This window comes from Pseudophryne corroboree, chromosome 5, assembly GCF_028390025.1.
Source record: "Pseudophryne corroboree isolate aPseCor3 chromosome 5, aPseCor3.hap2, whole genome shotgun sequence".
Lineage (NCBI taxonomy): Eukaryota > Metazoa > Chordata > Amphibia > Anura > Myobatrachidae > Pseudophryne > Pseudophryne corroboree.
In genome coordinates this window covers 12,914,949-13,203,306 of record NC_086448.1, presented here as the reverse complement: position 1 = coordinate 13,203,306, position 288,358 = coordinate 12,914,949, and the positions used below count along the sequence as shown (strand labels likewise).

The 288,358-nt window shown below is 46.9% G+C and overlaps 1 protein-coding gene across 1 annotated transcript; it reads right to left on the bottom strand.

Moving 5' to 3' along the window:
- Positions 1–66,718: 66,718 nt before the first annotated feature.
- On the bottom strand, positions 66,719–284,805 carry LOC134927092 (cytochrome P450 2C31-like). Its single transcript, XM_063921095.1, has 8 exons — positions 284,647–284,805; positions 245,110–245,256; positions 244,117–244,277; positions 209,926–210,099; positions 160,901–161,042; positions 144,085–144,272; positions 90,978–91,119; positions 66,719–67,018 (listed from the first exon to the last, which is right to left on the bottom strand). The coding sequence occupies exons 1-8, from the start codon at positions 284,765–284,767 to the stop codon at positions 66,825–66,827; spliced, it is 1,269 nt and encodes a 422-aa protein (XP_063777165.1). The 5' UTR covers positions 284,768–284,805; the 3' UTR covers positions 66,719–66,824.
- Between the last annotated feature and the right edge of the window lie 3,553 nt (positions 284,806–288,358).

Genomic DNA, 288,358 nt, shown 5'->3' with positions numbered 1-288,358 from the left:
ACCGAAAAGAAAGCGGAGCAGAGGTCAATAACAGTGAAAAATTTGGCAGTGGGAGGAATTTGCATTAGGATGACAGCTGGATTAGGCACTACGGGGAACTGACTCTCAACTATTTTGTTAATCCCCCTTAGATCCTGCACTAGCCTGTAACCCCTCCCCCCACTCTTTTTAACAGGGAAGATGGGACTATTTGCTGTGCTGGACGTTCTTACTAGAATGCCCTGTTGTAGCAAGCGCTCTATTACTGGGAAAACTCCTAACTCCACCTCTGGCTTCAGAGGATACTGTGGGATTTTTGGAGCTATCCTACCATCTTTTACTTGTACAACTACTGGAGCTACGTTTGCCATTAATCCAGTGTCCTGTCCATCTTTTGTCCAAAGTGACTCTGGTATCTGAGATGTCATCTCTTCTACTTGGGATGGATTCCTATTTGTCATAATGGAATGTGACATTAATTTTGATGGGGAGTCTAACATGTCTCGTACTTCCTGAGCGTGATTCTCAGGGATGTCCAAGAATACACCTTCAGGAGTACAATAAATGACGCAACCCATTTTACATAGTAAGTCTCTTCCCAGGAGATTAGTTGGTGCCGATGCAGCCAGCAAAAAGGAATGCTTGGTATGCAAAGGCCCTATTGTAATCTCGGCTGGTTTGCTAACAGGGTAGTGCTGGACTACTCCTGTTACTCCCATGGCTGGAATTGTCCTACCAGTGGTTCTCATGCCCACTGTCGAATTTATCACTGACTTGGCCGCCCCTGTGTCTACAAGAAAGTTTAAAGTTTTACCAGCTACATTGATTGCAATTTCTGGTTCGCTTCCAAGACTAGCAATCAACTTAACTGGGTGCAGATTACAGGTATGGCCACACCCCTATTGGGTATGCTGACCTCCCTGAATCCCGCTGGCAGCGACTACTTGTGCGGGGGTTAGCTGGGAACTACCAGAGGCATGCCAATCTCTGTTCGGGGGATATCTTTTTGTTTCCCCTGTATGTGGCTCAAAACTCCGCCTCTGTGGACCCTGCTCCCAATGTCGTGTGTCGTGTCGTTGTCTAGGGGGTTGAAAAGATCTTTGTACATTCTTTGTTCTACATTCTCGTGCAAAGTGTCCCGGTCTGTTACAAGAAAAACATGTTATTACACTTGCCTTACCCACAGGATTCGGTGGTACATACGCAGGCTGCTTTGTGGTCAGCGCCTGTATACTTACGGACATCAACTTATCACTTTGCGATTCCCTGTGCCTAGTGATGTTTCTGTCGTGATCAATAGCAGCCTCTCTCAATGTGGACACTGACAGACCTCGCCAACATGGCTGCGTGGTCTGTACCCTAGCTTTTAATGTTTCTTTCAAACCATCCATCAGTACAGATACTGCTACTTCTCGATGGTTTGGGTTGGTCTTAATGTCTTCTATACCAGTGTACTTTGCCATTTCTAATAGTGCCCGGTGAAAATATTCTGTTGCCGTTTCGGACTCCTTTTGCTTAATGGAAAATATTTTATTCCATTTAACAACGGCTGGGAAATACTCCTTTAGCTGTAAATTTATCCTTTTTACATTATCCTTGTTGTACACGTCTGTAAGCGGTACATCTTTATCCAATGCACAGTCAGCTAAAAATTGAGTTGCGTCAACATTGGAAGGTAAACAAGCTCTTAGCAGTATCTGCCAATCCTTGTTGTTGGGTTCTACAGTGTTACCTAGATCCCTGATGTATTTTTGGCTAGCAACTAAATCCTTCCTGGGGTCAGGAAATTCGGACACTATTGTTCTTAATTCCATTCTGGAAAATGGAGTGTACATGGCAATGTTCCTTATGGGAGTGGCTCCAGACACATCTGTTTTTCCATTGGGAACTGCTATTACCCTTACAGGAGCAATTCTAACAGCCTCTTCCTGTGTAGATTCTACTGCTTGTTGTACAATTGTTTCAGTGTAGTGCATGGTGCCGTACTTACCCGTTGACACGACCTCACCTATCCCTCCGCTAGGGGCTTTCACTAATCTCGTGGGTGTCGCTGTGCCTACTGTGGTCTCTGCTATGGTGGCTGCAAGAGAGAGAGCTGAAATTGTTGCTGAATCGTCTTCTTGATCACACTCCTGAGGAAGGTTCAAAACAGGGTACATCTTGCACGGGTTAATACTTGCATGAGTTATTTGGTTAACATCATTAACATTTACAAGGTTACTAAGAGTTTTTGTTTTATAACCCAGTGCGTTTCTCTCCGTAATCAACTTCTCTCCTGCAATGTATGGTGGAGGAGGAGCTGTGGCTATCAGCTTCCTGACTGCCCCAGATCCTGCCGCCAGAGCCAAACCTCTCTGTATCTCACCTTCCTGGTGCCATAACTGTAAATAATCATGATGTTGAATTCGTCTCTTTGTTGATTTTACGAGACATATCCTCCTCCTTAAATTTTGTAACACTTCTGGACTAAAGCTACCTATTCTTGGGAATTTGTCCCTGTCTTGTACAGTCATTCTTTCCCATTCATCACATAAAGATTCGGTGTGACTTCCATATTTTTCACACATTACATATCGTGCCGACCCAACTGGTCGGTTCACAGAATCAACCTGAACCAAGGTTGATCGCCCCCTACCTGAGCAACTGGCCCCCATAGTCTGCAGGTGTTGCTTAGTCCTCCTTGGATCTCTGTATCAAGGTTTTCAGCAAGCCTTTTCAGACAACCAAATTACTCCACAGTAGGCCGGCGGTGGCGGTTTACCGAGTACCCCACTCACTCGCCCACCTCGACCAATACGACCTGATCACACCGATATGGTGCTGGCGTACTCGATACAGGGCCCCTATGGAACCTTCAGTTTACTGGAACATATGAGGGTTACCCGCAGGACACTTACTCTTTCCAGTAAAGGTGGGGTTGTTAGATAGTTCCTGAGTGACCAGCGAACTTCCCTTCCAAAAATAAAAAATTACACAAATCACGTCAGAATGTACAAATAGCGTTTGTGACCACTTTACTCTAATGGTATTAGGTCAGATTACTAACTACTGTACACAATTACGTGTGGTCCAATCGTTCAGTACACAAGCACTACTTGTTATGTACTGAAAGATCAATGGAATCGATGTTTCCGGCCGCGATTCCTTCAGCAAGAGCTTGTGGCCTATATGGGTTCTGCACCAACACCCCAGGCGTTGTGCCACTGGACTTTTATAGCGGACCTTTTACCTTACGACCTCCTGGTCTTGTTCCTTATGACCTCCTGGTCTTGTTACCTTATGGTCCGCTATACTCTAATGCTCAAATATTATTTAACCAGGGATGCCTCCCTAGCCACCGTATATGTCACTTACACGTATGTCCCTTGACGAGTACCCGGCTTTCCTTTTGGTTCCACCTTAAAGTTGTATAAACTTATGTATACAAAACCACACTCATTCAACACATGTACACTTTGTTTCTATATCTATTTCTGCGCAGAAATTGTCTTCAGTCCAACAGTGTTACCAATTAGGAGTAGGATCTGTTAAACTAAATTTCAGATTTTTCCAAAAATAGATTTGCGTTATTTACCGCTTCGCGTTATCTACCGCTGTGCGTTACTTATCGCTTTGCGCTAATTATCGCTTTGCGCTAATTCAACTTTTCGTGACTTGAGCTACGTGGGCGTAACCGGACGCTACGTTGCGTAGTGAACGCTGCGTGCGTCTGCCTTTGGATTGCGTACGCTAGTCTTTGTTAGCGACACGTGTACGCAATGCAAAGATCCACCGTAACACAATATATACTTTTATCAATGTAAATGATCCCTGATCATCTACCGCAATCCACACTGACTGCCTTGTCTCCTAGACAAATCGTGTGTTGTTCTATACTTTAACTATTACCTTTACTATGAAATAACAGCAAATCTCTTTTTAGCACTTTCTATCAACTATAAAAATTGGCAAACAGGAATAGTGATATACGAAATTGAAAAAAAAGAAATGCAGATAAATGTATGCGTGCGTGTATACGCAAGACAGAAGAGAAATAAAACAGTTTTTAAAAGACACAAGCGTTTTGTTCTTACTTCCGGTTCCCGGATTCCTTCAGCACTCTTTATCTAAGCGAAGCAGACGCTTATCCCGTCAGCACTGGGAGACAACCTCCCACCCTTTGCTGGGGGATAATGTCTGCTGATCTACCTAGTGCAGATATGAGAAGGATAGGACGAGTCCCCAATTGACAATTCTAAATACTTTTGTCGTATAAACAACCCTTTATGAAGTCTAAGAACACTGTACGCTGTTTGCTTAAGAAGTACCGTTAGGGTACGCTATTTGCGTAACGATCGCTCCGCCGTAGGCGAGACGCTCAAGCGTCACGTTCGCTCACGGCCCAGTGATCACAGGACACGTTATTGGTTATGACTAGAGTAATGATTCGCTATGGCGTAGCATACGCTCGAGACCACGAGGAGGTCACCAGCGGCGCTGACGCTCACAACGCTATACCTTAATGTTTAAACCTTATACAGTACCAATGAAATACACAGAATACCTTAATGTGAGTACAGGGTGTAAGTGCAACCTTGTGTAACCTGACTAACTACAAGGCTGCTTGAGCGTCACCGACGCTCAAGTGAACACTTAATACTATAGAAAATACACAGATACTGGTTTAGGTTCCAAAGCCTATTAACTGTATTATATCTAATATACTTGTAAAAAGGGGATAACAGTACAAATGATACACTACAATATAACAAAGACTTCCTAACCACAGAACTAAACAATAAATACAAAAAGACAATACTACACTGACCTAAATGCAATACAATACAATGCTATCTAATACAATACAATACTAGCCTAGTCTAGGGGAGATATGAGAGAACAGAACAGAGAGAGAGAGAGAGAGAGAGAGAGAGAGAGAGAGAGATGAGAGAAATTGGCTCACAGAAAGACAATGATTACGGAGAGAAACTTACGCACAAAGGGTATGATCGCCTGCGCCTCGATATCCAGCTCCCGGCTATCAGCAGATAACCGTTGATGAGAGAGTGAGAGCTGGATGTGGTCGGCCTGCCTATTTATGCCCCACACACAATGCAATCTCCTGGTCCTACAATCCCATTGTCCATTGGCCGAAGGAATTCGGCCCTGCATCATAACAAAAGGTCATAGGGTGATTCATACAGGTGGGCTGTGACGATTTCCAACAGCTCAGGTGGGTGGGAAACTGGGTTTCCCGCCGCATACCTGAGTATGTGTAAATAATAGAAATGGACATAAACTTCTTATGTCCATAACTATTCGCACGAGCGATTAATACGCTCCAAACCAACACCGGAATATTGCTAATTAAATACTCTTCCGATGGGTACCAAACACTGCTGTATGATTCCTGTTAGACCCTTCGTACGATGCAAAGAGGGATTCCTCAGCTCAGGGACATTCTATATTAACCAAACTTTCAGAATCTATCAAGGGGACCATGATCTACAAACTACATTAATTGTGAACATTTGTAACGAATGAGTCGCACGCTACGACTACATAAACTCTACCGTAAATACGCATACCGCGCCTGCGAGTGCACGCTATTGCGGGTATGCGCCTTCACGGGAGAGCGTACGCATGCGCAGCGCGGACCAGTGTGCGGTGCAAATATGGCAACGTGCATAGAGACATTTTTCTGACTTTGACAGTTTTTACTCGGTTTTACTCGGTTCTCAAAACCGAATCTTATTGGCTCACGGATGTCACGTGTTTTGGATAGCCAATAAGATTCGGTTTTGAGAACCGAGTAAAACCGAGTAAAACCGAATCCGCTCATCTCTAATTTAAACCCTTGTGTCCTGGCTAGGTGAAAATAAATTTAACTTGAACTATGAATTCAACATACTTGGACTGGTTTCATCTCTTCCTTCAGCTTCTCTAGCTGCTTTTTGTTAGGACTATGGGGCCGATTTATCACCATCCGCATCTGATGATGCGGATGTGGTGTGATAATATTTGTCAAATTTGCTCTGTGATAATTGAGTATCAATTATCGCATGAAGGGACAGAGCTTGCGAGAAAGCTCTGTTCCTTGCGATGCCTCTCCGCAGCATCATCGGGGTATTTTTCCTTAAAATAATACCGTGATGCCCTGCTGTGCATGTGATGCCATCCGTTCCTACTGCTGCCATCGGGATGCCCACACTTTGCAACTACCCCCGCACTGCAAAAAGCACCACCCACCCGGATTTATATTTACCAGTCCCAGAAGCCAGTATCCGCTGCTCCAGGAGGTTGCTGGGCACTGGATCCTGCTTCTGTGCTGTAACCCCCAGTGCTGTAAAGTGAGCTGCAGCTTTGCAGCATCACTTTATTGCAGAGGGGTCACAGCGCAGCACATGATGGACTTGGCACCAGGCAGCGCTCACTGGAGCAGCGGACACCATCTCATGGGACTGGTAAGTATCGGGGAGGTTACTTTTTTTTTTAAAGCTTATCAGCTTGTGACACATAGAGCTGATCACACTGGCCAGAGGGGGGCAGAAAAAGCTGGGCAAAGGGTGTAGCTGGGCAAAGGGTGTACATCACAGTGCTGCCCTGTGATTACGCGAGCTGATGTTAATATCACAGAGCTCCCTGCGGTATTTTTTCACTTTGTTTTGTAAACTCATCTACATCGCATTTCCCATTGTAAGTACGTGGAAGGCAATGTGGGTTACTAAAAAAAAAAAAAAAATACAATTAAAGGGTTTGGAGCAGTTTTCATGAAAACTTCTCCAAATGCCCTTTAATACATTCAGTGATACTAAAAAAATGTGAAAAGGGTGTGAAAACAGAAAAAAAAACCCTATTCACATTATTTTAGTAAAAATAGTGTTAATAAATTGGCCCCTATGTCCTCCTTGTTTATCTGGCCTGCAGTACCTCTGTGCTACCACAGGTGCTGCTGTTTTGCTTGGACATTTTCTCTTTCCCTCTTCAATTTCTCTTTAATATGTTGGAGTTATTATTATTATTATTATTATTATTATTTATTATCCTTTATTAATATGGTGCCACAAGGGTTCCGCAGCGCCCAACTACAGAGTACACAAACAAATAATCAAAACAGGAAAACAGTGACTTACAGGTGAAGACAATATAGGACAAGTACAGGGTATATACACATAGCCACATCAGCAGATGACACTGGAATAAGTCTCAGGTGGCAGAAGACTGATGGATGTGGTACAGTTGAAGATTATTAAAGTAAGAAAGGATAAGCACATGAGGGAAGAGGGCCCTGCTCGTGAGAGCTTACATTCTAAAGGGGAGGGGTAGACAGACAGCGGTACATAGAGATTGTGGAACAGAGGGTTAGGATGAGATTTGGCTGGGTTTGGTGAAGAAGTGGGTCATGAGAGCCAGTTTGAAGTTTTGTAGAGAGGTGGAGAGTATAAGGGTGAGAGGTAGGGAATTCCAGAGAAATGGAGCAGCACGTGAAAAATCTTGGAGGTAGGAGTGGGAGGAAGTAATCAGTAGGCAGGAGAGTCATCATGCATTAGCAGAGCGAAGAGGACGGGTGGGAGGGTAAAGGGAGATAAGGTCAGAGATGTAGATGGGAGAGGAGTGGGTGAGTGCTTTGTAGGTGAGTGTGAGAAGCTTGAAATGGATTCTGAAAGAGAAGGGGAGCCAGTGAAGGTCTTGTAAGATAGGAGAGGTCAGTGCCATAACTAGACATTTTAGCGCTGTGTGCAAGATAGGGCATTGGCACGCACAAAAAATATAGGGGAGTAGCTTCATGGGAAAGGGGTGTGGCAACAAAATAATACCAATTCACATTACATATTATAGTAGTCTCCATTATTCAAATTACGCCGCACAGTAGCTCCACTACAGCAGGTACAGCCCCTCTTACACATTAGGGCAGACAGAATTTCCTTTTTACACATTAGGCCAGACAGCGTACCCTTTTTAAACATTATGGCAGACAGCGTCCCCTATTACACATTACAGCAGCCAGCCCCCCTTTTTACACATTACGGCAGACAGCGTCCTTTTTTTCACATTACGGCAGACAGCGTCCCTTTTTTTACACATTATGGCAAACAGCGCCCCCCTTTTTACAAATTACGGCAGACTGCGTCCCCTTTTTTACACATTACAGCAGACAGAGTCCCCATTTTACACATTAGGTAGACAGATAGATAGACAGACAGACAGACAGATTGAATAGATGATACTTACCATCTCTCAGGCAGTCAGGCTCCTCGGTGCTGGCAGCTCCGTGTGGCAGGGGAGGAGGGAGGGGGAGGAGGGAGCCGCAGCAGTGCACTGTAATTACCGGTGGCGCCTCATGCAGTTGTACCTCTCCTTCAGCATTGGCTGGCCACCGCCGCTGTAAATGCTGGGATGAGGGAAGCGAATCCCAGCATTCACAGCAGCACCGGGCCAGCCAATGCGGAAGGAGAGGGACTGCTGCAGCGGTGCCGCTACCAATTACATAGCGCTGCTGTGGCTCCCTGCTCCCCCCCCCCCTTCTCCTTCTCCGCTGCTCCCTCTCCTCCTCCGGCACAGGCGGCTTGTACTGAGTCAAATTGACTCATTACAAGCCCCTGGCCCTTGTGCCCTCAGTGCGACTGCGCTGTGTGCCAGGCACACCTGGCACACACATAGTTACGGCACTGGGAGAGGTGGACGTAGTGCATTTGGTGAGGAAAATAAGCCGGGCAGCAGCATTGAGGATAGATTGGAGTGGAGAGAGGTATTTGTCAGGACTGCCAGTCAGGAGCAGATTACAGTAGTCCAGTCTGGAGATGACCAGTGACTGGATAAGAGTCTTAGTAGCGTCCTGGGTCAGAAATGGTCTGATCCTGGAAATATTTTTTACATGAAAACAGCAGGTTTGTGAGAGGTGCTAAATGTGTGGTTTGAAAGAGAGGGAGGAGTCAAGGATTACTCCAAGCAGTGGCGGAACTACCGCCGGTGCAAGCTGTGCCTTGCACTGGGGCCTGCCTCTGTCAAGGGGCCCAAAGCCAGCACAGCATGTAATGAGTCAAACTGACTCATTACATGCCACCTGGCTGCCGCTGTGTGCTGCGGGCCACCGCCACCTGCCGAGGAGAGGAGCACAGCGGCCAAGTGGGGGGGGCAATGAGGGGGAGGGAGGGGGAGGAGGGAGCCCCAGCAGCACTGTGCAATTGGTGGAGGCACTGCTGCAGCTGTCCCTCTCCTTCACCATAAACTGTCCTCCGACACTGTGAATGCTGGGATGCCCTCATCGCAGCGGCGGAGGACAGCTTATGTGGAAGGAGAGCACAGCAGCAGCAGCGCTTCCACCAATTACACTGCACTGCTACGGCTCCCTAGTCCCCCTCCCTCCTCTTTCTTTTCCCCTGCCCGGGATCTGCCAGAAGCTGCACTGAGGAGCCTGAGCCAGCGTAGACAGTAAGTCTATCTATCTATCTATCTATCTATCTATCTATCTATCTATCTATCTATCTATCTATTCTGTCTGCCGTAATGTGTAAAAAGGGGGACGCTGTCTGCCGTAATGCATAAAAAAGGGGATGCTGTTTGCCGTTATGTGTAAAAAAGGGGACACAGTCTGTCGTAATGTGTAAAAAAGGGGATGCTGTCTGCCGTAATGTGTAAAAAGTGTGACGCTGTCTGCCGTAATGTGTAAAAAGGGAGACGCTATCTGCCGTAATGTGTAAAAAGGGGGACACTGTCTGCCATAATGTGTAAAAAGGGAACGCTGTCTGCCGTAATGTGTAAAAAGGGGACACTGTCTGCCGTAATGTGTAAAAAGGGGGACGCTGTCTGCCGTAAAGTGTAAAAAGGGGGACGCTGTCTGCCATAATGTGTAAAAAGGGAACGCTGTCTGCCGTAATGTGTAAAAAGGGGACACTGTCTGCCGTAATGTGTAAAAAGGGCGACGCTGTCTGCCGTAATGTGTAAAAAGGGGGATGTTGTCTGCCGTAATGTGTAAAAAGGGGATGCTGTCTGCCGTAATGTGTAAAAAGAGGACGGTGTCTGCTGTATTGTGTAAAAAGGGGGACTCTGTCTGCCGTAATGTGTAAAAAGGGGGACTCTGTCTGCCGTAATGTGTAAAAAGGGATGCTGTCTACCATAATATGTAAAAAGGAGATGCTTTCTGCTAGGAGGGGAAACTGCAGGAGGTGGGATGGGAGGGAGGTCAGTGTGATGTGGATGAGGGTGCAGGGAGGTGACAGGGAAGGAAGGAAGGGAGCAGGGCTGAGTTGTGGGGTAGCAGGACCATGGGGCAGAGGTGAGTGAAAGTGGGGTAACAGGAAAGGAGGGGAAAGGAAACAGGGATGGAGGGGGGACAGAGGAGGGGAGAGAGGAGGAGGTGTAGGAGACTAGGGGGATGGATAAAGTTGTGAACGGGGGCAAGATACATGATTAGGTAGACACTGAGGGGGTCATTCCGACCCAATCGCTCGCTGCAGTTTCTCGCAGCACAGTGATCGGTTTGGAACTGTGCATGCGCCGCAGTCCGCCGGCGCATGCCAGCCATCATTGCCTAGCAATCGCCTCTGAGGCATAGGTGGTCGCTGGGCGGGAGGGGCTGGATGGCGGCGTCAAGCCGCCGTTTAGGGGGCGCAGTCCGGCCAATGCAGGCGTGGTCGGACCATTGGGGGGAAGGGCCACAGCGGCTGCATGACGTCACACACAGCCACTGCTGGCCGGGGAGTGACGATTAGCTCCTGGCCAGCACGCTAAAGCTGCGCTGGTCGGGAGCTACTCTAGAAGTGCAAAGGCATCACCGCTGTGCAATGCATTTGCACTTCTGTGGGTGAGGGGGGGTGGCACTGACATGCGGGGCAGACTAGCCCTGTGCTGTGCGTCCCCCCGCATGTCAGTGTGAATGATCGTAGCTGTGCTAAATTTAGCACAGCTACTATCAACTCGGAATGACCCACTGAGTGATGTGGGGAGTATAAGAAAGCCTTGACATAGTGTTTAGTAGGTAAATAGGTTGAGGGAAACTGGAAGTAGGAGAGGAGACTGTAAGTGAATCAGAGCAGAAGAATTACAGGAATGCAGGTGAGAAAAGCCGTGTAAACTCAATGGGTGTAGATTTAGTTTGACGGAAATCAAAAGCGTAGATAAAGTGGGTGCAGAAATGTATTTGGGCTGTAAGAAATGAGAGGATTGGGAGAGGGTTACAAAGCAATGGTAAGTCTAAAAGAATTTCTAAGTGTTTGTAGGGAAAATTTCATTGGTGCACCTGTGCATAAAAAAACAAATTACAAAAATACAGATACAAGCCAGAGCCGGATTAAGGGGGGGGGGCCCAGGGGGAATGTACCCCGGGCCCCCCTTTCTAAAAGGGCCCCCCCCCGCTGCCAGCCACAGATCGGATCTCTGTTAGCGATCCGACCTGCAGCACTGGCCTCTCGGACCCCGCGCGTCTCCCTGTCGGTTGCCCTGGCAACCTAACAGCGCTGGCGCTTCATGAAGTAAGGGACAGCTGAGCGGCGGCTCAGCTGTCCAATGGGTGAAGTAGTAGCAGCCTGCGGCTCAGTCACTGGCTGGGCGCGCAGGCTGCACGGAAGATGTGTGAGCCAGAGGGGTTGCGTGGGGGAGCGAGCTGTAGCTGCTCTCCTGTCTCACCAGCAGCAGATCAAAAAGTAAGCTGGGTGTATTGTTTGTTGTATTTTTTAATTTACCTGCTGCTGTGTTAAATTGTAATTTTTTGCGTTGTCTGTGTGTGTAATTATGTGTGTGTGGGTAATCTGTGTGTGTGTGTATAGGTGTATATATATATATATATATGTATATATATATATATGTGTATATATATGTGTGTGTGTGTATGTATATATATATATATATATATATATATTTATTTGATCTCCCTGCCTCTGTTAGGGGCCCCCTTATTTGAAGCGCCCCGGGCCCCCCATAGCCTTAATCTGGCTCTGATACAAGCATATGTTGGTGAAATGGATGGTTTTCGAAATGTCCAAGTCAGGTAGTTCCGTGCTAATCAGATGCAACAATCAGGAGGTGAGTGATATTAGGAGTAAGTCATACTTACCTACTTTAAATATCTCCTCTCCAGAGAGAAGACGCTGCAAGAGACTTCGGAGGGCGGGGCCGGGCTGTGACATCATTAAGCCCCGCCCCCACAACGGCGAAACCGCCGCGACCGGCGGGTCCACAGGAAGGGGGTGGGGCTAAAATGACACAATTCACATCAATTTAACCCCTTCTCCACTCCACGGACTCGCGAATATGGGAGTATATTTCTTCATCCTGCCCACATCACTAGGGAGCAAGCAGGATGCTGGAGATCTGAGCACTCTTCCGGGGGTGTGGGGGGCTACCCCCAAAAACGGGGCCTCCTGCAGCTTCCGGGAGAGTAGGCAAGTATGGAGTAAGTGACTCACATTTGTTATTAGTTCTTCTGTTTTCATTCTTTTTCACTTCGATTGAACGCTGATGGAACGCTGCTGTTATGTGTCAATATTATCACACTGTGATAGAAATGCACACTTCGAGAATACATGCACAGCCTACTGGATAGAAATTAAATAGAGTAATACTGCAAGTAAACAAATAATTGGAATCTCCAACCACACCCCATCCCCTAAAATGGCAGGCAGTAAATTACCTAACAAAAGCAAACAGGCATACCACGTAGATAACAACTGGGTCCATACAATTCAAAACTAAAGAAAATACATCAGAATGATATACTCTGCAATAATGTTTCAATTTGCATTACCTAGCAGTATCAGCCTGGCCTATAGAAGTATAATGCAGCAGAATATGTTGGTGGTTGTAGTTACCTAGCAATATCAGCCTGGCCTATAGAAGTATAATGCAGCAGAATATGTTGGTGGTTGTAGTTACCCAGCAATACCAGCCTGGCCTATAGAAGTATAATGCAGCAGAATATGTTGGTGGTTGTAGTTACCTAGCAGTATCAGCCTGGCCTATAGAAGTATAATGCAGCAGAATATGTTGGTGGTTGTAGTTACCTAGCAGTATCAGCCTGGCCTATAGAAGTATAATGCAGCAGAATATGTTGGTGGTTGTAGTTACCTAGCAGTATCAGCCTGGCCTATAGAAGTATAATGCAGCAGAATATGTTGGTGGTTGTAGTTACCTAGCATTATCAGCCTGGCCTATAGAAGTATAATGCAGCAGAATATGTTGGTGGTTGTAGTTACCTAGCATTATCAGCCTGGCCTATAGAAGTATAATGCAGCAGAATATGTTGGTGGTTGCAGTTACCCAGCAATACCAGCCTGGCCTATAGAAGTATAATGCAGCAGAATATGTTGGTGGTTGTAGTTACCTAGCAGTATCAGCCTGACCTATAGAAGTATAATGCAGCAGAATATGTTGGTGGTTGTAGTTACCTAGCAGTATCAGCCTGGCCTATAGAAGTATAATGCAGCAGAATATGTTGGTGGTTGTAGTTACCTAGCAGTATCAGCCTGGCCTATAGAAGTATAATGCAGCAGAATATGTTGGTGGTTGTAGTTACCTAGCATTATCAGCCTGGCCTATAGAAGTATAATGCAGCAGAATATGTTGGTGGTTGTAGTTACCTAGCATTATCAGCCTGGCCTATAGAAGTATAATGCAGCAGAATATGTTGGTGGTTGCAGTTACCCAGCAATACCAGCATGGCCTATAGAAGTATAATGCAGCAGAATATGTTGGTGGTTGTAGTTACCTAGCAGTATCAGCCTGGCCAATAGAAGTATAATGCAGCAGAATATGTTGGTGGTTGTAGTTACCTAGCATTATCAGCCTGGCCTATAGAAGTATAATGCAGCAGAATATGTTGGTGGTTGTAGTTACCTAGCATTATCAGCCTGGCCTATAGAAGTATAATGCAGCAGAATATGTTGGTGGTTGTAGTTACCTAGCATTATCAGCCTGGCCTATAGAAGTATAATGCAGCAGAATATGTTGGTGGTTGTAGTTACCCAGCAATACCAGCATGGCCTACAGAAGTATAATGCAGCAGAATATGTTGGTGGTTGTAGTTACCTAGCAGTATCAGCCTGGCCAATAGAAGTATAATGCAGCAGAATATGTTGGTGGTTGTAGTTACCTAGCATTATCAGCCTGGCCTATAGAAGTATAATGCAGCAGAATATGTTGGTGGTTGCAGTTACCTAGCAGTATCAGCCTGGCCTATAGAAGTATAATGCAGCAGAATATGTTGGTGGTTATAGTTACCTAGTAGTATCAGCCTGACCTATAGAAGTATAATGCAGCAGAATATGTTGGTGGTTGTAGTTACCTAGCAATACCAGCCTGGCCTATAGAAGTATAATGCAACAGAATATGTTGGTGGTTGTAGTTACCTAGCAGTATCAGCCTGACCTATAGAAGTATAATGCAGCAGAATATGTTGGTGGTTGTAGTTACCTAGCAGTATCAGCCTGGCCTATAGAAGTATAATGCAGCTGAATATGTTGGTGGTTGTAGTTACCCAGCAATACCAGCCAGGCCTATAGAAGTATAATGCAGCAGAATATGTTGGTGGTTGTAGTTACCTAGCAATATCAGCCTGGCCTATAGAAGTATAATGCAGCTGAATATGTTGGTGGTTGTAGTTACCCAGCAATACCAGCCTGGCCTATAGAAGTATAATGCAGCAGAATATGTTGGTGGTTGTAGTTACCTAGCAGTATCAGCCTGGCCTATAGAAGTATAATGCAGCAGAATATGTTGGTGGTTGTAGTTACCTAGCAGTATCAGCCTGGCTTATAGAAGTATAATGCAGCAGAATATGTTGGTGGTTGTAGTTACCTAGCAATATTAGAGTTAATCTGTTTTCCCTGTTTTATCACCTGCTTCACTGCTATATAGTCCGGCCCCTCACCATGCTAGTCACTGCTATATAGTCCTGCCACTCACCATGCTGGTCACTGATATGTAGTCCTGCCCCTCACCATGCTGGTCACTGATATATAGACCTGCCCCTCACCATGATGGTCACTGATATATAGTCCTGCCCCTCACCATGCTGGTCACTGATATATAGTCCTGTCCCTCACCATGATGGTCACTGATATATAGTCCTGCCCCTCACCATGCTGATCACTGATATATAGTCCTGCCCCTCACCATGATGGTCACTGATATATAGTCCTGCCCCTCACCATGCTGGTCACTGATATATAGTCCTGCCCCTCACCATGCTGGTCACTGATATATAGTCCTGCCCCTCACCATGCTGGTCACTGATATATAGTCCTGCCCCTCACCATGCTGGTCACTGCTATATAGTCCTGCCCCTCACCATGCTGGTCACTGCTATATAGTCCTGCCCCTCACCATGCTGGTCACTGATATATAGTCCTGCCTCTCACCATGCTGGTCACTGATATATAGTCCTGCCCCTCACCATGCTGGTCACTGATTGTCTTTTCTGGAAATAATTGTTTATGTTTGAGTTTACAGTATGTCTAGCCATTCTGCATACCTTCCAACATGACCCTTTCCAGAAGGGAAAAAATACTCTGTTCCTGGACATCCCTCTGTGCCATCACCTGTGTAGAACTAGTTAATTAAGGAGAAAGGTGTTTCAGCACAGGTGATGCCAATCTTAAATTAAGAGGGAAGTCCAGGAGCAGAGCATGTTGTCCCTCCTGGAAAGGGTCATGTTGGGAGGTATGCATTCTGGTCTCATGTTCCTGTACCTTGGAATTCCAGCTCACCTGTGCCTTGTGTCAGTGAAAACCTGCATTGCCTGATAAGATCTGCTACTCCTGATACCATTTCTTTGTTACTTAAGACTCAGCTCATGTGCATAAACATCACACTGTCAGATGCTTCTGCACATCACTCACACTCACTTATCTAAATAAATAATGATGCTGACAACTAGAGATGAGCGCCTGAAATTTTTCGGGTTTTGTGTTTTGGTTTTGGGTTCGGTTCCGCGGCCGTGTTTTGGGTTCGACCGCGTTTTGGCAAAACCTCACCGAATTTTTTTTGTCGGATTCGGGTGTGTTTTGGATTCGGGTGTTTTTTTTCCAAAAACACTAAAAAACAGCTTAAATCATAGAATTTGGGGGTCATTTTGATCCCAAAGTATTATTAACCTCAAAAACCATAATTTACACTCATTTTCAGTCTATTCTGAATACCTCACACCTCACAATATTATTTTTAGTCCTAAAATTTGCACCGAGGTCGCTGTGTGAGTAAGATAAGCGACCCTAGTGGCCGACACAAACACCGGGCCCATCTAGGAGTGGCACTGCAGTGTCACGCAGGATGTCCCTTCCAAAAAACCCTCCCCAAACAGCACATGACGCAAAGAAAAAAGAGGCGCAATGAGGTAGCTGTGTGAGTAAGATTAGCGACCCTAGTGGCCGACCCAAACACCGGGCCCATCTAGGAGTGGCACTGCAGTGTCACGCAGGATGGCCCTTCCAAAAAACCCTCCCCAAACAGCACATGACGCAAAGAAAAAAAGAGGCGCAATGAGGTAGCTGTGTGAGTAAGATTAGCGACCCTAGTGGCCGACACAAACACCGGGCCCATCTAGGAGTGGCACTGCAGTGTCACGCAGGATGGCCCTTCCAAAAAACCCTCCCCAAACAGCACATGACGCAAAGAAAAAAAGAGGCGCAATGAGGTAGCTGACTGTGTGAGTAAGATTAGCGACCCTAGTGGCCGACACAAACACCGGGCCCATCTAGGAGTGGCACTGCAGTGTCACGCAGGATGTCCCTTCCAAAAAACCCTCCCCAAACAGCACATGACGCAAAGAAAAAAAGAGGCGCAATGAGGTAGCTGTGTGAGTAAGATTAGCGACCCTAGTGGCCGACACAAACACCGGGCCCATCTAGGAGTGGCACTGCAGTGTCACGCAGGATGTCCCTTCCAAAAAACCCTCCCCAAACAGCACATGACGCAAAGAAAAAAAGAGGCGCAATGAGGTAGCTGTGTGAGTAAGATTAGCGACCCTAGTGGCCGACACAAACACCGGGCCCATCTAGGAGTGGCACTGCAGTGTCACGCAGGATGTCCCTTCCAAAAAACCCTCCCCAAACAGCACATGACGCAAAGAAAAAAAGAGGCGCAATGAGGTAGCTGACTGTGTGAGTAAGATTAGCGACCCTAGTGGCCGACACAAACACCGGGCCCATCTAGGAGTGGCACTGCAGTGTCACGCAGGATGTCCCTTCCAAAAAACCCTCCCCAATCAGCACATGATGCAAAGAAAAAGAAAAAAGAGGTGCAAGATGGAATTGTCCTTGGGCCCTCCCACCCACCCTTATGTTGTATAAACAAAACAGGACATGCACACTTTAACCAACCCATCATTTCAGTGACAGGGTCTGCCACACGACTGTGACTGATATGACGGGTTGGTTTGGACCCCCCCCCAAAAAAGAAGCAATTAATCTCTCCTTGCACAAACTGGCTCTACAGAGGCAAGATGTCCACCTCATCTTCACCCTCTGATATATCACCGTGTACATCCCCCTCCTCACAGATTATCAATTCGTCCCCACTGGAATCCACCATCTCAGCTCCCTGTGTACTTTGTGGAGGCAATTGCTGCTGGTCAATGTCTCCGCGGAGGAATTGATTATAATTCATTTTAATGAACATCATCTTCTCCACATTTTCTGGATGTAACCTCGTACGCCGATTGCTGACAAGGTGAGCGGCGGCACTAAACACTCTTTCGGAGTACACACTTGTGGGAGGGCAACTTAGGTAGAATAAAGCCAGTTTGTGCAAGGGCCTCCAAATTGCCTCTTTTTCCTGCCAGTATAAGTACGGACTGTGTGACGTGCCTACTTGGATGCGGTCACTCATATAATCCTCCACCATTCTATCAATGTTGAGAGAATCATATGCAGTGACAGTAGACGACATGTCCGTAATCGTTGTCAGGTCCTTCAGTCCGGACCAGATGTCAGCATCAGCAGTCGCTCCAGACTGCCCTGCATCACCGCCAGCGGGTGGGCTCGGAATTCTGAGCCTTTTCCTCGCACCCCCAGTTGCGGGAGAATGTGAAGGAGGAGATGTTGACAGGTCGCGTTCCGCTTGACTTGACAATTTTGTCACCAGCAGGTCTTTCAACCCCAGCAGACCTGTGTCTGCCGGAAAGAGAGATCCAAGGTAGGCTTTAAATCTAGGATCGAGCACGGTGGCCAAAATGTAGTGCTCTGATTTCAACAGATTGACCACCCGTGAATCCTTGTTAAGCGAATTAAGGGCTGCATCCACAAGTCCCACATGCCTAGCGGAATCGCTCCGTGTTAGCTCCTCCTTCAATGCCTCCAGCTTCTTCTGCAAAAGCCTGATGAGGGGAATGACCTGACTCAGGCTGGCAGTGTCTGAACTGACTTCACGTGTGGCAAGTTCAAAGGGCATCAGAACCTTGCACAACGTTGAAATCATTCTCCACTGCACTTGAGACAGGTGCATTCCACCTACTATATCGTGCTCAATTGTATAGGCTTGAATGGCCTTTTGCTGCTCCTCCAACCTCTGAAGCATATAGAGGGTTGAATTCCACCTCGTTACCACTTCTTGCTTCAGATGATGGCAGGGCAGGTTCAGTAGTTTTTGGTGGTGCTCCAGTTTTCTGTACGTGGTGCCTGTACGCCGAAAGTGTCCCGCAATTCTTCTGGCCACCGACAGCATCTCTTGCACGCCCCTGTCGTTTTTTAAAAAATTCTGCACCACCAAATTCAAGGTATGTGCAAAACATGGGACGTGCTGGAATTGGCCCAGATTTAATGCACACACAATATTGCTGGCGTTGTCCGATGCCACAAATCCACAGGAGAGTCCAATTGGGGTAAGCCATTCCGCGATGATCTTCCTCAGTTGCCGTAAGAGGTTTTCAGCTGTGTGCGTATTCTGGAAAGCGGTGATACAAAGCGTAGCCTGCCTAGGAAAGAGTTGGCGTTTGCGAGATGCTGCTACTGGTGCCGCCGCTGCTGTTCTTGCGGCGGGAGTCCATACATCTACCCCGTGGGCTGTCACAGTCATATAGTCCTGACCCTGCCCTGCTCCACTTGTCCACATGTCCGTGGTTAAGTGGACATTGGGTACAGCTGCATTTTTTAGGACACTGGTGACTCTTTTTCTGAGGTCTGTGTACATTTTCGGTATCGCCTGCCTAGAGAAATGGAACCTAGATGGTATTTGGTACCGGGGACACAGTACCTCCAACAAGTCTCTAGTTGGCTCTGCAGTAATGATGGATACCGGAACCACGTTTCTCACCACCCAGGATGCCAAGGCCTCAGTTATCCGCTTTGCAGTAGGATGACTGCTGTGATATTTCATCTTCCTCGCAAAGGACTGTTGAACAGTCAATTGCTTACTGGAAGTAGTACAAGTGGGCTTACGACTTCCCCTCTGGGATGACCATCGACTCCCAGCGGCAACAACAGCAGCGCCAGCAGCAGTAGGCGTTACACGCAAGGATGCATCGGAGGAATCCCAGGCAGGAGAGGACTCGTCAGAATTGCCAGTGACATGGCCTGCAGGCATTCCTGGGGAAGGAGGAAATTGACACTGAGGGAGTTGGTGGGGTGGTTTGCGTGAGCTTGGTTACAAGAGGAAGGGATTTACTGGTCAGTGGACTGCTTCCGCTGTCACCCAAAGTTTTTGAACTTGTCACTGACTTATTATGAATGCGCTGCAGGTGACGTATAAGGGAGGATGTTCCGAGGTGGTTAACGTCCTTACCCCTACTTATTACAGCTTGACAAAGGGAACACACGGCTTGACACCTGTTGTCCGCATTTCTGGTGAAATACCTCCACACCGAACTGACCGAAGAGCTGATTTTTTTGGTATTTTCACCTGGCATGTCAACGGCCATATTCCTCCCACGGACAACAGGTGTCTCCCCGGGTGCCTGACTTAAACAAACCACCTCACCATCAGAATCCTCCTGGTCAATTTCCTCCCCAGCGCCAGCAACACCCATATCCTCCTCATCCTGGTGTACTTCAACACTGACATCTTCAATCTGACTATCAGGAACTGGACTGCGGGTGCTCCTTCCAGCACTTGCAGGGGGCGTGCAAATGGTGGAAGGCGCATGCTCTTCACGTCCAGTGTTGGGAAGGTCACCGACACAATTGGACTCTCCTTGTGGATTTGGGATTTCGAAGAATGCACAGTTCTTTGCTGTGCTGCTTTTGCCAGCTTGAGTCTTTTCATTTTTCTAGCGAGAGGCTGAGTGCTTCCATCCTCATGTGAAGCTGAACCACTAGCCATGAACATAGGCCAGGGCCTCAGCCGTTCCTTGCCACTCCGTGTGGTAAATGGCATATTGGCAAGTTTACGCTTCTCCTCCGACAATTTTATTTTAGGTTTTGGAGTCCTTTTTTTACTGATATTTGGTGTTTTGGATTTGACATGCTCTGTACTATGACATTGGGCATCGGCCTTGGCAGACGACGTTGCTGGCATTTCATCGTCTCGGCCATGACTAGTGGCAGCAGCTTCAGCACGAGGTGGAAGTGGATCTTGATCTTTCCCTAATTTTGGAACCTCAACATTTTTGTTCTCCATATTTTAATAGGCACAACTAAAAGGCACCTCAGGTAAACAATGGAGATGGATGGATTGGATACTAGTATACAATTATGGACGGGCTGCCGAGTGCCGACACAGAGGTAGCCACAGCCGTGAACTACCGCACTGTACTGTGTCTGCTGCTAATATATAGACTGGTTGATAAAGAGATAGTATACTCGTAACTAGTATGTATGTATAAAGAAAGAAAAAAAGACCACGGTTAGGTGGTATATACAATTATGGACGGGCTGCCGAGTGCCGACACAGAGGTAGCCACAGCCGTGAACTACCGCACTGTACTGTGTCTGCTGCTAATATAGACTGGTTGATAAAGAGATAGTATACTCGTAACTAGTATGTATGTATAAAGAAAGAAAAAAAAACCACGGTTAGGTGGTATATACAATTATGGACGGGCTGCCGAGTGCCGACACAGAGGTAGCCACAGCCGTGAACTACCGCACTGTACTGTGTCTGCTGCTAATATATAGACTGGTTGATAAAGAGATAGTATACTCGTAACTAGTATGTATGTATAAAGAAAGAAAAAAAACCCACGGTTAGGTGGTATATACAATTATGGACGGGCTGCCGAGTGCCGACACAGAGGTAGCCACAGCCGTGAACTACCGCACTGTACTGTGTCTGCTGCTAATATATAGACTGGTTGATAAAGAGATAGTGAAGGGTTAACTCTTCAATGCTTTGTAAATATTACTTTTTATATGATCAATTTCCTTATAATAGTTACAGTGTAAAAGTGAATATTTCTACCTCCCTAATGAAGGGTTAAAACATGCTATATGAACTCTTATGTGTTTGCATGGATGCGTGCTGCCCTGTGCTAGGTGCCTTTGTCTCTCATACAGATACCAGGCTTGTATGTGTCTGTTTCTCAAGGTCAGTTCTATACCAGATGAAACCTGTTACAGACTTTGTTAAATGTTTTGAGAAACTTGTAGAAAACCCATATATGAACATCCGCCTTTTTCAATTCTGCCTGGTAACTACCAACGAGCCAATGGGAATGTAACAACATGTCAGTTACACCCATATGCATTGTCTTATATACTTTTGTTAAACGAACAATAAACCAGTGTGAATTTTTACTGCTTGTGTTGTGCATGTAACTGATAGCATAAAGGTTTACACTCCCAGACGTCTGAGAGGCCATCACATCGAGGGTTAAAGAATATAGGGGCAAATCCTTTCAGCTGGGGGCTACGTCCGCGATTCAGTGATCGTCCCTGAATGGTAAGATAGAGAATTTATTGTCTGTCTTTGCCATACAGGATTGCGGTCATACACTGAAGCTGAATCCGTGTCAGTGTTCCGGGAACACGTGACAAGGTAATATTTAAGTCCGGGACTTAATATTACGAAGTTTTATGTAAAAGCATAAAACAGGTATCAGGGATACCATAGAATCTTTAATGTCTGGGACTTAAAGATACGTCTGAGAAAGGACCAGGGGTCCAAGCGCAATTCTCCAAAGACGTCAGTATCTGGGATACTTAAAAAATAGACCTGGGGTCTATACGTAACGTAGAGAATACCTCGATTTGATCGTCTATATATTTTTGTATGTTTGTAGTGAGATAAGTTCTTATATTTGGTCCAGACGGCTGGTAAGTTTTCGTCTGCCAGATATCTTTACTCAAACACTTTTCTTGCTTCCTGTCTAAAACGCTGTATTTTTCTGACATCTTGTACGAATGGTAAGTATCGTACACGTCAAAAGATTTCATGTTCTCACTGTACAGATAATATTGTGATATTGTCAATGACTAATTAACTGGTTAAGCTGATGCATGTATAGTAAGTAGAGTGTTGTATATTTTAGATATTTTCTTTTAAAGTTGTACTGTTGATTTATATTACTGTCTGACAATGGGCTCTAGTCAGAGTAAAAAAACCTACATATTCCCCGCCCCTCCCTGGTGAGACATGCAAGATGTATGTCGCCCGCAACTCTACCTCAGAGTATTACTTAGTTAACCCATGGGTGGATAATTTAGCGGGATGGACAGAGAAAGCAGGACAGGACCCATTCCTACGGGAAGGCAGTAATTACCCTTTCTATATGGAGGATTAAAAATGTCAGTTCCCAACAGCACAGAAGCGAAGCAGTGAGAAACTGTATCCCTCTCGCCTCCCCCCTTGCATTCCAATGTATCCTGCGCTTGAGGACACAGATCTCTTGGCAGCAGTAACCCTTTCACACCAAATGGGATTGCCTCCAGCTCCACTGCTGGAGGGTGCGTCCACTAGCTCTATCCCTAGCACTAATAACCCAGAGTTTAGATAATAGTAAAACACTGTCCCAAGCCCACTATTACCCTCGATGGCTGTATATCTTATTTGCGCAAAGCTTGCAAAGGACGCAGCTATACATTTATATGAGAAAGAGGCTGCAGGGTGTTTTGATGTAAAAAGAAACCTGCACTCACTCATACCTATCAGAACTCCAGACGCTTTGACAGACAGAACCAACCCCGCAGTCAGGGAAGATTCCAAAGACCCCGCGCATTGACGGGGCCCGGAGGAGGGTATCCCAGCCTTTATTCAACTCTCCCGTCATAGTAAAGATTCACCTCTGCTGCCACTTATTATGGGTGGAAGTAAAATTCCCTTTTTAGTGGACAGCGGTGCAACAACCAGTGTTTTGTGTTCTGACCTATGCAGTATCCCCTCTCACCAGAAAAGATAGAAGGTCTCCGCCCCATGATACAGCAATTCTTACAACAGGGTATTCTCAGACATATTGTATCACCATACTGTACTCCTGTGAACCCTGTTGCCAAAGCTGATGGCAGTATAAGATTTGTACAGAATCTCAGAGCGATCAATCAGTTAATTGTCCCAATTGCACCAATTGTCCCAGATGTAAACTCACTCATTTCTGCAATCCCTGCAGATGCTGCGTTCTTCTCTGTAATTGATTTGAAGAATGCCTTTTTTCAGCATACCTGTAGATTCACAGACACAATTACTTTTTGCCTTTTCTTTTGAGGGTAAACAACTTACCTGGTGCAGATTATTGACGCACCTGTTGTCTCCAGGCCACATTGGGGCCCTGGCAACCTCACCATGGTTCAGTCCTGCTACAGTATGCAGATGATCTGCTGCTCTGTAGTAAAACTGAGGAGGCCTGCCGAGAGGATGGTGTTTCATTACTAAACTGGCTTTGTGAATGTGGACACAAGGTGTCCAAAATAAAAATGCAATGGTGTAAAAAGCATGTTGATTACTTAGGTTTTGTGCTCACTCAGGGAGAGAGGAAAGTCAGTCCACAACGCATACAGTCTGTATTGGGCCTGGTCACCCCAACTACCCAGAAGGAACTACTGTCCTTCCTGGGTATGGTAAATTACTGCAGACAGTGGATATCTGATTGCTCTTATTATGATAACATTTTGAGACAAGCCACACTGAAGGACAAACCTAAAACTGTACAATGGTCACAAGAAATGTTAACTGCATATGAAAGTTTAAAATGTATGTTGATAAAAAGTCCGGCACTTGGCCTCCCCAATTATGTACTACCTTTCCATCTATATGCAAGGGACAATTGTAAAACCATGGCGGGGGTGCTCACACAGTTTCATGGAGGGAAGTTGCGCCCCGTGGCATTTTTTTCCCAAAGTCATGCCAGTGTCTGTGCAAGGTATGCCTGCCTGCCTCGGGGCTTTGGCAGCCTGTGCAATGGTTGCAGAAATGACCACTACCCTCACTTTAGGCCACATCACAGTACTCCACACCACACATGATGTCCTGGCAATACTTAAAGGCTTACACACAGCACATGTCAGCACAACGCCTTAGTGGATATGAAGTACTCCTTTTGAGTAACCCTACCCTTACCATTAAGTACACTGCTAGTTCTTCTGGCCCTGCACCCATTCTCAATGCCCTTTTGGGCTTGAAAGGTCCTGAGGATGAACCACCCGACCTACATGACTGTGCTGCTTCCATTGAAGCTGAAACTTCTCCCAGACTTGACATGTCTCCCGTTCCCATACCAGGCGCAGACATAGTTTTTGTTGACGGCTCCTGTAGTAGGCCCAATGACAATACATACCAGGCTGGCTATGCCATTGTCACCCTCCCTGACACTGTGTTGGAAACCCTGCCAATACCTTATCAGTCCGCGCAAGCTGCAGAACTCATTGCACTCACTAGAGCATGTCCCTCCCTTGACAGCGTCCATCTGCTCACTCAACTTCAAGCTGCTGCGACTAATGCTGATCTCTCCGACTGAACTTACCCAATTCTGCAGAAAAAATCCTAAATCAGGATTAATCTGCAAAGAGGGGAAACCCTGTATACCCCAGTCCAGTGCCCCTTTGCTCGTTGCCCATTGCCGTGGTGTTGGTCACCGTGGTGAAGCCACAACACTCCTCCTACTAACCAATGATTTTTTATGTTACTAATGCCAAATCACTTGTGGACCAGTATGTTAGCAGATGCATCACTTGCCTCAGGAACAACCCTAATAAAGCTAAACACCAGCATCTTGAATGCCCCACAGAAAACTCTAGGATACTCACCCTTTGAAATACTAATGGGTAGACCCTTTTCCTACACCCTGGGCTAAGAAACCACTAGTAATACAGGAAGGAGATCTAGAACTTATAAGGGAAGAGTATGTCAGGTCCCTGATAACAAAACTGAATGAAATTGAACATGAGGTTGTTTGTAAAAACCCTTTGAATCCACAGGAACCTACACACCCCTTTAAAGTCAGAGACAGAGTCGTGGTGAAGGTGCTCCCCAGGAACAAGAGCCCAGGAGACTTCACCTATGGTCCAGAGACAGAGGTCGTAGCAGTTACCCGAACAGCAGTCCTGACAGAGGAAAGTCCTACCTGGATCCATGCATCCCGAGTAAAAAAGGTTCCTAGACCAGACCTAGAGAGGGAAGCAAGTGATTCCAGTGAGGTACGAACCGGGGCAGACAGCCCTGACCTCCCACCTAGCGAAGACAGAAGAACAGAAAACGATGAAGAACCTGCCCCCTATCTCTATCCTGGGGACTATCTCGATAGCCCTACTGGCCCTCATTCACCTCACAATATGTGAAGTCGACATCACACAAACAGATGGGGTCCCCACCTTGTGGTACAATTCCTCCAATACACACGTAGCCACATACATCCTTGATTATTTCATGTTCCCTAAACTTGCTGACAACAAACACAATAAAAGCAACTGTTATGTCTGTGGCAAATCTAGGCCCCACCTAGGTACAGTGCCCCTTAATATACCCCTAGAACAGGAAAATTGTTTTTTCAGCCTTTTTAATGATCACCGATGACCCCACTCCTCCCTCTAATACTCCTGCTAATCGAAAGAAAAGAGCACTCCCAGGAGGTAGCTTTGACCCCCACGTATACATTGATGCTATAGGGGTCCCAAGAGGTGTTCCAAATGAGTTCAAAGCTAGAGATGAGGTGGCTGCGGGTTTTGAGTCATTGTTTCCTATAGTAACTGTAAATAAAAACGTAGCCTGGATTAATTATATATATTATAATCAACAAAGATTTGTTAATGATACCAAAGATGCTCTTAAAGGTATAGCTGAACAGCTAGAAGCCACTTCCCAAATGACATTCCAAAATAGAATGGCCCTTGACATGATCCTAGCAGAAAAAGGCGGTACATGTGTTTACATTAGTAAGGTGGAAGGCTGTTGTACATATATTCCTGACAACACTGGTCCCAATGGTAAGGTTACTTTAGCCATAAACAAGTTAGAAACCTTATCCATAGAACTTAAGAAAAATTCAGGTATTGATAACCCATGGAGCCAATATTTTGGGTGGTTTGAAAATTGGAAACAGGCTCTTGTGCAAATAAGCATATTCATACTTGTACCTTTAATTCTTGTAGGCATTATAGTTTATTGTGTAATTCCCTGTGGAAAGAAACTTACCTCCAAAGGCATTGATAAGGCCCTGATGTACTATGATATAACCACCAGTCCTGTCACCTCCTCTGATAGTAAGGGACCCGACGACTATGTCCAATATCTCAAGAACTGGAGGAACAAGAAAGGAGCCTCACTCAAGAATCATGTCATATAATAATCATGATTCTAAGAGGGGATTGAAGGGTTAACTCTTCAATGCTTTGTAAATATTACTTTTTATATGATCAATTTCCTTATAATAGTTACAGTGTAAAAGTGAATATTTCTACCTCCCTAATGAAGGGTTAAAACATGCTATATGAACTCTTATGTGTTTGCATGGATGCGTGCTGCCCTGTGCTAGGTGCCTTTGTCTCTCATACAGATACCAGGCTTGTATGTGTCTGTTTCTCAAGGTCAGTTCTATACCAGATGAAACCTGTTACAGACTTTGTTAAATGTTTTGAGAAACTTGTAGAAAACCCATATATGAACATCCGCCTTTTTCAATTCTGCCTGGTAACTACCAACGAGCCAATGGGAATGTAACAACATGTCAGTTACACCCATATGCATTGTCTTATATACTTTTGTTAAACGAACAATAAACCAGTGTGAATTTTTACTGCTTGTGTTGTGCATGTAACTGATAGCATAAAGGTTTACACTCCCAGACGTCTGAGAGGCCATCACATCGAGGGTTAAAGAATATAGGGGCAAATCCTTTCAGATAGTATACTCGTAACTAGTATGTATGTATAAAGAAAGAAAAAAAAACCACGGTTAGGTGGTATATACAATTATGGACGGGCTGCCGAGTGCCGACACAGAGGTAGCCACAGCCGTGAACTACCGCACTGTACTGTGTCTGCTGCTAATATAGACTGGTTGATAAAGAGATAGTATACTACTAATATTATATACTGGTGGTCAGGTCACTGGTCACTAGTCACACTGGCAGTGGCACTCCTGCAGCAAAAGTGTGCACTGTTTAATTTTAATATAATATTATGTACTCCTGGCTCCTGCTATAACCTATAACTGGCACTGCAGTAGTGCTCCCCAGTCTCCCCCACAATTATAAGCTGTGTGAGCTGAGCAGTCAGACAGATATATAATATATATAGATGATGCAGCACACTGGCCTGAGCCTGAGCAGTGCACACAGATATGGTATGTGACTGACTGAGTCACTGTGTGTATCGCTTTTTTCAGGCAGAGAACGGATATATTAAATAAACTGCACTGTGTGTCTGGTGGTCACTCACTATATAATATATTATGTACTCCTGGCTCCTGCTATAACCTATAACTGGCACTGCAGTAGTGCTCCCCAGTCTCCCCCACAATTATAAGCTGTGTGAGCTGAGCAGTCAGACAGATATATATAATATTATATATAGATAATAGATGATGCAGCACACTGGCCTGAGCCTGAGCAGTGCACACAGATATGGTATGTGACTGAGTCACTGTGTGCTGTGTATCGCTTTTTTCAGGCAGAGAACGGATTATATTATGTACTCCTGGCTCCTGCTATAACCTATAACTGGCACTGCAGTAGTGCTCCCCAGTCTCCCCCACAATTATAAGCTGTGTGAGCTGAGCAGTCAGACAGATATATATAATATTATATATAGATAATAGATGATGCAGCACACTGGCCTGAGCCTGAGCAGTGCACACAGATATGGTATGTGACTGAGTCACTGTGTGCTGTGTATCGCTTTTTTCAGGCAGAGAACGGATTATAAATAAAAGTGGTGGTCACTGGTCACTATCAGCAAAACTCTGCACTGTACACTACTGAGTACTCCTAATGCTCCCCAAAATTAGTAAATCAAGTGTCTCTCTAATCTATTCTAATTCTAAACGGAGAGGACGCCAGCCACGTCCTCTCCCTATCAATCTCAATGCACGTGTGAAAATGGCGGCGACGCGCGGCTCCTTATATAGAATCCGAGTCTCGCGATAGAATCCGAGCCTCGCGAGAATCCGACAGCGTCATGATGACGTTCGGGCGCGCTCGGGTTAACCGAGCAAGGCGGGAAGATCCGAGTCGCTCGGACCCGTGAAAAAAAACATGAAGTTCTGGCGGGTTCGGATTCAGAGAAACCGAACCCGCTCATCTCTACTGACAACTGAAATAAGGCATGAAAAGGGTCGGCTTTTTATTAATTGAGAGGAAGGCCTATTAAAACTAAACTCCCATGAAAGAAATCCCTCTCTAACTAAGGTGGCGGGGAGAAGAACGGTTAAAACTTGCACAAAGATAAATAACACAATGCAAAGATCACATATAACATAAAACATATAAAACACATATAAATCAAATAATAAACACACCCAGATGTTCAGGGATTGGACTTCTGCCATCATCCCTGAACATCCAAACTACAATGCAACCACGGGCCATCTGCCCCTACATGGCCAGGGGTCGACCTCCTGCCACCACCCCTGACCACAACACAATGCGTAAGGACAGAGCTACCAGCCCCAAGAACCACATATGAGAACAGTCAACAATAGCTTATGGGCCACCTGGTCCTGTGATGCCCATAACTCAAAAATCTGATCAAATATAACAAAACTTCTAATCCAAAACCATAAGAAAAATAAGCCTAATAAATCAAAGGTTAACTAACTGTTCTGAATTGGCCAACTTCCAGGTTCCTCCAAACCTGCCACCGCCCACATCACCTAAAACAAAATTAACAGGACCTCAGCACTTTAATAATATCCTCAAAAAAGATCAACAAACCCTCCTCCGACAGGTGAACACCATCGGACCAGTACATCCTCTGGTCCCTGAAGGAAATTCTGCCATGAGTCACTACTAGACCACACAAACTACCCACAAGGGTGTGACCCCCTGTGGAAAATCAGGAGCGCTGACCCTACTAATTATTGGAGACAAATAAATAATGATTACAATAATACTAATTAAAATATACAAATTATAATTTATTAACATATAATGCTGCAGCATAAATGACATACATTAAAACCATAATAGATATGTATATGAGCTTCTAGTGCAAATATATATATATAAATTTCTAGTGCAAATGCTCCACCTATACTAATGAAACAATTAAAAATTAAAAATTAACTAAAAAACTGAGGCTTGGATTTCCACCATGGATTTCATAGAGTCCACTTGATGCATTAATGGACCCGCTGATTCAGCATTTTTAGACACCAATTATATTCACGTGTCAGTAATTCATCAGTGTCCCGGAAAAATGTGTGCACACATATATTGATTCCAAATAGGCAATTACCGTATATAGTTGGATCCTTATATCACCTCAAAGGTCAGCCTGTTAGGATGATTCCAATTAAAAGAGCTCCCTCTGCTGGTGCTTGTCCATTAATTGCAGATTATCTGGAGACTGTATTTCACAGGATTTCATCCACAGCTCTCCGGCTCCCTCTGCTGGCGACTGGCCGAAATTGCAGGTAAAAGGCTGATATCGTAGCCACGAGCCGGTGATCGCTTTGAACAATTAAGTGGTGATTACCACTGATGATGATGGTCCCTTCAAAAACGCGTTTCTCCGCCTTCCACACTCAGCGGCTTCCTCAGTTTGAACTGAGGAAACTGAGGAAGCCGCTGAGTGTGGAAGGCGGAGAAACGCGTTTTTGAAGGGACCATCATCATCAGTGGTAATCACCACTTAATTGTTCAAAGCGATCACCGGCTCGTGGCTACGATATCAGCCTTTTACCTGCAATTTCGGCCAGTCGCCAGCAGAGGGAGCCGGAGAGCTGTGGATGAAATCCTGTGAAATACAGTCTCCAGATAATCTGCAATTAATGGACAAGCACCAGCAGAGGGAGCTCTTTTAATTGGAATCATCCTAACAGGCTGACCTTTGAGGTGATATAAGGATCCAACTATATACGGTAATTGCCTATTTGGAATCAATATATGTGTGCACACATTTTTCCGGGACACTGATGAATTACTGACACGTGAATATAATTGGTGTCTAAAAATGCTGAATCAGCGGGTCCATTAATGCATCAAGTGGACTCTATGAAATCCATGGTGGAAATCCAAGCCTCGGTTTTTTAGTTAATTTTTAATTTTTAATTGTTTCATTAGTATAGGTGGAGCATTTGCACTAGAAATTTATATATATATATTTGCACTAGAAGCTCATATACATATCTATTATGGTTTTAATGTATGTCATTTATGCTGCAGCATTATATGTTAATAAATTATAATTTGTATATTTTAATTAGTATTATTGTAATCATTATTTATTTGTCTCCAATAATTAGTAGGGTCAGCGCTCCTGATTTTCCACAGGGGGTCACACCCTTGTGGGTAGTTTGTGTGTTTTGTTAAATATAGGGATTGCAATTATCCCTATAATTAGGAGCAGCAGTCCTTGCTATTATTGAAATCTCCTTCAGTCCGGCAGTAACTGGCGCCTGAGAGTATACACACCTGTCCACACAATTCCAGTGTGGGGGCGGTTGTGTATACACCCAGCACACTACTAGACCACCCTGCTGAAGGATTGCTCTACCAACCACCGAGTTAACACGTCTTCTAACCAGATCAATCGCTCCCGGGTTTACAGCACCACACCAAACCCTCCGAGGAACGATGTCTGACCAGATGACAGTGGAAAATAGCCAATCAGTCATCAACTGCAACATAGGCATTCTAATCTCACACCGGATATCAAGGCCTGATCTTACCACCAAATCGTTGCCCCCCACATGAACAATCAGAAACAAGGGAAAACCAAACCGGGATGCCGATGACACTAACAAGTCTCTCAGACCTTCCTACCTGAGGCCCCTATGGCCCAGCCAACGCATAAGCTGAAGCTCCAGGAAATTCTGAACATCTGTGACCACAGGTAACACCGAAAGCCAACAGACAAATGAGTGGTCAACCACCCAAATAACTTGCGGATCTAACCACCGTCCTGTAAAAAAAATTGTGTAAGAGAACATTAATAAGTTTGACCAACATGTAACATGGAAAGTGAAAACCATAACTGTGGAAGGGAAAAATTCCTCAAGGCCCCCGCAATCGCAAAGGTTGATTGCGATGAGCGGCTAATCCTCAAAGGGGTGCACTGCCAGGAGAAGGCCTGATATAGTGTCTAACTGCACCAGACCTCCACCTACCCAGTGCCTGGATATCGACTTCGGACCAACTGACCACAGTGGCTGCTAAAGCAGCACCGATACGGAAAGAGTGAGTCCCATAGTCGACCGGTGCAGACCCAAGTCCAATATAAAATGCTTCATAACTGACCTGAACTGATAACGAGTCAACGAGGAACTGTCACTATGAACAAGCCACCCGTCAGGCGAATGAGGCCATAAGGCTGTGACAACCGGACAAATGCCCCCTGCCAACTATGTCAGTCTTAGAGCACTGTATCTTGCACCACAAACCGTCGGGAGGTACGATGACATGGTTCGCCAGAATGGGAAAAACTGCTGTTTGAGAAACCGACACCAGTTCACCCACCCTGAATGCTCCATGATAGGCCATCACCAAGGCCATTTTGAAGATAAGAACTTTGTAGCCCGAAGAACAAATCTTCCTCTGTGACCCTAAAATTTGTCTCAACAAGGAACCATAGATCGAGCGCCTTTTGTCAGGCAAAGGTGGGACCACCCTTGCCCATCCTTTCAGAACCCTTGCAAGGAAAAATTACTTAGTAAAATCCCTCTTTCCACGAAGATGCAAAAAATATGATATGCCCGCAAGTATCCGTCTGACGTAAGCGCGACTTCCCGTCAACATGAAAATGCCACACAAAGGCAAGACTCAAGTCATGAATGTTCTTACCACTATGGGCCCTCTCCAGCAGGAAATGATTCCACCACTCCCACGATGCCAAATAGGCTGCAAATGTTACAGGAGCCAAGGACCTGTGAGCTAGATCCTCCAGTCCTGATGGATAACCTGCACACATAATCAGGACATTCATCACTCAATGGACATGCAGAAGGAGCCAACCATCTAAAACAATCCCAATCAAAACGAGAAAGGGCATCAGCAATGTTGTTACGTACTCCCGGTACATGCTTGGCTCACAATGTAATGTTGTTCACCAAACATGTTAAAACTATTTGCACAATGACCCTAAGGATCAGTAAAGAGGTAGATTTTTGTTTATTAATGGCAAAAACTACTCCTAAATTGTCACACCAAAAAATTACCTCTCTTTTCCACAGGCAATGACACCATAAATCTAAGGCCACCATGATAGGAAAAATTTCGAGCAACAGCATATTTCCTATCAACCGATTGCTCACCCAATCGTCCAGCCAATGCGCAACACACCATCTACCCGCGAAATAAGCTCCAAAACCATAGGCACCAGGCGCATCGGTAAAGAGCTCTAATGAGGCATTGGGAACGGCGCACTCTTGCCATAAACACACCATATTAAATTGGAAAAGAAAGGCATCCCAAATGCACAGATACCTGCAAATTTCAAGAAATGATGTGGCCTTCTAATTCCAACTGTCGCCCTTTCCAATTTCCCACAGAACACTCTACCCATAGGAATTACCCTGCAAGCAAAATTTACCAGGCCCAAGAGGGATTGAGCCTGCTTAAGAATAAGTATTCCCACCGCGTGCGCAAACAAAATTCCATCATGGAGACGCCAAACTTTATCCTCAGGAAGCCTGCACAAATCTGCCAGAGTATCGATTTAGATACCCAAATACACCAAGGACTCCATAAGACCCTAAGTCTTGTACACTGCTATTGGAACTCCAAAAACCGCAAATAATGCCAGAGCAAAATCTGAAAATGATCTGAATTCGAGGGACCGATCAGCAGAAAATCATCCATATACTGTAGCGCGTAATCCCTCGTTCCCCTATAGCCATTTGCAAACACCAATGTAAGAATGTACTAAACCACTCAAAATACGCACAAGAAATTGAGCAACCCATAGTAAGGCACCTGTCAACATAAAACTCATCGTCCAACTTAAAACCCATAAACCGAAAGGCAGAAGGGTTTAAGGGTAGGAGACGAAAGACCAATTCCACATCTAACTTGCACATCAAAGCCCCACTACCAAATGATCTAACTATCTCCAAAGCCGAGACGAAAGATAAATACATAACCCAACAATGCTCTTCAGGGATGGCATTGTTCACCGATGCACCCACAGGACAAGAAAGATGCTGTATGAGCCTAAACTTGCCAGCAACCTTTTTTGGCACTACCTCAACTCGAGAAAGCACTAGGTCCGGAATAGGGACCTCCAGAAAAGGCCCCAGCATCCGTCCTAACAACCTCGGCTAAGACCTTCTGCTTTATAACATCCGGAAAGTCTTGCACGGAACGCAAATTTCTCACAAGACCACAACAAATGGACCAAGAAATAGGTAAGGTGAAGCCATACGCAAAACCAGTACGCAGAAACTCCACATCAACCTGACGTGGATATCTCTGCAGCCAGGGCAAAAGCAAAAGCACCAGCAACTTAATTGGGGTGGGGGCTCTGCCCAACAACAGGGGCCGCTGGCCCGTGGCTTTGCCAAGTTGAGGGTGTGGCAGATACCCCAGCTGCCTTTTTGCTGCAGTCTTTGATTGCGTGGCCTCCATCGCACCTAATACAGGAGTGTCGAAAACGACACCTCCCTCCCAACTCACACTGGCCATTATTAAAGGCAAAGCATTTTCCATGCCCAGCCCGCAATGGGCCCACCCTATAGCCAAAGTATCGAGGACCAGATTGCTTCCCCCATCCATTCGCATTACTTCCTTCCACCATTCATCCAGCAGCCTGCGTAACTTCAACATACAATTCCACATCATTCTTACCAAAATCGTAAACCTCATGCCTATGCTGTTTTCTCCGAAAATCGTCAAGCATAACCCTTATACTTAGTGAACAGCAGATGAATCAGAAATTGGTAGCAAACCAAATTCATGTATTCATAAGGCCGCGACTCCGAGTAACAGGCCGCATAAATCATCATACACCGAACCCAATTCTCATGAAAACAAAAAGAATCTTCACTACTCTGGCCTTTCTTTCTAGCCGCGAGCAACACCTTTCTATTGTCACTAGTCAGTGCAAATATATTACTATAAAAACCTTTACGGATCCGGTGCTGGGCCTGGGGCCTCAACCCGTGCTTTACCGCTGTGTTAGCACAGTGGACCATGTCCGACTCTACCGACACTTGGGAAGAATTAGAGCTGGAATACCTAAATGAGCGCCGACTTCGCCTCTTGACCCTGCGCACTCTGCCTTCGGAGAAGGATACCCCTTCCGAAGATGTGGAAGCCAGTGAAGAGTCAGTTCCCCAACGTCTACGTCTCTTCCTACGATGTTTGCTGGAGCCCTTATCTGTATTCCGACCCTCACTAGAGTAGGAAGACCAGGTACTAGAGTCCACTTCACTACCAGTGTTACCAACACTCTCTTGGACCAGTCAGGGTGCAAAGAAGACTCACCAGCTTGTGCAGCCACGTCCACCAACTCAGCTCCACCCTGATGAATTCCCAAAGCAGACGCTCTTTCCATTTCACTCGCCGTCTCAGCAGCTGGAGAAACAAGAGAAACATCATTCCCGTTCACAACAGCATGCGCCACATCTGAACTGGATAACTGGCCCTGCACCCTAGGGATGCCGATCGAGGACAAAACCTGTGCAAGTGCCTGTGAAACATTAGCAGCCAATGAACCAGCATCAGTGCCTATACCCATGTCAGCATTTTTGGTATGCTAGATGTTGAGGTGGTGCGGCGCTACAGGCTGCCCCCTCATGTCATCCTAGAAACTCTCTCCATAATAGAGAGTGATCTAGATACATCAGTTCAGTATCCTACAGCAATACCAGCACTGACACAATCTTTGCTGTGTTACATTTCAGCGCAACAGGTTCCTACCAGCATGTGGTTGGGGTGCTGGTAGGAATGTCACAGTAAACCTTTTCTAAAATCCTGAGACGCGTAATTGGTGCTTTTCCCCCCACAAATTAAGCACTTCATATCAATGCCATTGGATGTGGGGGACCTAGCTGTGGATGCGGCAATTCCAAGAAGGTGTAGTCACTTCCCACACGTTATTGGGGTTGTGGATGGGACACATGTTCCACTTGTGGCACCTAAACATAATGAAGAAATCTATTGGAACAGAAAAATGTTCCACTCTCTGAATGTGATGGTTGTTTGTGGCCCATCCCTCCAGATACTGTCCCTGAATGCCAAGTACCCAGACAGTGCGCATGATTCCCAAATCATTAGGCAATCAGGGATCTGGCAAAGATTAAGACAGGTGGAATGCCAAGACATGTGGCTATTGGGTGAGTTGTATTGGCATATTTTTTTGTGCTAACCAAACATGTTTTTTGTAGAGATGAGCAGGTTCGGTTCATCGAGATCCGAACCCCCCCGATCTTCACGTGGTTTACATGGGTCCGAGGCAGCCTTGGTTCTTCCCGCCTTAAACGCAAACCCAAACGGGGAAATCGTCATCATCCCGCTGTCGGATTCTCGCGAGATTTGGATTCCATATAAAGAGCCGCGCGTCGCCGCCATTTTCACTCGTGCATTGTCGAGATAGCGAGAGGATGTGGCTACGTTCTCTGCCTGAATAGCCCAATATCAGCTAAATCTCAGCTCAATATCTGTGCTCAGTATCAGTGCTGCATTGTGGTGACCAGTATATATATATATGGTATTACAGTACAATAGTCCATTGCTGTATTTTGCTGCCCCGTGTCATTTATATTATCCTGAACAGTGCTCAGTATCTGTGCTCATTATTATCATTGCTGCATTGTGGTGACCACTGACCAGTATATAGTAGTACAGTGCAGTAGTCCATTGCTGTATTTTGCTGCCCAGTGTCAGTTCTATTATCCTGAACAGTGCTCAATATCTGTGCTCAGTATAAGTGCTGCATTGTGGTGACTAAAAGTCCAGTGTCTTGTGCTGCATCTTGCTGTTGTAGGGTGCTGTGGTAGTGTCCTGTCACTGTGCATAGGTCATCATCATTCCAGTCACAGTGGTATCTGGTATCTATCTAGTGGTTTCTAATTCCAGACATTACTGCCGTCTAATTCCAGATATATTACTGGCATATAATTCCACACATTAAAAAATGGAGAACAAAAATGTGGAGGGTAAAATAGGGAAAGATCAAGATCCACTTCCACCTAGTGCTGAAGCTGCTGCCACTAGTCATGGCAGAGACGATGAAATGCCATCAACGTCGTCTGCCAAGGCCGATGCCCAATGTCATAGTAGAGAGCATGTAAAATCCAAAAAACAAAAGTTCAGTAAAATGACCCAAAAATCTAAATTAAAAGCGTGAAGAGAAGCGTAAACTTGCCAATATGCCATTTACGACAACGAGTGGCAAGGAACTTCTGAGGCCCTGGCTGATGTTCATGGCTAGTGATTCAGCTTCACATGAGGATGAAAGCACTCATCCTCCCGCTAGAAAAATGAAAAGAGTTAAGCTGGCAATCCAATTGTGTCAGTTGTGATGCCTGGCCTTCCCAACACTGGATGGGAAGAGGTGGATCCTTCCACCATTTGCACGCCCCCTGCAAGTGCTGGAAGGAGCACCCGCAGTCCAGTTCCTGATAGTCAAATTGAAGATGTCACTGTTGAAGTACATCAGGATGAGGATATGGGTGTTGCTGGCGCTGAGGAGGAAATTGACAAGGAGGATTCTGATGGAGAGGTGGTTTGTTTAAGTCAGGCACCCAAAGAGACACCTGTTGTCCATGGGATGAATAAGGCCATTGACATGCCTGGTCAAAATACCAAAAAAATCACCTCTTCGGTGTGGAATTATTTCAACAGAAATGCGGACAACTGGTGTCAAGCCGTGTGTTGCCTTTGTCAAGCTGTAATAAGTAGGGGTAAGGACGTTATCCACCTAGGAACATCCTCCCTTATATGTCACCTGGAGCGCATTCATCAGAAGTCATTGACAAGTTCAAAAACTTTGGGTGACAGCGGATCAGTCCACTGACAACTAAATCCCTTCTTCCTCTTGTACCCAAACTCCTGCAAACCACCCCACCAACTCCCTCAGTGTCAATTTCCTCCTTAGACAGGAACACCAATAGTCCTGCAGGCCATGTCACTGGCAAGTCTGACGAGTCCTCTCCTAACTGGGATTCCTCCGATGGATCCTTGAGTGTAACGCCTACTGCTGCTGGTTCTGCTGTTGTTGCTGCTGGGAGTCGATCGTCATCCCAGAGGGGAAGTCAGAAGACCACTTATACTACTTCCAGTAAGCAATTGACTGTCCAACAGTCCTTTGCGAGGAAGATGAAATATCACAGCAGTCATCCTGTTGCAAAGCGGATAACTCAGGCCTTGACAACTATGTTGGTGTTAGACGTGCATTGGGTATCCGCCGTTAGTTCACAGGGACTTAGAGAATTGCTTGAAGTAGTGTGTCCCCGGTACCAAATACCATCTAGGTTCCACTTCTCTAGGCAGGCGATACCGAGAATGTACAGACGTCAGAAAAAGAGTCACCAGTGTCCTAAAAAATGCAGTTGTACCCAATGTCCACTTAACCACGGACATGTTGACAAGTGGAGCAGTGCATACTAAGGACTATATGACTGTGACAGCCCACTGGGTAGATGTATTGCCTCCCGCAGCAACAACAGCAGCGGCGGCACCAGCAGCATCTCGCAAACGCCAACTCGTTCCTAGGCAGGCTATGCTTTGTATCACCACTTTCCGTAAGAGGCACACAGCTGACAACCTCTTAGAGAAACTGAGGAACATCATCGCAGATTGGCTTACCCCAATTGGACTCTCCTGGGTATTTGTGATATCGGACAACGCCACCAATATTGTGCGTGCATTACAAATGGGCAAATTCCAGCACATCCCATGCTTTGCACATACAATGAATTTGGTGGTGCAGAATTCTTAAAAAAAACGTCAGGGGCGTGAAAGAGATGCTGTCGGTGGCCCGAAGAATTGCGGGCCACTTTCGGCATTCAGCCACCGCGTGCTGAAGACTGGAGCACCAGCAAACACTCCTGAACATGACCTGCCATCAGCTGGAACAAGAGGTGGTAACGAGGTGGAATTCAACCCTCTATATGCTTCAGAGGATGGAGGAGCAGCAAAAGGCCATTCAAGCCTATACATCTGCTACGAAATAGGCAAAGTAGGGGGAATGCACCTGACTCAAGCGCAGTGTAGAATGATTTCAACATTGTGCAAGGTTCTGCAACCCTTTGAACTTGCCACATGTGAAGTCAGTTCAGACACTGCCAGCCTGACTCAGGTCATTCCCCTCATCAGGCTTTTGCAGAAGCAGCTGGAGAGATTGAAGGAGGAGCTAAAATGGAGCGGTTCCGCTAGGCATGTGGGACTTGTGGATGGAGCCCTTCATTCGCTTAACCAGGATTCATGGGTGGTCAATCTGTTGAAATCAGAGCATTACATTTTGGCCACCATGCTCAATCCTAGGTTTAAAGCCTATGTTGTATCTCTCTTTCCGGCAGAAACAAGTCTGCAGATTTTCAAAGACCTGCTGGTGAGACAATTGTCAAGTCAAGCGGAACGTGACCCGCCAACAGCTCCTCCTTCATTTTCTCCTGCCACTGGAGCTGCCAGGAATAGGATAAAATTTCCAAAACGACCCACTGGCGGTGATGCAGGGCAGTCAGGAGCGATAGCTGACATCTGGTCCGGACTGAAGGACCTGCCAACGATTACTAACATGTCATCTACTGTCACTGCATATGATTCTGTCACCATTGAAAGAATGGTGGAGGATTATATGAGTGACAGCATCCAAGTAGGCATGTCAGACAATCCGTACGTATACTGGCAGGAAAAAGAGGCAATTTGGAGGCCCTTGCACAAACTGGCTTTATTTTACTAAGTTGCCCCCCCTCCGAAAGAGTGTTTAGTGCAGCCGGTAACCTTGTCAGCGATCGGCGTAGGAGGTTACTTCCAGAAAATGTGGAGAAGATGATGTTCATCAAAATTAATTATAGTCAATTCCTCCGTGGAGACATTTACCAGCAATTGCCTCCAGAAAGTACACAGGGACCTGTGATGGTGGATTCCAGTGGGGACGAATTAATACTCTGTGAGGAGGGGGATGTACACAGTGAAAGGGGTGAGGAATCAGACGATGAGGAGGAGGTGGACATCTTGCCTCTGTAGAGCCAGTTTGTGCAAGGAGAGATTGATTGCTTCTTTTTTGGTGGGGGCCCAAACCAACTAGTCATTTCAGCCACAGTCGTGAGGCAGACCCTGTCGCTGAAATGATGGGTTTGTTAAAGTGTGCATGTCCTATTCATACAACATAAGGGTGGGTGGGAGGGCCCAAGGACAATTCCATCTTGCACCTCTTTTTTTTATTTATCTTTGCATCATGTTATGTTTGGGGCCAATTTTTTTAAGTTCCATCCTGTCTGACACTGCAGTGTTGCTCCTAGATGGGCCAGGTGTTTGTGCCGCCCACTTGGGTCGCTTAGCTTAGTCACACAGCGACCTCGGTGCAAATTTTAGGACTAAAAATAATATTGTGAGGTGTGAGGTGTTCAGAATAGACTGGAAATGAGTGGAAATTATGGTTATTGAGGTTAATAAAACTATAGGATCAAAATTACCCCCAAATTCTATGATTGAAGCTGTTTTTGAGGGTTTTTTGAAAAAAAAAAAAAACCACCCGAATCCAAAACACACCCAAATCCGACAAAAATTCTTAAGGGAGGTTTTGCCAAAACGCGTCCAAATCCAAAAGACGGGCGCGGAACCGAATCCAAAATGCAAAACCCGAAACATGTCCGGTGCACATCTCTAGTTTTTTGGAACATATTTGTTACTGATGTTTTTATTTTTTTACAAGAGATCTTGGATACCCTTGCCCCCCTGGCTTATGACTCCTTACAGCACACCCACACCAGGGCCACAAGCAGCATTTAATTCCGCCCTTACAGCCACTAGGCAGCTGGTGGAGTGCACAATAGGCGTCCTGAAAGGACACTTCTGTGTGCTCCACTGCACTGGTGGCGACCTCATGTATTCACCTGAAATGGTAAGTAAAATTGTGGTCCTGTGTGCAATCCTGCACAATATTGCTGTGAGGAGGCGTGTCGAGCTGCCCGATAATGAGGTATTGTCCTGAGAGGATGAGGAGCCAGGGGTTGGGTGGACAAGGATCCGGGGTTCGGAGGCCCAACGGGGACATGCTGTTAGGGCACGAATAGTGAGGCAATATTTCAGGTAGGCTTAGGTCAAGAACCCGTTCAACACTTGTTTGTTGAGTTTAACAAAAAATTATTTGTGCAAGGTAGAACATATGTGGATAAAGTTTAGAATTTGATATTTCCTAATAAATACAAATAAGGCCAACATAAAGTATGTGTTTGGAATAGGTACTTAACTTTGTGTGAAATTGATCTGTCTATAAATGTTAAAAGACCATCAGTATTGTTTTTTAAAAATATCCTATTTTCCAAAGATCATAATGTGACTTTATTTTGTACTCTCCTTTTTTTCAGGGTCGTTATGAAATGGTACATACTATAGTTTAATGAAAATGCTATTTTGTCCTTTTTTTATTTTTTGAAAAACAATAAACCACAAAAAACCCAACAACATCTGACCACACTAATACAACAATCCTGGAATGTTTAGCTGAATGGTGCTGCTAAATTTGGTGAGTAATGGATCACAAAAACGAGTATATTTGCAGTGCAAAGTGCAAATATTTGCATATGCGTACGCAATAGGAACACACAACATAATGTAAACATACAGCAATATAAATAAAGTTTATTAATGAAGATGACACCATCACAGGTTTGGACCAATCAAACGCACACAGTATAAATATTAGCCCATGTGAGATAAACGCCATTGGCACCATGCGAGCTGCCGCTTTCTCCATGAGTGAGCTGCGGCTACTCACAGCGATAATGGATCGCCGCGTAGGCCGTGTGGGACTATATATTCCCAATTCACGGAAACATGCGGCCTACATGGCAGTCCGCAGAGCACTGTGGGTGAGGCTCCGCATCAGGCAGACCATCGTCCAACTTGAGCGGCGGTGGTCCGGCATCCGCCGCCATCAGACGAACTTGCTGGCGCAACTGCGCCAGCAGATACGCACAAGCGAGTAAGCGTTAGTGTGTATTTTTGCAGTTAAATGTTTAACATTAGCATTACATACCTCCCAACTGACAGTCCCGCTATTCGGACCCTGTCCCGCTGTCCCGCCCGCGGGCATCAGTGTCCCGCGGGGGGGGGGGGGGGGAGGGCAGTTGGGAGAGCCTTTGATCAGCCGGTGATCACTGAAAACATGCTGTGCGCACGAGCATGGCATGCATTCAGTGCTAGGAGGGGAGCGGGGGCTGCCCAGCTGCTCGGGGAGCGCTGGGCACGCCCTCAAAAGGCAGGAAAATGCCGCGTTTGGCGAGGCCACGCCCATCACGGGTGAGGCCACGCCCATCACGGGTGAGGCCATGCCCCCTTTTCAGATCAGCGCGCTGCTACGCCACGCGAGAGTCCCGACTTCTTCAAGCCGAAAGTTGGGAGGTATTCATTAATCTGTACGCATAAATTAGGGAAGGTATGCATATACAGCAGACTGTGTGGGGGTAGGGCAGGCAGGTCAATCTGGACCTTTGAGGCTGGCCACAGACAACACGTTGGGGGTAATTCTGAGTTGATCGCAGCAGAAATTTTGTTAGCAGTTGGGCAAAACCATGTGCACTGCAGGGGAGGCAGATATAACATGTGCAGAGAGAGTTAGATTTGGGTGGGGTGTGTTCAATCTGCAATCTAAATTGCAGTATAAAAATAAAGCAGCCAGTATTTACCCTGCACAGAAACAAAATAACCCACCCAAATCTAACTCTCTCTGTAAATGTTATATCTGCCTCCCCTGATTCCAGGAGGAGAAGCATTACCCACCCCTTTCCCACTCACAGTACCTCTAGGACCCATCCGTGGCACCACCACACACCCCCTCCAGCACCCGCAGTGACTCCGGAAGCTCTCCAACACCCGCAGCACCGCCGCACCTGCCCCAACCCCACATGCCACACCACTGCACTAGCCCAACTTGTGCCCCTCCACAACTGCTCCTCCCCCACCCACGGTGGCTGCGGACCCCCACCCATGTCACTCCCCCAACCACAGCACCTACTATGTGATTCATCAGGCCCTGCGTGTGCTGTTCATGCCATTGCAAGGGGCTTCAACCCCTTAACCATCACACGCCCTTTGTCCGTGCAATATTTAACCACTCACACAATTATGATTGGAGGTAATACTCCATATAATAAAAATATTGCATGCACAAGGGTGTGCAAGGGTTAAGGGGGTGTAGCCCCTTACGACGGTGTGAAGAGCACCCAAAGGGCGCGATGAATCACCTAGTATAACATATTGTCCAAAAACAACACATAGTACTGTATAATACAGTTCCAAAATTGAATGCTTTCAAATAGTATAGTACACATACATTAATTACAAATTTGTGTGTATCTATTTTTTTAGGGAGAATACAAAGGCAGGCAGCAGAAGCTGAGGGATCCGTCCCTTCTCTGCAACCCTCCCCCATCAATCCTCCTCCCCCTCTCAACAACCCTCCACCCACCAATCCCCCTCCCCCTCTCAACATCCCTCCCCCATCAATCCTCCACCCCTCTCAACAACCCTCCCCCATCAAGTGTCCTCCCTCTTTCAAGAAACCACACATCATTCCTCCTCCTCCTCCTCCTCCTCCTCCTCCTCCTCCACCTCCTCCTCATCATCATCATCCACCCCCTCTCAAGCACCTGACCTACCTCATACAATCTCCTCTTCCCCATCTCAAACACCCTCCCCCAATCCAACCACCCTGGACTTTCACACAGCTTCCCAATCAAATCCTCCTTCCCCCATCCAACCTCTAACAACCATCCAAGACCCTTCCCCCATCCAAACTACCCTCCCATTTCAACACCCTTCCCCCATTCCAACTACCCCCCCCCCCCCCCGTTCAACCACCTTTCACCATCCCAAGCTACCCTGGAGAGTGGGCAGCTGAGGCCCCTGAGGACGTGGAGAGTACTTTTCAGCCATCGGGGGAGAGTAAGCAATTTCTACAACAGAAATGTATTTGTAAGCTGTTTGAAATGTAGATACAGGTACATGTGTTTTCAAACTGCGCCCCTGCAAATGCTGTTCTGAAACACATACCAACATTCCCTGTCTCAGCTTATGGATTGAGGCATGCTATAACTGAGTCAGGACATGCTTGGATATGTAGTTCACCAGCAGATGTAGAGATGCAGTCAGCTGAGCCTGGGCCTACATCCGAAATTGTGAGCCCTGGCCACTCCAGATGTGGGTGAAGTACACATCCCAGCATGGCCTGCACCAGTTTTAGCATGGCTATTTTTGAGAACAATTGCAGGGCATGCTGGGATGTATAGTTCATCAACAGCTGGAGGCCAAAACGTTTAACATCTGTGACCTTGGTAGTCACCGGTTACATTGTGCTTTGTGCCTTTTTCTGTATTGCGTAATGTGAGAAAATAATTTTGTATTGTTTACATTCATTACAGATGCTGCGTTTGAAGATCCCAATGTGGGAATATCCGACATATTGGGCAAGATGGAGCACCACTTCCGTGGAATCCTGACTGAAATTGTTGCCCTGAAAGAAATGTATAAATAATGTTTTTGTGTTCCTTTTAAAAAAAAACAAAAAAAACTTCACACGTCCTGATGCATCCGCACATCATTCAAGCCCACTTATTTAAATAAATAATGACACTGACAACCAAATGTGGCGTGAAAGGGGTTGACGTTTATTGACTGAGAGGAAGGCCTATTAAAGCTAAACTTGGCGGGGAGAAGAACGGTTAAAATATTTATAACACGTCGCATAAAGCAGACAGCACATGAAAATAAAATATCTAAAAATATAATTGAAATAATATCCTAAATGTTGGAGGGCCTTCTGCCCAGATATTCAGGGATCGGCCTTCTGCCACCATCCCTGACCATCCAGAATCCAACCCAACCATGGGCCATCTGCCCCTCCATGGCCAGGGGTCAACCTCCTGCCACTACCCAACTCGTAAGGACAGAGCTAAACTCCGCCCCTATGGAATAAAAAATTGGGCCACCAGCCCCAACATCCACTTATGATGCTCACCAACTAATAGCCTATGAGCTCACCTGGTATGGTGATGCCCATAGTAAAAATATAAAAGTAACCAATACTCAATTCCAAAACTTAAGAAAATGAAACCTAATAAATAAAAAAATAAATAACAGTTCTGAACCGGACAACTGCCAGGTTCCTCCAAACCTGCCACCGCCACCAAAACCCTAAACTTAACAAACTAACAGAAACTCAAGACTCTGATGATGTCCTCAAAAAAATATAGCCAGACCTGCAGCTGACAGGGTAACCCCATCAGACCAGTACATCATCTGGTCACGAAAGGAAATCCTACCATGAGTCACAACTAGACCCCCTTGTTGCAGGACAGACCTACTGACCACAGAGTTAACCCATCTCCTGACCAGCTCAATTGCACCCAGGTTAAAAGCTCCTCGCCAAACCCTCCATGGCATTATGTCTGATCAGATGACGGTACAAAATGGCCAGTCGGTCATCAATTGCAAAAGATGTTGCCTAATTTCAAAGCGCATATCTAGGCCAGACCTACACTCTAAATCATTGTCCCCTACATGCACAATCAGGAAAAGTGGATAACCAAACCTATCCACAGCCGATAGCAACCATTCTCGGAAACCGTTCAACCTGAGGCCCCTGTGCCCCAACCAGCATATGAGCTGTAGCTCCGGGAGCCTCCCAACATCACTGGCCATAGATGAAATGGATAGCCAGTAAATATAAGAATGGCCAATCACCCAAACAATTTGTGGATCTAACCGCCGTCCTGTAAAAGAATTGTGTAAAAAGGGATTAATAAGTGTAAACTCTTACATAACACGAGGGGAAAGAACCCTAACCGTGACAGGATAAAGGAAGGGAGGGAGTTTGGGTCGTGCAACTTGACTTGAGGCAAAAAACAAAACATCCGTGAGCTGGCAAAAGCCGTAATTAAAACCGACGGTAAAACAAAAATTCCTCAAGGCCCTTACAATCACAAAGGTGATTGCGGCAAGCGGCTAATCCTCAAAGGGGCGCACTGTCAGGGGAAGGTTTGATATAGCATCTAACTGCACCAGACCTCCACCTACCCAGAGCCCGGATATCGACTTTGAACTAACCCGCCACAGTGAAGGCAGAAGCAGCACCCATGCGGAAAGAGTGAGTCCCATAATATACCGGTGGCAGACCTAGGTCCAATAAACAGCACTTCAAAACTGACTGGAATTGGTACCTAGTCAGCGGGGAACCATCACTATGAACGAGCCACCAGTCAGGTGAATGAGGCCAGAAGTCCAAATAAGCCCTGGCCATGACCATCGGCAAATGCGGCGTACACTGGCCTGACCCATTAGGACCCACTGCCCCCTGCCCACTACGTTGGTCTTGGAATGCTGAATCTTGTGCCAGAAACCATCGGGGCGTACGATGACCTGGCTCACCAGCATGGGCGAATCTGCTGAATGGGAGACCGCCACCAGCTCGCCCACCCTTAACGCACCATGATAAGCCATCACAAATGCCATCCTGAAAAGACGAACTTCGTAGTACGAGGAGAAGATACTCCTCAGCGACCCCAAAATTCACCTCAACAAGAAACCATCAATCGGGCTTCTCCTACTGGGCAAAGGCGGGACCACCTTTGCCCATCCTTCCAACACCCTCACCAGGAAAAAGGACTTAGTAAAGTCCCTCTCCCTGCGAATACGCAAACAGTATGAGATGCTCGCAAGCACCCGTCCGACATATGCCCGCAATTTCCCGTTAACATAAAATCACCAAACAAATGCAAGAAATAAGTCAGGAATGGTCTTACCCCTATGGCCTCTCTCCAGCAGGAAACGGTTCCAGAGCTCCCATGAAGCGAAAGAGGCCGTGAATGTTGCTGTAGCCAAGCACCTGTGTGCTAGGTCCTCCAATCCTGTCGGATAACCTGACACATATAATCAGGACATTCATCACCCAAAGAATGTGCAGAGGGAGCCAACCGTCTAAAGTGTAACCACTCAAAACGGGAAAGGGCATCAGCCATTTAGTTACGGACAATCGGAACATGCTTGGCTCACAACGTGATGTTTTTTACAAAGCATGTCAACACTATTAGGGCAAGAACCCTAAGGACAGGCAAGGAAGTAGATTTCTGCCTATTTATGATAAAGACCACTCCCAGGATGTCACAGCAAAATATAACCCCCTTATTCCGCAGGCAATGAACCCATAATTCCAACGCCACCATAATAGGAAAAGTTTTGAGCAACAACATGTTCCCTACTAAGCGATTGACAATCCAATCCTCTGGCCAACTCACAGCGCACCACCTACCCGAGAAATAAGTGCCAAAGCCAAAGGCACCTGCTGCATCCATAAAAAGCTCCAAGACAGTACTGGGAACAGCCGTTTCTTGCCACAAACATACCCCGTTAAATTGAAAAAGAAAAGCGTCCCAAACGTGCAAATCCCTACAAATCTCAAGAGATAATCTCAAAAAATTATGTGGATGTCTAATTTCCACTGTCTCCCTTTCTAATTTCCTACAAAACAACTCTCCACATAGGAATCACCCTGCAGGCGAAGTTAAACAAACCCAACAGAGATTGAGCCTGCTTAAGTGTGAGTTTGCCTGCGGCAAGCGCCAACAAGATTCCATCATGGAGACGTCACACTTTATCTTCTGGAAGCCTGCACAAACCTGCCTGAGTATCAATTTGGAAACCCAAATACACCAAATAATCCGTAGGACCCTTGGTCTTTTCACCCACAATTGGCACTCCAAAAACCTCAAAAATTCAAACGACTTGTTTAGCAGAATCTTACACTGATCCGAATTCTGGGGGCCGATTAAAAGAAAATCATCCAGGTAGTGCGTAATTCCCAGCTCCCCCGAGGCCTTTTGTAAGAATGTGCTAAACTGTTCAAAATACGCGCAAGAAATTGAACAACCCATAGGCAAGCATCTGTCGACATAAAACCCATCATTCAACTTAAAACCCATAAAGTGAAACACTGATGGGTGTAAAGGAAGGAGGTGGAAAGCCGACTTGACATCCAATTTGCACATGAGCGCCCCCCTACCAAACGACCTGACAATCTCCAACGCCAAGTCAAATGACAGGTAAACCACCCTACAATGTTCCTCTGGGATAGCATAATTCACTGATGCCCCCAGAAGATAGGAAAGATGCTATATAAACCTAAATTTCCCGGCGACCTTTTTAGGGACCATCCCCACCGGTGACAGCACTAAATCCCGAATGGGAGCCTCCCGAAAGATCCCCACCATGCGTCCTAAACTAACCTCAGCAGAGACCTTTACCTTTAAAACGTCCGGGAAATCACACGCAGAGTGTAAATTCCGTGCAAAACCGCCCGAAATGGACCCAGCAATAGGTAAATTGAAACCATCTGGAAAGCCGGATCGCAGAAACTCCGCGTCAGCCCAATGCGGATATCTCTGCAGCCAGGGCAAAAGCACTGGCAGTTTAATCGGAGTGGGAGCCCTACCCAAAGATAGGAACCACTGGACCGTGGTTTTGCTGAATTGACGGCATAGCAGCCCCCCTGCCGCTGGTTTGCTGCAGTCTTTGATAGCACGGCTCCCACCGCACCTAATGCAGGAGTGCCGAAAATGACACCTCCCTCCCAACTCACACTGGCCATTGTTAAATGCAAAACATTTATTGTGCCCGCGCACGACAGCCTGCCATAAAGTTAGAGAACCTCGGGCCAGATTGCTTCCCCCAACTGTTAGTGCCATTACCGTGTGTCGCGCCTCCGGCAGCCTGGGTAACCTCGATAAATAATTCTACATCCTTCTTACCGAAATCATAAATGTCGCGCCCATGCTGCTTTGTTCTTAAATCCTCATCATAGCTCATTATGACGATCTACAGCACTGTGTTACTTGAACAGTTAGTTGCGTCAGAATACACTAATTTATATTTACCGGTACTTTATGTCTATGGCTGTTCATTACCGCTGTGTATTGTATATAGCGAAATGAGTCGCTCCTGCAGATTTAATCTGATTTATGTGAAACCTTTGTGCACCCTTCCATTGAATTACAAAAAAAATAATAAAAATAGTGAATGTCACGGGAACACGTAAAAAAGAAAAAGTTGGCACTTTGGGACACGAACCCAGGACTCTCAGAGTGGGAGGTGGGAGCCTTCATCACTAGCCCACGATGCTTCATGAGAGGTTCACAAGTTCATGTTTAAAAGTACTTCAAAGAGCGATTCCTTCCCATTGGTGTTGGTTTATGCCTTAGGGGATTCAGACGCTCATACAGTACATGTATTTCAAAAGCACAATCCCCCTACCCCCATCGCCCTTCCCCCCGGGAGCCTGCACAGTTCATGCAGTAGACAGGGAGGGAGTTCAGGTCAGGTATAATACCCAAACGACAATGATCTACAGTACTGTGTTGCTCAGTTGCGTCAGAATACACTAATTTACACTCATTACCGCTGTGTATTGTATATAGCGGAATGAGTCGCTCCTGCAGATTTACTCTGATTTATGTGAAACCGGTGTGCACCCTTCCATTGAATTACTAAAAAAATAATAATAATAATAAAGTGAATATCACGGGAACACATAAAAAAAAAATGTTGGCACTTTGGGACTCGAACCCGGGACTCTTAGCATGGGAGCTGGGATCCTTTATCGCTAGCCCACGACGCTTCATGAGAGATTCACAAGTTCATATGTAAAAGTACCGCAAAGAGCGATTCCTTCCCATTGGTGTTAGTTTATGCCTAAGGGGACTCGGATGCTCATACATGTATCTCAAGAGCACGGCATTGATGTACTGTACATACTTCCTTTCACACATTAGTTGCGTCTGCATACACAATCTTGCGTCTGCATACACAAGTGTTTTAACATGTTCGTTTGTGTCTGTATAAACTATTTTTTTTAACTCTCTCCGTCTGACCATTGCTCACAATCTATTAACATTACAGTCGTCACTGACCATTTGCCAGAGCTGTAGATCAATCCGCCGCTATTCGATCTAAAGTACTGGATTAGTGGAGCATTAGCCACCCAGTGGTGAAGATGTGTACTGCATGCTGAGTATCTAGTCGCGCATCAACGCGCCTGTCTATGATTAAACTCAGCAACCTAAGCTATCGCCTAGGCATGACTAAACCTCAGTCTAAGCGCAGAAACAGTCAAGATAATGGAGGACCCATCTGTATGTTGGTGTTAGATGTGCATCCGGTATCCGCCATTAGTGCAGTGGGAGTTAGACAATTAATGGAGGTATTGTGTCCCCGGAACCAAATCCCATCTAGATTCCACTTCACTAGGCAGGTGATACCAAGATTTTGCCATTTAATTCCAGTGATTTGGACATATAATTCCAGTGATTTTGCCATTTAATTCCAGTTATTTTGCATTTAATTCCAGTGATTTGGACGTATAATTCCAGTGATCTGGACGTATAATTCCAGTGATTTTGCAGTATAATTCCAGTGATTTTGCAGTATAATTCCAGTGATTTTGCCATTTAATTCCAGTGATTTGGACGTATAATTCCAGTGATTTGGATGTATAATTACAGTGATTTTGCCATTTAATTCCAGTGATTTGGACATATAATTACAGTGATTTGGACATATAATTACAGTGATTTTGCAGTAAAATTCCAGTGATTTTGCCATTTAATTCCAGTGATTTGGATGTATAATTCCAGTGATTTTGCAGTATAATTCCAGTGATTTGGACGTATAATTCCAGTGATTTGGACGTACAATTCCAGTGGGAAATGTTTGTGTTGCTTGGCTTAGTCATACAGCTACCTCATTGCACCTCTTCGACATCTTTGCATGAGGTGCTCCTTGGGGCCAAGTTTTTGAAAAGTGCCATCCTGTCTGACACTGCCGTATGAGTCCAAGGGTACTGCTGTATTAGTCCTGGGATACAGCCATATAAGTCCACCAATTGCAGAATTTTTTTAAAATGACAGGGGCGTGCTGAAGATGCTGCCAGTGGACCGAACAATTGCGGCCCACTCTCGACATTCAGCCACTGCGTGACACTACTAGATGGGCCAGGTGGTTGTGACGCTTAGTTTAGTCATACAGCAACCTCGGTGCACCTTTTTTCTTCTTTGTATCATGTGCTGTTTGAGGACTATTTTTTTTAAAGTGTCATCCTCTCTGACACTTCCGTGTATGTCCAGTGGTATTGCCATTTAATTCTACTTATTTGGACGTATAATTCCAGTGATTTGGGCGTATAATTCCAGTGATTTTGACGTATAATTCCAATGATTTTGCAATTTAATTCCAGTGATTTGGACGTATGATTCCAGTGATTTGGCCATATAATTCCAGTGATTTGAGCGTATAATTCCAGTGATTTGGATGTATAATTCCAGTGATTTGGACGTATAATTCCAGTGATTTTGCTATTTAATTCCGGTGATTTGGACGTATAATTCCAGTGATTTGGATGTATAATTCAAGTGGGAATTGTTTATGTCGCTTGGCTTAGTCATACAGCTACCTCATTGCACCTCTTTTTCTTCTTTGCATCATGTGCTGTTTGGGGACTAGTTTTTGAATAATGCCATCCTGTCTGTAACTGCAGTGCCACTCCTAGATGGGCCAGGTGTTTGTGCCGCACACTTGTGTCGCTTAGCTTAGTCATCCAGCTACCTCATTGCACTTATTTTTCTTCTTTGCATCATGTGCTGTTTGGGGACTAGTTTTTGAATAGTGCCATCCTGTCTGTAACTGCAGTTCCACTCCTAGATGGGTCAGGTGTTTGTGCCGCACACTTGTGTCGCTTAGCTTAGTCATACAGCCACCATGGTGCAACTTTTAGGCCTAAAAACAATATTGTAAGGTGTGAGGTGTTCAGAATAGACTGGAAATTAGTGGAAATGATTGTTATTGAGGTTAATAATACCGTAGGAACAAAATTACCCCCAAATTCTGTGATTTTAGCTGTTTTTATGATTTTTTTCAAAGATCATCCAGATCCAAAACCAAAACACGAAAGTGGAATTAGAACCAAAACACGAAAAGTGCCAGTCACACATCTCTAATATATATATATATATCAAATGTAGAAGCCGGCACTCACAGTACATATACAGCGGGCCCAAGTGTTCACCCGATGTCTCTGCACCTCAATATAACAAGCATAGCGGGCGGTACTCTGGTTTAAGTCCTTGGAGTGCCGCCTGCTACACACATATATATATATATTTATTTTTTTATATCGAATTTAAGCCCCAATTCTGCACTAGTGATAAGCTTCACCTTGGGATGTACCTTTTGTTAGATAAGGTACAAGAAGAAAAAGATTGAGATTGACATAGCGGTTCCCAAGGGAGCAATTACAACATTAAATATTATTTCTCCAAACTCCTTTGACCACAAACATATAAATAACATCCAATTTTTTTATTCACATATACGATGGGTCCCAATTCATGTAAACACTGTATCAGCACAACATATAGTACATCCACAATATATATACAATTTCTTTAAAACCATATATGACACAATCAATTGTGGGAATAGGATCAATGATCCAATTGCTTCTTGCAGTCACATTAATAGACGCATGATGACTTCAAATCTGTAGAGAACAATCCAACGCGTTTCATCCAATGGACTTCATCAGGGGTCTAAATCAGGGATCTAAGTAGCTGAATTAAATATAATAATAATTATACAATTCTCAATCCAGTGGTTATATAACAGAGTGGTAAGTATATATGTACCAATGAAGTCGTCAGACAGACCTTATGCGGTAATTAATGGTACGGCTAAAATGGTCCCACTGTCATAAAAGATCTGAAAGAACCACGCCATTGGGTGAGGTATGGGTCATAGCAAAATTTCTCAACAGTTCAAAAGGATTATAGTCATAATGGCGTCTTTTTGCCAGACTTTTTTTTAAAACATACAATACATTCAAAAATATATGTTTACAGTCAGTGTGTTCACATATGGAAATAAAAGGATAAAAAGGGAGTATAACAGAGAGATTGGACGGAGAGGATAATGAACATAAGTGACAATTTATACTCAAACGATTTGAGGCATATACATACCAATACGAGATTTTTATAACAGTATATACTGAGTTTGCTGTTTATAATAAGTAAGTCGCATAAACCAGGCCTAGGACGGAAAAGTTTATATATAACAATTTGTACTTTCAACAATACAGATCTGAATGTACAAAAATGCAATTGGCATACACCTGAAGTTAATTACCTATGTGCATAGGTTAGAGTCTATAAATATATCTATATTTGACTCATGTACCAAATAAATACATATATATGTAGAGTATGCTTACATACTAAATTATTTTAGTTACCATGCCCAAATGAGCAGAATAACAATCAGTCCTTTTCCATATAACCGAATAAATTAATTCCAGAGGTTAAAGGCTGAGCACAACATGGAAGCTCAATACAAAATCACCCTAATCAAATTTAGTCAATTAGGGCATAAACACAGCCTCTTTTGGCTAAGTGTAATACAATCAACAGGTAAAACGGCATCAAATCCTCATATATAAACAACCAATATGGGCAAACCTGAATGTGAAAATAAGAATCATGGATAAACAAATAAAGTTACTTGTCAGCTCTGAGGTACAGTAGCACTCCTGAACAGCCGTGGTTCAGTGTTCAATTACCCCGGCTTTATATACCCTGTTCATAGTGACCTCACTTCCTGTACAATCCATGTGTGTAAAGAACATAATAGAAATAAAATCCATCATTCTATAACATTAATTCCACTGTAGACTTTTACAACAGGGACTTGGAAGGCAAAAAACCTCCCAATCAATCTCCATAACGCCACCATGCGCGTTCCACCTGCGGCACTTCCGTGTTCTTTAGGCCGAAGTGCCAAGGCGGCTTCTACGTGGTGTGAGCGTCTCTCACACTATGGCCAGGTGGAGCTAACAGCTGTCTCTAACAGACTTCCTGGTCAGGGAAATGCATTCCACCTCATCACAGGCTGCGTTCCACAGATTGAACGGGACCATGGGCATAGCTACCATGCACCTATTTGCTGAGCCCCGGCGCTCGAATATTTTACCTTTACAAGTGTGCTGCTGCACTGCAGCCACACCTGCTCACCCCGCCGCAAGCTCCGCCTCTTCTGAGTACAACTAATGCTGGGAGGAGGCATGGCTGAGTCTGTAGGAACATCCCTGGACCACAGCCATGCCTCCTCCCGGCATTTGTGAGGAGACACGAGATGGAGCGGGCCGGCCGGGAGAGCGAATGAGGTGGCAGTGCAGCCCCACTGGTGAGTGCTGCGGGGAAGGGGTTCTTTTGAGGAATTCCCTGGGGGGATAGGGACACAGACACGTGCGGCAGCAGCGGCTGGGGGCGGGCCTGTTCCTGGGGGAGGAATTATGCTACGGGGTCCCGTCAGACATAGCTATGCCCCTGAATTGGACTTATTTATATTTAGGAACATCTTATTTTTAGCTTAGTGCTCATAAATCTACCTAATGATTAGTCAGTGAAACATACACTATTTTATGGATAGATAATATATAAATCGTGCCAATTTTTCCATTTTTCAATAATGAACTCGTGACCTTTAAGTGTTTTTGATATGTACTCATTACCGGCTTACTTTCTATCCTAAAGTGCAATCATTTAATATCATTTGTAACATAGAGAAACATAGAGAAAAATGTTTGAATGAGATAGCCACCAAGGGCATCTTTAATCTCTCCTCCAAACAATTAAATGAATATAAATTACGACTTTTATCCAAAGGTCTTAATTTTGCACCTAAAAGTAAGCCCAATATGTTTGAATTATTTGTTGATCTGAACAGATACATCAGAACACTAAGTAGGAAACGATATTTTGCGATGAAATCGCTGAGGGCCCACAATTCAACTGAACTACCTATCATTCTAGATAATTCAGACAAAGCAGCATTGGAGATTCTAGAATCTCTTAATACTGAAACTGACACAGAAATCATTGGAACTACAGAGGAATTAGTTTTTGATGTCAAACGGAGAGCTCTATTTCGGAGAAAATCAGACTTCTATCCTTTGCAGTATCGAGGTGTCTGTGTTGAAAATTTCTATAAATTAACCTTGGAGGATTTTAGGACTCTATGTAATAAGGCAGAGAAAAGTTCCTTTAAAGACAATTTATCCAGGGGAGAAAGGCTGGCTATTAACAGTCTGAGTTCTAATCATGAACTGGTAATAAAGGCGGCAGATAAGGGTGGGGGGATAGTGCTTCAAAATAAGAGCGACTGTCTCTTGGAGGCTTATAGACAATTAGAAAATCAGACTGTATATAAAAAGTTACCCACCAATCCAACAGCGGTCTTTCAAACTAAGTTAAGGAATATGCTTTCCCGGGCCCTGACCTCTGGAGTGATATCCAAGGACACTTTTAATTTTTTGTTTACAGTTCACCCAGTAACACCAACCTCTTACCACTTACCTAAGATACATAAGACACTGATTGCTCCACCAGGTCGCCCGATTATTTCGGGCGTAAATTCACTCACCAATAATCTTTCTCACTATGTCGATTCCTTTTTGCAAGGATATGTTCGGAATCTAAAGTCTTTTATTAAGGACACGACTCAATTTCTTAATATTATACACAACACTAGGTGGAAAAAGGGATATTATTTAGTCACATGTGATGTAGAGGCACTTCAGGATTTGGGTATTGCAGCGGTGGAACACTATTTAAGAGCAGATCAGTCAATAACAAAAGAATTATGTGAATTTTTAACACAATCCATTGAATTTATATTGCATCATAATTATTTCATTTTTGATACCCATTATTATTTACAGTTGAAAGGAACCGCTATGGGGACGAGATTCGCACCGTGTTTCGCGAACCTGTATATGGGCCCATTTGAGGAGGAACATGTATGGGGGGGGGCAGACTCGGTGCGGATCTCGTCCTCTATTTTCAGTTCATTGACAATCTGTTCTTTATCTGGAGGGGTGTGAGGAGACACTAATATCTTTTTTGACTAGTTTAAACACTAATAGTTATGGTTTAAAGTTCACGTACACATATAGTTTAACTAACATTTCCTATTTGGATATCGTTCTAGAGGCTGGGGGGGATGAACTAAATACATGTACCTTCACGAAGGAGGTTGATCAGAATCGATATTTAAACTATGGGAGTAGCCATTTGCAGAAATGGCGTGACAACATACCTAAGGGCCAGTTCATCAGACTTAAAAGGAATAGTTCGTCGATGGAAATGTTCAAAATACAAGCGGAAAAATTGAAAACATCTTTTTTGGAACAAGGTAACCCCTTTGGTGTGGTGAACAAGGCCTTTAGGAATGTTTGTCAGATTGATAGGGTTCAATTGCTACAAGAAAAGAAGGCTAAAGAAGGTGACTCACCACTGGCTGGGAATAGTGATAGATCAGCCAATTTTGTTACAAAATACAATTTGCATGCTTAGGAGATTAGAAAGATCATCAAGAAAAAACATTCTCTATTGAAAATGGATGAGATTTTGAATAGGAGATCAGGTTGTAGTGATAAAGTAATTTTTAGGAGATCTAATAATCTCAAATTAAGGTTGGCACCAAGCCATATGAAGAGTGTAGTACCTGTTAGAAATGTATTGAGCTGGTTACCTGAGAAACCGGTGGATTTTCACAGATGTGGTAATATTAGATGCCAGACCTGTTCTTTTTGCAATCGCAAAGTGACCACTTTTAACTCTCTAAATACGGGAGAGGCTTTTGATATTAAGGAATTTATTAACTGCAAATCCTCTTTTGTTATTTATTTGCTGATTTGCGGATGCGAAAAACAATATATTGGTCGGACGACCAGAATGGTGCATGACAGATTGATGGAACATAAGAGAAATATAGTTAATAAAACAAGAAAACAAAAGTCTCTCTGCCCATATCAATAGTTGTGAATTGGGGAATATAAACAATATTCGTATGTTTGGTATTGAACAGATAAAAAAATACATATCGAGGAGGAGATCGCTATGGCCTCCCTTGTAAGAGAGAGGCATACTGGATTTTTCGGTTAGGGACACTAGTACCATATGGCTTAAACGATACGGTGGAGCTTAACAACATTCGCTAAAATGTCCCATATAGGGAATCCAGTGTGCGCCTCTCTATATATGTATTAAGGTACCAGTTTGGTCTCTTTTGATTATGATTATAGATAGGCATTAAACATTAATTATTTTGCTTATAATCAAGTAGGATAATTGTAGAAACGATATTTGCTATTTTGTAGTTAATTGATTTAGTGATTGACATCGTGGACTATAGTAGAGGGGATTCCCTATGTGATATAATTGATAGACTATATGTGAGCGGCGACATTGGTTTTTCTCTGCTCACATGTAGTATTTGTGCTCCTTTATTATCCATCTGTTTCATTTTTAATTTAAAAAAAATGTTTTTATTGATAAGACACTATGGGGTATATGCAATTCCGGGCGAATTGCGGCACTTTTTTGCCCGTTTTTAAATTCGACACATTTCGACCGTCGAATTCCGGCAGGTGGGTGCTGGAATTCGACATATTCAATAAAAAACGAATTCGACAGTCCCGCTGTCGAAAAACGGCCGATTTGACGGATTTTGATTAGATTTTTAAAAATGTTTAAAAAAACGGTAAAAAACCTGAAAAAAAATTGCGTGGGGTCCCCCCTCCTAAGCATAACCAGCCTTGGGCTCTTTGAGCCGGTCCTGGTTGCCAAAATACGGGAAAAAAATGACAGGGGATCCCCCGTATTTTAACAACCAGCACCGGGCTCTGTGCCTGGTCCTGGTGCAAAAAATACGGGGGACAAAAAGAGTAGCGGTCCCCCGTATTTTTTGTACCAGCACCGGGCTCCACTAGCTGGACTGATAATGCCACAGCCGGGGGTCACTTTTATACAGCGCCCTGCGGCCGTGGCTTTAAATACCCAACTAGTCACCCCTGGGCGGGGTACCATGGAGGAGTGGGGGGGCTGCGGATGGGGGGCTGATAGCCTTGTTGAAAATGTAAGAATATTGTTTTTGCAGAAGAACTACAAGTCCCAGCAAGCCTCCCCCGCAAGCCGGTACTTGGAGAACCACAAGTACCAGCATGCAGGGGGAAAACGGGCCCGCTGGTACCTGTAGTTCTACTGCAAAAAAAATACCCAAATAAAAACAGGACAGACACCGTGAAAGTATAACTTTATTACATACATGCCGACACACATACTTACCTATGTTGACACGCCGACTCTGGCCTCGTCTCCAATGTCAACATCCGGGGTACCTGAAAATAAAATTATTCTCACCTGATCCAGTGTCCAGTTCTTTTATTATAATCCACGTACTTGGCAAAACAAAAAAACGCATTTACCCGAACCAGACAGACTGAAAGGGGTCCCATGTTTACACATGGGACCCCTTTCCCCGAATGCAGAGACCCCCCGTGACTCCTGTCACAGAAGGTCCCTTCTGCCAATCAGGAAGCGCCACTTCGTGGCACTCTCCTGATTGGCTATGCGCGTCTGAGCTGGCAGACAGCGCATCGCACAGCTCCCTCCATTAGTTTCAATGGTGGGAACTTTGCGGTCAGCGGTGGGGTTACCCGCGGTCAGCCGCTGACCGCGGGTGACCTCACCGCTGACCGCAAAGTTCCCACCATTGAAGATAATGGAGGGAGCTGTGCGATGCGCGTCTGCCAGCTCCGACGCGCATACCGCCAATCAGGAGAGTGCCACGAAGTGGCACTTCCTGATTGGCAGAAGGGACCCTCTGTGACAGTACTCTGCATTTTTTTCTTCTGATTTTTACACCATTCCATTAAAAAAACATAATAATAATAATATTTTTAAAAATATATAAATAATACTTGTGCCTCCTAAATAGACAAACCAAGTACCTTATCCCTTCTAATATAAATAGATATGCTATTACCAATAAAAAAACACACAAAAAAACATGTTTTTAATTTTTTTTATTAGATTCCGCCAGCAAAGTGAGGCGGATTGAAAATGACGAATTTACTGTCTAAACGCACTGTTGTCGAATTTACAATCTTCAATTCAATATACTTTTGTCGAAATGCCGCATTTGTACCATTGCAGAAATGTTGAATTTGACAAATGTCGAATTTCAAAAAGTCGAATTTGGAATGGCGTTTTTTTTGGCGAAAAGTACTGTATTGCATTGTAGAATTTTTTTTTTGCCGAAAATGTCCCGTTTTTCGACATTTTCGGGAATTCGACCGCAATTGCATATACCCCTATATATGTATGTGACAACATGTTTAGTAGTAAACAGAGGTTTGAACTAGAGATAGTGTGGATAGATTGTTATGAATATTAAGTGAGACTTCTGTATGTTGAATAAAGGGTGAGAGATATATGGAGGGCGTTTATGCAATTAGAGAGGCATGTATATAAAATGATATTAGTAACAGCACTGTGAATGATAAGCCAATGAAAGGCTTTTTGAAATACAAGTGACACATATGGAATACATGTGTGCAATAGAGTAGAGTAATAAAGATTTCGGAAGTTTGAATATGGAATACAGGTGACACGCATAAAGTGCGCATGCGCAATGTAGCACTGTCAGGAAATTGAAGAACAGTGACACGCAGGTGGCACGCATGAAGGGCGCGTGCGCACCATAACAGCGCCTGGAAACAGATGGTTAATTCACTATATAAATGAATAGACGGGAGCAGCAGTAAAACTACTCCTGAGGAAGCCGCCAAACGTAAAGGCGGGGAAACGCGTTGAGATTGCTTTTGTGCACGGTTCCGACATCCTGACTACATTGGTGGGACATCAACTTAATGGACTTGGTGCGGCAGGACCCCTGACAAAAGGTTGTTTCCAGTGCGTTCTGCAGCTGCATGGGGAGATTATCATACAGTAAGCCGACCAAGAGACCAGTGTCCATGTGGTAGTGATTACACCCGAGGCTTCAGGGTGCGCATCCAGTGATGGGTGCTTGCTGATTCTCAGCAATCTAAATGATTAAATTGCACTGACTGTGAAATCTACTAACCGAGGCTTCTATACTCCATTTATGGGTGCTTGCTTATCCAGAGCAATTTTAATGAATAAATTGCACTGATTGCAAAATCTGCTAACTAATAGCAATTTTGATCCTGGATTGTGCAAGCAGTTCCAATGACTAACATACAAGTATGCATGCATTAGAAGTCCTACTAACAGCTGTGGACATAGCTTAACATTAATTGTTGCTGACTGCTTATACAAGTTTTAAAATTGATTTGGACTGTGGCTTTGATGAATGGATAACCAGTGAGATAAATACGGTGACCATTAAGAACTGCTACTAACCGATTGCTAATACTTTTTGCATCAGTGACTTATTAACCATTAATCATTCTGGAATCTCCCTTAGGATTGAGATTAATATATGGTGTTTATCACCAGTAGTTAGGTTGTATAATTTGAGGACCGAGGTTGCTTGGTATTTTAATATGCATTTTTAATACCGGCTGTGTGTATGTTATTGTATGTTATATGTTTGTATGTATTGTGATATTAAATTTATAAAATATTTATCCTGGTTGTACAGCGCTTCAATTATTTTTTGGTTTGGACGCCCCTGAATGGGACATATATATTTAATCAAGGAACATCTTATTTTTAGCTTAGTGCCCATAAATCTACCTAATGATTAGTCAGTGAAACATACACTATTTTATGGATAGATAATATATAAATCGTGACAATATTTCAGTTTTTCAATAATGAACTTGTGACCTTTAAGTGTTTTTGATATGTACTCATTACCAGCTTACTTTCTATTCTAAAGTGTAATGATTTAATATCATTTGTGACCTAATCCTTATATTTAATGTCATAAAATATTTTTTTCAGATAAGTGCGCATTTCCCATATAAGTGTAAAGACACATATTCACTATTCTAAATAATGGGTATTAACCCTATACCCACTCCTATATAATAATTACCTGGATCACCAATAGACTCTAGGAGTTAGATTCAAAGTCGCACATAATTCTAAAATCACATTCATGCTTCCCCATTTACAATATAGGCCATCTAGCCAGAACAATGAATACGATATAATTTGTATTGGCAATCACATCAGCAATGACGGAGTATTATCCTTAAGCTATATATTCATAATTGTTCATTCATAACTCTGCCCAAATAGCAACATTTATGGCTGTAATAACATAACCTGAATCAATACAGAAACTACACAATCATATTCACAAGAAAGACACTACAGTATATTGATGCCCTCATTAAGGCCATTCGGAACCAGTGTGTCCAAAGTGTAGATCCAATAGGTTTCCCTTTTGGTCAATGCTAAATCTCTACTAGTTCCCCTTGGATCAACCTGAATCTGTTCTAAGACCGTAAATGAAAAATTATTTTTATCAAATATAGAATTATGTTTCTCTATATAGTGTCTAGGTAGGCTATGGAAAGTTAATTTATTTTTAATATGTGTTCCTGGTTTCTGATTTTTTAAATGACGCTTAGTTTTCCAATGTAAGCAAGCCCACAACTACAAGTGATTCTCTAAATTACATACTCAGTAGTACAGTTGACCAATTGGTTCAATTTATATATCCTGCCTGAGGAGATTTCACAGCTAAAGATCTTTCTTTCCATAAATCTACAGCAAATGCACTTCGAACAGGGAAAACAGCCCTTAATTTTATTCAAACAGCCCATATTTGGCTCGATCTTGGTGGAATCCTTCAACCTACTCAGGGCAACAATGCTCTTTAGATTGTTAGCTCTACGGAATATTAATTGCGATTTGGGAGGTAGTTCAGGGCCTAGAATAAGATCCTTCTTCAGTAACTCCCAGTGTCTTTCTAATATCCTACTTTTCTTATAGGGCTGTATTCAATAACTGTCAGAAGCTGCAATCTTGTCGGAAAGACGGCAGCTTCCAACAGAAATAGGTCGGAAGGGGTTCTGACCAATTCAATAGGGGCTGATTTCTTCCGACAAGTTGGGAATTCTCGAGTTGTCGTAAAACATGTGGATCGGTGGAATAGCCGCCGATCCATGTGCTTCTGTCAGAAATGGGGCAAAATCCAACAAGTTTTGGCCCCCTTTCTGACAAACTCAATCCGACTTGAAAACAAGTCAGATTGAGGTGAGGAGACAAGCGGTGCTGCGCGCCGCTGGGGAAGCAGAGATCGGTGGCCGGCGGGGAGAGCTGGCTGCGGGGGGACATGTCTGTGGTGGCGGGGGGAGGCACTGCAGGGAGAGACGTCTCCTTGCAGCACCTCCCCCCACCACTGCAGAGCTGCGGGGGGACATGTCTGTGGTGGCGGGGAGAGGCGCTGCATGGAGAGACCTCTGAAGCACCTCCCCCCGCTGCAGCAGACATGTCCTCCCGCAGCCAGCTCCCCCCACCGACCGCCAATCTCTGCTCGCCCCGCTGCTATCCTGCTCACACGCGCCGCCATCTGCACTCCTGGCCACTGCTGTCAGCGCAGCCGCTGACAGCAGCGGCCGTCCATTGAATAGGGGTTGTCTGATCCAGTTAGACAACTGCATGTTGGAATGGATCCGACTTTTATTTAATATACCCCCTAGTGTGGATTTATTGATTGAACTGAGTAATGACAGGTCTTGAGTTCTGTGGTCCACTTGTTTGTTTTTTGGTTGAAGCATTGTATCCCTTTCCCGTGTGGCTGCTATAGTCCTTGCATCTTCAATAGACTTCTCTTTTATAACTATGTTCAATAAACCTGTTGGTCAAAATAAGAGTTGTTTCTAGTAGTCTGTCAAGGTGCTACAATTACGCCTGATACGTAAAAACTGGGCAAAAGGTACACCGTCTTTCCAAGACAGTAGATGGCAGCTTGATTGGGGAATATAGCTGTTAGCGTCAATGTCTTTGAAATGTGTTTTTGTGCTGACTACCTTTCCAGAGTCCCCTATAAGAACTAAATCCAGACAATCAATGCTTCTAATTTCAGTACGGTATGTAAATTTAAGGTTGAAATCGTTATTCTGAATAGATGTAATAAATTCATCTATATTTGGGGTGTCTCCTTGGCAGATTAGTAGGAGATCGTCTATATAACTTTGATAAAACACAATGTTACTTCTGTATTTGGAATTGTATATATACGTCTCTTCCCATATGCCCATGAAAATGTTAGCATATGCTGGAGCGAATTTAGTCCCCATCGCTGTTCCCTGTTGTTGTAAATAGAATTTCTGATTGTATTCAAAAAAAATGTGATTAAGAATGAAAGATATACTCTCCACCAGGAATTCTATTTTTCTCTTATCTATTTTTGGATCACTCAAAAGTACTTTTCTCACTGCCTTTAATCCTTTGGAATGTGGAATGGTAGAATATAAGGCCTGTACGTCAATGGTTAACCAACGCATGTCCTCAGTCCAGGTGATTGTACTTAATTTCTGAAGTACACTAGTCGAGTCCTTTAAATAGTACTGCAATAGTACAACATAAGGATGCAAGATCCCGATCTAGGAAATGGGAAAGATTAGATGTTAAGGAATTAATCCCAGCCACAATGGGTCTACCTGGGGGAGTTTCTCTATTTTTGTGTACTTTCGGAATATGATAGAATACGGGGACAATTGGATGTTTATTATATAGAAAGTCAAATTCCTCTTTACAGATTATCTCATCCTTCAAAGCCATTAGTAACAGGTCCAATAGTTATTCTAGAAAAGCTGATGTGGGATTACCTGGCAGTTCGGCATACAGTATGTTTGATCATCATAGAATATTTTCTTAGCTTCATCCATATATGCGTTTCTTGTTTGGAGGACTACTGCCCCTCCTTTATCAGCTCCATTTATTACCAGGTCTGTATCCTCTGTGAGGGTCTTCAGAGCCTTCTTCTCTTGGGGATTCAAATTGGCTCTATGTCTGGTATCCAGAATCTTCATTTTCTTGAAGTCCTACTTTACGGACTCATAAAAGATCTCCAAATAACTCCCTTTGGACTCAACAGGGTAGAATATAGAAGGTAAAGATACTGTGGGCTTTTTCTTAATTTCTGTCTGTACTCCCGGTGGGTTTTTCAAAAAATGTCTCTGAATGGTTAACTTCCGTACATATTTGTTCAGATCTATAAATTGGTTAAACTTGTTGGCATGTGTGTCAGGGGCGAATTTTAAACCTTTGTTTAATACTGATTCTCCCGCTGCAGATAATTTTCTCGTTGTAGTATTGATGATCCCTGATGTGATTTCTGCTGATTAAATAGGGCTCTTCTTTTTTGGGGGCTTTTTTCTGCCCCGTCTAGTTCCTCGTTTTCTCCAATGAAGCCTCTCTTTTTAACCCCTGAGGGGAATTTATCCGAGAGTGCAATTCTTCTGTCTGTTGGATGTACGGGAATCTGGGCCCACGTCTTATCACTTTTGATGACCTTTCCGGGGTAGGTGATCTATTACTCCCATAGTGGCTTCTACCTTGCTGGAACACTTCCCTTTGATCGAATTGATTCCTACGAGGTCTCTGGTAGTCCTGATACGATGGAATCCTATTCCTATAGGGCTGTCTGTGGATATACATAGGGGACTGATATTGTCTCCTATACTTGTACTCATTTCTCCAACCTTGATTATCATCGTTCTTAGAAGGGTAATTGTTGTACATAAACTCCTGGCGTCAGAATCTATCCTGATGCGAGTTCTTAATTGTCAGGGGCTGAGTCCTTCCATAGTTTTCCTGTTTATCCTCTGAGATAGGTAAATTATGGACTTGTCCTGATGTATAGTAATTTTTGTCTCTCATAAACTTATTATGCTTCCTGGATATAATCTCAATCTCTACTGTATCTAATTTATATTGTAAGTCAGCTACATCCTGCTTGGGCTAAACTGCCCAAAGATACATGTGCCAAACTTGTGGCATCATATTCAAAAAGACTTGTGGCTGTAATTGCAGCCAAAGGTGCATCAACAAAGTATTGAGCAAAGGCTGTCAATACTTATGTACATGTGATATCTTAGTTTATTATTTTTAATAAATTTGTAAAAATCTCAAAAACACTTTTTTCACATTGTCATTATGCGGTATTGTGTGTAGAATTTTGAGGGAAAAATATGAATTTATTCCATTTTGGAATAAGGCTGTAGAGATGGTTGTTCTTCTGGAAGGTTCTCCTCTCTCCACAGAGGAATGCTGTAGCTCTGACAGAGTGACCATTGGGTTCTTGGTCACCTCCCTGACTAGGGTCCTTTGCCCCTGATTGCTCAGTTTAGCCAGCCGGCCAGCTCTAGGAAGAGTCCTGGTGGTTCCAAACTTATTCCATTTATGGATGATGGAGGCCACTGTGCTCATTGGGACCTTCAAAGCAGTAGATATTTTTCTGTACCCTTCCCCAGATTTGTGCCTCGAGACAATCCTGTCTAGGAGGTCTACAGACAATTCCTTTGACTTCACGCTTGGTTTGTGCTCAGACATGCACTGTCAAGTATGGGACCTTGTGTAGACAGGTATATGACTTTCTAAATCATGTCCAATCAATTGAATTTATCACAGGTGGACTCCAATTAAGCTGTAGGAACATCTCATGGATGATCAGTGGAAATAGGATGCACATGAGCTCAATTTTGAGCTTCATGGCAAAGGCTGTGAATATTTATGTACATGTGATTTTATTTTTTTAATACCACATGCACACATATACTGAATAGCAGCAACATACCAGAGAAGTGTACAACATTGTCAAGGACTGCTGCAGATGCTCCAATCAATCTCCTCATCAAGTGATGAGCTGACCACAAAACGGAGGAGCTGGGAGTGTCTGTAATGACGTCAACATCGGGCAGGTCGGAAGAAGATATCAGTCATTGTCCGGTAGTGCGTACCCACTGTGCGATGTGCTGAGAATCGTTGACAATATGATCAGATTGAGCTGCATTCATGACCAACCTGAGGATGAGATGAACGACTCACCGGAGCATGTGATAGTGCGTACACATTGGATGATGTGAATGATTTTATAGTCCGGATCCATTGGAAGAAAATCGCCTAGCTTTAGGAAGCATGGCTGAGAGATATTCATGTGAGAATAGTGTCAGCCTTTGGAACAATTAGGTCTTTGAAGATTCCTCAGGTTCATCTTCCTCTGCCTCTGTCCTATTATGGAACTTCCTGTGTTCCTACCAACCGAAGCACAAAGCAGTTTTAGTTTTTGTATCTGCATATGTTTTGGTAGACTCTGCGCCTGAATCAGCGCTGCACGCAATCCATGCGCAATGCAATTGTCCATGGTCTTTCCACAAACCTTTATGCTTACATAAATCAGGACAGTTTCTCCTTATCTCACGGTAACAAACAGATTTCCACTCAAAGGTATAGAAGTGTAAAATGGGAATAGTTCCTGTAAGAGACTGATATTGATGTGTATGTTACTGGAATCCATACTGGGACAACAGCATGTGGTCTTCAGACCTCCATATTGATACAAGCCAGGTTCTCATTACAGAACCAACCTGGGGATGTCTCAGGAGAATGATGTGCACCTAGTGAGAGGGCTGTAACCTATCTCTGTGACTCATATACTGGTGACCTGCAGTGCAGACATCTACCACAATTCCTTCATTGTAAAACATTCAGTGACACCAGCAATGACGATGATGATCATCCTCAGCAATCGTAGCAACGACGTCATCAGCAACAGCAAACACAGCAATAATGCCATCATCCTCAGCAATCGCAGCAATGACGCCATCAGCAACAGCAATCGCAGCAATGATGCCATCCTCAGCAACCGAAGCAAAGATGCCATCCTCAGCAACCGAAGCAATGATGCCATCCTCGGCAACTGAAGCAATGATGCCATCCTCAGCAACCGAAGCAAAGATGCCATCCTCAGCAACCGAAGCAAAGATGCCATCCTCAGCAACCGAAGCAATGATGCCATCCTCGGCAACTGAAGCAATGATGCCATCCTCAGCAACCGAAGCAATGATGCCATCCTCGGCAACTGAAGCAATGATGCCATCCTCAGCAATCGAAGCAATGATGCCATCATCAGCAGCAACCACAGCAATGGTGTCATAATCCTCAGCAACCACAGCAATGTCGCCATCATCATCATTATAATCAGCAACAGCAACAAAATATAATAAAGATATAAATGAAAAGAATATCATCTGGAATGCTATAGTAATTAAACTTGATTTAATTAATTCTTTGGTGTACATTATAATAAGTATTAATCATCACATGCTTGGTGTCCATAGAGGGGTCACTCTTTGGGTAGAGGACAGTCCCTAGGATGACAGGGAGCGAGGTGTAGCACAGAGCTGGTAGAAAGGCACAATTTTAATACTGTTTTCTTTCAGGGTTTTACAGTCCAGGCGCTCAGTGCCGGGGGGAGGGGAGAGGGTGAATTTCTGGAGCAGAGCAGAAAAAAATTTGAATAGTGACAAGCGAGCCTGGACCTCTCCAGCACAGATACGTTTCCCTAATAGAGAGAGAAGAAAGGTGGGAGGGAGAGAATTAGTTGTAATACAGAAGCATACAATACTGTATATAATTCTATAACAGTGTACATAGAACTCTAGTCTGCCCCATTTCTCCTCACAGGACACACAGAGCTCCAGACTCCCCCAATTCTCCTCACAGGACACACAGAGCTCCTGTCTCCCCAAATTCTCACCACCAGACACACAGAGCTCCCGTCTCCCCCAATTTTCCTCACAGGACACACAGAGCTCCCATCTCCCACAATTCTCACAGGACACAAAGAGCTCCCATCTCCACCAATTCTCCTCACAGGACACACAGCGCTCCCATCTGCCACAAATTTCCTCACAGGACACACAGAGCTCCCGACTTCCCCAATTCTCCTCACAGGACACACAGAGCTCCCGTCTCCCCCAATTCTCACAGGTCACACAGAACTCCCGTCTCCACCAATTCTCCTCATAGGACACACAGAGCTCCCATCTCCCCCAATTCTCCACACAGGACACACAGAGCTCCCGTCTGCCACAAATTTCCTCACAGGACACACAGAGCTCCCATCTCCCCCAATTCTCCTCACAGGACACACAGAGCTCTCATCTCTCCCAATTCTCCTCACAGGACACACAGAGCTCCCATCTCCTCCAATTCTCCTCACAGGACACACAGAGCTCCCGTCTTCCCCAATTCTCCTCACAGGACACACAGAGCTCCCGTCTCCCCCAATTCTCACAGGATACACAGAGCTCCCATCTCCCCCAATTCTCTTCATAGGATACACAGAGCTCCCATCTCCCCCAATTCTCCACAAAGGATACACAGAGCTCCCATCTCCCCAATTCTCCACACAGGACACAGAGAGCTCCCGTCTCCCCCAATTCTCCTCACAGGACACACAGAGCTCCCATCTCCCCCAATTCTCCTCACAGGACACACAGATCTCCCATCTCCCCCAATTCTCACAGGATACACAGAGCTCCCATCTCCCCCAATTCTCCTCACAGGACACACAGAGCTCCCGTCTGCCACAAATTTCCTCACAGGACACACAGAGCTCCCATCTCCCCCAATTCTCCTCACAGGACACACAGAGCTCCCGTCTTCCCCAATTCTCCTCACAGGACACACAGAGCTCCCGTATCCCCCAATTCTCACAGGATACACAGAGCTCCCATCTCCCCCAATTCTCTTCATAGGATACACAGAGCTCCCATCTCCCCCAATTCTCCACACAGGACACAGAGAGCTCCCGTCTCCCCCAATTCTCTTCACAGGACACACAGAGCTCCCTTCTCCCCCAATTCTCCTCACAGGACACACAGATCTCCCGTCTCCCTCAATTCTCACAGGATACACAGAGCTCCCATCTCCCCCAATTCTCCTCACAGGACACACAGAGCTCCCATCTCCCCCAATTCTCCACACAGGACACACAGAGCTCCCATCTCCCCCAATTCTCCTCACAGGACACACAGAGCTCCCATCTCCCCCAATTCTCCTCACAGGACACACAGAGCTCCCATCTCCCCCAATTCTCCTCACAGGACACACAGAGCTCCCATTTCCCCCAATTCTCCTCACAGGACACACAGAGCTCCCATCTCCCCCAATTCTCCACACAGGACACGCAGAGCTCCGATCTCCCTCAATTCTCCTCACAGGACACACAGAGCTCCCATCTCCCCCAATTCTCCTCACAGGACACACAGAGCTCCCATCTCCCCCAATTCTCCTCACAGGACACACAGAGCTCCCATCTCCCCCAATTCTCCTCACAGGACACACAGAGCTCCCATCTCCCCCAATTCTCCTCACAGGACACACAGAGCTCCCATCTCCCCCAATTCTCCTCACAGGACACACAGAGCTCCCGTCTCCCCCAATTCTCCTCACAGGACACACAGAGCTCCCATCTGCCCCAATTCTCACAGGACACACAGAGCTCCCATCTCCACCAATTCTCCTCACAGGACACACAGAGCTCCCATCTCCCCCAATTCTCCTCACAGGACACACAGAGCTCCCATCTCCCCCAATTCTCCTCACAGGACACACAGAGCTCCCGTCTCCTCCAATTCTCCTCACAGGACACACAGAGCTCCCATCTCCCCCAATTCTCCTCACAGGACACACAGAGCTCCCATCTCCCCAAATTCTCCTCATAGGACACACAGAGCTCCCATCTCCCCCAATTCTCCTCACAGGACACACAGAGCTCCCACCTCCCCAAATTCTCCTCACAGGACACACAGAGCTCCCATCTCCCCCAATTCTCCTCACAGGACACACAGAGCTCCCATCTCCCCCAATTCTCCTCACAGGACACACAGAGCTCCCGTCTCCCCCAATTCTCCTCACGGGACACACAGAGCTCCCGTCTCCCCCAATTCTCACAGGACACACAGAGCTCCCATCTCCCCCAATTCTTCTCACAGGACACACAGAGCTCCCATCTCCAACAATTCTCCTCACAGGATACACAGAGCTCCCGTCTCCCCCAATTCTCTTAACAGGACACACAGAGCTCCCGTCTCCCCCAATTCTCCTCACAGGACACACAGAGCTCCCACCTCCCCCAATTCTCCTCACAGGACACACAGAGCTCCCATCTCCTCCAATTCTCCTCACAGGACACACAGAGCTCCCATCTCCCCCAATTCTCCTCACAGGACACACAGAGCTCCCATCTCCCCCAATTCTCCTCACAGGACACACAGAGCTCCCATCTCCCCCAATTCTCCTCACAGGACACACAGAGCTCCCGTCTCCCCCAATTCTCCTCACAGGACACACAGAGCTCCCGTCTCCCCCAATTCTCACAGGACACACAGAGCTCCCATCTCCCCCAATTCTTCTCACAGGACACACAGAGCTCCCATCTCCAACAATTCTCCTCACAGCATACACAGAGCTCCCGTCTTCCCCAATTCTCTTAACAGGACACACAGAGCTCCCGTCTCACCCAATTCTCCTCACAGGATACACAGAGCTCCCGTCTCCCCCAATTCTCCTCACAGGACACATAGAGCTCCCATCTCCACCAATTCTCCTCACAGGACACACAGAGCTCCCGTCTCCCCCAATTCTCCTCACAGGACACACAGAGCTCCAGTCTCCCCCAATCCTCCTCACAGGACACACAGAGCTCCCGTCTCCACCAATTCTCCTCATAGGAACCACAGAGCTCCAGTCTCCCCCAATCCTCCTCACAGGACACACAGAGCTCCCGTCTCCACCAATTCTCCTCCCAGGACACACAGAGCTCCCGTCTCCCCCAATTCTCACAGGACACACAGAGCTCCCATCTCCACCAATTCTCCTCACAGGACACACAGAGCTCCCATCTCCCACAATTCTCCTCACAGGACACACAGAGCTTCTATCTCCACCAATTCTCCTCACAGGACACACAGATCTCCCGTCTCCCCCAATTCTCCTCACAGGACACGCAGAGCTCCCATCTCCCACAATTCTCCTCACAGGACACACAGAGCTCCCATCTCCACCAATTCTCCTCACAGGACACGCAGAGCTCCCATCTCCCTCAATTCTAATCACAGGACACACAGAGCTCCCATCTCCACCAATTCTCCTCACAGGACACACAGAGTTCCCATCTCCCCCAATTCTCCTCACAGGACACACAGAGCTCCCATCTCCCCCAATTCTCCTCACAGGACACACAGAGCTCCCATCTCCCCCAATTCTCCTCACAGGACACACAGAGCTTCTATCTCCACCAATTCTCCTCACAGGACACACAGAGCTCCCATCTCCCCCAATTCTCCTCACAGGACACACAGAGCTCCCATCTCCACCAATTCTCCTCACAGGACACACAGAGCTCCCATCTCCCACAATTCTCCTCACGGGACACACAGAGCTTCTATCTCCACCAATTCTCCTCACAGGACACACAGATCTCCCGTCTCCCCCAATTCTCCTCACAGGACACACAGAGCTCCCATCTCCCACAATTCTCCTCACAGGACACACAGAGCTCCCATCTCCACCAATTCTCCTCACAGGACACACAGAGCTCCCATCTCCCCCAATTCTCCTCACAGGACACACAGAGCTCCCATCTCCCCCAATTCTCCTCACAGGACACACAGAGCTCCCATCTCCCCCAATTCTCCTCACAGGACACACAGAGCTTCTATCTCCACCAATTCTCCTCACAGGACACACAGAGCTCCCATCTCCCCCAATTCTCCTCACAGGACACACAGAGCTCCCATCTCCACCAATTCTCCTCACAGGACACACAGAGCTCCCATCTCCCCCAATTCTCCTCACAGGACACACAGAGCTCCCATCTCCCCCAATTCTCCTCACAGGACACACAGAGCTCCCGTCTCCCCCAATTCTCCTCACAGGACACACAGAGCTCCCATCTCCACCAATTCTTTCTCCTCACAGGACACACAGAGCTCCCATCTCCCCAATTCTCCTCACAGGACACACACAGCACCCATCTCCCCCAATTCTCCTCACAGGACACACAGAGCTCCCGTCTCCCCCAATTCTCCTCACAGGACACACAGAGCTCCCATCTCCCCAATTCTCCTCACAGGACACACAGAGCTCCCATCTCCCCCAATTCTCCTCACAGGACACACAGAGCTCCCATCTCCCCCAATTCTCCTCACAGGACACACAGAGCTCCCGTCTCCCCCAATTCTCCTCACAGGACACACAGAGCTCCCATCTGCCCCAATTCTCACAGGACACACAGAGCTCCCATCTCCACCAATTCTCCTCACAGGACACACAGACCTCCCATCTCCCCCAATTCTCCTCACAGGACACACAGAGCTCCCATCTCCCCCAATTCTCCTCACAGGACACACAGAGCTCCCGTCTCCTCCAATTCTCCTCACAGGACACACAGAGCTCCCATATCCCCCAATTCTCCTCACAGGACACACAGAGCTCCCATCTCCCCAAATTCTCCTCATAGGACACACAGAGCTCCCATCTCCCCCAATTCTCCTCACAGGACACACAGAGCTCCCACCTCCCCCAATTCTCCTCACAGGACACACAGAGCTCCCATCTCCTCCAATTCTCCTCACAGGACACACAGAGCTCCCATCTCCCCCAATTCTCCTCACAGGACACACAGAGCTCCCATCTCCCCCAATTCTCCTCACAGGACACACAGAGCTCCCATCTCCCCCAATTCTCCTCACAGGACACACAGAGCTCCCGTCTCCCCCAATTCTCCTCACAGGACACACAGAGCTCCCGTCTCCCCCAATTCTCACAGGACACACAGAGCTCCCATCTCCCCCAATTCTTCTCACAGGACACACAGAGCTCCCATCTCCAACAATTCTCCTCACAGGACACACAGAGCTCCCGTCTCCCCCAATTCTCTTAACAGGACACACAGAGCTCCCGTCTCCCCCAATTCTCCTCACAGGACACACAGAGCTCCCAACCCCCCCAATTCTCCTCACAGGACACACAGAGCTCCCATCTCCTCCAATTCTCCTCACAGGACACACAGAGCTCCCATCTCCCCCAATTCTCCTCACAGGACACACAGAGCTCCCATCTACCCCAATTCTCCTCACAGGACACACAGAGCTCCCATCTCCCCCAATTCTCCTCACAGGACACACAGAGCTCCCGTCTCCCCCAATTCTCCTCACAGGACACACAGAGCTCCCGTCTCCCCCAATTCTCACAGGACACACAGAGCTCCCATCTCCCCCAATTCTTCTCACAGGACACACAGAGCTCCCATCTCCAACAATTCTCCTCACAGCATACACAGAGCTCCCGTCTTCCCCAATTCTCTTAACAGGACACACAGAGCTCCCGTCTCACCCAATTCTCCTCACAGGATACACAGAGCTCCCGTCTCCCCCAATTCTCCTCACAGGACACACAGAGCTCCCATCTCCACCAATTCTCCTCACAGGACACACAGAGCTCCCGTCTCCCCCAATTCTCCTCACAGGACACACAGAGCTCCAGTCTCCCCCAATCCTCCTCACAGGACACACAGAGCTCCCGTCTCCACCAATTCTCCTCACAGGACACACAGAGCTCCAGTCTCCCCCAATCCTCCTCACAGGACACACAGAGCTCCCGTCTCCACCAATTCTCCTCCCAGGACACACAGAGCTCCCGTCTCCCCCAATTCTCACAGGACACCCAGAGCTCCCATCTCCACCAATTCTCCTCACAGGACACACAGAGTTCCCATCTCCCACAATTCTCCTCACAGGACACACAGAGCTTCTATCTCCACCAATTCTCCTCACAGGACACACAGATCTCCCGTCTCCCCCAATTCTCCTCACAGGACACGCAGAGCTCCCATCTCCCACAATTCTCCTCACAGGACACACAGAGCTCCCATCTCCACCAATTCTCCTCACAGGACACACAGAGCTCCCATCTACCACAATTCTCCTCACAGGACACACAGAGCTCCCATATCCACCAATTCTCCTCACAGGACACACAGAGCTCCCATCTCCCCCAATTCTCCTCACAGGACACACAGAGCTCCCATCTCCCCCAATTCTCCTCACAGGACACACAGAGCTCCCATCTCCCCCAATTCTCCTCACAGGACACACAGAGCTTCTATCTCCACCAATTCTCCTCACAGGACACACAGAGCTCCCATCTCCCCCAATTCTCCTCACAGGACACACAGAGCTCCCATCTCCACCAATTCTCCTCACAGGACACACAGAGCTCCCATCTCCCACAATTCTCCTCACGGGACACACAGAGCTTCTATCTCCACCAATTCTCCTCACAGGACACACAGATCTCCCGTCTCCCCCAATTCTCCTCACAGGACACACAGAGCTCCCATCTCCCACAATTCTCCTCACAGGACACACAGAGCTCCCATCTCCACCAATTCTCCTCACAGGACACACAGAGCTCCCATCTCCCCCAATTCTCCTCACAGGACACACAGAGCTCCCATCTCCACCAATTCTCCTCACAGGACACACAGAGCTCCCATCTCCCACAATTCTCCTCACGGGACACACAGAGCTTCTATCTCCACCAATTCTCCTCACAGGACACACAGAGCTCCCATCTCCCACAATTCTCCTCACGGGACACACAGAGCTTCTATCTCCACCAATTCTCCTCACAGGACACACAGATCTCCCGTCTCCCCCAATTCTCCTCACAGGACACACAGAGCTCCCATCTCCCACAATTCTCCTCACAGGACACACAGAGCTCCCATCTCCACCAATTCTCCTCACAGGACACACAGAGCTCCCATCTCCCCCAATTCTCCTCACAGGACACACAGAGCTCCCATCTCCCCCAATTCTCCTCACAGGACACACAGAGCTTCTATCTCCACCAATTCTCCTCACAGGACACACAGAGCTCCCATCTCCCCCAATTCTCCTCACAGGACACACAGAGCTCCCATCTCCACCAATTCTCCTCACAGGACACACAGAGCTCCCATCTCCCCCAATTCTCCTCACAGGACACACAGAGCTCCCATCTCCCCCAATTCTCCTCACAGGACACACAGAGCTCCCGTCTCCCCCAATTCTCCTCACAGGACACACAGAGCTCCCATCTCCACCAATTATTTCTCCTCACAGGACACACAGCGCTCCCATCTCCCCAATTCTCCTCACAGGACACACACAGCACCCATCTCCCCCAATTCTCCTCACAGGACACACAGAGCTCCCGTCTCCCCCAATTCTCCTCACAGGACACACAGAGCTCCCATCTCCCCAATTCTCCTCACAGGACACACAGAGCTCCCATCTCCCCCAATTCTCCTCACAGGACACACAGAGCTCCCATCTCCCCCAATTCTCCTCACAGGACACACAGAGCTCCCGTCTCCCCCAATTCTCCTCACAGGACACACAGAGCTCCCATCTGCCCCAATTCTCACAGGACACACAGAGCTCCCATCTCCACCAATTCTCCTCACAGGACACACAGAGCTCCCATCTCCCCCAATTCTCCTCACAGGACACACAGAGCTCCCATCTCCCCCAATTCTCCTCACAGGACACACAGAGCTCCCGTCTTCTCCAATTCTCCTCACAGGACACACAGAGCTCCCATCTCCCCCAATTCTCCTCACAGGACACACAGAGCTCCCATCTCCCCAAATTCTCCTCATAGGACACACAGAGCTCCCATCTCCCCCAATTCTCCTCACAGGACACACAGAGCTCCCACCTCCCCAAATTCTCCTCACAGGACACACAGAGCTCCCATCTCCTCCAATTCTCCTCACAGGACACACAGAGCTCCCATCTCCCCCAATTCTCCTCACAGGACACACAGAGCTCCCATCTCCCCCAATTCTCCTCACAGGACACACAGAGCTCCCATCTCCCCCAATTCTCCTCACAGGACACACAGAGCTCCCGTCTCCCCCAATTCTCCTCACAGGACACACAGAGCTCCCGTCTCCCCCAATTCTCACAGGACACACAGAGCTCCCATCTCCCCCAATTCTTCTCACAGGACACACAGAGCTCCCATCTCCAAAAATTCTCCTCACAGGATACACAGAGCTCCCGTCTCCCCCAATTCTCTTAACAGGACACACAGAGCTCCCGTCTCCCCCAATTCTCCTCACAGGACACACAGAGCTCCCACCTCCCCCAATTCTCCTCACAGGACACACAGAGCTCCCATCTCCTCCAATTCTCCTCACAGGACACACAGAGCTCCCATCTCCCCCAATTCTCCTCACAGGACACACAGAGCTCCCATCTTCCCCAATTCTCCTCACAGGACACACAGAGCTCCCATCTCCCCCAATTCTCCTCACAGGACACACAGAGCTCCCGTCTCCCCCAATTCTCCTCACAGGACACACAGAGCTCCCGTCTCCCCCAATTCTCACAGGACACACAGAGCTCCCATCTCCCCCAATTCTTCTCACAGGACACACAGAGCTCCCATCTCCAACAATTCTCCTCACAGCATACACAGAGCTCCCGTCTTCCCCAATTCTCTTAACAGGACACACAGAGCTCCCGTCTCACCCAATTCTCCTCACAGGATACACAGAGCTCCCGTCTCCCCCAATTCTCCTCACAGGACACATAGAGCTCCCATCTCCACCAATTCTCCTCACAGGACACACAGAGCTCCCGTCTCCCCCAATTCTCCTCACAGGACACACAGAGCTCCAGTCTCCCCCAATCCTCCTCACAGGACACACAGAGCTCCCGTCTCCACCAATTCTCCTCACAGGACACACAGAGATCCAGTCTCCCCCAATCCTCCTCACAGGACACACAGAGCTCCCGTCTCCACCAATTCTCCTCCCAGGACACACAGAGCTCCCGTCTCCCCCAATTCTCACAGGACACACAGAGCTCCCATCTCCACCAATTCTCCTCACAGGACACACAGAGCTCCCATCTCCCACAATTCTCCTCACAGGACACACAGAGCTTCTATCTCCACCAATTCTCCTCACAGGACACACAGATCTCCCGTCTCCCCCAATTCTCCTCACAGGACACGCAGAGCTCCCATCTCCCACAATTCTCCTCACAGGACACACAGAGCTCCCATCTCCACCAATTCTCCTCACAGGACACGCAGAGCTCCCATCTCCCTCAATTCTAATCACAGGACACACAGAGCTCCCATCTCCACCAATTCTCCTCACAGGACACACAGAGCTCCCATCTCCCCCAATTCTCCTCACAGGACACACAGAGCTCCCATCTCCCCCAATTCTCCTCACAGGACACACAGAGCTCCCATCTCCCCCAATTCTCCTCACAGGACACACAGAGCTTCTATCTCCACCAATTCTCCTCACAGGACACACAGAGCTCCCATCTCCCCCAATTCTCCTCACAGGACACACAGAGCTCCCATCTCCACCAATTCTCCTCACAGGACACACAGAGCTCCCATCTCCCACAATTCTCCTCACGGGACACACAGAGCTTCTATCTCCACCAATTCTCCTCACAGGACACACAGATCTCCCGTCTCCCCCAATTCTCCTCACAGGACACACAGAGCTCCCATCTCCCACAATTCTCCTCACAGGACACACAGAGCTCCCATCTCCACCAATTCTCCTCACAGGACACACAGAGCTCCCATCTCCCCCAATTCTCCTCACAGGACACACAGAGCTCCCATCTCCCCCAATTCTCCTCACAGGACACACAGAGCTCCCATCTCCCCCAATTCTCCTCACAGGACACACAGAGCTTCTATCTCCACCAATTCTCCTCACAGGACACACAGAGCTCCCATCTCCCCCAATTCTCCTCACAGGACACACAGAGCTCCCATCTCCACCAATTCTCCTCACAGGACACACAGAGCTCCCATCTCCCCCAATTCTCCTCACAGGACACACAGAGCTCCCATCTCCCCCAATTCTCCTCACAGGACACACAGAGCTCCCGTCTCCCCCAATTCTCCTCACAGGACACACAGAGCTCCCATCTCCACCAATTCTTTCTCCTCACAGGACACACAGAGCTCCCATCTCCCCAATTCTCCTCACAGGACACACACAGCACCCATCTCCCCCAATTCTCCTCACAGGACACACAGAGCTCCCGTCTCCCCCAATTCTCCTCACAGGACACACAGAGCTCCCATCTCCCCAATTCTCCTCACAGGACACACAGAGCTCCCATCTCCCCCAATTCTCCTCACAGGACACACAGAGCTCCCATCTCCCCCAATTCTCCTCACAGGACACACAGAGCTCCCGTCTCCCCCAATTCTCCTCACAGGACACACAGAGCTCCCATCTGCCCCAATTCTCACAGGACACACAGAGCTCCCATCTCCACCAATTCTCCTCACAGGACACACAGAGCTCCCATCTCCCCCAATTCTCCTCACAGGACACACAGAGCTCCCATCTCCCCCAATTCTCCTCACAGGACACACAGAGCTCCCGTCTCCTCCAATTCTCCTCACAGGACACACAGAGCTCCCATCTCCCCCAATTCTCCTCACAGGACACACAGAGCTCCCATCTCCCCAAATTCTCCTCATAGGACACACAGAGCTCCCATCTCCCCCAATTCTCCTCACAGGACACACAGAGCTCCCACCTCCCCCAATTCTCCTCACAGGACACACAGAGCTCCCATCTCCTCCAATTCTCCTCACAGGACACACAGAGCTCCCATCTCCCCCAATTCTCCTCACAGGACACACAGAGCTCCCATCTCCCCCTATTCTCCTCACAGGACACACAGAGCTCCCATCTCCCCCAATTCTCCTCACAGGACACACAGAGCTCCCGTCTCCCCCAATTCTCCTCACAGGACACACAGAGCTCCCGTCTCCCCCAATTCTCACAGGACACACAGAGCTCCCATCTCCCCCAATTCTTCTCACAGGACACACAGAGCTCCCATCTCCAACAATTCTCCTCACAGGACACACAGAGCTCCCGTCTCCCCCAATTCTCTTAACAGGACACACAGAGCTCCCGTCTCCCCCAATTCTCCTCACAGGACACACAGAGCTCCCAACCCCCCCAATTCTCCTCACAGGACACACAGAGCTCCCATCTCCTCCAATTCTCCTCACAGGACACACAGAGCTCCCATCTCCCCCAATTCTCCTCACAGGACACACAGAGCTCCCATCTACCCCAATTCTCCTCACAGGACACACAGAGCTCCCATCTCCCCCAATTCTCCTCACAGGACACACAGAGCTCCCGTCTCCCCCAATTCTCCTCACAGGACACACAGAGCTCCCGTCTCCCCCAATTCTCACAGGACACACAGAGCTCCCATCTCCCCCAATTCTTCTCACAGGACACACAGAGCTCCCATCTCCAACAATTCTCCTCACAGCATACACAGAGCTGCCGTCTTCCCCAATTCTCTTAACAGGACACACAGAGCTCCCGTCTCACCCAATTCTCCTCACAGGATACACAGAGCTCCCGTCTCCCCCAATTCTCCTCACAGGACACACAGAGCTCCCATCTCCACCAATTCTCCTCACAGGACACACAGAGCTCCCGTCTCCCCCAATTCTCCTCACATGACACACAGAGCTCCAGTCTCCCCCAATCCTCCTCACAGGACACACAGAGCTCCCGTCTCCACCAATTCTCCTCACAGGACACACAGAGCTCCAGTCTCCCCCAATCCTCCTCACAGGACACACAGAGCTCCCGTCTCCACCAATTCTCCTCCCAGGACACACAGAGCTCCCGTCTCCCCCAATTCTCACAGGACACCCAGAGCTCCCATCTCCACCAATTCTCCTCACAGGACACACAGAGTTCCCATCTCCCACAATTCTCCTCACAGGACACACAGAGCTTCTATCTCCACCAATTCTCCTCACAGGACACACAGATCTCCCGTCTCCCCCAATTCTCCTCACAGGACACGCAGAGCTCCCATCTCCCACAATTCTCCTCACAGGACACACAGAGCTCCCATCTCCACCAATTCTCCTCACAGGACACACAGAGCTCCCATCTACCACAATTCTCCTCACAGGACACACAGAGCTCCCATCTCCACCAATTCTCCTCACAGGACACACAGAGCTCCCATCTCCCCCAATTCTCCTCACAGGACACACAGAGCTTCTATCTCCACCAATTCTCCTCACAGGACACACAGAGCTCCCATCTCCCCCAATTCTCCTCACAGGACACACAGAGCTCCCATCTCCCCCAATTCTCCTCACAGGACACACAGAGCTTCTATCTCCACCAATTCTCCTCACAGGACACACAGAGCTCCCATCTCCCCCAATTCTCCTCACAGGACACACAGAGCTCCCATCTCCACCAATTCTCCTCACAGGACACACAGAGCTCCCATCTCCCACAATTCTCCTCACGGGACACACAGAGCTTCTATCTCCACCAATTCTCCTCACAGGACACACAGATCTCCCGTCTCCCCCAATTCTCCTCACAGGACACACAGAGCTCCCATCTCCCACAATTCTCCTCACAGGACACACAGAGCTCCCATCTCCACCAATTCTCCTCACAGGACACACAGAGCTCCCATCTCCCCCAATTCTCCTCACAGGACACACAGAGCTCCCATCTCCACCAATTCTCCTCACAGGACACACAGAGCTCCCATCTCCCACAATTCTCCTCACGGGACACACAGAGCTTCTATCTCCACCAATTCTCCTCACAGGACACACAGAGCTCCCATCTCCCACAATTCTCCTCACGGGACACACAGAGCTTCTATCTCCACCAATTCTCCTCACAGGACACACAGATCTCCCGTCTCCCCCAATTCTCCTCACAGGACACACAGAGTTCCCATCTCCCACAATTCTCCTCACAGGACACACAGAGCTCCCATCTCCACCAATTCTCCTCACAGGACACACAGAGCTCCCATCTCCCCCAATTCTCCTCACAGGACACACAGAGCTCCCATCTCCCCCAATTCTCCTCACAGGACACACAGAGCTCCCATCTCCCCCAATTCTCCTCACAGGACACACAGAGCTTCTATCTCCACCAATTCTCCTCACAGGACACACAGAGCTCCCATCTCCCCCAATTCTCCTCACAGGACACACAGAGCTCCCATCTCCACCAATTCTCCTCACAGGACACACAGAGCTCCCATCTCCCCCAATTCTCCTCACAGGACACACAGAGCTCCCATCTCCCCCAATTCTCCTCACAGGACACACAGAGCTCCCGTCTCCCCCAATTCTCCTCACAGGACACACAGAGCTCCCATCTCCACCAATTCTTTCTCCTCACAGGACACACAGAGCTCCCATCTCCCCAATTCTCCTCACAGGACACACACAGCACCCATCTCCCCCAATTCTCCTCACAGGACACACAGAGCTCCCGTATCCCCAAATTCTCCTCACAGGACACACAGAGCTCCCATCTCCCCAATTCTCCTCACAGGACACACAGAGCTCCCATCTCCCCCAATTCTCCTCACAGGACACACAGAGCTCCCATCTCCCCCAATTCTCCTCACAGGACACACAGAGCTCCCGTCTCCCCCAATTCTCCTCACAGGACACACAGAGCTCCCATCTGCCCCAATTCTCACAGGACACACAGAGCTCCCATCTCCACCAATTCTCCTCACAGGACACACAGAGCTCCCATCTCCCCCAATTCTCCTCACAGGACACACAGAGCTCCCATCTCCCCCAATTCTCCTCACAGGACACACAGAGCTCCCGTCTCCTCCAATTCTCCTCACAGGACACACAGAGCTCCCATCTCCCCCAATTCTCCTCACAGGACACACAGAGCTCCCATCTCCCCAAATTCTCCTCATAGGACACACAGAGCTCCCATCTCCCCCAATTCTCCTCACAGGACACACAGAGCTCCCACCTCCCCCAATTCTCCTCACAGGACACACAGAGCTCCCATCTCCTCCAATTCTCCTCACAGGACACACAGAGCTCCCATCTCCCCCAATTCTCCTCACAGGACACACAGAGCTCCCATCTCCCCCAATTCTCCTCACAGGACACACAGAGCTCTCATCTCCCCCAATTCTCCTCACAGGACACACAGAGCTCCCGTCTCCCCCAATTCTCCTCACAGGACACACAGAGCTCCCGTCTCCCCCAATTCTCACAGGACACACAGAGCTCCCATCTCCCCCAATTCTTCTCACAGGACACACAGAGCTCCCATCTCCAACAATTCTCCTCACAGGATACACAGAGCTCCCGTATCCCCCAATTCTCTTAACAGGACACACAGAGCTCCCGTCTCACCCAATTCTCCTCACAGGATACACAGAGCTCCCGTCTCCCCCAATTCTCCTCACAGGACACACAGAGCTCCCATCTCCACCAATTCTCCTCACAGGACACACAGAGCTCCCATCTCCACCAATTCTCCTCACAGGACACACAGAGCTCCCATCTCCCCCAATTCTCCTCACAGGACACACAGAGCTCCCATCTCCCCCAATTCTCCTCACAGGACACACAGAGCTCCCATCTCCCCCAATTCTCCTCACAGGACACACAGAGCTTCTATCTCCACCAATTCTCCTCACAGGACACACAGAGCTCCCATCTCCCCCAATTCTCCTCACAGGACACACAGAGCTCCCATCTCCACCAATTCTCCTCACAGGACACACAGAGCTCCCATCTCCCCCAATTCTCCTCACAGGACACACAGAGCTCCCATCTCCCCCAATTCTCCTCACAGGACACACAGAGCTCCCGTCTCCCCCAATTCTCCTCACAGGACACACAGAGCTCCCATCTCCACCAATTCTTTCTCCTCACAGGACACACAGAGCTCCCATCTCCCCAATTCTCCTCACAGGACACACACAGCACCCATCTCCCCCAATTCTCCTCACAGGACACACAGAGCTCCCGTATCCCCAAATTCTCCTCACAGGACACACAGAGCTCCCATCTCCCCAATTCTCCTCACAGGACACACAGAGCTCCCATCTCCCCCAATTCTCCTCACAGGACACACAGAGCTCCCATCTCCCCCAATTCTCCTCACAGGACACACAGAGCTCCCGTCTCCCCCAATTCTCCTCACAGGACACACAGAGCTCCCATCTGCCCCAATTCTCACAGGACACACAGAGCTCCCATCTCCACCAATTCTCCTCACAGGACACACAGAGCTCCCATCTCCCCCAATTCTCCTCACAGGACACACAGAGCTCCCATCTCCCCCAATTCTCCTCACAGGACACACAGAGCTCCCGTCTCCTCCAATTCTCCTCACAGGACACACAGAGCTCCCATCTCCCCCAATTCTCCTCACAGGACACACAGAGCTCCCATCTCCCCAAATTCTCCTCATAGGACACACAGAGCTCCCATCTCCCCCAATTCTCCTCACAGGACACACAGAGCTCCCACCTCCCCCAATTCTCCTCACAGGACACACAGAGCTCCCATCTCCTCCAATTCTCCTCACAGGACACACAGAGCTCCCATCTCCCCCAATTCTCCTCACAGGACACACAGAGCTCCCATCTCCCCCAATTCTCCTCACAGGACACACAGAGCTCTCATCTCCCCCAATTCTCCTCACAGGACACACAGAGCTCCCGTCTCCCCCAATTCTCCTCACAGGACACACAGAGCTCCCGTCTCCCCCAATTCTCACAGGACACACAGAGCTCCCGTCTCCCCCAATTCTCCTCACAGGACACACAGAGCTCCCATCTCCACCAATTCTCCTCACAGGACACACAGAGCTCCCGTCTCCCCCAATTCTCCTCACAGGACACACAGAGCTCCAGTCTCCCCCAATCCTCCTCACAGGACACACAGAGCTCCCGTCTCCACCAATTCTCCTCACAGGACACACAGAGCTCCAGTCTCCCCCAATCCTCCTCACAGGACACACAGAGCTCCCGTCTCCACCAATTCTCCTCCCAGGACACACAGAGCTCCCGTCTCCCCCAATTCTCACAGGACACACAGAGCTCCCATCTCCCACAATTCTCCTCACAGGACACACAGAGCTTCTATCTCCACCAATTCTCCTCACAGGACACACAGATCTCCCGTCTCCCCCAATTCTCCTCACAGGACACGCAGAGCTCCCATCTCCCACAATTCTCCTCACAGGACACACAGAGCTCCCATCTCCACCAATTCTCCTCACAGGACACACAGAGCTCCCATCTCCCACAATTCTCCTCACAGGACACACAGAGCTCCCATCTCCACCAATTCTCCTCACAGGACACACAGAGCTCCCATCTCCCCCAATTCTCCTCACAGGACACACAGAGCTCCCATCTCCCCCAATTCTCCTCACAGGACACACAGAGCTCCCATCTCCCCCAATTCTCCTCACAGGACACACAGAGCTTCTATCTCCACCAATTCTCCTCACAGGACACACAGAGCTCCCATCTCCCCCAATTCTCCTCACAGGACACACAGAGCTCCCATCTCCACCAATTCTCCTCACAGGACACACAGAGCTCCCATCTCCCCCAATTCTCCTCACAGGACACACAGAGCTCCCATCTCCCCCAATTCTCCTCACAGGATACACAGAGCTCCCGTCTCCCCTAATTCTCCTCACAGGACACACAGAGCTCCCATCTCCACCAATTCTTTCTCCTCACAGGACACACAGAGCTCCCATCTCCCCAATTCTCCTCACAGGACACACACAGCACCCATCTCCCCCAATTCTCCTCACAGGACACACAGAGCTCCCGTCTCCCCCAATTCTCCTCACAGGACACACAGAGCTCCCATCTCCCCAATTCTCCTCACAGGACACACAGAGCTCCCATCTCACCCAATTCTCCTCACAGGACACACAGAGCTCCCATCTCCCCCAATTCTCCTTACAGGACACACAGAGCTCCCATCTCCCACAATTCTCCTCACAGGACACACAGAGCTCCCATCTCCACCAATTCTCCTCACAGGACACACAGAGTTCCCATCTCCCCCAATTCTCCTCACAGAACACACAGAGCTCCCATCTCCCCCAATTCTCCTCACAGGACACACAGAGCTCCCGTCTCCCCCAATTCTCCTCACAGGACACACAGAGCTTCTATCTCCACCAATTCTCCTCACAGGACACACAGATCTCCCATCTCCCCCAATTCTCCTCACAGGACACACAGAGCTTCTATCTCCCCCAATTCTCCTCACAGGACACACAGAGCTTCTTTCTCCACCAATTCTCCTCACAGGACACACAGATCTCCCATCTCCCCCAATTCTCCTCACAGGACACACAGAGCTCCCATCTCCCACAATTCTCCTCACAGGACACACAGAGCTCCCATCTCCACCAATTCTCCTCACAGGACACACAGAGCTCCCATCTCCCCCAATTCTCCTCACAGGACACACAGAGCTCCCATCTCCCCCAATTCTCCTCACAGGACACACAGAGCTCCCATCTCCCCCAATTCTCCGCACAGGACACACAGAGCTTCTATCTCCACCAATTCTCCTCACAGGACACACAGAGCTCCCATCTCCCCCAATTCTCCTCACAGGACACACAGAGCTCCCATATCCACCAATTCTCCTCACAGGACACACAGAGCTCCCATCTCCCCCAATTCTCCTCACAGGAGACACAGAGCTCCCATCTCCCCAATTCTCCTCACAGGACACACAGATCTCCCCTCTCCCCCAATTCTCCTCACAGGACACACAGAGCTCCCGTCTCCCCCAATTCTCCTCACAGGACACACAGAGCTCCCATCTCCCCCAATTCTCCTCACAGGACACACAGAGCTCCCGTCTCCCCCAATTCTCCTCACAGGACACACAGAGCTCCCATCTCCACCAATTCTTTCTCCTCACTGGACACACAGAGCTCCCTTCTCCCCAATTCTCCTCACAGGACACACAGAGCACCCATCTCCCCCAATTCTCCTCACAGGACACACAGAGCTCCCGTCTCCCCCAATTCTCCTCACAGGACACACAGAGCTCCCATCTCCCCCAATTCTCCTCACAGGACACACAGAGCTCCCGTCTCCCCCAATTCTCCTCACAGGACACACAGAGCTCCCATCTCCACCAATTCTTTCTCCTCACAGGACACACAGAGCTCCCATCTCCCCAGTTCTCCTCACAGGACACACAGAGCACCCATCTCCCCCAATTCTCCTCACAGGACACACAGAGCTCCCATCTCCCCCAATTCTCCTCACAGGACACACAGAGCTCCCGTCTCCCCCAATTCTCCTCACAGGACACACAGAGCTTCTATCTCCACCAATTCTCCTTACAGGACACACTGATCTCCCATCTCCCCCAATTCTCCTCACAGGACACACAGAGCTTCTATCTCCACCAATTCTCCTCACAGGACACACAGATCTCCCATCTCCCCCAATTCTCCTCACAGGACACACAGAGCTCCCATCTCCACCAATTCTCCTCACAGGACACACAGAGCTCCCATCTCCCCCAATTCTCCTCACAGGACACACAGAGCTCCCATCTCCCCCAATTCTCCTCACAGGACACACAGAGCTCCCGTCTCCCCCAATTCTCCTCACAGGACACACAGAGCTCCCATCTCCACCAATTCTTTCTCCTCACAGGACACACAGAGCTCCCATCTCCCCAATTCTCCTCACAGGACACACACAGCACCCATCTCCCCCAATTCTCCTCACAGGACACACAGAGCTCCCGTATCCCCAAATTCTCCTCACAGGACACACAGAGCTCCCATCTCCCCAATTCTCCTCACAGGACACACAGAGCTCCCATCTCCCCCAATTCTCCTCACAGGACACACAGAGCTCCCATCTCCCCCAATTCTCCTCACAGGACACACAGAGCTCCCGTCTCCCCCAATTCTCCTCACAGGACACACAGAGCTCCCATCTGCCCCAATTCTCACAGGACACACAGAGCTCCCATCTCCACCAATTCTCCTCACAGGACACACAGAGCTCCCATCTCCCCCAATTCTCCTCACAGGACACACAGAGCTCCCATCTCCCCCAATTCTCCTCACAGGACACACAGAGCTCCCGTCTCCTCCAATTCTCCTCACAGGACACACAGAGCTCCCATCTCCCCCAATTCTCCTCACAGGACACACAGAGCTCCCATCTCCCCAAATTCTCCTCATAGGACACACAGAGCTCCCATCTCCCCCAATTCTCCTCACAGGACACACAGAGCTCCCACCTCCCCCAATTCTCCTCACAGGACACACAGAGCTCCCATCTCCTCCAATTCTCCTCACAGGACACACAGAGCTCCCATCTCCCCCAATTCTCCTCACAGGACACACAGAGCTCCCATCTCCCCCAATTCTCCTCACAGGACACACAGAGCTCTCATCTCCCCCAATTCTCCTCACAGGACACACAGAGCTCCCGTCTCCCCCAATTCTCCTCACAGGACACACAGAGCTCCCGTCTCCCCCAATTCTCACAGGACACACAGAGCTCCCATCTCCCCCAATTCTTCTCACAGGACACACAGAGCTCCCATCTCCAACAATTCTCCTCACAGGATACACAGAGCTCCCGTATCCCCCAATTCTCTTAACAGGACACACAGAGCTCCCGTCTCACCCAATTCTCCTCACAGGATACACAGAGCTCCCGTCTCCCCCAATTCTCCTCACAGGACACACAGAGCTCCCATCTCCACCAATTCTCCTCACAGGACACACAGAGCTCCCGTCTCCCCCAATTCTCCTCACAGGACACACAGAGCTCCAGTCTCCCCCAATCCTCCTCACAGGACACACAGAGCTCCCGTCTCCACCAATTCTCCTCACAGGACACACAGAGCTCCAGTCTCCCCCAATCCTCCTCACAGGACACACAGAGCTCCCGTCTCCACCAATTCTCCTCCCAGGACACACAGAGCTCCCGTCTCCCCCAATTCTCACAGGACACACAGAGCTCCCATCTCCCACAATTCTCCTCACAGGACACACAGAGCTTCTATCTCCACCAATTCTCCTCACAGGACACACAGATCTCCCGTCTCCCCCAATTCTCCTCACAGGACACGCAGAGCTCCCATCTCCCACAATTCTCCTCACAGGACACACAGAGCTCCCATCTCCACCAATTCTCCTCACAGGACACACAGAGCTCCCATCTCCCACAATTCTCCTCACAGGACACACAGAGCTCCCATCTCCACCAATTCTCCTCACAGGACACACAGAGCTCCCATCTCCCCCAATTCTCCTCACAGGACACACAGAGCTCCCATCTCCCCCAATTCTCCTCACAGGACACACAGAGCTCCCATCTCCCCCAATTCTCCTCACAGGACACACAGAGCTTCTATCTCCACCAATTCTCCTCACAGGACACACTGATCTCCCATCTCCCCCAATTCTCCTCACAGGACACACAGAGCTTCTATCTCCACCAATTCTCCTCACAGGACACACAGATCTCCCTTCTCCCCAATTCTCCTCACAGGACACACAGAGCACCCATCTCCCCCAATTCTCCTCACAGGACACACAGAGCTCCCGTCTCCCCCAATTCTCCTCACAGGACACACAGAGCTCCCATCTCCCCCAATTCTCCTCACAGGACACACAGAGCTCCCGTCTCCCCCAATTCTCCTCACAGGACACACAGAGCTTCTATCTCCACCAATTCTCCTCACAGGACACACAGATCTCCCATCTCCCCCAATTCTCCTCACAGGACACACAGAGCTTCTATCTCCCCCAATTCTCCTCACAGGACACACAGAGCTTCTTTCTCCACCAATTCTCCTCACAGGACACACAGATCTCCCATCTCCCCCAATTCTCCTCACAGGACACACAGAGCTCCCATCTCCCACAATTCTCCTCACAGGACACACAGAGCTCCCATCTCCACCAATTCTCCTCACAGGACACACAGAGCTCCCATCTCCCCCAATTCTCCTCACAGGACACACAGAGCTCCCATCTCCCCCAATTCTCCTCACAGGACACACAGAGCTCCCATCTCCCCCAATTCTCCGCACAGGACACACAGAGCTTCTATCTCCACCAATTCTCCTCACAGGACACACAGAGCTCCCATCTCCCCCAATTCTCCTCACAGGACACACAGAGCTCCCATATCCACCAATTCTCCTCACAGGACACACAGAGCTCCCATCTCCCCCAATTCTCCTCACAGGAGACACAGAGCTCCCATCTCCCCAATTCTCCTCACAGGACACACAGATCTCCCCTCTCCCCCAATTCTCCTCACAGGACACACAGAGCTCCCGTCTCCCCCAATTCTCCTCACAGGACACACAGAGCTCCCATCTCCCCCAATTCTCCTCACAGGACACACAGAGCTCCCGTCTCCCCCAATTCTCCTCACAGGACACACAGAGCTCCCATCTCCACCAATTCTTTCTCCTCACTGGACACACAGAGCTCCCTTCTCCCCAATTCTCCTCACAGGACACACAGAGCACCCATCTCCCCCAATTCTCCTCACAGGACACACAGAGCTCCCGTCTCCCCCAATTCTCCTCACAGGACACACAGAGCTCCCATCTCCCCCAATTCTCCTCACAGGACACACAGAGCTCCCGTCTCCCCCAATTCTCCTCACAGGACACACAGAGCTCCCATCTCCACCAATTCTTTCTCCTCACAGGACACACAGAGCTCCCATCTCCCCAGTTCTCCTCACAGGACACACAGAGCACCCATCTCCCCCAATTCTCCTCACAGGACACACAGAGCTCCCATCTCCCCCAATTCTCCTCACAGGACACACAGAGCTCCCGTCTCCCCCAATTCTCCTCACAGGACACACAGAGCTTCTATCTCCACCAATTCTCCTTACAGGACACACTGATCTCCCATCTCCCCCAATTCTCCTCACAGGACACACAGAGCTTCTATCTCCACCAATTCTCCTCACAGGACACACAGATCTCCCATCTCCCCCAATTCTCCTCACAGGACACACAGAGCTCCCATCTCCCACAATTCTCCTCACAGGACACACAGAGCTCCCATCTCCACCAATTCTCCTCACAGGACACACAGAGCTCCCATCTCCCCCAATTCTCCTCACAGGACACACAGAGCTCCCATCTCCCCCAATTCTCCTCACAGGACACACAGAGCTCCCATCTCCCCCAATTCTCCTCACAGGACACACAGAGCTTCTATCTCCACCAATTCTCCTCACAGGACACACAGAGCTCCCATCTCCCCCAATTCTCCTCACAGGACACACAGAGCTCCCATCTCCACCAATTCTCCTCACAGGACACACAGAGCTCCCATCTCCACCAATTCTCCTCACAGGACACACAGAGCTCCCATCTCCCCCAATTCTCCTCACAGGACACACAGAGCTCCCATCTCCCCCAATTCTCCTCACAGGACACACAGAGCTCCCATCTCCCCCAATTCTCCTCACAGGACACACAGAGCTCCCGTCTCCCCCAATTCTCCTCACAGGACACACAGAGCTCCCATCTCCCCCAATTCTCCTCACAGGACACACAGAGCTCCCGTCTCCCCCAATTCTCCTCACAGGACACACAGAGCTCCCATCTCCACCAATTCTTTCTCCTCACTGGACACACAGAGCTCCCATCTCCCCAATTCTCCTCACAGGACACACAGAGCACCCATCTCCCCCAATTCTCCTCACAGGACACACAGAGCTCCCGTCTCCCCCAATTCTCCTCACAGGACACACAGAGCTCCCATCTCCCCAATTCTCCTCACAGGACACACAGAGCTCCCATCTCCCCCAATTCTCCTCACAGGACACACAGAGCTCCCATCTCCCCCAATTCTCCTCACAGGACACACAGAGCTCCCGTCTCCCCCAACTCTCCTCACAGGACACACAGAGCTCCCATCTCCCCCAATTCTCCTCACAGGACACACAGAACTCTCATCTGCTCCATTTGCTATGTAATGTTACTAATATTGGGCCTAATTGAGTAAGGATTGCAAATTATGCAAATTAGCAGAATTTGCACTCCTTTTGCTAGCATGCTGTGGGCCACCCATCACAGGGCAAGGTCGCCCAGCATGCTGACTGCCGCCTCCCCCCCCCCCCCCCCACTTCAACAAGCAGAAATTGCAAATGCATCGCAATTTCTGCTTGTTAGCAGAAATAGAAGATGCCTCCTGCTGGCGCAGCTTATCTGCGCCCACAGGAGACCCACCGCTATGTTCCCAATTGCAGCGGCTCTGTGTGACATCATGCAGCTGCCGCGATCATTACCCCGTTCTCGCCGCACCAAGCCCCGTTCGCATTTCACCGCCCCCGCAATGCTCTGTCTCCGCCCTGGAAACGGAGCATTGTCTCCCCTGCACGCCTCTGCCTGATTAACAGGCAAAGATAATCACATTTTCTGCAGCCCCCTCACAGAAAGTGCGGGTGCATGCACCTGTGGGGCGACCGTAATAATTCCGGTTAGATCGTGATTTGCGATCCAACCTGAATTAGCCCCATTATGTAAAATGGCACCAGAATAAGTTACATCGGTCTCACCTGCTGAAAATGCCATAAATGCTGGTCTTGTCCAGAACTGCCCCTTGTCATCGAGAAAGTGCCCCGGGTTGAACTCATTGGGGGTCTCCCACTGGGTGGGGTCAGATAGCACTGATGAAATGAATGGGGACACTGTTGTTCCCTATATAGAAGATGAGAAATCCAGTTACATAAACTAAAGGAAAACTGTGTTTTAAAGTAAATCATTAGGGTAAGTTAGGTGAAAGATGCTATTATACTATTATAAATATCACTTATTACACACTGACGTTTCCTGTGTGATATGTAGTATACTGTCATGTAACCGCACCACATTGATGTATCACACTAGTAACGCTGGTATCAGTCTCTAATACTATAACAGCCATGTTTCCCTTAATACCTGACATCCTCACCGGTACTCGGGTGCCGCCAGGACTACTGTGTGACTAGAAATGGCTAATCTACGCTTAATATTATCAAACGATATACGGGACACAAAAGTAAGTTGCATACTGAAACAATCACAAAGAACCAACGCAGAGGTTCAATAAAATTATAGGGAATGAGAATAAATGTAAAATCCTCTGACAAGAGGTTCTGCAGTAGTATTACAAACAATAATGATAACTTTACTGTCATACACCCCATAAAATGGGGTCACCCCTAAAGTTAGTTAAGTCGCCCCTGTCCCCCGTCTATTGATATATAGGGGAGGGGTGTGCTACATAGGTGACTGCAGCCCCTGTAAGTAAGGTGCTGTCCCGCTCAGCCCTAAAGCTGCATACACTCTCTGTACAGCGCAGTGGAATATGTGTGCGCTATATAAATAACTGGTAATAAAATAATCTAAAGCTGATTAATTGCATAGACCGTTGTATTGTTATAATACTGCTCATTCTAATAAAGGGCGTGATGTACCAACCTGTTGCGCCACACATCACGCCGACATTAATGGCATATGTACTAACATGTAATTAGTGTTGCAAAGGGCAGCTGCTGTGATCAGAGCTGGACTTCCCGATGCGCTGCGGCTGCTGGACTTCTGAGTCTATGACCTGGGAGTTCAACTGCGCATGTGCAGACCAGTGGCGGCCGTGGGGATGCTGGGAGGCTTCCGTGACGGAACCTTCTCCACATCGCATTGCGGAAGAATACCCATAGGCATCTTTAGGGTAACCTCAGCAAAAGCTGGTATTACCCTACACCAGGAATTCTCAACCTTATCCTCAGGTTTTAGTTATATTAATACCTCAGTTATTTTGATATAAACATCTGAAGCCTGGAGATCACTAACACCTGCACTGTTAGTGTGCCCTGAGGACAGCGGTTGGGAATTCTCACCCTATGCAGCGGAGACCCGGTGGACGGGGGTAAGTACATATGAAAATGCAGTAAAACCCCCCAAAACTGGATTTTTACAGCATTTTCACTTTAGTACATCCCGCCCTAATTGAGAATCTATTTTCAAAGAAAAACTGTTGTTGGTCAATCAGCGATATTCAATTGATTATCGCGCCTGATCACCCGTCTAAAGTGACGAGAGATCATTGTGGCGATATTCAATTGTTTCTGGTTCTTGGGCTGCTCGAGCCCATAGAGGTCGAGTTTAGCCACGCAAGGCAGCTAAACCTGACCAAAGTGCTGGGTGCGATCACAAAAAGTGCAGTTTGACCATCCAAATGGGTGACTTTTCACTGACAGTCATAGTTTCCGAATGGAGCTCCATCTGGGCGCCATCTAGTGGCTGCCAACGATTAAACATTTGAATTCCGCCCAATATGTCTGAGGGGAGAGTTTACTTAAATGTGTACTTCTCTGATAATACCCCAAACCTGGTCATAGTAAGAACGCCACACCCAGTCTCATGTTCCGGCACCTACTTAGGGGTATTACATTACTTTAGTAGGGGAACCCCACCACTGTAAAGTGATGTCAACCACTGAATTATCCAGACAAATAACAGCTAAAAATAGAACGGATAAGGTAGAAGATTTTCTAGATGCAAGGGCTAATATAGAGGTCAGAAACACCCCAGGGTCAGGGCAGGCAGCAAAAGATCAAGGAATGAGAAAAAATCAAACACCAAGAAACAGCAGAGAACGGACGAGGAGCGCAGCACAACTGATGAGGAGCGCACCACAACTGATGAGGAACTGATGAGGAGCACAGCACAACTGATGAGGAACTGATGAGGAGCACAGCACAACTGATGAGGAACTGATGAGGAGCGCAGCACAACTGATGAGGAACTGATGAGGAGCACAGCACAACTGATGAGGAACTGATGAGGAGCACAGCACAACTGATGAGGAGCGCAGCACAACTGATGAGGAACTGATGAGGAGCACAGCACAACTGATGAGGAACTGATGAGGAGCACAGCACAACTGATGAGGAACTGATGAGGAGTGCAGCACAACTGATGAGGAACTGATGAGGAGCACAGCACAACTGATGAGGAGCGCACCACAACTGATGAGGAACTGATGAGGAGCACAGCACAACTGATGAGGAGCGCACCACAACTGATGAGGAACTGATGAGGAGTGCAGCACAACTGATGAGGAACTGATGAGGAGCACAGCACAACTGAAGAAGAACTGATGAGGAACACAGCACAACTGATGAGGAACTGATGAGGAGCACAGCACAACTGAAGAAGAACTGATGAGGAACACTGCACAACTGATGAGGAACTGATGAGGAGCACACCACAACTGATGAGGAGCGCACCACAACTGATGAGGAACTGATGAGGAGCACAGCACAACTGATGAGGAGCGCACCACAACTGATGAGGAACTGATGAGGAGCACAGCACAACTGATGAGGAGCACACCACAACTGATGAGGAACTGATGAGGAGTGCAGCACAACTGATGAGGAACTGATGAGGAGCACAGCACAACTGAAGAAGAACTGATGAGGAACACAGCACAACTGATGAGGAACTGATGAGGAGCACAGCACAACTAAAGAGAACAGATGAGGAGCACAGCACAACTGATGAGGAACTGATGAGGAGCACAGCACCACTGAAGAAGAACTGATGAGGAGCACAGCACAACTAAAGAGAACTGATGAGGAGCGCACCACAACTGATGAGGAACTGATGAGGAGCACAGCACAACTGAAGAGGAACTGATGAGGAGCACAGCACAACTGAAGAGGAACTGATGAGGAGCACAGCACAACTGAAGAAGAACTGATGAGGAACACAGCACAACTGAAGAGGAACTGATGAGGAGCACAGCACAACTGAAGAGGAACTGATGAGGAGCACAGCACAACTGAAGAGGAACTGATGAGGAGTGCAGCACAACTGAAGAGGAACTGATGAGGAACACAGCACAACTGATGAGGAACTGATGAGGAGCACAGCACAACTGATGAGGAACTGATGAGGAGCACAGCACAACTGATGAGGAGCTGATGAGGAGCACAACACAACTGAAGAGGAACTGATGAGGAGCACAGCACAACTGAAGAGGAACTGATGAGGAGCACAGCACAACTGATGAGGAGCTGATGAGGAGCACAACACAACTGAAGAGGAACTGATGAGGAGCACAGCACAACTGAAGAGGAACTGATGAGGAGCACAGCACAACTGAAGAGGAACTGATGAGGAGCACAGCACAACTGAAGAGGAACTGATGAGGAGCTGACCCTTACTGACCGATAGGGAAATGGCAAGCAGCTATACACGGGGTGGCCAAATTACTCTGACCACCAGATAATGGTGATGTACTCTGTATAAGAACGGAAAGGTGAAGGTATGCAGAGACTAATGAAAATAATGGCTAAATGTGGAATAATTGTTGCCATTCACAGCAGCGTTGTGATCAATAGTAACATGGCCAGTAATGCGGCCAGCAGGCAAATACCTAGGTCTGGCCCAAGGCCTGAGGTGTAAACGGCTACTGGATGCTCGAGCAGAATGGAGCATGTGCAGGCATCCTCACTCCCACAGACGGGCAGCAGCGCATTACGGATAATCTGAGTCAGTGAACATGTCAATAGCAGTATGCAGCTCCTTACATCATATAGGCTACAGAAGCAGGAGACCTGTCCAAGTCTCTGTTTGCTAGGGCTGCAGCTGCGGGGGTGACTCTTCATCCCAGAAGAGGACTGAGAGGACTAGTAGTTTCAAACAATTGACTGTGAAACAAACATTTGCACGAGGAGCCGAGTATGACAGCGCCATCCTGTTGCACAGTGGATCACTGAAGCATTGATGGCTAGGTTACCATTAGATCTGCAGTTAATATCTGAGATCAGTGCCTCTGGTTTTAGACAATTAGTTGAGGTCTCGGTGTTATGCAAGCTACTGAAACCATTGGAAATTGTAACCATTGAAGTCAGTTCAGACGCCGCCAGCCTCGTGTGATTCCCTTAATAAATCTATTATAATACCGCTGTAGTGCATCAGAACCACAAGTCACAGATCAGAGTGAATTCAGAGGTTTATACAAGGATGATGTACTGCCCCCTGAATGCCATTGTCTGTTACTCAGGCAGAGGCAGAAGGCGGACTATGTGACATCACACATCTGCACATGCGCAGAACGGGTCCTGCATCTGCGCAGATTCCCAATAATCAGGAATCTGCATGGGCATGTGAAACGGCATACTGTATACTGCAGAATCAGACCCTGGGGTATATTTACTAAGCTCCCGATTTTGACCGAGATGCCGTTTTTTCTTCAAAGTGTCATCTCGGTTAATCTCGGTCATTTACTAAACACTAATCACGGCAGTGATGAGGGCATTCGTAATTTTTTGCTAGTTCAGGTAAAAAATTACGAATGAATACACCATCGGTCAAATTACGCCTGTTTAGATATGAATCTCGGTCATTTACTAAGAAGTGCAAAGCAAAAAAACACAAAACACTGCCGTGAAAAATTACAACTCGTAAAAAAGTCCTAAAAAAAACAGACCTGCTTTTTTTTTCCGTGATTTGAGATGCATGCAGGGATCCATGAGATCCGTGCATGTATATCAGTGGGAAGGGGTGGGAAAGTGCTTATTTTTGCCAAAAAAATTGCGTGGGGTCCCCCCTCCTAAGCATAACCAGCCTCGGGCTCTTTGAGCCGATCCTGGTTGCAGAAATATGGGGAAAAAAATGACAGGGGTTCCCCCATATTTAAGCAACCAGCATCGGGCTCTGCGCCTGGTCCTGGTCCCAAAAATACGGGGGACAAAAAGAGTAGGGGTCCCCCGTATTTTTAAAACCAGCACCGGGCTCCACTAGCTGGACAGATAATGGCACAGCCGGGGGTCACTTTTATACAGTGCCCTGCGGCCGTGGCATCAAAAATCCAACTAGTCACCCCTGGCCGGGGTACCCTGGGGGAGTGGGGACCCCTTCAATCAAGGGGTCCCCCCCCCAGCCACCCAAGGGCCAGGGGTGAAGCCCGAGGCTGTCCCCCCCCATCCAATGGGCTGCGGATGGGGAGGCTGATAGCCATTTGTGATAATGAAAAGATATTGTTTTTAGTAGCAGTACTACAAGTACCTGCAAGCCTCCCCCGCATGCTGGTACTTGGAGAACCACAAGTACCAGCATGCGGCAGAAAAACGGGCCCGCTGGTACCTGTAGTACTACCACTAAAAAAATACCCAAAAAAACACAAGACACACACACCGTGAAAGTATAATTTTATTACATACATACACACATACATACATACTTAGTTACTTACCTTATGTTCTCACGCAGGTCGGTCCTCTTCTCCAGTAGAATCCAAGGGTACCTGTTGAAGAAATTCTACTCACCAGATCCATGGGTCCAGGCTCCTCGGCAAATCCAGGGTTAATCCACGTACTTGAATAAATAAAAAAAAACGGTGTCCCGACCACGAACTGAAAGGGGACCCATGTTTGCACATGGGTCACCTTCCCACGAATGCCAGAAACCCACTTTGACTTCTGTCTAAGTGGGTTTCTTCAGCCAATCAGGGAGTGCCACGTTGTAGCACTCTCCTGATCAGCTGTGTGCTGCTGTCCTCACTGACAGGCGGCACACGGCAGTGTTACAATGTAGCGCCTATGCGCTCCATTGTAACCAATGCTGGGAACTTTCTGCTCAGCGGTGACGTCACTTTAGGTCAACCGCAGGGCAGAAAGTTCCCATCATTGGTTACAATGTAGCGCATAGGCGCTACATTGTAACACTGCCGTGTGCTGCCTGTCAGTGAGGACAGGAGCACACAGCTGATCAGGAGAGTGCTACAACGTGGCACTCCCTGATTGGCTGAAGAAACCCACTTAGTCAGAAGGCAAAGTGGGTTTCTGGCATTCGTGGAAAGGTGACCCATGTGCAAACATGGGTCACCTTTCAGTTCGAGGTCGGGCAACCCTTTTTTTGTTTTATTCAAGTACGTGGATTATCCCTGGATTTGCCGAGGAGCCTGGACCACTGGATCTGGTGAGTAGAATTTCTTCAACAGGTAGCCCTTGGATTCTACTGGAGAAGAGGACCGACCTGCGTGAGAACATAAGGTAAGTATGTATGTATGTATGTGTGTATGTATGTAATAAAATTATACTTTCACGGTGTGTGTGTCTTGTGTTTTTTTGGGTATTTTTTTAGTGGTAGTACTACAGGTACCAGCGGGCCCGTTTTTCCGCCGCATGCTGGTACTTGTGGTTCTCCAAGTACCAGCATGCGGGGGAGGCTTGCTGGGACTTATAGTACTGCTACTAAAAACAATATCTTTTCATTATCACAAATGGCTATCAGCCTCCCCATCCGCAGCCCATTGGATGGGGGGGGACAGCCTCGGGCTTCACCCCTGGCCCTTGGGTGGCTGGGGGGGGGGACCCCTTGATTGAAGGGGTCCCCACTCCCCCAGGGTACCCCGGCCAGGGGTGACTAGTTGGATTTTTGATGCCACGGCCGCAGGGCACTGTATAAAAGTGACCCCCGGCTGTGGCATTATCTGTCCAGCTAGTGGAGCCCGGTGCTGGTTTTAAAAATACGGGGGACCCCTACTCTTTTTGTCCCCCGTATTTTTGGAACCAGGACCAGGCGCAGAGCCCGATGCTGGTTGCTTAAATATGGGGGAACCCCTGTCAATTTTGTCCCCATATTTCTGCAACCAGGATCGGCTCAAAGAGCCCGAGGCTGGTTATGCTTAGGAGGGGGGACCCCACGCATTTTTTTTTGGGGATTTTACATTGTTTAATTAAAAAAAAAAAAAATAAGAACCCCAGCACGGATCACACAGATCCGGCCGAGATTGATTGTAAAAAAAAACGGCAGTGTTTTGCTAATCACTGCCGTAAAAATAGGTAAAAAAAAACGAATGACATCGACATCGGAAGAAAAGAAAAACCCGAATACGACAGCTTAGTAAATCCATCGTAATCAATTCAAAAAGTTGCAGTTTTACACTGTCGATGTCATTCGTGATTGAACTTTGACCTTTTTTCGGAAATTACGAATCTTAGTAAATTTACCCCCCTGTGTCAGGCAATACAGATTTCCACAGACATGGCAAAAGATAGAAACCACGTATAACAACAGCAAGAAAGCGGATGAGCGGAGTCTTGAGTAACAAAGAAATTATATCAGGAGTGGCAGATTGTATCAGGCACAGTGCTGCAAGTATGGCGGTACGGGGCGGTACGGCGTACCTGTAAGAAAATCCCAGCAGGTACGCCGTACCGCCGGGCCGCCACCTTGCAGACAACGGGTGTTGGAGAGAGGAGAGCGCAGCATTCGCCCCTCCTCTCCGGCCTACCCGAGTCCCCTGAGTCCGGCAGCGGTGGCGGCGTGCACTGAGCCAGTTCATGAGCTAATCAGAGCTCGCGGACCGGCAGCCAATCAGGAGCCACTGCTGCCGGACCGCAAGCCCTGATTGGCTCGCAGACCGGCGCCAGTTCTAATATACAGGAGACCGGACTGAGGGCAGGAGAGGGGCAGGAGTGGCGCGTGCTGCACTCTCCTCTCCCCAGCAGCAGCAGCAGACAGTGCCAGCCCCAGGCAGCAGCAACAACGGTGAGTGGCACTGTGGGGGCATATCTAGCACTCTGGGGGAATGTGTATCTGGCACTGCGGGGGCATACCTTGCACTGTAATCGGCAAATCTGGCACTGCGGGGGCATATCTGACACTGTGGGGGCATATCTGACACTGTGGGGGCATGTGTATCTGGCACTGTGGGGGCATGTATGGCACTACTGGGGGAATATGTGTATCTAGCACCGTGGGACATTTGTGCATCTGGCACTGTAGGAGCATATATGGCATGGTGGGGTAAAAAAGTGTATTTGGCCCCCCATATGTGTATCACTCCCCCATTTTCATTGGCCATGCCCCATGTGGCAATGGTGAGGGGCAGGACTATATATCAGTGACCAGCATGGTGAGGGGCAGGACTATATATCAGTGACCAGCATGGTGAGGGGCAGGACTATATATCAGTGACCAGTATGGTGAGGGGCAGGACTATATATCAGTGACCAGCATGGTGAGGGGCAGGACTATATATCAGTGACCAGCATGGTGAGGGGCAGGACTATATATCAGTGACCAGCATGGTGAGGGGCAGGACTATATAGCAGTGACCAGCATGGTGAGGGGCAGGACTATATAGCAGTGACCAGCATGGAGAGGGGCAGGACTATATATCAGTGACCAGCATGGAGAGGGGCAGGACTATATATCAGTGACCAGCATGGTGAGGGGCAGGACTATATAGCAGTAACCAGCATGGTGAGGGGCAGGACTATATAGCAGTGACCAGCATGGTGAGGGGCAGGACTATATATCAGTGACCAGCATGGTGAGGGGCAGGCCTATATAGCAGTGACCAGCATGGTGAGGGGCAGGACTATATATCAGTGACCAGCATGGTGAGGGGCAGGACTATATATCAGTGACCAGTATGGTGAGGGGCAGGTCTATATATCAGTGACCAGTATGGTGAGGGGCAGGACTATATATCAGTGACCAGCATGGTGAGGGGCAGGACTATATATCAGTGACCAGCATGGTGAGGAGCAGGACTATATAGCAGTGACCAGTATGGTGAGGGGCAGGACTATATATCAGTGACCAGCATGGTGAGGGGCAGGACTATATATCAGTAACCAGCATGGTGAGGAGCAGGACTATATAGCAGTGACCAGCATGGTGAGGGGCAGGACTATATAGCAGTGATCAGCATGGTGAGGAGCCGGACTATATAGCAGTGACCAGCATGGTGAGGGGCAGGACTATATATCAGTGACCAGCATGGTGAGGGGCAGGACTATATATCAGTGACCAGCATGGTGAGGGGCAGGACTATAATAAGAATTTACTCACCGGTAATTCTATTTCTCGTAGTCCGTAGTGGATGCTGGGAACTCCGTAAGGACCATGGGGGATAGCGGGCTCCGAAGGAGGCTGGGCACTCTAGAAAGATCTTAGACTACCTGGTGTGCACTGGCTCCTCCCACTATGACCCTCCTCCAAGCCTCAGTTAGGTACTGTGCCCGGACGAGCGTACACAATAAGGAAGGATTTTGAATCCCGGGTAAGACTCATACCAGCCACACCAATCACACCGTACAACTCGTGATATGAAACACAGTTAACAGTATGAAACAATAGAGCCTCTCAACAGATGGCTCAACAATAACCCGATTTAGTTAATGTCGAAGTCAGAAAAATGTCTCTATGCACGTTGCCATATTTGCACCTCATTCATGTCCGCGCTGCGCAGGCGTACGCTCTCCCGTACGTACACATACTCACAGCCGCGGGCACCCGCAGGCGCACGGTATGCGTATTTACGGTAGAGTTTATGTAGTCATAGCGTGCGATTCATACGTTACATATGTTCACAATTAATGTAGTTTATAGATCATGGTCCCTTTGATAGATTCTGAAAGTTTGGTTAAAATAGAATGTCCCTGAGCTGAGGAATCCCTCTTTGCATCGTACGAAGGGTCTAACAGGAATCATACAGCAGTGTTTGGTACCCATCGGAAGAGTATTTAATTAGCAATATTCCGGTGTTGGTTTGGAGCGTATTAATTGCTCGTGCGAATAGTTATGGACATAAGAAGTTATGTCCATTTATTTATTATTATTTGTTCTTACTTAGTCATGCATCTGAACAGTTGGAGACAGGCATCAGTAGGTCTCAAATGTCTCTTTGACCTCAGAGATCCCCCAAACAATAGTTTGCATGTTAAGAGGGCCTCATATCTACACATGCATAAGGTAAACACAGGAATAGTAATTGAAGATCAATTGTACTCCAAATCAGTATCTTTCCCGCAGACGGAGTACAATAGCCTTTAATTACACTGAGCTTTTGAGACTCAATAAGGAGGGCCAACGCCTGTGTTTACAAATGGGGCTGGATTTGTATACAGGAGAATGAGGGCTGAGATGTCATTGTCTCAACTGAAAGTGGACATCATGAATATAGAACAAAACCCAGACAGGATTCTGTTTTGTATTCGCCAAACAATAGCTTCTCACTAGACAGGAATGTGTTGGTCATCACCCATTGTGTTACATAACCAAGGCCACTGATGCAGCTGGCTCACATGCTGGGAGGGACACACACTTCCTGTGGTTGACACACCCCCACAGCTGGAATGCAGGTATGATATACCCACTGGAGATCACAGGGCTGACGGACACTCAGAACTAAGCTAGCATCAAGCAGCATGGCGGCTACATCCCCAGGACAGAATTCCTTCCCAAAGGCTAAGTATAGAATCACATGGCTATAGAAGGAAATATAGACATATTGCTTTCTGGTTTAAATAGGATATTGTAACTTGGCTGTGATGATTGTTGGGTGTTAGTGTTGGTGCCCTGTGGAATCTGTGATGGTAGCTGGGATCTTGTTAATCATAAATACCACCATGCAGTACTTTTGAATATGTGCTGGTAGCAATGGCAGGCTGATACTTGTGAGTACCTGGTGGTCTGGTCTTGTGATAACTCATATGCTCTGGTTATAGAGATACTGAAGTTGTTTGGGATGTGAAATTATGAGATGGTTCTAGGAAGTTGGATTACATTGTGAAAGGTGATTTAGATTGTTTGGAATTGTAAAATCAGAACATATGCATTGTTTTGAGGCTTGGACATTTTGGAATAAAATGGAGTCTAGCTTCTGCCCCATGCGGCATTGTAGGGACGATTGTGTAGCTGGGTGTTGTGTATATAGGGACAGGCAGCATGGGTAAGCTCAAGTACTTTCTAAACAAAGATTCTCAGCATTGATTAACTGCGCAGCGATTGTTCCTCACATGTGTAAGCTTCGCTGCAACCATATTGTCTTTTAACGTTATTGTGAGCCAATCTCTCTCAAATCTCTCTCTCTCTCTTGTCTTCTCATCTTCTCTTATTTCTCCTTAAACTTAACTGTATTGTATTGTAGTGTGTTTCCTGTATAGTTATCTGGTTAGGTGGTTTATGTTATACTGTAGTGTATCATTTGTACTGTGATTCCTTTTTGCAAGTATATTAGTTATAAAACATAGTTAATAGGCTTTGGAACCTAAACCAGTATCTGTGTATTTTCTATAGTGTTAAGTGTTCACTTGAGCGTCGGTGACGCTCAAGCAGCTTTGTAGTTAGTCAGGTTACACAAGGTTGCACTTACACCCTGTACTCACATTAAGGTATTCAGTGTATTTCATTGGTATAAGGTTTTAACATAAAGGTATAGTGTTGTGAGCGTCTGCATCGCTGGTGACCTCCTCGTGGTCTCGAGCGTAGGCTACGCTACAGCGAATCATTCCCCTAGACATAACCAATAACGTGTCCTGTGATCACTGGGCCGTGAGCGAACGTGACGCTTGAGCGTCTCGCCTACGGCTTAGCGATCGTTACGCAGATAGCGTACCCATACGGTATTTCTTAAGCAAACAGCGTACAGTGTTCTTAGCTTCATAAAGGGTTGTTTATACGACAAGGGAATTTGGCATTGTCAATTGGGAACTCGTCCTATACTTCTCACATCTGCACTAGGTAGATCAGCAGACATTATCCCCCAGCAAAGGGTGGGAGATTGTCTCATAGTGCTGGCGGGATAAGCGTCTGCTTCGCTTAGATAAAGAGTGCTGAAGGAACCCGGTAACCGGAAGTAAGAACAAAACGCTTGTGTCCTTTTAAAACTGTTTATTTTTCTTTTGTCTTGCGTACGCACGCATATATCTGCATTTCTGTTTCATTTTCGTATATCACTATTCCTGTTTGCCAATTTTATAGTTGATAGAAAGTGCTAAAAAGAGATTTGCTGTTATTTCATAGTAGAGGTAATAGTTAAAGTATAGAACAACACACGGTTTGTCTGAGATACAAGGCAGTCAGTGTGGATTGCGGTAGATGATCAGGGATCATTTACATTGATAAAAATATATTGTGTTACGGTGGATCTTTGCATTGCGTACACGTGTCGCTAACAAAGACTAGCGTACGCAATCCAAAGGCAGACGCAACGTAGCGTCCGGTTACGCCCACGTAGCTCAAGTTGTGATAAAGTGAAGTAACGCAAAGGCGATAAGTAACGCACAGCGGTAGATAACGCGACGCGGAAAATAACGCAAGTCTATTTTTGGAGAATCTGAAATTTAGTTTAACAGATCCTGCTCCTAATTGGTAACACTGTTGGGCTAAAGACAAATTTCTGCGCAGAAATAGATATAGAAACAAAAGTGTACATGTGTTGAGTGAGTGTGTTTTGTATACAAAAGTTTATATAACTGTAAGGTGGAACCAAAAGGAAAGCCGGGTACTCGTCAAGGGACATACGTGTAAGTGACATATACGGTGGCTAGGGAGGCATCCCTGGTTAAATAATATTTGAGCATTAGAGTATAGCGGACCATAAGGTAACAAGACCAGGAGGTCATAAGGTAACAGACCAGGAGGTCATAAGGTAACAGACCAGGAGGTCATAAGGTAACAGACCAGGAGGTCATAAGGTAACAGGTAAAATAGACAAAGAGGTCCGCTATAAAAGTCCAGTGGCACAACGCCTGGGGTGTTGGTGCAGAACCCATATAGGCCATACAAGCTCTTGCTGAAGGAATCGCGGCCGGAAACATCGATTCCATTGATCTTTCAGTACATGACAAGTAGTGCTCGTGTACTGAACGATTGGACCGCACGTAATTGTGTGCAGTAGTTAGTAATCTGACCTAATACCATTAGAGTAAAGTGGTCACAAACGCTATTTGTACATTCTGACGTGATTTGTGTAATTTTTTATTTTTGGAAGGGAAGTTCGCTGGTCACTCAGGAACTATCCAACAACCGATACTTGCTGGGGAACGCGCCCCAGTAAATAAAGGTTCACAGGGGCCCTTGGTTGGGTACAGCAGCTCTGGTTACAGTGATTGCAGCACAGGCCAACGTGGGCGAGAAGTAAGTGGGGTACTTGATAAACCACCACCGCCGGCCTGCCCAAGGACATCTTGGTTTGTTTGTAAGGGTTCGCTGAAAACCTTGAGATAAAGATCCAAGGAGGAATAAGCAACGCCTGCAGATTATGGGGGCCATTTGTTCAGGTAGGGGGCGATCAACCTCGGTTCGGGTTGATTCAGAGAACCGACCAGTTGGGTCGGCACGATATGTAATGTGTGAAAAATACGGTAGTCACACAGAGGTTTTATGTGATGAATGGGAGAGAATGACTGTACAAGACAGGGACAAATTCCCAAGAATAGGTAGCTTCAGTCCAGTAGTGTTACAAAATTTAAGGAGGAGGATAAGTCTCATTGAACCAACGAAGAGACAAAATAAACATTATGAATATTTACAGTTATGGCAACAGGAAAGTGAATTACAAAAAGAGTCTATTGACTTTTCTGACTCTTATCTTGAGAGGAGAGACAGTGGCATCAGGAGAGGGGTTGATTGCGGAGAGAAAGACACAAGGGTGAACAATAAAAACGCTCTTAGCAACTGTAATATAGATTATAAGAATAAGTGTAATAAATGTAACAATGATTATTGTAATACTGTTGAATGTACAACTATTAACCTGTGCAAGCTGCACCCCATGTCAAACCTCCCTCAGGAATACAAACAAGAAAGTGAGCCCAGAACGATGTCGGCACCTCTTCCAGAAGCCATCCTACAAGACATCCAGGTGGACACGACCAAATTGGTAAAGGCAATAATCAAACCCCCTAACGGAGGGTCAGGTGAGGTCGTGTCCACAGGTACGTACAATGTTTTATATCACGCACAAACAAATGTACCCCATATTATAAGACCAAAACAAGGTGATGTAATTGAGTTTAGTCCTGTCAGGGTGATCACAGTCCCCAATGGGAAGACTGACGATCAGGGAACCATTCCCGTCAAGGACAGTGCAATGCGCCATCCCTGGTCCCGGACAGAATTGAGATCAATCATGTCTGATTACCCAGATCCTAGGAAAGATCTAACTGTATGATCAAAGATTCACAGAAGGTATATCAACTCCCTAGACAACGACATAATCATGGTATCCAAGGAATCAGGTAGGTACAGGGAAAGCGGTTGATGGTGATGAGCATCCAAGCGTTTGAGGAGGCATCAAATCAACCAAAACCCCAGGCCATTGGCACATGGAGGAACTTAAGGATTTGTGATCTGTGCAAAAGAGAAGGGCATTGTGCTAGCAACTGTAATAACCCACATAAAGTTAGACCCCCTAGACCAAGAAATGAGCAAAATTACAATACACACCATTATAATCAAGGATCACATAGGCAGGAAAGGTGATTATTAGGAATGGAGGCAAGCCTGAAGTAACGGTTAATGAAGTGGGAGGTCATTCACTAAAGACACAGGAATGACCAGGTGAAAAGTTGTAAATGTATTTGTGAAAAATGTTTTTCTCTCCCTCTCTCTATCCCCATCTCTGACTAGTAGTGGTAAGAATTCACACATTGCATATCCACTTGGTCCTTGCAGAAGTCTACCAAACCCCAGCATGACCTCCGCCACAATGTATTTCTGGCCAGATACAGACAGTGGAGTAATGCAGGTGCTGGTGGGGAGGGACTGCTCAAGGAGACCAGTAGACACATAGATATGACAGCCTAATAAGTCTGACAATGTTTTTCTAATGCTAACAATGTTTTCTTACAATGTTTAAAAATGCTTTGTTTCTCTTTTCTTATTGATGGTTATTGTCGAGTTATGTAATGTATATATGCACATGAATTGTTCTCTATCTCTTTTGTTTTTTTTTATTTTCTCTCTCTTCTCACTCATGTTTCCATGGTTTAAAGATGCTATGTCACCCCTCAGTTGGACCAATGGTAATGCCAGATTTTTGCTCCTTACAGAAAGATCGTCGGTTAGGAAGGAATATTGCATCACCAGAATGATCGTTTTTGAAGACTGAGAGACAACACCTTTGAGAGGACAGCAGAACAAGAAGAACAACAAGACGAGAGAACTTATTATCGTAACGAGTTCTCTCCCCCTCAAACTGATTTTCTTATACCCCATTTACAAATTTCTTCTTTTCTCCTCCTGTAAGATGGACTTGCCCCAAGAGACTGTGATATGGATTTTTCCCGTTAACCATGATGTTGACCAGAGCAGTCTGTTTCGGTGAGAGTACCAGTGAGGTCGAGAAAGGATCCAGAAAGGTCCTGATGACTGAGACGGAGGTGTAAATTTCCAATAGCAACCCAATCACCAAGCAAAGGCGAGTACCGGGCACGATCTAACAACCATGTTATTTGTAAACAACTGTGAAGGAATGTTAGTTCAAAAAGAAAGTTGTATCTGTAGGCTCTGTAACAAAGAAATGCCAATCCAGTTTTAATATCCATATGGACCGGCATCCATTGAGTGACTATCACTCTCTAGTGGGTAACGTGTTAAACCAAACAGATTGTTGGGTATGCTCTCAAGTACCTCAGGGTCACAGCAAATCAGGGCTAGTACCATTTCCTTTAACGTTAGGGGAGGTACTTGAGCTAAGTGGTGGGAGACCGGTGGACCGGAGGTTTAATATCTCCAGCCCTCCTAGTTTGAAGCTCCACCAATACCATGTGGATAGGTCCCTCATATGTTTTAACATCTCCAATCCCAGAAAACCGGGAAATTGGGAAGTGTCATGGAGCAACCTTACCATGACCTTTTCACACAGAGCAGATAGAATGCCTACAGATACAGAGCTGGTACGCCACATAGCCAGTAGAGGAAAATCTTTCCGGTATCGATATACCTTAGGAAATAGGATTACTAGAGTTGGAGAGGTATCACCAGGATACTGTGCACATATCATACAAACTGATACGTGCATTAAGCAGATGGAAGAATTAGGGTCAGGAGATTTCACCTGGAAGGTTTGTAACATGGTCATGTCCTTCTCCGTCCCATATGTTCTCCCCGATGACGCATATTTCATATGTGGGAGAAAGGCGTACAAGTGGCTTGCCCCAAACTCTGAAGGATTGTGTTATATTGGAAAAGTATTGCCTGAAGTGATGACTGTTACACATGACAAAATGAAGGACATACACCGTGGTGCCCAAGCTCCTTATACTCACACTCATTACGAGCACCGAGTTAAAAGACAACTGTCAGAAAGGTTAGAGCATCCGGCCTCCGATCTTATCCATGAATCCACCGGGATTCAGGTTCTGGTAGCGTTAGATTTCACTCGTACCGCTCGAGGAGTGATGAATTATAGATACATTTCCGCACTCGCCAATTTGTTAGATAATATCACTGAAATGTATGATGACACGTTTAGATACACTGGAAGAGAACTTCAAGCTTACAAAACAGAACTAGTTCAGCATAGGATGGTTCTTAATTATCTTACAGCAGTAACAGGCGGATACTGTGTTACATTGGCAACACAGTACGGCATAAAGTGTTGCACGTATATCACAAATAGCACCGAGGATCCGGTAGAGGTCATAGACCAAAAGATGGACGATATTCTCCAATTGAAGTGGGAATTTCGTCGAAAACACAATCTCACCCTTGCTGCTGTAGGTAATGAGCTGACTAGTTGGGTGTCATGGTTGAACCCGCGAAATTGGTTCTCCGGTTTGGGAGAATGGGCTCAAGGAGTCATAAAGGATGTTGGAAAGTTTCTACTATGTATCTTGGGTGTCGTTATATCAATTGGATTGATATTTAGATGCGGGCAGGCTTTAATGAGGTGCAAGCAAAGTACAAAAGTGATGAGCTTGAGGAGCGAGGAAACTGTAATTAACCTGGATTTGATTTATGACCCAATGATAGAAACCAGAATGTGATGAAAAATGCGATTATACGGTCCGTTTCTTTCACCTGTTTTTCTGCTTTTCTCCAAGATGCAAAGACCCCCTTGGACGTGGAAGTTGACGAGATGCTATACAGACAACAGACAAGCACCAAAGATGAAGTTTTGACAACCTATGATATGGACACTTGATGAACTTTGCCATGGATCCCCAGTTTCCCTAGTACTTTTAAACTCACGCTAGCCCAACATTTTTGTAAATCTGATGGCTCAGACAAAGCTATTTGCTCATGCCCAAGGAGCAATACAGCGCAAAGAAGACGACTCTCAACAGATACCGAACACAACTTCAACAACAGATGTACATTTCCCTGACATAGAATATCATTGCATTTTTCGTAAGTGTTCTTTATCTTCATCTCTACAACCCCCAGGTAACGACACACATAGACGATAGGGAATACAGGCACAGATAGCAGCAACCACATACCTCCCCCATTCATGTATCATCAACTAAAATGTGCATCCCCATTTTGTTACAACCACAGCCGAAATGAGCTCGGTAGAGTTTGACAGCCCATCCACAGACCTGTACCACAGGATAAGAAGGAATTCAAATGTATACTTCGCAATACCTCGAAGCTTGATTTACCACACGTACGGCACGATGATACATGACCCTCCAAACATGGACTCATACACACATGCTTCTACTCTCTCACTAGGTCATACCCTTTTCACACCTACTCCTCTCTTCTTCCGTACCCCACCATGGAAATCAATTAACCCCTGACTTACATTTTTCTCCTTAAACGTTTTGTGGCAGTTATTATTGACTGCCAAAGGGTGGACTGTCGAAGTCAGAAAAATGTCTCTATGCACGTTGCCATATTTGCACCTCATTCATGTCCGCGCTGCGCAGGCGTACGCTCTCCCGTACGTACACATACTCACAGCCGCGGGCACCCGCAGGCGCACGGTATGCGTATTTACGGTAGAGTTTATGTAGTCATAGCGTGCGATTCATACGTTACATATGTTCACAATTAATGTAGTTTATAGATCATGGTCCCTTTGATAGATTCTGAAAGTTTGGTTAAAATAGAATGTCCCTGAGCTGAGGAATCCCTCTTTGCATCGTACGAAGGGTCTAACAGGAATCATACAGCAGTGTTTGGTACCCATCGGAAGAGTATTTAATTAGCAATATTCCGGTGTTGGTTTGGAGCGTATTAATTGCTCGTGCGAATAGTTATGGACATAAGAAGTTATGTCCATTTATTTATTATTATTTGTTCTTACTTAGTCATGCATCTGAACAGTTGGAGACAGGCATCAGTAGGTCTCAAATGTCTCTTTGACCTCAGAGATCCCCCAAACAATAGTTTGCATGTTAAGAGGGCCTCATATCTACACATGCATAAGGTAAACACAGGAATAGTAATTGAAGATCAATTGTACTCCAAATCAGTATCTTTCCCGCAGACGGAGTACAATAGCCTTTAATTACACTGAGCTTTTGAGACTCAATAAGGAGGGCCAACGCCTGTGTTTACAAATGGGGCTGGATTTGTATACAGGAGAATGAGGGCTGAGATGTCATTGTCTCAACTGAAAGTGGACATCATGAATATAGAACAAAACCCAGACAGGATTCTGTTTTGTATTCGCCAAACAATAGCTTCTCACTAGACAGGAATGTGTTGGTCATCACCCATTGTGTTACATAACCAAGGCCACTGATGCAGCTGGCTCACATGCTGGGAGGGACACACACTTCCTGTGGTTGACACACCCCCACAGCTGGAATGCAGGTATGATATACCCACTGGAGATCACAGGGCTGACGGACACTCAGAACTAAGCTAGCATCAAGCAGCATGGCGGCTACATCCCCAGGACAGAATTCCTTCCCAAAGGCTAAGTATAGAATCACATGGCTATAGAAGGAAATATAGACATATTGCTTTCTGGTTTAAATAGGATATTGTAACTTGGCTGTGATGATTGTTGGGTGTTAGTGTTGGTGCCCTGTGGAATCTGTGATGGTAGCTGGGATCTTGTTAATCATAAATACCACCATGCAGTACTTTTGAATATGTGCTGGTAGCAATGGCAGGCTGATACTTGTGAGTACCTGGTGGTCTGGTCTTGTGATAACTCATATGCTCTGGTTATAGAGATACTGAAGTTGTTTGGGATGTGAAATTATGAGATGGTTCTAGGAAGTTGGATTACATTGTGAAAGGTGATTTAGATTGTTTGGAATTGTAAAATCAGAACATATGCATTGTTTTGAGGCTTGGACATTTTGGAATAAAATGGAGTCTAGCTTCTGCCCCATGCGGCATTGTAGGGACGATTGTGTAGCTGGGTGTTGTGTATATAGGGACAGGCAGCATGGGTAAGCTCAAGTACTTTCTAAACAAAGATTCTCAGCATTGATTAACTGCGCAGCGATTGTTCCTCACATGTGTAAGCTTCGCTGCAACCATATTGTCTTTTAACGTTACTGTGAGCCAATCTCTCTCACATCTCTCTCTCTCTCTTGTCTTCTCATCTTCTCTTATTTCTCCTTAAACTTAACTGTATTGTATTGTAGTGTGTTTCCTGTATAGTTATCTGGTTAGGTGGTTTATGTTATACTGTAGTGTATCATTTGTACTGTGATTCCTTTTTGCAAGTATATTAGTTATAAAACATAGTTAATAGGCTTTGGAACCTAAACCAGTATCTGTGTATTTTCTATAGTGTTAAGTGTTCACTTGAGCGTCGGTGACGCTCAAGCAGCTTTGTAGTTAGTCAGGTTACACAAGGTTGCACTTACACCCTGTACTCACATTAAGGTATTCAGTGTATTTCATTGGTATAAGGTTTTAACATAAAGGTATAGTGTTGTGAGCGTCTGCATCGCTGGTGACCTCCTCGTGGTCTCGAGCGTAGGCTACGCTACAGCGAATCATTCCCCTAGACATAACCAATAACGTGTCCTGTGATCACTGGGCCGTGAGCGAACGTGACGCTTGAGCGTCTCGCCTACGGCTTAGCGATCGTTACGCAGATAGCGTACCCATACGGTATTTCTTAAGCAAACAGCGTACAGTGTTCTTAGCTTCATAAAGGGTTGTTTATACGACAAGGGAATTTGGCATTGTCATTAACAATAACTATGTACAAGTAATGCAGATAAACCGCACTTGGGATGGGCGCCCAGCATCCACTACGGACTACGAGAAATAGAATTACCGGTGAGTAAATTCTTATTTTCTCTAACGTCCTAGTGGATGCTGGGAACTCCGTAAGGACCATGGAAATTATACCAAAGCTCCCAAACGGGCGGGAGAGTGCGGATGACTCTGCAGCACCGAATGAGAGAACTCCTTGTAGAATTTTGCAAACGTGTTTGCCCCTGACCAAGTAGCTGCTCGGCAAAGTTGTAAAGCCGAGACCCCTCGGGCAGCCGCCCAAGATGAGCCCACCTTCCTTGTGGAATGGGCATTGACAGATTTTGGCTGTGGCAGGCCTGCCACAGTATGTGCAAGCTGAATTGTACTACAAATCCAACGAGCAATAGTCTGCTTAGAAGCAGGAGCACCCAGCTTGTTGGGTGCATACAGGATAAACAGCGAGTCAGATTTTCTGACTCCAGCCGTCCTGGAAACATATATTTTCAGGGCCCTGACAACGTCTAGCAACTTGGAGTCCTCCAAATCCTTAGTAGCCGCAGGCACCACAATAGGCTGGTTCAGGTGAAACGCTGACACCACCTTAGGGAGAAACTGGGGACGAGTCCTCAATTCTGCCCTATCCATATGGAAAATCAGATAAGGGCTTTTACATGATAAAGCCGCCAACTCTGACACTCGCCTGGCTGAAGCCAAGGCCAATAACATGACCACTTTCCACGTGAGATATTTCAGATCCACGGTTTTTAGTGGCTCAAACCAATGTGATTTTAAGAAACTCAACATCACGTTGAGATCCCAAGGTGCCACAGGAGGCACAAATGGGGGCTGAATATGCAGCACTCCTTTCACAAATGTCTGAACTTCAGGTACTGAAGCTAGTTCTTTTTGAAAGAAAATCGACAGAGCCGAGATCTGTACCTTAATGGAGCCTAGTTTTAGGCCCATATTCACTCCTGCTTGCAGGAAATGCAGAAATCGACCTAGTTGAAATTCCTCTGTTGGGGCCTTTTTGGCCTCGCACCATGCAACATATTTCCGCCATATGCGGTGATAATGCTTTGCCGTAACATCTTTCCTGGCTTTAATAAGCGTAGGAATGACTTCCTCCGGAATGCCCTTTTCCTTCAGGATCCGGCGTTCAACCGCCATGCCGTCAAACGCAGCCGCGGTAAGTCTTGGAACAGACAGGGGCCCTGCTGCAGCAGGTCCTGTCTGAGCGGCAGAGACCACGGGTCCTCTGAGATCATCTCTTGAAGTTCCGGGTACCACGCTCTTCTCGGTCAATCCGGAACCACGAGAATTGTGTTTACTCCTCGCTTTCTTATTATTCTCAATACCTTTGGTATGAGAGGTAGAGGAGGGGACACATAAACTGACCGGTACACCCACGGTGTCACTAGAGCGTCCACAGCTATCGCCTGAGGGTCTCTTGACCTGGCGCAATACTTCTCTAGTTTTTTTGTTTAGGCGGGACGCCATCATGTCCACCTGTGGACGACCCCATTGATTTACAATCATTTGGAAGACTTCTGGATGAAGTCCCCACTCTCCCGGGTGGAGGTCGTGCCTGCTGAGAAAGTCTGCTTCCCAGTTGTCCACTCCCGGGATGAACACTGCTGACAGTGCTAGTACATGATTCTCCGCCCATCGGAGAATTTTTGTGGCTTCTGCCATCGCCGTCCTGCTTCTTGTGCCGCCCTGTCGATTCACATGGGCGACTGCCGTGATGTTGTCTGACTGGATCAGCACCGGCTGGTGTAGGAGCAGGGATTTTGCTTGACTTAGGGCATTGTAAATGGCCCTTAGTTCCAGAATATTTATGTGAAGGGCAGTCTCCTGACTTGACCATAGTCCTTGGAAATTTCTTCCCTTTGTGACTGCCCCCCAGCCTCGCAGGCTGGCATCCGTGGTCACCAGGACCCAGTCCTGTATGCCGAATCTGCAGCCCTCCAGAAGATGAGCACTGTGCAGCCACCACAGAAGAGACACCCTGGTTCGTGGAGACAGGGTTATTAAACGATGCATCTGAAGATTAGAGATGAGCGCCTGAAATTTTTCGGGTTTTGTGTTTTGGTTTTGGGTTCGGTTCCGCGGCCGTGTTTTGGGTTCGAACGCGTTTTGGCAAAACCTCACCGAATTTTTTTGTCGGATTCGGGTGTGTTTTGGATTCGGGTGTTTTTTTCAAAAAACACTAAAAAACAGCTTAAATCATAGAATTTGGGGGTCATTTTGATCCCAAAGTATTATTAACCTCAAAAACCATAATTTACACTCATTTTCAGTCTATTCTGAATACCTCACACCTCACAATATTATTTTTAGTCCTAAAATTTGCACCGAGGTCGCTGTGTGAGTAAGATAAGCGACCCTAGTGGCCGACACAAACACCGGGCCCATCTAGGAGTGGCACTGCAGTGTCACGCAGGATGTCCCTTCCAAAAAACCCTCCCCAAACAGCACATGACGCAAAGAAAAAAAGAGGCGCAATGAGGTAGCTGTGTGAGTAAGATTAGCGACCCTAGTGGCCGACACAAACACCGGGCCCATCTAGGAGTGGCACTGCAGTGTCACGCAGGATGGCCCTTCCAAAAAACCCTCCCCAAACAGCACATGACGCAAAGAAAAAAAGAGGCGCAATGAGGTAGCTGTGTGAGTAAGATTAGCGACCCTAGTGGCCGACACAAACACCGGGCCCATCTAGGAGTGGCACTGCAGTGTCACGCAGGATGTCCCTTCCAAAAAACCCTCCCCAAACAGCACATGACGCAAAGAAAAAAAGAGGCGCAATGAGGTAGCTGTGTGAGTAAGATTAGCGACCCTAGTGGCCGACACAAACACCGGGCCCATCTAGGAGTGGCACTGCAGTGTCACGCAGGATGTCCCTTCCAAAAAACCCTCCCCAAACAGCACATGACGCAAAGAAAAAAAGAGGCGCAATGAGGTAGCTGACTGTGTGAGTAAGATTAGCGACCCTAGTGGCCGACACAAACACCGGGCCCATTTAGGAGTGGCACTGCAGTGTCACGCAGGATGTCCCTTCCAAAAAACCCTCCCCAATCAGCACATGATGCAAAGAAAAAGAAAAGAAAAAAGAGGTGCAAGATGGAATTATCCTTGGGCCCTCCCACCCACCCTTATGTTGTATAAACAAAACAGGACATGCACACTTTAACCAACCCATCATTTCAGTGACAGGGTCTGCCACACGACTGTGACTGATATGACGGGTTGGTTTGGACCCCCCCAAAAAAGAAGCAATTAATCTCTCCTTGCACAAACTGGCTCTACAGAGGCAAGATGTCCACCTCATCATCACCCTCCGATATATCACCGTGTACATCCCCCTCCTCACAGATTATCAATTCGTCCCCACTGGAATCCACCATCTCAGCTCCCTGTGTACTTTGTGGAGGCAATTGCTGCTGGTCAATGTCTCCGCGGAGGAATTGATTATAATTCATTTTAATGAACATCATCTTCTCCACATTTTCTGGATGTAACCTCGTACGCCGATTGCTGACAAGGTGAGCGGCGGCACTAAACACTCTTTCGGAGTACACACTTGTGGGAGGGCAACTTAGGTAGAATAAAGCCAGTTTGTGCAAGGGCCTCCAAATTGCCTCTTTTTCCTGCCAGTATAAGTATGGACTGTGTGACGTGCCTACTTGGATGCGGTCACTCATATAATCCTCCACCATTCTATCAATGTTGAGAGAATCATATGCAGTGACAGTAGACGACATGTCCGTAATCGTTGTCAGGTCCTTCAGTCCGGACCAGATGTCAGCATCAGCAGTCGCTCCAGACTGCCCTGCATCACCGCCAGCGGGTGGGCTCGGAATTCTGAGCCTTTTCCTCGCACCCCCAGTTGCGGGAGAATGTGAAGGAGGAGATGTTGACAGGTCGCGTTCCGCTTGACTTGACAATTTTGTCACCAGCAGGTCTTTCAACCCCAGCAGACTTGTGTCTGCCGGAAAGAGAGATCCAAGGTGGGCTTTAAATCTAGGATCGAGCACGGTGGCCAAAATGTAGTGCTCTGATTTCAACAGATTGACCACCCGTGAATCCTTGTTAAGCGAATTAAGGGCTCCATCCACAAGTCCCACATGCCTAGCGGAATCGCTCCGTGTTAGCTCCTCCTTCAATGTCTCCAGCTTCTTCTGCAAAAGCCTGATGAGGGGAATGACCTGACTCAGGCTGGCAGTGTCTGAACTGACTTCACGTGTGGCAAGTTCAAAGGGCATCAGAACCTTGCACAACGTTGAAATCATTCTCCACTGCGCTTGAGACAGGTGCATTCCACCTACTATATCGTGCTCAATTGTATAGGCTTGAATGGCCTTTTGCTGCTCCTCCAACCTCTGAAGCATATAGAGGGTTGAATTCCACCTCGTTACCACTTCTTGCTTCAGATGATGGCAGGGCAGGTTCAGTAGTTTTTGGTGGTGCTCCAGTCTTCTGTACGTGGTGCCTGTACGCCGAAAGTGTCCCGCAATTCTTCTGGCCACCGACAGCATCTCTTGCACGCCCCTGTCGTTTTTTAAAAAATTCTGCACCACCAAATTCAAGGTATGTGCAAAACATGGGACGTGCTGGAATTTGCCCATATTTAATGCACACACAATATTGCTGGCGTTGTCCGATGCCACAAATCCACAGGAGAGTCCAATTGGGGTAAGCCATTCCGCGATGATCTTCCTCAGTTGCCGTAAGAGGTTTTCAGCTGTGTGCGTATTCTGGAAAGCGGTGATACAAAGCGTAGCCTGCCTAGGAAAGAGTTGGCGTTTGCGAGATGCTGCTACTGGTGCCGCCGCTGCTGTTCTTGCGGCGGGAGTCCATACATCTACCCAGTGGGCTGTCACAGTCACATAGTCCTGACCCTGCCCTGCTCCACTTGTCCACATGTCCGTGGTTAAGTGGACATTGGGTACAACTGCATTTTTTAGGACACTGGTGAGTCTTTTTCTGACGTCCGTGTACATTCTCGGTATCGCCTGCCTAGAGAAGTGGAACCTAGATGGTATTTGGTAACGGGGGCACACTGCCTCAATAAATTGTCTAGTTCCCTGTGAACTAACGGCGGATACCGGACGCACGTCTAACACCAACATAGTTGTCAAGGCCTCAGTTATCCGCTTTGCAGTAGGATGACTGCTGTGATATTTCATCTTCCTCGCAAAGGACTGTTGAACAGTCAATTGCTTACTGGAAGTAGTACAAGTGGGCTTACGACTTCCCCTCTGGGATGACCATCGACTCCCAGCGGCAACAACAGCAGCGCCAGCAGCAGTAGGCGTTACACGCAAGGATGCATCGGAGGAATCCCAGGCAGGAGAGGACTCGTCAGAATTGCCAGTGACATGGCCTGCAGGACTATTGGCATTCCTGGGGAAGGAGGAAATTGACACTGAGGGAGTTGGTGGGGTGGTTTGCGTGAGCTTGGTTACAAGAGGAAGGGATTTACTGGTCAGTGGACTGCTTCCGCTGTCGCCCAAAGTTTTTGAACTTGTCACTGACTTATTATGAATGCGCTGCAGGTGACGTATAAGGGAGGATGTTCCGAGGTGGTTAACGTCCTTACCCCTACTTATTACAGCTTGACAAAGGGAACACACGGCTTGACACCTGTTGTCCGCATTTCTGGTGAAATACCTCCACACCGAAGAGCTGATTTTTTGGGTATTTTCACCTGGCATGTCAACGGCCATATTCCTCCCACGGACAACAGGTGTCTCCCCGGGTGCCTGACTTAAACAAACCACCTCACCATCAGAATCCTCCTGGTCAATTTCCTCCCCAGCGCCAGCAACACCCATATCCTCCTCATCCTGGTGTACTTCAACACTGACATCTTCAATCTGACTATCAGGAACTGGACTGCGGGTGCTCCTTCCAGCACTTGCAGGGGGCGTGCAAATGGTGGAAGGCGCATGCTCTTCACGTCCAGTGTTGGGAAGGTCAGGCATCGCAACCGACACAATTGGACTCTCCTTGTGGATTTGGGATTTCGAAGAATGCACAGTTCTTTGCTGTGCTGCTTTTGCCAGCTTAAGTCTTTTCATTTTTCTAGCGAGAGGCTGAGTGCTTCCATCCTCATGTGAAGCTGAACCACTAGCCATGAACATAGGCCAGGGCCTCAGCCGTTCCTTGCCACTCCGTGTCGTAAATGGCATATTGGCAAGTTTACGCTTCTCCTCCGACAATTTTATTTTAGGTTTTGGAGTCCTTTTTTTTCTGATATTAGGTGTTTTGGATTTGACATGCTCTGTACTATGACATTGGGCATCGGCCTTGGCAGACGACGTTGCTGGCATTTCATCGTCTCGGCCATGACTAGTGGCAGCAGCTTCAGCACGAGGTGGAAGTGGATCTTGATCTTTCCCTAATTTTGGAACCTCAACATTTTTGTTCTCCATATTTTAATAGGCACAACTAAAAGGCACCTCAGGTAAACAATGGAGATGGATACTAGTATACAATTATGGACTGCCTGCCGAGTGCAGACACAGAGGTAGCCACAGCCGTGAACTACCGTACTGTACTGTGTCTGCTGCTAATATAGACTGGTTGATAAAGAGATAGTATACTCGTAACTAGTATGTATGTATAAAGAAAGAAAGAAAAACCACGGTTAGGTGGTATATACAATTATGGACGGGCTGCCGAGTGCCGACACAGAGGTAGCCACAGCCGTGAACTACCGCACTGTACTGTGTCTGCTGCTAATATATAGACTGGTTGATAAAGAGATAGTATACTCGTAACTAGTATGTATGTATAAAGAAAGAAAAAAAAACCACGGTTAGGTGGTATATACAATTATGGACGGGCTGCCGAGTGCCGACACAGAGGTAGCCACAGCCGTGAACTACCGCACTGTACTGTGTCTGCTGCTAATATAGACTGGTTGATAAAGAGATAGTATACTCGTAACTAGTATGTATGTATAAAGAAAGAAAGAAAAACCACGGTTAGGTGGTATATACAATTATGGACGGGCTGCCGAGTGCCGACACAGAGGTAGCCACAGCCGTGAACTACCGCACTGTACTGTGTCTGCTGCTAATATATAGACTGGTTGATAAAGAGATAGTATACTCGTAACTAGTATGTATGTGTAAAGAAAGAAAAAAAAACCACGGTTAGGTGGTATATACAATTATGGACGGGCTGCCGAGTGCCGACACAGAGGTAGCCACAGCCGTGAACTACCGCACTGTACTGTGTCTGCTGCTAATATAGACTGGTTGATAAAGAGATAGTATACTCGTAACTAGTATGTATGTATAAAGAAAGAAAAAAAAACCACGGTTAGGTGGTATATACAATTATGGACGGGCTGCCGAGTGCCGACACAGAGGTAGCCACAGCCGTGAACTACCGCACTGTACTGTGTCTGCTGCTAATATATAGACTGGTTGATAAAGAGATAGTATACTCGTAACTAGTATGTATGTATAAAGAAAGAAAGAAAAACCACGGTTAGGTGGTATATACAATTATGGACGGGCTGCCGAGTGCCGACACAGAGGTAGCCACAGCCGTGAACTACCGCACTGTACTGTGTCTGCTGCTAATATAGACTGGTTGATAAAGAGATAGTATACTCGTAACTAGTATGACTATAAAGAAAGAAAAAAAAAACACGGTTAGGTGGTATATACAATTATGGACGGGCTGCCGAGTGCCGACACAGAGGTAGCCACAGCCGTGAACTACCGCACTGTACTGTGTCTGCTGCTAATATAGACTGGTTGATAAAGAGATAGTATACTACTAATATTATATATACTGGTGGTCAGGTCACTGGTCACTAGTCACACTGGCAGTGGCACTCCTGCAGCAAAAGTGTGCACTGTTTAATTTTAATATAATATTATGTACTCCTGGCTCCTGCTATAACCTATAACTGGCACTGCAGTGCTCCCCAGTCTCCCCCACAATTATAAGCTGTGTGAGCTGAGCACAGTCAGATATATATATACATTGATGCAGCACACTGGGCTGAGCAGTGCACACAGATATGGTATGTGACTGAGTCACTGTGTGTATCGTTTTTTTCAGGCAGAGAACGGATATATTAAATAAAACAAACAACTGCACTGTCTGGTGGTCACTGTGGTCGTCAGTCACTAAACTCTGCACTCTCTTCTACAGTATCACAGCCTCAGGTCAATCTCTCTCTCTCTCTCTCAACCCTAATCTAAATGGAGAGGACGCCAGCCACGTCCTCTCCCTATCAATCTCAATGCACGTGTGAAAATGGCGGCGACGCGCGGCTCCTTATATAGAATCCGAGTCTCGCGAGAATCCGACAGCGTCATGATGACGTTCGGGCGCGCTCGGGTTAACCGAGCAAGGCGGGAGGATCCGAGTCTGCTCGGACCCGTGAAAAAAACATGAAGTTCGTGCGGGTTCGGATTCAGAGAAACCGAACCCGCTCATCTCTACTGAAGATGTGATCCGGACCACTTGTCCAACAGGTCCCACTGAAAAATCCTGGCATGGAACCTGCCGAATGGAATTGCTTCGTAAGAAGCTACCATCTTTCCCAGGACCCGCGTGCAGTGATGCACCGATACTAGAGATGAGCGCCGAAAATTTTTCGGGTTTTGTGTTTTGGTTTTGGGTTCGGTTCCGCGGCCGTGTTTTGGGTTCGACCGCGTTTTGGCAAAACCTCACCGAATTTTTTTGTCGGATTCGGGTGTGTTTTGGATTCGGGTGTTTTTAAAAAAACACACTAAAAAACAGCTTAAATCATAGAATTTGGGGTTCATTTTGATCCCAAAGTATTATTAACCTCAAAAACCATAATTTACACTCATGTTCAGTCTATTCTGAATACCTCACACCTCACAATATTATTTTTAGTCCTAAAATTTGCACCTAGGTCGCTGGATGACTAAGCTAAGCGACCCTAGTGGCCGACACAAACACCGGGCCCATCTAGGAGTGGCACTGCAGTGTCACGCAGGATGTCCCTTCCAAAAAACCCTCCCCAAACAGCACATGACGCAAAGAAAAAAAGAGGCGCAATGAGGTAGCTGTGTGAGTAAGATAAGCGACCCTAGTGGCCGACACAAACACCGGGCCCATCTAGGAGTGTCACTGCAGTGTCACGCAGGATGTCCCTTCCAAGAAACCCTCCCCAAACAGCACATGACGCAAAGAAAAAAAGAGGCGCAATGAGGTAGCTGTGTGAGTAAGATAAGCGACCCTAGTGGCCGACACAAACACCGGGCCCATCTAGGAGTGTCACTGCAGTGTCACGCAGGATGTCCCTTCCAAAAAACCCTCCCCAAACAGCACATGACGCAAAGAAAAAAAGAGGCGCAATGAGGTAGCTGTGTGAGTAAGATAAGCGACCCTAGTGGCCGACACAAACACCGGGCCCATCTAGGAGTGGCACTGCAGTGTCACGCAGGATGTCCCTTCCAAAAAACCCTCCCCAAACAGCACATGACGCAAAGAAAAAAAGAGGCGCAATGAGGTAGCTGTGTGAGTAAGATAAGCGACCCTAGTGGCCGACACAAACACCGGGCCCATCTAGGAGTGTCACTGCAGTGTCACGCAGGATGTCCCTTCCAAAAAACCCTCCCCAAACAGCACATGACGCAAAGAAAAAAAGAGGCGCAATGAGGTAGCTGTGTGAGTAAGATAAGCGACCCTAGTGGCCGACACAAACACCGGGCCCATCTAGGAGTGGCACTGCAGTGTCACGCAGGATGTCCCTTCCAAAAAACCCTCCCCAAACAGCACATGACGCAAAGAAAAATTAAAGAAAAAAGAGGTGCAAGATGGAATTGTCCTTGGGCCCTCCCACCCACCCTTATGTTGTATAAACAGGACATGCACACTTTAACCAACCCATCATTTCAGTGACAGGGTCTGCCACACGACTGTGACTGAAATGACGGGTTGGTTTGGACCCCCACCAAAAAAGAAGCAATTAATCTCTCCTTGCACAAACTGGCTCTACAGAGGCAAGATATCCACCTCATCATCATCCTCCGATATATCACCGTGTACATCCCCCTCCTCACAGATTATCAATTCATCCCCACTGGAATCCACCATCTCAGCTCCCTGTGTACTTTGTGGAGGCAATTGCTGCTGGTCAATGTCTCCACGGAGGAATTGATTATAATTCATTTTAATGAACATCATCTTCTCCACATTTTCTGGATGTAACCTCGTACGCCGATTGCTGACAAGGTGAGCGGCGGCACTAAACACTCTTTCGGAGTACACACTTGTGGGAGGGCAACTTAGGTAGAATAAAGCCAGTTTGTGCAAGGGCCTCCAAATTGCCTCTTTTTCCTGCCAGTATAAGTACGGACTGTGTGACGTGCCTACTTGGATGCGGTCACTCATATAATCCTCCACCATTCTTTCAATGGTGAGAGAATCATATGCAGTGACAGTAGACGACATGTCCGTAATCGTTGTCAGGTCCTTCAGTCCGGACCAGATGTCAGCATCAGCAGTCGCTCCAGACTGCCCTGCATCACCGCCAGCGGGTGGGCTCGGAATTCTGAGCCTTTTCCTCGCACCCCCAGTTGTGGGAGAATGTGAAGGAGGAGATGTTGACAGGTCGCGTTCCGCTTGACTTGACAATTTTCTCACCAGCAGGTCTTTCAACCCCAGCAGACTTGTGTCTGCCGGAAAGAGAGATCCAAGGTAGGCTTTAAATCTAGGATCGAGCACGGTGGCCAAAATGTAGTGCTCTGATTTCAACAGATTGACCACCCGTGAATCCTTGTTAAGCGAATTAAGGGCTCCATCCACAAGTCCCACATGCCTAGCGGAATCGCTCCGTGTTAGCTCCTCCTTCAATGTCTCCAGCTTCTTCTGCAAAAGCCTGATGAGGGGAATGACCTGACTCAGGCTGGCAGTGTCTGAACTGACTTCACGTGTGGCAAGTTCAAAGGGCATCAGAACCTTGCACAACGTTGAAATCATTCTCCACTGCACTTGAGACAGGTGCATTCCACCTCCTATATCGTGCTCAATTGTATAGGCTTGAATGGCCTTTTGCTGCTCCTCCAACCTCTGAAGCATATAGAGGGTTGAATTCCACCTCGTTACCACTTCTTGCTTCAGATGATGGCAGGGCAGGTTCAGTAGTTTTTGGTGGTGCTCCAGTCTTCTGTACGTGGTGCCTGTACGCCGAAAGTGTCCCGCAATTCTTCTGGCCACCGACAGCATCTCTTGCACGCCCCTGTCGTTTTTTAAAAAATTCTGCACCACCAAATTCAAGGTATGTGCAAAACATGGGACGTGCTGGAATTTGCCCATATTTAATGCACACACAATATTGCTGGCGTTGTCCGATGCCACAAATCCACAGGAGAGTCCAATTGGGGTAAGCCATTCTGCGATGATCTTCCTCAGTTGCCGTAAGAGGTTTTTAGCTGTGTGCGTATTCTGGAAAGCGGTGATACAAAGCGTTGCCTGCCTAGGAAAGAGTTGGCGTTTGCGAGATGCTGCTACTGGTGCCGCCGCTGCTGTTCTTGCGGCGGGAGTCCATACATCTACCCAGTGGGCTGTCACAGTCATATAGTCCTGACCCTGCCCTGCTCCACTTGTCCACATGTCCGTGGTTAAGTGGACATTGGGTACAACTGCATTTTTTAGGACACTGGTGAGTCTTTTTCTGACGTCCGTGTACATTCTCGGTATCGCCTGCCTAGAGAAGTGGAACCTAGATGGTATTTGGTAACGGGGGCACACTGCCTCAATAAATTGTCTAGTTCCCTGTGAACTAACGGCGGATACCGGAAGCACGTCTAACACCAACATAGTTGTCAAGGCCTCAGTTATCCGCTTTGCAGCAGGATGACTGCTGTGATATTTCATCTTCCTCGCAAAGGACTGTTGGACAGTCAATTGCTTACTGGAAGTAGTACAAGTGGGCTTACGACTTCCCCTCTGGGATGACCATCGACTCCCAGCAGCAACAACAGCAGCGCCAGCAGCAGTAGGCGTTACACGCAAGGATGCATCGGAGGAATCCCAGGCAGGAGAGGACTCGTCAGAATTGCCAGTGACATGGCCTGCAGGACTATTGGCATTCCTGGGGAAGGAGGAAATTGACACTGAGGGAGTTGGTGGGGTGGTTTGCGTGAGCTTGGTTACAAGAGGAAGGGATTTACTGGTCAGTGGACTGCTTCCGCTGTCGCCCAAAGTTTTTGAACTTGTCACTGACTTATTATGAATGCGCTGCAGGTGACGTATAAGGGAGGATGTTCCGAGGTGGTTAACGTCCTTACCCCTACTTATTACAGCTTGACAAAGGCAACACACGGCTTGACACCTGTTGTCCGCTTTTCTGTTGAAATACCTCCACACTGAAGAGCTGATTTTTTTGGTATTTTCACCAGGCATGTCAACGGCCATATTCCTCCCACGGACAACAGGTGTCTCCCCGGGTGCCTGACTTAAACAAACCACCTCACCATCAGAATCCTCCTGGTCAATTTCCTCCCCAGCGCCAGCAACACCCATATCCTCCTCATCCTGGTGTACTTCAACACTGACATCTTCAATCTGACTATCAGGAACTGGACTGCGGGTGCTCCTTCCAGCACTTGCAGGGGGCGTGCAAATGGTGGAAGGCGCATGCTCTTCACGTCCAGTGTTGGGAAGGTCAGGCATCGCAACCGACACAATTGGACTCTCCTTGTGGATTTGGGATTTCGAAGAACGCACAGTTCTTTGCGGTGCTTTTGCCAGCTTGAGTCTTTTCAGTTTTCTAGCGAGAGGCTGAGTGCTTCCATCCTCATGTGAAGCTGAACCACTAGCCATGAACATAGGCCAGGGCCTCAGCCGTTCCTTGCCACTCCGTGTGGTAAATGGCATATTGGCAAGTTTACGCTTCTCCTCCGACAATTTTATTTTAGGTTTTGGAGTCCTTTTTTTACTGATATTTGGTGTTTTGGATTTGACATGCTCTGTACTATGACATTGGGCATCGGCCTTGGCAGACGACGTTGCTGGCATTTCATCGTCTCGGCCATGACTAGTGGCAGCAGCTTCAGCACGAGGTGGAAGTGGATCTTGATCTTTCCCTAATTTTGGAACCTCAACATTTTTGTTCTCCATATTTTAATAGGCACAACTAAAAGGCACCTCAGGTAAACAATGGAGATGGATGGATACTAGTATACTTATGGATGGACTGCCGAGTGCCGACACAGAGGTAGCTACAGCCGTGGACTACCGTACTGTACTGTGTCTGCTGCTAATATAGACTGGATGATAATGAGATGTAGTATGTATAAAGAAGAAAGAAAAAAAAAACCACGGGTAGGTGGTATACAATTATGGATGGACTGCCGAGTGCCGACACAGAGGTAGCTACAGCCGTGAACTACCGTACTGTGTCTGCTGCTAACATAGACTGGTTGATAATGAGATGTAGTATGTATAAAGAAGAAAGAAAAAAAAAAAACACGGGTAGGTGGTATACAATTATGGATGGACTGCCGAGTGCCGACACAGAGGTAGCTACAGCCGTGGACTACCGTACTGTACTGTGTCTGCTGCTAATATAGACTGGATGATAATGAGATGTAGTATGTATAAAGAAGAAAGAAAAAAAAAACCACGGGTAGGTGGTATACAATTATGGATGGACTGCCGAGTGCCGACACAGAGGTAGCTACAGCCATGGACTACCGTACTGTACTGTGTCTGCTGCTAATATAGACTGGATGATAATGAGATGTAGTATTTATAAAGAAGAAAGAAAAAAAAAACCACGGGTAGGTGGTATACAATTATGGATGGACTGCCAAGTGCCGACACAGAGGTAGCTACAGCCGTGGACTACCGTACTGTACTGTGTCTGCTGCTAATATAGACTGGATGATAATGAGATGTAGTATGTATAAAGAAGAAAGAAAAAAAAAACACGGGTAGGTGGTATACAATTATGGATGGACTGCCGAGTGCCGACACAGAGGTAGCTACAGCCGTGGACTACCGTACTGTACTGTGTCTGCTGCTAATATAGACTGGTTGATAATGAGATGTAGTATGTATAAAGAAGAAAGAAAAAAAAAACCACGGGTAGGTGGTATACAATTATGGATGGACTGCCGAGTGCCGAGTGCCGACACAGAGGTAGCTACAGCCGTGGACTACCGTACTGTACTGTGTCTGCTGCTAATATAGACTGGATGATAATGAGATGTAGTATGTATAAAGAAGAAAGAAAAAAAAAACACGGGTAGGTGGTATACAATTATGGATGGACTGCCGAGTGCCGACACAGAGGTAGCTACAGCCATGGACTACCGTACTGTACTGTGTCTGCTGCTAATATAGACTGGATGATAATGAGATGTAGTATGTATGTATAAAGAAGAAAGAAAAAAAAACCACGGGTAGGTGGTATACAATTATGGATGGACTGCCGAGTGCCGACACAGAGGTAGCTACAGCCGTGAACTACCGTACTGTGTCTGCTGCTAATATAGACTGGTTGATAATGAGATGTAGTATGTATAAAGAAGAAAGAAAAAAAAAACACGGGTAGGTGGTATACAATTATGGATGGACTGCCGAGTGCCGACACAGAGGTAGCTACAGCCGTGGACTACCGTACTGTACTGTGTCTGCTGCTAATATAGACTGGATGATAATGAGATGTAGTATGTATAAAGAAGAAAGAAAAAAAAAACCACGGGTAGGTGGTATACAATTATGGATGGACTGCCGAGTGCCGACACAGAGGTAGCTACAGCCGTGAACTACCGTACTGTGTCTGCTGCTAGTAGACTGGATGATAAATAATGATATAAAAAATATATGTATATCACTACTGCAGCCGGACAGGTATATATTATATAATGACGGACCTGCTGGAGTGGACACTGTCTGTCAGCAGAATGAGTTTTTTAATTTTTATAGAATAAAAAACACCACACAAGTCACACGACGAGTGTACTTTTTCAGGCAGACATTCAATCACAATATACTATACTGGTGGTCAGTGTGGTCAGGTCACTGGTCACAGTGGTCAGTGGTCAGTCACACTGGCAGTGGCACTCTGGCAGCAAAAGTGTGCACTGTTTAATATGTACTCCTGGCTCCTGCTATAACCTATAACTGCTCCCCAGTCTCCCCCACAATTAAGCTGTGTGAGCACAGTCAGATATTATACATAGATGATGCAGCACACTGGGCTGAGCACAGATATGGTATGTGAGTGTGACTGAGTCACTGTGTATCGTTTTTTTCAGGCAGAGAACAAGAACAGAACGGATTATTAAATAATAATAAATTATAAAACTGCACTGGTGGTCAGGTCACTGGTCATCAGTCACTAGTATAACTCCTCCTAAGCTCCAGTAAGTAAATGAAGTGTCTCACTCTCACTCTCCTATCTATTTTAATTTCTAAACGGAGAGGACGCCAGCCACGTCCTCTCCCTATCAATCTCAATGCACGTGTGAAAATGGCCGCGACGCGCGGCTCCTTATATAGAATCCGAGTCTCGCGATAGAATCCGAGCCTCGCGAGAATCCGACAGCGTGATGATGACGTTCGGGCGCGCTCGGGTTAACCGAGCAAGGCGGGAAGATCCGAGTCGCTCGGACCCGTGTAAAAAAACATGAAGTTCGGGCGGGTTCGGATTCAGAGAAACCGAACCCGCTCATCTCTAACCGATACCTGTTTTGGTTTTAGGAGGTCTCTGACTAGAGAAGACAACTCCCTGGCTTTCTCCTTCGGGAGAAACACTTTTTTCTGGGCCGTGTCCAGAATCATTCCCAGGAACATTAGACGTGTCGTGGGGACCAGCTGTGTCTTTGGGATATTCAGAATCCTGCCGTGCTGGCTCAGTACTTCCTGAGATAGTGCTACTCCCACTAACAACTGTTCCTTGGATCGTGCCTTTATTAGGAGATCGTCCAAGTATGGGATAATTAAAACTCCCTTTTTTCGAAGGAGTATCATCATTTCCACCATAACCTTGGTAAATACCCTTGGTGCCGTGGAGAGTCCAAACGGCAGCGTCTGGAATTGGTAATGGCAGTCCTGTACCACAAATCTGAGGTACTCCTGGTGAGAATTGTAAATGGGGACATGCAGGTAAGCATCTTTGATGTCCAGGGATACCATGTAATCCCCCTCGTCCAGGCTTGCAATAACCGCCCTGAGCGATTCCATCTTGAACTTGAATTTTTTTATGTATGTGTTCAAGGATTTCAAATTTAAAATGGGTCTCACCGAACCGTCCGGTTTCGGCACCACAAATAGTGTGGAATAGTAACCCCGGCCTTGTTGAAGTAGGGGTACCTTGATTATCACCTGCTGGGAATACAGCTTGTGAATCGCTGCTAGCACCGCCTCCCTGTCTGAGGGAGCAATCGGCAAGGCGGATTTTAGGAAACGGCGGGGTGGAGTCGCCTCGAATTCCAGCCTGTATCCCTGAGATACTATTTGAAGGATCCAGGGATCCACCTGTGAGCGGGCCCACTGATCGCTGAAATTCCTGAGGCGGGCCCCCACCGTACCTGGCTCCGCCTGTGAAGCCCCACCGTCATGCGGCGGACTTGGAAGAGGAAGCGGGGGAGGACTTTTGTTCCTGGGAACCTGCTGTTTGCTGCAGCCTTTTTCCCCTGCCTCTGCCTCTTGACAGAAAAGACCCTCCTTTTCCCCGCTTGTTTTTCTGGGACCGAAAGGACTGAACCTGATAAAATGGCGCCTTCTTAGGCTGTGAGGGGACATGGGGTAAAAATGCTGACTTCCCAGACGTTGCTGTGGAAACTAGGTCGGAGAGACCATCCCCAAATAATTCCTCCCCCTTATAAGGCAAGACTTCCATGTGCCTTTTGGAATCTGCATCTCCAGTCCACTGGCGAGTCCATAAGCATCTCCTAGCAGAGATAGATAATGCACTTATTTTAGATGCCAGCCGGCAGATTTCCCTCTGTGCATCTCTCATGTATAAGACTGAGTCTTTTATATGGTCAATCGTTAGCAGGATCGTGTCTCTGTCTAACGTGTCAATATTTTCTGACAGTTTATCTGACCACGCAGCGGCAGCACTGCACATCCATGCTGACGCAATAGCTGGTCTGAGTATAATGCCTGAGTGTGTATATACAGACTTCAGGATCGCCTCCTGCTTTCTATCAGCAGGTTCCTTAAGGGCGGCCGTATCCTGGGACGGTAGTGCCTCCTTTTTAGACAAACGTGTGAGCGCTTTATCCACCCTCGGGGGTGTTTCCCAACGTAACCTATCCTCTGGCGGGAAAGGGAACGCCATTAGTAGCTTCTTAGGAATTACCAATTTCTTATCAGGGGAAGCCCACGCTTCTTCACACACTTCATTTAATTCATCTGACGGGGGAAAAACTACAGGTAGTTTTTTCTCCCCAAACATAATACCCTTTTTTGTGGTACCTGGATGTAAATCAGAAATATTTAACACCTCTTTCATTGCCTCAATCATGCAGTGAATGGCCTTAACGGGCATTAAATTTGACTCATCGTCATCGACACTGTTGTCAGTATCCGTGTCGACATCTACTTGTGCCACCTGAGATAACGGGCGTTTCAGAGCCCCTGATGACTTTTGAGACACCTGGACAGGCACGAGCTGAAGACTCGGCTGTCCCACAGTCGGCATGTCGTCAAATTTTTTATGTAAGGAGTCTATACGTGCACTCATTTCCTGCCATAATACCATCCACTCAGGTGTCTGACCCCCAGGGGGTGACATCCCTGCTAAAGGCATCTGCTCCCCCTCCACATCATTATCCTCCTCAAACATGTCGACACAGCCGTACCGACACACTCCACACACACAGGGAATGCTCAAATAGAGGACAGGACCCACAAAAGCCCTTTGGGGGGACAGAGTAAGAGTATGCCAGCACACACCAGAGCGCTATATATATACAGGGACTAACTGAGTTATGTCCCTAATAGCTGCTTTTTATATAATATACTGTATACAGTGCCAATTTTAATGCCCCCCCTCTCTTTTCCCTCTTACTGTACTGTAGAATTGCAGGGAAGAGCCAGGGAGCTTCCTTCCAGCCGAGCTGTGAGGGAAAAATGGCGCCAGTGTGCTGAGGAGATAGGCTCCGCCCCTTTTTCGCGGCCTATTCTCCCGCTTTTTATGGGATTCTGGCAGGGGTATTTACCTCATATATAGCCCCAGGGGCTATATATTGAGGTATTTTAGCCAGCCAAGGTGTTTTTATTGCTGCGTCAGGGCGCCCCCCCCAGCGCCCTGCACCCTCAGTGACCGGAGTGTGAAGTGTGTATGAGGAGCAATGGCGCACAGCTGCAGTGCTGTGCGCTACCTTGGTGAAGACAGGATGTCTTCATGCCGCCGATTTTCCGGACCATCTTCTTGCTTCTGGCTCTGTAAGGGGGACGGCGGCGCGGCTCCGGGACCGAACATCAAGGCTGGGCCTGCGGTCGATCCCTCTGGAGCTAATGGTGTCCAGTAGCCTAAGAAGCCCAATCAGGCTGCAAGCAGGCGAGTTCGCTTCTTCTCCCCTTAGTCCCTCGCTGCAGTGAGCCTGTTGCCAGCAGGTCTCACTGAAAATAACAAATTCTAAGACTATAACTTTCTAAGAGCTCAGGAGAGCCCCTAGTGTGCATCCAACCTCGGCCGGGCACGAAATCTAACTGAGGCTTGGAGGAGGGTCATAGTGGGAGGAGCCAGTGCACACCAGGTAGTCTAAGATCTTTCTAGAGTGCCCAGCCTCCTTCGGAGCCCGCTATCCCCCATGGTCCTTACGGAGTTCCCAGCATCCACTAGGACGTTAGAGAAATAGCAGTGACCAGCATGGTGAGGGGCCGGACTATATAGCAGTGACCAGCATGGTGAGGGGCAGGACTATATATCAGTGACCATCATGGTGAGGGGCAGGACTATATAGCAGTGACCAGCATGGTGAGGGGCAGGACTATATATCAGTGACCATCATGGTGAGGGGCAGGACTATATAGCAGTGATCAGCATGGTGAAGAGCAGGACTATATAGCAGTGACCAGTATGGTGAGGGGCAGGACTATATAGCAGTGATCAGCATGGTGAGGAGCAGGACTACATATCAGTGATCAGCATGGTGAGGGGCAGGACTATATAGCAGTGACCAGTATGGTAAGGGGCAGGTCTATATATCAGTGACCAGCATGGTGAGGGGCAGGACTATATATCAGTGACCAGCATGGTGAGGGGCAGGACAATATATCAGTGACCAGCATGGTGAGGAGCAGGACTATATAGCAGTGACCAGTATGGTGAGGGGCAGGTCTATATATCAGTGACCAGCATGGTGAGGGGCAGGACTATATATCAGTGACCAGCATGGTGAGGGGCAGGACTATATAGCAGTGATCAGCATGGTGAGGAGCAGGACTATATAGCAGTGACCAGTATGGTGAGGGGCAGGACTATATATCAGTGACCAGCATGGTGAGGGGCAGGACTATATATCAGTGACCAGCATGGTGAGGGGCAGGACTATATATCAGTGACCAGCATGGTGAGGGGCAGGACTATATAGCAGTGACCAGCATGGTGAGGGGCCGGACTATATAGCAGTGACCAGCATGGTGAGGGGCAGAACTATATATCAGTGACCATCATGGTGAGGGGCAGGACTATATAGCAGTGACCAGCATGGTGAGGGGCAGGACTATATATCAGTGACCATCATGGTGAGGGGCAGGACTATATAGCAGTGATCAGTATGGTGAGGAGCAGGACTATATAGCAGTGACCAGTATGGTGAGGGGCAGGACTATATATCAGTGACCAGCAAGGTGAGGGGCAGGAATATATATCAGTGACCAGCATGGTGAGGGGCAGGACTATATAGCAGTGACCAGCATGGTGAGGGGCCGGACTATATAGCAGTGACCAGCATGGTGAGGGGCAGGACTATATATCAGTGACCATCATGGTGAGGGGCAGGACTATATAGCAGTGACCAGCATGGTGAGGGGCAGGACTATATATCAGTGACCATCATGGTGAGGGGCAGGACTATATATCAGTGACCAGCATGGTGAGGGGCAGGACTATATATCAGTGACCAGCATGGTGAGGGGCAGGACTATATATCAGTGACCAGCATGGTGAGGGGCAGGACTATATATCAGTGACCAGCATGGTGAGGGGCAGGACTATATAGCAGTGACCAGCATGGTGAGGGGCAGGACTATATAGCAGTGATCAGCATGGTGAGGGGCAGGACTATATATCAGTGACCAGCATGGAGAGGGGCAGGACTATATAGCAGTGACCAGTATGGTGAGGGGCAGGACTATATAGCAGTGACCAGCATAGTGAGGGGCAGGACTATATATCAGTGACCAGCATGGTGAGGGGCAGGACTATATATCAGTGACCAGCATGGTGAGGGGCAGGACTATATAGCAGTGACCAGCATGGTGAGGGGCCGGACTATATAGCAGTGACCAGCATGGTGAAGGGCAGGATTATATAGCAGTGACCAGCATGGAGAGGGGCAGGACTATATATCAGTGACCAGCATGGAGAGGGGCAGGACTATATAGCAGTGACCAGCATGGTGAGGGACAGGACTATATAGCTGTGACCAGCATGGTGAGGGGCAGGACTATATATCAGTGACCAGCATGGTGAGGGGCAGGACTATATAGCAGTGACCAGTATGGTGAGGGGCAGGACTATATATCAGTGACCAGCATGGAGAGGGGCAGGACTATATAGCAGTGACCAGCATGGTGAGGGGCAGGACTATATAGCAGTGACCAGTATGGTGAGGGGCAGGACTATATATCAGTGACCAGCATGGAGAGGGGCAGGACTATATAGCAGTGACCAGCATGGTGAGGGGCAGGACTATATAGCAGTGACCAGTATGGTGAGGGGCAGGACTATATATCAGTGACCAGCATGGTGAGGGGCAGGACTATATATCAGTGACCAGCATGGTGAGGGGCAGGACTATATATCAGTGACCAGCATGGTGAGGGGCAGGACTATATAGCAGTGACCAGTATGGTGAGGGGCAGGACTATATAGCAGTGACCAGTATGGTGAGGGGCAGGACTATATATCAGTGACCAGCATGGAGAGGGGCAGGACTATATAGCAGTGACCAGCATGGTGAGGGGCAGGACTATATATCAGTGACCAGCATGGTGAGGGGAAGGACTATATAGCAGTGACCAGCATGGTGAGGGGCCGGACTATATAGCTGTGACCAGCACGGTGAAGGGCAGGATTATATAGCAGTGACCAGCATGGAGAGGGGCAGGACTATATATCAGTGATCAGCATGGTGAGGGGCAGGACTATATAGCAGTGACCAGCATGGTGAGGGGCAGGACTATATAGCAGTGACCAGCATGGTGAGGGGCAGGACTATATATCAGTGACCAGCATGGTGAGGGGCAGGACTATATAGCAGTGACCAGTATGGTGAGGGGCAGGACTATATATCAGTGACCAGCATGGAGAGGGGCAGGACTATATAGCAGTGAAAAGCATGGTGAGGGGCAGGACTATATAGCAGTGACCAGTATGGTGAGGGGCAGGACTATATATCAGTGACCAGCATGGAGAGGGGCAGGACTATATAGCAGTGACCAGCATGGTGAGGGGCAGGACTATATAGCAGTGACCAGTATGGTGAGGGGCAGGACTATATAGCAGTGACCAGTATGGTGAGGGGCAGGACTATATATCAGTGACCAGCATGGAGAGGGGCAGGACTATATAGCAGTGACCAGCATGGTGAGGGGCGGGACTATATATCAGTGACCAGCATGGTGAGGGGCAGGACTATATAGCAGTGACCAGCATGGTGAGGGGCCGGACTATATAGCAGTGACCAGCATGGTGAAGGGCAGGATTATATAGCAGTGACCAGCATGGAGAGGGGCAGGACTATATATCAGTGATCAGCATGGTGAGGGGCAGGACTATATAGCAGTGACCAGCATGGTGAGGGGCAGGACTATATAGCAGTGACCAGCATGGTGAGGGGCAGGACTATATATCAGTGACCAGCATGGTGAGGGGCAGGACTATATAGCAGTGACCAGTATGGTGAGGGGCAGGACTATATATCAGTGACCAGCATGGAGAGGGGCAGGGCTATATAGCAGCGACCAGCATGGTGAGGGGCAGGACTATATAGCAGTGACCAGTATGGTGAGGGGCAGGACTATATATCAGTGACCAGCATGGAGAGGGGCAGGACTATATAGCAGTGACCAGCATGGTGAGGGGCAGGACTATATAGCAGTGACCAGTATGGTGAGGGGCAGGACTATATATCAGTGACCAGCATGGTGAGGGGCAGGACTATATATCAGTGACCAGCATGGTGAGGGGCAGGACTATAAATCAGTGACCAGCATGGTGAGGGGCAGGACTATATAGCAGTGACCAGTATGGTGAGGGGCAGGACTATATAGCAGTGACCAGTATGGTGAGGGGCAGGACTATATATCAGTGACCAGCATTGAGAGGGGCAGGACTATATAGCAGTGACCAGCATGGTGAGGGGCAGGACTATATAGCAGTGACCAGCATGGTGAGGGGCAGGACTATATAGCAGTGACCAGCATGGTGAGGGGCAAGACTATATATCAGTGACCAGCATGGTGAGGGGCAGGACTATATATCAGTGACCAGTATGGTGAGGGGCAGGTCTATATATCAGTGACCAGTATGGTGAGGGGCAGGACTATATATCAGTGACCAGCATGGTGAGGGGCAGGGCTATATATCAGTGACCAGCATGGTGAGGAGCAGGACTATATAGCAGTGACCAGTATGGTGAGGGGCAGGACTATATATCAGTGACCAGCATGGTGAGGGGCAGGACTATATATCAGTGACCAGCAAGGTGAGGAGCAGGACTATATAGCAGTGACCAGCATGGTGAGGGGCAGGACTATATAGCAGTGATCAGCATGGTGAGGAGCCGGACTATATAGCAGTGACCAGCATGGTGAGGGGCAGGACTATATATCAGTGACCAGCATGGTGAGGGGCAGGACTATATATCAGTGACCAGCATGGTGAGGGGCAGGACTATATTTCAGTGACCAGCATGGTGAGGGGCAGGACTATATAGCAGTGACCAGCATGGTGAGGGGCCGGACTATATAGCAGTGACCAGCATGGTGAGGGGCAGGACTATATATCAGTGACCATCATGGTGAGGGGCAGGACTATATAGCAGTGACCAGCATGGTGAGGGGCAGGACTATATATCAGTGACCATCATGGTGAGGGGCAGGACTATATAGCAGTGATCAGCATGGTGAGGAGCAGGACTATATAGCAGTGACCAGTATGGTGAGGGGCAGGACTATATAGCAGTGATCAGCATGGTGAGGAGCAGGACTACATATCAGTGATCAGCATGGTGAGGGGCAGGACTATATAGCAGTGACCAGTATGGTGAGGGGCAGGTCTATATATCAGTGACCAGCATGGTGAGGGGCAGGACTATATATCAGTGACCAGCATGGTGAGGGGCAGGACAATATATCAGTGACCAGCATGGTGAGGAGCAGGACTATATAGCAGTGACCAGTATGGTGAGGGGCAGGTCTATATATCAGTGACCAGCATGGTGAGGGGCAGGACTATATATCAGTGACCAGCATGGTGAGGGGCAGGACTATATAGCAGTGATCAGCATGGTGAGGAGCAGGACTATATAGCAGTGACCAGTGTGGTGAGGGGCAGGACTATATATCAGTGACCAGCATGGTGAGGGGCAGGACTATATATCAGTGACCAGCATGGTGAGGAGCAGGACTATATAGCAGTGACCAGTATGGTGAGGGGCAGGTCTATATATCAGTGACCAGCATGGTGAGGGGCAGGACTATATATCAGTGACCAGCATGGTGAGGGGCAGGACTATATAGCAGTGATCAGCATGGTGAGGAGCAGGACTATATAGCAGTGACCAGTGTGGTGAGGGGCAGGACTATATATCAGTGACCAGCATGGTGAGGGGCAGGGCTATATATCAGTGACCAGCATGGTGAGGGGCAGGACTATATAGCAGTGACCAGCATGGCGAGGGGCCGGACTATATAGCAGTGACCAGCATGGTGAGGGACAGGACTATATATCAGTGACCAGCATGGAGAGGGGCAGGACTATATAGCAGTGACCGCATGGTGAGGGGCAGGACTATATAGCAGTGACCAGCATGGTGAGGGACAGGACTATATATCAGTGACCAGCATGGTGAGGGGCAGGACTATATATCAGTGACCAGCATGGTGAGGAGCAGGACTATATAGCAGTGACCAGCATGGTGAGGGGCAGGACTATATAGCAGTGATCAGCATGGTGAGGAGCCGGACTATATAGCAGTGACCAGCATGGTGAGGGGCAGGACTATATATCAGTGACCAGCATGGTGAGGGGCAGGACTATATATCAGTGACCAGTATGGTTAGGGGCAGGACTATATATCAGTGACCAGCATGGTGAGGGGCAGGACTATATATCAGTGACCAGCATGGTGAGGAGCAGGACTATATAGCAGTGACCAGTATGGTGAGGGGCAGGACTATATATCAGTGACCAGCATGGTGAGGGGCAGGACTATATATCAGTGACCAGCATGGTGAGGAGCAGGACAATATAGCAGTGACCAGCATGGTGAGGGGCAGGACTATATAGCAGTGATCAGCATGGTGAGGAGCCGGACTATATAGCAGTGACCAGCATGGTGAGGGGCAGGACTATATATCAGTGACCAGCATGGTGAGGGGCAGGACTATATATCAGTGACCAGCATGGTGAGGGGCAGGACTATATATCAGTGACCAGCATGGTGAGGGGCAGGACTATATAGCAGTGACCAGCATGGTGAGGGGCCGGACTATATAGCAGAGACCAGCATGGTGAGGGGCAGGACTATACATCAGTGACCATCATGGTGAGGGGCAGGACTATATAGCAGTGACCATCATGGTGAGGGGCAGGACTATATATCAGTGACCATCATGGTGAGGGGCAGGACTATATAGCAGTGATCAGCATGGTGAGGAGCAGGACTATATAGCAGTGACCAGTATGGTGAGGGGCAGGACTATATAGCAGTGATCAGCATGGTGAGGAGCAGGACTACATATCAGTGATCAGCATGGTGAGGGGCAGGACTATATAGCAGTGACCAGTATGGTGAGGGGCAGGTCTATATATCAGTGACCAGCATGGTGAGGGGCAGGACTATATATCAGTGACCAGCATGGTGAGGGGCAGGACAATATATCAGTGACCAGCATGGTGAGGAGCAGGACTATATAGCAGTGACCAGTATGGTGAGGGGCTGGTCTATATATCAGTGACCAGCATGGTGAGGGGCAGGACTATATATCAGTGACCAGCATGGTGAGGGGCAGGACTATATAGCAGTGATCAGCATGGTGAGGAGCAGGACTATATTGCAGTGACCAGTATGGTGAGGGGCAGGACTATATATCAGTGATCAGCATGGTGAGGGGCAGGACTATATATCAGTGACCAGCATGGTGAGGGGCAGGACTATATATCAGTGACCAGCATGGTGAGGGGCAGGACTATATAGTAGTGACCAGCATGGTGAGGGGCCGGACTATATAGCAGTGACCAGCATGGTGAGGGGCAGGACTATATATCAGTGACCATCATGGTGAGGGGCAGGACTATATAGCAGTGACCAGCATGGTGAGGGGCAGGACTATATATCAGTGACCAGCATGGTGAGGGGCAGGACTATATATCAGTGACCAGCATGGTGAGGGGCAGGACTATATAGCAGTGACCAGTATGGTGAGGGGCAGGACTATATAGCAGTGACCAGCATGGTGAGGGGCAGGACTATATAGCAGTGACCATCATGGTGAGGGGCCGGACTATATAGCAGTGACCAGCATGGTGAGGGGCCGGACTATATAGCAGTGACCAGCATGGTGAGGGGCCGGACTATATAGCAGTGACCAGCATGGTGAGGGGCAGGACTATATATCAGTGACCAGCATGGTGAGGGGCCGGACTATATAGTAGTGACCAGCATGGTGAGGGGCAGGACTATATATCAGTGACCAGCATGGTGAGGGGCAGGACTATATAGCAGTGACCAGCATGGTGAGGGGCAGGACTATATAGTAGTGACCAGCATGGTGAGGGGCAGGACTATATATCAGTGACCATCGTGGTGAGGGGCAGGACTATATATCAGTGATCAGCATGGTGAGGAGCAGGACTATATATCAGTGACCAGCATGGTGAGGGGCAGGACTATATATCAGTGATCAGCATGGTGAGGGGCAGGACTATATAACAGTGACCAGCATGGTGAGGGGCAGGACTATATAGCAGTGACCAGCATGGTGAGGGGCAGGACTATATATCAGTGACCAGCATGGTGAGGGGCCGGACTATATAGTAGTGACCAGCATGGTGAGGGGCAGGACTATATATCAGTGACCAGCATGGTGAGGGGCAGGACTATATAGCAGTGACCAGCATGGTGAGGGGCAGGACTATATAGTAGTGACCAGCATGGTGAGGGGCAGGACTATATATCAGTGACCATCGTGGTGAGGGGCAGGACTATATATCAGTGATCAGCATGGTGAGGAGCAGGACTATATATCAGTGACCAGCATGGTGAGGGGCAGGACTATATATCAGTGATCAGCATGGTGAGGGGCAGGACTATATAACAGTGACCAGCATGGTGAGGGGCAGGACTATATAGCAGTGACCAGCATGGTGAGGGGCAGGACTATATAGCAGTGACCAGCATGGTGAGGGGCAGGACTATATATCAGTGACCAGCATGGTAAGGGGCATGACTATATAGTAGTGACCAGCATGGTGAGGGGCAGGACTATATAACAGTGACAGCATGGTGAGGGGCAGGACTATATAGCAGTGACCAGCATGTTGAGGGGCAGGACTATATAGCAGTGACCAACATGGTGAGGGGCAGGACTATATAGCAGTGACCAGCATGGTGAGGGGCAGGACTATATAGCAGTGACCAGCATGGGGAGGGGCAGGACTATATAGTAGTGACCAGCATGGTGAGGGGCAGGACTATATATCAGTGATCAGCATGGTGAGGGGCAGGACTATATAGCAGTGACCAGCATGGTGAGGGGCAGGACTATATAGCAGTGACCAGCATGGTGAGGGGCAGGACTATATAGCAGTGACCAGCATGGTGAGGGGCAGGACTATATAGCAGTGACCAGCATGGTGAGGGGCAGGACTATATAGCAGTGACCAGCATGGTGAGGGGCAGGACTATATAGCAGTGACCAGCATGGTGAGGGGCAGGACTATATAGCAGTGACCAGCATGGTGAGGGGCAGGACTGTATAGCAGTGACCAGCATGGTGAGGGGCCGGACTATATAGCAGTGACCGGCATGGTGAGGGGCAGGACTATATAGCAGTGACCAGCATGGTGAGGGGCAGGACTGTATAGCAGTGACCAGCATGGTGAGGGGCAGGACTTTATAGCAGTGACTAGCATGGAGAGGGGCAGGACTATATATCAGTGACCAGCATGGTGAGGGGCAGGACTATATATCAGTGACCAGCATGGTGAGGGGCAGGACTAAATATCAGTGACCAGCATGGTGAGGGGCAGGACTATATAGCAGTGACTAGCATGGTGAGGGGCCGGACTATATAGCAGTGACCAGCATGGTGAGGGGCAGGACTATATAGCAGTGACCAGCATGGTGAGGGGCAGGACTATATAGCAGTGCCTAGCATGGTGAGGGGCCAGACTATATAGCAGTGACCAGCATGGTGAGGGGCAGGACTATATAGCAGTGACCAGCATGTTGAGGGGCAGGACTATATAGCAGTGACTAGCATGGTGAGGGGCCGGACTATATAGCAGTGACCAGCATGGTGAGGGGCAGGACTATATAGCAGTGACCAGCATGGTGAGGGGCAGGACTATATAGCAGTGACCAGCATGGTGAGGGGCAGGACTATATAGCAGTGACCAGCATGGTGAGGGGCTGGACTGTATAGCAGTGACCAGCATGGTGAGGGGCCAGACTATATAGCAGTGACCAGCATGGTGAGGGGCAGGACTATATAGCAGTGACCAGCATGGTGAGGGGCAGGACTGTATAGCAGTGACCAGCATGGTGAGGGGCAGGACTTTATAGCAGTGACTAGCATGGTGAGGGGCAGGACTATATATCAGTGACCAGCATGGTGAGGGGCAGGACTATATATCAGTGACCAGCATGGTGAGGGGCAGGACTATATATCAGTGACCAGCATGGTGAGGGGCAGGACTATATAGCAGTGACTAGCATGGTGAGGGGCAGGACTATATAGCAGTGACCAGCATGGTGAGGGGCAGGACTATATAGCAGTGACCAGCATGGTGAGGGGCAGGACTATATAGCAGTGACTAGCATGGTGAGGGGCCAGACTATATAGCAGTGACCAGCATGGTGAGGGGCAGGACTATATAGCAGTGACCAGCATGTTGAGGGGCAGGACTATATAGCAGTGACTAGCATGGTGAGGGGCCGAACTATATAGCAGTGACCAGCATGGTGAGGGGCAGAACTATATAGCAGTGACTTGCATGGTGAGGGGCCGGACTATATAGCAGTGACCAGCATGGTGAGGGGCAGGACTATATAGCAGTGACTAGCATGGTGAGGGGCCGGACTATATAGCAGTGACTAGCATGGTGAGGGGCCGGACTATATAGCAGTGACCAGCATGGTGAGGGGCAAGACTATATAGCAGTGACTAGCATGGTGAGGGGCCGGACTATATAGCAGTGACCAGCATGGTGAGGGGCAAGACTATATATCAGTGACTAGCATGGTGAGGGGCCGGACTATATAGCAGTGAAGCAGGTGATAAAACAGGGAAAACACATTAACTCCTACATATGAAAGTGAAATTGAAGAGAGAAAGAAAAAATGTCCAAGCAAAACAGCAGCACCTGTGGTAGCACAGAGGTACTGCAGGACAGATAAACAAGGAGGACATAGGGGCCAATTTATTAACACTATTTTTACTAAAATAATGTGAATAGGATTCTTTTTCTGTTTTCACACACTTTTCACATTATTTAGTATCACTGAATGTATTAAAGGGCATTTGGAGAAGTTTTTGTGAAAAACTGCTCCAAACCCTTTAATTGTATTTTTTTTACCAACCCGCATCACTTTCCCAGTAATGGAAGATGCGATATGGACGAGTATACAAAAAAAAAAAATACAGCAGTGAGCCCTGTGATATTAACGCCTGCTTGCGTAATCACAGGGCATTACTGCAATGTACACCTTTTGCCCAGCTTTCTCTGCCCCCCCGGCCAGTGTGATCAGCTCTGTGTGTCACAAGTTGATCACCTTTAAAAAAAAAAAAAAGTAACCCCCCCCCCAATACCAGTTCCATGAGACGGTGTCCGCTGCTCTGCTCCGGTGAGCGCCTCCTGGCGCTGGTTCCTCCATGTACTGCGCTGTGACCCCTGTGCCCTGTGCAGTAAAGTGATGCTGCAAAGTGGCAGCTCACTTACAGAACTGGGGGTCACAGCACAGAAGCAGGATCTGGCACCCAGCAGCCCCCTGGAGCAGCGGACACCTGCTTCTGGGACTGGTAAGTATAAATCCGGGCGGAGGGTGCAGTCCGGGGGTAGTTGCGATGGGTGAGCATCCTGATGACAGCAGTAGCAATGGATGGCAGCACATGCACAGCAGGACATCACAGTATTTTTTATGAAAAATACCCAGATGATGCAGCGGAGATGCATTGCAGGGACAGAGCTTTCTCGCAAGCTCTGTCCCTGCATGCGATAATTGATACTCAATTATTGCAGTGCGAGTTTGGCCAATATTATCACACCACATCTGCATCATCAGATGCGGATGGTGACAAATCGACCCCATAGTCCTAACAAAAAGCAGCTAGAGAAGCTGAAGGAAGAGATGAAATCAGTCCAAGTATGTTGAATTTGTAGATAAAGTTACATTTATTTTCGCCTACTCAGAACACAAGGGTTTGAAACATCTTACAACTGGATCACTACATTTTGACAACTATGCTTGTTTCTAGGTTTAAGTCTTATGTAATGTCTTTCTTTTCAACTGACAAATCTTAAAAGATGCAAAGAGCTCCTTTCAAGCAAGTTGTTAGCTCAAGTGAAACATGAAATATTGATATCTCCTGCTTCAGCTTCTTCAGCTAATACTGCTGCCAGGAAAAAACTGACCTTTTCCAAGAGACCCACTGGTGATGGTGATGATGAGTCAACTCAATGCACCAGAGTTAAACAACATTATAGTATCTGTCCATGCTCATAAGAATTCCCCACATATATTGATATCTCTACCATGACTTAATGAGATACAGTATGCAGTATTAGAATGGTGGAGGATTACTTTAATGATAATGTACAAATTAGCTTGTCACACAGACCCTTTGAATACTGAGAAAAAAAGGCAATTTTTAGCTCCTTGTACAAACTCGCTTTAGTGTACTTAAGTGGCCCACCCTGTTAGTATAATCAATCAATGGCATGCTTTACCTGGCTTCCACATTGTCCTTGAAAAGAGTGTTTAGTACAGCCAGGAACCTTGTGAGCGATCGACATAGAAGGAAACTTACAAAACAGGAAAACTGCTGTTCATAAACATTAACTACAAATTCTATGAAAGTCCTGTGCTGCTAATTACAACAAAGTGCAGAGACTTCTGTAACATTGGATTCTAGTGGGGATGAGCTAATATTATGTGGTGATATTAGCTGTGATGATAAGGACGATAACATCTACCAAGTGTGACGATGGTTAACAATACTGTTAGCTGCCTTTAGCCAATTGGCAGCTTGTTTTGTGGGGGCATGAACAAACTAAGGGGGTAATTTCAAGTTGACCACAGCAGGAATTTTTTTTTAGCAGTTTGGCAAAACCATGTGCACTGCAGGGGGGGCAGATATAACATTTGCAGAGAGAGTTAGATTTGGGTGGGTTATTTTGTTTCTGTGCAGGGTAAATACTGGCTGCTTTATTTTTACACTGCAATTTAGATTGCACACCCAAATCTAACTCTCTCTGCAAATGTTGTATCTGCCCCCCTGCAGTGCACATGGTTTTGCCCAACTGCTAAAAATTTTCCTGCGGCGATCAACTTGGAATTACCCCCTAAGTACAGTACTTGAAGCACAAAAGTGTCAGTCCCTGAAGTGCTTGGTTTAATGGGGGTCATTCCGAGTTGTTTGCTCGGTAAAAATCTTCGCATCGCAGCGATTTTCCGCTTAATGCGCATGCGCAATGTCCGCACTGCGACTGCGCCAAGTAAATTTGCTATGCAGTTAGGAATTTTACTCACGGCTTTTTCATCATTCTGGCGATCCTAATGTGATTGACAGGAAATGGGTGTTACTGGGCGGAAACAGGCCGTTTTATGGGCGTGTGGGAAAAAGCGCTACCGTTTCCGGAAAAAAACGCAGGAGTGGCCGGAGAAACGGGGGAGTGTCTGGGCGAACGCTGGGTGTGTTTGTGACGTCAAACCAGGAACGACAAGCACTGAAATGTTCGCAGATGCCGAGTAAGTCTGGAGCTACTCAGAAACTGCTACGAGGTGTGTAATCGCAATATTGCGAATACATCGTTCGCAATTTTAAGATGCTAAGATTCACTCCCAGTAGGCGGCGGCTTAGCATGAGCAAATCTACTAAAATCCGCTTGCGAGCGAACAACTCAGAATGACCCCCATTAAACTGTGCATGTCCTTTTTAATGTACAACATAAGGGTGGGTGGAGGAGCCCAAGGACAATTCCACCATGCCTGAATTTTATTTTCATTGTACTTACTGGGCTGTGCTTTACTAGGGTAATGTTGATGATCATCTGGTTTGCAAGGCCCATGTATCTGTTTTTTTAATAGTTTATACTGTTAGTATATAATCAATCGATCGATCGATCAATGCTTTATCTAGCTTTCACTAAATAAATACTTTTCCTCCATTTTCCTATACTGGCCATTGGGCCTCTCACCTAGTTCTTGATTAATGAAAACATTCTTTCTATGGAGTCGTAAAGTTTGTTTAAACCACCACCGCTGTGCCACTACGTTACATAAATGTGCTATATTCTTTTATCCGTGTGTTAGTGCCGCTGCTGTCGTTTAGCAAGCCATCACTGCAGCCTTTGGCCAACATTGGTGAAAACAATATCGTGAGCTGTGAGGTGGTCAACACTGACTAAACATGACTGGATATGAAAATTATAGATGTTAATAAACTATAGTATTATTTATTTATTACCATTTATTTATATAGCGCATATTCCGCATTTTATTTATATAGCACATATTCCGCAGCGATTTACAGAGTAGTTGGCCATTCACGTCAGTCCTTCCCCAGTGGAACTTACAATCTATATTCCCTATGACACGCACACGCACCTACACACTAGGGTTAATCTTTGTTGGGAGCCAGTTAACCTACCAGAATATTTCAGGAGGAAACCCCACGCGAGCACAGGGAGAATATACAAACTCCACACAGTTAAGGACGGGGTGGGAATCAAACCCATAACCTCAGTGCTGTGAGGCAGTAATACTAACCATTACACCATCCGTGCTGCCAGGTCCCAATTCCATAATTTAAGCTGTTTTTAGCAATTTCACAAGAAATCCAAAATCAAAACCTGGAGGTCCGCGCATATTTCTAATAGTAATTCCATACCTTAGGGAGAGTGTATCCTCGGAACTGAGTGTCCTTGGTCATCGCGTGGTAATGAGCCACAGGCGCCAGGTCTAAGAGCCTCTGTATCTCATGCACCACGGCGTTAGTGTACGGCATCTGTGCCCGGTCCATGATCCCAGGTGGGCGCTGCGACTCCGTCACCTCATCAATCTCCTGCTGGACTTTCCCTGGAATATGGAGGACATACACATGTTGTATCAGAACTAAAACAATGTAATAATAAACTTAAATATAAATTGACTCAACTTGCAGTCAGCGACCATTGAACCATCTCCTGCAGAAGACCCAACACTGGATATAACTTTACCTTAGTAAACAGCAAGCCAGCAGCTCAGCATTCAGTATTGATGCTTACACATGCACTAGCACCATGGTGCCTCCCCTCTGGATGCCAGCCCCATGGTGCCTCCCCTCTGGGTGCCAGCTCCATGATACCTCCCCTCTGGGTGCCAGCTCCATGATTCCTCCCCTCTGGATGCCAGCTCCATGATGCCTCCCCTCTGGGTGCCAGCTCCATGATGCCTCCCTTCTGGGTGCCAGCTCCATGATGCCTCCCCTCTGGATGCCAGCTCCATGATGCCTCCCCTCTGGATGCCAGCTCCATGATGCCTCCCCTCTGGGCACCAGCCCCATGGTGCCTCCCCTCTGGATGCCAGCTCCATGATGCCTCCCCTCTGGGTGCCAGCTCCATGATGCCTCCACTCTGGGTGCCAGCTCCATGATGCCTCCCCTCTGGATGCCAGCCCCATGATGCCTCCCTTCTGGGCACCAGCCCCATGATACCTCCCCTCTGGGTACCTACCCTATGGCTACACACCTGCACACATAGAGTTAGACAAAGGTGGAGATGTATCACACATTCTAAAGAGTGGAGTAGTGGACAAATGGAGAAGTTGTCCATAGCAACCCATCAGCTAGGTAGTATTTATTAGTTACATACTATAAAGTGATAGTATGTCACCCACTGACTATACCTGCAACCCACTGATTCTCCATCTCCCTCCATCTATCCCACATTACCCTCTGCTGCTTCCCTGTGTCACTATCTCTCCATCATCCTCTCTCTCCCTGTCACTTACTGCCTCTCCCAATTACCTTCCCCTTCACCCACTGCCTCTCCCCATCAACCTTTCCATGTACCCACTGCCTTTCCCTGTTACCCACTGCTTTTCCCTGTCACCCACTGCCTCAACCTGCCACCCACTGCCTTTTCTTGTCACCCTCTCCCTGTCACTTACTGCCTCGCCTAATCACATCCTTGTCACCCACTGCCTTTCCCTGTTATCCTTTCCTGTCAGCCACTGAATCTCACTGTCACCGACTGCTTTCCCCTGTCACCCCTTACCTTTCACTTTCACCCACTGCCTCTTCATGTCACCCTCTCCCTATTACTTACTGCTTCTCCCAATCACCTTCTCCCTGTCACCCACTGCCTTTCCCTGTTATCCTTTCCTGTCAGCCACTGAATCTTGCTGTCACCAACTGCTTTCCCCTGTCACCCCTTACCTTTCATTTTCACCCACTGCCTCTTCATGTCACCCTCTCCCTATTACTTACTGCTTCTCCCAATCACCTTCTCCCTGTCACCCACTGCCTTTCCCTGACACCCAGTGCTCATCCCTATTACCCACTGCCTCTGCAATCACCCACTGCATCACTCTGTCACCACATGCCTCTCTCTGACACCAACTGCCTCTCCATCTTCCACTTTCTCTCCTACATCATCCACTGCCTCACCCTCTGCTTCTGCCCAGTGTCACAATCTCCCCATCACCCTCTCTCTCCTGTCACCCTCTGCCTTTCTGAGGCATCACTCTTCTCTCTGTCCCCTTCTGCTTCTCCCTGTCACCCACTACCTCTACCTTCTACTCAATGCCTATTTCTGTTACTCTCCCTCTCTGTCACTTATTGCTTATCCATCTTCTTCTATCTCTCCCATGTCACCAACTGCCTCACCCTCTGCCTCTTCCCTGTGTCACTGTCTCCCCATCATCCTCTCCCTCCTTCCACCCAATGCCTCTTCATGTCACCCTCTCAGTGTCACTTACTGTCTCTCCCCAATACCTCCCCCCTTTCACCCACTGCCTTTCCCTGTCACCCTTACCGGTCACCATCTGCCTTTCCCTGTCACCCACTGCCTTTCCCTGTCACCCTTACCGGTCACCATCTGCCTTTCCCTGCCACCCACTGCCTTTCCCTGTCACCCACTGCTTTTCCCTGTGACCCACTGCTTTCCCCTGTGATCCACTGCCTCTCCTTGTCACCCTCTCTCTGTCACTTACTACCTCTCCTAATCACCTCCTTGTCACCCACTACTTTTCCCTGTAATCCAAGGCGTCACCCTCTCCCCGTCATATGGATGCGGCATTCCCTTTGAGGCCATGCCCCTGTTATGAGGTCACACCCACCTTTCCACACCCACTTTTCCAAATAATCCCATCCCCCAGTGATTTTGTTCTAGATCTGTATCTTGTGTATTGTAACTGAAGATTTGGGTCCGGTATGATATACCAGCTGATGAGATGCCGACTGTCAGTATCCCAACAGTGACATCCCATCTGCCAGAATACTGGCAGCGAGACAGGGAGTCCCCTTGTGGGCTTACTACACTCGCCATGCTACGGGCCTGGTGTAGAGCTTTGCTTGCCACAAGTTCTATTCCCACTCGGTTAGCAGCATGGATCCACCAACCGAGTGGGAATTAGAAATGGGTGTTGGAATGCCATCCATCGGCAAAATGCCAGCTGTCAGGATTCCGGTGTCGGTCTCCTGAATGTCAAGATTCCGACCGCCGGCATTTTGAATGCATTCCGTAGATGCTACTGGCTGGGCACAGAGCTGCATAAAACACTCCTTTATTGACATCAACTAAGACCATAATAATAAAATGGCTGCCGGGCGTCACAAGACTATGTAATAATGTGTGTAGAACAGAGTACAGAGACAGAGCAATGCTGTAGGATGAATGCATTATTAGGTGAGAAAGGGGGTGACGTGAGTGCCAAATACCCTACAACAAGCGTTATTAAAAACAGCAAATATCATTGTAGATGAAAGCAGATAACGTGGAGAAAATATATTTTCTCTATATTATCTGAATGCATTGAACTACAGTATTTTGCCATTGCTGTAATATTATATGGTGATGGCATATCATTCAGATGTTATTAAAAAAATGATACACGCCTTTTGCGGCTTATTGTTATTTCAATGTTTGCAGGGATTACCTGCTGGTATGTGTTACACCTGGAGCGGCTTCCCTGAGGGTCTGGCTGCGTACGACCTTGCTGTGTCTGTGAGATCTCACGCATGCGCAGATATACATATATCTCAGCGTTTTTTATAAAAGGCAAAGCAGGAAGAACTAAAGCGTCCAGTGGGGTAACTACAGACGGGCTAGACTGGCACATGTCCACTCCGGTGTCTGGATGGGCCCGAAGCCACAGCCTGGATTTCTGGACTCTCAGACCATCGTCTGCCGCAACCATGCCAATGAAACTGCCTTCTGGGCCCACCTGACCTCCTGCTGTCGCTTACCTGAGGAGGATCCTCTGTAATCGGGGTCCACTTGTGAAGGCTGGTGTCCCCACTGGTAACTAGGGTTGCCACCTCATCCCTTTAATTCTGGACATATAGTCATTATACAGGTTCTGTGGCTGGGTGACTTCAAGACTCCATTTCACCTGGTTTTAATCAGCCACAGAACCTGTGTAATAAATATGTGTTCAGAATTAAAGGGATGAGGTGGCAAGTTGGCAACCCTACTGGAGTTTCGGGTTTTGTGTTTTGGTTTTGGTTCTGGATCCCCGCTCGTGTTTTGGATCTGGATTGGTTTTGACAAAACCACCCTTTTGTGTTTTGGTTTTGGTTTTGGATCTGGATAATTTGTGGGGGGAAAACACCTCAATAACATTAATTTCCAATCATTTTCAGTCAATTCTGAACACCTCACATCTCACAATATTGTTTTGAGGCCAAAAGGTTGCACTGAGGTCGCTGGATGACTAAATTAAGCGACACAAGTGGGCAGCACAAACACTTGGCCCATCTAGGAGTGGCACTGCAGTGTCAGACAGGATGGTACATTTTTAAAAACTGGGCCCCAAAGAGCACATAATGCAAAGAAGAAAAAGAGGTGCAATGAGGTAGCTGGATGACTAAGCTAACTTAGCGACCCAAGTGGGCAGCACAAACACCTGGGCCATCTAGGAGTGGCACGCAGTGGCTGACTGGGTGGCACTTTTAAAAACTAGGCCCCAAACCACACAACATGCAAAGAAGTAAAAGAGGTGCAATGAGCGTAGCTGCATGACTAAGCTAAGCAACCCAAGTGGCCGACATAAACACCTGGCCCATCTAGGAGTGGCACTGCAGTGTCAGACAGGATGGTACATTTTTAAAAACTGGGCCCCAAAGAGCACATAATGCAAAGAAGAAAAAGAGGTGCTATGAGGTAGCTGGATGACTAAGCTAACTTAGCGACCCAAGTGGGCGGCACAAACACCTGGGCCATCTAGGAGTGGCACGCAGTGGCTGACAGGATGGCACTTTTAAAAACTAGGCCCCAAACAACACAACATGCAAATAAGTAAAAGAGGTGCAATGATGTAGCTGGATGACTAAGCTAAGCGACCCAAGTGGGCGGCACAAACACCTGGCCCATCTAGGAGTGGCACTGCAGTGGCAGACAGGGTGGCACTTTTAAAAATGAGGCCCCAAACAGCACATCATGCAAAGAAGTAAAAGAGTTGCAATGAGGTAGCTGGACGACTAAGCTAAGCGACCCAAGTGGGCTTCACAAACACCTGGCCCATCTAGGAGTGGCACGCAGTGACTGAATGTCGAAAGTGGCCTGCAAAGTTTCGGGCCACCAACCGCATCTCTTGCACACCCATGTCAGTTTTTTAAAAAATTCTGCCCACCAAATTAATTGTATGTGCAAAACATGGGACATGCTGGAATTTGCCCAGATGTAATGCACGCACAATATTGGTGGCGTTGTCCGATATCACAAATCCCCAGGAGAGTCTAAGTGGAGTAAGCCCTCAGTTCCCGTAAGAGTTTGTCAGCGGTGTGCCTCTTCTGGAAACCGGTGATACAAAGCGTAGCCTGCCTAGGAACAAGCTGGCGTTTGCGAGATGCTGCTACTGGTGCCGCTGTTGTTGTTGCTGCGGGAGGCCATACATCTACCCAGTGGGCTGTCACAGTCATGTAGTCCTTAGTTTGCTCTGCTCCACTAGTCCACATGTCCGTGGTTAAGTGGACACTGGGTACAACCGCATTTTTTAGGACACTGAGGGCACATTTCTTTATGTCCCTGTACAGTCCGAGAATCGCTTTCCTAGTGAAGTGGAATCTAGATGGGATTTGGTACCGGGGACACGCTATCTCCATCAATTGTCTAAATCCCACTGCACTAATGGCGGATACCGGACGCACGTCTGACACCAACATAGCTGTCAAGGTCTCAGTTATACACTTTGCAACAGGATGACTGCTGTGATATTTCATCTTCCTCGCAAAGGACTGTTGGACAGTCAATTGCTTAGCTGAAGTAGTACAAGTGGTCTTCCGGCTTCGTCTCTGGGATGACGATCGACTCCCAGCAGCAACAACAGCAGCGGCAGCAGCACTAGGAGGAAGTGGTTTTTGATCTTTCCGTATTTATTCTCCAAATTTTTGTTCTCCATTTTTTTTCTGGCGTTATATAACAATATGCGGCACAGGAGAGCATACCCCTACACCACACAGGGCAAACCCTGTAAAAATTATTTAGATTAAATATCAATAACTACTTTATTTGGAGTAAATAATATACAGCACAGGACAGCACCACTGGACTTATACGGCAGTACCCTTGGACTTATACGGCAGCACCACTGGACTGGACTTATACGGCAGTACCCCTGGACTTATACGGCAGCACCACTGGACTGGACTTATACGGCAGTACCCCTGGACTTATACGGCAGTACCCCTGGACTTATATGCCAGCACCACTGGACTGGACTTATACGCCAGCACCACTGGAATTATATGGCAGTACCCCTAGACTTATACGGCAACACCACAGGACAGGACTTATACGGCAGTACCCCTGGACTTATAGGGCAGTACCGCTGGACTTATAGGGCAGTACCGCTGGACTTATAAGGCAGCACCGCTGGACTTATACAGCAGCACCACTGGATTTGACTTATACGGCAGCACCACTGGACTGGACTTATATGGCAGCACCATTGGACTGGACTTATATGGCAGCACCATTGGACTGGACTTATACAGCAGTACCCCTGGACTTATACGGCAGTAACCCTGGACTTATACGGCAGCACCACTTGACTGGACTTATACGGTAGTACCCCTGGACTTATACGGCAGTACCCCTGGACTTATACGGCAGCACCACTGGACTGGACTTATACGCCAGCACCACTGGACTGGACTTATACGCCAGCACCACTGGAATTATACGGCAGTACCCCATGACTTATACGGCAGTACCGCTGGACTTATAGGGCAGTACCGCTGGACTTATAGGGCAGTACCACTGGACTTATAAGGCAGCACCGCTATACTGGACTTATACGGCAGCACCACTGGACTGGACTTATATGGCAGCACCATTGGACTGGACTTATACAGCAGTACCACTGGACTTATACGGCAGTAACCCTGGACTTATATGGCAGCAGCACTGTACTGGACTTATACGGCAGTAGCCCTGGACTTATACAACAGCACCACTGGACTGGAGTTATATGGCACTACCCCTGGACTTATACAGCAGTAAACCTGTACCCACAGACACAGTACCCACAGACACTGAGGAGACACATCCTCTCACTACACTCTACAGGTCTGGAGTGAAAATGGTGGCGACTCGTTGCTCCTTATATGGGATCCAAAACCCGTGAGAATCCGACAGCGGGATGATGGCATTTTGCCTTGTTCTAGTTACCGAATCTGTTGGGAAAACCCGAGCCGGACTCAGATCTGGACTCGGAGCGTGAAGTTCCAGGGAAGGGGGGGGGGGGGGGTTCGGTTCTCAGGGAACCGAACCTGCTCATCCCTACTGGTAACCCCCCCATTGGTGTGTCTGTCCCCTGGGAGTGCATGTGACCAGCATTCTGTACAGCTCCCTCCTCGTCTGCCAGTCCCCTGTTTGGCTCTGTTGTTACATTAGGTACTGAACCCCTGTATGAAGGAGTGTGATCTCATGATCGACTGGTGTCTGGGGCCTAGAAAGAGCCTCAGGTGTTGGGCCTGTGGCTCAGTGCTTAAACCTTACCATGCTTGTCAAATCCAATTGGGATTTCCATCTGCACTGGTTGACCAGGTGACAAAATGGCTGAATCGGTGTTAGGATCTAATATAACCTGATATAGCTCGGAGTACCCCATGTGCCACTTGTGGCTGGAGGCTGCACTTAGACATAACAATCACCATTTGCAGGTACAGTCGCCAACCTCTGGCGTTATTCCTCAGACTGAGAAGACTTATCTCTGGATTTCTGGGGTGCTCTCTCAGTATGAGAACAGCGCTGGGGGTTTATCTAACTCAGAGGTTTACGTGATGTTTAGAATGAATTCATTACATCCAGAGGGCCTTAATGAGCATGTAGAACGTAATTCTATCATTTAATACTTAGTTACTATGGACAATGGGATGAGAGATAGGGACAGAGGGGGTAATTCAGACCCGATCACTAGCAAGCGATTTTTACACTGCTGCGATCAGATAGTCGCCGCCCATAGGGGAGTGTATTTTTGCTTTGCAAGTGTGCGAACGCATGTGTAGCAGCGCTGTACAAACAAATCTTGTGCAGTCTCTGCGCAGCGCTGAACTTACTCAGCCGATGCGATCACACCAGCCTGTCCGGGACCGGAAATGACGTCAGGAACCCTCCCTGCAAATGCTTGGACACGCCTGCGTTTTTCCAACCGCTCCCAGAAAACGGTCAGTTGCCACCCACAAATGCCTTCTTCCTTTAAATCTCCTTGCGATCGGCCGTGCAAATGGATCCTTCGCACAAACCCATCGCTGAGCGGCGATCTGCTTTGTACCTATGTGACGCGGCTGCGCATTGCGGTACATACGCATGCGCAGTTCTGACCTGATCGCAGTGCTGCAAAAAACGCTAGCGAGGGATCAGGTCTGAATTATCCCCATAGAGGGAAGGTGACAGGGAACCCATCAACATATTTTTCGCCTCCTGCTTATTTCTTCATAGATATGGAGGTCTATTTGAGCCCTGGTCAATTGAAATTTAACTATTTACCGACAAATTGCTCTATATTATTGATCAATGCTATTGTTCTTGTTTGAAATATGTTTCTTGCAGAGTTTCATTTACAATTATTTTATAATTAGGTTATTATTTGATGATGTATGATTATAACTTGTGAATCTTCTGATAATTGTGTCACTCAGGTCAGCTATTTAAATATAGAATTAAATATATATCTATGTATACTGCATTTTACAATGATAGACTGTTTTAATAATGCTATACGATGTAGTCATGTGATTGAATACAGGTTGAGTATCCCTTATCCATAATGCTTGGGACCAGAGGTATTTTGGATACCGGATATTTCCGTATTTTGTAATAATTACATACCATAATGAGATATCATGGCGATGGGACCCAAGTCTAAGCACAGAGTGCATTTATGTTCCATATACACCTTATACACACAGCCTGAAGGTCATTTTAGCCAATATTTTTTATAACTTTGTGCATTAAACAAGGTGTGTCTACATTCACACAATTCATTTATGTTTCATATACACCTTATACACACAGCCTGAAGGTCATTTAATACAATATTTTTTAATAACTTTGTGTATTAAACAAAGTTTGTGTACATTGAGCCATCAAAATACAAAGGTTTCACTATCTCACTCAAAAAAGTCCATATTTCGGAATATTCCGTATTTCGGAATATTTGGATATGGGATACTCAACCTATACTATTATTAGCTATTATGATACATAGATACAGTATCTTCAATGTCATTTATGTCACACTGTGAGGGTTTTCTGAATCCAGACTGGGATACTTGACAGGGCCGGTTCTACGGCTTTTTGCTCCCCGGGCGGCAATAGGGGTGTGGCTTCATACAGGGGGCGTGGTCAGTCATGCCCCCTGTACAGTAGTAGCGCCGCTGAATTGATGTAAAGGTCCTCTCCACAAAGGGAAATTAGACGCTACTAGTTCCCTTCACAGCTGGCACCGGCAGCGGGACAGAGCGGGCAGCGGGGGGCACAGCAGCAGCGGATCTTGCCATGGTTCGGCGTCCTCGGGAAGGCGCCGCCCCGGGCAAAAGTCCTGCTTGCCCGTGGCAAGATCCGCTACTGATACTTGACTAGTACAAACCCAGAAGGTGATATCTTCAAAGTATAATTACTTCTAATAGACTAAGGGAAACTTTAACTAGTACCGAGTAGTTGACGGAGAAGCAGAACAGGGGTACAGAGTCAAATACGCTGGTGGTTTTCACCAGAAACCCCTGCAAGGAAGTTTGGGCTTCGCTGTGCCTGACGTGCAGGTCACGGCCCCCTGACTGAGTCACTCAGTGCTAGCACTAGATAGACTCTGAAGATTATCGAGACAGGAGACTGAGGAGTACATTGTGCACTGTCAAGTGTGGGACCTTATATAGACAGGTGTGTGCCTTTCCAAATCATGTGGAAAGTGAAGCGCTGTGAATACTTTTTGGATGCACTGTAGATATCGGCCTAGAACCAATGGAACAATAATTGCACTGGAACCGATGGAGAGAGTATCGGTCTGGAACCCATGGTGCAATATCGGACTGGATCTAATGGAGAGATTATCAGACTGGAACCGATGAAGAGAGTATTGGCCTGGAATCGATGGTGCAATATTGAACTGGAACCAATGGATAGAGTATCGGGTTATAACCGATGGAGAAAGTCCTGGACTGGATACGACAGAGAAAGTCTTGGACTGGAACCGATGGAGAGAGTATCAGACTGGAACCAATGGAGAGTGTATTAGACTGGAACCAATAGAGATTATTAGACTGGAACCAATGGAGAGTGTATCAGCCTGGAACCAATGGAGAGTGTATCAGACTGGAACCAATGGAGAGTGTATCAGACTGGAACCAATGGAGAGATTATCAGACTGGAACCAATGCAGAGATTATCAGACTGGAACCAATGGAGAGAGTATCAGACTGGAACCAATGGAGAGAGTATCAGACTGGAACCAATGGAGAGTGTATCAGACTGGAACCAATGGAGAGTGTATTATACTGGAATTAATGGAGAGATTATCAGACTGGAACCAATGGAAAGATTATCAGACTGGAACCAATGGAGAGATTATCAGACTGCAACCAATGGAGAGATTATCAAACTGGAACCAATGCAGAGATTATCAGACTGGAACCATTGCAGAGATTATCAGACTGGAACCAATGGAGAGTGTATCAGACTGGAACCAATGGAGAGTGTATCAGACTGGAACCAATGGAGAGATTATCAGACTGGAACCAATGGAGAGATTATCAGACTGGAACCAATGGAGAGATTATCAGACTGGAACCATTGGAGAGATTATCATACTGGAGCCAATGCAAAGATTATCAGACTGGAACCAATGCAGACATTAACAGATTGAAACCAATGGAGAGAGTATCAGACTGGAACCAATGGAGAGAATATCAGACTGGAACCAATGGAGAGAGTATCAGACTGGAACCAATGGAGAGAGTATCAGACAGGAACCGATGGAGAGAGTATCAGACTGGAAGCGGTTGGAGCCAGGTGGTGCAGCAGGATGGAAATCTGCACTGGAGTCCCTGAATAGGAAATTATTCCCCAGGAGCTCACAGAAGACATCATTGCACTGGCAGCTTGTGATTTCCCAGACTGTCCCTTTTAAACCTGCTAAGAAGAAGAGATTGGCTGGGTAAAAACATGTCCTCGATCATGAAGGAAATAAGTTATCTCCTCCATGGCACAACATGCCAAATCTGTGTCTTCAGTGCAGAGAGATGAGGGGAAGAGGTCTGCTTCCAATTTAAAGCTATCGAGGATTTTTGCCGCCACCAAAATATGCATGGACAGTTTTCTTGAAAATTTACAGAGGTCCGGGAGGGGGCACCACAATAAAAAACATCCAGGGATCTTTTGGTACCTGAGTTTCTCGGAGAGAATTCAAAAGGCCATGTGTACCAAATCCCAGACGGGGGCAATAATTGGACAGGTCCACCATATATGGATCATAGTACATCACAACCCCGCCAGCAATCGGGTGAAGAAGACGAGAACATTTTGTTAAGTCTCTCTGGAGTATAATAGCAGCGATACTAGATTTCATATGCCATCTCTTTTATTTTGGTTGCAAAAGAACTCTTGGCTATTCCCAGTCTCATGTCATCCCAGGCTTCATCCTCTAGAGGGGTCCAAGGTCCTGTTCCCAGGCAACTTCATGGGGCCTCAAAGAGGGTGGCGTCAAAAAAGAGGGCATAAAGCTGGTAAATCAAGCCTTTAGATAAAGGGCCATGAACACATAGCTTCTCAAATGGAGTAAGGGCTCTAAGAACAGAGAGTGAGGGTAGGGCGTGTAAAAATGGCGTATTTGAAGGATTTCAAAGGATTAAGTGTCTGGGATGGAGTTTCTGTTGTAATTCAAGTAAAGATAACCATTGACCTTGATTAGGAAAATCAGCGGGGATGTCATGTGTAGCTTTAAGCTCCAAAGGGGAATACTAAACCCCTATACATAGTGCACAAGGTGAAAGGACATTACCTCATCTATTTACTTCTAATAGTCTATGAACTCTACATGGCTAGCTATAAGTTTTTAAGAAGTGTGATGTTTTTATTTTTGTGATTTTACGCTACATCAGCATTTCACTATTATGTTAAATTTCCATTGTTTTTATGAGTAAACCGTACTCTGTATATATATTTCTAGGAATAAAGCATAATGGAAAAGGTGCTCATAGTGCAGACTGTTTATTCAATTTAAAAACAATAACAGGTCCACGGACAAATTGTATAGGACTCGTACCATATAGCACATGCTGTGGGCTGGTTACCACACGATTCAAGAAAATTCTTCACAGGGGCGTGGCCTGTCTGACACGCTGTGTCCACCTGTGCAGCTGCTGCCACTGTCTGATCCAGAGAGGTTTCCCGACGAGTCACGGCTATACCTTAGCCGGCGGCGCGGTGTGTGGGCCCGGGCGGCGGTCATCAGGTATGCAGTTTGTGCCAGTGGAATTTTCTTGAATCATGTGATAACCAGCCCACAGCGTGTGCTATATGGTACGAGTCTTATACAATTTGTCCGTGGACCTGTTACTGTTTTTAAATTGAATAAACAGTCTGCACTATGAGCTCCTTTTCCATTATGCTTTATTCCTAGAAATCAATCCTGCTCCAGGAGTCCGGAGCCATTACTGGGAAAGTGCTGCGGTATTTACGTCATACCTGTGCTACAACTCAGAGGTTCCTGGTGTCTGGAATTTTCTCTACTGTTGAGAGAAAAAGGACTGCCACCTTCTAATTGGTACCTTGCCGTGCGTGTGGGTCATGTCCCTTTGAGAAACAAGCACTTGGAAATCTGCATTCATGAATTGCATGTCATGGTCAGCGAACAATCACTGAGAGCGGGATGTACTATACGGAAAAGGCGGCAAACTCTTGTTTACCACAATTTCCTAATGTGGCGATACCCCATAGAAGCCTATGGGCTTCTCTCCGCAGCGCTGTGTGAGGGATCTGATCAGCGTGCCTCGTGCCCGCCCCCATCACCCTGCGCATGCGCAGACTGACTCCCGGGGCTGAATCTTATCGGAAGAGCCGTCCTCCACAATGCTGACTGCATATGTAAGTACATATCGCGGCGATGGGTGGCGATGTGCATTAGTACATGCCGCCCTGAGTAATGAAGCCAAGCACAGAGAAATAGATTTGAATTTTTATTGTGTACCGCTGCCCTGGTGCCCTGGTGATATTGGGCTGATAGTCCAACGCAAACCAAGCATGAGTGTCCTTGCACAAGGTGCTCCTCCCCCAATCCAAGTTATTAGCTGCTACAACTGATCAAGGCAGTCTCTCACTCACATGAGGTCTCCCTAGCTTAATGGTTGTGGAACACATTGCAAGGAGCAAAGGCAGAAATCATACACTCAATGTCAGCAGACATAGTGGGCCCCCCAAAAAAAGCACATCCTTTGACCTCTGCTTGGCGTTCTCCACATATGAATGACCCAGATGAATCTGGGCTGCCTAGAATTTCTGTAGAGAAAGAGGAATGAAAAGGCATTGACCATGGAAAAAGCACACCATCACAGATGGCCACTTCATCCCTCATGGCACAAAAGGGACAGTGGTCATGGGCTAGATCTTATGAAGAACTTGGAAACTGATTTGGGCGTGCAAGGTGTGTATAAGTGGGCATTTTACCCAGCCTGGTTTAGGTTGCACACCCAAAAGCACCAAAACAAGGGTCCTGCCTGGGTATACTTGCCCACCTAACCCAAACCACCCTGCGCTTGAATAACAGACTTGACCTGTTTGGAAATCTCATAGCTGATGTCATACGTGGGACATGGTCAGACAGACGTGTATATTAATAGATAAAAGGTGTAAAGTGCCATTATATGTCAAGATGTACATGTCTTGTGCTTTTACTATGTACCTTTCTATTGTGTATTCTGTGACACCTGGGAGTCACACATGTGGTGTCCGGTATGTAGATATATTAGCGGCCCTTCACAACCCCAACGGTGAGCGTGCCGACCAACCGGGACCATTCACACTTGTAGGTGTCCATGACACCCATAGATTGGGAATAGAACCTGTAGCCACCGAGCTGTGGCCACCGAGCCCGCAGTGTGGCAAGCGCAACGAGCCCACAAGGGGCATCTTGTACTCCCCCACCCACCCAGCTGGCATTCCGCGGCCGGGATCCTGGCATCAGGATGCTGACCGCCAGTATCCCAGCCACCGGTAAAATGATACTAACCCAAGGTGTCCCATATTAAATTTAAACTTCTCCTGCAATACAGAAATTTAAAGGAGAGTCTTAAATTTTGGGGCTCTCTTGGACTTACGAGAGAAGGGAGGCAGTGTCTCAGAAAGTGGGAGGTCCGGGCAGATGTTAGATGATACAATTATCCGGAGCGGTTGGCTCCATCCCCGGTTGCCGGCTCCCACATTGTCGAGTGTGCTGTGGCACATCAACACCGGGAGACCAATGAGGACCTGCCAAGTCACTAGTCTCAGGAGGTCACGTGGCACGGTTTTTAAATGTCCACTTGCGGTGGGAAGAGTCAGTTCGGCGAGGAGAGCGGCAAGAGGAGAAGAGTTGCAGCATCCCGGATGAGACAATCGACGCGATCAGTGGAGGCTGTGCTGCGGATGACCCACAACTGGAGCAGGACTTCGGTGGAACAGGTAAGCCCTCAGTGAGGCTCTCTTTCCTCATTGCCTCCTTGCGTCCCCACTACACTACTATCGTCGGTGCTAGGCCAAGGCCACATTGTTCCTCCCCACCGTTAGGCAGGCCGCAGGCATGGGCTGCAGAGGACGCTAGGCCCACCCTTGTACCCTACATTGTTAGGCAAGCCACAGAGGGCACTAGGCCCATCCTTATATCCCACATTGTTAGGCAGGTTGCAGGCCTGGGCTGCAGTGGGCGCTAGGCCCACCATTGTTACACTACACGGTTAAGCAGGCCGCAGGTCTGGGCAGCAGAGTGCGCTAGGCCCACCCTTGTACCCCACACTGTTAGGCAAGCCGCAGGCCTGGGCTGCAGAGGGCGCCAGGCCAACCCTTTTTATACCACACTGTTGGGCAGGTCGCAGGCCTGGGCTGCACAGGGCGCTAGGCCCACCATTGGACCCCACATTGATATGCATTGGTTTCCCTTAATTTGCATTGCTCCACATTGGCGTGCATTGTTTCACATTATAGCATATTGTTCCGCACTATGTTGTGCATTGTTCTGCATTGTCAGCCGGCCTCCCGCAGTCAGGCCCCCATCAAAGGTAGGCTGTAGGTAGGGCACCTTTCCAAGTTGTTGTTTGTGGTTTATTCCAGGTGCCGAGATCGGGACCCCCGAACATCAAGGGGACAAGCATATATTCTGTGAGGATAGTTTATGTTGAGTCTGTTTTCTGTGGCATGTGTGACCCATCCCATTCCCCTTGGGCATTTCCGTCCAGGTTGCATCACACCTGCACGTGGGTGTGACCAGTCTGAAGCCACAAGTGCCAATGTTGACCATCCTCTGATCCTAGCAGAAGTCACACAGGTTAGTTTTCCCCTGTTGCCCTACCAGAGACTTAGTGCAGCCATCTTTCTCTTTCCAGACAGGACCGCAGTTGGCCGGAAGGTGAGTGTGGTTCCAGGACTGTCTTTGGCCCGAAGGTAAGAACCAGTGGAGGGTGAGGTGAGTAACATCCTCGCACAACCACCAGTGCATACCCCTGCCTCCCAGTCCCCCCCACACACACCTTCAATATGAATGTCTCCTCTGGGATTCTCCCAGAGGAGGCTCTGCAAAGTGGTAAGCTTAGCCATTCAGAGAACAAATGGACGGCTGCTTCTATAACCACTGGTCCTAATATCAGTTACATAGAAAACCACAACCTCAGAAATATTGTAATTGTGATCTGGTTTTATATCAGACACAATGTATAAAGATAATCACCAGACTGATGTCTACATTAGTTGTTGGCCAGATGTATATATAAAACATGAAATGACTTATAAACCAGCATATGAGTCCTGCTATAGTGACATGTGATATCTACCTTATGAAATGTAAATTGATTCCAGTTCCAACAAGACCTAGATCCAGAGATATGTGTCATAAATTCAGACAGACAGAAAATCTGCGAATGACATCACTGTTATGGATTTAGGGCCAAAAACAGACAGGAATTCAATCCCGGGATCAGCCTCCATAATCACTATGTAATTACACTTGATTTAAAAGGTCTTTTTGCATTTGATTCATTATCAGACTATGGGGATAAAGCAAACTGAGAGACCATAACTTATTTTCTATTGTCTCCCCAGCAATCAGACTATATTATATAAATGATCAATTTTCTATAAGCTTCTCCTTTGTTTTGCTTTTTGAAACTGTTCTTTAGTTAAATATAATATATAATACTTTATATTGTTATACCAGATCATGTAAGTTCTGTTACCTTTTGTATATAAAATCTAAAATGTAATAAGTTGTGTCCTTATGCTCTACAGAGTTCATTAGCCACCAGAAGATAAAGATTGGTAAGCTTTGTTACAGCAGCTATTGAACGCTTCCCTGCAAAGTATGAAACCCTTTCAGTGCTAGTCAGAGAACAGAGTATACAGCGTATATGTGTACGCTCCCTGACTGACTTATATAACAGTTACTGATGGCAGTCTGAATGATGAGTGGATGGGAGAATACTGCATGGGATGGTTTGGCTAATCTGTACCTGAGTGTTAGGTGACTGAGTGATCGAGCGCTGTGATATTGGGGAAACCTTACAATAACATCCATAGTCAGGCACAAAGACGTTCTGACCAGTACTGTCCAGCAGGATGTAGTCCCTGCATATTTACAGAATAAAGGGGATGTATCAAACCTTCTAAGGTGGAGAACTTGCCCATAGCAACCAGTCGTATTTCACCTATCATTTCGTGGAAAGCACTGGATAAATTATATATGGAATCTGTTTGGTTGCTATGGACAACACCTCCACTTGTGCTCTTTTGAAGGTGTGATACATCTCCCCATGCGTCTCTTACTTTGTTCTTCTGGGTAATTGCTGATGAGAACCAGAGAGAAACTCAAGGAAAAACTTGTGGAGTCAAGACCAGCTGCAAACATGTCAACCACCGTCATCAGAAGGCTCTTATCACAGAAATGGCTCCCCGGCATGTGTTCCTCCTGGGAAAGAAACAGACGGGAATATTATCATTGACCTTCCAACAAATGAGTAAACAACATATTTGCTGATACAGAATCCTTAGAATAAACTGCAGATCACAATATATAGAGACTAATAACATGAAGATATACAGCAAACAGCCACATTTTTAGGCGCATGTGCCCGTTGGTGTATGTGTGCCGGGGTGTACGGTGTGACCATGCTGTAAAGCACAGGCCTGTATAGAGTCATTGCAGAGCTGCCAATGGTGAGTGGAAATAATTGTGCGGGAACTGTTTTAGAAATTTTTCAGCAAGGAAGTTATGTGAATTAAGTCTTATTGGGGAAATTCAGTTCCACGCAATGGATGGGATGTGCCATTCCAGGGTGACATTGCAAGAGGTTTGAGGGATAAACTTGCAATGTTGGTTCCACCATATATGTGCCTAATGCAGCAGTGGTAAACAAGTTACCACTGCATTTCCTTCATTTCAAGGCCTCCTGCAAAGCAACAGGAATCCCGTGCATTTGTGATACCCCCAGAGTCAGACTTCCCATCAGGCTTTCTGGTAAATGTCAGATGGGCCAATGGCATGATGGGCCGGCCCGGCCACAGAGAGAAATGCGCTGGCCGAGCAGCGCAGCCTCCCGACGCTCTACTTGTCCGCCCGACATACAGAAACACGAGGGCGTGCTGCAAATGTACGCCTCTGTGAGCTGTGACCACGCCCCTTTTTTGGTGCTGCAAGTGGCTGCTACTATGTCAGGGCTCTTGTACAGCTCTAGTCTGTCCCTGGATACCCCTACACTGTCCAGGTATCACACAGCAGGGCATGTGGGCGGTGGGTGAAGGCTGTCCATGAGTTAGTATTGATGCTGGTATACACACATATACACACACACATAAAAACACACATAATATATACACAGACATATACACATAAACACACAGTATACACAGACATAAACACATACACACATATACACACACAGTATACACACATAAATTCTCACATGAATTCTCACCAGAGGACCCATCAGTACATACCCTCCAGCTGTACCTTTTTGCAGGTACAGGACCTTTTTTTAATGGTCTATACCAATTTTTGGCTCTCCAAACTTCCATTGAAACTTTGAAAGTATAGGAAAAGGGGTGTGTCCACGCCCACTTTACCCGTGGTCACACCCCCTTTTCGAATATGTACAGATTTTTATGTGTAAAAAATTGGTGGGCATATAAGTATAAAGGACCACTGCAGGGATGATTCGCAATGTATGGGCTATCACTATATATATATATATATATATATATATATATACACATATATGCAGTATAGAGTTGTGCACCGGACACTTTTGGGGTTTTGTGTTTTGGTTTTGGATTCGGTTCCGCGATCGTGTTTGGATTCGGGCGCGTTTTGGCAAAACTTCCCTTTTCGAATTTTTGTCGGATTCGGATGCGTTTTGGTTTTGGGTGTTTTTTTTCCAAAAAACCCTCAAAAACAGCTTAAATCATAGAATTTGGGGGTAATTTTGATCCTATAGTATTATTAACCTAAATAACCATAATTTCCACTCATTTCCAGTCTATTCTGAACATATCACACCTCACAATATTATTTTTAGTCCTAAAATTTGCTGGATGACTAAACTAAGTGACCCAACTGGGCGGCACAAACACCTGGCCCATCTAGGAGTGGCACTGCAGTGTCAGACAGGATGGCACTTAAAAAAATAGTCCCAAAACAGCACATGATGCAAAGATAATTTTTTTAAAAAAGAGGTGCAAGATGGAATTGTCCTTGGGCCCTCCCACCCACCCTTATGTTGTATAAACAGGACATGCACACTTTAACAAACCCATCATTTCAGCGACAGGGTCTGCCACACGACTGTGGCTGAAATTAATGGTTGGTTTGGGCCCCAACCAAAAAAGAAGCAATCAATCTCTCCTTGCACAAACTGGCTCTACGGAGGCAAGATGTCCACCTCCTCCTCATCCCCTGATTCCTCACCCCTTTCACTGTGTACATCCTCCTCCTCACAGAGTATTAATTCATCCCCACTGGAATCCACCATCACAGGTCCCTGTGTACTTTCTGGAGGCAATTGCTGGTAAATGTCTCCATGGAGGAATTTATTATAATTTATTTTGATGAACATCATCTTCTCCACATTTTCTGGAAGTAACCTCCTACGCCGATCGCTGACAAGGTGACCGGCTGCAATAAACACTCTTTCAGAGTACACACTGGAGGGGGGGCAACTTAGGTAAAATAAAGCCAGTTTGTGCAAGGGCCTCCAAATTGCCTCTTTTTCCTGCCAGTATACATATGGACTGTCTGACATGCCTACAGTGATGCGGTCACTCATATAATCCTCCACCATTTTTTCAATGGTGATAGAATCATATGCAGTGACAGTAGACAACATGTCAGTAATCGTTGGCAGGTCCTTCAGTCCGGACCATATGTCAGCACTTGCTCCTGACTGCCCTGCATCACCGCCAGCGGGTGGTTTTGGAACTTTTATCCTTTTCCTGGCAGCTCCAGTGGCGGTAGAAAATGAAGGAGGATGACGTTCCGCTTGACTTGACAAGTGTCTCACCAGCAGGTCTTTGAACATCTGCAGACTTGTGTCTGCCAGAAAGAGAGATAAAACATAGGCTTTAAACCTAGGATCGAGCACGGTGGCCAAAATGTAGTGCTCTGATTTCAACAGATTGACCACCCGTGAATCCTGGTTAAGCGAATGAAGGGCTCCATCCACAAGTCCCACATGCCTAGTGGAATCGCTCTGTTTTAGCTCCTCCTTCAATCTCTCCAGCTGCTTCTGCAAAAGCCTGATGAGGGGAATGACCTGACTTAGGCTGGCAGTGTCTGAACTGACTTCACGTGTGGCAAGTTCAAAGGGTTGGAGAACCTTGCACAACATGGAAATAATTCTCCACTGCGCTTAAGTCAAGTGCATTCCCCCTCCTTTGCCTATATCATAGGCAGATGTATAGGCTTGAATGGCCTTTTGCTGCTCCTCCATCCTCTGAAGCATATAGAGGGTTGAATTCCACCTCGTTACCACCTCTTGCTTCAGCTGATGGCAGGACATGTTCATGAGTGTTTGCTTGCGCTCCAGTCGTCGGCACGCGGTGGTTGAATGCCAAAAGTGGCCCGCAATTCTTCGGGCCACCGACAGCATCTCCTGCACGCCCCTGTCATTTTAAAATATATTATGCACCACCAAATTAATTGTATGTGCAAAACATGGGACGTGCTGGAATTTGCATACATGTAATGCACGCACAATATTGGTGGCGTTGTCCAATATCACAAATCCCCAGGAGAGTCCAATTGGGGTAAGCCAATCTGTGATGATGTTCCCCAGTTTCCGTAAGAGGTTGTCAGCTGTGTGCTTCTTATGGAAAGCTGTGATACAAAGCGTAGCCTGCCTAGGAACGAGTTGGCGTTTGTGAGATGCTGCTACAGGTGCCGCCGCTGTTGTTGCTGCGAGAGGCAATACATCTACCCAGTGGGCTGTCAAAGTCATATAGTCCTTAGTCTGCCCTGCTCCACTTGTCCACATGTCCGTGGTTAAGTGGACAGTGGGTACAACTGCATTTTTTAGGACACTTTTGACTTTTTTTCTGATGTCTATGTACATTCTCGGTATCGCGTGCCTAGAGAAGTGGAACCTAGATGGGATTTGGTACCGGGGACACACTACCTCAAGCAATTCTCAAAGTCCCAGTGAACTAATGGTGGATACCGGACGCACGTCTAACACCAACATAGTAGTCAAGGCCTGAGATATCCGCTTTGCAACAGGATGACTGCTGTGATATTTCGTCTTCCTCGCAAAGGACTGTTGGACAGTCAATTGCTTACTGGAAGTAGTTCCGACTTCCCCTCTGGGATGACGATCGACACCCAGCAGCAACAACAGTAGCGCCAGCAGCAGTAGGCGTTACACTCAAGGATGCATCGGAGGAATCCCAGGCAGGAGAGGACTCGTCAGACTTGTCAGTGACATGGCCTGCAGGACTATTGGCTTTCCTGTCTAAGGAGGAAATTGAGATTGAGGGAGTTGGTGGTGTGGTTTGCAGGAGCTTGGTTACAAGAGGAAGGGATTTAGTGGTCAGTGGACAGCTTCCGCTGTCACCTAAAGTTTTTGAACTTGTCAATGACTTCTGATGAATGCGCTCCAGGTGACGTATAAGGGAGGATGTTCCGAGGTGGTTAACGTCCTTACCCCTACTTATTACAGCTTGACAAAGGCGACACACGGCTTGACACCTGTTGTCCGCATTTGTGTTAAAATAATTCCACACCGAAGAGGTGATTTTTTTTGTAATTTGACCAGGCATGTCAATGGCCATATTCGTCCCACGGACAACAGGTGTCTCCCCGGGTGCCTGACTTAAACAAACCACCTCACCATCAGAATCCTCCTTGTCAATTTCCTCCCCAGCGCCAGCAACACCCATATCCTCATCCTGGTGTACTTCAACAGTGACATCTTCAATTTGACTATCAGGAACTGGACTGCGGGTGCTCCTTCTAGCACTTGCAGGGGGCGTGCAAATGGTGGATGGCGCCACCTCTTCCAGTCCACTGTTGAGAAGGTCAGGCATCGCAAACGATACAATTGGACTCTCATTGGGGATTTGTGATTTAGAAGAACACACAGTTCTTTGCTGTGCTTTTGCCAGCCTAAGTCTTTTCATTTTTATAGCAAGAGGATGACTGCTTCCACCCTCATGTGAAGCTGAACCACTAGCCATGAACATAGGACAGGGCCTCAGCAGTTCCTTGCCACTCCGTGTCGTAAATGGCATATTGGCAAGTTTACGCTTCTCCTCAGACGCTTTTAATTTTGATTGTTGGGTCATTTTACTGAACTTTTGTTTTTTGGATTTTACATGCTCTCTACTATGACATTGGGCATCGGCCTTGGCAGACGACGTTGATGGCATTTCATCGTCTCGGCCATGACTAGTGGCAGCAGCTTCAGCACGAGGTGGAAGTTTATCTTGATCTTTCCCTATTTTACCCTCCACATTTTTGTTCTCCATTTTTTAATGTGTGGAATTATATGCCAGTATCAATAGCAATGGCCTACTACTATATATACTGCGCACAACTGAAATGCACCACAGGTATGGATGGAGAGTATAATTGACGACACAGAGGTAGGTAGAGCAGTGGCCTACTGTACCGTACTGCTATATATTATATACTGGTGGTCATCAAACTGCAAAACTGAAATGCACCACAGGTATGGATGGATAGTATACTTGACGACACAGAGGTAGGTAGAGCAGTGGCCTACTGTACCGTACTGCTATATATTATATACTGGTGGTCAGCAAACTGTGCAAAACTGAAATGCACCACAGGTATGGATGGATAGTATAATTGACGACACAGAGGTAGGTAGAGCAGTGGCCTACTGTACCGTACTGCTATATATTATATACTGGTGGTCAGCAAAATTATGCACTGTACTCATACTATATATACTACAATGCAGCACAGATATGGAGCCTTTTTTTCAGGCAGAGAACGTATAATACTGGTGGTCACTGGTCAGCAAAACTCCGCACTGTACTCCTCCTATATAATATTGCTGGTCCCCAGTCCCCACAATAAAGCAGTGTGAGCACATATATGCAGCACACTGAGCACAGATATGGAGCGTTTTTTGGCAGAGAACGTATAATACTGGTGGTCACTGGTCACTGGTCAGCAAAACTCTGCACTGTACTCCTCCTATATAATACTGCTGGTCCCCAGTCCCCACAATAAAGCAGTATGAGCACAGATATATGCAGCACACTGAGCACAGATATGGAGCGTTTTTCAGGCAGAGAACGTATAATACTGGTGGTCACTGGTCAACAAAACTCTGCACTGTACTCCTCCTAAATAATATACTGCTGGTCCCCAGTCCCCACAATAAAGCAGTGTGAGCACAGATATATGCAGCACACTGAGCACAGATATGGAGCGTTTTTTGGCAGAGAACGTATAATACTGGTGGTCACTGGTCACTGGTCAGCAAAACTCTGCACTGTACTCCTCCTATATAATACTGCTGGTCCCCAGTCCCCACAATAAAGCAGTGTGAGCACAGATATATGCAGCACACTGAGCACAGATATGGAGCGTTTTTCAGGCAGAGAACGTATAATACTGGTAGTCACTGGTAAGCAAAACTCTGCACTGTCCTCCTATATAAAAATGGTGGTCCCCAGTCCCCACAATAAAGCAGTGTGAGCACAGATATTTGCAGCACACTGAGCACAGATATGGAGCGTTTTTCAGGCAGAGAACGTATAATACTGGTGGTCACTGGTCAGCAAAACTCTGCACTGTACTCCTCCTATATAATACTGCTGGTCCCCAGTCCCCACAATAAAGCAGTGTGAGCAGATATATGCAGCACACTGAGCACAGATATGGAACGTTTTTCAGGCAGAGAACGTATAATACTGGTAGTCACTGGTCAGCAAAATTCTGCACTGTACTCCTCCTCCTATACAATACTGCTGGTCCCCAGTCCCCACAATAAAGCAGTGTGAGCACAGATATATGCAGCACACCGAGCACAGATATGGAGCGTTTTTCAGGCAGAGAACGTATAATACTGGTGGTCACTGGTCAGCAAAACTCTGCACTGTACTCCTCCTATATAATACTGCTGGTCCCCAGCAGGGGTGTATCTACCCATTGGCCAGGATGGCACTCGCCAGGGGCGCCAGGCAAGGAGGGGGCGCCGCCTGGCGGTGCCGCCCGCGGCAAAAGGGTAGAAGAGTAGTACTGTCAGATTGTACCTGGTGAGAGTCTGTTACTGCCGTCACAGCGCCGGTGTCCGTCTGCACCGCACTGCACTAGTGATCAGACTAGTGTCCGGCAGCACCGCACTTGTAATCAGACTCAAAATAAACTACAGCTCCCAGCAGCCCTTGAGCTGTAGTTTATTTTGAGTCTGATAACAAGTGTGGTGCTGTCGGACACTAGTCTGATCACTAGTGCAGTGCACTGCTGACGGACACCGGCAGTAACACACTCTCATCCAGAGCTGGCCCTAGCCAATAGGCATTATAGGCAAATGTCTAGGGCATCTATTCCCAAGGCTAGGGCCAGCTCTGTTATCGCAGCCAGTCAGGAGGAGAGAGGAGAGTTAAGGGCCCCATACACTTATACGACATGACGGTCCGTCATTTCGTCTAGGATTTCCCTTCAACCCCCCGGCAGCCTCCCAGGCGGCAGGATAGTAAAAGATACATCATATGTGGTCCTTTTGCATACGATGTATCTTTTAATATCCCAGCCATTCCTGCGGGATCCGACATATCACGAGTGCAGCACTCGTGATATGTCTGATCTAGGGTGATCCGATCCGATGCTCACGGGAACGTGCATCGGATCGGATTGGGTGTAAAGCACAATGAAAAAATGCCCAATTTCAGCCAATATATCGGCCCGAATGCCCGAATTGGGGTGAAATCGGGCATTATTGTTCTAGTGTATGGGGCCCTTTAGGACGGAGGCAGCAGCAGCAGCACACAGAGCCGGATCTCTGCTCACACAGGTAGGAAGTGACTTTACTTTCTCTTTCTGCCTGCCCTGTGGCTGAGCACAGAGCTGCAGAGGAAGCCAGACACTGAGCCTGCGGAGCCAGGACCCCGCCCCAGCACTGCAGCATCACTGCACAAAGGTAAGATATGGATGGGATAACGGGGGACTTATGGGGAGAGGAAGGTGGCTAATAACATGGTACTGGGGGGGTGAGACCTATGAGGAGTGGGGGAAGGGGGTAATGACACTGCTATGTGGGAGACCTATGAGGAGTGGGGGAAGGGGGGTAATGACACTGCTATGTGGGAGACCTATGAGGAGTGGGGGAAGGGGGTAATGACACTGCTATGTGGGAGACCTATGAGGAGTGGGGGAAGGGGGGTAATGACACTGCTATGTGGGAGACCTATGAGGAGTGGGGGAAGGGGGGTAATGACACTGCTATGTGGGAGACCTATGAGGAGTGGGGGAAGGGGGGTAATGACACTGCTATGTGGGAGTGGGAGACCTATGAGGAGTGGGGGAAGGGGGGTAATGACACTGCTATGTGGGAGTGGGAGACCTATGAGGAGTGGGGGAAGGGGGGTAATGACACTGCTATGTGGGAGACCTATGAGGAGTGGGGGAAGGGGGGTAATGACACTGCTATGTGGGAGTGGGAGACCTATGAGGAGTGGGGGAAGGGGGGTAATGACACTGCTATGTGGGAGACCTATGAGGAGTGGGGGAATGGGGGTAATGACACTGCTATGTGGGAGTGGGAGACCTATGAGGAGTGGGGGAAGGGGGGTAATGACACTGCTATGTGGGAGACCTATGAGGAGTGGGGGAAGGGGGGTAATGACACTGCTATGTGGGAGTGGGAGACCTATGAGGAGTGGGGGAAGGGGGGTAATGACACTGCTATGTGGGAGTGGGAGACCTATGAGGAGTGGGGGAAGGGGGTAATGACACTGCTATGTGGGAGACCTATGAGGAGTGGGGGAAGGGGGGTAATGACACTGCTATGTGGGAGACCTATGAGGAGTGGGGGAAGGGGGGTAATGACACTGCTATGTGGGAGTGGGAGACCTATGAGGAGTGGGGGAAGGGGGGTAATGACACTGCTATGTGGGAGACCTATGAGGAGTGGGGGAAGGGGGGTAATGACACTGCTATGTGGGAGTGGGAGACCTATGAGGAGTGGGGGAAGGGGGGTAATGACACTGCTATGTGGGAGTGGGAGACCTATGAGGAGTGGGGGAAGGGGGGTAATGACACTGCTATGTGGGAGACCTATGAGGAGTGGGGGAAGGGGGGTAATGACACTGCTATGTGGGAGTGGGAGACCTATGAGGAGTGGGGGAAGGGGGGTAATGACACTGCTATGTGGGAGACCTATGAGGAGTGGGGGAAGGGGGGTAATGACACTGCTATGTGGGAGACCTATGAGGAGTGGGGGAAGGGGGGTAATGACACTGCTATGTGGGAGTGGGAGACCTATGAGGAGTGGGGGAAGGGGGGTAATGACACTGCTATGTGGGAGACCTATGAGGAGTGGGGGAAGGGGGGTAATGACACTGCTATGTGGGAGACCTATGAGGAGTGGGGGAAGGGGGTAATGACACTGCTGTGTGGGAGTGGGAGACCTATGAGGAGTGGGGGAAGGGGGGTAATGACACTGCTATGTGGGAGTGGGAGACCTATGAGGAGTGGGGGAAGGGGGTAATGACACTGCTATGTGGGAGACCTATGGGGAGTGGGGGAAGGGGGTAATGACACTGCTATGTGGGAGACCTATGAGGAGTGGGGGAAGGGGGTAATGACACTGCTATGTGGGAGACCTATGGGCAGTGGGGGAAGGGGGTAATGACACTGCTATGTGGGAGACCTATGAGGAGTGGGGGAAGGGGGGTAATGACACTGCTATGTGGGAGACCTATGAGGAGTGGGGGAAGGGGGGTAATGACACTGCTATGTGGGAGTGGGAGACCTATGAGGAGTGGGGGAAGGGGGGTAATGACACTGCTATGTGGGAGACCTATGAGGAGTGGGGGAAGGGGGGTAATGACACTGCTATGTGGGAGTGGGAGACCTATGAGGAGTGGGGGAAGGGGGGTAATGACACTGCTATGTGGGAGACCTATGAGGAGTGGGGGAAGGGGGGTAATGACTAGAGATGAGCGCCGGAAATTTTTCGGGTTTTGTGTTTTGGTTTTGGGTTCGGTTCCGCGGCCGTGTTTTGGGTTCGACCGCGTTTTGGCAAAACCTCACCGAATTTTTTTTGTCGGATTCGGGTGTGTTTTGGATTCGGGTGTTTTTTTCAAAAAACCCTAAAAAACAGCTTAAATCATAGAATTTGGGGGTCATTTTGATCCCAAAGTATTATTAACCTCAAAAACCATAATTTACACTCATTTTCAGTCTATTCTGAATACCTCACACCTCACAATATTATTTTTAGTCCTAAAATTTGCACCGAGGTCGCTGTGTGAGTAAGATAAGCGACCCTAGTGGCCGACACAAACACCGGGCCCATCTAGGAGTGGCACTGCAGTGTCACGCAGGATGTCCCTTCCAAAAAACCCTCCCCAAACAGCACATGACGCAAAGAAAAAAAGAGGCGCAATGAGGTAGCTGACTGTGTGAGTAAGATAAGCGACCCTAGTGGCCGACACAAACACCGGGCCCATCTAGGAGTGGCACTGCAGTGTCACGCAGGATGGCCCTTCCAAAAAACCCTCCCCAAACAGCACATGACGCAAAGAAAAAAAGAGGCGCAATGAGGTAGCTGACTGTGTGAGTAAGATAAGCGACCCTAGTGGCCGACACAAACACCGGGCCCATCTAGGAGTGGCACTGCAGTGTCACGCAGGATGTCCCTTCCAAAAAACCCTCCCCAAACAGCACATGACGCAAAGAAAAAAAGAGGCGCAATGAGGTAGCTGACTGTGTGAGTAAGATAAGCGACCCTAGTGGCCGACACAAACACCGGGCCCATCTAGGAGTGGCACTGCAGTGTCACGCAGGATGGCCCTTCCAAAATACCCTCCCCAAACAGCACATGACGCAAAGAAAAAAAGAGGCGCAATGAGGTAGCTGACTGTGTGAGTAAGATAAGCGACCCTAGTGGCCGACACAAACACCGGGCCCATCTAGGAGTGGCACTGCAGTGTCACGCAGGATGTCCCTTCCAAAAAACCCTCCCCAAACAGCACATGACGCAAAGAAAAAAAGAGGCGCAATGAGGTAGCTGACTGTGTGAGTAAGATAAGCGACCCTAGTGGCCGACACAAACACCGGGCCCATCTAGGAGTGGCACTGCAGTGTCACGCAGGATGGCCCTTCCAAAAAACCCTCCCCAAACAGCACATGACGCAAAGAAAAATAAAAGAAAAAAGAGGTGCAAGATGGAATTGTCCTTGGGCCCTCCCACCCACCCTTATGTTGTATAAACAGGACATGCACACTTTAACCAACCCATCATTTCAGTGACAGGGTCTGCCACACGACTGTGACTGATATGACGGGTTGGTTTGGACCCCCCCCAAAAAAGAAGCAATTAATCTCTCCTTGCACAAACTGGCTCTACAGAGGCAAGATGTCCACCTCATCATCATCCTCCGATATATCACCGTGTACATCCCCCTCCTCACAGATTATCAATTCGTCCCCACTGGAATCCACCATCTCAGCTCCCTGTGTACTTTGTGGAGGCAATTGCTGCTGGTCAATGTCTCCGCGGAGGAATTGATTATAATTCATTTTAATGAACATCATCTTCTCCACATTTTCTGGATGTAACCTCGTACGCCGATTGTTGACAAGGTGAGCGGCGGCACTAAACACTCTTTCGGAGTACACACTTGTGGGAGGGCAACTTAGGTAGAATAAAGCCAGTTTGTGCAAGGGCCTCCAAATTGCCTCTTTTTCCTGCCAGTATAAGTACGGACTGTGTGACGTGCCTACTTGGATGCGGTCACTCATATAATCCTCCACCATTCTTTCAATGTTGAGAGAATCATATGCAGTGACAGTAGACGACATGTCCGTAATCGTTGTCAGGTCCTTCAGTCCGGACCAGATGTCAGCATCAGCAGTCGCTCCAGACTGCCCTGCATCACCGCCAGCGGGTGGGCTCGGAATTCTGAGCCTTTTCCTCGCACCCCCAGTTGCGGGAGAATGTGAAGGAGGAGATGTTGACAGGTCGCGTTCCGCTTGACTTGACAATTTTCTCACCAGCAGGTCTTTCAACCCCAGCAGACTTGTGTCTGCCGGAAAGAGAGATCCAAGGTAGGTTTTAAATCTAGGATCGAGCACGGTGGCCAAAATGTAGTGCTCTGATTTCAACAGATTGACCACCCGTGAATCCTTGTTAAGCGAATTAAGGGCTCCATCCACAAGTCCCACATGCCTAGCGGAATCGCTCCGTGTTAGCTCCTCCTTCAATGTCTCCAGCTTCTTCTGCAAAAGCCTGATGAGGGGAATGACCTGACTCAGGCTGGCAGTGTCTGAACTGACTTCACGTGTGGCAAGTTCAAAGGGCATCAGAACCTTGCACAACGTTGAAATCATTCTCCACTGCACTTGAGACAGGTGCATTCCACCTCCTATATCGTGCTCAATTGTATAGGCTTGAATGGCCTTTTGCTGCTCCTCCAACCTCTGAAGCATATAGAGGGTTGAATTCCACCTCGTTACCACTTCTTGCTTCAGATGATGGCAGGGCAGGTTCAGTAGTTTTTGGTGGTGCTCCAGTCTTCTGTACGTGGTGCCTGTACGCCGAAAGTGTCCCGCAATTCTTCTGGCCACCGACAGCATCTCTTGCACGCCCCTGTCGTTTTTTTAAAAATTCTGCACCACCAAATTCAAGGTATGTGCAAAACATGGGACGTGCTGGAATTTGCCCATATTTAATGCACACACAATATTGCTGGCGTTGTCCGATGCCACAAATCCACAGGAGAGTCCAATTGGGGTAAGCCATTCCGCGATGATCTTCCTCAGTTGCCGTAAGAGGTTTTCAGCTGTGTGCGTATTCTGGAAAGCGGTGATACAAAGCGTAGCCTGCCTAGGAAAGAGTTGGCGTTTGCGAGATGCTGCTACTGGTGCCGCCGCTGCTGTTCTTGCGGCGGGAGTCCATACATCTACCCAGTGGGCTGTCACAGTCATATAGTCCTGACCCTGCCCTGCTCCACTTGTCCACATGTCCGTGGTTAAGTGGACATTGGGTACAACTGCATTTTTTAGGACACTGGTGAGTCTTTTTCTGACGTCCGTGTACATTCTCGGTATCGCCTGCCTAGAGAAGTGGAACCTAGATGGTATTTGGTAACGGGGGCACACTGCCTCAATAAATTGTCTAGTTCCCTGTGAACTAACGGCGGATACCGGACGCACGTCTAACACCAACATAGTTGTCAAGGCCTCAGTTATCCGCTTTGCAGCAGGATGACTGCTGTGATATTTCATCTTCCTCGCAAAGGACTGTTGGACAGTCAATTGCTTACTGGAAGTAGTACAAGTGGGCTTACGACTTCCCCTCTGGGATGACCATTGACTCCCAGCATCAACAACAGCAGCGCCAGCAGCAGTAGGCGTTACACGCAAGGATGCATCGGAGGAATCCCAGGCAGGAGAGGACTCGTCAGAATTGCCAGTGACATGGCCTGCAGGACTATTGGCATTCCTGGGGAAGGAGGAAATTGACACTGAGGGAGTTGGTGGGGTGGTTTGCGTGAGCTTGGTTACAAGAGGAAGGGATTTACTGGTCAGTGGACTGCTTCCGCTGTCGGCCAAAGTTTTTGAACTTGTCACTGACTTATTATGAATGCGCTGCAGGTGACGTATAAGGGAGGATGTTCCGAGGTGGTTAACGTCCTTACCCCTACTTATTACAGCTTGACAAAGGGAACACACGGCTTGACAAATGTTGTCCGCATTTCTGGTGAAATACTTCCACACCGAAGAGCTGATTTTTTTGGTATTTTCACCAGGCATGTCAACGGCCATATTCCTCCCACGGACAACAGGTGTCTCCCCGGGTGCCTGACTTAAACAAACCACCTCACCATCAGAATCCTCCTGGTCAATTTCCTCCCCAGCGCCAGCAACACCCATATCCTCCTCATCCTGGTGTACTTCAACACTGACATCTTCAATCTGACTATCAGGAACTGGACTGCGGGTGTTCCTTCCAGCACTTGCAGGGGGCGTGCAAATGGTGGAAGGCGCATGCTCTTCACGTCCAGTGTTGGGAAGGTCAGGCATCGCAACCGACACAATTGGACTCTCCTTGTGGATTTGGGATTTCGAAGAACGCACAGTTCTTTGCGGTGCTACTGCTTTTGCCAGCTTGAGTCTTTTCATTTTTCTAGCGAGAGGCTGAGTGCCTCCATCCTCATGTGAAGCTGAACCACTAGCCATGAACATAGGCCAGGGCCTCAGCTGTTCCTTGCCACTCCGTGTGGTAAATGGCATATTGGCAAGTTTACGCTTCTCCTCCGACAATTTTATTTTAGGTTTTGGAGTCCTTTTTTTACTGATATTTGGTGTTTTGGATTTGACATGCTCTGTACTATGCCATTGGGCATCGGCCTTGGCAGACGACGTTGCTGGCATTTCATCGTCTCGGCCATGACTAGTGGCAGCAGCTTCAGCACGAGGTGGAAGTGGATCTTGATCTTTCCCTAATTTTGGAACCTCAACATTTTTGTTCTCCATATTTTAATAGGCACAACTAAAAGGCACCTCAGGTAAACAATGGAGATGGATGGATACTAGTATACAATTATGGATGGACTGCCGAGTGCCGACACAGAGGTAGCTACAGCCGTGGACTATTGTACTGTACTGTGTCTGCTGCTAATATAGACTGGATGATAATGAGATGTAGTATGTAAAAAGAAGAAAAAAAAAACCACGGGTAGGTGGTATACAATTATGGACGGACTGCCGAGTGCCGACACAGAGGTAGCTACAGCCGTGGACTACCGTACTGTGTCTGCTGCTAATATAGACTGGTTGATAAAGAGATGTAGTATGTATGTATAAAGAAGAAAGAAAAAAAAACCACGGGTAGGTGGTATACAATTATGGACGGACTGCCGAGTGCCGACACAGAGGTAGCTACAGCCGTGGACTACCGTACTGTGTCTGCTGCTAATATAGACTGGTTGATAAAGAGATGTAGTAAGTATGTATAAAGAAGAAAGAAAAAAAAAACACGGGTAGGTGGTATACAATTATGGATGGACTGCCGAGTGCCGACACAGAGGTAGCTACAGCCGTGGACTACCGTACTGTACTGTGTCTGCTGCTAATATAGACTGGATGATAATGAGATGTAGTATGTATAAAGAAGAAAGAAAAAAAAACCACGGGTAGGTGGTATACAATTATGGATGGACTGCCGAGTGCCGACACAGAGGTAGCTACAGCCGTGGACTACCGTACTGTGTCTGCTGCTAATATAGACTGGTTGATAATGAGATGTAGTATGTATAAAGAAGAAAGAAAAAAAAAAACCACGGGTAGGTGGTATACAATTATGGACGGACTGCCGAGTGCCGACACAGAGGTAGCTACAGCCGTGGACTACCGTACTGTACTGTGTCTGCTGATAATATAGACTGGATGATAATGAGATGTAGTATGTATAAAGAAGAAAGAAAAAAAAAACCACGGGTAGGTGGTATACAATTATGGATGGACTGCCGAGTGCCGACACAGAGGTAGCTACAGCCGTGGACTACCGTACTGTACTGTGTCTGCTGCTAATATAGACTGGATGATAATGAGATGTAGTATGTATAAAGAAGAAAGAAAAAAAACCCACGGGTAGGTGGTATACAATTATGGATGGACTGCCGAGTGCCGACACAGAGGTAGCTACAGCCGTGGACTACCGTACTGTGTCTGCTGCTAATATAGACTGGTTGATAATGAGATGTAGTATGTATAAAGAAGAAAGAAAAAAAAACCACGGGTAGGTGGTATACAATTATGGACGGACTGCCGAGTGCCGACACAGAGGTAGCTACAGCCGTGGACTACCGTACTGTACTGTGTCTGCTGCTAATATAGACTGGATGATAATGAGATGTAGTATGTATAAAGAAGAAAGAAAAAAAAAACCACGGGTAGGTGGTATACAATTATGGATGGACTGCCGAGTGCCGACACAGAGGTAGCTACAGCCGTGAACTACCGTACTGTGTCTGCTGCGACTGGATGATAAATAATGATATAAAAAATATATATATATCACTACTGCAGCCGGACAGGTATATATTATATAATGACGGACCTGCTGGACACTGTCTGTCAGCAGAATGAGTTTTTTATTTTATAGAATAAAAAAACACCACACAAGTCACACGACGTGTGTTTAACTTTTACAGGCAGACATTCACAATACAATATAGTATACTATATACTGGTGGTCAGGTCACTGGTCAGTCACACTGGCAGTGGCACTCCTGCAGAAAAAAAGTGTGCACTGTTTAATTTTAATATGTACTCCTGGCTCCTGCTATAACCTAACTGCTCCCCAGTCTCCCCCACAATTAAGCTGTGTGAGCACAGTCAGATATTATACATAGATGATGCAGCAGCACACTGGGCTGAGCACAGATATGGTATGTGACTGAGTCACTGTGTATCGTTTTTTCAGGCAGAGAACGGATTATATTAAATAATATAAAACTGCACTGGTGGTCACTGGTCAGTCACTAGTATAACTAACTAATACTATCAGCAAAATTCTGCACTCTCTGTCTGAGTACTCCTCCTAAGCTCCAGTAAATGAAGTGTCACTGTCTCACTCTGTCACTAGTATAACTAACTAATACTATCAGCAAAATTCTGCACTCTCTGTCTGAGTACTCCTCCTAAGCTCCAGTAAATTAAGTGTCACTGTCTCACTCTCACTCTCCTAAGTATCTATTTCTTCTCTAAACGGAGAGGACGCCAGCCACGTCCTCTCACTATCAATCTCAATGCACGTGTAAAATGGCGGCGACGCGCGGCTCCTTATATAGAATCCGAGTCTCGCGATAGAATCCGAGCCTCGCGAGAATCCGACAGCGTCATGATGACGTTCGGGCGCGCTCGGGTTAACCGAGCAAGGCGGGAAGATCCGAGTCGCTCGGACCCGTGTAAAAAAACATGAAGTTCGGGCGGGTTCGGATTCAGAGGAACCGAACCCGCTCATCTCTAGTAATGACACTGCTATGTGGGAGACCTATGAGGAGTGGGGGAAGGGGGGTAATGACACTGCTATGTGGGAGTGGGAGACCTATGAGGAGTGGGGGAAGGGGGGTAATGACACTGCTATGTGGGAGACCTATGAGGAGTGGGGGAAGGGGGGTAATGACACTGCTATGTGGGAGACCTATGAGGAGTGGGGGAAGGGGGTAATGACACTGCTATGTGGGAGTGGGAGACCTATGAGGAGTGGGGGAAGGGGGGTAATGACACTGCTATGTGGGAGACCTATGAGGAGTGGGGGAAGGGGGGTAATGACACTGCTATGTGGGAGACCTATGAGGAGTGGGGGAAGGGGGTAATGACACTGCTGTGTGGGAGTGGGAGACCTATGAGGAGTGGGGGAAGGGGGGTAATGACACTGCTATGTGGGAGTGGGAGACCTATGAGGAGTGGGGGAAGGGGGTAATGACACTGCTATGAGGGGAGACCTATGAGGAGTGGGAGAAGGGGGGTAATGACACTGCTGTGGGGGAGACCTATGATGAGTGGGGGAAGAGGGGTAATGACACTGCTATGTGGGAGTGGGAGACCTATGGGGAATGGGGGAAGAGGGGTAATGACACTACTATGTGGGAGTGGGAGACCTATGGGGAATGGGGGAAGAGGGTAATGACACTGCTATGAGGGGAAGAACTATAGAAAGTGGGGCACAGGGGAATATGACACTGTTATTGGGGAGAGACATGGGGGTGTAGGAGATGCTGATAACACTGCTATTAGGGGGTAGGGCATGAGGCAGAGACACATGGGGAGTGGGGGCTCGGGGGCTAATTGCTCTGCAATGGGGGAGGGGGCATAGGCATGCACACAGTGGGTGGCATGTGTGCACAGGCACACCCTGATGTTGTTAATATAGAACCAGCCCTGGCCAGCACTTGCTGACTAATTACACATAATACACACTATGCAGTCACAATGTGCGGGTACCATCTCTTCCCGGCTCCCATTGTGACACTGTCTGCCGTGATTCCTATCCTGCCAATGGAGCGGACACTGCATACCAGGAGAAGGTTCTGTGTGTGAGCTGTACTGGCTGATAGGGGGAGATCTGTCTTAGGGGGATGGGGGAATCTTCTATATTGGGAGGAGATGGCTATTCTGTGCTAAGGGAGATAATGTGTCTGAAAGGAAGGGGGATCCCTGTACTAGGGGGTAATAATCTGAGGGAGCAAGGTGCAGGTGTAAGGGAGTGAAGCGCAGGTGTGGAGAATAGAAGGTGAGAGCAAGGTACAGGGGTGAGACATGGAAGGTGGGAGTGAGGTGTAGGGGAGATAGAAGGTGGGACCAAGGTACAGGTGTGGGAGATGGAAGGTGGGAGCGAGGTGCAGGGGAGATAGAAGGTGGGAGTGAAGAAGAGGTGTAAGAGATGGAAGGTGGGAGCGAGGTGCAGGGAAGATGGAAGGTGGGAGCGAGGTGTAGGGAGATAGAAGGTGGGACCAAGGCACAGGTGTGGGAGATGGAAGGTGGGAGCGAGGTGCAGGGGAGATCGAAGGTGGGAGTGAAGAAGAGGTGTAAGAGATGGAAGGTGGGAGCGAGGTGCAGGGAAGATGGAAGGTGGGAGCGAGGTGTAGGGAGATAGAAGGTGGGACCAAGGCACAGGTGTGGGAGATGGAAGGTGGGAGCGAGGTGCAGGGGAGATCGAAGGTGGGAGTGAAGAAGAGGTGTAAGAGATGGAAGGTGGGAGCGAGGTGCAGGGGAGATGGAAGGTGGGAGCGAGGTGTAGGGGAGATAGAAGGTGGGACCAAGGTACATGTGTGGGAGATGGAAGGTGGGAGCGAGGTGCAGGGGAGATGGAAGGTGGGAGTGAAGAAGAGGTGTAAGAGATGGAAGGTGGGAGCGAGGTGCAGGGGAGATGGAAGGTGGGAGCGAGGTGTAGGGGAGATAGAAGGTGGGACCAAGGTACATGTGTGGGAGATGGAAGGTGGGAGCGAGGTGTAGGGGAGATGGAAGGTGGAAGCGAGGTGCAGGGGAGACGGAAGGTGGGAGTGAAGAAGAGGTGTGGGAGATGGAAGGTGGGAGTGAGGTACATGTGTAATGTGAGAGATGGAAGGAGGGAGTGAGGTACATGGGTGATAGAGGGAGGGAGTGGGAGGTGCAGCGGTGAGACTGAGAGATGGAATGAGGGACTGAAAACTACAGGGTTAAAGAGGAACAGGGAGCATGAGAGGTGCAAGGGGGTAAGTAAGGGAAGGAGGAAGTTCAGGCAGGGGTGACATATGAGACATTAAGGCGTTTGGCATCCTGGCAGTCGGAAAGCTGACGCCAGCATCCCGAAACTGCTCGGAATGCTGATGCTGGCATCCCAACATAGATAGAGATGCAGAAAGCCAAAATCCGGATCAAGTTGGTGCCAAAGTCTCCACTGGCAAGCCGCGTGGGAGGGTTAGGGTTAGGCTGCGAGGGTGGGAGGGTCAGGGTTAGGCTGCAGGGAGGGAGATTAGGAAGGGTTGTTTAGGGTTAGGCACCACTGAAGAGGCTGGGGGAGGTTAAAGTCAGACTGTGGGAAAGGTGGGTTAGGATTAGGGGGGAGGGATGGTGTAATGTTAATACGAGATACTACTGTGTGGCATAATTTGAATTGGAACCACTATTGTGTATATGCCCTTCCCCCACAAGACCATGCCCCATTTCCAGTACTCACACCCTAATTCAAATGTGTGTAGGGGGTTAGGGCGCCTGCCCCTTACTTTGCCAGGGGCGCTCGGACCCCTAGATACACCCCTGGTCCCCAGTCCCCACAATAAAGCAGTGTGAGCACAGATATATGCAGCACACTGAGCACAGATATGGAGCGTTTTTCAGGCAGAGAACGTATAATACTGGTGGTCACTGGTCACTGGTCAGCAAAACTCTGCACTGTCCTCCTCCTATATAAGACTGGTGGTCCCCAGTCCCCACAATAAAGCAGTGTGAGCACAGATATTTGCAGCACACTGAGCACAGATATGGAGCGTTTTTCAGGCAGAGAACGTATAATACTGGTGGTCACTGGTCACTGGTCAGCAAAACTCTGCACTGTACTCCTCCTATATAATACTGCTGGTCCCCAGTCCCCACAATAAAGCAGTGTGAGCACAGATATATGCAGCACACTGAGCACAGATATGGAGAGTTTTTCAGGCAGAGAACGTATAATACTGGTGTTCACTGGTCAGCAAAACTCTGCACTGTACTCCTCCTATATAATACTGCTGGTCCCCAGTCCCCACAATAAAGCAGTGTGAGCAGATATATGCAGCACACTGAGCACAGATATGGAGCGTTTTTCAGGCAGAGAACGTATAATTCTGGTGGTCACTGGTCACTGGTCAGCAAAACTCTGCACTGTACTCCTCCTATATAATACTGCTGGTCCCCAGAATAAAGCTGTGAGCACAGATATTTGCAGCCTCCTGAACATAGAAACTGAGAGGACCCCAGCCATGTCCTCTCACTATCATTTCCAATGCACGAGTGAAAAATGGCGCCGACGCGCGGTTCCTTATATAAAATCCGAATCTCGCGAGAATCCGACAGCGGGATGATGACGTTCGGGCGCGCTCGGGTTAACCGAGCAAGGCGGGAGGATCCGAGTTACTCGGACCCGTGCAAAAAAAGGTGAAGTTCAGGCGGGTTCGGATTCCGAGGAACCGAACCCGCTCATCACTACAGTATATACGCCAACCTCATCAGATGCGGTGTCTGGGACATTGGTAGATTGTGAGGAAGTAATTGCCCGATTAGGGGACCCCGTGGTCTTGGGTGGGCGAGGGTTAGATTTCTGTTTAGTCAGTGAGTGGTTCAATTGCTGTAACTGAGAGGACAGTTGATCAGCCCATTGCGGATTAACCGCAGGGACCATGGCCCTCATTCCGAGTTTTTCGCTCATTATTTTTCTTCGCATCGCAGCGATTTTCCGCAAACTGCGCATGCGCAATGTTCGCACAGCGGCTGCGCCAAGTAAATTTGCTAAGAAGTTTGGTATTTTACTCACGGCTTAACGAAGAAATTTCTTCGTTCTGGTGATCGTTGTGTGATTGACAGGAAGTGGGTGTTTCTGGGCGGAAACTGGCCGTTTTATGGGTGTGTGTGAAAAAACGCTGCCGTTTCTGGGAAAAACGCGGGAGTGGCTGGAGAAACGGGGGAGTGTCTGGGCGAACGCTGTGTGTGACGTCAAACCAGGAACGAAAAGGACTGAACTGATCGCAGTGGCAGAGTAAGTATCGAGCTACTCGGAAACTGCACTGAAATTTCTGATCGCTATTCTATTCGCTATTTTGCGAATCTTTCGTTCGCAATTCTGCAAAGCTAAGATTCACTCCCAGTAGGCGGCGGCTTAACGTGTGCAATGCTGCTAAAAGCAGCTAGCGAGCGAACAACTCGGAATGAGGGCCCATAAGCGGTTGTACCCAGTGGCGTAACTACTGCCCCCGCAGCCCTCGCGGTGGCTTGGGGGCGAGGGGCTGCGGGGGCGCCATCACTGATTTAGAGCAGATTGACATGCGGACGAGCGTCCGCATGTCAATCTGTTGTCACTAACCCTCCCTGCTGTAAGGAGGGACACTGAGGGCACAGCGCGCGCCTCTCCTGTGTCCCTCCTGCGTCTCTGGCGGGTCTAGTACAGGAAGTGCCGTTCGTGAGCTCTGATTGGCTCACGAACTGGCACTTCCTTTAATAGACCCGCCGGAGACCCAGGAGGGACACAGGAGAGGCACGCGCTGTGCCCTCCGTGTCCCTCCTTCACAGCAGCGGGGGAGAGTGGGGGAGAGGGGGGGGGCACTGGGGGAGCATATGTGGCACTGAGGGGGCATGTATGGCACTGGGGGCATGTGAGTACCTGGCACCGTGGGGGAATATCTGGCACTGGGGACATATGTGGCACTGGGAGCACAGCCCTAGCAACAAGCACTACCCCCTGGCAACGAGCATGACACCCAGTGCATGAAACCCCTGGCAACGAGCATGACACCCAGTGCATGAAACACCTGGCAACGAGCATGACACCCTGAGCATGAAAACCCCTGGCACCATGCATGGAACCAAGAGCATGAAACCCCTGGCAATGAGCAGGTAATTAAAAGTAATTAGAAGCCTTACTGTAGGACTTAATGTGTAATGGGCATTACGGTGTGTGGCATAATGTATCACGGACATTGCGGTGTGTGTCATAATGTGTCACAGCCATTACGGTGTGTGGCATACTATATCACTGGCATTGTGGTATGTGGTATAATGTCTCAGGGGCATTGCAGTGTGGCATAATGTATAACGGGCATTGCGGTGTGTGGCATAGGGTATAACGGGCATTGCGGTATGTGTCACAGGCATTACGGTGTATGGTATACTATATCACGGGCATTGTGATATGTGGTATAATGTCTCAGGGTCATTGCAGTGTGTGTCATAATGTGTCACAGGCATTGTATGTGCTATAATGTATCAGGGGCATTGCAGTGTGTGGCATAATGTATCACGGACATTGCGGTGTGTGTCATAATGTGTCACAGACATTGTATGTGCTATAATGTATCAGGGGCATTGCAGTGTGTAGCATAATGTATAACGGGCATTGCGATTCATGTCATAATGTGTCACAGGCATTACGGTGTGTGGCATAATGTGTCGGGGGCATTACGGTGTGTGCATATTGTGTTATGTGCATTATTGTGTGTGGCATAATGTCTAAGGGCCATTGCAGTATGTGGCATAATGTATACTGGGCATTACTATAAGGAGGAAAAATGACAAATAATGTAAGGGGCATGAATCAGGTTTATTTTTCTTTCCTGTGGTGGCCAACGTCTGGGCGTGCAGGTTGCAAAACTGGGTTATAAGGTAGTCTTTTCCTGCAATGCCACGCCCCTGCATGAAAAGCCACGCCCATTCCAACTAAGCCACGCCCCTTTTTGCGGCGCATGCCTTCGGTGTGCGCATGTTTGTCCCTTTAATAGTGCCAATTATGAGGGATGGTGGATGGGGTGGGGGGGGGGGGGGGGGGGGCGCCAAACAATTATTTTGGCTTGGGGGAGAAAAATTTCTAGTTACGCCACAGGAGGTCCCATAAGTCTAGTTACTACTTACTAGCATACTCAATAGCATGGAAAAAGTAGCCCAAGGTGGGTCATTTTGAACCCCCGTTGCTACGGTCCCACTGGAAGGTAAGAAACCCCCGGAATCAGAACCCTTAGCTGCTATATTCTCCTCAAACGTGTCTGCAGCGTCACCACCACGCAATGTGGGATCAGCCCCAGCTCCGTCTCCCCTTGTAGCTGACATATCTGAAAGCTCAATGCGAGGCAATCCAGTACAATATCAGCAGCACAATACCTGACAAGAACCCCCTGTGTAGTGCTTCTCAGGGCTGTCCCCTGTTGTATGCCTGCACTGCATGGCACCAACTACAAAACTGAGCTCCTGTGCATGGAGGTGGGGTTATAGAGGAGGCAGTGCTATGCATTCTGGGAAGAAGGTCAAAGCTTTTAGCCTGTTGGTGCCTCGGATCAAGATCCTAGTCTACACCCCAATGTCATTCCCTGTGGAGCCCAGTGGAGCCCGCAGCAGAAAAGCAGTGTGAGGAGCCGCACTGTGAGAGACAGCAGCACTGAGGTGAGGAAAAGCAGTGTGAGGAGACAGCAGTGCTGAGGTGAGGAAAAGCAGTGTGAGGAGACAGCAGTGCTGAGGTGAGGAAAAGCAGTGTGAGGAGCCGCACTGTGAGAGACAGCAGTGCTGAGGTGAGGAAAAGCAGTGTTAGGAGCCGCACTGTGAGAGACAGCAGCGCTGAGTTGAGGAAAAGCAGTGTAAGAGACAGAAGTGCTGAGGTGAGGAAAAGCAGTGTGAGGAGCCGCACTGTGAGAGACAGCAGCGCTGAGGTGAGGAAAAGCAGTGTGAGGAGACAGCAGTGCTGAGGTGAGGAAAAGCAGTGTGAGGAGACAGCAGTGCTGAGGTGAGGAAAAGCAGTGTGAGGAGCCGCACTGTGACAGACAGCAGTGCTGAGGTGAGGAAAAGCAGTGTGAGGAGCCGCACTGTGAGAGACAGAAGTGCTTAGGTGAGGAAAAGCAGTGGGAGGAGCCGCACTGTGACAGACAGCAGCGCTGAGGTGAGGAAAAGCAGTGTGAGGAGCCGCACTGTGAGAGACAGAAGTGCTGAGGTGAGGAAAAGCAGTGTGAGGAGCCGCACTGTGAGAGACAGCAGTGCTGAGGTGAGGAAAAGAAGTGTGAGGAGCCGCACTGTGAGAGACAGAAGTGCTGAGGTGAGGAAAATTAGTGTGAGGAGCCACATTGTGAGAGACAGAAGTGCTGAGGTGAGGAAGAGCAGTGTGAGGAGCCACGGTGTGACAGACAGCAGCGCTGAGGTGAGGAAAAGCAGTGTGAGGAGCCACGGTGTGACAGACAGCAGTGCTGAGGTGAGGAAAAGCAGTGTGAGGAGCCACACTGTGACAGACAGCAGCGCTGAGGTGAGGAAAAGCAGTGTGAGGAGCCGCACTGTGAGAGACAGAAGTGCTGAGGTGAGGAAAAGCAGTGTGAGGAGCCGCACTGTGACAGACAGCAGCGCTGAGGTGAGGAAAAGCAGTGTGAGGAACCACGGTGTGACAGACAGCAGTGCTGAGGTGAGGAAAAGAAGTGTGAGGAGCCGCACTGTGAGAGACAGAAGTGTAGAGGTGAGGAAAATTAGTGTGAGGAGCCACATTGTGAGAGACAGAAGTGCTGAGGTGAGGAAGAGCAGTGTGAGGAGCCACGGTGTGACAGACAGCAGCGCTGAGGTGAGGAAGAGCAGTGTGAGGAACCACGGTGTGACAGACAGCAGGGCCGAAACTAGGATTTCTGTCACCCGGGGCAAGGTAGTCATTTGACACCCCCCCCCCCCCGCAAAAAAAAAAAAATTATTTTACAATAAATGAATAAAAATAATAAAATAAAAAATAAATAAATAAATAAATGAATAAAAATATTATATATATATACATATATATATATATATATATATATATATCTCTTTCAGAACTTTTTAACCTGAAAAACTGCCTTTTCTAACATAAATTTCATATCCAGGAAAAAGTGTCCCCATTTTACACATTGCGGCAGGAAAAAGTGTCCCCATTTTACACATTGCGGCAGGAAAAAGTGTCCCCATTTTACACATTGCGGCAGGAAAAAGTGTCCCCATTTTACACATTGCGGCAGGCACGTGTCCCCATTTTACACAGTAAGCTGGCAAGTGTCCCCATTTTACACAGTACGCTGGCAAGTGTCCCCATTTTACACAGTACGCTGGCAAGTGTCCCCATTTTACACATTGCGGCAGGCACAGGTCCCCATTTTACACAGTACGCAGGCACAGGTCCCCATTTTACACAGTACGCTGGCAAGTGTCCCCATTTTACACAGTACGCTGGCACAGGTCCCCATTTTACACAGTACGCTGGCACAGGTCCCCATTTTACACAGTACGCTGGCACAGGTCCCCATTTTACACAGTACGCTGGCAAGTGTCCCCATTTTACACAGTACGCTGGCACAGGTCCCCATTTTACACAGTACGCTGGCACAGGTCCCCATTTTACACAGTACGCTGGCACAGGTCCCCATTTTACACAGTATGCTGGCACAGGTCCCCATTTTACACAGTACGCAGGCACAGGTCCCCATTTTACACAGTACGCAGGCACAGGTCCCCATTTTAAACATTACGGCAGGTGGTGGGGAGAGGGAGGGAGAGAGAGAGAGAGAGGAAGGGAGAGGGGCTGACTTACATTTGAAGCGGTTCTCGCCGCTCTTCAGCCGCCTCTCCCTCCTCGTCTGCGCGGCTCCGGGCTCCCCCTTCAGTTCTCCCTCCTCCGGCGGGGTTTCGTTGAATGACGCGTTTGCGCCGTGACGTCACGACGCAATCGCGTCATTCCGCGAAACCCCGCCCCCCGAGCTGGGCACTCGGGAGAAGGGGGTTTAAAAGTGCCGCGGCGGTGTTTGGGGGTCTCGGCGCCCCCTCCAATCCGGCGCCCAGGTCACCTGCCCCCCTAGCCCCCCCCTAGTTTCGGCCCTGCAGACAGCAGTGCTGAGGTGAGGAAAAGCAGTGGGAGGAGCCACACTGTGACAGACAGCAGTGCTGAGGTGACGAAAAGCAGTGTGAGGAGCCGCACTGTGACAGACAGCAGCGCTGAGGTGAGGAAAAGCAGTGTGAGGAGCCACGGTGTGACAGACAGCAGTGCTGAGGTGAGGAAAAGAAGTGTGAGGAGCCGCACTGTGAGAGACAGAAGTGCTGAGGTGAGGAAAATTAGTGTGAGGAGCCACATTGTGAGAGACAGAAGTGCTGAGGTGAGGAAGAGCAGTGTGAGGAGCCACGGTGTGACAGACAGCAGTGCTGAGGTGAGGAAAAGCAGTGGGAGGAGCCACACTGTGACAGACAGCAGTGCTGAGGTGACGAAAAGCAGTGCGAGGAGCCGCACTGTGACAGACAATAGTGCTGACAGGCTCCACTGGCACAGAGTACCAGACTTTTACAGAGGGACAGATAAACCCCTGTTGTTGTATTACCTGTCTCCAGCCAGACCCCAGCGGTTGATGATGACATAGCGGGAAGCGCCAAACAGCAGCGGTGAACCCCCGGCAGTGACAGTGGACACAGAGGTGGACTTTCCTCCCCTGAAGGATGGCAAAGAAGGCGGCACAAGCCCATGTTAGGCAGGTTTGGGAGTGTTGCTCTGCCAGCACTGGCAGGACGCAGTACAAGTAACTGAAGAAGTACTGCAGTACTACACCCAGATATTACATAGCAGGGAAGTCACAGTTTACCCTATAAAGTCTAGTCACACAGAGAGAGATAACTGTTCCCATTAAATTGCTGAAGGACACAAACTTGGAACAAATTGTTTGCAAAGTAGTTAGGAAACGTCCCGCCATTTCCCTGCACCCAATCACGCTGCAATACAGTGCAGGTCGCAGGCCAGCACTACAGCAGCCGCGAGTGTGCATTTGGCTGCTGCCTGCGTGTGCAGCATGTTGTGTGGCGTGAGGGGGTGCCACCCGTGGATTCTGGGAACCGCACTGCCGGTGGCTGCTGCGTGTGAGTGCAGCCGGATGTGGGGTGTGTTGGCGGGGGTGCTGGCCGCGGAACACAATGCTCTGTGGATAGGAGGTTGGTATGGTGCGATACGGGTGAGTGTGTTGGGGGGGGTGGGGGGTGTTAAAGAGGGGATGCTGGAACCCGCTGAAGAATTCATGGGGGATTGATGTAATGTGTACTGAAGGGGGTGGGGGGGCTGTTGTATAGTTATGGCTAAAACCAAGTTGGAGGCCGGACATCTGATGTCACTATGAGCAAGGACCGAACAAGTTACCCACAATGTACCCTCGAGAGCTAGCTTCGCACGCCACCAGGTTACTAAAGGGAGTAGTTGGTGGCGTAGATAGTAATTGAACTATCCCGCTGGCCTAGCTCCTCTCGCTGACATCAGAGGTCCTTTCTCCAACTTGGTTCTAGCATCTACCGCTGTTGTATGCTTGCTGTGCCTTCCTCCTAGCTCTCCTGTATATAATATATATGTATGTAGTAGTATGTATATATTAGAGATGAGCGGGTTCGGTTCTCCGAGATCCGAACCCCCCCCGAACTTCACCCATTTTACACGGTTCCGAGGCAGCCTCGGATCTTCCCGCCTTGCTCGGTTAACCCAAACACGCCAGAACGTCATCATCCCGCTGTCGGATTCTCGCGAGATTCGTATTCTATATAAAGATCCGCGCGTCGCCGCCATTTTCACTCCTGCATTAGAGATTGTACGGAGAGGACGTGGCTGCGTTCCCTCCCTGAAAAGCTCCGTAATCTGTGCTTAGTGTACTGCAAATATCTGTGCTCAGTGTGCTGAAAATATCTGATCAGTGTGCTTTATTGTGGGGACTGGGGACCACCAGTATATAATTATACTTATAGTCGTACAGTACAGTAGGCCATTGCTGTATCTTGCAGCTCTGTGTCACTGCAAGTATCCATTCCATATCTGTGCTGCATTTTTGTGAGCAGTATATATAGTAGTACAGTGCAGCATTTTGGTGACCCAACAGTATATAGAGGGTAATTCCAAGTTGATCACAGCAGGAAATTTTTTAGCAGTTGGGCAAAACCATGTGCACTGCAGGGGGGCAGATATAACATGTGCAGAGAGAGTTAGATTTGGGTGGGTTATTTTGTTTCTGTGCAGGGTAAATACTGGCTGCTTTATTTTTACACTGCAATTTAGATTGCAGATTGAACTCACCCCACCCAAATCTATCTCTCTCTGCACATGTTATATCTGCCTCCCTGCAGTGCACATGGTTTTGCCCAACTGCTAACAAAGTTCCTGCTGCGATCAACTCGGAATTACCCCCATAGTTGTGTACACACTGTACAGTAGGCCATTGCTGTATCTTGCAGCTCCGTGTCACTGCAAGTATCCATTCCATATCTGTGCAGCATTTTTGTGAGCAGTATATATAGTATTACAGTGCAGCATTTTGGTGACCCAACAGTATATAGTTGTACAGTACAGTAGGCCATTGCTGTATCTTGCAGCTCTGTGTCACTGCAAGTATCCATTCCATATCTGTGCAGCATTTTTGTGAGCAGTATATATAGTATTACAGTGCAGCATTTTGGTGACCCAACAGTATATAGTTGTACAGTACAGTAGGCCATTGCTGTATCTTGCAGCTCCGTGTCACTGCAAGTATCCATTCCATATCTGTGCAGCATTTTTGTGAGCAGTATATATAGTATTACAGTGCAGCATTTTGGTGACCCAACAGTATATAGTTGTACAGTACAGTAGGCCATTGCTGTATCTTGCAGCTCCGTGTCACTGCAAGTATCCATTCCATATCTGTGCAGCATTTTTGTGAGCAGTATATATAGTATTACAGTGCAGCATTTTGGTGACCCAACAGTATATAGTTGTACAGTACAGTAGGCCATTGCTGTATCTTGCAGCTCCGTGTCACTGCAAGTATCCATTCCATATCTGTGCAGCATTTTTGTGAGCAGTATATATAGTATTACAGTGCAGCATTTTGGTGACCCAACAGTATATAGTTGTACAGTACAGTAGGCCATTGCTGTATCTTGCAGCTCCGTGTCACTGCAAGTATCCATTCCATATCTGTGCAGCATTTTTGTGAGCAGTATATATAGTATTACAGTGCAGCATTTTGGTGACCCAACAGTATATAGTTGTACAGTACAGTAGGCCATTGCTGTATCTTGCAGCTCCGTGTCACTGCAAGTATCCATTCCATATCTGTGCAGCATTTTTGTGAGCAGTATATATAGTATTACAGTGCAGCATTTTGGTGACCCAACAGTATATAGTTGTACAGTACAGTAGGCCATTGCTGTATCTTGCAGCTCCGTGTCACTGCAAGTATCCATTCCATATCTGTGCAGCATTTTTGTGAGCAGTATATATAGTATTACAGTGCAGCATTTTGGTGACCCAACAGTATATAGTTGTACAGTACAGTAGGCCATTGCTGTATCTTGCAGCTCCGTGTCACTGCAAGTATCCATTCCATATCTGTGCAGCATTTTTGTGAGCAGTATATATAGTATTACAGTGCAGCATTTTGGTGACCCAACAGTATATAGTTGTACAGTACAGTAGGCCATTGCTGTATCTTGCAGCTCCGTGTCACTGCAAGTATCCATTCCATATCTGTGCAGCATTTTTGTGAGCAGTATATATAGTATTACAGTGCAGCATTTTGGTGACCCAACAGTATATAGTTGTACAGTACAGTAGGCCATTGCTGTATCTTGCAGCTCCGTGTCACTGCAAGTATCCATTCCATATCTGTGCAGCATTTTTGTGAGCAGTATATATAGTATTACAGTGCAGCATTTTGGTGACCCAACAGTATATAGTTGTACAGTACAGTAGGCCATTGCTGTATCTTGCAGCTCTGTGTCACTGCAAGTATCCATTTCATATCTGTGCTGCATTATTGTGAGCAGTATATAGTAGGACAGTGCAGCATTTTGGTGACCCAACAGTATATAGTTGTACAGTACAGTAGGCCATTGCTCTATCTTGCAGCTCTGTGTCACTGCAAGTATCCATTTCATATCTGTGCTGCATTATTGTGAGCAGTATATAGTTGGACAGTGCAGAATTTTGGTGACCAGCAGTATACATATATAGTACAGTATAGTAGGCCATTGCTCTATCTTGCAGCTCTGTGTCACTTCTAGTATCCTGATCAGTGCTCAATATCTGCTGCATTGTTGTGACCAGTATGTATACTGTACTGTGCGACTTGTGTTATACACCTGGTGATTATAAATCCTGTAATCTGTACTGAGCGATGTGTGAGATACACCTGGGGATTATACACCCTATATACTGTACTGTGTGATGTGTGAGATACACCTGGGGATTATACACCCTATATTATTATTATTATTATTATTATTATTATCCTTTATTTATATGGCGCCACAAGGGTTCTGCAGTGCCAATTACAGAGTACATAAATAATCAAACAGGAAAACAGCAATTTACAGTTGATGACAGTATAGGACAAGTACAGGGTAAATACACATAGATACATCAGCAGATGACACTGGAATAAGTCTCAGGTGGCAGAAGACTGCTGGATGTGGTACAGTTGAAGATTATTAAAGTAAGACAAAGGATAAGCACATGAGGGAAGAAGGCCCTGCTCCTGAGAGCTTACAATCTAAAGGGGAGGGGTAGACAGACATGGGTGACACAGATGGGGTATGTCAAAGTCGAAAAATATTGCAGTACACACATCAAGTACAAACTACAAACAGATGGCCTCCGAGCGCGTACTTATTCTGTCGTGCGTGCACATATTCGCAATTTGCGTATGGTCGCTCCCGCGGTCCTGCGTTTTAGAGCGTGGTATGAGTATTTACGGTAGTGTTTGTAGTCGCATGGAAAAGCCATAAAAACACATAACATATTTAATCCAAATAGTGCACAATGTACACATAGTCTCCCTGCATCACAGCAGCAAGTTACAACAGTTTAAATGGTATCAGAACAAAAGGATTCACCTTTACAGGATAGGAGGGGACAGAACAAGGTTATAAGGTGGTGTTTGGTATCCAGCTGTAGGATATTTTAAGGGCAATATTCCAGTGTTGGTTTGCAGAAGATCGCATGCTCCTGCGAATAGTTGTGTGCAGGAGCAGAATATAAATATTAACTGTGTTTAGTGTACATTTGGTATGCTGCGGGAACCCAGAGGAGACCACCTGCAAGGGCACCTGGAACAGACATCGCCCACCTATTCAAACCAACCTATGACCTCTCCTGTACTGTAAATGACCATCCCTGTGTCCAATGGACAAAGAGATTACAGTATCCATTGTGTTAGGTTTTGGAATATTGTATAAAAGAACCAGCTGCATGCCCGGCCAGTACACAGAATCTGACGGTCATCTACCTTGATGACTGAGGACCAGACTGGGAAGCGCAGGCGAAACCAAACACGTATGTACCATTGATTGCAGCCATTATTCTATTGTATTGTACTGTATTGTATTGTTTATATTGTTACCCCCTGCAAGTAAAGAACCGTTGGTGGGTTAGACCCCAACCTTGTTTTGAATTACAATTGGTGTCGTGTCCCATTTCCTTGCAAAAGTTTAAAGTGTATTTACAGCCACTCGGGCTGCTGCATTGTTCTCACAGCGTATAGGCCTGTGTACGCAAACTGTGTAGTCACTACGCCCTTTTGGCGTACGTACGCAGAGTGCGTACACTGTACGATCTTGTGTACGTATGGTTTGTGAACAATATAAGGGTTAAAGGTTAATTACAGCGGCCGCAGCGGCTCAATATTAAAGTGTATCAAGTGTGTTTAAAGTATAAGATTTTTAGTCCTGTAAGTAAACCGACGTTTACAATTGAGGGCTCGATCCGGTTTTCACATGCTCACAGCCTAACAGGTCATAGCAGACTTAATCTATCAGCAAAGGGCGGAAAGTTATCCTACGTAACCTTTTCCTGGACGGTGGATGTGCTGAAAACCCTATTTGTGTGCTGTTAGATTGCGTCTGCTCTGTCTGGTCTGCAGAGGTGCTGATAGAACCCGTAAAACAGGAAAAAAGCTATTTAAAAATCTGTGAATTTTTTTTGGCGCCAAAAGCGTACACAAAGGGCACCGATACTTTGCATACCCTCTCACATTGTTGCTGCAAGATTTAGATTGTTAGATTTGTTTAGATCTGTGTGAAATCAGATACATTTGTTGCTATATAGTTACATTTGAAATAAAAGTATTTAAGGAAGTAAAAAATAAAGCACAACACGCAGGTCTGGCACAGTCGTTAAAGAATACACAGAACAAGCGGTTGTGCTTGTGAGCGAGTATAGTTAGCATTGCTCACATTTCTAGAGTTGTGTGAATTGTTTTTATTGCGTATGCACATTGGTACACGTGGTACGGAACGTGAGGACAGCGTACAAAAAAAACATGCACGTGGCGCAAGGCCGCGTACGTGGCATAGGGATACGCACGGGTGTGTAATTACGCAAGCTTGCGTAGGGTTGTGTGCGCATAATAAAACCACACGATAGTTGTTCAGTTAAAAGGTGGGACAGTAGCCATACTACAATACCACATAACTATCCGGTTTCAAAAGCAGATTAGTAGAGTACTTTTGTTTAAACTGTAGTGCCTCTGGGGGTGAGGCTGCCGACCAGAACGAGTGAAAATTTTCTGTACAGAAAAACAAAGTGTATTTGAGTGAGTGAAAATTGGAGTGAGTGGGTTGAACCCCGGAATTCGGGATCCCGTCATTCGGTACACCAAGTGAATGGAGGCTTGGCGGCACGAGGCGGCTGACTCATGTTAGTATAGGATTTGGAATACGTAAGTCATGAGGAGACTTACACAGGAGCATGGTAGGGAATTGTAAATTGTGAACTTTGTGACCCATATAGTTTTGTTGATACTCTCCGGCTGAGGTTTCACAGCTTGTGATTCGATTCCATTGGTCGTAGGGCAGATAGGTAACAAGTATCTATACGCTGTGCGATTGGACCACATGTTTGTGGGTGCGATACATAGCGCAACTTGATACCCTTTTTACGAGCTTTTGCATAAAATCGCGATATCATTAGTGCTGTATAGAGCATACGCAAGCGTGATTTCTGTACAAGTGCATAAAGGGAGTTTTCGCTGGTCTCTCTCCGGAAAATCTCCAATGACAGATATTTACTGGAAAGGGTAAGTTACTCCTAAAAACTTCCAGTAAATAAAGGTCAATTAGGGGCCCTAAGTTGGGTACATCGCCTTCACTATCGACAGTGTATGGTAGTACCGGCCAACGTGGGCGAGAGTGGGTGAAAGCGCTCGGAGAACTTTCACCGTCGGCTTATATTGAGTATTTTGGTGTTTGTGGGAAAAGGCCCACAATTATGGGAGCCAGTTGCTCAACTAAGGGATGTATGGTAGCCAGGGTTCAGGTAGAAGAGCCGCGGCCCAAGGGGTCAGCGAGGTTTATTATGTGTGGAAAATATGGTCCACACGCTGAAGTTTATTGTGACAAATGGGTACATATGACTGACAACGATAGGGTATCATTCCCTAGGGTGGGGAGCTTTTAGCCAGAGGTACTGCAGAATGTAGGCAGTAAAATATGTCTGCTTAAATCCAGAAAACAAAGGATTAGACATAACGATTGTTTAAAACTGTGGCAACAAGAGGGGGAGATGCAAAGGGATCAAACTCACAAAGCAAGTTCCAAACCTAGCAGGAATGAGGACACAAACACACCATTATCAACACAGGTCGAGAGGGAAGAGATGTCTACAGTCAATGGTATATCTATGAATGATAGTAGAATGCAAGAGAAATGTATTAACCCTAATTTTTGCAAGATGTATCCTATTTTGAAGTCTCTTCAAGGTTTTAGGTCACAGGAAGATGAAGGACCCAGCCAAATCACAGCTCTCATTCAGGCAGTCACCTTGCAGGGAACTCAGGTGGGGCCGGTCCACCCAGTTAGAGCAGTAACAGTATTCCCCACTGAAAGAACTGGTGAGGTCACAGCTACCGGTAAATGTGAGACGGGTCATTGCACAGAGACAACAACACCTTACAGCAAAAAGATTAAGAATAGAATGGTAGGATTACATCCTGTCTTGGAAATAGTAACTCCAAATGGGGGAACCGATAGTCAGGGAGTAATCCTCACCAGGAATAATGCAATGTATTGCCCGTGGTCCAGAGCTGAGCTGCGGTCAATCATTTCAGAATTCTCCGATCCCCAGAAGCATTTAGCCAGATGTCAGAAGTTTATCAGAGATCTGGGTAATGCTCATGAACCAGCTAACAAAGATTGGCGGATATTTTTGAAAGCGTGCCTACCCCCTAATATTGACACCCAAAAATGTATAACTGATTGTAGATTAGATTCGGATAGTCCTATGACTGACAGAAACAATCAGTAGAATGTGGAACGAATTAACATGCAACTAGAGTTGTATTTCCCCACTACTGGTGAGTGGAGAAGAATTTTCTCCATAAAACAGAGGGAAAATGAAATGGCATCTGAATATTTCCATCGGGCCCTGCAAATAATGGATAGATACATTGGGATATCAGATACAGGGAACGATGCGAATTACAGGGAGATGGCTGTCTCTGTGCTAATGGACGGACTCAATAAGACAGTAAGGTATAGGGTACAAACATCTTTGCCTAATTGGAGAGGGGCCACAGTAGCTTGTCTTAGAGATTGTGCAATGGAACACCACAAGAATATTGTTAGGCGCAGAGAACAACAGGAGGAGAGGCTGAGGACTGAAAACATACAGGCTCTTGCAGCAAAGCCTCATCAGCTTAAACACCAAAATCCTGGTGGTAAGAAAAGACCGATAATATGTTACATTTGTAGAAATAAAGGGCATTTTGCCAGAGACTGTAGGAGTAGTAGAACACATAGTCAATATAGACCCCTAGACAGAGAAAACAAGCCACATTATTAAACACATTGGGGTATATTTACTAAGCTCCCGATTTTGACCGAGATGCCGTTTTTTCATCAAAGTGTCATCTCGGTAAATCTCGGTCATTTACTAAACACTAATCACGGCAGTGATGAGGGCATTCGTAATTTTTTGCTAGTTCAGGTAAAAAATTACGAATGAATACACCATCGGTCAAAACGCGGCTGTTTAAGTATGAATCTCGGTCATTTACTAAGAAGTGCAAAGCAAAAAAAAAACAAACACTGCCGTGAAAAATTACAACTCGTAAAAAAGTGCTAAAAAAAAAACAGACCTGCTTTTTTAATCCGTGATTGTATAGGCATGCAGGGATCCATGAGATCCGTGCATGTATATCAGTGGGAAGGGGTGGGAAAGTGGTTATTTTCTTAAAAAAAATTGCGTGGGGTCCCCCCTCCTAAGCATAACCAGCCTCGGGCTCTTTGAGGCGATCCTGGTTGCAGAAATATGGGGAAAAAATTGACAGGGGTTCCCCCATATTTAAGCAACCAGCATCGGGCTCTGCGCCTGGTCCTGGTTCCAAAAATACGGGGGACAAAAAGAGTAGGGGTCCCCCGTATTTTTAAAACCAGCACCGGGCTCCACTAGCTGGACAGATAATGCCACAGCCGGGGGTCACTTTTATATAGTGCCCTGCGGCCGTGGCATCAAAAATCCAACTAGTCACCCCTGGCCGGGGTACCCTGGGGGAGTGGGGACCCCTTCAATCAAGGGGTCCCCCCCCCAGCCACCCAAGGGCCAGGGGTGAAGCCCGAGGCTGTCCCCCCCATCCAATGGGCTGCGGATGGGGGGGCTGATAGCCTTTTGTGATAATGAAAAGATATTGTTTTTAGTAGCAGTACTACAAGGCCCAGCAAGCCTCCCCCGCATGCTGGTACTTGGAGAACCACAAGTACCAGCATGCGGCGGAAAAACGGGCCCGCTGGTACCTGTAGTACTACTACTAAAAAAATACCCAAAAAAAGACAAGACACACACACCGTGAAAGTAAAGATTTATTACATACATGCACACAAACATACATACATACTTACCTTATGTTCACACGAGGGTCTGTCCTCTTCTCCAGTAGAATCCAAGGGGTACCTGTTGAATAAATTCTACTCACCAGATCCCGGGTCCCAGGGTCCTCGGGGCAACCATTTGTAATCCAGGTACTTGAATAAAATAACAAAACGGAAAGCCGAGCCACGAACTGAAAGGGGCCCCATGTTTTCACATGGGACTCCTTTCCCCAAATGCCAGAAACCCACTCTGACTGATGTCTAAGTGGGTTTCTTCAGCCAATCAGGGAGCGCTACGTTGTAGCACCCTCCTGATCGGCTGTGTGCTCCTGTACTGTCTGACAGGCGGCACACGGCAGTGTTACAATGTAGCGCCTATGCGCTCCATTGTAACCAATGGTGGGAACTTTCTGCCCTGCGGTTGACCTAAAGTGACGTCACCGCTGAGCAGAAAGTTCCCACCATTGGTTACAATGGAGCGCATAGGCGCTACATTGTAACACTGCCGTGTGCCGCCTGTCAGACAGTACAGGAGCACACAGCCGATCAGGAGGGTGCTACAACGTAGCGCTCCCTGATTGGCTGAAGAAACCCACTTAGACATCAGTCAGAGTGGGTTTCTGGCATTCGGGGAAAGGAGTCCCATGTACATGGGGCCCCTTTCAGTTCGTGGCTCGGCTTTCCGTTTTGTTATTTTATTCAAGTACCTGGATTACAAATGGTTGCCCCGAGGACCCTGGGACCCGGGATCTGGTGAGTAGAATTTATTCAACAGGTACCCCTTGGATTCTACTGGAGAAGAGGACAGACCCTCGTGTGAACATAAGGTAAGTATGTATGTATGTTTGTGTGCATGTATGTAATAAATCTTTACTTTCACGGTGTGTGTGTCTTGTCTTTTTTTGGGTATTTTTTTAGTAGTAGTACTACAGGTACCAGCGGGCCCGTTTTTCCGCCGCATGCTGGTACTTGTGGTTCTCCAAGTACCAGCATGCGGGGGAGGCTTGCTGGGCCTTGTAGTACTGCTACTAAAAACAATATCTTTTCATTATCACAAAAGGCTATCAGCCCCCCCATCCGCAGCCCATTGGATGGGGGGGGACAGCCTCGGGCTTCACCCCTGGCCCTTGGGTGGTTGGGGGGGGACCCCTTGATTGAAGGGGTCCCCACTCCCCCAGGGTACCCCAGCCAGGGGTGACTAGTTGGATTTTTGATGCCACGGCCGCAGGGCACTATATAAAAGTGACCCCCGGCTGTGGCATTATCTGTCCAGCTAGTGGAGCCCGGTGCTGGTTTTAAAAATACGGGGTACCCCTACTCTTTTTGTCCCCCGTATTTTTGGAACCAGGACCAGGTGCAGAGCCCGATGCTGGTTGCTTAAATATGGGGGAACCCCTGTCAATTTTTTCCCCATATTTTTGCAACCAGGATCGGCTCAAAGAGCCCGAGGCTGGTTATGCTTAGGAGAGGGGACCCCACGCAATTTTTTTTTTGGATTTTACAGTGTTTAATTTAAAAAAAAAAAAAAAAAATGAACCCCAGCACGGATCACACAGATCCGGCTGAGATTCATTGTAAAAAAGTCGGCAGTGTTTTGCTAATCACTGCCGTAAAAAAAAAAAAAAAAACACGAATGACATCGACATCGGAACAAAAGAAAAACCCGAATACGACAGCTTAGTAAATCCGTCGTAACAAATTCAAAAAGTTGCAGTTTTACACTTTCGATGTCATTCGTGATTATTCTCCCACCAAATCGGGAGAATTACGAATGTTAGTAAATATACCCCATAGACGGGATAAAGGGACATATAGTAAGGAATCACGAGCCATATAGAAAACACAGATTCGGTTAATGGGAAGAACGGAATAAATGCAACTTTACCCTTTTGACAAAACTTGCTGGGGTTAAGATGAGGCCTCTAAACTTTTGCTTCTTTCTCTAGCAGAAATGGCCCCTGATTAACTTAACAGGAGTTTTGTTAGATATGGTATACATATTGCGTGCTCCCGCCCAGGAAGCACAAAGAATGTTGGATACCCACGAAGACTAATATTGCAATTCACTGTTCTAGATGCATGTCCATCACAGGTAGAGGAAATTATCTCACAGATACCGGGTTCCCTACGAACTTAGGATGGACAGGACACTGGATTGATGGCTGGGATAGTCCCAGTAGAGATATGACACATAGCATTTTTTTTAGGGGTATAGACAGTAGAGAATAACTTCCCCATAGTGCCCAACCCAGTTGTCAAATTTTATAAAATCCTCTTTGCCTCTACAAACTTATCTGTTACTAACCTCTATGTGATTTTTCTTCAAAGTTTCCTCCTCATCTCTTATGTTCACCGACAGGAGGGTACAATACATGGACCCGATTACAGTTCAAACGCCACATGCCTACTCGGTCCTTGAGAGTTCAGCCCAAATCCAGTATATCTCACCAGCACAAGGACACCAGTATTTATGCAGTGTGCCTGGTCATGCACAAAGAGTGGAGATTGAGAATACTGGTGAAGGGAGACTGTGTACAGACACCGATATGCATGATGGTGTGACGGCCTGTTGGTGAATGCCAAACCTGACATTTCCAAACCTGACATTTTCCTTTTGTATTTACTATTTTTTCCCCTCTCTCCTCTCATCCAGAGATGGTTTACTTCACACAACTGATAACACACAACAGTTAAACACATTCAAAATTTGTGTTCCCTACAGGAAAAGGCAGTCTGGAGGGCAAAGGGGTATGGCCAGGAGTCCTCAGGACTTTGGACAGGTGGACACGGTAAGCCAGTAGCCCCCAGAGCATATCTTCCAAGTCTAGCTGAGGTGGCACACGGTCTGACTCAGCTAGGCAAAGAGAGTATTTGCAAGCTGGTAAGAGCCTACTGGTGTACACCAGGATTCTCTTCTCATGCAGGTAAGAGAGACATGTTTTACTTGCTTGAGGAAGAATATTGGTAAGACAATACCAACAGAGCCATCCCATATCCTTCCAACAGATGGACCTTTTCAGGTAATACAAACCGACTCCATACAGTTACCACCCTGTAGGAATTTGAAATATGTGTTAGTTTGTATTGATGTATTCTCCAATTGGGTAGAAGCGTTCCCTGCTGCCACAAATACTGCTACGTTCACTGCAAAGAAAATTGTGCAGGAATTTGTGTGTAGATATGGTATCCCTAGAATGATTGAAAGTGATAGGGGTACCCACTTTACAGGTGAAGTCTTTCAGGTCATGTGCAAACTGATGGGAATTAATAGCAAGCTGCATACTCCGTACTGGCCACAGGTAAGTGCAAAGGTAGAGAGAGTGAACAGCACTATTAAGAACAAGCTGAGCAAATTAATGGCTGAAACTGGATTGTTGTGGCCCGAAGCTTTGCCAATAGTCTTGTACAGCATCAGAACTACTCCCAGGTCTCCACTTAACTTATCACCCTTTGAAATTCTTTTTGGTCGACAACCTCATGTAATGATAGACCCCCAGGATGATTTGAAATGTAATAATGAAGTGACTGTGAAATATTTGGTTGGGATGAGCCAGCAGCTGAGAAATCAACAAATAAATCTAAAGCTGGTGATTCTTGACCTACCGAACAGTAATTGTCATGACATTGAGCCTGGGGATTATGTGATGATTCAAAATTTCTTACGCTCAGGTTGCCTCATAGACAGGTGGGAAGGACCATACCAAGTCTTGTTAACCAGCACGACAGGACTAAAGGTCGCCGAAAGAGAGACTTGGGTCCACTCGTCCCACTGCAAGAAGGTCGCTGACCCGGAGAAGACTCGTGACATAGAGCAGAGTGTAGAGAACCTCGTATCACTGGAGGGTTTGTTCCGGGAAAGTTGAGAGACAGGACTGTTGAAAGGCACCTGAGCACGGAGAGCAACAAGATCTAGGACGGTTGTCGCACAATTTTCTTTTTTCACCTCCCCCTTCATTTTCCTTTCTTTTCTCCTTATTTTCCTTCTTTCCCCTAACGAAATTGATCTATCACAAGAGACTGCGTTTCGGGTTCTACTAGTAATTCTGTTTTTGATCAGGACAATTTGTTTTGGTGAGGGTCCCAGAGAGGTCGAGCAGGGATCTGGAATGGGTTCTGATGGCGAGTACGAATTTGTAGGATCTCAGGAGCAGCACATCACTCGAGTAAAGGCTGGTATCATTAAGCGCTCTGGTAGTCATGGAGCTCGGAGGCACTGTGAAGGGTTGTTGTCTGATGAACATTGTATTTGTAGGAAGTGTGAGAATATAGTTGAGGATGGGTGCATCCAGAGATGTCAGTCCAACCTTAATATCGACATGGACCACCATCCGTTGAGTGATTACCACTCACTAGTGGGTAAGGTCTTAAACCAGACAGAATGCTGGGTGTGCTCACAGGTACCTCAAGCTCAGAGTAAGTCAGGATTAGTACCATACCCTTTAGCAATAGATGAGGTACTCGAATTACGGGGTGGGAGACCGGTGGACAATAAATTCAATATCTCTAGGCCCCCTAGTTTGAAACTCCACCAATATCATGTAGACAGGTCATTATTGTGTTTTAATATTTCCAATTACCGAAAACCAGGAAATTGGGAAGTGACGTGGAATAACCAGACAATGACCTTTTCACACAGAGCTGATAGGATACCCATAGACTCTGAACTTGTACGCCAAATAGCTAACAGTGGGAGGTATTTAGGTATATAGGTATATAGGTATACCCGTGGAAGCAAGACCATGTGGGTTGGAAATGTATCGTCAGGGTATTGTGCCCATATCATCCAGCCCGATACTTGTACTGAGCAGATGGGAGAACTAGGGATTGTTTTTTTTACTTGGAAAGTTTGCAATATGGTGTTGTTACATTTTGTCCCCTATGTTCTCCCAGATGATGCCTATTTCATATGTGGGAGGAAAGCGTACAAGTGGCTTGCCCCGAGCTCAGAGGGATTGTGTTATATTGGGAGAGTACTACCAGAGGTTATGACCATAACCCATGATAAAATGAAAGACGTTCACTGCAGTGCTCAGGCTCCTTATACTCATACTCACTATGAACACATCATCAAGAGACACCTCATAGACAGAGCAGAGTACGCAGCCTCTGATTTGATCCACGAATCCACCGGGATTCAGTTCCTTCTCGCATTAGACATCACGCGTACTGCCAGAGGAACTATAAATTATAAGTATATCCATGCGCTAGCGAACTTGATAGGTAATATCACTGAGATGTATGATGACACCTTTAGGTATACGGGAAGCTGAAATAATGGACAACTACCTCATGGAAGAGGTAAGAGAGACATGTTTTACTTGCTTGAGGAAGAATATTGGTAAGACAATACCAACAGAGCCATCCCATATCCTTCCAACAGATGGACCTTTTCAGGTAATACAAACCGACTCCATACAGTTACCACCCTGTAGGAATTTGAAATATGTGTTAGTTTGTATTGATGTATTCTCCAATTGGGTAGAAGCGTTCCCTGCTGCCACAAATACTGCTACGTTCACTGCAAAGAAAATTGTGCAGGAATTTGTGTGTAGATATGGTATCCCTAGAATGATTGAAAGTGATAGGGGTACCCACTTTACAGGTGAAGTCTTTCAGGTCATGTGCAAACTGATGGGAATTAATAGCAAGCTGCATACTCCGTACTGGCCACAGGTAAGTGCAAAGGTAGAGAGAGTGAACAGCACTATTAAGAACAAGCTGAGCAAATTAATGGCTGAAACTGGATTGTTGTGGCCCGAAGCTTTGCCAATAGTCTTGTACAGCATCAGAACTACTCCCAGGTCTCCACTTAACTTATCACCCTTTGAAATTCCAAACAGTACTTAGCAGAGTTAGGAATGAGTGCTTATGAAATACAGTAACATTTTGTCATAATATTTCAGAAACTGCATGGCTGGTCTCTTGCACTCTTTTGCTCTAATACACCACCTGCTTTAGGATTTATATTCAAAAACATTATGTCTCCATAATCCCAAAAATGTCAGTCTTCTTGGAAAGTGGTTTGTTCCTTTGTAAGGGAAAGAGAACAAACGTTCTCAAACAACGGTTTCTCAATTTCTTTTTCCTCTGGGAAGGGATTGTGGATTCGCAGGAATATCTGAGCATTTCTGTAATCAGAAAGCAGCGACTTTCTACAAATGTTTATGAATAATTCCAGTGATTTTGTCATTTTCTTCCAGTGATTTGGACCAATAATACCATTGATTAGAACAAATAATTCCAGTGATTTTGTCATTTTCTTCCAGTGATTTGGACCAATAATACCATTGATTAGAACGAATAATTCCAGTGATTTTGTCATTTTCTTCCAGTGATTTGGACCAGTAATACCATTGATTAGAACAAATAATTCCAGTGATTTTGTCATTTTCTTCCAGTGATTTGGATCAATAATACCATTGATTAGAACAAATAATTCCAGTGATTTTGTCATTTTCTTCCAGTGATTTGGACCAATAATACCATTGATTAGAACAAATAATTCCAGTGATTTTGTCATTTTCTTCCAGTGATTTGGACCAATAATACCATTGATTAGAACAAATAATTCCTGTGATATTGAGGTATTTGTGTCGCTTAGCTTAGCTGTCCAGCGACCACAGTGCACCTCTTTTTCTCTTTTCTTTGCATCATGTGCTGTTTGGGGCCAATTTTTTGAAGTGCCATCCTGTCTGACACTGCAGTGCCACTCCTAGATGGGCCAGGTGTTTGTGCCGCCCTCTTGGGTCGCTTTGCTTAGTCATCCAGCCACCTCGGTGCAAATTTTAGGACTAAAAATAGTATTGTGAGGTGTGAGGTGTTCAGAATAGACTGGAAATGAGTGGAAATTGTTGTTATTGAGGTTAAAAATACTATAGGATCAAAATTACCCCCAAATTCTATGATTTAAGCTGTTTATGAGGGGTTTTTGAAATAAAACACCCAAATCCGACAAAAAAATTTCAGGGAGTTTTTGCCAAAACGCGTCCGAATCCAAAACACGGCCGCGGAACCGAATCCAAAACCAAAACACAAAACCTGAAAAATTTTCGGTGCACATCTCTAGTATATATACAAGAGGTGAGTTTACATACGAAAAAATCTCACATGGAATCACAAAATGTAACAGCCGCAAACACGAAATTCGCAAGCTATTATATTGGCTGAGTCTTGGAATAAACTCGCACCTGTTAATGGGTGAGAAGGTACGGGTATGTCCCACACTAAAACTCAGACCCTAACACATTTCCCCCCAGTTCAGATCTTCCCATCGTTCTTAAATCCAAAACTCGGGTTTTGGATTGCAAAAATGACATGATTTTAGCTGTTTTCATTGTTTTTTATGAATAATTATCAATTATTTTTATTGATTTTATTTAACCGAACCAAAAAAAACGAATCCGAACCAAATCATTTGAGGGTGGTTTTGTCAAAACTAAAACCTTGATGATGAATTAGAACCAAAACCAAAACATGGGTCCGCATACCTCTCTAGAAATAGTGAATGCGTGTGGTAGGTACTGTAGATTATGCAGTAAGTCTCTTCCTTAACGTGCCTATGGAATGGTGACTATAATTACAGTTTATTTATAGGGTACCAGAAGTGTCTCGCAGCGCTGTACATGCGGCACACCTTAGAACAACACAGGGTAAACACAACATCACATTATTACAGTAACCAAAACTAAAAAGAGGTAAAAGTAACAATAAATACCACAAATCTCAATGCACAATACAGCTGGGATGTAAGGAAAGCCGGGCGTATTACTAGGGGCGGGCAGCCATTGGGAAAGATGAACGGCTACGAGAGAGAGGAGATGTGGGTTAGAAGGTCGCTGAGTAGGTGAGGGCTGTCGTAGAAGTGTGAGAGAAGAGTGCTGTCAGAACAGCATGGATGAGGGCCCTGCTCCGAGGAGCGTACAGTCTAGGGAAAGAGGGGGGGACAAGTGACATGAGGAGCGAGCAAAGGAGGGGGCCAGAGCAAAGGAAGTCTTTAGGGTAGAGATGACCAAGGCATTAGGCAGGGGGGTGGGGAGATTTTTAACAAGTCCAAGGCATTTATCCACTGATCGTTACTCCCCAGGTTCTGCCTCTTCTTCTGGTCTAACTCCTTCACCTGAACAACACTGCACCTCACCAGGACCAGAGCGTTGCCCGGGCACAGTTCATCCACATCAGGTATCCTGGGGAAGGGAGAGTTCCGCTACCGCTTGGATTGCCCATTTATATTACAGAGCATTCAGCTTCGACCTACCTGCTCCCAGTGTGTGCCACCTTCTGCCATTACACTGCTGCAGGTACCGCGTTCAGTACTGTCGCACACGCGGCTTTCACCCACCGCCCGCATGCCCCGCTGTGATACCTGCACAGTATAGGGGTATGACACCGCCTCTGTATATAATTTGCCGCGCGTGCTCAGTGAAAAGTTGACCGTTCACAGTGCACCGCCAGTAGAATTTTGCACTGCTACGTAGAAATATATTACCTGAGGAAACAGAACTTGCTCTGTGAAACGCGTTGCTGACTTGAATGGAGACTCTATTCATCCCCTTATTTTTTTGCAAATTCACATTTTTTGGGTTACAGACCACGATCCTTAGACCAGGTACACACTTGAGCGATATCAATATTTAGTTTCAAGGCAATTTGGAATGACATACAGATGGGTCCATGTTTATCTTGACCTTTAATAGGATTAAATGAGACTGGGCAGTCAGACTTAATCCCCTGCTGTAATGACTTAATCCCCTGCTGTATTGTTCTCTTTATTGTATTGAGGCTGAGAACAATAGATATAGGGGTATATGCAATTCCGGGCGAATTGCGGCTTTTTTTCGCCCATTTTTAAATTCGACACAATTCGACTGTCGAATTCCGGCCGCCGGAGCCGGAATTCGACATATTCAATAAAAAACGGATTCGACAGTGTCGCTGTCGAAAATCGGACCAATTGACGGATATGGTGCGCCCTGGATTCGACTTTTCTGACGGCGCCAAAATGGTTAAAAAATACAGAAAAAAATTGCGTGGGGTCTTTCCTCCTAAGCATAACCAGCCTCGGGCTCATTGAGCCGGTTCTGGTTGTAAAAATACGGGGGGAAAATTGACTGGGAATCCCCCGTATTTTTAGAACCAGCACCGGGCTCTGTGTCCGGTCCTGGTGCAAAAAATATGGGGGACAAAAAGCGTAGGGGTCCCCCCGTATTTTTTGAACCAGCACCGGGCTCCACTAGCTGGGGAGATAATGCCACAGCCGGGGGACACTTTTTTACTAGTCCCTGCGGCCGTGGCATTAAAACCCCAACTAGTCACCCCTGGCTGGGGTACCCTGGAGGAGTGGGGACCCCTTCAATCAAGGGGTCCCCCCCCTCCAGCCACCCAAGGGCCAGGGCTGAAGCCCGAGGCTGTCCCCCCCATCCATGGGCTGCGGGTGGGGGGCTGATAGCCTTGTGTAAAATGAAAGAATATTGTTTTTTTGCAGAAGAACTACAAGTCCCAGCAAGCCTCCCCCGCAAGCTGGTACTTGGAGAACCACAAGTACCAGCATGCGGGGGGGAAATGGGCCCGCTTGTACCTGTAGTTCTACTGCAGAAAAAATACCCAAATAAAAACAGGACACGCACACCTTGAAAGTAAAACTTTATTACATACATGCCGACACACACATACTTACCTATGTTCACACACCGACTGTGTCCACGTCTCCGTCTGTCGACGTCTCCAAGAATCCGAGGGTACCTGAAAATAAAAGTATATACTCACCTAAATCCAGTGTCCTGTTCTTTTATTTGTAATCCACGTACTTGGCAAAAAAAAAAATACCCGATCCACACGGACTGAAAGGGGTCCCATGTTTACACATGGGACCCCTTTCCCCGAATGCTGAGACCCCCTGTGACTCCTGTCACAGGGGGTCCCTTCAGCCAATCAGGGAGCGGGTAACCCCACCGCTGACCGCAAAGTTCCCACCATTAAAACGAATGCAGCGGCTGTGCGATGCACTGTCTGCCAGCTCAGACGCGCACAGACAATCAGGAGAGTGCCACGACGTGGCGCTCCCTGATTGGCTGAAGGGACCTTCTGTGACAGGAGTCAAAGGGGGTCTCAACATTCAGGGAAAGTGGTCCCATGTGTAAACATGGGACCCCTTTCAGTCCGTGTGGATCGGGTATGCGTTTTTTTTTTTTGCCAAGTACGTGGATTACAAATACAGGAACAGGACACTGGATTTAGGTGAGTATATAATTTTATTTTCAGGTAACCCATGGATTCTACTTGGAGAAGTGGACCGAACATCGTGTCAACATAGGTAAGTATGTGTGTGTCGGCATGTATATAATAAAGTTGTACTTTCACGGTGTGCGTGTTCTGTTTTTATTTGGGTATTTTTTTTGCAGTAGAACTACAGGTACCAGCAGGCCCGTTTTACCCCCGCATGCTGGTACTTGTGGTTCTCCAAGTACCAGCTTGCGGGGAGACTTGCTGGGACTTGTAGTTCTTCTGCAAAAAACATTATTCTTTCATTTTACTCAAGGCTATCAGCCCCCCATCCGCAGCCCATGGATGGGGGGGCAGCCTCGGGCTTCAGCCCTGGCCCTTGGGTGGCTGGAGGGGGGGACCCCTTGATTGAAGGGGTCCCCACTCCTCCAGGGTACACCGGCAAGGGGTGACTAGTTGGGGTTTTAATGCCATGGCCGCAGGGACCGGTATAAAAGTGTCCCCCGGCTGTGGCATTATCTCCCCAGTTAGTGGAGCCCGGTGCTGGTTCAAAAAATACAGGGGACCCCTACGCTTTTTGTCCCCCGTATTTTTTGCACCAGGACCGGACGCAGAGCCCGGTGCTGGTTCTAAAAATACGGGGGATCCCCTGTCAATTTCCCCCCCGTATTTTTACAACCAGGACCGGCTCAAAGAGCCCGAGGCTGGTTCTGCTTAGGAGGGGGGACCCCACACATTTTTTGGGGGGATTTTAACCCATTCCAAAAAAAAAAATATATATATATATATATATATAAATAATACTTGTGGCTCCTAAATAGACAAACCAAGTACCTAATCCCTTCTAATATAAATAGATATGCTATTAACAATAAGAAAAACACAAAAAAACATGTTTTAAATTTTTTTTATTGGATTCCGCCAGCAAAGTGAGGCGGAATGAAATTGACGAAATTACTGTCGAAAAGCACTGTTGTCGAATCGACATTCTTCAATTGAATATACTTTTGTCGAATTGCCGCATTTTTACCACTGCAGACATGTCGAATTTAGAAAATGTCGAATTGCAAAAAGTCGAATCTGAAACGTCCGTTTTTTTGTCGAAAAGTACTTTATTGCATTGTCGAATCCAATTCGACATGTTTTTTTGTCGAAAACGGCCCGTTTTTCGACTTTTGCGGCAATTCGCCGGCAATTGCATATACCCCGAAGGGTTTATGTTAATAAACCATGTTGTGCCTAGGCGCAGCAAACTAGCCAAGATAACCGTGGACCCATCTGTATAGTATCGTGTGGATTGCACAGTGCGATAAATCGTCCAAACGCTCATCTGATCTATCAGGAACACATCCTTCTAATGTGTACCCGACATAAGATGGCATTATGTTTGCTTCAAAAACTGCAATAAGCCTTGCTTATACAGTCATTGCACACAAGATGCAGTCCTCAAAACATAGTGTTGGGACACAATACACTCTATTATTTATAAATCACTGACTTCTCTGCAGTCACCCTGGCAATAAATGACACAAAGTGGTGATAATCCCATCTTTCCATCAAACACAATAGGAAATCGCTGTTCTAGTAACAGAGCCTTCGTTCGCCAGCCTTCATGTCATTCAAATTAACTTTTAATTAAATTAAAACTCCACTATTGGTTAAAAAGAACTCATAAACATCATTTCTGTCTTAGCAAAAAATGAAAAAAGATGAAAGGAGAATTCCGTCAGAAACTGAACAGAGAATTTTTGGTGGCGCAGCAAAAAGTTGAATGTCCCAGTTATCTAAGAGGTAACTCACAGGGAAGAAATCTTTGTAACAATGCTAGGAGTTTGACCAGCAGACGGGATCCTGAGCTCGAACCACTAGACCAGTGGTTCTCAAACTTTTTTGAATCACGGCGCCCTAGAGAATCAGATTTTTTTTCATGGCGCCCCTAGGCCAACAGTTTCTTATAGAGAAATTTTGAAGAAATTTTATATTAAGTAAATTCCCTATTTTACGATTGGCAGCCACTAGCAATGGTTTTGCCTAATACATTGACCATAAATATAATAAAATATGTGGACGAACTCAAGCAAATCTTGTCCCTCACCACAAAGTTGAACCTAAATTTTAATTGGTCCTGGACCACCAACCTGAGGCACCCCTGCAAGGGTCTCTCGGCACCCCAGGGTGCCATGGCACACAGTTTGAGAACCATTGCACTAGAGATATTGCAGGAACTGCTGAGTTGGAGGATTGGGGTAGCACCGTTTAGTAAATAGCTGTAATGTTACATATATTGTATTATTCCTAGCTTTGGGGGCAATGTTCCTGTAAGATAACACAACATAGATAATACCCAACAATGGTGGTCATTCCGAGTTGATCGCTAGCTACATTTGTTCGCAGCGCAGCGATCAGGCTAAAAAATGGCAGTTCTGTGCATGCGTATGCAGCGCAATGCGCACGCGCGTTGTACAGGCCACAACAAACGATGTCGTTTTGCACAGGGTCTAGCAAAGTATTTCAGTCGCACTGGTGGCCGCAGAGTGATTGACAGGAAGAGGGTGTTGCTAGGTGTCAACTGACCGTTTTCAGGAAATGTTCGGAAAAACGCAGGCGTGCCAGGAAAAACGCAGACGTGGCTGGGCGGGTTTGTAACGTCAAAACAGGAACTGAACAGTTTGAAGTGATCGCAGCGCTGAGTAGGTTTTGAGCTACTCTAAAACTGCACAAAAAACTTTGTAGCCGCTCTACGATCCTTTCGTTCGCACTTCTGCTAAGCTAAAATACACTCCCAGTGGGCGGCGCCATAGCGTTTGCACGGCTGCTACAAACTGCTAGCGAGCGATCAACTCGGAATGACCAGCAATGGTCTTACCTCTTTTATCTTCATTAAGAACTGGTCGATGAAGTCTCTGGGTGCGGCAGGGTTTAGCGTCTTCTTGTGTTGATCGATGTATTTTTGGATCAAGGATTTTACATGCGAGCTCTCTTTGAAGATTTTCTGCTTAATAATCGGCATTCTGGTGAGAATTGGGTATGTGTCTGCGATCTACAAACCCAGAAAAGACAGAGACATGAGACATTTACCACTGATTGTTCTGTTCAATCGTATGACCTGATTTACACCTGATCGCTGTTGTGCGAATTCACAAGGCAGGCGGTTATCAAACGACTGCGCATGCATACGGATCGTAGTGCGCACACTCGAGGCCAAACTGCAACATAATTCATCAACTTTTTTTATCACTAGGCGTACGCAGGCTGATTGACAGGAAGTGGACGTTTGGGGGTGACAATTGGACGTTTTCTGGGAGTATCAGGAAAAACGCAGGCGTGCCCAAGCATTTTCAGGGAGGGTGTGTGATGTCAGCTCCAGCCCCGAACAGCCTGATTTTATCGCACTGTAGGAGTAGGACCTGGGCTATGCAGTTACGTCTGCAACTATATGCTAATGATGCTACACTAGCCCTCCCTGGAGTATATCCATGCGCCCAAATATGCAAGAACTCAGACGCCCACTGTCAATGTCTACAGATGCTGCAGTCATGCTTTGTGCATCTTTAGATGTCACCATCGTCCACACCATTGAAACTTTCACAAGCCCTATTCTTGGTGCTGATTATCCGTCTGAGTATGGCCTCCAATGTGAGCAATTCCGCTTCTCTATATGCAACCACTATCAGCAACACACCTGTATCCTGCTATGTTATATTTGTGTCTCATTAGCCAATCCCCTGTAACCACATTGGAAATCCCAACACATTTCTAATACACTTCCTGGTTGGTGCATTTACTCTGTACAAATTTATCGGGATGTATGTACAGTTCAATTCAAATGCATGTGCAGACGATAAACATTGCACAGGAAAAAAATAAATACATTGGCCCTCACAGAAGAAAACAAACAAACACATTGGCCTCAATAGAAAATAAATAAATCACATTAGCCCCCAGAGGGAAAAAAAACCATAAGCCCCCACAGTAAAGAATTAAATACATTGGCCCCCGTAGAAACAAAAGACATATTGACCCGAGACAGGAAAAAAACAAGCACATTAGCTCCCACAGGAAAAAGGGTGGACAGTGTATGTCAGATAAAAAAAGAGGTTACCCAGGGTAACATGTGTGGTCATGTCTGGGAGAAAGAGAAGTGATCTTGGAGGTGACACTCAGGTCAGAAATTTGTGCTAGTGAACGTTGGTGGATGGGGACTCATGGGCAGAACTAGGGAAGGTGCAGCTTGTGCCAATTACTAATAATGAGTCACACAGACTCATTATAGTACGCTACCACCACGCCACCACTGTCACTAATCAAGAGGGAGGAAGCGGTCTGGCTAAAGGAGAAGAGGATGCCTCACACCTCCCCTCCACTAGTGTGCACATGGGGTGCACTGTGTGTTCACCCGTATACCCTTAGGCATATGCCAGTCACCAGACTCAGTCAGTCTCAGTATTTCTCCAGCACCGCTGTATAGACCTGCACAGCTGGGAGAAAGACAGAGTGAGGAGAAGGAGGTGGGGTAATGCAGGTAATAACTTCAAAGCCTTTAATCTTCAGTCCATCAAAAAGTCCACCTTCAAGTTTTCCTGCAGAAAGCTGCAGATTGAAGATCCTCTGAGGCGACCTCTCAAGTGCCGCAGGAGGGAAGATAGGTCTCTTTAATTCCTCTGATTAGTGAACAGTGACCTGCTGCCACCCAGACTGAATGTCACTCTCAGCCTGCAACCCTCTGCCTCTCCACATCACCCTCTGCCTCTCCCCATCACACTCTGCCTCTCCCTTCACCCTCTGCCTCTCCCATCACCCTCTACCCATCACCCTCTACCCATCAACCTATGCCTGCCACTCTCTGTCTCTCCTCATCACCATCTGCATCTCCTTGTTACCCTCTGTCCGTCACCCTTGGCTAGTTACCCTCTGCCTCTTCCTGTCACCTTCTGCCCACGGGCATAGCTACCATAGGTGCAGGGAGTGCAGCTGCTATGGGGCCCAGAGCTAAGTAGGGCCACCTTCCCTGTCACAGTTACATGTGTTATATACAGGGTGTAGCTACCATAGGTGCAGAGAGCGCAGCTGCTATGGGGCCCAGAGCTGAAAGGGGCCACCTTCTCTGTCACAGTTACATGTGTTATATACATTTTTCGCCATTGGGTGGTACATAGGGGCCCTTTCAAACTTTTTCCTTGGGGCCTGCAATATATCTAGGTATGCCCCTGGACCTGCTCATTGTAGTGTGGTATTAAATGAACTGGAGGGCATTTTAATGTTATATAATATGAACCGGGGCACTGTAATGAGGCACAATATGAACGGGGAGCACTATATATCATAATGTGAATTGGGGGTACTGTGCGGCATAATGTGTACTGGCAGCTCTGAAATGTGACATAGGGTGAACTTGCTGCAGTCACGGCCGTCTTTTCATATGGGCTCAATGGGCTCTTGCCCAAGTACCCCATAAGTATAAGGGCCTTATGCTGATAGCTGAGGGTCCCCTCTTTCCAGGGGTACCAGATTTTTGAAAATCGGACCTGGGAAACTAGAGATATCCGACTTGAAAGCAGTGGTCCCCATCCAAGCCTGTTAATTGCTTTTTCCAGCCAGATACAGTATCTCAGGTTCTGTCTACTTAGAGTTTTTCTGAGGGTATAATCCTAAAGCAGTGACTCTTACCTTTTGGTGAACACTGGCAGCTTGTCTCTACTATGCCCAGAACCAGAGATATTAGCCTTCCAGCAGCCGGTCCCTGCTCCAGCTCCACACTCCTGGTATGCAGTTTTATATATTCATTGGTGAATTGCTCTGGCTCCTGAACTCTGATCCCCAAGTCCCCAGAACCTCCTGAAAGGTGGGACTCTCTAGTTTTTATCCCAATCAAAGCTAAGAAATATATTTTCAGGAACTTGAGATATCTGCAGTCAAGCAAGCTGCCCTCCCACCGGAAAATTATAAATATTAAGCCCACTCCACTATCCACCCCTTCCCTACATATTAAACACCCCCTAACACCCTGGAAGTCATGTACCAGGACTTCTTCATTCAGCCCAATGCCCCCTTCTACATTTTAGTCCCATCTGTGCAGTAAAGGAGTAATTAGCAGAAATTACTGCTCCAGGTCCTACATGCTGAGCGGAAAATAGAACACCCCCTACCGCCCATGGGACATCAAAACTGCAGCTGACAGCACCCCCCACCCCTACCGCTGGAGGATGGGTAGCAGGCCCAGTGCATTGCTGTGCCCAGGGGCCTACACTGCTGTTAAGACGGCCCTGACTGCAGTACTGCGATTCATAGAAGAAACTAAGGCACTACTATGGGGCATAACACTAAATAAGACTACTATGGTTCAGAAAATGAACTAGGGTACTATTATAGGGCATATAATTATCAACTGCTGCAGAGAAGCGTCTCTCTAGAAGCATTGGGACGGGGGCCCCTTCAAAATGTTGCTATGGGGCCCACAAAGTTCTGGCTACGCCTCTGCTTCTGCCTCTCCAAGTCACCATCTGTCCCTCCCCCTCTGCCTATCATTATTTGCCTCTCAATATAACCCTCTACCCCTCCAGTGCCCATCTGCCTATCACTCTCTGCCTCTGGCATATCACCCTCTTCATGCCAATGTGTTTTTTTTATCTCTGCGCTTTGAATAATAGAAATCAGTAGCCCATTTAGTAAAGATAGTTATAAAATGAAGGCGCTATGCCAATCGGCAGTTGGGGATGACGTCACCACTGGTCCCAGGTGCAAAACTCCATGCAGTAGCAGGTCTCTTCCCGCTATAGCTTCCAACACATTTCATGCCCTGGTGCACTTTGTCAAGGATGCCTTACACTTGCACCTGTTACGATTACTAGGGTTCTCTTTGTGTGCATACTTGAAATGAGGTCAGCTGAAGCCAGGTGAAAATTAAGTAAGGTTTATTGTGGAAAAAGAAGTAGCAAAATATATACATACAGAAACTGGATCCTTGATTTACATGGAACCGAACACGATATTTCCAAATAATAGTAATGGCTGGTAATAGAATCAAGGAGGAAGGTTATGCTTGAATATTGGTATAGTCCAGGTTAAACACAGATGTGAAATAAACATGAAGATATCCGGGTTAAATCAAGCAGGGGAAACATAACATACCAAAACGTAGTAATCAGGCAGGGGTGGAAACAGACTGCAAATAAAAGTTCAGGAATGCAGATGCTGAACCGGCAGGGTTAGAAGTCTTGTAGCAAAGCATATGAAACGGCAAACTGCAGGGAATGTCTCCAAGATGTAGATAAGGCAGAATCAGGACAGGATTACTGGAGAGAGCCTAGTCGCACTCCAGACGGAACCACAATGATCTGCACCTAGATGCTGGTGAGCTGGAGTTAAATAGCAGCACCAGGTGTTGGCCCCAGCTGCTCACAATCAGGTAATTAACCTGCAGAGACAGTGTGCAACTGCCATTCGGACCTGAGGCAGCTAGTGAGACCCCTAGAGGCAGGAATGAGATAATGCAAGGCAAAACAAACACAGACATTCCTAACATTATCCCCCCCCCTTAAACAGGCGGATTCCAGACGCCTAAAAGTTCACCTTCTATGCTTTTTTCCTCTCCTCTTTTTGGGTTGCCTAGCCCTATTTGAAGGTGTCACAAAGACACTACTTGGCAATACAGGTCCATCAATAATGAGTCTAGGATCGTCCAGAAGCTCGCTCTCAGAATCGGAGCCACAACCCAGCGGCAGAACTGACCTCTTATTTTCTTGGAAGGAATCAAGAGCGGATGGTAAATTTGTAGAAGCCAAACTTGCCGAGCAATCTGCGTGAACACCTAAAGATACATGCTCACATCTGAAAAACTGAGGGTGCTCCCCAGACTGCAAAGGCAGGTTCTCAGATGGGCACACTTTAATAGATTCATCTAGGAGAGTGAGGACAGTTGGTGGACTGAATCTTTCGGACACTGCCTTGAGGAAAGCGGGCAAATCTTGTAAAACTGGATCTTCTGCATCTATAAGAACATTTACCCACTTCAAGGCCCTCCCTCTGCACCTCATACATATGTAAGCAATGATATCAATAGGGGACAAGTCATCAAAACTCAGATAATATTTGAAGAGAGCTAAACAGTGAGAGATATTTCCATAAAAGTAAGGCAGTTCCTCAACGACTTGGCTTTCCAAATTAGATTTTACATCAGGGAGGATAGACAACCGTGGCCTCTCAGACAAGATGGACTCTTCTTGCACCTTAGACAAGGAAGTCTCAGATGGCCCCGGCTGGGCAGATACCTCGGGCAAATCTTGGATCTGGGGCTGGACCCCCTCCTGGGGCTGGACAGGCAGAACCCCCTCCTGGGGCTGGACAGGCAGAGCCCCCTCCTGGGGCTGGACAGGCAGAGCCCCCTCCTGGGGATGGACAGGCCTTGGCCGGACCTCTGGCAAGGCGGACACCTCTCGGACCTCTGGCAAGGCGGACACCTCTCGGACCTCTGGCAAGGCGGACACCTCTCGGACCTCTGGCAAGGCGGACACCTCTCGGACCTCTGGCAAGGCGGACTTGGATGACTGAGTGACCCGTGAGGCAAGGGCAGCAGGGACCTCATGCCGTGAGGCAAGGGCAGCAGGGACCTCATGCCGTGAGGCAAGGGCAGCAGGGACCTCATGCCCAAAGGCAAGGGCAGCAGGGACCTCATGCCCAAAGGCAAGGGCAGCAGGGACCTCATGCCCAAAGGCAAGGGCAGCAGGGACCTCATGCCCAAAGGCAAGGGCAGCTGGGCCGGACACCCCTCCTGGGGTCGCTGGGCCGGACACCCCTCCTGGGGTCGCTGGGCCGGACACCCCTCCTGGGGTCGCTTGGCCGGACACCACTCCTGGGGTCGCTTGGCCGGACACCCCTCCTGGGGTCGCTTGGCCGGACAACCCTCCTGGGGTCGCTTGGCCGGACACCCCTCCTGGGGTCGCTTGGCCGGACACCCCTCCTGGGGTCGCTTGGCCGGACACCCCTCCTGGGGTCGCTTGGCCGGACACCCCTCCTGGGGTCGCTTGGCCGGACACCACTCCTGGGGTCGCTTGGCCGGACACCCCTCCTGGGGTCGCTTGGCCGGACACCCCTCCTTTCGAAATTTGAGCACCACAGTGGCATAACTGAGCAGAATTAGGCACTATGGCAGAATGAGGAAAGCTCTTTTTAGGTTTGCGAGCAGGACATAATTGAATAAAATGTCCGGACCTGCCGCAATAAAAACAAAGTTTTTTATCCCTTCTAAGCCTTTTTTCTTCCTCAGAGAGGCTGGGTCGAGGAAAACTCCAGAACTTGCCTTTGCTTGATATTGGAAAACAGCGGGCAGAATTGAGAGCACCAGACTCATCTTTTCCCCTTTTTCCCTGCGTCTCCTTAAAGGGAACTGGTAATCTTACTGAGTATTCAGGCAGAGCAGACAGTATCTCTGAAGACAGGGGCCCTCATTCCGAGTTGTTCGTTCGCAAGGCGATTTTAGCAGTATTGCACACGCTAAGCCGCCGCCTACTGGGAGTGAATCCTAGCTTCTTAAAATTGTGAACGAACGATTCGCAATATTGCGATTACAAACTTCTTAGCAGTTTCAGAGTAGCTTCAGACTTACTCGGCATCTGCGATCAGTTCAGTGCTTGTCGTTCCTGGTTTGACGTCACAAACACACCCAGTTTTCGCACAGACACTCCCCCGTTTCTCCAGCCACTCCCGCGTTTTTTCCGGAAACGGTAGCGTTTTTTCCCACACGCCCTTAAAACGGCCTGTTTCCGCCCAGTAACACCCATTTCCTGTCAATCACACTACGATCGCCGGAGCGAATAAAAAGCCGTGAGTAAAAATACTTTCTTCATAGCAAATTTACTTGGCGCAGTCGCAGTGCAGATATTGTGCATGCGCACTAAGCGGAAATTCACTGCGATGCGAAGAAATTTACAGAGCGAACGACTCGGAATGAGGGCCTGGGTTTGAATATTCTCCAGTTTCTCTCTGAAATCCACCAGCAATGTAGAACCCACAAACGACATAAACTCGAGAGGCAGGGAATTTTTCTGAAGTGAAGCCATTTTAAGAAACTTAGCTGTACCTCAAACTCCTGCACACGTTTATTAGGCAGATCATTCTGTTACGATTACTAGGGTTCTCTTTGTGTGCATACTTGAAATGAGGTCAGCTGAAGCGAGGTGAAAATTAAGTAAGGTTTATTGTGGAAAAAGAAGTAGCAAAATATATACATACAGAAACTGGATCCTTGATTTACATGGAACCGAACACGATATTTCCAAATAATAGTAATGGCTGGTAATAGAAACAAGGAGGAAGGTTATGCTTGAATATTGGTATAGTCCAGGTTAAACACAGATGTGAAATAAACATGAAGATATCCGGGTTAAATCAAGCAGGGGAAAAATAACATACCAAAACGTAGTAATCAGGCAGGGGTGGAAACAGACTGCAAATAAAAGTTCAGGAATGCAGATGCTGAACTGGCAGGGTTAGAAGTCTTGTAGCAAAGCATATGAAACGGCAAACTGCAGGGAATGTCTCCAAGATGTAGATAAGGCAGAATCAGGACAGGATTACTGGAGAGAGCCTAGTCGCACTCCAGACGGAACCACAATGATCTGCACCTAGATGCTGGTGAGCTGGAGTTAAATAGCAGCACCAGGTGTTGGCCCCAGCTGCCCACAATCAGGTAATTAACCTGCAGAGACAGTGTGCAACTGCCATTCGGACCTGAGGCAGCTAGTGAGACCCCTAGAGGCAGGAATGAGATAATGCAAGGCAAAACAAACACAGATATTCCTAACAGCACCGTTGTAATTTATATAGCACTTATGTTTTTTAAAAACATAAAAAAAACTTTATTGTTCTCGATTAAAAAACAAAGATTCCATTCAGGAAGTGGTCATAGTTTCAGGCGGGAAGCACATGTTTCATATAGAATTGTTTAGAAAAATAGTAATATTCCTCCAATAAAAAGATTTTTTTCGATTTTATACTTCAGGTGCCACATATAAAGAAAAAAAAGTTAAAATGATTTGATATTGACGATGTTTATAATAATGCGTTTAACTCAATATCGATATTGATTCCAGTTGGATGGAGGTTGTAGATCCATTTAGTCTCCTGCTGTATAAGACTTTTAACGATGTCTCCTCCTCTCCAATGTTGTTTTATTTTTTGTATATCAATACATTTAAATCCTGTCGGGTCTTTAATATGTGCTTCTAGGAAGTGTTTAGACACACTATGAGATGTCAAGCGCCTTTTGATGTTGTAAATATGTTCAGCTAGTTGTGTCTTCACTTTTCTTTTTGTCTGTCCCACGTATTGGTTCCCACATAAAACATAAATTGCACCTTCTGTATCGCAGGTGATATGTTCTTTGAGTATCTTTTCCCGCTCTGATTTGACTTAAATTCTGTTATTGGTTTGGTACTTCTCTTTTTTTCATTTGTACATGCTTTTCAGTGTAGACACTTATAGTATCCCTTTTTGTTTTTTTTTTCTGTATTTTTGGTTTCTGTTCTTGTGTAACTTCTAACTAATGACAAGAATAAGAACAAAAAACAAAAATACAGAGTAGGGTGTGAAGGAGCGGCTGTGGCGCACGCAGTGGGGGTTTGTGAGTACCCAGAAACCCCTCTGATGGAGATTTTTTTTTCCCCTAACAGTCTCGGCAATGGCTGCGGGCCACCCGCTGGTGTGATAAGGCAGGGAGCTCTGATCGTCCGCGCTCCATCCTGCATCTGAATGTAAAGCTGATATTACTGTATAACCTGTAATCCCAACGGACTGCCATCCTGGTACAGTTTGCTAGCCTCACAATGTAAGGGTTGTGCTTCGTGATGAGGACCTGGAAGTGACATAACAAGAGGGCAGGAGAGAACTTCCGCCCTTACAGCACCCAAGTGTTTTCTCCGTTCTCCGTTCGCTTGAGGTTCATTTTTTTTTTCTATGCACCATTGGACCCTCGCGGCCTCGGTTCACTTGCCACGCTTCGTGCTCGGTGTCTCGCTCCGCTTCGCTCGCCACAGGTTACTATTCCAAATAGTTTGTGACATGGACCCAGGGGCTTATGGGAAAGGTCCTCTTCACGAAGGGAAACTAGTCGCTACCCAGTGTAAACTAGGGATGTGCACTTGAAATTTTTCGGGTTTTGTGTTTTGGTTTTGGGTTCGGTGCCGCGGCCGTGTTTTGGGTTCGACCGCGTTTTGGCAAAACCTCACCGAATTTTTTTTGTCGGATTCGGGTGTGTTTTGGATTCGGGTGTTTTTTTCAAAAAACCCCAAAAAACAGCTTAAATCATAGAAACCATAAGTTCCACTCATTTTCAGTCTATTCTGAACACCTCACACCTCACAATATTATTTTTAGTTCTAAAATTTGCACCGAGGTCGCTGGATGACTAAGCTAAGCGACCCTAGTGGCCGACACAAACACCTGGCCCATCTAGGAGTGGCACTGCAGTGTCACGCAGGATGGCCCTTCCAAAAAACACTCCCCAAACAGCACATGACGCAAAGAAGAAAAAAAGAGGCGCAATGAGGTAGCTGTGTGAGTAAGCTAAGCGACCCTAGTGGCCGACACAAACACCTGGCCCATCTAGGAGTGGCACTGCAGTGTCACGCAGGATGGCCCTTCCAAAAAACATGTAATTACTGATGACGGACCTGCTGGACACTGTCAGCTCAGCAGCACCGCAGACTGCTACAGTAAGCTACTATAGTAGAATGTATAAAGAAGAAAGAAAAAAAAAAACACGGGTAGGTGGTATACAATTATGGATGGACGAGCGACTGCCGACACAGAGGTAGCTACAGCCGTGGACTACCATACTGTGTCTGCTGCTAATATAGACTGGATGATAAGGAGATTAAATTAATATATATATATATATATATATATATATATAATATCACTAGTACTGCAGCCGGACAGGTATATATATTTATTATGTAATGACTGATGACGGACCTGCTGGACACTGTCAGCTCAGCAGCACCGCAGACTGCTGCAGTAAGCTACTATAGTAGTATGTATAAAGAAGAAAGAAAAAAAAAAAAACACGGGTAGGTGGTATACAATTATGGATGGACGAGCGACTGCCGACACAGAGGTAGCTACAGCCGTGGACTACCGTACTGTGTCTGATGCTAATATAGACTGGATGATAAGGAGATGAAATTAATATATATATATATATATATATATATATATTATATCACTAGTACTGCAGCCGGACAGGTATATATATTTATTATGTAATGACTGATGACGGACCTGCTGGACACTGTCAGCTCAGCAGCACCGCAGACTGCTACAGTAAGCTACTATAGTAGTATGTATAAAGAAGAAAGAAAAAAAAAAAACCTCGGGTAGGTGGTATACAATTATGGATGGACGAGCGACTGCCGACACAGAGGTAGCTACAGCCGTGGACTACCGTACTGTGTCTGCTGCTAATATAGCCTGGATGATAATGAGATGAAATCAATATATATATATATATATATATATATATATAATATCACTAGTACTGCAGCCGGACAGGTATATATATTTATTATGTAATGACTGATGACGGACCTGCTGGACACAGTCAGCTCAGCAGCACCGCAGACTGCTACAGTAAGCTACTATAGTAGTATGTATAAAGAAGAAAGAAAAAAAAAAAAAACCACGGGTAGGTGGTATACAATATTATATATATATTATATACAATTATATATATATATATATATATATATATATTAAACTGGTGGTGACTGGTGGTCAGGTCACTGGTCACACTATCAGCAACTTGCAAGTAGTACTCCTAAGCAGACAATCACAATATATATTATACTGGTGGTCAGTGTGGTCACAATGGCAGTGTGGCACTCTGGCAGCAAAAGTGTGCACTGTACGTTATATGTACTCCTGAGTCCTGCTCTCAGACTCTAACTGCTCCCCACTGTCAGTGTCTCCCCCACAAGTCAGATAATATACAGTCACACTATCTATCACTTCAGCAAGTAACTAGTACTCCTCCTAATGCTCCCCAAAATTACTACTGTGTCTCTCTCTACTGTCTCACTCTCTTCTCTATAAACGGAGAGGACGCCAGCCACGTCCTCTCCCTATGACTCTCAATGCACGTGTGAAAATGGCGGCGACGCGCGGCTCCTTATATAGAATCCGAGTCTCGCGATAGAATCCGAGCCTCGCGAGAATCCGACAGCGGGATGATGACGTTCGGGCGCGCTCGGGTTAACCGAGCAAGGCGGGAAGATCCGAGTCGCTCGGCCCCGTGTAAAAAAACATGAAGTTCGGGCGGGTTCGGATTCCGAGGAACCGAACCCGCTCATCCCTAGTGTAAACTCCTGTACACGGAACCCTGCTACTGCACGTAGTAGGGTTAACACAGCTCTAGAGTGTGAAAAAGGAGACAAGAGCTCCGGACCACCGCTGTTTTTAGCAGGCTGTCACTTCTGGATTTACAACCAGTACACTGACAGCTATTTACCATCAACCAGCATACAGTTCTGCCTTCCACATATAGAAGGACTGGACTATAGCTGGTGAGCTTTTGGGACCCCAGTGTTCCTGATATTGTGTGTGATATACAATTTGTTTAATAGAACTTGGAACTATGGAAATACTGATGTACTGTTATTGATGAATATAACTGTAATTGCTGAATTTCCATATACAGTTGATGTATTAGGACTGTTATTTGTTATATATGATAAAATGAATTGTGCTTTATTTATTTTGATCCATACATTTTCTGTGCTTATTGAAGTGTTTATTACATTATTTATATACATTATAGTTATATTTGTGTGTGGAGGGTAGGAGCTGCCTTCTTCTTGTATGTGTGTGTGTGTGTGTGTGTGTGTGTGTGTATATGTATACTGTATATATATATATATATTAGAGATGAGCGGGTTCAGTTCCTCGGGATCCGAACCCCCCAAACTTCACCCATTTTACACGGTTCCGAGGCAGCCTCGGATCTTCCCGCCTTGCTCGGTTAACCAGAACGCACCCGAACGTCATCATCCCGCTGTTGGATTCTCGCGAGATTCGTATTCTATATAAGTAGCCGCGTGTCGCCGCCATTTTCATTTGCATTAAAGATTGAACGGAGAGGACGTGGCAGCGTTCTCTCCCCTGAAAAGCTCCGTAATCAGTGCTCAGTGTGCTGAAAATATCTGTGCCCAGTGTGCTGCATTGTGGGGACTGGGGACCACCAGTATAATAATATATACTATTCTATAGCTTCTATACTGCTTGTCAGGACACACGTGTCACAGTTACACCGCTCTGTACTGAGATATATATATATATATATATAGTAATATATACTATTCTATAGCTTCTATGCTGCTTGTCAGGACACATGTGTCACAGTTACACCGCTCTGTACTGATATATATATATACACAGTAATATATATACTATTCTATAGCTACTATACTGCTTGTCAGGACACATGTGTCACAGTTACACTGCTCTGTACTGAGATATATATATATATATATATATATATATATAGTAATATATACTATTCTATAGCTACTATACTGCTTGTCAGGACTCATGTGTCACAGTTACACCGCTCTATACTGAGATATATATATAAATATATATATATAGTAATATATACTATTCTATAGCTTCTATGCTGCTTGTCAGGACACATGTGTCACAGTTACACTGCTCTGTACTGAGATATACAATAATATATATACTTTTCTATAGCTTCTATACTGCTTGTCAGGACACATGTGTCACAGTTACACCGCTCTGTACTGATATATACAGTAATATATATACTATTCTATAGCTACTATACTGCTTGTCAGGACACATGTGTCACAGTTACACCGCTCTGTACTGAGATATATATATATATATATATATATATATATAGTAATATATACTATTCTATAGCTTCTATGCTGCTTGTCAGGACACATGTGTCACAGTTACACCGCTCTGTACTGATATATAATATATATACACAGTAATATATATACTATTCTATAGCTACTATACTGCTTGTCAGGACACATGTGTCACAGTTACACCGCTCTGTACTGAGATAGATATATATATATATATATATATAGTAATATATACTATTCTATAGCTTCTATGCTGCTTGTCAGGACACATGTGTCACAGTTACACCGCTCTGTACTGAGATATATATATACACAGTAATATATATACTATTCTATAGCTTCTATACTGCTTGTCAGGACACATGTGTCACAGTTACACCGCTCTGTACTGAGATATACAATAATATATATACTTTTCTATAGCTTCTATACTGCTTGTCAGGACACATGTGTCACAGTTACACTGCTCTGTACTGATATATATATATACACAGTAATATATACTATTCTATAGCTACTATACTGCTTGTCAGGACACATGTGTCACAGTTACACCGCTCTGTACTGAGATATATATATATATATATATATAGTAATATATACTATTCTATAGCTTCTATGCTGCTTGTCAGGACACATGTGTCACAGTTACACCGCTCTGTACTGATATATATATATATACAGTAATATATATACTATTCTATAGCTACTATACTGCTTGTCAGGACACGTGTCACAGTTACACTGCTCTGTACTGATATATATATATATACACAGTAATATATATACTATTCTATAGCTACTATACTGCTTGTCAGGACACATGTGTCACAGTTACACCGCTCTGTACTGAGATATATATATATATATATATATATATATAGTAATATATACTATTCTATAGCTTCTATGCTGCTTGTCAGGACACATGTGTCACAGTTACACCGCTCTGTACTGATATATATATATATACAGTAATATATATACTATTCTATAGCTTCTATACTGCTTGTCAGGACACATGTGTCACAGTTACACCGCTCTGTACTGAGATATATATATACACAGTAATATATATACTATTCTATAGCTACTATACTGCTTGTCAGGACACGTGTCACAGTTACACTGCTCTGTACTGATATATATATATACACAGTAATATATATACTATTCTATAGCTACTATACTGCTTGTCAGGACACATGTGTCACAGTTACACCGCTCTGTACTGAGATATATATATATATATATATATATATATAGTAATATATACTATTCTATAGATTCTATACTGCTTGTCAGGACACATGTGTCACAGTTACACCGCTCTGTACTGATATATATATATATACAGTAATATATATACTATTCTATAGCTACTATACTGCTTGTCAGGACACATGTGTCACAGTTACACCGCTCTGTACTGAGATATATATATACACAGTAATATATATACTATTCTATAGCTACTATACTGCTTGTCAGGACACATGTGTCACAGTTACACCGCTCTGTACTGATATATAATATATATACACAGTAATATATATACTATTCTATAGCTATTATACTGCTTGTCAGGACACATGTGTCACAGTTACACCGCTCTGTACTGAGATATATATATATATATATATATATATATATAGTAATATATACTATTCTATAGCTTCTATGCTGCTTGTCAGGACACATGTGTCACAGTTACACCGCTCTGTACTGATATATATATATATACAGTAATATATATACTATTCTATAGCTACTATACTGCTTGTCAGGACACATGTGTCACAGTTACACCGCTCTGTACTGAGATATATATATACACAGTAATATATATTACTATTCTATAGCTACTATACTGCTTGTCAGGACACATGTGTCACAGTTACACCGCTCTGTACTGATATATAATATATATACACAGTAATATATATACTATTCTATAGCTACTATACTGCTTGTCAGGACACATGTGTCACAGTTACACCGCTCTGTACTGATATATACAATAATATATATACATTTCTATAGCCTCTATACTAGAGAAGAGAGAGACACAGTATTTTCGGGGAGCATTATTAGGAGGAGTACTACTGTATACTACTATACTACTTGCTGAAGTGATATTTATAGATTAGATAGTGTGACTGTAAGTGTATTATCTGACTTGTGGGGGAGACACTGACAGTGGGGAGCAGTTAGAGTCTGAGAGCAGGACTCAGGAGTACATATAACGTACAGTGCACACTTTTGCTGCCAGAGTGCCACACTGCCATTGTGACCACACTGACCACCAGTATAATATATATTTTGTGATTGTCTGCTTAGGCCTCGGAGTACTAGTTGCCAGTTGCAACGTGACCTGAAGTGACCACCAGTTTAATATATATATATATATATATATATATATATATATATATAATTGTATATAATATATATATATATATATATATATATATAATATTGTATACCACCTACCCGTGGTTTTTTTTTTTTCATTCTTCTTGATACATACTACTATAGTAGCTTACTGTAGCAGTCTGCGGTGCTGTGCTGACCTGACAGTGTCCAGCAGGTCCGTCATCAGTCATTACATAATAAATATATAATATATATACCTGTCCGGCTGCAGTACTAGTGATATTATATATACATATATATTGATTTCATCTCATTATCATCCAGTCTATATTATCAGCAGACACAGTACGTTAGTCCACGGCTGTAGCTACCTCTGTGTCGGCACTCGGCAGTCCATCCATAATTGTATACCACCTACCCGTGGTTTTTTTTTTTCTTTCTTCTTTGTACATACTACTATAGTATAGTAGCTTACTGTAGCAGTCTGCGGTGCTGCTGAGCTGACAGTGTCCAGCAGGTCCGTCATCAGTCATCATTACCTAATAAATATATTATCTACCTGTCCGGCTGCAGTACTAGTGATATTATATATACATACATATATATATTGATTTCATCTCATTATCAATCATCCAGTCTATATTAGCAGCAGACACAGTACGTTAGTCCACGGCTGTAGCTACCTCTGTGTCGGCACTCGGCAGTCCATCCATAATTGTATACCACCTACCCGTGGTTTTTTTTTTCTTTCTTCTTTGTACATACTACTATAGTATAGTAGCTTACTGTAGCAGTCTGCAGTGCTGCTGAGCTGACAGTGTCCAGCAGGTCCGTCATCAGTCATCATTACCTAATAAATATATTATCTACCTGTCCGGCTGCAGTACTAGTGATATTATATATACATACATATATATATATATATTGATTTCATCTCATTATCATCCAGTCTATATTAGCAGCAGACACAGTACGGTAGTCCACGGCTGTAGCTACCTCTGTGTCGGCACTCGGCAGTCCATCCATAATTGTATACCACCTACCCGTGGTTTTTTTTTTTTCTTTCTTCTTTGTACATACTACTATAGTATAGTAGCTTACTGTAGCAGTCTGCGGTGCTGCTGAGCTGACAGTGTCCAGCAGGTCCGTCATCAGTCATCATTACCTAATAAATATATTATCTACCTGTCCGGCTGCAGTACTAGTGATATTATATATACATACATATATATATTGATTTCATCTCATTATCAATCATCCAGTCTATATTAGCAGCAGACACAGTACGTTAGTCCACGGCTGTAGCTACCTCTGTGTCGGCACTCGGCAGTCCATCCATAATTGTATACCACCTACCCGTGTTTTTTTTTTCTTTCTTCTTTGTACATACTACTATAGTATAGTAGCTTACTGTAGCAGTCTGCGGTGCTGCTGAGCTGACAGTGTCCAGCAGGTCCGTCATCAGTCATCATTACCTAATAAATATATTATCTACCTGTCCGGCTGCAGTACTAGTGATATTATATATACATACATATATATATATTGATTTCATCTCATTATCATCCAGTCTATATTAGCAGCAGACACAGTACGGTAGTCCACGGCTGTAGCTACCTCTGTGTCGGCACTCGGCAGTCCATCCATAATTGTATACCACCTACCCGTGTTTTTTTTTTTTTTCTTTCTTCTTTGTACATACTACTATAGTATAGTAGCTTACTGTAGCAGTCTGCGGTGCTGCTGAGCTGACAGTGTCCAGCAGGTCCGTCATCAGTCATCATTACCTAATAAATATATTATCTACCTGTCCGGCTGCAGTACTAGTGATATTATATATACATACATATATATATTGATTTCATCTCATTATCAATCATCCAGTCTATATTAGCAGCAGACACAGTACGTTAGTCCACGGCTGTAGCTACCTCTGTGTCGGCACTCGGCAGTCCATCCATAATTGTATACCACCTACCCGTGGTTTTTTTTTTTCTTTCTTCTTTGTACATACTACTATAGTATAGTAGCTTACTGTAGCAGTCTGCGGTGCTGCTGAGCTGACAGTGTCCAGCAGGTCCGTCATCAGTCATCATTACCTAATAAATATATTATCTACCTGTCCGGCTGCAGTACTAGTGATATTATATATACATACATATCTATATATTGATTTCATCTCATTATCATCCAGTCTATATTAGCAGCAGACACAGTACGGTAGTCCACGGCTGTAGCTACCTCTGTGTCGGCACTCGGCAGTCCATCCATAATTGTATACCACCTACCCGTGGTTTTTTTTTTCTTTCTTCTTTGTACATACTACTATAGTATAGTAGCTTACTGTAGCAGTCTGCGGTGCTGCTGAGCTGACAGTGTCCAGCAGGTCCGTCATCAGTCATCATTACCTAATAAATATATTATCTACCTGTCCGGCTGCAGTACTAGTGATATTATATATACATACATATATATATATTGATTTCATCTCATTATCATCCAGTCTATATTAGCAGCAGACACAGTACGGTAGTCCACGGCTGTAGCTACCTCTGTGTCGGCACTCGGCAGTCCATCCATAAGTATACTAGTATCCATCCATCTCCATTGTTTACCTGAGGTGCCTTTTAGTTGTGCCTATTAAAATATGGAGAACAAAAATGTTGAGGTTCCAAAATTAGGGAAAGATCAAGATCCACTTCCACCTCGTGCTGAAGCTGCTGCCACTAGTCATGGCCGAGACGATGAAATGCCAGCAACGTCGTCTGCCAAGGCCGATGCCCAATGTCATAGTACAGAGCATGTCAAATCCAAAACACCAAATATCAGTAAAAAAAGGACTCCAAAACCTAAAATAAAATTGTCGGAGGAGAAGCGTAAACTTGCCAATATGCCATTTACCACACGGAGTGGCAAGGAACGGCTGAGGCCCTGGCCTATGTTCATGGCTAGTGGTTCAGCTTCACATGAGGATGGAAGCACTCAGCCTCTCGCTAGAAAACTGAAAAGACTCAAGCTGGCAAAAGCACCGCAAAGAACTGTGCGTTCTTCGAAATCCCAAATCCACAAGGAGAGTCCAATTGTGTCGGTTGCGATGCCTGACCTTCCCAACACTGGACGTGAAGAGCATGCGCCTTCCACCATTTGCACGCCCCCTGCAAGTGCTGGAAGGAGCACCCGCAGTCCAGTTCCTGATAGTCAGATTGAAGATGTCAGTGTTGAAGTACACCAGGATGAGGAGGATATGGGTGTTGCTGGCGCTGGGGAGGAAATTGACCAGGAGGATTCAGATGGTGAGGTGGTTTGTTTAAGTCAGGCACCCGGGGAGACACCTGTTGTCCGTGGGAGGAATATGGCCGTTGACATGCCTGGTGAAAATACCAAAAAAATCAGCTCTTCAGTGTGGAGGTATTTCAACAGAAAAGCGGACAACAGGTGTCAAGCCGTGTGTTGCCTTTGTCAAGCTGTAATAAGTAGGGGTAAGGACGTTAACCACCTCGGAACATCCTCCCTTATACGTCACCTGCAGCGCATTCATAATAAGTCAGTGACAAGTTCAAAAACTTTGGGTGACAGCGGAAGCAGTCCACTGACCAGTAAATCCCTTCCTCTTGTAACCAAGCTTACGCAAACCACCCCACCAACTCCCTCAGTGTCAATTTCCTCCTTCCCCAGGAATGCCAATAGTCCTGCAGGCCATGTCACTGGCAATTCTGACGATTCCTCTCCTGCCTGGGATTCCTCCGATGCATCCTTGCGTGTAACGCCTACTGCTGCTGGCGCTGCTGTTGTTGCTGCTGGGAGTCGATGGTCATCCCAGAGGGGAAGTCGGAAGACCACTTGTACTACTTCCAGTAATCAATTGACTGTCCAACAGTCCTTTGCGAGGAAGATGAAATATCACAGCAGTCATCCTGCAGCAAAGCGGATAACTCAGGTCTTGGCAGCTGCGGTGGTGTTAAACGTGTGTCCAGTATCCATCCAATGATTTCAACGTTGTGCAAGGTTCTGATGCCCTTTGAACTTGCCACACGTGAAGTCAGTTCAGACACTGCCAGCCTGAGTCAGGTCATTCCCCTCATCAGGCTTTTGCAGAAGATGCTGGAGACATTGAAGGAGGAGCTAACACGGAGCGATTCCGCTAGGCATGTGGGACTTGTGGATGGAGCCCTTAATTCGCTTAACAAGGATTCACGGGTGGTCAATCTGTTGAAATCAGAGCACTACATTTTGGCCACCATGCTCGATCCTAGATTTAAAGCCTACCTTGGATCTCTCTTTCCGGCAGACACAAGTCTGCTGGGGTTGAAAGACCTGCTGGTGAGAAAATTGTCAAATCAAGCGGAACGCGACCTGTCAACATCTCCTCCTTCACATTCTCCCGCAACTGGGGGTGCGAGGAATAGGCTCAGAATTCCGAGCCCACCCGCTGGCGGTGATGCAGGGCAGTCTGGAGCGACTGCTGATGCTGACATCTGGTCCGGACTGAAGGACCTGACAACGATTACGGACATGTCGTCTACTGTCACTGCATATGATTCTCTCATCATTGAAAGAATGGTGGAGGATTATATGAGTGACCGCATCCAAGTAGGCACGTCACACAGTCCGTACTTATACTGGCAGGAAAAAGAGGCAATTTGGAGGCCCTTGCACAAACTGGCTTTATTCTACCTAAGTTGCCCTCCCACAAGTGTGTACTCCGAAAGAGTGTTTAGTGCCGCCGCTCACCTTGTCAGCAATCGGCGTACGAGGTTACATCCAGAAAATGTGGAGAAGATGATGTTCATTAAAATGAATTATAATCAATTCCTCCGTGGAGACATTGACCAGCAGCAATTGCCTCCACAAAGTACACAGGGAGCTGAGATGGTGGATTCCAGTGGGGACGAATTGATAATCTGTGAGGAGGGGGATGTACACGGTGATATATCGGAGGATGATGATGAGGTGGACATCTTGCCTCTGTAGAGCCAGTTTGTGCAAGGAGAGATTAATTGCTTCTTTTTTGGTGGGGGTCCAAACCAACCCGTCATTTCAGTCACAGTCGTGTGGCAGACCCTGTCACTGAAATGATGGGTTGGTTAAAGTGTGCATGTCCTGTTTATACAACATAAGGGTGGGTGGGAGGGCCCAAGGACAATTCCATCTTGCACCTCTTTTTTCTTTAATTTTTCTTTGCGTCATGTGCTGTTTGTGGAATGTTTTTTGGAAGGGCCATCCTGCGTGACACTGCAGTGCCACTCCTAGATGGGCCCGGTGTTTGTGTCGGCCACTAGGGTCGCTTATCTTACTCACACAGCTACCTCATTGCGCCTCTTTTTTTCTTTGCGTCATGTGCTGTTTGGGGAGGGTTTTTTGGAAGGGCCATCCTGCGTGACACTGCAGTGCCACTCCTAGATGGGCCCGGTGTTTGTGTCGGCCACTAGGGTCGCTTATCTTACTCACACAGCTACCTCATTGCGCCTCTTTTTTTCTTTGCGTCATGTGCTGTTTGGGGAGTGTTTTTTGGAAGGGCCATCCTGCGTGACACTGCAGTGACACTCCTAGATGGGCACGGTGTTTGTGTCGGCCACTAGGGTCGCTTAGCTTAGTCATCCAGCGACCTAGGTGCAAATTTTAGGACTAAAAATAATATTGTGAGGTGTGAGGTATTCAGAATAGACTGAAAATGAGTGGAAATTATGGTTTTTGAGGTTAATAATACTTTGGGATCAAAATGACCCCCAAATTCTATGATTTAAGCTGTTTTTTAGTGTTTTTTTAAAAAAACACCCGAATCCAAAACACACCCGAATCCGACAAAAAAAATTCGGTGAGGTTTTGCCAAAACGCGGTCGAACCCAAAACACGGCCGCGGAACCGAACCCAAAACCAAAACACAAAACCCGAAAAATTTCAAGTGCACATCTCTACTCTGTACTGATATATATATATATACAGTAATATATATATTATTCTATAGCTTCTATACTGCTTGTCAAGACACGTGTCACAGTTACACCGCTCTGTACTGATATATATATACAGTAATATATATACTATTCTATAGATTCTATACTGCTTGTCAGGACACATGTGTCACAGTTACACCGCTCTGTAATACTAATGATATATAGTAATATATATACTGTTCTATAGCTTCTATACTGCTTGTCAGGACACGTGTCACAGTTACACTGCTCTGTACTGATATATACAGTAATATATATACTATTCTATAGCTTCTATACTGCTTGTCAGGACACATGTGTAACAGTTACACCGCTCTGTACTGATATATACAAAAATGTATATACTTTTCTATAGCTTCTAGTATTACAGTGCAGCATTTTGGTGACCAACAGTATACATATATAGTACAGTACAGTAGGCCATTGCTATTGATATATTACTGGCATATAATTCCACACATTAAAAAATGGAGAACAAAAATGTGGAGGGTAAAATAGGGAAAGATCAAGATCCACTTCCACCTCGTGCTGAAGCTGATGCCACTAGTCATGGATGAGACAATGAAATGCCATCAACGTCGTCTGCCATGGCCGATGCCCAATGTCATAGTAGAGAGCATGTAAAATCTAAAAAACAAAAGTTCAGTAAAATGACCCAAAAATCTAAATTGAAAGCATCTGATGAGAAGCGTAAACTTGCCAATATGCCATTTATGACACGGAGTGGCAAGGAACGGCTGAGGCCCTGGCCTATGTTCATGGCTAGTGGTTCAGATTCACATGAGGATGGAAGCACTCATCCTCCCGCTAGAAAAATGAAAAGACTTAAGCTGGCAAAAGCACAGCAAAGAACTGGACGTTCTTCTAAATCCCAAATCAAGGAGGATTATGATGGTGAGGTGGTTTGTTTAAGTCAGGCACCCGGGGAGACACCTGTTGTCCGTGGGACGAATATGGCCATTGACATGCCTGGTCAAATTACAAAAAAAACCATCTCTTCGGTGTGGAATTATTTCAACAGAAATGCGGACAACAGGTGTCAAGCCGTGTGTTGCCTTTGTTAAGCTGTAATAAGTAGGGGTAAGGGCGTTAACCACCTAGGAACATCCTCCCTTATACGTCACCTGGAGCGCATTCATCAGAAGTCAGTGACAAGTTCAAAAACTTTGGGTGACAGCGGAAGCAGTCCACTGACAACTAAATCCCTTCCTCTTGTACCCAAGCTCCTGCAAACCACACCACCAACTCCCTCAGTGTCAATTTCCTCCTTACACAGGAAAGCCAATAGTCCTGCAGACCATATCACTGTCAAGTCTGACGAGTCCTCTCCTAACTGGGATTCCTCCGATGGATCCTTGAGTGTAATGCCTACTGCTGCTGGCGCTGCTGTTGTTGCTGCTGGGAGTCGATCGTCATCCCAGAGGGGAAGGCAGAAGACCACTTGTACTACTTACAGTAAGCAATTGACTGTCCAACAGTCCTTTGCGAGGAAGATGAAATATCACAGCAGTCATCCTGTTGCAAAACGGATAACTCAGGTCTTGGCAGCTGCGGTGGTGTTAAACGTGTGTCCAGTATCCATCGTTAATTCACAGGGAATTAGAGAATTGCTTGAGGTACTGTGTCCACGGTATCAAATACCATCTAGGTTCCATTTCTCGAGGCAGGTGATACCGAGAATGTACACAGATGTCAGAAAAAGAGTAACCAGTGTCCTAAAAAATGCAGTTGTACCCAATGTCCACTTAACCACGGACATGTGGACAAGTGGAGCAGGGCAGACTCAGGACTATATGACTGTGACAGCCCACTGGGTAGATGTATTGCCTCCCGCAGCAGGAACATCATCGCAGAATGGCTTACCCCAATTGGACTCTCCTGGGGATTTGTGACATCGGACAACGCCACCAATATTGTGCGTGCATTACATCTGGGAAAATGCCAGCACGTCCCATGTTTTGCACATACATTGAATTAGGTGGTGCAGAATTTTTTAAAAAACGACAGTGGCGTGCAAGAGATGCTGTCGGTGGCCCAAAGAATTGCGGGCCACTTTCGGCATTCAGCCACTGCGTGCCGATGACTGGAGCACCAGCAAACACTCCTGAACCTGCCCTGCCATCATCTGAAGCAAGAGGTGGTAATGAGGTGGAATTCAACCCTCTATATGCTTCAGAGGATGGAGGAGCAGCAAAAGGCCATTCAAGCCTATACATCTGCCTACGATATAGGCAAAGGAGGGGGAATGCACCTGACTCAAGCGCAGTGGAGAATGATTTCAACGTTGTGCAAGGTTCTGCAACCCTTTGAACTTGCCACACGTGAAGTCAGTTCAGACACTGCCAGCCTAAGTCAGGTCATTCCCCTCATCAGGCTTTTGCAGAAGAAGCTGGAGAGATTGTTGAAGGAGGAGATAAAACGGAGCAATTCCACAAGGCATGTGGGACTAGTGGATGGAGCCCTTAATTCGCTTAACCAGGATTCACGGGTGGTCAATCTGTTGAAATCAGAGCACTACATATTGGCCACCGTGCTCGTTCCTAGGTTTAAAGCCTACATTGTATCTCTCTTTCCAGCAGACACAAGTCTGCAGATGTGTAAAGACCTGCTGGTGAGACACTTGTCAAGTCAAGCGGAACGTGACCCGTCAACAGCTCCTCCTTCACATTCTCCCGCAACTGGGGCTGCGAGGAAAAGGCTAAGAATTCCGAGCCCACCCGCTGGCAGTGATGCAGGGCAGTCTGGAGCGAGTGCTGACATCTGGTCCGGACTGAAGGACCTGCCAACGATTACTGACATGTCGTCTACTGTCACTGTATAGGATTCTGTCACCATTGAAAGAATGGTGGATTATATGAGTGACCGCATCCAAGTAGGCACGTCAGACAGTCCGTACGTATACTGGCAGGAAAAAGAGGCAATTTGGAGGCCCTTGCACAAACTGGCTTTATTTTACCTAAGTTGCCCCCCCTCCAGTGTGTACTCCGAAAGAGTGTTTAGTGCAGCCGCTCACCTTGTCAGCAATCGGCGTACGAGGTTACTTCCAGAAAATGTGGAAAAGATGATGTTCATCAAAATGAATTATAATCAATTCCTCCGTGGAGAAATTCACCAGCAATTGCCTCTAGAAAGTACACTGGGACCTGAGATGGTGGATTCCAGTGGGGACAAATTAAAAATCTGTGAGGAGGGGGATGTACACAGTGAAAGGGGTGAGGAATCGGACGATGAGGAGGTGGACATCTTGGCCAGTATTTACTAAGAATCCGAGTTTTGCCGATTTGTGTTTTTTTTTCTAAGTCCCAATCCGGGAATTCACTAAACAGAAAACTCGGCAGTGTCTGGTCTATTCGTAATGGTTTGATTGGCTAAGTTCTGAAATACGAATGAATAGACCATCGGTCAAATGCGGCTGTTTTTTCATACAATATGGGTATTGTGTTAGTCTCTGAGTGCTCAAGTGCGGGTCTATTTTTTGGCGAATCATTAAAAAAAGCAGCAAAAAATAGACCTGCTTTTTCAGTCGAGTTTGGATAACCATGCACGGATCAGTGAGATCTGTGCATGGTTATCTATGGGAAAGGGTCTGTTTACTGTAAAAGCTGGGAAAATTTTTTGCGTGGGGTCCCCCCTCCTAAGCATAACCAGCCTCGGGCTCTTTGAGCCGGTCCTGGTTGAAAAAATATGGGGGAAAAAATGACAGGGGTTCCCTTATATTTCATCAACCAGCACCGGGCTCTGCGCCTGGTCCTGGTGCCAAAAATACGGAGGACAAAAAGCGTAGGGGTCCCCCGTATTTTTAACACCAGCACCGGGCTCCACTAGTCAGAGAGATAATGCCACAGCCGGGGGACACTTTTATATAGGTCCCTGCGGCCCTGGCATTAAATCACTAACTAGTCACCCCTGGCCGGGATACCCTGGAGGAGTGGGGACCCCTTAAATCAAGGGGTCCCACCCCGCCAGCCACCCAAGGGCCAGGGGTGAAGCCCGAGGCTGTCCCCCCCATCCAAGGGCAGCGGATGGGGGGCTGATAGCCAAGTGTAAAAAAATCAGAATAGTATTTTTAGTAGCAGTACTACAAGTCCCAGCAAGCCTCCTCCGCAAGCTGGTACTTGGAGAACCACAAGTACCAGCATGCGGTGGAAAACCGGGCCCGCTGGTACCTGTAGTACTACTACTAAAAAAATACCCAACAAAACACAGGACACACACACCGTGACAGTATAAGTTTATTACATACATTCACACCTCGAAACATACATACTTACCTATGTTCACACGAGGCTCGGTCCTCTTCTCCATGTAGAATCCTCAGGGTACCTGTGAAAAAAATTATACTCACATAATCCAGTGTATCTTCTGTTCTTTGTATAATCCACGTACTTGGCAAAACAAAAAAACGGAAACCCGACCACGCACTGAAAGGGGTCACATGGGACCCCTTTCCCCGACTGCCAGGACCCCCCCTGACTCCTGTCAAAGAGGGTCCCTTCAGCCAATCAGGGAGCGCCATGTCGTATCACTCTCCTGATTGGCTGTGTGCTCCTGTAGTGTCTGTGAGGCAGCACACGGCAGAGATACAATGTAGCGCCTATGCACTCCATTGTATCCAATGGTGGGAACTTTGCGGTCAGCGGTACGGTTACTTTCGGTCAACCGCTGACCGCAAAGTTCCCACCATTGGATACAATGGAGCGCATAGGCGCTACATTGTATCTATGCCGTGTGCTGCCTCACAGACACTACAGGAGCACACAGCCAATCAGGAGAGTGCCACGACGTGGCGCTCCCTGATTGGCTGAAGGGACCCTCTTTGACAGGAGTAAGGGGGGGTCCTGGCAGTCGGGGAAAGGGGTCCCATGTGTAAACATGGGACCCCTTTCAGTGCGTTGTCGGGTTTCCGTTTTTTTGTTTTGCCAAGTACGTGGATTATACAAAGAACAGAAGATACACTGGATTATGTGAGTATAATTTTTTTCACAGGTACCCGAGGATTCTACATGGAGAAGAGGACCGAGCCTCGTGTGAACATAGGTAAGTATGAATGTTTGGAGGTGTGCATGTATGTAATAAACTTATACTGTCACGGTGTGTGTGTCCTGTGTTTTGTTGGGTATTTTTTTAGTAGTAGTACTACAGGTACCAGCGGGCCCGGTTTTCCACCGCATGCTGGTACTTGTGGTTCTCCAAGTACCAGCTTGCGGAGGAGGCTTGCTGGGACTTGTAGTACTGCTACTAAAAATAATATTCTGATTTTTTACACTTGGCTATCAGCCCCCCATCCGCCACCCTTGGATGGGGGGGACAGCCTCGGGCTTCACCCCTGGCCCTTGGGTGGCTGGAGGGGGGGACCCCTTGATTTAAGGGGTCCCCACTCCTCCAGGGTACCCCGGCCAGGGGTGACTAGTTAGTGATTTTATGCCAGGGCCGTAGGGACCTATATAAAAGTGTCCCCCGGCTGTGGCATTATCTGACAAGTGGAGCCCGGTGCTGGTGTTAAAAATATGGGGGACCCCTACGCTTTTTCTCCCCCGTATTTTTGGAACCAGGACCAGGCGCAGAGCCCGGTGCTGGTTGATGAAATATGGGGGAACCCCTGTCATTTTCCCCCCCATATTTTGTCAACCAGGACCGGCTCAAAGAGCCCGAGGCTGGTTGTGCTTAGGAGGGGGGACCCCACGCATTTTTTTTCAGATTTTTAAAGACTTTAAACACCTTTTTAATGTACACAATGAAGCCCTGCATGGATCTCACAGATCCGGCCGGGATTCCTTGTGTTTTGTCAGGCAGTGTTTTACTCATCACTCCCGTAAAACACTGCCTGACATTACGAATCACATCGACATCGGAAAATACGAATTGGGAAAAGTCGGCAGCTTAGTGAATGACCGTATCAGGATTCAAAAAGTTGCAGTAAAATGCACCCGATACCATTCGAGATCAAACACCCTTCAAAACGGCCAAAACACAAATCTTTGTAAATATACCCCCTTGCCTCTGTAGAGCCAGTTTGTGCAAGGAGAGATTGATTGCTTCTTTTTTGGTGGGGGCCCAAACCAACCAGTCATTTCAGCCACAGTCGTTTGGCAGACCCTGTCACTGAAATGATGGGTTTGTTAAAGTGTGCATGTCCTGTTTATACAACATAAGGGTGGGTGGGAGGGCCCAAGGACAATTCCATCTTGCACCTCTTTTTTTATTTATCTCTGCATCATGTGATGTTTGGGGCTAATTTTTTTAAGTGCCATCCCGTCTGACACTGCAGTGCCACTCCTAGATTGGCCAGGTGTTTGTGCCGGCCACTTGGGTTGCTTAGCTTAGCCATCCAGCGACCTTGGTGCACCTCTTTTTTTCTTTGCATCATGTGCTGTTTGGGGACATTTTTTTTAAGTGCCATCCTGTCTGACACTGCAGTGCCACTCCTAGATGGGCCAGGTGTTTGTGCCGGCCACTTGGGTCACTTAGCTTAGCCATCCAGCGACCTTGGTGCACCTCTTTTTTTCTTTGCATCATGTGCTGTTTTGGGACAATTGTTTTAAGTGCCATCCTGTCTGACACTGCAGTGCCACTCCTAGATGGGCCAGGTGTTTGTGCCGGCCACTTGGGTCGCTTAGCTTAGTCATCCAGCGACCTTGGTGCAAATTTTAGGACTAAAAATAATATTGTGAGGTGTTCAGAATAGACTGGAAATGAGTGGAAATTATGGTTATTGAGGTTAATAATACTATGGGATAAAAATGACCCCCAAATTCTATGATTTAATCTGTTTTTTTAGTTTTTTTTTAAATAAAACACCCGAATCGAAAACACACACGAATCCGACAAAAAATTTTCAAGGACGTTTGCCAAAACGCGTCCGAATCCAAAACGTGGCCACGGAACCGAATCCAAAACCAAAACACAAAACCCGAAAAATGTCAGATGCACATCTCTAATAAATAAATATATATATATATATATATATATATATATATATCTCTCAAGTACAAAAAACCGGCACTCCTTGTCTGTGTAAATTAATAGCGTCGGTGTCCTCCCTTGCAGTGGTCCCCATGTGGTAACCGAAAAAAATACAGTATTCGTGGGGCGGCACTCATATGACTTGCAAGAAGACACAGGACCACATATCGGGATCCTGTGTTTTCTTGCAAGTCGTATGAGTGACGCCCCACGAATGCTATATATCATGCACACACACACACACACACACACACACACACACACGAACGTAAACCCCTGCATTAAAATCCTGCATTTGCCACTGAGCGGGCAGAGAGAAAGTGGGGTAGTACAGAGTGGGGTGTGGAGGAGCAGGCAGAGAGAAGGGGGCAGCACAGAGTGGGGTGTGTAGTAGCGGGCAGAGAGAAGGGGGCAATACAGAGTGGGGTGTAGAGGAGCGGGCAGAGAGGAGGTGGGGCAGTACAGAGTGGGTTGTAGAGGAGTGGGCAGAGAGGAGGTGGGGCAGTACAGAGTGGGTTGTAGAGGAGCGGGCAGAGAGGAGGTTGGGCAGTACAGAGTGGGGTGTGGAGTAGCGGGCAGAGAGGAGGTGGGGCAGTACAGAGTGGGGTGTGGAGTAGCAGGCAGAGAGGACGTGGGGCAGTACAGAGTGGGTTGTGGAGTAGCGGGCAGAGAGGAGGTGGGGCAGTACAGAGTGGGTTGTAGAGGAGTGGGCAGAGAGGAGGTGGGGCAGTACAGAGTGGGGTGTGGAGTACCGGGCAGAGAGGAGGTGGGGCAGTACAGAGTGGGTTGTAGAGGAGCGGGCAGAGAGGAGGTGGGGCAGTACAGAGTGGGTTGTAGAGGAGTGGGCAGAGAGGAGGTGGGGCAGTACAGAGTGGGTTGTAGAGGAGCGGGCAGAGAGGAGGTGGGGCAGTACAGAGTGGGGTGTGGAGTAGCGGGCAGAGAGGAGGTGGGGCAGTACAGAGTGGGGTGTGGCGTAGCGGGCAGAGAGGACGTGGGGCAGTACAGAGTGGGTTGTGGAGTAGCGGGCAGAGAGGAGGTGGGGCAGTACAGAGTGGGTTGTAGAGGAGTGGGCAGAGAGGAGGTGGGGCAGTACAGAGTGGGGTGTGGAGTACCGGGCAGAGAGGAGGTGGGGCAGTACAGAGTGGGTTGTAGAGGAGCGGGCAGAGAGGAGGTGGGGCAGTACAGAGTGGGTTGTAGAGGAGTGGGCAGAGAGGAGGTGGGGCAGTACAGAGTGGGTTGTAGAGGAGCGGGCAGAGAGGAGGTGGGGCAGTACAGAGTGGGGTGTGGAGTAGCGGGCAGAGAGGAGGTGGGGCAGTACAGAGTGGGGTGTGGCGTAGCGGGCAGAGAGGACGTGGGGCAGTACAGAGTGGGTTGTGGAATAGTGGGCAGAGAGGAGTGGGTTGTAGAGGAGCGGGCAGAGAGGAGGTGGGGCTGTACAGAGTGGGTTGTAGAGGAGCGGGCAGAGAGGAGGTGGGGCAGTACAGAGTGGGGTGTGGAGGAGCGGGCAGAGAGGAGGTGGGGCAGTAGAGTGGGTTGTAGAGGAGCGGGCAGAGAGGAGGTGGGGCAGTACAGAGTGGGTTGTAGAGGAGCGGGCAGAGAGGAGGTTGGGCAGTACAGAGTGGGGTGTGGAGTAACGGGCAGAGAGGAGGTGGGGCAGTACAGAGTGGGGTGTGGAGTAGCGGGCAGAGAGGACGTGGGGCAGTACAGAGTGGGTTGTGGAGTAGCGGGCAGAGAGGAGGTGGGGCAGTACAGAGTGGGTTGTAGAGGAGTGGGCAGAGAGGAGGTGGGGCAGTACAGAGTGGGTTGTAGAGGAGCGGGCAGAGAGGAGGTTGGGCAGTACAGAGTGGGGTGTGGAGTAGCGGGCAGAGAGGAGGTGGGGCAGTACAGAGTGGGGTGTGGAGTAGCGGGCAGAGAGGACGTGGGGCAGTACAGAGTGGGTTGTGGAGTAGCGGGCAGAGAGGAGGTGGGGCAGTACAGAGTGGGTTGTAGAGGAGTGGGCAGAGAGGAGGTAGGAGGTGGGGCAGTACAGAGTGGGGTGTGGAGTACCGGGCAGAGAGGAGGTGGGGCAGTACAGAGTGGGTTGTAGAGGAGCGGGCAGAGAGGAGGTGGGGCAGTACAGAGTGGGTTGTAGAGAAGTGGGCAGAGAGGAGGTGGGGCAGTACAGAGTGGGTTGTAGAGGAGCGGGCAGAGAGGAGGTGGGGCAGTACAGAGTGGGGTGTGGAGTAGCGGGCAGAGAGGAGGTGGGGCAGTACAGAGTGGGGTGTGGCGTAGCGGGCAGAGAGGACGTGGGGCAGTACAGAGTGGGTTGTGGAATAGTGGGCAGAGAGGAGTGGGTTGTAGAGGAGCGGGCAGAGAGGAGGTGGGGCTGTACAGAGTGGGTTGTAGAGGAGCGGGCAGAGAGGAGGTGGGGCAGTACAGAGTGGGGTGTGGAGGAGCGGGCAGAGAGGAGGTGGGGCAGTAGAGTGGGTTGTAGAGGAGCGGGCAGAGAGGAGGTGGGGCAGTACAGAGTGGGTTGTAGAGGAGCGGGCAGAGAGGAGGTTGGGCAGTACAGAGTGGGGTGTGGAGTAACGGGCAGAGAGGAGGTGGGGCAGTACAGAGTGGGGTGTGGAGTAGCGGGCAGAGAGGAGGTGGGGCAGTACAGAGTGGGTTGTAGAGGAGTGGGCAGAGAGGAGGTGGGGCAGTACAGAGTGGGGTGTGGAGTACCGAGCAGAGAGGAGGTGGGGCAGTACAGAGTGGGTTGTAGAGGAGCGGCCAGAGAGGAGGTGGGGCAGTACAGAGTGGGATGTAGAGGAGTGGGCAGAGAGGAGGTGGGGAAGTACAAAGTGGGTTGTAGAGGAGCGGGCAGAGAGGAGGTGGGGCAGTACAGAGTGGGGTGTGGAGTAGCGGGCAGAGAGGAGGTGGGGCAGTACAGAGTGGGGTGTGGCGTAGCGGGCAGAGAGGACGTGGGGCAGTACAGAGTGGGTTGTGGAATAGTGGGCAGAGAGGAGGTGGGGCAGTACAGAGTGGGTTGTAGAGGAGCGGGCAGAGAGGAGGTGGGGCTGTACAGAGTGGGTTGTAGAGGAGCGGGCAGAGAGGAGGTGGGGCAGTACAGAGTGGGGTGTGGAGGAGCGGGCAGAGAGGAGGTGGGGCAGTAGAGTGGGTTGCAGAGGAGCGGGCAGAGAGGAGGTGGGGCAGTACAGAGTGGGTTGTAGAGGAGTGGGCAGAGAGGAGGTGGGGCAGTACAGAGTGGGGTGTGGAGTAGCGGGCAGAGAGGAGGTGGGGCAGTACAGAGTGGGTTGTAGAGGAGCGGGCAGAGAGGAGGTGGGGCAGTACAGAGTGGGTTGTAGAGGAGTGGGCAGAGAGGAGGTGGGGCAGTACAGAGTGGGGTGTGGAGTAGCGGGCAGAGAGGAGGTGGGGCAGTACAGAGTGGGTTGTAGAGGAGCGGGCAGAGAGGAGGTGTGGCAGTACAGAGTGGGGTGTTGCATAGCGGGCAGAGAGGAGGTGTGGCTGTACAGAGTGGGGTGTTGCGTAGCGGGCAGAGAGGAGGTGGGGCAGTAGAGTGGGTTGTAGAGGAGCGGGCAGAGAGGTGGTGGGGCAGTACAGAGTGGGTTGTAGAGTAGCGGGCAGAGAGGAGGTGGGGCAGTACAGAGTGGGTTGTAGAGGAGAGGGCAGAGAGGAGGTGGGGCTGTACAGAGTGGGTTGTAGAGGAGCGGGCAGAGAGGAGGTGGGGCAGTACAGAGTGGGGTGTGGAGTAGCGGGCAGAGAGGAGGTGGGGCAATACAGAGTGGGTTGTAGAGGAGCGGGCAGAGAGGAGATGGGGCTGTACAGAGTCGGTTGTAGAGGAGCGGGCAGAGAGGAGGTGGGGCAGTACAGATTGGGGTGTGGAGTAGCGGGCAGAGTGGAGGTGGGGCAGTACAGAGTGGGTTGTAGAGGAGTGGGCAGAGAGGAGATGGGGCAGTACAGAGTGGGGTGTGGAGTAGCGGGTAGAGAGGAGGTGGGGCAGTACAGAGTGGGTTGTAGAGGAGCGGGCAGAGAGGAGGTGGGGCAGTACAGATTGGGTTGTAGAGGAGCGGGCAGAGAGGAGGTTGGGCAGTACAGAGTGGGGTGTGGAGTAGCGGGCAGAGAGGAGGTGGGGCTGTATAGAGTGGGTTGTAGAGGAGCGGGCAGAGAGGAGGTGGGGCTGTACAGAGTGGGTTGTAGAGGAGCGGGCAGAGAGGAGGTTGGGCAGTACAGAGTGGGGTGTGGAGTAGCGGGCAGAGAGGAGGTGGGGCATTAGAGTGGGTTGTAGAGGAGCTGGCAGAGAGGAGGTGGGGCAGTACAGATTGGGTTGTAGAGGAGCGGGCAGAGAGGAGGTTGGGCAGTACAGAGTGGGGTGTGGAGTAGCGGGCAGAGAGGAGGTGGGGCTGTATAGAGTGGGTTGTAGAGGAGCGGGCAGAGAGGAGGTGGGGCTATACAGAGTGGGTTGTAGAGGAGCGGGCAGAGAGGAGGTGGGGCTGTACAGAGTGGGTTGTAGAGGTGCGGGCAGAGAGGAGGTTGGGCAGTACAGAGTGGGGTGTGGAGTATCGGGCAGAGAGGAGGTGGGGCATTAGAGTGGGTTGTAGAGGAGCGGGCAGAGAGGAGGTGGGGCAGTACAGAGTGGGGTGTGGAGTAGCGGGCAGAGAGGAGGTGGGGCAGTACAGAGTGGGGTGTGGCGTAGCGGGCAGAGAGGACGTGGGGCAGTACAGAGTGGGTTGTGGAATAGTGGGCAGAGAGGAGTGGGTTGTAGAGGAGCGGGCAGAGAGGAGGTGGGGCTGTACAGAGTGGGTTGTAGAGGAGCGGGCAGAGAGGAGGTGGGGCAGTACAGAGTGGGGTGTGGAGGAGCGGGCAGAGAGGAGGTGGGGCAGTAGAGTGGGTTGTAGAGGAGCGGGCAGAGAGGAGGTGGGGCAGTACAGAGTGGGTTGTAGAGGAGCGGGCAGAGAGGAGGTTGGGCAGTACAGAGTGGGGTGTGGAGTAACGGGCAGAGAAGAGGTGGGGCAGTACAGAGTGGGGTGTGGAGTAGCGGGCAGAGAGGACGTGGGGCAGTACAGAGTGGGTTGTGGAGTAGCGGGCAGAGAGGAGGTGGGGCAGTACAGAGTGGGTTGTAGAGGAGTGGGCAGAGAGGAGGTGGGGCAGTACAGAGTGGGTTGTAGAGGAGCGGGCAGAGAGGAGGTTGGGCAGTACAGAGTGGGGTGTGGAGTAGCGGGCAGAGAGGAGGTGGGGCAGTACAGAGTGGGGTGTGGAGTAGCGGGCAGAGAGGACGTGGGGCAGTACAGAGTGGGTTGTGGAGTAGCGGGCAGAGAGGAGGTGGGGCAGTACAGAGTGGGGTGTGGAGTAGCGGGCAGAGAGGACGTGGGGCAGTACAGAGTGGGTTGTGGAGTAGCGGGCAGAGAGGAGGTTGGGCAGTACAGAGTGGGGTGTGGAGTAGCGGGCAGAGAGGAGGTGGGGCTGTATAGAGTGGGTTGTAGAGGAGCGGGCAGAGAGGAGGTGGGGCTATACAGTGTGGGTTGTAGAGGAGCGGGCAGAGAGGAGGTGGGGCTGTACAGAGTGGGTTGTAGAGGTGCGGGCAGAGAGGAGGTTGGGCAGTACAGAGTGGGGTGTGGAGTATCGGGCAGAGAGGAGGTGGGGCATTAGAGTGGGTTGTAGAGGAGCGGGCAGAGAGGAGGTGGGGCTGTACAGAGTGTTGAGGGGGCAGGACAGAATAAAATATGGCGTGAGACAGAGTCAGCAGACAGATGGAGCAGTGATGTAGCTGAGGTGGAAGGGGGCATAACACTGTGACACATTATATGCTGGCTCCTTTTACTAGAATACCAATAATTTATCACCATTTGTCAGTAGGGGCTTTACACATCAGTTCCCTATAGATAATGAACAATTACTTACCTCGTACATGGTGGAATGAAAATTCACCACAAACTGTCTTGTAGTTACAATAATTTCCTTTAACTTTGGGTCATCGACATCAAAGTATTCCCCCAACATTCCGTAGCTGATTATATTTCCTATGGCGGTAGCCAGATGATGATTGAGGTTGATGGGCTTTCCTAGGAAACAATGTCATGTTAGCACGGTCCTGTCACTGCCAGGTGAGGTACAGCGCGTTACACTAGGACAACAGCCGCTGTCTGTAATACAGTATAACGTCAGGTGACACATAAGCTGGAGAATTGATAAGATGCTATTGTGTCTTTAATGCCTATTCTTAAGCCAGTATTTAATGATAGACAACATAAAGAAAATGACACTAAATAAATGAGGAACCAGCAGAATGCACCATGATCACATGACTAAAACACATGAGCGCACGTTCCCCCCACCCCCCATCAGACGTATATCTGCTTCTAGAGTCGCAGGAGCAATAATATGCAAATGCTAGTGTTAGCCTTCCCCTGGTGCAGATGCCTGCGTCTGAGTGTGCAAGCCCTGAGACGCCCACTGTCTGTGCCCTTGTACACCGTATCACCACAGGCGGTTCTGCACAATGCACCATTGTCACACCATTGTGTGCACCGATGGCAGATGCAGTGTCTGCGCCTGAACATGGCGTCTGAGATCACAGCCGCTCGCACAGACATGCCTGCGACACTCCTATAACCCCCATGAGATGGAGTTGTCGGCTTTCACTTCTGACCGCCTCCCAGTCACTATCGATTTGGTGGTAGATTTCAGATAATGGGCCTAATTCAAGTTGATTGCAAAACAACATTTTCCTCTAATGGGCAAAACCATGCGCAGTGCAGGTGGGGCAAATGTAACATGCACAGTGAGAGTTTGTAAATTGCGCTGGCGGCATGGACTCGGATATATTAAGTTACAGATGGTGACTATACTATACGCTTTATGGTGTAGGTAATTATCAGTATATAAAACCATCACCTCCAGTTTGTGACACAGCTTGGACGAGCCTCTGGGACTCCTGTAAATACTGTTTCTCCATGTCCATCTTATTCCACCCAAAATTCCGGAATGAGTACATTGTGAACCTGCGCAGTTGGCGCCACCTCTCTTGACTGCTGTTGAAACCTACAGAGAGAAAAGGAGATGGTCACCACTGGCAGAAGCAATCAGGCAAATACAGCGGCAACATTCCCCATGATTGGAAACAAACGTAGCGATAAAATAAGGCAGAGTATATACAGGAGGCAGACAATGAGGTGAGTGGGTCTACAGGATTACACCCTCAGGGAAAAGGGAGTCTGACAGAAGAGAATAAGTGGCGCTTGTGTTAAGGATAAGTTAATGAGAACTCTAGAACCGATTAGTGAGCTTTATATCTGTAGCAAGCCACCTTACACCTGTATGCTCACAGGTATCAATACATTACCAATAGTAGCAAAGTCTCATTACATCATCACTATTATGGAAAACGTATCTTCTTGCAAGACATGCCGTCATAATAATCAGCAGCGCAGTGTTACATAGATAGATACAGTATTCAGTGCATTGGGAAATCAAGAAATTCTGTGTTCTAAATATCCAAACTCTTACATGTATAGGAACTAGAGCTGAGCGGGTTTGGTTCTCAGAGGTCCGAACACCCTGTTCCGAGACACTTTCCGAGTCCACCTCGAGACTTCCCACCAGACTCGGAAACCAGAACAAGGCTTTCGGATTCTCGCGGGTTTTGGATTCAATATAAACTGGCGCATGGTGCTGCCATTTTCACACCAGACTTGGAGAGTGAGGGAGACAGAGCTCTGTCTCTCTGTGGGTGGTGGCGTCGGGTGGGGTCAGTGTGTGCTCTGTAGGGGCGCTGTCCTGTCACTGTGGTGTCCCTGTGATGTTAGGGGTGCTATCCTGGCTGTCACTGGTGTTTCATGTGCTGCAGCTGTACATGGGTGTTGCTGTCCTGGCTGTCACTGTGTTGTAGAGTGGGCAGAGGCACTGTCCTCCTGTAAGCTGTGAAAATACAGGGGTGCTGGCTGCAAAAATCTGGGGTGCAGTGAAAATAAATGTACACAGGCCCCGTCTTGTATGCTGTAAAAATTCAGGGGTGCAGTAAAATAAATGTACACTGGCCCCGTCTTGTATGCTGTAAAAATTCAGGGGTGCAGTAAAATAAATGTACACTGGCCCCGTCTTGTATGCTGTAAAAATTCAGGGGTGCTGTTGTTAAAATAAAAGTATACTGGACCTGTCTTGTATGCTGTAAAAATTCTGGGGTGCAGTGAAAATCAATGAACACTGGCTCTGTCTTGTATGCTGTAAAAATTCTGGGGTGCAGTGAAAATCAATGTACACTGGCCCTGTATGCTGTAAAAATTCAGGGGTGCAGTAAAATAAATGTACACTGGCCTCGTGTTGTATGCTGTAAAAATTCAGGGGTGCTGTTGTTAAAATAAAAGTACACTGGACCTGTCTTGTATGCTGTAAAAATTCTGGGGTGCAGTGAAAATCAATGTACACTGGCCCTGTATGCTGTAAAAATACAGGGGTGCTGTTGTTAAAGAAAAAGTACACTGGTCCTGTATTCTGTACAATGGCCCTCATTCCGAGTTGTTCGCTCGTTATTTTTCTTCGCATCGCAGCGATTTTCCGCAAACTGCGCATGCGCAATGTTCGCACCGCGCCTGCGCCAAGTACATTTGATAAGAAGTTTGGTATTTTACTCACGGCTTAACGAAGAAATTTCTTCGTTCTGGTGATCGGAGTGTGATTGACAGGAAGTGGGTGTTTCTGGGCGGAAACTGGCCGTTTTATGGGTGTGTGTGAAAAAACGCTGCCGTTTCTGGGAAAAATGCGGGAGTGGCTGGAGAAACGGGGGAGTGTCTGGACGAACACTGGGTGTGTTTGTGATGTCAAACCAGGAACGAAACTGACTGAACTGATCGCAGTGGCAGAGAAAGTCTCGAGCTACTCGGAAACTGCAAAGAAATTTCTGATCGCTATTCTATTCGCTATTTTGCGAATCTTTCGTTCGCTATTCTGCAAAGCTAAGATTCACTCCCAGTAGGCGGCGGCTTAGCGTGTGCAAAGCTGCTAAAAGCAGCTAGCGAGCGAACAACTCGGAATGAGGGCCAATACAGGGGTGCAGTGAAAATAAATGTACACTGGCCTTGTCTTGTATGCTGTAAAATTACAGTGGTGTTGTGAAAATACAGGGGTGCTGGCACTGTCCGCGGTTGCGATGTCTAGGCCTGACCTTCACAACACTGTATGGGAAGAGGAGGCTCCTACCACCATTTGCACTCCCTCTGCAAGTGCTGGGAGGAGCACCACCAGTCCAGTTGCTGATATTGAAATTGAGGATGTCACTGTAGAAGTACAACAGGTTGAGGAGGATATGGATGTAGCTGGCGCTGCAGAGGAAGTTGACATTGAGGATTCTGATGGTGATGTGGTTTGTTTGAATAAGGCACCAGTGGAGACAGTTGTTGCCCATGGGATGAAAAAGCCCATTGTCCTGCCTGGGCAAAATAGCAAAAAAGCCACCTCTTCAGTATGGAATTATTTCTCCACAAATCCAGACAACAGGTGTCAAGCCATCTGTTGCCTTTGTCAATCCATAATAAGTAGGGGTAAGGAAGTTAACCACCTAGGAGCATCCTCCTTTATATGTAACCTGCAACACATTCAGCATAAGTCATTGTCAAGTTCAGAAACTTTAGGTAATATCATAAGCAGTCCACTGACACTTAAATGATGTGGTTTGTTTGAATATTATTTCTCTGTGAGGATGAGAATGTAAACACTGAAGGGGGGGGGGGGGGGGGTCTGAGGATAACATCTTGCCACTGTAGAGCCAGTTTGTAGAAGGAGAGATTAATTGATTGTTTTTTTGGTGGGGGCCCAAACAAACCAATCATTTCAGCCACAGTCATGTGGCAGACCCTGTCGCTGAAATGATTGGTTTGTTAAGGTGTGCATGTCCTGTTTACACAACATAAGGGTAGGTAGGAGGGCCCAAGGACAATTCCATCTTCCATGTCTTTTTTTTGCCACATCATTCCAGGGGTGCTGCCCTATATGGGATGCCGCCCCTCTGCCCTATCATTCCTGGGGTGCTGCCCCACTGCCATTTAAGTCTAGAAGTGCTGTTGCCTGTCTGATGTGCTGTGTAATTCTCCAGGAGTGCTGCCTATACTGTATAAGTCATGGGGTACTGCCGTATAATTCCAGGGGTGCTGCTGTACTTGATCCTAAGTTTAAATGAAAGCCTAGAGCAGATATGAAACAAGCTTCAACATCACAAACAGATTTGTGAAAACATAGCTGCAAATGTGAAAATGGAAATTGCTATTTTGACAAAGTGTTTTTATATAAAGTGGGGAGAGACCACATTTCTGGCCAAAGTCAGTGTGACTCAGAAGAGACTGAATCATAATCCAATGCAATTGCCAGAGAGTTAAAAGTAAGATTTCCTGCCAGAGCATTAGAGAGAAGTTCTTCTCAATTATTTCATGTTAGGGACTCACTCAAATGAATGGATCCAATTAGTCAACCTTAATTTTGATTTATTATTCATGTTCCACATTTTGGGATTATTTATTTAGAAGATGCACATTTGTTGTACAGGGATCTTCTTTTCCTAAGGGCTACGTAGGGTTATTGCAAGACCTTGCGGTGTTAGAAGAACAGAGTTTCAGTGATCTTGCATTGCATCAGCTTTCCAGTGCACTGCAGCACTAGATGGGCTGGGAGCTCCTGTGAGGCACAAACAGTTACTGAAATAGGGCCCAGTATGGAGTGTCATGGTAACTTACAGCCAGGAAGCTGTCTGGCTTGCCAGGCTGAGGCATGTTGGTGGCACAGAGGTTAGCATTGCTTCCTCCCACAGTCCTACTTGTAATATGAAATGAGTTTGGACTAGAGTGATAGGCTCCACTAGGGCAGGGGCTCAATAACAAAAAAATTATTGCACAGTCCTGCTTAGTACTATACCAACCCCCCCAAACTCAACTTGACCAATCCGGGGCTGCTTTAGGGGCTCACAAGGGGCTGCTAAAACATCTAAAGGGGCTACTTTATTTAAAATAAAATATGACTAAAATAAGACACACAGGTATGCTCACATGCATGTAACTGGGACACACAGGTATGCTCACATGCACATAACTGGGAGCTGTGAAAAACAAAAATAAGGCATCTGCCACAAAATATGTAAATACAAATGCAATAAAAAACATGGAAAAAAAGAAATCCACAAGATTTTCACAAAATAAGTCTCCAGACTCTGTGGAGGGGAAAATATCCAATCTTGATCCAGAGGTATAAGCCAGTTTATTTGCATCCCAGCATTAACTCCTTTTGGCAAAGTGTTGCGGAGTCAGATAGGGATGTTAGTCCATACAATGGCACTTAACCAAGATGTTTGGTTTATTCAGATAACAGAGATAACAGCTTGTAGGATATAGAAGATGTTCTGTAGCAGCAGGAACTCACGGAATACATGTGAAGCAGTACAGCGGTGACACAGCATCTCAGTACACACAGGATGCGGCTGTATACATACAGGGTGCGGCTGCGGGGTAGACAAAGTCACACACTGAGAAGAGCAGAAGATGCACATCATGTAGTTGTCCTTCCTAGGAAGAACTCTCTCAGACTGTGCACTAAGCATCTCCTCCTGCACTGAGCTGACACTCGGTGGGAAAACAATAGAGCAGTGAAGCTACAATATAGTAGTGAAGCTGCCTCTAGTGCTGGAAATGGAGACAGACCATAGAGTGATCCGCTGTCTAACACCCCCCCCCCCCCTCACTCAAGGCTGTCTCCGGTTACATACATTTGCATAACACTTTATCAAAACATTTCTCAATAGAGTTTTACTTTAACCGAAAACAAAGTAATAAAGCATGGTAAGTGAACAGTAAAATGAATCAACATTTCTCAAAAGTATTCCAGTCCACATTTTGTTATGAATATATTCAGAAAGTGTGATGAAAGTCCCTTTGTCAACATATCAGCAGCATTGCTCTTGCTTGCTATGTAATCCACATTGACAGACTTGTTTTCCACTAACTCATGGATAAAGTGATGTCTAATGGCAATGTGTTTGGACCATCCATAATGCTTGGTGCTGGAAGACAAATCAATTGCCCCCTTGTTATTACATGCAATGTTGATAGTCTCACTGTGGTAAAGAAGGCTAAGCTCACATAAAGTTTCCTTCACCCATAAAGCTTCTTTTGCAGTTTCTGTAAGTGCCATGTACTCTGCCTCAGTGGTGGGTAGGACAACAGGCTTCCTGTTCGCCCAGCTGATGGCTACACCTGCCAAAGCAAACAAGTTTCCTGTGTAGGAACAACGGCCATCCTCATCTGATCCCTGATTGGCATCATAGAAAACTTCCAAAGTCATAATTTTTGACATTGTAAACACCAACTTTAATGAACATGTATTCTTTTGACTACAATCCAGTGTTGCCTCCTAGGGTTTATTGCAAACTGGCTTGCCCGGCTCACTGCATGTGTGATGTTGGGGCGAGTCGCAATACTTGCATACATTAAGCTACCAATAGCATTTTTGATAAGGAACCTCTTTCATTTCCTCTATCTCCTCCTGGATAATTGGTGTCATGGCCTTTACTACAGTATCTTTATGCTTTTGTCAAATGAATGCTCACTTGTTTGCATCAGACAATCCATACTTGCAAAGTATTGCTTTAACATATGTCTGTTGATCAATTGTAACAGTTCCATCTTTCTGGTTTTGTACAATACTCTTGCCTAACAAATGATTTGCAGGGCCTAGATCCTTTAGTTTGAATCTTTTTTTTTCAGCTGCTGTTTTACATCAGTGATGTTCTCTTCTTCACCTGCTAGCAATAGATCATCCACATACACAACTATAAGCAGTGATCAGTCTCTGACCAAACAAAGTTCATCTCTAGCAGCACAGCATCCAGCATTACATACCAACAACGGCCACTTTGCTTTAGGCCATCCAAAGATTTCTTTAGGAGGTAAACATTTCCCTCTTGGAACATACTCTCTTCATAATGCTCAGGTGGTTCCATATAAATCTCCTCAATTAACTCTCCATTTAGGAATGCAGAATCAAAGTCTACCTGGTATAACAATAAATCATGAAGTGTAGCAATGGCAATAACTAACCTCAAGGTGCTGTACCTTGTGACAGGCAAAAAGATCTCTCCATATTCGATCCTAGATTTCTGTGTGTATCCTTTAGCAACAAGGCGGATTTTATAACGAGCAACAGTCCCGTCTACATTCAGCTTTCTGCAAAAAACCCACTTGTTCTTGATTGTCTTATGGTTATTCGGCCTGTCAACTATGTCATGACTGTGGTTTTTGTGAACCTGGTGTGTATGTGAAGTCCGTGCGGGTAACTGGAGGACTATGTGTATATTTGGTCTGTGGGAATCAGTGAGATGAAGTAGTAAGGAGCAATCCCTAACCAGGGGTCGAACCCTGGCCTTGGCAGAGGGAGCTGTATCCTGACCACTAGATCACCAGGGACTTGGTGTTGATTGCAGGATGGTGAATATATTGATGAGAATGAACTGGATATACTGTCACAGGAGTAGGTGTTTGTGTACTCAAGGTTACTATGAAATAGGTTCTCTGGCATTGCGCAGAACTGGGAGGGTAACTGAAGACGTTGAACCGGACTGGTTACCGGTGAGACTGAGAACCGGGATGGTTACCGGTGAGACTGAGAACCGCACTGTGAACCAGGCCAGGTACCAGTATAACTGGAACGCAACTGTATTCCGGGCTGGTACCAGATATAACTGGAAACGCAACTGTATGTAGAACAATGATTATAGCTGTGACTTTAAGACAAGGCTGAAGAAGAACTGAAGACTGTAGCTGTGTCTTTAAGATGATAATGAAGAATACTGTGGCTGTGTCTTTAAGACGAGACTGAAGAATACTGCAGCTGTGTCTTTAAAACAAGACTGAAGAATACTGGATATAACTGGTAACACAACTGTAATACAGACTGGGTAGGAAAAGAGCAGAGTTTTAAAGGAACTAAGGTAATATCAGTGACATGCGGTGGGGTGAGGCAGAGCCTTTCCTGTCATACTAACGTTTGTGCCAGTGTTTTGACTGTATAAAGTATATGAAAAATACAAAGAATATGTTTGAAATATCTTCTTTGCATTATTCTAAGAATTTTTATAGCCAAAACTTTGGAGTAAAAAGTCTATGGCAGGTGAGGCAGTGCCTCACCTGCTGATCTTTTCCGCACATCTCTGATCAAATCAAACCAAATTTCCAGGAGTTTATACTGCTGCACCTGTGTATAATGCCCAGATGTACGCTTTGGCTCATATATTGCATGTAAATCTGGCGCTGGCACTAGCCAGTGCTCACCGCACGTCCCCGAGTAATAGTGTTACCTCTTAGGGAGCCAAGCTATTAAGCTCACACTGAGCTGTATGACACAAGGAACTGGCAGCTTCTGTAACACAAGTCTCTTTATTTATACTTCCTGGTATTTTGTGATTGGTGAATGGAGTCCGGTGATCAGACCCTGTCATGTCAGTACTCCAGGTTAGGCTCTCATGTGGATTGAGGCCTAGCAGGCTGAAAAAACAGTGAAGCCTGAACTTCTAAAAATAAACTTGAGTATGTTGACTTTTAGGCCTAAACTCCAGATTGCTGAACACAGTGAAGAATCAAAATGCTGCACACAGCTGATTACTGATTATTTAGAGGAATTCCTACTCAGATGGCTAATCAAGGTAAGCAAACACAGATTTGCAGTCTTCCTGCTGTGCTGAACAGATGCAAGTTACAGGATATGCTGAGGTGAGCCCCAGAATATGAGAAATACAGTCAGGATCATGACAAACTACAGTCCATGTACTGTTATCATCCAGAGCTGACAGCTATTGCTGACTTCCATTCTTTCCAGTCGCTACTTGATTTTACTGCCTGTATACTTTAGGGTTCACAGTAAGCTATATTTGCATTTTCCTCACTGTATATTGGATGGAACACCTTTATTGCTTCTCATGGAACTCCTGTTTCCTGATTGGGTATCCGCATTAACTCTTTCAGGTTCAGACACACTTTCTGCTGCCTGTACATCCAGCAATACATTTTGTTGCTGTGATTCTTGTTCCACTGTTCCAGTGATTGGTGCTGTCTCATGGAACACCACATCTCTAGACTTTAGAAGACATTTGTTTGTAATGTCCCAAAGCATGTATCCTTTGCTTTCTTCACAGTATATTAGCATAATACATTCCACTGACTTTGGATCTAATTTCCGTCTTTTCTCCTTAGGTATATGTGCATAAGCTTTACAGCCGAAGACACGGAGATGATTGACAGCTGGCTTTTGCTTGGACCACGCCTACATTGGCGTTTTATCTTTTACGGCTACTGTGGGCGCAAGGTTTTTAAGATATACTGCAGTAGACACTGATTCCACCCAAAAGCTTTTCTCCAGACCTGCGTCACTCAACATAGTCCATGCACTCTCAACAATTGTATGACTTGCGTGCTTACTGACACCATTTTGTTCTGGCATGTAGCAATTGTTAGTTGATGCTGTATGCCATATTTTTTCAGGGACTGTACTAAAACGCTGTTGTCATACTCTCCGCTATTGTCGGATCTCAAGACTTTTAATTTCAGACCCATCTGAGTCTCCACCAGGTTCTTGTATTCCACTATTTTATTGACAAGTTCACTTTAAGCTTTCATTAAATACACATTTGTCATCCTTGTGACATCATCAATAGATGTTATAAAATACCTGTAGCCACTCATTGATCCCATCTCTATCAGACTACATAAGTCAGTATGCACTAGGGCTAGTGGTATTTCCGCTCTACTAGTAGACTTAGCAAATAGGGTGCGAGTTTGCTTTCCTTTTATACAACTCTCAGACACAGGTCTCTCAGTATTACTCACAGTAATTCCAGTTGCCATTCCATCGAGTAGTTTCTGGACATTGTCATAGCCCAGATGACCTAGGCGCCAGTGCCACAGCTCTATCGACTGGGTTGAATCAGTGGCCACCATTGCAGAACACTGCTCGGTGTCCAGGACATACAGTTGGTTGCACCGGGTTGCTGAAGCAATTACAGTCCCTTTCTCATTTTTCACCATACATTTGCTCTTTGCAATCTAGACTCTGTAACCCTTTTCCTCCAGGATGCTTATAGCAATGAGATTACTTCCCAATTCTGGCATGAACAAGACGTCTTGGATGTCCATAATAACTGTTTCAACTTTAAATCTTAGACACACTGTGATTGTCCTAAATGTTGAAGCAGTAAGGACTTTGTCTCCAATCCATTTTACTGTAATGGGTTCACATGCTGTTAGTGAATTGAACCATTCCTGATTACAACTGAAATGCCTAGTGGCCCCCAAGTCCATGTACCAGCAATCCTTCTTGTGACTATCTGCTACATTCAATGCACGGTGATGCAGGGCAGTCAGAAGCGAAAACTGACATCTGGTCCGGACTGAAGGACCTGCCAATGATTACTGACATGTCGTCTGAACTGACTTCACGTGTGGCAAGTTCAAAGGGTTGCAGAACCTTGCACAATGTTGAAATCATTCTCGACTGCGCTTGAGTCAGGTGAATTCCCCCTCCTTTGCCTATATCATAGGCAGATGTATAGGCTTGAATGGCCTTTTGCTGCTCCTCCATCCTCTGAAGCATATAGAGGGTTGAATTCCACCTCGTTACCACCTCTTGCTTCAGCTGATGGTGGGGAATGTTCAGGAGTATATGCTGGTGCTCCAGTCTTCGGCACGCGGTGGCTGAATGCCGAAAGTGGCCCGCAATTATTCGGGCCACCGACAGCATCTTTTGCATGCCCCTGACGTTTTTTTAAAAAGTCTGCACCACCAAATTCACTGTATGTGCAAAACATGGGACGTGCTGGAAATTGCCCACATGTAATGCACGCACAATATTGGTGGCATTGTCCGATGTCACAAATCCCCAGGAGAGTCCAACTGGGGTAAGCCAATCTGCGATGATGTTCCTCAGTTTCTGTAAGAGGTTGTCAGCTGTGTGCCTCTTATGGAAAGCGGTGATACAAAGTGTAGCCTGCCTAAGAATGAGTTGGCATTTGCGAGATGCTGCTACTGGTGCCGCTGCTGTTGTTGTTGCTGCGGGAGGCAATACATCTACCCAGTGGGCTGTCACAGTCATATAGTCCTGACCCTGCCCTGCTCCACTTGTCAACATGTCCGTGGTTAAGTGGACATTGGGTACAACTGCATTTTTTAGGACACTGGTGACTCTTTATCTGACGTCTGTGTACATTCTCGGTATCGCCTGCCTAGAGAAGTGGAACCTAGATGGTATTTCGTACTGGGGACACACTACCTCAAGAAATTCTCTAAGTCCCTGCAAACTAACGGCGGATACCGGACGCATGTCTAACACCAACACAGCTGTCAAGGCCTGAGTTATCCGCTTTGCAACAGGATGACTGCTGTGATCTTTCATCTTCCTCGCAAAGGACTGTTGGACAGTCAATTGCTTACTGGAAGTAGTACAAGTGGTCTTCGGACTTCCCCTCTGGGATGATGATCGACTCCCAGCAGCAACAACAGCAGCGCCAGTAGCAGTAGGCGTTACACTCAAGGATCCATCGGAGGAATCCCAGTTAGGAGAGGACTCGCCAGACTTGCCAGTGACATAGCTTGCAGGACTTTTGGCATACCTGTATTAGGAGGAAATTGACACTGATTGAGTTGGTGGTGTGGTTTGCAGGAGCTTGTGTACAAGAGGAAGAATTGATTTAGTTGTCAGTGGACTGCTTCCGCTGTCACCCAAAGTTTTTGAACTTGTCAATGACTTCTGATGAATGCGCTCCAGGTGACGTAAAAGGGAGGATGTTCCTAGGTGGTTAACGTCCTTACCCTTACTTATTACAGCTTGACAAAGGCAACACATGACTTGACACCAGTTGTCCGCATTTCTGTTGAAATAATTCCACACCAAAGAGGTGATTTTTTTGGTATTTTGACCAGGCATGTCAATGGCCTTATTCATCCCAGGGACAACAGGTGTCTCCCCGGGTGCCTGACCTAAACAAACCACCTCTGCATCAGAATACTCCTGGTCAATTTCCCCCTCAGCGCCAGCAACACCCATATTCTCATCCTGGTGTACTTCAACAGTGACATCTTCAATTTGAATATCAGGAACTGTACTGTGGGTGCTCCTTCCAGCACTTGCAGGGGGCGTGCAAATGGTGGAAGGAGCCACCTTTTCCCATCCAGTGTTGGGAAGGTCAGGCATTTCAACCAGCACAATTGGACTCTCCTTGGGGATTTGTGATTTAGAAGAATGCACAGTTCTTTGCTGTGCTTTTGCCATTTTTCTAGCGTGAGGATGAGTGCTTCCATCCTCATGTGAAGCTGAACCACTAGCCATGAACATAGGCCAGGGCCTCAGCCGTTCCTTGCCACTCCGTGTCGTAAATGGCATATTGGCAAGTTTACGCTTCTCCTCAGACGCTTTTAATTTCGATTTTTAGGGCATTTTACTGAACTTTTGTTTTTGGGATTTTACATGTTCTCTACTATGACATTGGGCATCGGCCTTGGCAGACGACATTGGTAACATTTCATCGTCTCTGCCATAACTAGTGGCAGCAGCTTCAGCACTAGGTGGAAGTAGATCTTGATCTTTCCCTATTTTACCCTCCATATTTTTGATCTCCATTTTTTAATGTGTGGAATTATATGCCAGTAATATATCTGGAATTAGATGGCAGTAATGTCTGGAATTAGATACCACTAGATAGATACCAGATACCACTGTGACTGGAATAATGATGACATATGCACAATGTCAGGATACTACCACAGCACCCTACAGCAGCAAGATGCAGTACAAGTCACTGGTCTTTTAGTCACCACAATGCAGCACTGACACTGAGCACAGATATTAAGCACTGTTCAGGATACTAGAAGTGACATGGAGCTGCAAGATACAGCAATGGATTACTGTACTGTACTACTATATACTGGTGGTCACCACAATGCAGCACTGTACTACTATATACTGGTCACCACAATGCAGCACAGATATTGAGCACTGATCAGGAGAATGGAACTGAGTCTGACACGGAGCTGCAAAATACAGCAATGGACTACTGTACTGTACTGTACTACTATATACTGGTGGTCACCACAATGCAGCACTATACTACTATATACTGGTCACCACAATGCAGCACAGATATTGAGCACTGATCAGGAGAATAGAACTGAGTCTGACACCGAGCTGCAAGATACAGCAGTGGAGTACTGTACTGTACTACTATAGACTGGTGGTCACCACAATACAGCACTGTACTACTATATACTGGTCACCACAATGCAGCACAGATATTGAGCACTGATCAGGAGAATAGAACTGAGTCTGACACGGAGCTGCAAGATACAGCAATGGACAACTGTACTGTACTGCTATATACTGGTGGTCACCACAATGCAGCACTATATTACTATATACTGGTCACCACAATGCAGCACAGATATTGAGCACTGATCAGGAGAATAGAACTGAGTCTGACACGGAGCTGCAAGATACAGCAATGGACTACTGTACTGTACTACTATATACTGGTGGTCACCACAATGCAGCAATGTACTACTATATACTGGTCACCACAATGCAGCTCAGATATTGAGCACTGATCAGGAGACTAGAACTGAGTCTGACATGGAGCTGCAAGATACAGCAATGGACTACTGTACTGTACTACTATATACTGGTTGTCATCACAATGCAGCACTGTACTACTATACACTGGTCACCACAATGCAGCACAGATATTGAGCACTGATCAGGAGAATAGAACTGAGTCTGACACAGAGCTGCAAGATACAGCAGTGGACTACTGTACTGTACTACTATATACTAGTGGTCACCACAATGCAGCACTGTACTACTATATACTGGTCACCACAATGCAGCACAGATATTGAGCACTGATCAGGAGAATAGAACTGAGTCTGACACAGAGCTGCAAGATACAGCAATGGCCTACTGTACTGTACTACTATATACTGGTGGTCACCACAATGCAGCACTGTACTTCTATATACTGGTCACCACAATGCAGCACAGATATTAAGCACTGATCAGGATACTAGAACTGAGTCTGACATGGAGCTGCAAGAAACAGCAATGGCCTACTGTAATGTACTACTATATACTGGTGGTCACCACAATGCAGCACACTGAGCACATATATTGAGCTTTTCAGGCAGAGAACGTAGCCACGCCCTCTCCGCTCAATCGACAATGCACGAGTGAAAATGGTGGCAACGCACGGCTCTTTATATGGAATCCGAATCTCGCGAGAATCCGACAGCAGGATGTTGACGTTTTCCCCCTTTTGGGTTTTGCGTGTTAGGCGGGAAAAACCGAGGCTGCCTCGGACCCGTATAAACCACGTGAAGTTCCTGGGGGTTTGGATCTCGACGAACCGAACCCACTCATCTCTACTTATAACAATGCAGGGAAATGGCATTGATGTTCCCATTTGAATGTATTTATCTGTGATTTATTTCCCCCCCAAGAATATAACAGCTGCACAATGGGATTAAGGGGCAATCAGGGAGATTGCTGGTCTATTCAGGGAGTCAGGGAGATTGCTTCTATTTCAGGGAGTCTCCTGCAGTATGAGGGAGCGTAGGCAAGTACAGTATGCCTCACTGTCTGTGGCCACTATACAACCAATGTCTATAGACATTAGAATGCAATGGGTTGCTTGACATTGTAAGTACCTTGGATACATATATTGATCTGAGAGACATAGGTAATGAAGGTACACTGGGTTACTGTTTGCATAAACAAACACTGTAACTTTTCATCTTTCATCAGCTAACATCTGCTGTACTGGTCCCCTATGTACATTAACCAATGCTTACATACTGGTCATTCTGAATTACATGTTATAACGATAACCTTCATTTCCGAAATTCTACTGCTCTATCTCTCATTCTGCCGTCATTCCTATTTTTATTTTACTACCCCTATTTACCCCATCCACACTATGGGCCTATTTCAGATCTGATCATAGATGTGCTGAATTTATCACATCTGTGATCAGTCACACAGACATGCGGGGGGACACCCAGCACAGGGCTAGTCTGCCCGCATGTCAGGCCCTGCCCCCCCCCCCCCCTCCCCCCGCACAAGTACAAAAGCATTTCACAGCAGGAGCTACTCATCACTGTGAGGGTCACAGCGGCTGCATGTGACGTCACGCAGCCACCACGGCCCGCCCCCCAACTGTCCAGGCATGCCTTCATTGCCCGGACCGCGACCCATAAGTGGTGGCCAAACGCCGCCTGCCCAGCTCCTCTCGCCCAGCAAATGCCCCTGCCTGTCAATCTGGCGCAGTTCAGACCTGATCAGCTGCTGTGCGAAAATGCACAGCACCGATCAGGTCTGAAATAGGCCCCATATCCAGGCTGACGACACCCCCCAACACTCCTTTCTACCTAATCCTTTATTTTTTTCTGTGGATGGTAAGCGGATGAAACAGTCATACTTCAAGAACCTCATCTCCTCTCAGTCTTTCAAACCCCAGCACCTCTTTGTCACTGTCAACTCCCTCCTCTGCCCACCCCCACCTTGTTTCCCCTCCTCACTCTCTGCTCTTTACTTTGCTACTTATTTCACATCCATGATTGACTCCATACTGTACATAAGGGCATCACATCCCACCAGACCATCAGCAACCAGACACCTCCTATCCCTTACCACCCATCCCCATCCCACTCACCAACTCTAACATCTTTCTCCCATGTATCTGGTGAGGAAGTCATGGCCTTCATCCATTCATCCCCCCTGCTACCTCCCCACTTGACCCTATCCCCTCCTGTATCCTCAAATACCTCTATCCTTCTGCCTGTTCCCATCTTGCTCACCTTCTCAATCTCTCTCTCTCACCAGGCACTGTCCTCTCTACCTTCAAGCATGCACTCGTCTCCCCTATACTAAAAAAAGTACTCTTGATCGAAACACCCTCTCCAACTATCGACCCAACTCTCTCCTACCTTTGCCTCCAAACTCCTTGTGTCACTGGCCTAGACTAAGGGTGTTGTGGACTCGGGGATTCGTCTGATGGTTGGGAAGGGGAACCACAACTGAGCCGGAACAGGGGTGGCCTAATATAGGATTTCCTCATACAGGACGCTGACAGTAAGGTTTGGTGAAATATTGAAGAGCTTTATTGTAGGAAAAGAACAACTTAAAGTCATATATCATAAAGGAACTTATGAGGGAATGTCCAGACCCATTGAAGGGTTTTGTGAGCAATATTAGAGATGCTGGTGACTGAAGGAACTGTGGGTGATGTTTAAAAGTCACTGATAACTTAAAGAACTTGTAAATGGTGGTTAAAGACACAGATGGTTAAAGAACTTGTGAGCGGAGATTAAGACACTGATAATTTGAAGAACTTAAGTACAGAGGTTTAGGACGCTTGATGATTTGTAGAAGTTAAGTGCAGTGGTTTAAGACGCTGTTGATTTGTAGAACTTGAGAAAGGTGACTGAGAGACGCTGATGATGTGAAGAACTGAGTGCAGGGGTTTAAGACGCTGGTGATTTGTAGAATTTGAGAATGGTGACTGAGGCGCTGATGATGTGAAGAACTGAAGTGCAGGGGTTTAAGACGCTGGTGATTCGTAGAACTTGAGAACGGTGACTGAGACGCTGATGATGTGAAGAACTGAAGTGCAGGGGTTTAAGACGCTGGTGATTCGTAGAACTTGAGAATGGTGACTGAGACGCTGATGATGTGAAGAACTGAAGTGCAGTGGTTTAAGACGCTGGTGATTCGTAGAACTTGAGAACGGTGATTTAGGGCCCGCAGCCCACGCTGATTCCTAGGAGCACTGGTGACTGTACCGCAGAGAGATACACCGGCCGCTGAATACACTGGAACCGGTGCAGCGAACTGGCACCTGGAAATGCCGAAGACACTGGAGTACAACTTCAGAGATCCTTGCCGAGAACAAGAGCGCTGGCATCCACGTCAGGGAAAGACGATACTCAGGCGCTGAGGCTCTGTCCGGCGTCTGACTTTGAATCTCCCGCCACCGCTGGATTAGCGGAGCAGTCTGATGACGTCACCTGCCCCCCGTCCACGTGATGCCGGGTGTCATGGCGGCGCCCATGCCCTGAAGAACCGCCGGGAGCCGCGCCAGCCAGGCGCCGGAGCCCGTGGCCCACCGAAGGTGGAGGCCGCAACACAGACCAGCAGACACGCAGGGGTAAGCGCGGCGAACGCCGCCTCTGGCGTGTGACAGTACCCCCTCCTCCAGGAGTGGCCCCTGGACACTTTCCAGGTTTTGTTGGATGTCTGGAATGGAAAATCCGCACCAGTCGGGAATACGTAACTTCAGTAGCTTTGACCCAGCTCCTTTCCTCAGGGCCAAAACCTTTCCATTCCACCAAATATTGTAGATTCTTGTGAAGATAGCGAGAATCAAGAATAGCTTTGATTTCAAAGTCCGTACCCTCTTCAGCCTCTGCAGAGGTTGGCCTTGGGGACTTGGAATGAAACCAGTTCAACACAAGAGGGCGAAGAAGAGAGACATGGAAGGAATTTGGTATCCGGAGATGGGAAGGCAATCCCAATTTGTAAACAACCGGATTCAGGACTTGTAATATGGGATAAGGACCAATGAACCTTGGAGCGAACTTCATAGTGGGCACCTTCAAACGGAGATTGCGGGTAGAGAGCCATACCCTGTCACCAACCTTGTATTGAGGAGCTGCCCGTCGCTTCCTATCCGCAAAGAACTTATAGCGGCCAGAAACTCTCTTGAGGTTGGCATGAACTCGACTCCAGATTTGACTGAAGTGCCGGAGAGTAGAGGCTGCAGCAGGAACTTCTTCCGGAGGACAAATGGGTAATTCTGGAACTTGGGGATGAAATCCATAATTAATGAAAAATGGAGACTCACCAGTCGAAGAGTGATATAGATGATTATGGGCGAACTCGGCCCAGAGCAATAACTCCACCCAATTATCTTGCGAGGGGGAGAGGTAAACACGGAGAAAAGTCTCTAAATCTTGATTGACGCGTTCAGTTTGCCCATTGGTCTGTGGATGGTAAGCTGATGAAAACTTGAGTTTTATTTGTAAGGCCGAACAGAGGGCTCTCCAGAATCTTGCCGTAAACTGTACCCCTCGGTCAGAAACTATTTCCAGAGGTAACCCGTGCAGGCGGAAGTGTTCCCGAATAAATAACAAAGCCAACTTAGAAGCTGATGGTAACCCGGCCAATGGAACAAAATGTGCCATCTTAGAGAATCGGTCGATAATCACCCAGACGGTGTTATGACCCTTAGAGAGAGGCAGTTCAGTAACAAAGTCCATAGAGATATGAGTCCAAGGCCTCTTAGGAATGGACAATGGGTGCAACAACCCCGCAGGAGGCAGACGAAGAATTTTGTGCTGAGCACATTGAGGACACGAGTTGACATACTCTTGAACGTCCTTCTTCATAGTGTCCCACCAGTAGGATCTTCATAGAAATTCCCACATCTTTTGAGCTCCAGGATGCCAGAAAACTTGGAAATGTGAGCCCACTGCAACAATCTTAGTCGAAATTTAGCTGGCACAGACATTCTTCCAGGAGGAGGACCCAACGCGGTGGGAGCCGCTGAAATAGAAACTGGACTGAGAATCAAAGCCTTTTCAACTGAATTCTCCTCATCCGAAGCCATTAAGGAACAGGATAGGGCATCCGCCTTGGTGTTAAGAGATCCAGCCCAGTACTTAATGACAAACTAAAATCGGGCAAAGAATAGCGTCCATCTTGCTTGACGGGTTTCAAGCACTGGGCCATCTTGAGATACAGCAAATTCTTGTGATCCGTGAAAATCGTAATTAGGTGTTTAGCACCTTCCAAAAGATATCTCCATTCTTCCAAGGCAGATTTTATTGCCAACAGCTCTTTGTCTCCAATGGTGTAAGTTCAGCAGGAGAGAACTTGCGAGAATGGAAACCACATGGATGTAACTTCCCATCTGGAGCGTACTGCGAAAGTACGGCACCAATGCCTACCGTAGAAGCATCAACCTCCAGAAAGAATGGTTTTAAAAAGTCTGGTTGCTGAAGTACCGGAGCGGTCATAAAGGCTGCCTTCAACTGAGCGAATGCTGCTACAGCTTCAGAGGACCAATGGCTTGGGTCAGCCCCCTTCTTGGTTAGGGCAGTAATAGGCGCCACAATAGTAGAGAAACCCCTTATGAATTTATTATTTATTTTATTATTTATTACCAGTTATTTATATAGCGCACACATATTCCGCAGCGCTTTACAGAGAATATTTGCCCATTCACATCAGTCCCTGCTCCAGTGGAGTCTACAATCTATATTCCCTACCACATGTACACACAGACACATTCAATCTAGGGTTAATTTTGTTGGGAGCCAATTAACCTGCCAGTATATTTTTGGGATTGTGGGAGGAAACCGGAGTACCCGGAGGAAACCCACGCAAGTACAGGGAGAATATACAAACTCCACACAGTTAGGGCCATAGTGGGAATCGAACCCATGACCTCAGTGCTGTGAGGCAGTAATGCTAACCATTACACCATCCGTACTGCAGGTAGTAATTTGCAAACCCTAGAAATCATTGCACCGCCTTCAAGGAAAGAGGCTGAGTCCAGTCCCGAATAGCAGAAAGTTTCTCCGGATCCATACGCAACTCCGTGCCTGAAATAATGTAACCCAGAAATGGAATAGAGGGGACCTCAAAGGTGCACTTGGAAATCTTGCCGTATAGATGGTTCTCTCACAACCGAATAAGTACCTCCTTAACTTGTACTCTGTGCTCAGTGAGATTCCTCGAAAATATCAGGATGTCATCCAAATATACCACTACATTCAGGTATAACATATCCCGAAAGATTTCATTAATGAATCCCTGGAAGACGGCGGGGGCGTTGCTGAGGCCGAACGGCATTACCAAGTACTCATAATGGCCATCCCTAGTATTGAAGGCCGTCTTCCATTCGTCCCCCTGTCGTATGCGTATCAAGTTATAAGCTCCACTTAAATCGAGCTTGGTAAAAACTCGAGCTCCGCGAACTCTATCGAAAAGCTCCGTGATGAGCGGCAAAGGATACTTATTTTTAATGGTGACTTAATTTAGAACACGATAGTCGATACATGTCCTCAGGCCTCCGTCCTTTTTCTTCACAACAAAGAAGCCTGCTCCCGCCGGGGAAGTAGAGGGGCGGGTGAATCCCTTCTGCAGATTAGACTTGATATATTCTGACATAGCTTGAGTCTCGGGTACTGATAAAGGATAAGTGTGACCCCGAGGTGGCATTTTCCCCGGAATGAGCTCAATAGGACAGTCCCAGGGTCTATGTGGTGGTAAATGATCGGCTGCCTGTTCCGAGAACACATCTGTAAACTCCCGATAAGCCTCTGGAATAAGCTCTTTGTCCGACTTGGAAGATACACAAAGCGGGTAGACAAGAGTAAGACAATTCGAATGACAAAATGGACTCCAAGAAATTATCTGTGTCGACCTCCAGTCGACGTGAGGGTTGTGAAGCTTGAGCCAGGGAAGACCAAGAACGAGATCGTGAGGCATCTCCTGAATCACAAGGAACTCCAGATGTTCTTAATGCAAAGCTCCCACTTGCAGCTTGATTGGCATAGTACGACTTGAAATCAGACCATTTGGAATTTGGGTACCATTAATAGCAGTTATCGTAATAGGTCGTTCGACTGACCGTAACTTCAAACCCAGATTCTGGGCACAGGAAAGGGAAATAAAATTCCCCGCAGCCCCTGAGTCCAACAGTGCCTTAACAGTTTTGACTTCAGACTCAGAAAACAGAGACACGGAGAGTAAACAGTCCACTGCCGGAGAAGATTGAGAAAAAACCCCTAGCTCGACTTCTCCAGAACAAGCTAGGACTGCCCGTTTCCCGGGCGAGACTTGCAAAACTTGAGGAAATGATCCACCGCTCCACAGTAGAGGCAGAGTCTACCCTCACGACGACGCTGACATTCTTCTGGGAACATCCGAGACCGATTAATCTGCATGGGTTCGTCTGGACTTGAAATAACTGTTTGCTTGGATGGAAGAGATCGGAATCTCGACAGGTCTGACCGACTACGTTCACCACCTCGTTCCTGCATGCGAAGATCCACCTTTACACAGAGTGAGATCAACTGTTCCAAGGAATCTGGCAGATCTCTAGTGATCAGCTAGTCCTTTAAACGATCCGAAAGCCGTTCCAAAAAGCAGCCCGAAGGGCATCATTATTCCAGCACAGTTCTGAAGCTATAGTTTGAAAGTGAATCACATACTGTCCCACTGTATGAGAGCCTTGTCGAACTCGGAGCAAGTCAGCAGAGGCAGCGGTCGTCCTGCCGGGCTCATCAAAGATCCTTCAGAATGACGTGATGAAGTTGGTACAACTAGAAACTAACGGATCTGATCGCTCCCACAACGGTGACACCCACTCCAACGCTGAACCCTCAAGCAAAGAGATAATGTATGCCACTTTAGACCGATCAGTAGGGAAGTTATGTGAGAGGAGTTCGAAATGTACTTCACACTGATTGAGGAAACCACGGCAATTCTTTGGATTCCCGTTATAACGAGGAGGAGTGGGAAGCTGAAGGCGTGACCTGGTTCCAGACAAGGACGGAACATTGCTAGAGACAACCACTGGAGTGGATACTGGAACTGGAGCCGGAACCACTGAAGCCAGAGAAGTCTGGATTTGATCCAGCCAGCCAGATAATTCCTGGAGATAATGCATCACCTGATTTTTTGCTGCTTCCTGACTCTGTACTCGGGAAACCAGGTCCTGCACGGTGCTGGCCTCTGGGTTCCAATTCCCTGGGTCCATGTGGCCTGAGTATACTGTCACTGGCCTAGACTGAGGGTGTTGTGGACTCGGGGATTCTTCCGATGGTTGGGAAGGGGAACCACAACTGAGCCGGAACAGGGGTGGCCTAATATAGGATTTCCTCATACAGGACGCTGACAGTAAGGTTTGGTGAAATATTGAAGAGCTTTATTGTAGGAAAAGAACAACTTAAAGTCATATATCATAAAGGAACTTATGAGGGAATGTCCAGACCCATTGAAGGGTTTTGTGAGCAATATTAGAGATGCTGGTGACTGAAGGAACTGTGGGTGATGTTTAAAAGTCACTGATAACTTAAAGAACTTGTAAATGGTGGTTAAAGACACAGATGGTTAAAGAACTTGTGAGCGGAGATTAAGTCACTGATAATTTGAAGAACTTAAGTGCAGAGGTTTAGGACGCTTGATGATTTGTAGAAGTTAAGTGCAGTGGTTTAAGACGCTGTTGATTTGTAGAAATTGAGAACGGTGACTGAGACGCTGATGATGTGAAGAACTGAGTGCAGGGGTTTAAGACGCTGGTGATTTGTAGAACTTGAGAACGGTGACTGAGACGCTGATGATGTGAAGAACTGAAGTGCAGGGGTTTAAGACGCTGGTGATTCGTAGAACTTGAGAACGGTGACTGAGACGCTGATGATGTGAAGAACTGAAGTGCAGTGGTTTAAGACGCTGGTGATTTGTAGAACTTGAGAACGGTGATTTAGGGCCCGCAGCCCACGCTGATTCCTAGGAGCACTGGTGACTGTACCGCAGAGAGATACACCGGCCGCTGAATACACTGGAACCGGTGCAGCGAACTGGCACCTGGAAATGCCGGAGACACTGGAGTACAACTTCAGAGATCCTTGCCGGGAACAAGAGCGCTGGCATCCACGTCAGGGAAAGACGATACTCAGGTGCTGAGGCTCTGTCCGGTATCTGACTTTGAATCTCCCGCCACCGCTGGATTGGCGGAGCAGTCTGATGACGTCGCCTGCCCCCCGTCCACGTGATGCCGGGTGTCATGGCAGTGCCCATGCCCTGGAGAACCGCCGGGAGCCGCGCCAGTCAGACGCCGGAGCCCGTGGCCCACCGAAGGTGGAGGCCGCAACACAGACCAGCAGACATGCAGGGGTAAGTGCGGCGAACGCCGCCTCTGGCGTGTGACACCTTGAGTGTATTGTCTACAATCGCCTTACTGTCTTTCTTTCCTCAAACTCACTGCTTGACCCATTCCAGTCTGGCTTCCATTCACTCCACTCTACTTGATGGGGCTAAAACACGTTAACCATAAAGATTCCATTTTGTATAGGTTTTGTCTTTCTGATTCATAAGCACTATGCTTTCAATTAACAGTTAGAAATGTATTTGTAGCCAGAAATATGTTTATTATATGATAAGAAGTTAGTGGCTTGTTAAAAAAATAATCTTACAGGGCAGAACCTCCCTACATGTATAGGGTAGCTCGTTAGGCTAAGGAATTCACACCTGCAGATTTATAGTTGCTAGATATTATTTTTTGGCAGAATTCCCAGATATTGTCAAGATGCCCAGAAAATTGTCCTTCAACTGTTTTAAAGGAATTAGAACAATTATAAATATAAAAACATCTTAATAATTGTTGTACATTTTGTATTTAATAGCTAAAAGATGTATAATGCTATATAATTAGTTTCAACCCAATGAGCAGTTATGTGATTCTATGTTTCATAATTTGGTATTGATTAGAATGTTCATTGCTATAATCAGTGAACATAGCCAGCTAATATATGTAATTTCCTTAAATGAATTACATAGATATTTTGTGAGAAACTTATTGTTAAGAGAAATATGATTTCTCCAGCTGCATTTACAAGGACATTTGGTTTAACTCCCAGGCTAAAATAAAACTTCAATTGCATGATGAGAACAATAAAGGAGTATGTTTTGAAATGTCCAGGTAACAATGGAAAGAAGGCTTTCAAGATTAATGTCCAGATGGCGATTAGAAGAAGGCCTCCTCATTAAATTAATGGGCAAGAAGTGATAAGAATATATTCAGGAATGCTATAATTGGTTTAATTAAATAACTGCTTATCTTTGTACACGGTGTACTTTGATTGGCTAATACACTGCCATGCCTTTATTCCTTTGTTCATTTGTGTATAAATAAACGCTCCTAGAGCAACGAGGCAGATCAGAAATGGCCTGCTGAGTTTCTATATATCTCCTGTGTGTTGTCTCATTATTTCTGGTCTCCAGCCGGCTGCTAAGTACAGAACCACTGACTGATGTTCAAAGGTATTTGATGTTCAGACCAAGAAGTGGTCCTTGAACCCTAACAGTTCTGGGCGCTCATCCGGGATACTACAGAATCTTCCCACTGACGACAGAATCTTCTGATCTCAGATGGCTGATCAAACCCGGTGAGTAAGAGATGTGTAGATTTTCTACCTGCTTGCTTGATTCAGCACTTCTTGTGTGTATCTGTGGAAGTTCAGTTGGGAGGATCAGAGAGTATCCTAATTAACCCAGTGTCAGTCAGAAGAAATCTTCTTTAATGAAAAGAATATAAATTGTTATATGAATGAGATAAATTTTGATGTCTGCAGACAATTTGAAAAAATATATAATCAAAGGGGTGTGTGTAGAAATTGTACCTGTGTTGTTGTTTTAAGATACAAAGGGTCTATTGCACCTAAGTTGATTGCAATTACAAGTACTAACGTATCATTTGGTTATGTGGAAAATGAAAATGAAGTATATTGCACAATAGGTTGTCATTTAAAAAAGGGAATTGTTAGAACAATATACAGTGGGGATTGAAAGTTTGGGCACCCCAGGCAAAAATTCATTTTAATGTGCTAAAAGAAGACAAGGAAAGATGGAAAAATCTCCAAAAGGCATCAAATTACAGATTAGACATTCTTATAACATGTAAAAAAAAGTTTGATTTTATTTCCATCATTTACACTTTCAAAAGAACAGAAAACAAAAAATGGTGTCTGCAAAAGTTTGGGCACTCTGCAGAGTTAATACCTTGTACTGCCCCCTTTGGCAAGTATCACAGCTTGTAAATGCTTTTTGTAGCCAGCCAATTTTTGCCTGGGGTGCCCAAACTTTCAATCCCCACTGTATATTGAAGACGACTGGTCTAATGTTATAACCTATTGGCCTAAAAATCATATAATTCCAGGATTAAGACCCATTTGTCCATATAGTATTAAACAGCTGCCACATACTCGAGCAACAGAGATAACGGTAAAAAGTTATCCACAAGACAGGAAAATATAATGTAAGGTCAAAATTTCAATAGAGTCAATGCTTGTTGTTGCTCTTGGTTTTGTAGTATTTTTGTGTGTGATCTATTTATATATTACTGAGGGCTTTAAAGGCATCAAGCATTTTCTAGGTAAGGGAACCAGTGTCTAGATTGTCATGCACACATTCCAATACAGTATATTGTAATTCAGACTCAAGGGTATGATGAACTCAATAGAAAGGGAGTTCGGGTATCATTGCCCTAAGTGCATGCTGGAGTCAATAGAGAGGGGGGCTCAGGTATGATTGCCCAGGGTGTACGGGACACATCATTTTTAATAGAAGGAGATAACTGAGTTTAAAGTGTGATACTGTCATGATTGCCAACTGTACCTTTTATTTAGCATTTTTCTTATTCGTGACTGTTGGTCAATCAATCAGTTAATTGGGAGAACATATGTTTAATTTTAAATGTTTAAAAATTGTACTGGTATTATTGTTTTGCAAACAAACATAGAGTGCCCAAGGTAATAGGAGTTTTATCAAAAGAAGCAACTGCAGGGGTCTCTAGAGGAAAAGGTTCAGATCCCTATGATAATTTAACAATTTTGATAGGAACACATTCCAGATCCACAATATTTGTTACCCCTCATTGGTCCTAGTTGGGGAGGATTGTTAATACATTTCTCACCAGTTCAGGGAGGCAAAGTTAATACAGCAATTCCAGTCATTAGTCCGCAATCCAGAGACAGATAAAAACTTCCCGTGGCCACTGTTAGAACAAGATGAAGCAAAAACTGCGTTGGGAGAGGGTTTCACATAAACATTGTCTGTGTGGGAGATTCTTCTAGCCAGAATTTAGGGTTGAAGGGTCCCATAAGGGTAATCCTGTTTACAGGAGAGGGGACCTTTTAACAAACAAGGAATTACTAAGTATTCCACTCTATTGCAGTCTTGATAGAAGTGGGTAATTCCTGAATTATGTGAAATGTCAAGGCCAGACAAGCCCATAGATATTGTTCAACAGAAGGAAGGAAAAGCAGGCCCTTAAAAATGCATACAGAAATCTAAAGTAGCAGAATTACCTGCACTGGGGGGACATTTGACTGTGATAAATGGAAATAGTTTGCCTCCAAGAATAAAGTGTATACAGACCAAGTAGCAATGTGGACAAATTTAGCTATGTGTGGCAAAAAGCAGCATTATGTATAGAAGAAAAAAAATGTTTGGAATGACGATTTCACCATCAATTCTACAAAGACCCCAGATACTATCACCATATGGGGCAGCATTATGTTCAATACCAGAGACCCCAATTGAGATAACAGAACTATAAGGACCAACAGTACCTCCAATCACACTCACTAAACAAGGAACATTATGGATAGTGAGCAGTGATGGAGCCAGTTTAAAAGAACATGCACATTATCTTCAGAGAAAATGTTCAGTGTGTGCTAAATGTGTTTTTGAAGATTCCATAGTATGCTCATTTAGTGGACATCAAGTTTCTCCAGACAAAATACCTTGTAATGATTTGATGCCGTTCACTCCTGTTAAATCTAAGCAGTATATGATAGGTAACTAGCAGCATAAACCGTGGTTTGCCTCAGATATGCGTGACATTGTATTAAAAGCTCAACCCAAGGAAGCATCCAGCAGCATTTTGGTCTTACATGAAGAGAGTATATGCAATTTGAACACCAGCATGGGTGGACTTAGACCAAGTATGTACAGCCCTATTGGGAAAAGGAGCAGCACATGAAATAGCTACAAGCCCAGCACAAGTAGCTGAACATGGTTGTAAAATTATAATCGCAGTACCACTAGAAATGGAAAGAAAGACATCTGAAAGCGGTCAGTATTACATGGCAAGATTACAGAGGTAGTGCCATAAGCAGAAGATGAGAGCACCAGCAGCTCAAGAGTTAAAATGAAAATGAATCCAGAAATTGAAAGACAAAATTAGTTCACAAAGAAGTATTATATATGTAGTACAAGAAGTTGGAAAATGGAAACAGGCAAATAATAAGGATCAAGGCAGAAGAAGTACCAGACCGAATGTCAAAAAAGAAATGAAGACAAATGAACGATGGTTCTTCTGCAAGACCAAAGGACATATGAAGAAAAATTGTTTAATGAATCAGGATTGGCTGTCTAAACAGCCACAAGCACAACAGTCAACATGAAGTGCAGGCTTCTCCATGTACCTCCCAGTGAACATAACATCTCCAGAAGAAACAACAGAAGGTATGATTACAGTCACCTTGCCCACTGGAGCAGAATGTTTGTGTCTAATCGATACTGGAGCCAGCCGAAGCATATTACAGCAGAGGGAGGTACCACAAGAATAACATCAGAAACACTTAAAGGGACAGGAGATGCAAGAACTACAGTCCTGTTGAAAGAAAGCAACCAGTTATTTTGCAAGTTAAAGATACATATACACCAATACCAGTCCAGTTCTTGACCTCAAGTACATGTCCAGTGAATTTGCTGGGACGCAATGTACTGAAGCTTATCCAAGCGAGAATACAGTACACCCCAGCAGGAGTTGAATTTTCCAGCAACTGAATCCTTTGATGAATCAAAGGAGGTAAAGAACCAATTGGAAGCAGCCATCTACCTCATAACTATAAAGAACACTGAAGATAAGGATACAAAAGACCTACATGAATGGATGAAAAAGTCCCAGCAAAGGTATGGTCAAAGGGAAAGCATGATGTGGGTAATCTTCAAGTGGATCCAATAAAATTACACCTACACCTGGGGGTATATTTACTAATATTCGTGTTTTAGCCATTTTTAAGTGTGTTTGAACTCGGATGGTATCGGGTGCATTTTACTGCAACTTTTTGAATCCTGATACGGTCAATTACTAAGCTGCTGAGTTTTCCTCATTCGTCTTTTCCGATGTCGATGTGATTCGTAATGTCAGGCAGTGTTTTACGGGAGTGATGAGTAAAACACTGCCTGACAAAACACAAGGAATCACGGCCGGATCTGTAAGATCCGTGCAGGGCTTCATTGTGTACCTTAAAAAAAGAGTTTAAAGAGTTAAAAAACAGAAAAAAATTGCGTGGGGTCCCCCCACCTAAGCATAACCAGCCTCGGGCTCTTTGAGCCGGTCCTGGTTGTAAAAATATGGGGGAAAAATTGACTGGGGATCCCCCATATTTTAACATCCAGCACCGGGCTCTGCACCTGGTCCTGGTGCCAAAAATACGGGGGACAAAAAGCGTAGGGGTCTCCTGTATTTTTAACACCAGCACTGGGCTCCACTAGTCAGAGAGATAATGCCACAGCCGGGGGACACTTTTATATAGGTCCCTGCAGCCCTGGCATTAAATCACTAACTAGTCACCCCTGGCCGGGGTACCTTGAAGGAGTGGGGACCCCTTAAATCAAGGGGTCCCCCCCTCCAGCCACCCAAGGGCCAGGGGTGAAGCCCAAGGCTGCCCCCCCCATCCAAGGGCGGCGGATGGGGGGCTGATAGCCAAGTGTAAAAATAAGAATATTGTTTTTTGTAGCAGTACTACAAGTCCCAGCAAGCCTCCCCCGCAAGCTGGTACTTGGAGAACCACAAGTACCAGCATGCAGTGGAAAAACGGGCCCGCTGGTACCTGTAGTACTACTACAAAAAAAATACCCAACAAAAAACAGAACACACACACCGTGACAGTGAAACTTTATTACATACATGCACACCTACATACACACATACTTACCTACGTTTACACGAGGCTCGGTCCACTTCTCCACGTAGAATCCACGGGGTACCTGTAAATAAAATTTTACTCACAATCCAGTGTAGCTCTGTCTTCTTTGTAATCCATGTACTTGGCAAAAAAACAAACCGAAAAAACCTGTGAGATTATCCAAACTTGCCAGGAAAAAGCAGGTCTATTTTATTGCTGCTTTTTTTAACGAATCACAAAAAAATACACCCGCACTTGAGCATTCAGAGACTAACACCCAAATATGAATGAATATTGAATACCTGTGTTGTATGAAATAACAGCCGCGTTTGACCGATGGTCTATTCATTCGTATTTCTGACTTTTGCCGTTAAAACCATTACGAATAGCCCAAACGCTGCCGAGATTTGTGCATAGTGAATTCCCGTGTTGGGACTTAGAAAAAAAACACAAATCGGACAAACTCGGATTATTAGTAAATATAGGTCCTGGTGTGCAACCAGTCTCTAAAAGACAATACCCACTAACAGAAGCTCAGTCAAAAGCCATTACAGAGCAAATCCTGAAATACAGAAATATTGGAGTTATTAAAAAATGCAGATCACCATTCAACACTCCACTATTTTCAGTGAAGAAGAAGCAAGTTGGAACAGAAGTTCAGTACTGGCTCGTTCATGCAGTACCAGTTGTGGAAGAAAGTAAACAATACTGTTGGACCAGACTGCCACAAGAGGGCACAACCAGCCTGTCAGAATTCTCTGAAGCAATGGCACTAGTCCTACAAAAATGAAAACAAAAAAAAATGGAACAACTCAGCTTATCCAATATGTGGATGCCCTCATGCTAGCAACAGAAACAGAAGACATCTAACAGAAGACAGAATAATGGTAATTCTAAATGGTAAAAGAAATCAGAGCCTTTCCTTAACTTATAGTGACACTGCAGAGAATGGATACCCTCAGCCTCAATACTGATGCAACTTCTATACAAGTAAACAAAGAAAGAAGCATCGGTGGAGAACAGGGAAACCATTGAAGAAGCAGTACAGCAGCTGAAACAAGCTATAATAACAACCCCAGCATTGGCATTACCTGATTACAGGAGACCTTTAAACCTGTTTTGCCATGAAAATAAAGTGCATGCATTAAAAATGCTCACTCAGAAACATGGAACCCAGCAAAGACCAGTGGCATATTACTCAGCCCAGCTGGATCCAGTTATCAAAGAAGCGCCATCTTGTGTCAGAACAAGTAACAGCAGCAATATTTTTTTAAAAAGGTGGCGGACATTATACATCAACTGTATAAAGTAGTCCACGCTGTAACAGAGATACTGGATCAAGCAAGAACCAAGCACCTGTCAGCATCAAGACTGACCAAATGCTAAGTGGCATTACTGAGTGCATCTCATGCAACCATTGCAAGATGGACAGTCCTGAATCCACCAACACTTCTTCCTATTGATGAATCAAAAAGAGGGGAAAACAGACAATAATGCAGGCATTAATGATGAAGGTGAATCATCAGGACAAGCGGGAGCAGAAGGAGAACAAGAAGCAATGGAGCACAAGACTTCAAAGACTGCTCCATTGTCGAATGTGTTTGAGAATCCCCTCCTGAACCCTGATCTTACCTTATTTGTTGATGAATCATGATATTATGAAGAAGGAACCCCTAAAACAGGGTATGCAGTAACTACAGCATTTGAAGTTCTGGAATCAGGACCCTTACGACCAAGCATTCTGCACAAGAAGCAAAGCTTGTTGCTTTAACAAAAGCGTGCATACAAGCAGAAAACTATACAGACTCAAGCTACTTGTGGAGCAAGGCTCAAGATTATGACCTTATATGAAAGAGCAGAGATTTGCTGGGGTCAAATGGAAAGCCAATAAAACATGCTCAACTAATTATGGAGTTATTCAGAGCTTTAGAATAACCAAAAGAAGTAGGCATAATAAAGGTACAAGCTCATACCAGAAATAACACTCCAGAATCAAAAGGAAAGGCCTTAGCAGATGAAGAAGAAATCAGCATCAAAATCATAGAAAAAAAGAAGAAGAATTCAGCATTAAGATCAAGGAAATCAGAAGAAGAAATCAGCACCAAGGAAACCAGAAGAAGAAATCAGCATTAAGATCTTCACCCAAGGGGAGTTAGGTTTTTAAAAAAAACTAATACCATGTTTAACCTGTTGGGTCCCAAGCCTGATAAAAGCCTGTGGGGATGCATAATGGGAATGTCAGTGATTGTGACACTAATTGTCTTCTCCATAATTTTACACTAATTTTGAGACAGTGTCAGGAGTTATATTGGAAAATGTAATAACATTTGGTACAGCAGGGACCGCTCTCAATGCAAGCCCAAAGAATGCTTTTAAGCTTCCTTACTACTAAGGATGGAGAAATGAGTCTGATGGTGGCAGAAGCATGTTGTAATTATTTAAATCAGACAGAATTAATTAAATAAGCCATTGAGGTACAGAAATAGGTAGATGGATCTCAGGGATACTATATTTGATTGCAAGAGGTTATATACATTGTGGTTAAGGGTGTTATATGGATAATTCGAAAGATACTTACACTTTATTACTGTTATCCTAAGGTAAAATGACCCGAGAACCTGATGTTTGCTGAAATCTACGCAAAAGTCAGACCGCAATCCAATCACTACCAGACAAAGTACAGATGTGACAACTTGTGACTAATGTAAAGACCTCATCATTTCCTAAACGTTGCTGAGCCCAGAGACTTAACATGGGACAACTAAAGAAAAGGATCATGTGCTTGTAATAGATGGGGGATGGATCATTTTCTCACTAGAAGAAGACCACAGACTGTGTGTGGGGGTGGGGGGGTCCTATGCATGGATTTCTGCAGCAGGAATGCATGTGTATAAGTTACCTATCATGATAAAAACAAGACTATGGTCCTGTTAGGTAGGAAATAATAGTTATGAATCAAGAGAAGGGAATGATAAGGCAAAACTCATTAAACATAAAGACTCCATTTTGTATAGGTTTTGTATTTCTGATTCATAAGCACTATGCTTTCAATTAACAGTTAGAAATAAATTTGTAGCCATCAAAATGTTTATTTTATGATAAGAAGTCAGTAGCTTGTTAAAAATATAATCTTACAGAGCAAAACCTCCCTACATGTATATGGTAGCTCGTTAGGCTAAGGAATTCACACCTGTAGATTTATAGTTTTAAAGGAATTAGAACAATTATAAATATAAAAACATCTTAATAATTGTTGTAAGTTTTGTATTTAGTAGCTAAAAGATGTATAATGCTATATAATTAGTTTTAACCCAATGAGCAGTTATGTGATTCTATGTTTCATAATTTGGTATTGATTAGAATGTTCCTTGCTATAATCAATGAACATAGCCAGCTAGTATATATAATTTCCTTAAATGAATTACATAGATATTTTGTGAGAAACTTATTGTTAAGAGAAATATGATTTCTCCAGCTGCATTTACAAGGACATTTGGTTTAACTCCCAGGCTAAAATAAAACTTTGATTGCGTGATGAGAACAATAAAAGAGTTTGTTTTGAAATGTCCAGGTGACACTGGAAAGAAGACTTTCAAGATTAATGTCCAGATGACGATAAGAAGAAGGCCTTCTCATTAAATTAATGGGCGAGAAGTGATAAGAATATATTCAGGAATGCTATAATTGGTTTAATTAAATAATTGCTTATCTTTGCACACGGTGTACTTTGATTGGCTAATACACTGCCATGCCTTTATTCCTTTGTTCATTTGTGTATAAATAAATGCTCCTAGAGCAACGAGGCAGATCAGAAATGACCTGCTGAGCTTCTACATATCTCCTGTGTGTTGTCTCATTCTTTCTGGTCTCCAGCCGGCTGCTAAGTACAAAACCACTGACTGATGTTCGAAGGTATTTGATGTTCAGACCAAGAGGTGGTCCTTGAACCCTAACACACTGAAACTGCCCTCACAAAAGTCTGCAATAACCTCCATGCTGCCAAATCTAAGGGCCTCTACTCTCTGCTTATTCTTCTTGACCTCTCTGCTGCTTTTGATACTGTGGACCACCCTCTCCTGCAAAACCTTCACTTCCTTGGTCTGGGTGATAGTTCCCTCTACTGGCTGTCCTCCTACCTCTCTGACCATTCCGTCTCTGTCTCCTCTCATGATTCCACCTCCCCCCACTTCCCCACTTCCACTAACTGTAGTTGTCCCCCAAGGTTCTATTCTTGGTCCTCTCCGTTTCTCTCTCTATACATCATCTTTAGGTGAACTCAATTATTTTGACTTTCAATATCATCTCTATGCTAATATTACTCAAATCTACCTTTCCTCTCCTGACCTCTCCCCTGCTCTCCTCACTCATATCTCCAAATGTATCTCTGCTATCTCTTCTTAAATTTAACATGTCTAAGACTGAGCTGATCATCTTCTCACCCTCCCACACAACCTCACAATTTCATTATCTATTTCTGGCACTACTATCTACTCTTGCCTCCAAGGGCCTAATTCTGACCTGATTGCTGCAGTGCATTTTCGCACAGCAGCCGATCAGGTCTGAACTGCGCAAGCGCCGGTGCATGTCAGACAACTGATGGCCGTCTCAGTCCTGCGATCACCTCTGCGTGATTGACAAGCAGAGGTGGTCGCTGGGTGGGAGGGGGTGGCTACTTTAGGGGTGTGGTACAGGCAACACAGGCATGCCTGGACCATGCGCAGAGAGGGCCACAGGGGCTGCGTTACATCACATACAGCCTCTGTGACCTGGAGTGCGACAAATAGCTCCCTGCCAGTGCGCAGGAACTGCACTGGCAGGGCACTACTCTACAGGTACGAATGCATTGCCACTTTGTGATGCTTTTGTACATGTGCAGTGGGGTAGAGCCAGACATGTGGGGCGGACTAGTCCTGTGCTGGGCGTCTCCCCGCATGTCTGTGAAACTGATCGTATCAGTGCAAAATTTTTCACGGCTATGATCAACTCTGAATTAGGCCCCAAGTGTGCTGTCTTGGAGTAATCCTTGACTCCTTCATCTCCTTCAAACCACACATTCAGCACCTGTCACAAACTTGCTATTTCATCTCTAAAATATTTCCATAATCAGACCCTTTCTTACCTAGGATGCTACTAAGGGGGTAATTCAGACCAGATCGCAGCAACAAATTTGTTAGCAGTTGGGAAAAACCATGTGCACTGCAGGTGGGGCAGATATAACATGTACAGAGAGAGTTAGATTTGGTTGGGTTGTATTCAAACCGAAATCTAGATTGCAGTGTAAAAATAAAGCAGCCAGTATTTACCCTGCACAGAAACAAAGTAACCCACCCAAATCTAACTCTCTCTGCACATGTTACATCTGTCCCCCTGCCGTGCACATGGTTTTGCCCATTAGCTATCAAATTTGCTGCTGTGATCAGATCTGTATTAGGGCCTAAAACCATTATCCACTCATTGTGTCCCTTGTAAACTTGATGAACTGTGACAGTCTGGGATTCTACAATTGCAGCCTGGGTGCTAGGCAACTGAGGCTGTGCAAAAGGAGAACAATCTGGTGGGTGTTGAGACCCAGGAGGATCTGACTGTGCCTGAGGGAAGAGCGGGAAAGCAGAGAAGCATGATATATAGGCTGCAGAGGGGTATGTGAGGTATAAAGTAAAATAAAGGTTCCCCCTACCCCGCAACGGACTCCCAGGCTGACAGACTATAATAAGAAGAGAGACTCTGGTCACTGACTGAACTGTGCTTTTACTTAGCCACACAGTAGTAAAGCCAAGACACCGCTGACAAGAACAACGTCGGGTACACCGGGACCAAGAATAACTACATCACCAGCAATGGCCAATGTGAATACCATTACACTCCCATATTACTTTGGAGCACCGTGGCTCCCTACATACTCAGGTGATAAGAACAAGAAAGACTCAAGTTCATGGATAGAATTCAGGAACAAGTTACAATATATGTACAGGCTCTATCCTCTGGCCAAACGACAACAAGTCGAAATCCTGATCGGCCAACTAAAAGAGTCAGCTCTAAGAGAGGTACTATCATGGCCGGACACAGAGAAAACAGATATCAACCAAATATTCCAGCGTTTAGTGACAATATTCATCACAAGCACATTGTCACGATCCGGGTATCTGGACGCCATTTCTTACCCATCAGATGCCTCCTAAGGCTGGCTCAGCGCTCCAGGACCGGATCCCATCTGTTATTCTAATGTTCACATTCCTGCATCCTCTCCTGTCTCTCTAAGACGCTGTCACAGTAACGCCATATTACATCTGGCATGGCGTCTCCCGCGGCCTCCGCCGCCGTCCCTGAGCTTCTGCATGCAGAGTGTCAGAGTGGCGATTACGTCAGCCGCGGCCTCCGCTGTGTCCGCGTGGTTGGATGTGCACTTGTCAGCCTGGCGTCTCCTGTCTCCAGTGGTCGGCGCCGCCATTACTGTTTTCATTACCACATGGATTACAAACCAAACTTCCCTCCAAGTGTCTGCATGGGCGCAGCCATCTTGGATTTTGTCAGCTGATCATTTTCCACCAATCTGTTGTCTGTATTAATTATTTGCATAATTGCCTAGCCAATCCCTTCCTTGCTGCAGGTATAAATACACTGTGCCTGAGCAAGGAAGGCGTCAGTGCTTTGGTTGTCAAACCTAGTTCCTGTTTGTCTCTCTCCTGTGATTGTCTTCCAGGTTCCAGCTCCTGTCTCAAGACTTCCACCATAGAGACCCGCACCAGCATTCCACCTGCGGGGTAGCCTGACTCTCCGATCCATTTTGGATTCATCTGTTTCCAGCTACAACATTACCTGCTTCCAGCCCAGCTTCCAGCAGAGTACAGCTTCTCTTAAAGGGCCGGTGTCCTTTCTACAGTTTACCACTCTCCACCGGTATTATAATTTCACCGCTCTCAAACTCCTAACTTCAGCTCATATTTCATCGCTCCCAAGTTCATTTATTATTTAACTGGTTCCAGCCAGTATCCACTCCGTGCCAACAACAGTCTGGTTCCAGCCAGTATCCACAGCAGCCGTTTTATCTACAGCAGCCCAGCTTTTCCTGGAACACCAGCTGGTACAATCCTGGGTTATCTCCATTGCTACAGTCGGGCCTGGTAAGGACTTTCCATCTAGAAGATTATAAGAACTATCTCATACTACCAGTGCCCTGTGGCTCCTGCCACCCTGTAGTTCCCAGGAACTGTATTTATTCTTTGCTGACTTTTATGTTTCTTTTACTGCTACTGTGATGCATGGAGTTTGTCATAAATAAACATCATTGACTTTTATTCAAGTTGTCGTGGTCACGCCTTCGGGTGGTTATTCTTCATGTTACTTACATGTCCAGGGGTCTGATACAACCTCCCAGGTTCCGGTACATCTCAGCCCCTACAACTGAGGCTGCCTCCCGTCAGCTCAGGCCCTCAGTTGTGACACACATTGGCAGAATTAAAGTCCGACTTCTATGCCAGAAAGCAACACCCCGGGGAGTCACTACGAGACTTCGCTCTGAGCCTACAAGATGCCTCTTTCCAGTGTATACATGTTCAACCTAGTAAGCCTTTCCTCGTAATCCAGTCCCTCTAGCCCTTTCGTCAGTTTAGTAGCTCGCCTTTGAACCCTCTCTAGTTCACCGATATCTTTTTTATACAGTGGTGCCCAAAACTGAACAAAACATTCCAGGTGCGGACGTACCAATGATTTGTACAGCGGCAGAATTACATCATCGTCCCTTGCCTCAATTCCCTGTTTTATGCACTCTAACACCTTACTTGCCTTCTTTACTGCGCTTTGACATTGTATACGGTTATTAAGTTTATTATCAATGAGTACCCCCAAATCCTTTTCCAAAACTGTTACCCCTAGACTTTCCCCATTTAATATGTAGGATGCAAGTTTGTTTTTAGTCCCAAAATGCATAACCTTGCATTTGTCTGTATTGAACCTCATTCTCCATTTAGACGTCCAGATTTCAAGTTTAGATAAATCATCTGCAGAGACTCTACATCTTTTTCTGAATTAATTACCTTACACAGTTTAGTATCATCTACAAAGATTGACACTGTGCTTTCCAGATACAGAGCAGTTATTCTGCGCCATAAACCACTTAATCAATGATAAATATGCAGTCTGTCGTGGAGAGTAATTGACTCAGTGAGACTTGAATATAAAATAAAATTAAGTTTATCAGAGATAATTCATAAATACAACATATACAACAAACAATAAACATAAAATTAGTGGCTTATTAGTCGCTTTGTAACAAAAGCCATCAATTAGCAAAAGTTGATAAAATTGCATGCAATCATGAATGATTAATCCAAACTCTCTCAGATGATCAGTAAAATAATCAAAACACTGGTGTCCCAGTAAATGAAATTATATATATCTCTCTCCCGCAATAAATAGTCACAGTCTCAGTTAATATGTTAGTGGTATAATGCAGTTAGTAATAATTACCCACGTGCTGGTTCCTGTAGATAATGCGGTCAGGGTCCTTTATGATAGTAAATTGCACGTAGTATAAATAATATGCTACCATGTAGCTACTGCTGTAACATTGAATAGTGGCCGCCCTGCTACAGAGACACTGCTCGTCTCCAGAATGTAATGAATGCTGGCTGCTGCCATCCTACATAGCCTCCGGTGATCACCTGCTGCGGCGCACGGGCAGACCTCGCAGCGGAGGTCAAACAGAGTTCTCCCAGCAGTAGACAGAAGGGCCGTGCGGCACAGGCGTTAGTACCTGCAACGGAGGTAAAGCAGGGTTCTCCGGGCGGTAGACGGAGATGTTTGTGCGGCAAAGTGCTGAGACTCGTGAGCAACCGTGAGATGTTAAGGCTGGTGGGTCAAGTCTGCTGGAGAGCTCGGAATGAGAAGTGGGCGTCAACGCGTTTCGTCTCCTAGCATCCGGAGACTTCCTCAAGACGGGGGAAGTCTCTGGTTGCTAGGAGACGAAACGCGTTGACTCCCACCGTCAGTTCTTCTCTGGTGAACACTGGTGAAAAAGATTTGTTCAGTATTTCTGCTTTTGATTTGTCATCATTAACCAATACTCCAAATTCATCTTTTAATGGACCTATTTTCTCCTTTTTTAACCTTTTACTGTTTATGTATTTAAAAAAAAAATGAGGATTGTTTTTTCTCTCTATGGTGGTCATTCCGAGTTGTTCGATTTTCGCAGTGCAGCGATTAAGTAAAAGAACGGCAAAAATGCACATGCGCATGGTATGCGCTAAGTACTTTCACACAAAACTTTGTAAATTTGCACAAGCTCGAGCGACGTTTTTTCATCGCTCGAGTGATCGTAGTGTGATTGACAGGAAGTGGATGTTCTGGGCGGAAACTGGCCATTTTCAGGGAGTGTGCTAAAAAACGCAGGCGTGTCAGGTAAAAATGCAGGAGTGGCTGGAGAAACGGGGGAGTGGCTGGCCGAACACAGGAGCGTGTTTGTGACGTCAAACCAGGAACTAAATGGACTGAGGTGATCGCAGTCTAGGAGTAAGTCTGGAGCTACTCAGAAACTGCAGCAAATTATTTAGTAGCAGTTCTTCGAATCTTTCGTTCGCTATTTTGCTAAGCTAAGATACACTCCCAGAGGGCGGCGGCCTAGCGTTTGCAATGCTGCTAAAAGCAGCTAGTGAGCGAACAACTCGGAATGAGGGCCTATAGCAATTAGCTTTTCGTTATCAATTTTAGCTGCTTTTATTGCATTTTTGCGTCTTTTATTGCATTCCTTGTAGTACTGGAATGAATCCTCCTTTCCATTAGATTTAAATGCCTTGAAAGCATGCCTGTTTTTATCGATTCTGGCCTTGGCCTTCTTGTTAAGCCACATCGGTTTGAGTTTGGTACTCCTGCGCTTACTGCCTATGGGGATAAATTTGTGAACAGGGCCGTCCCTAGCCAATTTGATGCCCTAGGCAAAATTTTGTCTGGTGCCCCCTAGCACCGCCGCTAGTTCTGCATCTGACCCAGCAACACTTAGGCAGTGGGGCCCACCGGGGGGGGGGGGGGGGGGTACCCTGTGGGCCAGTTCAACCCTGCATAATGCACACAGTGATGCCCGTAATACACATAATGCCACACAGTAATGCACCTTACACATATGCCCCACATTAGTAATGCTAGTAGCTTTTTTTATAAAACTTACTTTTGCTTGCTGGCGTGCTTGCAGTCAGTGTGTGCGCCCATGCAGCTCCCTGGATCCGTGACTGCGTTTTGTGAGATGGGGGTGGCAGGATGGGTGGGTGGGTGCATGCGCTCGCACCCGTGAAAGGGGCATACAAGGGATGTGACCTCACAGGGTATGCCATCCTGGCAGGGGAATATTACGGCATGGACTGACTAGGAAGTAAAGTGTGGGGAGAACACTGCCCATGTTATGTCCCTGCAGACACCTGGGGTTTGCACAGGGATAAGGGACACAGGATAGCAGGGTCCCCCTCCCCCATGTGCACAAGCAGTATAGGTGATGTCAGGTTTCTGTGAAGCAGTCTTCCAAATACACATGTGGTATCATAAGAAGCCATCCAGTAATAACCTTATATAGTCAGTGGAAATGTCACAGGTCCAGGAATTGCAGTTACCGGGCTTCTGCTGTCTGTCAGAGGTCTCACAAGTCAGGGGCATTCAAGCATGTAGGAGGGAGTTTAAAGAACTTTAAGGGACAGTGTGCATTTTATTTGACAAATGTAAACAGCAGTGTATACCAGTACTGATTGAATACATTTGGAAAGTAACAGTTAGTTTGCAGACTGTCCCTCCCAGCATGAGATACTGCAGGGACATGCTTGGATGCCCCTAGACATGCTTGGATGCCCTAGGCAAATGCCTAGCCTGCCTATAGCTAAGGCCGGCTCTGTTTGTGAATATTGCTAGCCAGCAACCCTTTTAAAGCATCCCACATTTCCAAAGCGTTCTTACCATGAAACAAAACTTCCCACTCAATGTCGTTTAATGCACATCTCAGCATACTGAAGTTAGCCTTCCTAAAGTTAAATGTTTTTGTTGAACCCTTATAGCTATGTTTCCTGAAACCTTCTTTGATGGCACCAAACCCCGAGGTTTTCTACCACCCTGATACTTATGTCTGCGTCATCTGCTGATGTAGCTATGTTTAGTTACCCTGTACTTGTCCTATATTGTCTTCAACTGTAAGTCACTATTTTCCTGTTTTGATTATTTTGTTTATGTACTTTGTAATTGGGCGCTGTGGATCCCTTGTGGCGCCATATAAATAAAGTACAGATGGAGCCACACTAGTCGTGGCTCCGTCTGTGACTAGGCGCGCCTACCTGACCGCACCAATTGGCGAGAGCATCCCCATCCACCTGGGCGCACGCCCGTGCTCCTTGAATGGAGAGCTTCTCCATCTCTGTGCACTCCTGGCGTGACTAGGCGGACGGATCACCTAGTCATACCTGGAGTGCACATTTGCGATGAAGCTGCCTCAGGTGAGCACGGCTCATTCTGTATATTAATAATAATACATGCAGCTGAAAGGATCACATATTGCAATGCATTCCTGGGATCCCGGCTAGGTCACATTCAATATGCAGTCCACAATAAATAGGCACCTGGAATCAGTAGCAACACATTTGATGACAATACGGTAACAATTCAAAGAATCCATACAGTAACCGTGGAGCCTTACCGTGTCCACCGCTGTAGTGTTCAATTACCGCACTGTATGGACGCCCACTGAACTCCTCGGCATGTTTTAGCAATGCGTCTTTGATGACCTCATAGCCACAGAGAACCACAACAGGGTCCATTCCTCTCCATAGGGTGAAGAGTGGACCGTACTTCTTACATAGCTGCAAACAAAGCAAAAGTTACTGTAGAACATGTACAATAATATCCTGCAAATACACATCCAATATCTGTAACTAATAGAGGAAAGGAGCAGACTGCATGTGCTAATGCTGGGGATACACCATGCAACATGATTACTATATACTGTGACCTGTCACTAGCCATACACCCACTCTGACCCTGCATCTATGTCACCCCATCTATTACTGCCTGTCACTAGCTATAGCACCCTCTCCTACCCTGCATCCATCTCATCCATCTATTACTGCCTGTCACTAGCCATAGCACCCACTCCTACCCTGCATCCATCTCACCCCATCTATTACTGCCTGTCACTAGCCATAGCACCCACTCCTACCCTGCATCCATCTCACCTCATCTATTACTGCCTGTCACTAGCCATAGCACCCACTCCTACCCTGCATCCATCTCACCCCATCTATTACTGCCTGTCACTAGCCATAGCACCTACTCCTACCCTGCATCCATCTCACCCCATCTATTACTGCCTGTCACTAGCCATAGCACCCACTCCTACCCTGCATCCATCTCACCCCATCTATTACTGCCTGTCACTAGCCATAGCACCCACTCCTACCCTGCATCCATCTCACTCCATCTATTATTGCCTGTCACTAGCCATAGCACCCACTCCTACCCTGCATCCATCTCACCTCATCTATTACTACCTGTCACTAGCCATAGCACCCACTCCTACCCTGCATCCATCTCACCTCATCTATTACTACCTGTCACTAGCCATATCACCCACTCCTACCCTGCTTCCATCTCACCCCATCTATTACTGCCTGTCACTAGTCATAGCACCCACTCCTACCCTGCATCCATCTCACCCTGTCTATTACTGCCTGTCACTAGCCATATCACCCTCTCCTACCCTGCATCCATCTCACCCCATCTATTAATGCCTGTCACTAGCCATAGCATCCACTCCAACCCTGCATCCATCTCACCCCATCTATTACTGCCTGTCACTAGCCATAGCACTGTTAGGGTCTCCTGCCCTGTGCTGCCACGTCGTCATGGCAACCGGGAGACAAGTGCTAGCGGAGTAACCTGAGCGCAGCTGATACTCCGGTTCGGGTCTTTTGCTGTGCAGTGGTTACAGGCATGGGATCCGGTGCTGGTTTTTGTGCTCACAGTCTGTGAGGTCTGAGGGGGGCATGGACAGCACCTGCTTTATAAGGCCTCTTCTCAGGTTAAGCAGATGCTGCTGATTCTTTGTTGGTTAGTCAGTTCCTGAAAGTTAGCCAGTACTTTGTAGCTTTGTATTTTGTTGTTGCTTACTGCAAATAGGCCTGGGCATTTGGTACTACACTCTGCCAATCCAGACCTAGCAGTAAGACTGGAGTCAGTCGTTTAGCCTGCTGAGGTTCTTTTGCTATTCTGTGAACCCAGCAGGTTTGTGGCTGTACTTTCAGACCTGCCTGCATAATCCTCTCTCACTGTGCAGGGCGTCCATGTGTCAGTTTAGTGGCAGTAAGCTGAACCTGGGCCCTGCAAGTGAGAATTAGGATTGTGGAGACTCTCCTTGTGTCTATTATTCCATCTCTGACCAAGGAGTTTACTGCCACACCCGTTGGTAACCCTTTAGGGTTTTGCTGTTGCCCTTAGCAACAGCATTTCGGGTTCTCTACGTATTAAAACACAACATCTTGCTTTTTCCATCTGAGCATTTCTAATACTAGGGAGACACCCAGTTTCTTAGCCTCTGGGCTTCTCTGTTCACTCTGTGTTGGTTTTGTTACCCTATCACCTTCTGTGTACGTTATGTCATATTTCCCAGTCTGTCTGTGAGTTCATTTGTTTTGCATCCCTCTCTGTTCAGACACCAGTACATTCCTGCAGGCACTGGTGTGTATAACAGTTCAAACACCAGTACATTCCTGCAGGCACTGGTGTGCATAACAAGCACCCACTCCTACCCTGCATCCATCTCACCCCATCTATTACTGCCTGTCACTAGCTATAGCACCCACTCCTACCCTGCATCCATCTCACCCCATCTATTACTGCCTGTCACTAGCCATAGCACCCACTCCTACCCTGCATCCATCTCACCACATCTAATACTGCCTGTCACTAGCCATAGCACCCACTCCTACCCTGCATCCATCTCACCCCATCTATTACTGCCTGTCACTAGCCATAGCACCCACTCCTACCCTGCATCCATCTCACCCCATCTATTACTGCCTGTCACTAATCATATCACCCACTCCTACCCTGCATCCATCTCACCCCATCTATTACTGCCTGTCACTAATCATATCACCCACTCGTAACCTGCATCCATCTCACCCCATCTATTACTGCCTGTCACTAATCATATCACCCACTCCTACCCTGCATCCATCTCACCCCATCTATTACTGCCTGTCACTAATCATATCACCCACTCCTACCCTGCATCCATCTCACCCCATCTATTACTGCCTGTCACTAATCATATCACCCACTCCTACCCTGCATCCATCTCACCCCATCTATTACTGCCTGTCACTAGCCATATCACCCACTCCTACCCTGCATCCATCTCACCCCATCTATTACTGCCTGTCACTAGCCATAGCACCCACTCCAACCCTGCATCCATCTCACCCCATCTATTACTGCCTGTCACTAGCCATAGCACCCACTCCTACCCTGCATCCATCTCACCCCATCTATTACTGCCTGTCACTAGCCATAGCACCCACTCCAACCCTGCATCCATCTCACCCCATCTATTACTGCCTGTCACTAATCATATCACCCACTCCTACCCTGCATCCATCTCACCCCATCTATTACTGCCTGTCACTAGCCATATCACCCTCTCCTACCCTGCATCCATCTCACCCCATCTATTACTGCCTGTCACTAATCATATCACCCACTCCTACCCTGCATCCATCTCACCCCATCTATTACTGCCTGTCACTAGCCATAGCACCCTCTCCTACCCTGCATCCATCTCACCCCATCTATTACTGCCTCTCACTAGCCATAGCACCCTCTCCTACCCTGCAACCATCTCACCCCATCTATTACTCCCTGTCACTAGCCATAGCACCCACTCCTACCCTGCATCCATCTCACCCCATCTATTACTGCCTGTCACTAGCCATAGCACCATCTCCTACCCTGCATCCATCTCACCCCATCTATTACTGCCTGTCACTAATCATATCACCCACTCCTACCCTGCATCCATCTCACCCCGTCTATTACTGCCTGTCACTAGCCATATCACCCTCTCCTACCCTGCATCTATCTCACCCCATCTATTAATGCCTGTCACTAGCCATATCACCCACTCCTACCCTGCATCCATCTCACCTCTTCTTTTACTGCCTGTCACTAGCCATAGCACCCTCTCCTACCCTGCATCCATCTCACCCCATCTATTACTGCCTGTCACTAGCCATAGCACCCACTCCTACCCTGCATTCATCTCACCCATCTATTACTGCCTGTCACTAGCCATAGCACCCACTCCTACCCTGCATCCATCTCACCCATCTATTACTGCCTGTCACTAGCCATAG

What these genes read in the sequence shown, in the direction of transcription:
- LOC134927092 (XM_063921095.1), bottom strand. Translation starts at nt 284,767, where the DNA reads ATGGACCCTGTTGTGGTTCTCTGTGGCTATGAGGTCATCAAAGACGCA. An exon ending in TTCATTCCACCATGTACGAG is followed by an intron (nt 210,100 to 244,116) that starts GTAAGTAATTGT and finishes CTGGGTTTGTAG; the next exon opens with ATCGCAGACACATACCCAAT. An exon ending in ATTTATGGCATTTTCAGCAG is followed by an intron (nt 67,019 to 90,977) that starts GTGAGACCGATG and finishes TCTCTCTATTAG; the next exon opens with GGAAACGTATCTGTGCTGGA.